Below are 208033 nucleotides of genomic sequence, written 5' to 3'. Positions count from 1 at the left end.
GTTAAAACAATGTCACCGAGTTGATCAAAGGTGTTGGTCTAGTAGAAATGACTTCTGGGTATGGATCTATAGGTCGATAATGGAAATGACTAATATTCTCCCAGTCAACACTTCCTGTCAGAGTTTAGCAAGAGTTTACAAGAATAAACTATTACATCATATGGGGGTGTTTTCTTCAAGTACTCAATGAGCAAGCATAATTCTTGCTAAATGTGTCTCTTTTCTGAAGGTGAGATTGTTTCATGCCAAAAGAGGTGGAAAATATGAGTTTTAGAAAAAAAAAAAAAAACATTTTTTAACCAAATATACTGCCAAGTCAGTTACTTAACTGAACCAGTCCTTTCTTTTGTTTTTCAGAGACTGTTTCCGTGAATTAACATTTTATTATCACAGTAACATCTATTAACTACTGGAAATATAACACCCTAAAATATACATTTTTTAAAATGTATGCTTGTGTTTCAGTCTGAAAGATGTTTAAGCTCATTATAAATTTGAGCTGGTTGCGGTCAGAAACATTTCAACACTTGTTGTCTTAGTACTAAATGCCTGTGTTGTGTTACCATCTCCATGGCTCAGTACGCAAACAACTTACTCATAACTGTGAGGGCTGCTGGGGCCTCACCGTCTTTTTTTATCTGCTTAGGAAACGGCTCAACGGGCCGATGAACGAGTTACGTGCCTAAGAAAACATACCTCTTAGGAAGCGAGAGTCCTGTCTTTGTCAGAGCCATCCATCAGAAGTAGACAAGCAGTGGCCTGTTTTTTTTTTTGTTTTGTTTGTTTGCTTTAACACCTGTTTTACTGCTTGTGGTCAAACATAGAGAGATTATGTGGTTTTTATATAATTACATGCCTTAGGCTTTTTCTGGTACCATCATCAATAGTTTGTTGTGACGCTGTTGTTCAAACAAACAATTTCAGATGAATGAAATCTGAATCTCATAAATCTTGTTCTCATGCTGTGTCATCCAGGCCTGGACTCAGCTTACAGTTCTGTGTTATGCTTGTAACTAATGGAGGCTCTTGGAGTCACCATTATGCCTTATGCATTTTTTTTAGGAGGGAACAGTGGAGAAAAACTGCACATGCTGCTCTTTGTTGTAATTTACAGAAAATGTTTTTTTTGTTCCTTTGAAGATGTCTTTTGTTTTTATTTTTCTGTTTGACCCAAAATCAAGTGAAAAAGTGACTTCCCACATAATTTTGTTCACTGTTTGTGTTACTCTCGAACACAGTAACTAGAAATGTGTCTTTACATCTCAGTGGAGAAACTTTTCCCTGGAGAATTGCTTTAATTCATCAACATTGAAGGGTATCTCCACATTAAACGCCTTTTTAAGGTTATGCTATAACATATCAATCAGATTTAGTATAGTTGTCATGATCTTGGGTATTTTGAGTTTAAGGTGACAAACTAATAACTGGACATTTCCTTCAACATGAAAGAGAAAGGGGAATTCACCTTTTCATCAATTTATGCAAGTCAATCAGGTCCTGAAACAGGAAAGCAGCTTTACTCCCACAGCCAGTATGAGCATCTTTTTCTCATATGTTATTTTATTTTTACTTCAGATGAAATGGGACACTTTGAAAAAAGAAATCAGTTTCATAAAGTTTCACAACTGTGACATCAGTCCAGAGAGTATTTTCCTAAAAGTTTTTGTTATCCTAAAGATGCCTACTGGGTAATATGAGACATGGGTAATTTTTACTATTACTGCTACTACAACTATTATTATTATTATTGTTGTTGTTAACCAATGAGTTAATTCTGCTGGTAAGGCGTAATTTACAATCACACTAAAATAAAAAAATATATATAAAATATGGATAAAAACACTTCCTCATTCTGAGTGAAAGTAGACACCAAATGCAATCCTATTTTAACTACTAATTAACAGAAATCTCAAAATCCAGTCAAAATTGGATTTCATCGCTTTGTTTTGATTTACAAAAGAAGACGGAAGTACGTCCAGAAACCCTCTTGGCTTTATTTTCACTCTTTGGTTGTCGAACCATTTGATTCCAGTTTTGATCATTGTGGAGAGTCACTGCCGCCATCTGGTGGCGGAGCGGCAAACTGCTGCTTCGTTGCCCATCCCGCTTTGCTGGTGACCACCAAAATGACCCGTGGCTGGCCTCTACCTCTATTAATCAGACGGAAATAAAAAAAAGAGAAGAAAGACCCAATTCACGCGTTCGTGTTATGCATATTAAATACTTTCTTTAAATTTTTGGACTTCAGAAATCATTTTAGGGTCCTTTAAAACGGTAAGTACCGACGGTGTGGGACACCTGCGCGCGTTTTAGCTAGCAAGCGTTTGTTTTCAGCAATAAAACCCAGTAGAGTTATTAGACTGTATATTATGGTGTGTTTGCAGTGGTAACCAGCAGCTGGACTGTCAGGACCGATTAAATATGCTTCTTTTGGACAGTTTGGTTTATTAGTTGGCCTGCAAAAAGTTTGTAAGGCTAAACTCAGGTGTGCTGGACCCATGCGTCCTGCCTTTGAGCCTGGAGCCCAGGGCATGCATCTGCCTAAAAGTGATGAAGTTAGCTTATATAATTAAATAATAACACAAATTGAATTCAGAGAGGAAAACTGAAGTCATATAATTATTTTAATGTGTAAATGTTTGTCTAAGAATGGTTTTAAAAAACAGCCATAAGTCTTATAAGTATAGAATAATTAGGTTTATAAACTATTTTATATTCAGTTGAGACAGACAGAAACACACTTAAGGTGAAAAATAAAGTTACCTACCTACAATTACCTTTCTGTTTTTTATATTACACAATGCAACCTTTGCAAGAATAACATTTATTACTTTTATTGACTTTTTAAAAAAAGTGCTGTGATAAATTTATTTTAAATAATTTTCAGGTGGGTTTTTATGAAAATGTCAAGCTTCAGACAATCGAGTCTTTCTGTTATGAATTAAAAAACACGCTTGTGTTATCTTCTGGTCTGATGCATCTTTATTCTGCGCCTTTTGACTCCTGCTTTGAAAGTGGATGGAGAAATGTGGTGCTACCAGAAACCAGGCTTCGAAGCCCTCCTTCTCGCTGAGCTGCAGAGACAACAACAGTGCAGCCAGTTTTGTGACACTTTGCTCAAAGCTGGAGGTATAAACGCACTCACACATTAGTACACATGCATTTTTGTTGATAATTTCTAAAAGGTTCCCACTGATATTTACTTGTGGATCAAATATTTGCATACAGTATGTGCATATTTATATATTACCTAGGCTTTTTATATAGGGGAGCAGAAATTCTCGTAATATGTTGTAAATGGGTCCTTATTAGTAGTTATCCAAGCTGTTTTTGGAAAATTTCTTTGCATTTTTGCTGCTTTCTTGCTCAATGTGACTGCAGAACAAGATCAAATTTAAAGAAAATTCTTTATGTTTATAATGCATATTGATTAAAGGGTGTTCATGTTAATCTTTTCACCATTAGGTGTTTCAGTCCCAGCACACAGTTGCATTCTGTCGGCCATCAGCCCTCACATCTCCTCGGCTCTGTCGTCCTCACCGGCGCCCCCTTCTGGACAGAGCCGTCTCCTGGAGTTCCAGGCACTGGGCGCCTGCACCCTGCTGCACATCATCCGACTCCTTTACTCCGGAGAGATGGCCGGGGAGGGGGAGAGCGAGAAGCAGGAGGCCATTTACGCTGCAGCCAAGCTCGGCATCAGCGGCTTGGTGGAGGTGACAAAGAGCAGAGGAAGGTTTGGTGGAGGGACAGAGCAGTACACGGAGGTGGGGGTCCAAACGGAGCCACAGAGCACAGAGGAGCATGATGGGAGGCTGGTCAGGTGGAGGAGAGAGGTGAGGGATGGGTCCACCTATCTGTGGAAAGACACGGAGGTGTCAGGTGGAGGAAAAGACATGTGGACTCAAACTGAGGAACAGCTTGTCGACTCATATCCTCCTGTCCCCTCAGTGGTCCCCTATGAGACCATCGACATGAGCGTCTTCCAGAGTTTAAGACAGACAGATCCTCATCAGCTTGTCACGGTCATCTATCCACCCGAAGAAAACCAAACGCTGCAGTACACCTCTGCTCCACCAGGCTGTCTGCAGGAATCCACCACACCTGGAAGCACATCTGTCGCCATCATGACCCCACAGTACGCGCCTCTTCCTGCTCCTCTTCCTCATTTCTCCACCCAGACGGCTCCCTGTGTGGCTGATTCTCAGAGCTGCTGGGCCAACCCAAACCTAGAGGAGTGGGGAGGAAAGAGGTTGGAGCAGTTTGAAGGAAACATCGTGGGATTCATCAACCACTTCCTGAATCCGGAGAAGAGGAATAGTCCCCGCAGGGGACGGGCAGAGAGGAGGCCAAGGGGTGCCCAGGCAGCCAAGAGTGGACAGCAGAGGACCAGGAGACCCAGAGTGAGCGTGGGAGGGAAGAGGAGAGCCGCGTTCACTCAGATGGTGGATGTGCAGGAGATTGGGGTGGGCAAACTGCAGAAACTGTTCCTGCACAGGTGGAGGGTGAGGACGCCCAGAACAGGTCAGGGTGGGGGCGCTGTAGGTAGGAGGTTGCACCAAAAGACCAGGGAGGAGCTGGAGCCGGCCAAGAAGAAGCCAAGGGGACGTGGAAACGTTTTTGAGGAGGACCAGAGTCAGGAGGGGCAGCAAGGCAGAGGGGGAGCGAACACCCAGCGGGGCAGAAGAAAAACCACACAGCAGGTCGCCAAGGTGAGGAAAAAAAACACTCAGAATTATGGACTCTAGAAAAAAAATCCAGATTTTACCAAAATGAAATCCTCCAAAACAAAAAAAATTGATTCGTCAATCAAATTTATCGCCCAACCCTAATACTTAGATATTTTGGAGCCAGAGCGAGCAATGTTTTATCAAAGTGTCTTCACACTTCAGAGCCGTTCTGTGAATCACTTGGACTGAAAACCAACCAGAGCGCATCATTGCTTAGACATTTTTTTTATGGAGAAACATTTTGTGGAGTTGAACTGAAGCTAATCTCCAGTTAGAAAATCTCTTTCTTAAGTTAGTAAGTAAACTTTACTTATATAGCACTTTTTACAGGTCAGAAACCACAAAATATAATATATTAAATAAAACACAGCAAACCTAATAACACACATGCCTGTTTTCACAGATTACTTTAAATTTGCCTTTTTTTTAATAACATTTTTCCTCAGGGCGTATGTGGTTTAACTGAATATTTGGTTTTCTTGCCTCATAATTGGTGTTTTCTCTCTCTGATTCAAGGCCAGTCTTCCTATTGGCACGGATCAAAACGGCAGGAACCAACCAACACCAGATTACCACTCTGATCAATCCAACAACCTCTACAGGGGGCCTAGTTTAACGTCTTCCAGTCCCTCCATTCGACCGATGCGTTCTCATGCTGCGTCATACGTTTCTGCAGCACCATCCCATCTCTACAGCCCGCAGTTTGCTCCTCCAGCTCCTCCACCTCATGAGGACCAGCCTGAGCACATCGATCGTTTGTTGGAGGAGGTCTTTCAGGATCTGGACATCTTGCCAAACAACAAAGCTCCTCTTTCACAGTGTCTTTCAACAGGCAGCGATGCTTCTGGCAACTCTGCTATCCTAAACAAACACCAGGCCCAGATTAGCAGCTCTGAGATGCCAGTGCTGCAGCAGCAATGCGAGGGGGAGCTGAATGACATTCTGGAAAACTTACTCCAATCATTTGAGCAGCATGTTGAAAGCAATAACACCAGGAAGGAGAACGAGATACGTGTTGAGAGCTCTCCAGAAACCAGACAGCCAGTCGTTGTCCAGAGGAAACACAAAACAGCCAAGATTCATGAGGAAACCCCTCATACACCGTCTCTACAGCGCATAGTCAATCACTCTCAAACACCTGGTGTACAGAGAGGTGATACCAGACTATCAGACATCCAGGACGTTTCCTCCAGAAACTCCAAATCCATCACAGCAGCAAGGAGGCCGAAGAGAAGGAGGTCAAACACGTATCTGTTCTCGTTAGAAAAAAGAAGGGTGAAGAAGCTGCCACTGCTGCGGGACTCAAAGGCCACGTCGGGTCAGCATCAGCAGGAGAAGCAGCTGCAGCAGACACCGGTGGTAAAACTGGCCAGAGACAACTTGCTGTCAGTCAGAGCGGCGCTGCAGGGAAACAACTGTGAGGAGAAGGTGAATCAACTATCTGCAACCTGCTAATGTTTTCCGAATTTTCTGTTTTTCTGAAGAGAATCAAGTAATCCAAGTAAAGCGAAAATGGCAGCTAACCGAAGATGAAAAAAAAAAAAGTAGCTGGAATACCATTTACTTTTATTTAAATAATTCACCTCAAACAGTAAAACTTGCATAGATGTATTACACAGTGATAGATTTCAGATTCAATTCTGTTTATTCTGAGGATTACCATTTAAAGCTTACTTAAACCCAAAGCTCAATTTCTCCAAAAACTTAGAGTTTTACATAAGAGTAAGAGACTCCTATGAAAAGTGTGAAAGGTGACGTAATGTGTATTTGGCAGCAGTAAACAGGTCCCTGTATCAACTGTTACAACGGTGTTCAAAATGTAAGATGAATATTTCGCCACGCTTTTAGGAATTAAATAAGTTGGGCAAAGCTAAAATGTGACAACTCTGACTTTTATTTCCTGCAGAGTCCATCACCAGCAAAGGAAAAGTCCCATTTTAACCATTTCAGAAGGCACTTGGTCACAAAGTTCTACCCAATCAGGAGCAGATTTAGGGATCCACAAATCCAGGTGAGCAAGAGCCTTTATGGTAAGACAAATTACCTTCTGGTATTCAGGGTTTCAAGAAGTTTGAAGCCCGGTGCTCAAGGTGCTAGGGCAGTCCTCCAGCCACCCGCCATGTTTTTGAGTTAAACATTTTTTTTTAAAGTTGACAGGAAATTTAAAATAATTTGATAATTATGCATTTTTGGAAGACTTGAAAATTAATACGTGAACATCAACTATAAAGTCTTAAAAAAGGCAATCATTAAAATAAACTAATAAATTAACAATGCTAAGCCTGGTGGGGCTCAAGTAAATCCTGGTGGCCCGCCAGGCTTGTGGTGCACATGGAAACCCTGGGGATTGTTGTAAAGAAGCACCACTGATTTGCAGTTAAGTCTGTTGACTTGCAGGTTTATTAATTTAGGGACAATTTTGTTTTGAGGGCTTTCAGTATACTCCTCACTATTTCCCTCCTTCCCTCCCTGAAGGCTTTTCTTCTTGTCCCTTTGGGTCACTGGTGATCCAAGCTTTGTGGTACGGATGTTGTTGTCCACACAGAAGGTTATATAGTTAGTCACACACTGAATCATGGCATTGATGTCCTCTGTCTGCACAGAGCAGTCCAATCTATCCTCAAAACAACGTGCACGCCTTCTTCAGCTTCCTGTGATCACTTTCTCACAGCTCTCTTCTTTACAGGTTGCCTTTGAACAAGGGGATTATATTCCACCTAGAGAAATATTAAGACTGATCTAAATTTCTTGTTTTTGAAACATGAATCCTTATCAGTGTAGCAGAAAGTGACAGTTAAAATGATTGGATTATTAAATACATTGGGTGTTGGTGTCTGTAGCTTAACAACCGAATCTGAACTAACTGATGACTTCACATACATTGTCAACAACAGCTGAGGGTGAAATTTAAGAAAAGTGCTGTTGAGGTTTCATTTCGGGACTGCAGAGTCGAGACTTCACAGTAACATGACACCATCTGTTGACAAGCACTGCCAAACAACCAGAAAGTTAACTTTGTGTCATTGTTTTTCAGGACTTTTTGCCTTTTCTGGAGGAGAATCCTGTACAGAAAACAAGACCACCAAATCGAAGGTGTGGCAGGTCAAAGAAAAACGGAAATCTTCTTGGTTCGTCTCATGTTGAGAGTACAACAACGTCAGAGAACAACCCTGAGACGGAAACATGTGCAACGGTCATTGAGGAGGATGATATAGATGTGATTGGAGGTATGGGGCCAGCCCCTGAACCTGTCATCATAACCTGGACAGACTCCTCAGAGGAAGAAATTGATGTTGGGATCTGATTCAAAGAAGTTAGTTATTTTCATTGGTTTACAGGTTTTCACAGCTAATTTGTGGCTGTTCACTTTGTTTTAGCTGTTAGCAAACCGTTTGGAGGGTTTTAAAGCCAAAGGGTAAGAGGTATTTTATCTTAGTTGTAAATATGTTCAGCAATCTGATTCAGATGTGTAAGATCAGGAATATTTTTAAAAGTTACAAAGCAATGTTTGAAGAATGGAGTCTTCTGGTTTACAGCAACTTCATGTTGTAGCATGGCCTAGTCAAAGTCCAGGCTTACAGCCAGCTAAGTATCTGTAGCAACACTTGAAAATTGCTCTCCACAGATGTGCTCATTCTGATGAGACTGAAATTGATCTGTTTCATAAAGTGAAATTAGGAAAATGTTAAATGTTTCACAAAGTTCTGACTCAGGAAAGTACATTTTTTCTTTATATGGGAATCTAGAAAAGTAATAGAAACTGACTTCTCTGTGAGATGCATCTGAATAAGTTTCCAAATTTCCCAATGGATGTGTATTGAATTGGGAGCTGGCGCCCCCTTGTGTTGACAGGTGCTGTGTGCTTGCAGCTGAGAATAGGTCAATAAGTGTTTGTCGCACCCTTCCCATGCGGGATGAGGCGTAAATAATTCTGTTGCATCTTCATTTCAGTTAGTTTCTGAGCGCCATGTTTGGCAGCGCCAGCTGGGGTTGTAACGTTTCCATAAACTGGAACTGTTTCTGTCGCTGTAGTGGGGGAGTGACGGGACGAGCGGCTCAATGTTACGCAAGAACCGCTGCTGTTGTGGGGTGACTGTACGCACAAAAAACACTTTTTAAATTTTAGTTTCTAAAAACTAATAATTTTCCCTTCAAATCTTTTAAATGTCATGTCACATAAGCTGAAATCCTAACAAATAGATTGATGTTTGTTTGATAATATGTTGGGAAATTGATGATTAAATGCTTCTGTATGCACCTGAAATGTTAAAACTTTTGGTTACATCTTCTAAAGTTAGCTTTTTTTGGCCCGTTTAGTTTAACCTTTTCATCCGATAGATTCTAAGTTTGCATTCAGTTTTTCCTTTATTTTGCATCGTTTTCATTGATTTGTCCACATTAAAGCCATCTGAAATAATTTACCCTTTGTTTAAATAATTGCCATGTCATTTGAGCCTTATGGAAGAGGGAAGGAATAAAACAACAACACGTGAAGTAAAATGAGTTTATTAGTAATCAGCCTGTGGCTCGGTTTCCTTCACACAAACAACACATCTGAGCTGCAGCTCTGCTTCACTCAGCAGAGGGGATTATTCCCTGGGCCTCCAGGTTTCACACCTGTCTGATCGATTTCCTGTCCTCTCCGCTGAGCTCGGGTTAGAATACAGCTCAGGTGTGAGCCTGATGCGTGGAGGAGCCTTTAAACCAAATAAAAAGACACTGAGCGTCATTAATGTCAGCATGTGTGTGAAGTGTGTAGTTCCCTGTGCTTTAACAGTGCGATATTGTCTCTTATCACACTCTTGGCAGCGGCTCTGGGTCGTTGTGCGGTGTTGTCAGGTTGGGGCGGCTCAAGTCAAGAGGAAGAAGAGGAATGAGGGGATGGAAAGAGGGAGAAGAGGGGGTTTGGGGTATGGGGGAGAGGAGCTGCTTGGCCTCAATCTCAGCCCATTCTCCTCTCAGTGCTGAATGCGTCTAATGGACTGGATCTGAGGGGTCTGGCAGTGAGAGCCCCAGTTCCTCCAGTGCTGGTAGTCTCCACTGTGTCTCTCACACTCCATGATGTACTGCTGACCCCTGTAGCCAGGGAACTGGTAGCACACGAAGCTGCAAGGGGACATCAACGGGACAGTACAGGATCAAAGAGGGTAACAAGAGGACAACTTTATGCTGAGACGGTCTGTAGATCGTGAGGAGCGTTTTGAGGTAGAACTTACGCGCCGCACTGCACGTGCATGGAGCCGACCTCAGGCATCATCCAGCCCATGGCCTGCAGAGAGGGGTAGTCGTCGCAGAGCTCTGCGTTGCGGCCCATGAAGTTCTCCCTCTCGAAAATGATCATGCGGCTGCTCTGGTGGGACTGGACAAGACCACAGAGACCAATCATGTCTTCACGTTCTCGGTCGGTCGGTCGGCTGGACAAGGCGAGAACGATGTACTCACAGCGCAGTAGATGGGGCGGAAAGACATAAGACGCTCCACGTGGTAGGAGATATTTCCACTGTACGCATCCCAGTGGGGGTACTCTCCCCTCTCCAGGATGAACTGCTGGCCCTGGAAGTCGTGGTGCTCGAAGCCCACCCAGCTTCACACAAAGACAGAAACAGACCAGCTTACGAGAGGGCTCTCTGTCGCCTTGTTGAAAAGCAGAAGATATTAAACTGATGTCAATTGTGATTTCTTTTCCATTACCAGCCCCTGCCGCTCTCAATGGTTTCAGTCATTAAGATCTATATTAGCTGTGGCCATAAACAGCAGTGAAGCTTCACCCAACTGACCAACTATGTTATAGATGAGCAGACTGCATCCACACACTCCATTGCAGGTTGCAATTTTGCAAATATTTAAGTTGCAATAAGAGTTGTTTTGCAATATATTGCACATAAAGACATTGTTTTGGCTAAATGTAACTTGTACAGCTTGTTACTGTCACTCCAAAACGTCGATGTAAGCCTGAAGAGACTCACGCTCCGCTCTCCACCCTGATGGAGCGGATGGTGTCCATTCCGCACTCCTGGATGTTGCAGCATTCAGAGGTGAACTCAAGGCACTTTCCTTGGAAATGCTCCTGCTCGAACACAGTCACCTGAGGAGACAGAGCAGGTTCTCTAGCCTGGTTGGCTCCACAAAAATTGATAGCTCATAAAAAAAGTTATCTCAGATTTATTTATTTTTTTCCTGTTTGTGTCCAGAGGAGCGAGAGTTACCTTGAAGAAAGGAGCCATGCCCATTCCTGAGTTGACCAAAGGCTGCATCATTGGGGACCTTGTAGTTTTGTACATCTTGACTCCTGATTGAGGACAGGGAAATAATGCAAAAAAGTAATTAGCGTCTTACTTTCAGATGATTTCTTCCTTGAATACATTATGGTGGTTTTCATTTGAGAGCCGCATATTGCTATTGATTGTTGCTAAAAAAAAAAAAAAAGTGTCAACTGGAGGACGTCTGGGCTCTGGTTGCGGTTAAAGTGCTTCTGGATTTGAGTGAGAGAAACCCTGAGCTGACAGAGCAGAGATTTCCTTACCTAGACTGGCACTTTATTGGAAGAGCTCGGGAGTGATACGCGCCTACCGCCTGCCTCGCGTAGAGCTTTCAGAGAACCTGGCGCTTCAGTTTTATACCGACGGCTCTGCGGGAGGCGCGCTCACCGGGGGCGCGCCCGCGTCTCTCCATGCGCTCCTGTTCAAACGTCCACATGGCACGGCAGAGCCGGCGAGGCGCGCACTCCCGGCGACCCTCTGTGACCGCCGCACGCTGTTGTCCTGCCGCATCGACCAGCTCAGCAGATCCCATAGTTCCCCTGAGGCTGGAGAACAAAAGGCGCTCCGGCATGTTCGGACCCCGGTCAGCAGTCCAGCGCCCTGCCCGGCACAAAGGGCGGGGGATCGGGGTGGAGAATGTCGGGGATTAAGGTGGCACACAGAACGACATCTGTGGAGGTCTGAGCAGATGTATAGAAATGTTACAGAGAAGGTGAAAGTCACATTTTCTGATTCAGATTTTATAGTCTGCAGGTGCTGCCGCTCACGCGCATTAATTGGCGAAGGTGCACGTGCGCAGGTGTCTGGTTTGGCTGTCTCGTTGTAGTTTGTCAGCACAAAGTTGGGGTCTGGATCCCACAGCTGGACGTAAAGCACAAGTCAGAAGGATTTGGTTTGGTCTCAAGTAAACAGAAGCAAATAAAAATATGTTAATATAATCGTTTTATCATAATTGTTACAAGACAAAAACAATTATTTGATATTCATCTTTTCTTATGTGTCTTTGCACATTTTTGCATCCAATTTTTTTATTTTTCTTGCTGAAGCTTTGTTGTAAAAAAGCACCAAGAGATCTACATTTCTGGGCTACATAAGAATGAATAAATGAATTGAATGAATTGTCATATAATGATTAAAATAATGATGGTGTTCTGCAGGCACAACCCATGTATGACGACCCCAATTCTCCATGCGGCTGTTGCAGGTTTGATTCCCTGCCACATGCCCTTCCCTCTCTCTCATTACCAACTTTCCTGTCAATTAACTATTAATTAAAGGCCACAAGAGCCAATAAAACCTTTTAAACATACTATAATGGTTAATAAAACAGAAAAGAATAGGAGCACAAAGTAAGTTAAAAGCATTTAAGAGATTTGAAATAGATCACATTTCTCTTATTTTCACTTTTCTTCATGGGCAACTATTTAAATTCAGGATAGAATTCAAAATCCTTCTTTTTACATACGAAGCCCTTAATAGTAGTAATAATAATGCTTCATTATGTGGATAGAAATCTAAGTGTTTCATCTCGGACTGCAGGTTCTTTGAGTTTATAAAAGGAGATGAGTGGGAGACAGATGTCTCAGCTGTCAGACTCTTCCTCTGTGTCTCCAGCTCCCAGTTTCTGTCCATGAGACGAAGCACCAAGACTAGAATTAAAACTGTCCTGTTTGTTCAAGTTTTTAATTCGAGTGACTGATGCTGTCCTGAGTTTTCACTGCAGTTATGCTTCTTTGGGCTTGGGCTGCTGGAGGAGAAACTGGACTGAATATTTCCTCGCTCTGAAACGTTCTCCTCCTCCTCATTAGAAATAACAAGTGTAACTTCTATATTGCAGCCGCAACATAGAAGCTGTCTTTGTGTTTACCTCCCAGACAAAGCAATGAGAGGAACTAATCCTGCTACCAACTCTGTTATGTACTCTCTGGCTGTTTTTCATTTTTACTACTGGCTCTGTTTTTATGTGTTTAGCTGTTTCTAAAGGAAGTGCAGCTGCTATTTACTTTTTGCTTCTTATTTAACTTAGAAATATAGAAAGCGGCTGATCTAAGTACCTTTAGATCACCTCTGCATTGGAAGTAATAGCATAAATGAGCCTAAAAAAAACTTCTAATTTGTAATTTAGAACTTCACTCTTGCTGAGTTTGACCATATTTGGGTCTCTACCCTAAGATAAGGAAGCGCTGCTATGAAAGAAATAAAAATAGCAAAGCTGAAATCCTCGTTTAAGTATAAGTAAGTAAAATGTAGTAAGTAAAACTTATGGCAGCTATCTCAGACATTAAAATCAAAGTGTTACAAAAAGACAAACAAATAAACAAGAATATAAAGTGACATAAAAGCTGTCAGTCTCGCTAAAAGCTTGTCAGAATAGCAATGTCTTCAGCTGCTGCTTGGAGGAGTCGCAGGGCTTCATGCAGCTCAGAGCTCCGGAGCTTTGAGGCCTGAAAAGCCCAATCGTCACCAGTTTTAAAATGAATCACCAACAACCTCTGACCAGGTGATTATTGAACAGTAAGGCTGTGATAAAATCTGAGAATATTCAGGGGTTTAAAGTGCCCAGAGTGTCTGGACCAACACTGTTCTGGCTTCAGTAAGGAGGCCAGAACAATGTGCTCTCCTACGTTTGTCCTTGTTAACAGTCTTTTCTTGTCACATTTTGCACAGTCTAATCTGTATTTCTAAGACATATAAAAAGACTGCAACATCAGTCCAAACAAAATGAGACAAAAGCATGAATCATCATTTCAAGCTCATTTTTTGACATCTTAATTTAGAAATATTAATTCAATGATGAAAACAGTTTTGAACCAGTTGTTTAGAATGATGACCAAAACCTAAAGAGCAGTCGAAACTCACACTCACGTTTCGTTTTTATTGGTTTGCAAAGAAGGTCGCAAAAATGTACATGCGGCTTGATGACATTGATCTGAAACGAGAGTCTCTGTTTTATCAGCATTTAATTTCAGCTGTTTGAATGCCATGTCAAATAATGTCAAATAATCAATAATGTCGGTTAACTAATAGATCTCTGAAACATTTATGTGCTGATGATTTATTTGATTATTTACACTGTCGCACAGCTAGACATTAGAAAAGCAAGAATTAAAAACTCTTAAAACATTGCCTGAAAAGCTGTGAGATCATTTTATTTGTTGTTGCGTTAAAGCAATATTCTGTAGTTCTGACTGTATTGGCAAAACATTTCTTAGTATTGGAAAGGCTGTAAAAACCTGAAGCTGTTACTCAAACAAGCACTAAAAAATATTGTCTGCTTTGGTTATTTTTCTTCTTTTGCAGAACAATAGTTTTGAATTTTCCCCACTGACATGAACCAGCTGTAGCCTCGCTGGGATGCCAAGTCTCTGTGCTGCAGGATTTAAAGCAGGGAGCTGAAAAGTTCAAGATCAAGTGGAGAAGCAGATCTACTAAACAACTGGATTAGATAACTAAAGAACACATTTTGTGGCCTAAAAAAAGTGTTTTTTCTTGCATTTTCAAACTCATCTTTGAAAAAAAATTTTTTTATACACTATCTTCACTAATTACATGCTCTCATTCCATAATAACATTGGTTATTATCCATATTTAAACTGCATTGTTCAAAGTCAGTCGCAGGCAGACCGGCTCCATTTATTGTCTGGGACATGCCGACAACAACAGGACGATAAAATAATCAAACATTACAAATATGATACTTTAAGTGACGGCAGCTTCACTACATTTGTCGTTCCGTCCCCTGCTTCTGTCCCACCTCTCTGCCCCGTCCCCCTCTGATGATGAGGGGTTTCTTTTGTCCCCTCGCTCTGACCTCAGCAGGTTTGTTTCTCTCTGCCTAATCCTCCTCCTGTGGGCGCCAGCGTATAAAAGCGAGGGGCGCTCTCCGAGCCGCACACACTCTGAGTGAGGCTCGGCGCAGGCATCGCACACATAGACAGGTAAGGTACGCTGCACACCTGGAAGTCCAGTCCTTTCTGTGTCCTCACTCAAATCCTATATCATACATTTTCTTGGGTTATTTATTTTATTTTATTTTTATTCAGCAATCATGTCCACTGGAGATAAGGCCAAGACTTCCTCCCAGACTGACGGCAAGGCCGTCCAGGGCAAGAAGTCTGAGATGGGGATGATGTCCTACAAGGTTTGCAGCCCTCAGAGAGCTTCCCTTCTGTAACATAAACTAATGATCACACAACGAGTGAGTTTCTTTGTGGTTCTGTGTCTCCCAGATGTACGTGTTCGATCAGGAGAACTTCCAGGGTCGCATGATCGAGATCGTCAATGAGTGCATGAATGTGTGTGAGATGGGCATGGACCGCGTGCGTTCCCTGCGCGTCGAGTGTGGACCGTAAGTCTCAGCCAGTGTGCAAACATCTCCGTGTTTTTTTGTTTTGCCTAAATTGTTGCATTGACGTCTCTTGACTCTGCGTTTCCCGCAGCTTCGTTGGATTTGAGCAGATGAACTTCTGCGGTGAGATGTACATCCTGGAGAAGGGCGAGTATCCCCGCTGGGACTCCTGGAGCAACTGCCAGAGGAATGACTACCTGCTGTCCTTCAGGCCTGTCAGAATGGTACAAGAAGGAAATTAAAAAAAAAAACTTCCACTGATGTTATTTTGTTTCTATGAAGATCCAAGATCTTTAATTTTCTCAATGGTTTCATTCTCAGGACCCCGAGAAGCACAAGATCTGCCTGTATGAGGTGGGAGAGTTCAAGGGCCGCAAGATGGAGATCATGGACGACGACGTTCCCAGCCTGTTCTCCTACGGCTTCACAGACAGAGTGGGCAGCATCATGGTCGGCTGTGGAACGTGAGTACTAAACTCCCAAAGAAGAGATCCGGAGAACAAACATCCCGGCTTTAATCACCCGTCTTCCCTTCCCGCTCCTCTTCCCAGCTGGGTGGGATACCAGTTCCCTGGATACCGCGGCAGCCAGTATCTGCTGGAGAAGGGCGACTACAGGCACTTCAACGAGTACGGCGCCCGCTACCCCCAGTTCCAGTCCGTGAGGCGTATCCGTGACATGCAGTGGCACCCACACGGCTGCTACACCATGGCCAGCAAGTGAGGCTCAGGGAAGGAGAGAAAGAGAAAGAGCGTTAGTGAGGGAGAGGGGCGGAGGAAGAGGGAGCGGGGGAGAGATGTCTGAGGTTTTCATCTCAGTGCCTCTTGAAGGGCTGTGATCTAACGGAGTGAAAGGAGAAGGTCTGCGTCTGTCCCCCCCCCCGATCAGAGACGAGACCTCTGTGGAACGACCAGCTGGACCAGTAAAAAGAAACCAGATCCACCCTCCATCCCTCTCTGTCTCTACTTTTCTCTTTCTCCCCTCTGGGCTGCACTTTGCTTCCCCCTTTTTCTTCCTTTTTTTTTAAACTCTCAGTTCAAATCCCCTCCACAGTCCTCTGAGACACCAGACAGGAAACTCAGTACCTCTTGCTGTTTTACACACACGATTCTCGGCTCAGGGTATGATGCACCATGGGAAATTGAGTCCCCCGGATCCCGCTCTGCCCCTGTCTCCTCTTGCCCCTATGCTTTACAAATCCTCTCTGCTGTACAGAATCTTGGCCAAGTTTTCAATAAAAAGAAAAACTTTGATTTCAAAGACTTTTGCTGTTGTTACTTATTAAAAAACAGAAGTAATAGTAACAAAAGAGAACAGACAAAAAGAGCAACATCACAGCTGAGTTATGTTGGTGTTAAAACTTTTACATACATAACCAAGCTTTGAGGTTTGGATGATGCTGTGTAGAATAAACATTTCCCAGTCACACAATGACCAAAACATCTGTGGTTTATAGAGAAGCAGAGGGAACAAGTTCAAACCCCACTGCTGCCAATCATCTGATATAATGGTGTATAGCCTCCTGGAATCACTGGCTTTTGGCTGATGACAGGCATTTGTAATGAAGATTGTGCAAAAATGTCAAGCAAATAAATCCAAATTGACACACTTTCATTTTTATGATTGAACACAAATGATTTCGTAACATATTTTCTCATCTGCAATAAACTTGAACTGAATGATACATCAACGGCTTAATGACGCTCAATCTAAAACCTTCTTTCTTTTCCTCGATGATGACTGACTGAACCACCAAGAGCAGAGATGTTGGCTGTAGACGTTAGCTTCTGCTGGGGCGATGAGACAGTTTCCGCTGCGCACATTGACGCATATTAAAGTTTAAATGAAATTTACGTATTAAAATAGACATTTATAAACATTTAGAGACACACATTTCATCACACTGAGATGATGTCGACCCACCTTACGCTGCCACAACAGCTTTGATTTCTCTAGAAAGTCTTTCCACCGGAAATCTTGCTGGAAATAAGATTTTTATCATATTTCCATACCAGCGTTTGTGAGGTTAAACACTGATGTTGGACAGGAAGGCCTGCTTGTCATCCCAGATCTAATGCATCCCAAAGGTGTAATCAGGTTGAGTGCAAGACTCTGTGCAGGTTATCGTGTCTTTATGGAGCTCGTTTTGTGAGCGGTAAATACTGATGATGAAACAGGAAGGAGTCTCTGCACACTGTTCCTGAGCTAAACTGAATCCACATTGAATCTGGAGGTCTGTAGCTGTTTCCTCTGCAGAAAGTTGGTGACCTCTGCACACTATCCACCCCAACATCTGCTGACCCCACTGATTTTCATCTGGCTTAACACTTGATGGCTGTGTTGCTGTTATTCCTAAACTGTTATAAAGCCACAAGAGTTGAGTGCAGAATGTTTAGCAGTCATGACATTTTAGGATTATACTTAGAGCACAGGTGGCGTCCCATCATGGTGCCAGTCTGGGATCCAATGAGCTCCTGAGATCAACCCACTCTTGCACAAATGTTTGTAGAAGCTCTTTGTATGCCGAGGTGAAGGACTTTATAGATGTTACCACAGAAATGATAGAAACATCTCAACTAAATGGTTTAGTAGGTTGTGTGAATTCTTGTGCTGAAATGTTGAAAATAGCTCTTTAAAATACAGTCCAGTTTATAATTTTATTTTCCTTCTTTTTCTTCTTGTCTTTCTGTAATGGACTTTTTATAAAAATGCTTCAATTCCAGTCAACCTACAACAAAATGCAATATCAAGACATTTTGAAACAATATTTTAACTCTAAAAGGTGTTTTCTCGTGTTTCTTCACCATTTGGTCACGATAAATATAAATAAAGGTCAGAGTTCTATGTACTGGCTTCTCTTTGTATATTTTTATTCATTATTAAAATCTGCATTTTTACATTTTTACAAACTTTACACTCAAAAACCTACCACTCACATATAAAAATATGTTAAAAAACAGGAAATTATAAATTTTTCTTTTGTAAAACTGATATGTATTGCACTGCTGTTCATATTCTTTCATTCAGCTTTGTTATATATTTTCCTGTTTCGCCATTTAATATAAAAATATACATATTAATCACAATAAAAGCAAAGTTCACTGCAGAACTGTGTTCCCTTTTCTGCATCGTCTCTGGGGCAGCAGGGCTGATCAACGAGACATCATCCGCACAAACTCTGAGAACACAAAGCCAGAGAAATGAACGTAAACGCGGACGCTGAAACGGTCGTGTCGAAATTCTCTCTTACCCTCAAAGTCCACCTGGCCGTCTCCATTGAGGTCGACGTCCTTCAGGATCTCGCTGATCTCTCTGTTGGTCACTTGTTCGCCCATCAGCTTCTTCATGGCTTCACGCAGCTCCGTCAAGCTGATCTGACCGTCGCCGTCGGAGTCAAACTGAGCACAGAGAAGAGTGCAAATGTGACGAGCAACTGAATATTCTGGGGGAAAGAAGAGCAAAACTTGAACTTTAAAGCTCCTGGATTTTCTGTTTCGCTGCATCATTGTTATATTGCAGCCAACTGTGTAATGTGCAAAGCGGATGCTCCTCGTTTTGCTTTCCAAACACTTTGCTGTCAACACATTTTCAAATGTTAAATTCGTCATGCTTCAAGCCATTTATCTATGCAAAAAACGGTAAAGAAACGAAAAAAAATACAACTGCAGATTATTATAAATAAATGATTTATGTTTTTATTTTTTTATAAATGACAGTAAAATGTTTATTTTGTCCTAGCAAATTTTTAAAAATATATGCATATGGCATTGATTGCATCCATCACCTTATTTTGGATTTACTTCCAGGCTTTGATTAGGCCACTTCAGAACCTTCTTTTTTTTTTTTATTAGTAAAAATATTTTTTTAATTGACTCTTTAAATGATGGATTTTTGGATGTTGTGTATAAGTTTAGTTCCAGCAGCAACAGGTTAGACGCCAGCATGAACTGCATCATTCAAGATAATTTCTTTGTGTTTTTAGGAATAATAATTGTAGTTTTTCATATTTCTGAACCTCTTTGAATGCGTCTCGTAGCTCTTTGACTCCGATCATGTCTGCTGTTTCTGCCAGCAGCTTTGGTCCCATCAGCTCCACAAAATCCTCAAAGTCAATCTTGCCTCCACCTGAAACACACAAACACACAGTCAAATACGAACTGGAGAGAAAGTCAGTTCTGTTCTCTTGCTCATTGTTTCAGACAAGTCCACGTAAAATCCAACATATTTTCTCGCACGGTGCTGGTTCGGAGAAAATTAGATCTTGGATCAGGTTAAACTGCTAAGTTTTCTTTGTGATGCCCTTTCTTCCTCCCCGTGTCAAAATCCACCTGGTGTCATATTTGTTTAATCTTTCTGTGATTTGTGCTCCGTCTTGTGTTTCGGCGCTGCACTCACTGATCTGCTGGCTCAGTTCGATGAGCTCCATCTCGGTGGGCATGTATCCCATCGTCCTCATGCACTCCCCCAGGTCTCTGTGGCTGATGTAGCCCTTCTTGTTCTTGTCAAACTCCACAAACGCCACGCGGAGCTCTGACCAAAAGCGAAAAACATCTACTTACTCGGAGGCATTCAAACAAGTTGAGGTTCGGCATGATTTGCTGTCGCCTCACCTTCAAGCTCCTCTGGTCTCAGCTCTCTGTCCTGTTGGAGAGAAAAGTTTCAGGAACAAACCATTTGGTAAAGACAAAACTACATCAATAAAAACACAAATCTACACAAAAAAAGTCACACGTCAGCTCACAAATGCACATTAAACAGAGATGAAATGAAGCCTAATTCTCTTGAGAAAATATCTCCTATTGAATCTGTTTGAGTGGAGAGTATGAAGTCCATCACAGTTTGCCAACTGGATTTAGTTCTGGACTTTGACTGGGCCATTCTGTGAGATTGGGGTTGCTGTCAGGCTGTTAGCTTTTTTTTTTTTTACAAAGGACACTTGTACATTATCCTTTTCACAGCTTCCTTTAAAAAGCTTTTGATGATTTCAGCACATGTCGTCCACTTGGAGAGTCCAAAAACGTGAACTTTTGGTTAATTGGTTTATTTGATTTGCCTCATAGAAGTGTGTGTGTGTGTGTGTGTGTGTGTGCAGAGTTGTTTGTCCTGTGTGTCTCTACGTTGCCCAACAGATTGGTCCCAGGTGGCTTTTACACAATAAATGGACAGATGGACTGATCTATTGCCGTGTCATATTTGACGTTTAAAAGAAAATGCAGAAAAATGATCATTTCTAATAAGTGCCATCAGTACACCAGTGGCTATTGGATCCAAAAACTCTCAGTGTCATTTTTGGAGTTTCCAGTCAGATAATTTAAGATGTTTTTGTTCTTTTATCCAGACCTAATTTGCTTTATCGCCCACTTGTCTCAGTTGGAAAATAACACTCTGGCCTGTGCCAGATTTAAGCGACAAGCTTCACAAATCTGCTCGATAATTTTCCATTAAAGCCAGTAATCAATCCCTCTGAGCGTGTGCTGCGCTGGGGGATCTGATTGTCTGACCCGGGCCTGTGTGACGAAGGGAGGAGGGTGATGAAGGGCCCGGACGTGGGGATGAAAGCAGACGGACACGAGTGGAAAAGCTTAGTGAGGAGGACACAGAGTGCTGCCTGTTACATACGAGCGTCTGAGCAAAGCCCTGTTTTAGGAAGATGCAGGCCGGGTCTACGATGTTGTGCAGAACTTTGTAGTTCTTCATCAGCGACCTGAAGGAATCTTTGAACGTTTTATCCTCCATATCCTGATTCTCCTCGTCCTCCGGCTGCCGCAGGCCCTGCTGGCCCCTCGGCCTGCCCCGCAGGGTCCCATGTATGGCCTTCTTATAGAGACACAGCAGGCTGTTAGATCACAGCTCTCACTGTCACATAAACCTGAGTAATCTCTTTAAAGGAACAAGGTTTGGACCCGTGTTTTCTGAGCCTGCAGACATGAGTCCGAATGGGACTTTTAGCATTGCGTTATATAAGAGCCTGACTGTTTCACAGAAATCCTAACTCACATTTACGTCAGGCTTTATTCTGCGAAATATGTCAAAGAGCATTTTGATATTTGTCTTTTTGTCTCCATTCTGCTGAAATGTTATGAGTCACAAGATGTTTTTGATTTCCATCATACAAGCAGCGTCTTCAAATCAAAAGCCAGAGAAAATGCAAAAAGCATTTTCAAGTGATGATTACGGCCATGTTTGTAAAATGAAGGAAATAACTTAAAGAGAGCCTGTTTGACAACATGAAGCAAACTAAAAGCAAAAAGGCAACGTCATGCTCTGATCCAATGGAAACTGAGAAGTCACCGAGATCTATATGTTGACTTGAAAGATCTCCAGATACAAGGAGATGTTTTAAAATTTTGTTAAAAAAAAAATAAAATTATATGATGGATTCAGACTTCAATAAGGAGAGAATAAATTGAGGAGCGTTCTTTTATTTCACTTTACTTCTGATATGAGAATGATCAGAAAAAAAAGCAACAATGCAATTGGTTTATTTTTTTTTTACCCATAATTATAAAACAGTATCGTAATCTTGTTGGGAAATAAAAGAATATTGTTCATTGTATTTTCTGGGATGTTAAATTAAAGCTAAATTGTGTATCTGAGACTTCTAGTTTCTAGTTTCTGACTGGACAGAAAAGCAAATAAAATCTGGAGATTTGACTTTGTTTTCTGTTTGAAGGAGGCTGTACATTATGTTTTTAACTTAATGAGAAGTATTGCACAGATGTAAAATGACTGTAAAGTCATTATATTCAATAAATTACAACATGATTCCACAAGGCTCTTTTGACAAATTAAAACAGGTTTTTAAAAATGAACTCTTAAGCAGAAAACAAGGATAATTTCTGTTATCAAACTTAGATTTATGTATTCAATGGTTTTTTTTGTTAATATTCTAAACATTTTAAATTAAACTAGTATTTTATTTAATTCAGTATAACTACAGATTTTAAAACAGAGGACAAGTTTCTCCTACCTTCCTGAGTTTGGCTTTCATAGACGGTTTTGTGCAGTTTCCCATCACCAAAACTCCAGATAAAAAACTTCCTCCCTGCAGCAACCTTCCCCTGACCTCGCCTTTATTTTTCTAATATGTTGCTCTGATGAAATCCATGCATGAGTTCCCACCAAACAGCAAACTAACGGAGTCAAGCTTACCGAACCCTGCAGTCGTTTCTGCAGACGCAGCATCTCACTGTTCCTCCTCCCACTGGGCTTCTAACCCACCCATCCAACAACCCCTCCTCTGTTTTCTCTTTCTCTGTTGCTTCATGGTTTTGCGCCGTGATTCAAATGAGTTCAGGACGGAGAGTTAAGAGACCACAAACAGAGAGGCGTTAATCCCCATGTCTGATTAAAAAAGAAGGGAATGAAGAGCAGAAGGACAGAAGAGGCAGAGCTGCTCAAGTGAGTCTTACTCGATGCTTTATGTTTATAAAAGCCATGCCTTTCAAATTAAGTTTGAATTTAACTTCACTTGATTTGACCTAAAATACCATCATTAAAAATGCAAAGATTATTGGGAAAGAACAGGAATTGGTGCGAAAACCAGCAGTGTGAAGAAATGTTTGTGAATGGGAGAAGAGAGAATGATTGGTTTAGACTTAAATTTTAAGGCAAACTAAAAAAAAAAAAGTAGTAAAATAGTTTCCGCAATGGACAAAACTGAGCACGAGGTGCTACTGTAGCAGGCAGACAATTTTTGAAAGGGAAATATCAACTTGTCAGAACATCCAGATAAATGTGATTTAAAACACTTTACATGTTGACATGTTGTTGCAGATAAAGCCAATGCTTTAAGCCCTTGAACTGTCAAACATTTTGACACATTACAGCCTCAAACCTCAATGTTTGTATTTCCTGGCTCAGATCAACACTCACTGAACTCAGACATGTTTTTGATTTTATTTAGTGCAAAAATGAAAAGTGTTGCGCGTTTCCTTTTCTTCTTTCTAGAGACCAGAGTTGTAGACGAACCTTTTGTCCACAAAAGCTCAAATTCAAAATTTTGCTCTTCTTCTTTATTCACTCTGCTTCACGGTTTCTGCTGAAGTAAGTCATCCCCACGGATGCTGCCAGGCAGTATTGTGTATCAGTGTGTTAGTGGAGGGTGTGTGCTGTGTAAGTGTTAGTTACACGGCACACACCTGTGTAACTAACGCTTAGTTCGGGTGTTCTGGTGTTTCCTCCGTTCCCTGCATGGATTGTTGCTCACTACAAACGGGATTCTTCACGATTTCATTTAAAGATGTCTTTCTTTCTGACTCTTAAATTCCTGAATTGTGGAGTTCAAGTCTAATATTTGTCCTGTCAACAGATTCTTGCACCTGAGCTGTGGAGTTCTGCAGCTCCTCCAAGGTAACCATTAGACCTCTAAGCTTCGTGCCTCATTAAAGCCCCCCATCGCTCCTCTACCACCTGTGTCATATTCTGTTTCATGTCATATATTAAAAAATGCTTCCTGAAATGTCCAAAGTTTTGAATATTGCTTTTTTTTTTTTTTTGGATGCAATCGTCTCGATGAGTTCCTGAATAAATCTTGCTTATAAATCTTGCATAATCTAAAATATACTTCCGCCTTCCTCGCGTTTTTATCCTACAATTGATAATAGGGGGAATTGCTGCTCTTTAAAATATTTACATGGGCACTACTCCTGCTTGTCAGCACTGTGGAGTTTTTATATCCTTAAGCACATCTGAATTATTCCCAACAGAACCGACACCAACAGCTGCAACTGAAGATCCTCGGCACCCAACCAGATTAATTACCAGGCTGATTCGCTCCTCCTGCTCTCACTGATCACTCTGCTCGAACCTCTCAGTAGGTGAGCGTGTGTGTTTGTTTATGTCTCGGGGTTTGTGTACATGTTTCTCAGAGCTGACGGTCACGTCAGCAGCCACTGGGTCAAGCCTCTGACATGGTGTCATGGGATATATGAGCGATCTGAGGTAACACGACTCCGTACTTTGTTTTGTGTGTGTGTGTGGGGGGGGGGGGGGGAGCATGTAATGATCTGGTGTTAGATGTGCATCAACTGGTTTTAAGCATCGTCGACCGATAAGGACGGAAACATTAGAGGAAGGAAGGAAGGAAGAGAGGAAGTTTATCTTCAGATATTTTATAAAAATTATGATTTTTTTTTGTTGCTAGCACCGTTTTCTTCATCCCACAGTCGAAAATTGGTCTTTCTGATTTGTCCTAATATATGAGTGGTGCAGGTTGTGCGCCCTCTGTGATGGACTGACAACCTGTCAGGGTTGTCAGTCCAGCGAAACCAACTTTCGCCCAATGGAAATAAACGCCAGCTCCACTGTGACCATGCAAAAATAAGCGGGGATGGATGGACAGACGGACAGATGGATGGATGGATGGATGGATGGATGGATGGATGGATGGATGGATGGATGGATGGATGGATGGATGGATGGATGTGGGGCTGAAGCAGTTATTGAAAAAATCGTCAACTGATTTACTAATTGATTAATCATTAAAAGAAGTATGCTGACTTAAAAAAGCCAATTTGAACAACACAGTCAAAACTGTAAAAAAAAAAAAAAAAATATATATATATATATATATATATATATATATATATATATATATATATATATATATATATATATATATATATATATATATATATATATAATATATATATATATATATATGTATTCAATTTGTATTTTGCCTATGCTGGACAGAAGTCCTCAAGTAGCCTGGTTTTAGAAAAAAAAACAAAAACAAAGAAAAGCTACTGTGATGTGAATGAATGAAAAATGAATGGATGGACGGATGGATGCTCTGCTACCTACTTGTACAAATGAACTGCATCGCTTTGAATTGGTCATGTAACCAAACATGAAAGGCAGAAATAAATAAATTAAGATTAATTTCCAAAAATTACAGAAATTGTAATGTTTTCCACTAAAATATTACAATTCTTTCAACCCTTCCCATTCATAAAGATCAGGGAACCTTCTCTGAGATTTTAATGTTTAAACTGATAAAGTGATGTGACGTCTGCTTTTCTAATGAGACATTTTAAAGAGATGCTGGGTTTGCGCAGCCATCTGCTTCCCTCCGTTTCATCATGTGGGGGCCGAGGGTCTGTGGTTGTCCTCCCTAAGCCTCCACGTAATGAAGCACTGACTGATCCAATCTTCGGCTTCGCTCTGTTCTCTTCTCTCCAGACTTCCCCGACTTCTGTCTCCCACTCACTCAGCAGATTTCTTCTTTTTTTGGATCACTTGCATCCCACTAACGTCACTGTTTTTTTTTTTCTTGTCTTACGCACGACTTCCTGCTGCGAACCTCATCGTCAGAGTTTTTCTGACGTGGTCAGGTGGATGCGGCTCCGTCTGCACGGTTACAGAAAGCTGTCTGAGGGAGCGAGCTGAGGTCAGGGGTTAACTTCAGCTTGGAGTTATTTCCACACACTTTCCCACATTGTGGTGGTTTGATTGAGCCGTGACAGATGTCTGACATATTCCTGCGTCTCCTGTGTCTCCTTCTGACCATCTGCGTGTCGGGATGTGATGTGATACTGAGCTTATAAGACGACACCAGAGACGGCGAGCTCATCAGCTGTATCTGTTACCGAAGTTCTCCAGCATTGGAGGAGCTTAAATTCTCTCTGTCAGTGTCCTTAACTTTGGTTCAGTTTGTCAGTAGAGCCCAACATTTCTACTCAAGGCTTTTTGGGGTGAAATGAAACAATATTTGTTCTGTTGTGGCTCTGAAAGCTTTGACCGGGTGGGATCAGAGGTCAGGAGCAAACTTGGGTCATGTTGGGTTTTTAAACTTGAACTGGCGGAGTTGGGTTTCAATCAGGTTGAAAGGGAGACATTCGATAAGCTGAAGAACTTGATGCAGGACCGGCACAAAAAAATAAACACACACAGAGCCTCAACACTTCACAGAAATGCACACTGACGGTTTCCAGTCCCACCTGTCCAAACACTGAGTTTACGATGGGCAGCAGGTCTGCAGAGTCTTCCTCCGCCTCTTTCTCCTCGCTGGTCCTGCGACGTCCCTCCAGCATCTCCTCCAGCTGCTCCTCCAGCGCCTCGCTGTCCTCAGCCGCCGTCGTCTGGGGCGGCTGTCTGGATCTTTGACGCTGCGGAGGCATGTGGGTGGCGCCCTGACCCTCAGCGACGAGCATGCCCTGCTCGATGCTTCGCCTCTTCTGCCTCTCCATCTTCCTCTTGATCGCGGCCTGAACCTGGATGGGGTCAAGCAAAGAATTAGGCAGATGATAAGCTGTCCCAGAAGTTTTTACAACAAGCTGTAATGTTGTTTTGATAGCATCATATAATGGTACACTCTCTCAAATATTAGTAAACTTTCATTTCTAGCTCACGTCAAAAACTGGAAGACGTTTTAAATATCCAAAATAAGTAAACAAAACACCATAAACAACAACGAACATGGATATTTCAGTCTCTGTAAACAAAATAGTGCTTCAAAAAAGGAGCTAGTTGAGATCAATGGACTAGTCTTTCACAGAAAGACAGAGAGAGAAAAACAATCATGCAAATTGAAATGATTGTTTTAATAAATGATTTATTGCTTATTGCGACAGGCTTAGAAAGAAAGAGACTAAAATAACAATGATGTCAAATGGCAATTTTTAAGCTCAAAGCATCATATCTAACATATCTAAAGCTTACTGCGATGAGAATGCACCGAGTACAGTGCACACACATGTCTAAATGATATTTAAAGCCAAAGAGAAAAGCTGAGTTTTTTTCTCCTGGCAGAAAAGAGAGCAACACACGAGCTGAGATGGGTTAAAAACCCAGAACCCGGCTCACAGACCTGCTTGGAGCTCCTCTCCGGCGGTGCGCTCATCGCTCCACCGCCTCCTCCGGCGGACGGCTCTCGAATGAGCATGAACATCTCGCTGTGACAGGCTCAGACGCGCAGACACCACGCTCTCTCCTTCCTCCCCCTCCCTCGCCCGCTCTCTGCCCTTCACTCCTCTCCCCTGCACCACGGCTGCTTGGTTTTTATTTCAGCTTGCTTCTTGAAAAATCCTCCCAAACTCTGCTAAATGAACGTGAACTTGTCAGATTGTGCTTTCAGAAAATGGTCCAACATTCTCTATGTTTGAGGTGCATCAAAACAAACAAAAAACCCTGAAGTGTAAAAGGAAGCCAGAGTAGTGGCAGAGCTCAGTTCATCCTTTCTTCTGCTTTTTAGCTCCTGGTGTTTCCTCTGCCTGTTTTCCTGATGCTTCTGTCCATTTCTGTCTTCTGATGCGCTCAGGTGAGGAGGTTTTATTATCATCTGTTGTCTTGGCTCTGGGATTGAGTTCCTGCACCTCTGCCCCTGACAGCTATCTGCTGATCCTTTAGGTGACACTCTATACCTCCTGAACTTTACCTTCCTTGTGTTATCTACCTCTGAAATGTCGACCTCTGTCTCTCCTTTCCTTCCTCCCCCTTTTTTCCACCCTTTCTCCTTCATCGCAGGTAAACTGCTCTCTTCTCCTGTCATCAGAGGATATGCTACTGTTCCCCCTTTTTTTATTTTTTATCTTTTCTTGTTCCCTCCATGCATCTCATTCTGAGTCCTTTCCATTGTAATGCAGATTGGATTCTTATTTTATTTCTTCCCCATCGCTGTAAGAGAAGGAGGACGGATGGAGAGACGCAACAGCCTCAGCTGCTGTGCAATGATGAAAAGCCAAAAACGCATCACTTCTGCGTTGCTCTTGCATGCATAATCCCATCCATCGAGCATGGCTGAGCTCACACACACACACCCACACACACATACACACAGGTAGGGGTCTATTTTTAGTCCAGCGCTCACACAGACTGATAGACGTTTTATTGTGCTTTTTGGCTCCTCCTGGAGAGCTGTGAACGGCTTTGCATTGTTTGTCCAAAAGGAACTAATTCCCCTAAAAGCATCAGATTTCCATAAATAAAATGCCCCCATTTCTCGTCGGCAGCTCACATCTCACCTTTGATCCCCTTTTTACCCTCAGACATCACCTTCTGTTAACCTGCATTAAACACTGATAATATATATCAGCTCTCCAGTTGCTAATGTGGTTTCCATAGGTTCATTTGACTCCCTCTCCCAGCTGCCTTCTTGCCCCTTTTAGCCCCCTTTTCTCATTGGTTATTGATAAAAGGGTCAGGGACTGATTCCCAAGGAAGAAGATCCATTACCAGGCCGAGGCTTTGAAGCAGTGGGTCGTAATATAGGAGCAGAAAAGCCGCAATAAAGTGAAAGGACTTTTGTTCATTCCTCCTCTATGTTAGTCTATTTTCATCTGAGTCTGAAACCAAACAGCTTCCATAGCAGCTGAGCTATTTAGAGTAATTTAGAGGTGAAGGATTGTGTTTCTATTATAATATCTTGTGGCTCGTCATCGCTCTATAGATAATGCATAGGTCGAGGGCACAGATAAGTTTTATTTACGTCAGACTAATTCTCATTACTTATTTCTTTGTAACAGTAGTCACAGAGTTTGTGCCAGCTGAATCTCCCAGCTGGCACAAACTCACTCATTAACCTTGCTTAAGTAGATGGTGAAAAAGGAACAAGTTGGTATCTGTGACACGCAACCACCAACACAGTCAGGGCACAGCTAATCAAGTGATTATCGCCGCTGTCAGTCGCACATTCAGCTGCTCGTCTCACAGTTTTCAAACCTTTTAAATTATTCATATCCACACCTTAAGCATAAATTAATATATTTTCCAAATCTTTTTAAGAGGCCTTGAAAAAGTATTTTTCACTTTACCACCCTAAACCTCGGTGTATTTCACTGGGATGCCCTGTGATCGATGATCAAGGTTATCCCATCGTTGGTTGTTTTAAAAATCAAAATCTGAATAGTGTGGTGTACTCCCGTCGGAGTCAATCCTTTGCAGCTGCAGCAGCAGGTCCCCTGGGCTTCGGTCTGGTCTTTTCCCAGCCTTCTCTGCGAATCAGCTGAAGCTCAGTGTTGGATATTTGGCTCCATTCATCTTCCTATTAATAGTGAAAAGTTTTCCTGTTATTCTGAAAGAGATTTGGACTTTAGATGTTATTTCCCCAAAGAGGAAATTCTTTTACACAAACAACCGCCTGAATTTATCAACGGCACGCAACACCACACAAGACACAGCGTAAAAAATAAAAGCAAAGCCTGCGCCAAATTTAAAAGCAGCCCCACAACATGATGCTGCTGCCACAATGTAATAAATAAATAAATGATTGCAAGGATGGACTGATATGAAGTGTTGGTTTTCTCCAATTGTGGAAAACTTTAAACATTTCCTCTTGCGTTTTTGCCTCTTCTGTCCTGCTGGTTTGGTTTTATGACCAAACATAACTTCAAACTTCTCAGCCGATGCAGTTTATTAACTTTTGAAGGCTTCAGAAGACACTTGAGTTTATCAAGTATCATTTCTCTGTTTGTCTTTTAATTAGGTGACTTCCTGATGTACTGGATTTTACTCAATCATTGAAAACGGGACAGAAAACATAAAGTTATGCTTCTTATCATTACTCAGGAGGTTTTTTGCGTTGTTTCCACTGGGATTTTTATTTTGTATCTCCCAACACTTTGGCCTCTCTGCCATCACCCTAATTTTGATCTCCCTCCACAGATTCCCTGTGAGATTTAAGATGAGCCTCATTACCTATTTCTCCGTGACATTAGTCACTGATACCGAGTTTCTCAGTTGGCACAAAGAGAGTCATTAACCTTCTTTAAGCCGACAAACAAACTCCTGGTGTCTGTGACAAGTTAACACCAGGCACAGTCAGGGCAGCTAATCCAATGATTACCAGAACAATTCATCTGAAATTGTGATTATTTGACACTATTTTTAATAGTATAAAGCCACTGCTAAGATTAAAGGAGATTTTTAAGGCTTTTGTGACTTTTAAAAACAATAAAACCCCAAATGGGTGCACACATTCGAGATAAGAAAATAAACTTCTATAAACATGCCGAAACTGCATGTTCGAATTATAAATAAGAAGAAAAATCTTTAGATAACATTTACTGAGTTATATGGCTAGAAGCTAGAAGAGACTTTGGTTTCTCATTGATGTGCAGTAGCAGATCTCCACATAGCAAAAATCAGCAGGACGGCAGAACCAGCAATCTTAACATGGACTTCTAGTTCTTGATGTAGTTTAATTGAGAAACTACGTCAAGAACCAGCAAATCACCAGTAGACTTGTGACCTACAGGTCAGGGTGCACGCTTGGATGCTGAGGAGGTTGTTCAGCTTTCTAAACTGTGTTGGATGCAGACCATTTGTTTCCTTGTTTGTTTTTAGTTTTTGCAGGGTTAGCTTTTGATGTCGACAGGCGCATCAAATGAAGAAGCCACAACTATTATAAACTAATATATTTGTAAGCTGCAGAGTCACAGAACGTCCATCTAACCATTTATTATCTGAACATTTTTTCAAATATTCAGATAATAAATACTTGAGTTTCAACCACTTTCCAGACAGGAAGCAGGTCGGATCAGATTAACTTCAGCACTGACCTTTGGAATCCTAGGTTAATGTTTGGTTATAAACAGCATCAAGGAGTTTATTTGTGTCAGACTAATTCTCATTACTTATTTCTTTGTAACAGTAGTCCCAGATTATTGAATTTCTCTGTTGGCACAAAGAAACTCATTAACCTTGCTTAAGTAGCCGGTGACAAAGGAGCACTGGGGTGTCTGTGACAAGTAAACACCAAACTCCTGCACAGCCAGGACAGCTAATCAGATGATTGATGTGATGCTCAGCCTCTTTCAAACTGCATTTCCCTGTTCTCTTGTTGTTGTCTTTATGCTATTAATATTTTTGGAAATTCTGTGTTTTGTCCTTAATTGTTTTATTTTATCTAGGAAGATTTTACCTCTTTGTGAGACTTTCTGTCTGCAGTTAAAGTGGCTCAGCTCTCCTCTATTAGCATAAAGTTATGCTAATAGAGGAGTCATGTCGTGTTTCAGCTTTGAAACATTTGAGGATTTTGTCATTTTTTTCAATAAGCTGTAGCAGAGCATCGCCTGTTTTTTAAGGCTATGGGAAAATAATAGGTGGGAAAGCTCAAAGTATGAAAATACAGTCTTACTCTTGAGAAAAACTGTAGAGTGATTGACCTTAACTCGAACATTTGCTCTGTCGATTCGGCCGTCATGTCCAGTCCAAGAAACTTTGTCTCGTTTCTCTGAAGTACACTGCTGCTGCAGTTTTGGTGGGTTTACTTTCTTGAACTGGTTGCTTCAAGTGCTTCCAGTTGGATTAAAGTCTGGACTTTGCATCAAGACTTCTGAATCTGAATCTTAGATCTTTCACCGTCTGTGCAGAGATGATTTATGTGTTCAGGACCATTATTTTGACACAACTTGGAGTCTCCATGAGATTGAAATTGACAAAGATTATGGTGTTTTTCCTAAGAATGACTTAAAAGCAGCAAGATAAGAAAAAAAAAACTAATACCACTGTGCTTTATGGACAGTAAGAAGCTTCTTAATGGTCTTTTTTTTTTTTTTTTTTATCTAACAAGAATGAAAACTAACCGAAACAAATCATTTTTGATTCTAAAACTCAAGTACAGAAAACTCTTTAATACAGAATGCTTCGTCCAATGGTGTTAATTGTGGCTGCCCTCTCGTGGAAGAAGTAATAACAGACTCAAATGTAAAATTTATGACAAATTTACAACCTCACAACAATATTAATACAGTTTGTAGAGCCTCTAAACAAGTACAATTAAATTAAATGTAGTTAGGAGAAAAGTGTTGGTCAAATGTAAGATGGTGATGACTCTACAACATATGACTGCATCCTAAAAATCTAAACCTTTGCTCATAAAAACCAAACGGCATTTTAAAACATTAAGTAGTCCTGAATATTTCATATTTTTGTGTCAAAAATTTATAGTGAAATTTAAAGATATATTTTAAAAGGATTCAATTCAAATTTTAAGCAAATACCCTCAGAAAATAGTTGTTCAGGCGACAAATATTGCTGATCCATTTGCACACACAGATAAATTTAATCCAAGTTTTCTACAGTCAGAAAATGAACAAAACAGTTGATCCTACTAAAATCCTGAATCTACAAAAAAAAAAAAAGAAGAAGCAGGTTTTATTCTGAAAAAATAGGCAGCGTATTTGTATTTTTGTGTATTTTTCTGCAACGGTGACCCAGTTATGCAGGACTCAAAATAAGTAAGTCAATCCTATTTGGGGGATTTTTGTAAAAAGATAAACTGTGTCGGCTGTGTGTTTTATTTATTTGCATGTGCAGGTGAAGCTCCACTCTGTTCTGCGTGCATTTCTACGTGAGGCAAAACCGATGTGGGTCCTAAACAGGAAAAGTATACATGACACACCCGATATGGTAAAAACAAAGGCAGAAACACCATGAAGTGAGGAGTTAATATAAAACAGTTTGTAGAAAAGGCAGCACAAAAAGGACGGCTAAAAACAATTCAAATGTGCAGGAATGGGTTTTGTCCATCTCATCTGGTGTTTCAAACTGCTCAATGCAGGTTTGCACTGGGGTCACTGACATCAGCTGACTTTGTTCCCTGTCTAAAGTAATGCTACGCTAAATTAGACAAACAACCATGAATCTGCAGAGTTCAGATCAGGTTTTAGCTACTTTGATCATATTTGTTAAGCCAACACCTCAGTGACTGAAGTAGATCTTTGCATGGAATCTATTAGGTGCTAACGTGCCATTTGTGTTCATTTTTGGTTTCCTCTCCAGTCATTCAGGAGTTTAATTGCTGGACAAGGTCAGGGTCATGCAGACAGAAATTCTTTGTCATTCAGACACGTGAGTGATCATGAGACGAGTCCATAACAGTAAATAATCTCCTGTCTAACCCCAGTGTGGCGTTACGATGGTGAGAGGCTCTCTGTTCTGACCATTGATGATTGGCCATGGGTTAAAGTAAGGGAACACGGCTTCTTTAAAGTCTGCATTGTAGAAGGTGAAGAGGTGGCTCATCTCTGCAGCGTCATAAAACGACACCTGGCCTCTTCCATAGTCCAGATAGACCCCCACCCTCTTGGGGGGTTTGGAGGGAAATATTAAGGTGTCGTCTGCGTCGGTGCACGCTTCGTACTCGCTGGTGCCGTCGTTTTTGTATCGACGGACCAGAGTCCAGAAACCGTCGTCTGGGCAAAGGCTGATTTCATCCTTCCTGTTGACGGAGGCTTTGGCTATGCCCAGACCCCACGCTTTCTTATTGCCCACCTCCACCTCCCAGTAATGTCTGCCTGAAGAATACGCTTCAGAGCCAAGCACAATGTTGTAGCGGGTGAAGCGCTCTGGATTGTTGGGGAGGTTTGATTGGATTTTCCCCACCTGGACGCTGGTGTGACAAGGAGACACCCACAGGCAGGGGTAGGCTGTGTCTGGATCAAGGGTCACGGCTGAGACAGCTGGTGAAGACACAGGAGAGAGATTGGTGGTTTGCATTGTAAATACAGAAAAAAAATAAAATCTTTAATTCGACAACCGCAAAGAAATGAGATGATACTTAACATCATTTGTAACAAAGCACAGAGAAATGCAAAAGTTTTAAATGATCCACTGAGTTTCTCCACCGAATGAGAGATCCAGAAACATGGATCAGAATAAATTTTAACAATAAAAATATAAAATTAGTGGCATGTATTTGTTTTCAACCCTATGAATTCAAAACTTTGTAGAACCACGTTTTAGGTTTGTCTTTACCAGCTTCACACATTGAAACTGAAAATATTCCCCATTCGTCTTTGAAAACAGTATCTAAAAACATCAACTTTCAAATCTTGCTGCAGATTCTCAGTTTGATTTAACACATGACTAAGATTTGACTGAAAGCTTTCTTCCTGCCTCTATACTTTTAGGAGGGAAGTAGCAAAGTTTGTTCTGGTGGTTTGCTCTTTATTTTCAGATGATGGATTGAAGAACTCAGAGACGTTTTAAAGTCAGAATATTCAGGATGTATTCAATGTGAGCAACACACTTTTCAGATTTTTATTGTCATAAAAAAACCGAACACATTTCTTTTATTTCAATTCAGAAACCCCTGATGTCGGTCCGTCACATAAAATCCCAATAAAACAAACTAAACTATGTTGGGTTTATTTTGGAAAAAAAAAATGTCAGGGATATGCCTGTTTTTGCAAGGCACAACAAATAAAAGTTTTTTTTATTTATTTTTTTTATTTCAAATGGGACTACTTCACTATGTACACTGTCTATCTCATACCTGGCTGAAAGATGGAGCTCATCTTCCTCCAGGTCCTGTACTGCAGGGGTCCCAGGTATTCTCCTGACTTCAGATCCACACTGACCTGTGGGGGGCGCTCAAACAAACTCTCAGCCCTGGAAGGCGAAACAGGCACAACATAGTGTTGATAAAAACCACACTGCTGACTTTAGAAACCTCGTTTTATGACGTGCATACATACTTTATTAAATATAACATCACTTACTGATAAAATAGTACTCAAGACCTGTGACCTTATTGCTGAACATTTACCTTCAGCTCAACACATTTCAATAAAAATCCTTCTGCCTGCTGCTACTCATCTGTGACGGCATTGAGTCACACAGCCACAATCATGCCCCGACATCCTGTTACGGCTCGACTTACGAGTGATTACTAAACATTACGCCATTGCCTTGTGATTGTCATCAGGACAACGGTCACATGGAGCTAAAGAAGATGTGACCTATAATTGTGTCTTACATCAGTGATGTTGAAATGTTTTGGTTAGGATGAAAGAAATACCCACCCGCCAATGAAATCTTTGATTCCCTAGAGAAGAACAGAACAAATTGTTACAAAACACCATGTTGAAACCTGAAGACTGATACAATCTTTGGCATTAATCGTGATCAAACTTCTCTTCTATCTACTCACCTTGAGTTGTTCTGGATTTTCCTGCTCTCTCAGTTTGAGGCGAAGTTTTTCTGCCGTGGTTTCCAGCTGGCTGATTTGCTCTGTGGCCAGCGTGAGAGCCTCCTCCAGCTGGTTGAGCTTCTCTTCTTTATCCTTCTGCAGCTTCTCCTTCATGCTCTCCTCTTCGTGAAGCAGGAACTCCCTCAGACGGCCAAACTCAGCGGTGATCAGCTCCTCCAGGTCTCCTGCTTGCCCCTGAATCACATCGAAGTCTGTGGTCACTGAGAGCAGAGACTGGAGTTGCATCGGGAAACTAAGAGAGTTTCAGGACAAATCTATTTGAATAAAGCTTTGTTTTTAATCCAAGGGTGATAAAAAAAGAACTGTCCATAAAGATAATTAAAAGCACAAGTTTTCTTTAAAGGAAAATCTCTTTTGTGTGAATTCAGCAGCAAAGATGAAATGTAATATTTAACTCAGTTTTTTCTGTTCTCATTTTCACAATTACAAATTTCAGGACTACAGTCAGTTTTCCATAACAAAATGTAAAGAAAGTCAGAAAAGGAAAAAAAAAAGTTTTCGTTGTCATCTTTCACAATATCATCCAGTTTAACAAAAACAATATAATATAAATGCAGCAGAAATATGGGTCAGATTTGCATCTAGAGATAAAGAATCAAAAAGATATTTTAATTGTTTTCACTAAATTATGTAGCTATTATAGCAAATATGATATCTAGTTCAGTTTTCTCTCACTAAACCTGTTGTACATAAACAGCATCATTACAAGAAATCAAAAGTATAACTCATCTATTGGAATCAAAGTGTCAATGCAATTCATTGGAAAAGCAATCAGGTGTAAAATCAAACTGTTAAAACCCAAACATTGCACTCAGTGTTTGTTATTCCTGTCGGTCCGGCAGAGGCTCGTCAGTCGTGTTTCTGTCACACAAAAACAGAAACACACAGAAACAGAAACCTGCAGGAAGAGGCAGAAAAACACACCAACTTCCGCTCCGTTACGCCCCTCCACTTCCTGCCATAGTGACAGAAACCAAGAAGTGAAAATCTGTGAATGTGCACATAAAGTAGGTCAAACAGACACCAGAGACAGGAAGAGAAAACGGTTTGTAAAGCTATCTACTGCTGCATAAACAACCCCACGCAGCAAAACTCACATAACTCAGTTTAGCACACACAGACTCACCATCTCCCTCTGCATATTTGCACACTGTGAACATTTCTGCGTGCGTGAATACAGAGGGTGTGAGGAAGACAAACAGGACTTGCCACTACTTCGCTGTTGCTGCATTTAAGTTTGGACCTCGGCATGAGAGTCGTCACGTTCAAGCAAGGCCGGGCAACAACCTGTATGTCACCACCTGTCATCATCAGTCTGGTCTCAACAGACCAGACTGAACAGAAACGCAGGTGGAGGTTCCCAAACTCCCTGGGAAAATCTCTGACCAGGCATGTCTGGGTGTAAGGTTAATAGAAGAGAGCAGCTTTAGTACCTTAATGAGTAGAATCTTATCATTGGCCTGTTTCTGGAACAATGTGGCCTCCTCTGTTTGCAGCTGAACTCTCTCCAAAGCCACAGCCAGCTTATCCTGTTTGGACAGAAAGAAAAGAGAAATATTGTTACGAAGCCAGAGAGGCAAACTTGATTATTGAAAGGTAATCCAATCTGCGTTTTGCACAGAGAGCATCCAGACTCGAATTGGACTCAGATGATGCCTCACACGCCTCAGCTGAGCATTGCGATGTACAAAAACATGATTTAGCACCAGAAAAAAAAATACACAGAGACACAAAAAAGGATTTATGTTTCCAGGAGAGCTGGAAAAGTTCACAGGTGTCTGCTGAATTCCAGAGAGATATGTCGTCTGGACAAACAGGGAGTGTGCTTTCAAAACCAACCTGCCATGCTGGTAAAACTACAGACCAGCCAGTAAAGCACTTCCTGACTGGATCTCTGTGTTTCATCTTGCTTATCCAGTTGTCATGATGCTCAGTTAAAGCCACATGGTGCCATTTGTATGACAGTTTATGAATAGTTTGCTCTGGAGAGGATGTGGGCAGGAAAACAAAACAAAAAAAAAAAGGGAGAACGATCTACCCTGTAGTTTTCAAAGGCCTCTGTGATCGGGATGACGTTGTGGGTCTTGTGGTCCCGGGACATCCCGCACACCAGGCAGATGGGCAGCTGGTCGTCCTCGCAGTACAGCTTGAGCTTCTCCTCGTGCTCCTCACACATGTCCAGAACCAGGTGAGGCCAGTGCCCGATGGAGGAGGCCACGCTGCTCATGCTGGAGCCCGGCTCTCGGTCCTCGGGCATCTCCAGGGGCCCCTCGGGGTCCCACTCCGGCGTCCCCGCCGCTGCGTCCATGACCCGGGCTCTGCGCACGCTGTCCACTACGTTGCACAGCAGCGAGTTGGGCCGCAGTTTGCGCGCACACGACTTCCTACACTTCGGGCAGCTGGAAAGCTCGTCCGCCTTCGCTTCCCAGCACTGGATGATGCACACCTGGCAGAAGTGGTGTCCGCACTCGAGGATCACCGGGTCGCGGAACAGCTCCAGACACACCGGGCAGGTGAGCTCCGACTGCAGCTCCTCAAGCGCGCTGGACTCCGCCATTCTCCGCCGCGCTCATAGTTTTCCCGAAGAGAAACTCCGTGGCGAGCGGAGACCAGACTAACCTTCCGTTTTAGCTGAGAAAGGGCGTGGCCTGGAGCTGACAGCGCGGCTTGAGTTTTCAAGAAGAGGACGGAAGGCGAGCTGAAACAGGCCCGGAGCTGCGGCAGGTTTCATCACGAGGCGCACGATTGTAGCCCACAGCGCTTTGAGGGGATTTCTAAGAAAGATGGAAAAAAAGGAAAGACAAACTGAAAAGATGATTTCTGAGCCAAAAGGATCAAGACACAGCCGGCCCAAGGCATGAGCGAACAAATATAATTTAGCCCGTGAGGGGCCTCCCATAAATCGTTGAATTTTAACACAGACTATCAATCTAAAGCTTTTATTAAAACTTGGATGAGTGTTAAGTTTGATTTGATGTTTTCACCCCAGCTGAATGAGACTGTCTGGCATTCCCATGTAAGTTTGGGCTTCATTCTCAGCACTAGAAAAGAGAAGGCCTTCTCTTTTCTTTGGTGCTCCAAAAGTCACTGGAAGGCACCTTTTGGTGCATCACCCGCCCCTGCTCCTCTTCATCCACACCAACTTGCAACACAATGTTACACCCTTTCTGAACAGCAACCTTGATCCAGTTATGAATAATGGTGTCAAGTGTAATTCGACTGATTAACCACTAGATGGCGAAGACGCATTCTACAAGCAGCAACCCTTTAGCAAACTTTGTTTTTTTGTTTTTGTTTGTTTTGTGCTGCATCAGATAAAACATTAATACTGAACCTGGGTAAAGCGAGCGCTCTACCATTGAGCTAATCTTGGGCCCCAGGACAGAAAATTAGATTGGGACCCCCATGCAGAGCTGTTACAATGTTTTGAGTCTTTTTTTTTTTTGTCTATTTGGTCCATAAAAAGTGTCACAATTTTATTCAGACTGCAGTATATAACTTTAGTAAAAAATATGTTTTCTCCATATTTGTTAAAGCTGTCATGATGTGACAGTTTATGAGACAGATAATCTGTGAAAACAATCAATCAATCAATCAATTCATTACTGGCTAAAGTAATGCAACATTCCAGCCAAAACAACCAATCAGAATCAGTAGGAGGGTCTTAGCGCTGTCAATTAACCTCATTCACTCACTGCTAAATGTGCTAATGGTGGAAAAAGGAGATTCATCCTCTCTCCTTATTGCATTAAATCTATAAAAAGGTCTATAAAAACTCACTCTTGTAATTCTATCTGATTATTAGATTGTAAAATAGTAATTCACTAGATTAGTTGCTACTAATCTCATGGATTAGATTGGAGAAACGCTTTACTAAGTAACGTGTTGATGACACCATTGTTTTTGACATTTCTTCTCAAGCTATTTAAGGATCTGTCAGGTTTCCCATATGTGTCCCCTCCATGATAAACTCGTTTCTATGCCCTTGCTGTCAACTAGTGGCCATCCACTGCGAGTGGATAATGGATTTTTGTTTAATCCATTATGGCAGACAGACGAAAAAGCATGCCGACCAACCCGCTCCCTTACTCTTCCAGGTAACAAAACAAAATATTGTGACATCAAGTAACCACTGAAGAACAGTATTACTGATGTGTTTTCCAAATAACAATTTTGTATTTGGAGAAAATTACAACTGATCCCTTCCTCTTTTTTATGCCTTAAGAAAATTCAAATCACTTTGGAAAAAATTCCAGACACAAAAGATCATAATTCATGCATGTAAGGGTTATGCCTCAAAAGAAGCTGTGCAATTTTGGAAACAGAAACATTGAGTTTCTTTAGAAATGAAAACATATCATGTCAAAGATCAACTGTCATTTGAAAGCTGTTATTACAAACTTCTCTTAGTTGACTAATACAGTTTCTGTGAAAGATGGATCATAATAACACAGAAATGTGTGAGATACCAAAAGAGAAACCAAAACAACTGACTCACTGAATTGTGCCATTGTGTCATGACATTGCATAACAAGAAGAAATACTGCAATTCCTGTAAAAATGTGATATGCTGGAGCAATAGCGCTACAGCTGAAAAAGTCATCCTAAAAATGTCAAAGCACCCCGACTGGACCAAAAGAAAATATAAGATTATTATCTTTTTCATGTAAGTTAATCATGTTTAATGTGTGATCTTTTAATATTCCTCAAACAGAGGAAAATTAAAATCACAAGTAGTGATTATGTATTGAGTAAAAAAATAAAAATAAATAATCTCACATAAGAAAATTAACTTACATCTATTTTTACATCTGGGAAGGAAAGAGGAGTACATAATTTGAGGATTCGTTCTTTATTACCCAAATTTCCAAGGATGGGTCAACAGTTCAACGGGAAACAGGAAAGGACAAGTTTGGTAAGATTTCAGCCACTTCAACCAAAAATCTAATCAATAATCATCAAGGGCTGATAAGAAATGCTTATGTCATCCAACCCCTGTATGTACTTTAATTAAATAGCACAATATCACATATTCACCACCCACTTTATTGGTGTCTATTGGTGAAGAAACCGGGCTCTGGGTCAGACTCTGGTACAGAACTTGACTGGTTCAAATCTTATGACCAAGGACTTCTTCATGTCAATAGGAAACTTCTTACTGGAGTTGAGGACAAAAATCACATGGGGTAGCCCACGGTTCAATACTGGGACCACTCCTATTTAATAATTACATGCTAGTTCAGAGTTTAACATGTAATGAGACATTAGCTAGAAGAAATCAGTGCCTGTATGTGGCATAACTTTCTCCAGATGATCAGAAACAAAACTGAAGTTATTATCTTTGGACTTTAAGAGGAACCATGCGGGGTCAGTACACAGTTTCAGTTATTACAGCCGGAAACTAGAGGTCAGGCCCAAAATCTGGGTGTAGTGATGGCGTCAGACCTGAACCCTCAAAGACACAAAAAAAGCATCTACAAAGTCAGCCGTCTGTCACCTGATGATTATTTTTAGGATTAATGAATGTCCCAGCAAAGGTCTTTAAAAATTCATCATACATATTTGATTTTTCTAATTATTCAAAGTTAACTTTGAATATTCATGCCATTAAAACCTTCAGATGAAATAGACTAAAACGAGTCAGCAACAACCTCTAGAGCAGCCAAAAAGAAAGTGAGCTGACAGTTCCTGTGGCTACAACCACATTTTTGTTTAATCTTGTTCTCATAGTTGTTGAAACATGGTGTTTCTGCAGACGCTCATGACTAGACAAAACTTTTTTATGGGAAGCCATCTAGTTTCTACAAATGACTTAACAGCAATTTCTGCTCCTATGACTATCGATTTTGAAATGACGTAAAAGTGGAACTTTCCTAGAACTCTGTCGGTCAGCTGGGAAGTTGCGTAGAAAATAGGAGCTGTTCAAAATGTAATCGTCAAGGTTTCAGCTATATATAAAGCCTTTGAGTGAGAGAAACATTGAAGCTTTTGAAGAGGAAACGTATCAGCGGATCTTCCATCTCTCTCCAACAGATTCATCTCATTTCACCTGTTTGTTCTACAGGATGTCTCAGAGGATCTCCCTGCCGTCCTCCATAGCAGCCCTGCTCTTCCTCCTGCCCTGGTTTGGTGGTCTGACTGTCGGAGAGGTCAGCAACAGCTTCAGTCAATGCCTTGACTTCTTCTATAACAGAACTCCTCCAAGGGGTCTTGAGAATGTAGACTATAAGCAAATATGCCAGCTCTACAAGAACAGATATCACTTTGCCAGCCTGTATCGCCGTCAGCATCGGGCTCCTTTGTTCTCCGCCTACAAACTGAGTCCTGCAGACGGGAAGCGGCCCAAACAACCTTGGATGTATGAACCACAGGTAGGTAAAATAAGCAAGTAGTGATACTCTGTACTTTAAAGAAGCAGTCCCGTATTTTTAAAAACATATTAATTAAAATATTATGAATACTGCTGTTTATAAATGTTATGATTTAGATCATTTTAAATAATTAACCGAGTTCATAACTAGCAGAACTTACTCAGGCAAGAACTGACTTTGCACTGTTCTAACACATTACCTACTGAAGGTAACAGTTTTGGAAATTTATTTTTTATTTTACTTGAATCAGTTATTTTGTAATGATGTGATTTATTTGTACCATTTTTAAATTTTATTAAATTATTCTAAGGACCAGAAACATTTTTGCACTTACTGTCTGTATGATTGCTACATTTTCACAAATCGACTTAAACAAGTATTGAGTGTTTCAGTAACCTTTTTACTGAACATTTTTTTATATTCATATATGAGTAATTTTATTTTTTAATCAAATCCATGTTACTTCTAGTTGATTAGAAATACATTGATGTTATGTGACTCTTACATCAGCACAATTTCTGGCTATTTCTACCCAGATGCCTTGTACTTAAAACTTTCAAAAACATTTTGCATGTGAAATGATTGATACTCAACATTGAATGTGAAAAAAAAATAAAGTAACTGAATGTATCCTAAAACAATGTTCGTGTCTATGATCAGAGTGTTGCAAAGTATTGTAGCTTTCAAAATGAATCAGATAATTAATTGAATTAATCATTAAATCATTGGTGTCCTGATTTCAGTTGGCGTTTTCCCGTGCCAGTCCTGAAATGAGACGTTTTAAAAACATCACTGACCAGAATGTGGTTGAAAGCCAAGCGGTCCTCGAAGACTACAGGAACTCCGGCTTCTCCAAAGGTCACCTCTGTCCCAGTTTGCACCAGAAGACAATGGATGACAGAGAATCCACTTTTACTCTGACAAACATAGTGCCTCAGCAGATCGGCTCCAACTCTGGCCCCTGGAGCACGCTGGAGAACGAGTTGTTGGCGAGGTACAAAAACTTCTGCATCGGGCCAATGTACGTAATCACCGGTGTCATGCCTTACGAATCAGAGACGCACTGGATCAATAACAGAGTGTCTGTGCCTGAGTACATGTGGTCTGCTTACTGCTGCCCTGTATTCAAACCGAACCTCCTCAAGGGGATGGAGCAACGCTTTCCTACATATGCTGCAGTGGGAAGAAATGATCCCAACAGCGGACAGGAGATTGTGCCTGTTGATGATACAGTGAAGCCTTCTGTACGAGGCTATGATGTGAAGCAGATGACCTTGGAGGCTTTGGAGGGCATCCTGTCCCGGAGACTGAACGTGTCTGTCACCCTGTTCGATGGGAACTGTCAAAACCCTTATATGGAAAGATTTAGAGAACGGTTTTATTACTTGCTGTTGAGATATAAACATTTTTAGCAATGAATTTCACAAATCCTGTGTTTTTTCAACAAACCCCATCTTTGAAGAAGATAATTTTGAAAATATTGTAGTAAACCAGAATTAATTTTGTTGTCTTTCTTTTAATTCGGGTCCATGTTACAATAGAATGAATAGTAGGGGAATAACCATAAACTTTTCAGGGTTTTTATTATAACAACAGATTATAACAAATAACTTTAGCAGCTGCACTGAATGTGTTATATGTTTCTTTTCTTCAATAAATTATTCTCTGTTTTAAAACAATGTTTCATTTAATAAAAGTGCAACACAAATAAACTTGAATTGCCTTGCACCACTTTATGTTGACTTCTTTATGACCAGACTGGATGCTCCATGTATTAGTTCAATTAAAATTGAGTGAAGTTTTTCCTTTGAAATGTATTCATTTGGCTTTGAATCTGTCAGTACGATTGAGCTAAACTTACTTTTATTTTTGAAAAGTGCCTCAAGCTAAATCTTGTTGTGAATTGTGTAGAAATAAACTGAATTGAAATGAATTCAAAATGACCAAATGTTGAAAATGACTGTTATTGACAGAAGAACTAAGCAGAGATCGGCACTTTGTTCACATTTAACATAAGCATGAATTAACAGTTAAAAAGACAAAACTCTTTTGGACCTGCAGCAGATGAAAAGTATAAGCCGTTATGGTTCTGATCTGAAGAAATAGATATTTAAGAAGCAAGTGCAATTTTTCAAATCTGGTTTTATATGGAAAACACAGAAGTGATATAAAGTTTTCAATTGCACAATTAAACAAGGGAAACAATTACTTCAAAAGCTTGAAGTTATATCTGAACTTCAGCTTGCAATCTTAGACCTAAGGCCCAAAAGCTATTGTTTATACTGAGTTTTAGACTTGATTCCTCCATCCATTTTCTTACATGCTTCGTCCACTGGGGTTGGGAGGGAAGCCGGTGGCTATTTCCAGCTGTAAATGGGCAACAGGTGGGATACACTCTGAGACCAATTAACCTGACAGTTATGTTTTTGGACTGTGGGAAGAAGCCAGAGCACCTGGAGAGAACACACGAATGCACAGGGAGAACATTGCAAACTCTTTGCAGAATTGAACCCAAGACGTTCTTGCTGCAAGGCAACAGTGCTATCAACTGCTCCGCTGTCTAAGCTTATCTAACTTTTCGCTTTGCTGACAGGAAACCCCCCCCCCAAAAACCAACAAAAAAAACATGGTTAGACCTCATTTTAATATTTTCAGCTTGAGAACAATTGGTGTTTGCATGTTTTCACTCATGTCATGATGTTTCTGCTTCCTGGAGTGGCTCGCATCTCCACTGCGGTATCTAAGACGATCTCTGAAAGCAGGCAAGTACTACAAAAAACAGGAAGTGGTGTGTGTGCGTGTGTCAACAATTTGTCAAATCAATTATTTTTCTGCAGTTTGCTAATTACTTATACTCTTTTGTACAGTTCAACATGTGTTGCTGCTTTACTCGTGTTGAAGAAGCCCAGATGCAATTTTTCAAGAAATGTGACTCAATGACGCATTAATAAATTTCCATTCCCATAAACATGAAATTTATGAGTAGTTTCATAATGGTGTTAAAGCCACAACCCACTTCTTCTATGATTTCCACGCAGTATTTAAATGACAGCTCCATCTCTTGCACATATTTCTCCTGTCCTTCACACAAAGTGTAGCTCTGCTATCTTGCTCCAAAGGACTGAAAGAAAGATGGTGCCAAACGGAGCTCTGTTTCTTCTCCTCACCTGCTTTTCGGGCCTGGTTCATGGCGAGGTTGCTGCAAACTTTAGCAGCTGTCTTGAGTTCTTCTACAGAAACGAACCACCCAAAGGCATCACTGGACCAGAGTATCGGCATATCTGCCAGTTGTACCGTAACGCCTACCGCTTTGCCACCCTCTACGACTCAAAGTATCGGACACCGCTGTACTCTGCCTATAAACTCCACAGCCCAGATGGGAAGAGACCTAAACCTGAATGGATGATTGAGCCTCAGGTAAGACCTGATGTCCAACTTGTTTTTCATTTCCAGGAAATAGTTGGGAATGAAAAGAATCTGCTATACTAGAAAACGCCTCTTGTAGCTTTTAATATTTTTATTCCAAAAACATTTGGTCGTTTTTGCAATTTCAGTGACAAGCAGTGTCAGCAATGACTAAATGAATTTTGCTTATTGTTTTTAAATGATCTGTCTTTATTTTTTTATTTCTCTTTCCTTCTTTTTTTTCTCTGTTTTTTTGTCTTCTTTCTTACTGTATGTTTTAGTTGGCAAACAGCAAAGGTAACAAAAATATGATGTACATCGAAAACCCAGATCAAAATGTGAAGGAGAGCCAGGCCGTGAATGATGACTACAAACACTCCGGCTATACCAGAGGCCATCTCGCCCCCAGCAGCCACCAAGCGACAATGGACGATCGGAATGCCACTTTTACCCTGACAAACATCGTTCCTCAAACAGCTACCTCCAATAACCAGGACTGGAGCAAGTTTGAACAGAAGATGTCGGCCAGATTTAAAAATGTCTGCAAAGATAAATTGTATGTAATTACCGGGATCATCCCTTATAAGTCAGGAGAGCACAAAATCAAAGATAGGGTGTTCATTCCCGAGTACATATGGTCTGCTTACTGCTGCGACGACAATAATGTTGGACAGGATCAGGGAAAATACTTCCGCACTTACGCTGCTGTGGGAAGAAACGATCCCAACAGTGGAGATGATGTGGTGGAGAAAAAGAAATCAGGCTATGATGTTAAGGAGATGCCCTTAGAGGAACTGGAGCTGATCCTGAAAAAGAAGCTAAACATGAACATAGCTCTGTTTGATGGGCACTGTGGAGCTAAGTAGCAAGAAGCTCAATTTATTCCAGAACAAAAGTGGAGCATTTTTACTGATGGAAAATGATGATGGTTTTTCAATGTATTCTTTGCATCATCTTTTAATAAAGCATTTCTTGGCATGAACTGGATTCTTTATTTCAGTTGATGAAAACAAAAATCAGTCATGCATATAATAATTACAATGTTAATATTATATATTAATATTAATCTTGATGCATTCTAGCTTCCATTTTCAGTTCAGTTCACTTACAATCCTACTATACCACCTGTCAGCACTATCAGCACTGTGATTTTTTAAATAAATTTTGTGCAAAGCTACACATAAAGCCGTGGATATGAAGCCATAGTGCGTTATGATTGCAAATTTTTTTCTCCATGCTCTGTAGAATTCATCAGAAAGTGATGCAAGGATTACAAAGAAAGAAAAGAAGAAGCTGAAAGAGTTCAAAATGCAACTCACGTCGAACGGATATTTCACAGGAGAAAATGAATTAACATTTTTCAACCCAGGTGTTGCTTCAAACTTTTGTACGTGCTTAAGAGAATAAGTGAACAAAATAAATACAATTGTGGGGGACTCAGGACTTTAGGGTGTATCAGACCTCTCATCTGTCGACAGACGTTTTCTTTTAAAACATCAATAACAGTTTCCACGATTTATTTATTTATTTTTTTGTCATGTCAACTTAAATATTTACCTGTAAACACATCTGAAATTCTTTCATTTATGTCTCAGAACTTAAAGGAATAAAACATAAAAAGTTCATTCGTGTTTCTCATGAAGGGAAACAGTCCATCTCTCTGCACAGAGTGAAAACTGTGGTTGCTGTTGCAAAATCTTTGGTAGTGAACAGATCAAGAAATTTATCTTATCACTCTGCTGAATAGAAGAGTGGCTGTATTTGGTCAGCAATATTTTTTTTAATGTCAGAAACGTTTCTGACATTGAAAATGACAAGTTTCACCTAAACAGATGAAAATAAAAAGTGATACAGGAAAAAGTGTTTTTTAGTTGTGCAGTAACTATACTCATTTAAGATTTGTTGACATTTTGGGGTTAGTTATCTTTTTAGTTTTTTCAATAAAAAAGTAAAATTCACTTAAACAATATAGAAGGAAATAAAGTTATGCCCCACGTTGGAGTGGGGCATAACTTTAATAGACGGACGTTTTATGATAAGAAAGAAGGAAAACCACCTATTTGGTTGATCATCCGGGACACCCTGCTCACCCTCGACTAAAGATGTTGCCTCAAAGCCGTAGGAAAAGACGAAGTGGCGCCACCTAATGGACAAAACGTGTTCATCTCATCTAGTTCAGCTTCACTCTACCGGTTATGCAGCGCCCTCTGCAGGCACTTATCATCTCATTATGAACCTTCAAATAAAGTCAGGTGTGCGATGGTTCAAGATGTATTGAAATGTTTAATTTTGTAACAGAGAGCAAAACACAAAGATACAAAATACAAAGCTTACAAAACTGTCAATTGTATTGGCAGGAAGAGAACGGGGCTTTAGTACAAGTGGACTATTGCTAAAAAATAATAAAAATTCACAATGTAGTCTTGCTCATAAATTATTTCAGGTTTTACACGTTTCCACAGAAAATGGACTTTGTTTTTCCTGCAATAAAATGAGTTTTATTGTTGATTTCTTGCCAGCAAAAATCTCCCACATGTGCACTTTTAACCTCAAAGATAATCATCATCACAGTCATCAGCTAACTTCTACAACGGAGTACTAGGGGCACACGAAGAAAATAATGATTATTAAATAAAGTCATAATATTGTGAGAATGAAGTCACAGTCTTGCAAGAACAAATAATATTACGGGAATAAAGTCATACAAATGGAATTAATACGAGAATAAAATCATAACATTCCAACTTTATTCTCATATTGTTATGATGTAATTCTCAAAATATCTCGTGATGTTATGACTTCATCCTCACTTGATTGATTACTTGATTCGACCTTATTCTCATAATTACATTTTTTTCCCCTTACAATGACCCTGATACTCCGTCGTAAACTTCAACTTTCTCTAGAGTTTCTCCGTTCTCCATGAGGCCTTTTCTAGAAGCACTGATGGTTCTTCAGCTGCTCGATATCAAAGAAGCTCCTCCCACAGTTGGAGCACTGCAGCGGTGTCTTCTCGTTGCTGTGTATCAGCTGGTGTCTCTTTAAATACTCCACGCGGCTGAAGCGCTTCCCGCAGGCCTCGCAGCCGTACGGACGTTCCCCCGTGTGGATCCGCTGGTGCCGCTCCAGGTTGCCAAGGCGACTGAAGCAGCGCCCACACTGCGGGCAGCGGTGCGGTCTCTCGCCCGTGTGCACCAGGTGATGGCGCTCCAGCGAGCGCGAGTGTGTGAAGCGTTTCCCGCAGATTTCGCAGCAGTGCGGCCGCTCTGCGGCGCAGGCGCACTCGTGGTTCTTGAGGGCCCAGGCGTGGCTGAAGGTGTTGCCACAGTGGGCACAGGGGAAGAGGCCCACCTCTTCTCCGCTGCCCTGCAAGTGGGCGCCACCTAGTGGACAGGGGTGCTCGTCTAGCTCCGCCTCTGAAGTGAAGCCTCCGCCACACTGTGGACAGAAGTGCAGCAGATCTCCTCCGCCCTCCTCCTCTCCGCTCTCCTCCACGCTTCCGGGAGCAGACGGATGGGGCAGTTGCTCTGGCTCTGCCTGCTCCACAGCACCTTCTGCAGGTGTTATAGCAGCACAGTCCACTTCTTTCAGCTTCTTTGACCAGCCAAGCTTCAGCTCCGCTCCATCGACGCCTCCAGCCCTTGCATCATCCTTCACTCCGACTTCCTCCCTCTGCAGAGCAGGGGGCGGAGGACCCAGCTCGCCCTCGTGCTCCAGCCCGTCCAGTCCGATGTACTTCGGCGCCACGCTCCTCTCGCTCCCTTGCACCTCCTCTGTGTCACGCTGCGACGCCGTCCTGGACGCCTGCTCGCGGCCTCTCTCGGCTCTCAGCGCAGACTCCAGGCCTCGAAGCTCGTCCATCGTCATGCCCCCGTCTGCTGGTTCGGAACGTTTCAGAGCCCAGTCCTCCTCTTCCTCTTCTTTCTGATGAAGAGCTGAGGGGCAATCTGAAATGTCTGCAACATAGACACAGAGTGAGGGAGAACAGCGTTTGTGTGAGGAATGATTTTCACTTTCTTTTCAGATTTTCTAACTTGCCCTGCCTCAGTCTGAGGGTCGTGAGCTCATTACCTTCACTCTGGGGTTTGGAGCCAGTGAGGAGGTTCTGGTTGGGCGGATTCATCTTCAACGCCTCCTTTATGAGCCTCAGAGAAGCAGGCTGATAGCCCTCCGTTTGAGAAAACTGCAGAGTTAGAGAGCAAACAGCTGAGTCATGGAGAGAGAGTTTATAAATCAAACTGAATTGTTCACATTTAACATTCACAATGTTCAAATATCAAAGATGGTTCCATTTTGGTTTTGGAACCAAACCAAAATGAAAAATCTAATTTCAGTCTTTTTTCTTTGTTTTTTTTTTTTCTTTAGTTTTTTTAAACATTTTCAATATAAGACAAATAATCAAGACAAAAAAAATGGGTTTGCTACTAACAGACAATATATGCTATGATTCTTATCTGAAAAGTGTGGCATGGATTTTTATTCAACCACCTTGTGTCAGTCAGTGTTTTATAGATCCACCTGTTGCTGTAATTACAGTGCAGCACAGCCTTGATGTTTATATCTGCCAGTTTTGCACTCCTTGTTCATTTTTCTTGTAAATTGTCTCAGTCAGACTGGATGGAGAGCATCTCTTTATATTAATGTTCAGATCTTAGCATGGCAATGACAATTACTTCATGCGGATGAACTCTAAAGGCAATCAGTTCCACTGGGTTTTATTTATTAGTTTAATTCATGCATCATGTAAAAGCTTGTAGCTGTGCCATGACATAAGGCAATGGAAACAGATTACTTAAAATGTTTGTAATTATCTTTATTCCATGCTAACGTCTTCATGTATCAGCTGCTAGTTCAGATTATACGACTGATTTTTATCTCTTTGGTGTATTTTTTTTTTGTTCAACACTGTAAGACTAAGCCGAGATGAAAACGTACCACTTGGTTACGTGCTTGCATAGCAAAAAGCTTCATACTGCTGCTAGAATTATTATAAAAGCTTTGCTGTACTTGAGAGTTGAAGATTTCCACTCAAGAGGGAAGCCTAGCAGCTTAAAAAAAAAAAAATCAAATCAACAGCGTTCTCTTTATCGCCAACATCTCTGCTGTGATTTGTTGGTGGAGAAATGCAAGCGAAGCTCTCATCACCTCTCCTCATTATCTTTCCGTCAACATTCCTACTCGGTCTACGTGAAGCTGCCGAGCAACACGGTGATGCTGTGCCACTTTCTCCTCCTACTCCTCCGCCGAGAAAGCCCGTCTCCCTCACCTCCTCTTTGATGTTGGCGTTCTCCTCCCCCTCGCCGCTGAGGCTGCCCTCCCCGTCCTCGTCATCCTCCATGTCTCCCTCGTCTTCCTCATCCCGGGGGAACTGGACGAGGTACGCCTCCCTGGCCTCCTTCCCCCCTCTCCCTCCTGCTCCCGTTACTAAGCCTAAAGCCCCTCCAGCTCCTCCTCCCCCGTCAACACCTCCTCCTCCTCCTCCATCCTCCCACACACCTCCAGGCCATCCTTTGCTGTGGACTGCTGCTGGGACCTTTTTCAGCTTGCTTCCTGCAGTGAGGGGAGGGCGGCGGAGGAAGGTGTGGAGACAGAGGGCACAGGGAGACAGAAGATGAAATATGAGGGGGAGCGAGACGAGTGGGAGGAGATGATTGGGAGGTAAAGAGTGAAGGATGAAGGAGAGACAAGGGGAAAGAGACGTAGAGGAGGAAGATGGAGAAAGGAGTCAAACAGAGGTTGGGGTGAAGGAGAGAAGAAATCAACCAGGGGGAGGAGTAAGCATGATGAACAAGTGAGGAGAGGGGGCGTAGAAGGACACGCAGGAGAGTGGGAAGGAGCGGGGGGGAAAAAAAACATGTGACAGAAATGACAGAGGAGAGGACGAAGCGGAGTTGTTGAGAAGGAGAAGAAACGGGGTGACATGTTGAAGGAGAGGATGAAAAGTGGAAAAAAGAGGAGAGAAGTTGAGTGTGTAATTATGGAGGGCGGTGGAGAGAGAAGCAGGAGAGGAAAGGAGGCGGGGGAGTATATGTGTGTGTGTGCAACGTGATCAAGGAAAGAAACAGAGCAGGAGGAGGAGATGGGGGGAGGAGAGCGGAAGGAGGAGCAGGAAGGGGAGGGGGGAGGCAGAAGGAGAGGAGCAAGGCAGGAAGGGAGGGAGCAGAAGGAAAGAGGAGTGGGAGGGCCAGAATACAGTGCAAAGAGAGGAGAGGGGGGGCGAAGGATGGAGGGAAAGATCATGAAGAGGAGGCGGAGGAGGAAGGGAGAGAGATCAGCTCTTGCCAGATGGTTTCCAACAAAACAAGAGTGTCAGTGTCTGCACAGCGAGATTAAAGCTTTTTTTTTTTTCAGTTAAAGCACACAAACGCAGATACATCTTTGATGGAAATGACAGACACGTGAGTCACTGACAGGCTGTGGTAAAGTCTTCAACCACTCTACATCAAAATACTTACGGGCAACGTCAACTTTCCGCTTCTGCCGCCCTCCGACCTCCTCGCTTGCATTCAGGCCGGCGTTGCGGCGGCTGGCCGCCCAGCCCATCCCGTACTTGCGCTCTGTCCTCAGCTTGCTCTCCGTGAGCTTGAGCCGCAGCTTGAGAGCCTCGTTCTCCTTCCTGTTGAGGGACAGCTCCACCAGGTAGTCGTTCACCGTCTCCTGGAAGAGCTTGCTGATCTCGCACACGGAGGCGCGGATCAGGCTGTCCATGACGGCCGTCAGATGCGTCTCAAAGGCGCTCACCGACTCCTCCATCATCTCGACTCGGAGAGCTGTGGATCTGATCAGAACTCAGCCTTAATTAACTGGTGACTGCGTTAACAAAGATTTACAAACTGGATCCTGGAAGCTGACCATACCTAATCGATTAAAGATGCAGGAAATCACCTCGGTAGCCGTTACTTTAAGTTAGCTAGCTGCTGCTATATTTTAATCAACTGTTCATCTCAGAGGACTCAGTATAGATGTACTTACCACACCTGTAACAATTTAATCACACTACAGCCCCTCCATTCAGCCCTGTTAACCGTAACCACGGGGATATATCAGTTTAATTAACACCAAACGAAAGGTTTTCGTCAATTCCTCTTGTTAGTAAACTCTCTAACATGTCAGAATGTTAAAGTGGAATGCAGGAGGGTTTCCAGTGTTAGCATCAAGGCTAATTTAGCTCTTTATACGCACCTTCTGCAGACGATACCCACGTTTTAACTTAGCAGACGTGAAATTAAAACACACAGTGTGGTTTTACAGGTTGAACTGGGTGAGTAAGTCATGGGAAGCGCTGACAAAAGAAAGCGCAATCCAACTTCAGCCCTCTCCGTCTCCCTGTCCGCTGCTGCTGCCGACACTGTTTTCCTCCTCGGCTCCCTCAGCACTGCTTATGATGCCTGCCCACTACCGTAAATACCGTACTACGACGTTCAGGCGCAATCTCGAAATGATCATCCTCTATTTGCGCTGAAATGCTTTTAATTGCGGGACTGTTGGGGTCCGTTAACACATCGTCTTATCTCAGAAAATAATTTACTATGAAATCAGACACAAACATGGTTTTCTTATTGTTTACTTTTTTTTTAGTTCTAACTAACTAACTAACTAACTAACTAACTAACTAACTAACTAACTAACTAACTAACTAACTAACTAACTAACTAACTAACTAACTAACTAAGGTTAGTTTCGAATTTAAATTGACTTGACAACACAACCACATGCTGAATATTTATTGAACTAAACCTTGCATCTTGCCTAAAATAGATAAGGAACACGTTGGAGCCACGCAAAAATAATTGTCTTGTTCTTGATTTTAAAGGCTAACAACATAAGTGTAGAAAGAATGAAAATGAAAAATATTAAGCAATTCAAATTACATTAAAATATTATAATTTTAAAGGTTAGCAAACAATAAAAACAATTTGTTCTGTTATATTTGGAGATTATTGAAAGAGTATGAAATTAGCTGGTTAGTTTATTTGTTTTCTAGGATCCACCGTAGCTCCATCATGAAAATATTTTTTTACAACACTAAATAAATTATGGGAAAAACAGAAGTACGTTCACGTCACACCCTCTCGGAGTGATCAGTCTTCCAGGGCCACAAGAGGCGCTGTGGACAATTTCTGACATTGTGGTCGACCGAAACTACAAAAGAGAAAGAGGAAATTATCTGGTCTTCTTCCTTCTGTGAGTAGAAGGAGAGCGAAACATCTGCAGCTCCAGCAGTGGAGAAAATACACAGCGATAATCATGCCGATGTTCGTGGTGAACACCAATGTGGCTAAAAGCGACGTCCCTGCGGCTCTGCTGTCCGAAGCCACGGAGGAATTGGCCAAAGCGATGGGCAAACCCGTGCAGGTAGGCCGGAGGACACTCGGTTCTGGAGAATCAATGTGGACCTCGTGTTGTTGATATGGGTCGGTTTTATTTGTGCTTTTATGATCATGTCATGTTGACAGAAATACGGCTGCATTTCATTTGCTATGTGAGCAGATGCTTGTGAAACTATGCAAGCATGGCCTGGACTGAGCATTGATGAATGATGAACCTAAGAGGACGATTTATTTGTGGCAACTTTAATAAAGTAAAAGTACAAAGGCGTCAACTGGACCACAATAGACATCCTAAACCTTGAACAAATTTAATTTAAGGTTTACTTTTCTGGTATCTGACTGTGTTTGTCTTGCACACCAGTACATTGCTGTGCACATCAACCCTGACCAAATGATGATGTTTGGAGGAAAAGGAGACCCCTGCGCCCTCTGCTCCCTCCACAGCATCGGCAAGATCAGCGGCGCTCACAACAAGCAGTATTCAAAACTGCTGTGCGGACTGCTCAACAAACACCTGAGCATCTTTCCTGACAGGTAATAAATACACAAGTGCTGCTTCATATGACCTAAGATCAACACTTGTTAACTTGTTGTTTCCTGCGTCTGTCTCAGGATTTACATTAACTTTGTGGACATGGATGCAGCCAATGTGGCCTGGAACAACACTACCTTTGGCTGACCTGGAGGTCAACTTTCTAAAACAGTTCATTCCAGCTTTTTCATACTTCATATAGTCCAAAGCGATGCAGTGGATAACAAAGGCAGTCAGACGTTTGGATTAGAACAGTCAGAATACTGTGGAGCTTGTCCAAAAAGCACTTAACTCGACCCTTTGCACTATTCCTTTTCCATCCAAAAATAAAAAAATCCTGGATGAAGCCTTGTTTTCTTTGGTTGTCTTATTACTTGCAAAAAGTTAATGTGGTTAAGCTAGACTTATTTTTTTTTTACGCAAACCAAACACTACAGAATCACAATGAAAGTAGGACACCAACAAAAAGTACAGCTGAGATGAGAAAATTGGGTCATATATCACAGATGGATTAAAAATTCAGAGACAAAAAAAAACATGTAAACCTATTCAATTTTACAGATAAAAAACCTGACTAAACCACACAAAATAAATGTAACAATTTAGAGTAATTGTAAATACAGCTAAGTATATATTAACATGTATACACTTGGGTTGATGATAAATACAAACCGCTGTTGTAATCATATTTACTCTAAAAACATATTCTACATTTAAAACTTTAGAGAAACAAGGACTGAATACAATTTCATTATAATTTTTCCATAATTTGTTCCCTAATATTGAATGGAATTTTAACTATTTTCTATAAAACATTAGGAAGTTTATTTTAATTTTAAATTCTCAGTCTAAATTTCCACATGTTTTAAGTTAGATCTTTGATAGGATAGGAAGTAATTTTCATACTATTTTTCGTTTTATGTTATATATTTAATGATAAGGTAACATTTGTACCTCCTTAGAGCTTATCTTTAGTGACAAAAGAACATGTAGGAATTTTTCTTCAGCTTTGTACCTCCGCAATGTGCCTAACCCGGCTCTTCATGCGTTGAAATGATGAATTACGATGCACATTGCAGCAACGGATGCGTCTGTAGCGTAAGATGTCGCTTGACAACACCTTAACCAATCACAATAAGGTGCCGTATGGCTCCGTTAACTACGGAGACTAGAGCTACGACGTCATTGCAGTAGTCGGCGGGAATAGTCCATTTGGGTTGTGGTGCCGTCTCCTATATGTTCTCTCCGTTTTAGTAACAAGAAAACATCTCCCCGGTGAGCCGAGGTTGATCGCATAAGCGGCTGGTGTCCGCATACTGTTTCTTGAATGCTTGTGGTGTTACTTTGTTAGCTATCAGGAATATGCTAATGCTAGGTCTCCTCTCTCCAGGCCACGTCGCTAAGGAGTGTCACATTGTCAGTATGTTAAGTTTATCTTGTAGCATTGCAGTAGTATTGATATGAGGTCTCTACAAGTCGAGGAAAGCTAACGGAGTAAATCACGAAATGCTTTACATTCTTGTCGGGAATACTGAGGGGGAAATGGCGGAAAGCACTTCCCCTTTAGCTTGGCTAAGTAACTAGTGGCTCTTACTTTTTACTGCTCAATATCCGATTTCTGAGCAGAAGCCTTTCTTAGTTTGACTAAAAAGATTTACATGGCGTGTTCCTCACTATGTGAGTCTGGTGCCTCTCATTAAGATCTTTATCTATAGATTTTGCATTAGTTTTAGGTCTTTTATTTACTAAAAATTTTAAAATACACTAATGCACATATCCAGCGTACTTTAGATGATAAAAATGTATTTAAAATAACACGTGATAAAATAAAATTTAAAAGTTTTCAAAGTGAAAAACTTTAATAGTATATTATCTTGAATTATACGATCATAACTTTGTTGCACTGACAACACTGACCGGATTTGTTTGTCAATTTGGTCACATTCTCCAAAGCAAGGATGCTTAAGTCCAGTCCTCAGAGCAACCAACCTGCAACTTTCAGAAGCGTCCCTGCTCCAACACACCTGAATCAAACGAATCCTGGTCTGTTGGCATAAGGATGGTCCTAAAAGTTGCAGGACCGTAGCTCTCGAGGACTGGACTTAAGCACCCCTGCTCTAAAGGTATCAATAGTTAGACTGTCATAAAATAACAGCAACGTCTAAGTTGTTTATTAGGGCCTAATAACAATGATTGCCCACCCCTGCAACAGGTGGAATTCAGTAGCATGCAAATACTTCAAAATCACAATGTACATAGAAGTGAACTGTTTGTCACATACAACCGAACCATTTCATGTTGTTTACTTTATAAAACCCGATAGGTTTTTAAAAATGAATCATGAGTCGCGTGTTTTGTCGACTACTGTAATCTGATCATGTTTCTCTGTGTTTAGCCAATAAGGATTTCCGCAATCTCTCACACGCTCTGAAGGCTGCTGCTGTTGGCCATCTTCCATCATGTCTGACTCTCTGATGCGAGGCGTCCGGGTCCAGCTGACCACAACGATGGACTCCGTCTTAAGGACGGCCGTGTTTGAAGTCATGAGGATATTTGAAAGCGCACTGTATAACCATAAAATGGAGATGGCCCAGAAGGGAGAAGAGATTGCTCAGCTCAAAACAAAGCTACAAGCTACAGAGCTAAAGCTAAAAGACTTTGCGATGAACAGTCCGAGGAGAGCAGAAATGACTGAAACCCGATCAAAACCAGAAGTGGTTCCAGTTGGCCCAGAACAGCCTGTCACAGCTCCTGAGATTGATGTTGAAGGTATAGTGGGTTGTTCAACATGCTGCTGTATTAGAAAGCTGTATAAGGAACATAACTCCACATCTTTAGTTCTATTTAGTAATCTGAGTATTTACTACCGTGGGGTTAAACGTGTTTAATGTGTCTGCTTATGTGCAGTGCCCGATGACTGGTGTGCTCCACTGGGCTGTGATGCATCGAACAGACAAGAGGAGGGTTGTCCCAGCGTAAGACTGCGGCAGTTTTCCATTCGTCTGTTTCCTGTTCCTCTTGTTAAGCACGAGGTGTGTAGATGGATCTAAGAATTCTGGTGATGGCGAATGGTTGTTCAATAACACAAACTGCAAGGGGTGAGCGATTAGATCTGTAACCTGCTGTATGAGCTGATTGTTATGGTGCCACATCTCACAGTGGGCTTCTTGCTTAACAGACCACTGGTTGATTTTTCAGTGTAGCCTCGGACAGACTCCTGTCAGACAGCTAAACTAATGCTGAAATCCAGAAGTCAAGTAAAAGTGAAAAACAGTGAGCCCAGATCTAAATATGCTGAGACTTACTCTGATTGTTTGATCCTTTTTAAGCCTTTTGCTTTCTTCACTCTTTTTCTTTTGAGATTTTTTTTCTATATTTTAGAGATGTAACTTATATACGTTTCTCTTTTTCTGTTTTTAGGAGTTCAACCATGTCATCGACCCCCAAAAATCTCCAGTCGGCAGGAGATCAAAAAGAAGTAAGTTGAATTATGGAACATTTTGACCATTCTCTGATGCCTGTTTCAGGCTGTTTTGCGTTTATTTTTAGCTCTTTTATAGACATTTTCATAAAAATAATTAGGGTTTCTCTAAAAGGTTCAAAAGTACGGTGTTTCCAGTTTTACATAAATATGAAAAAAAAAAAACTTCAAGCAGACAAAAATCTAAGACTACATTCATTTATGTAATAGTTCCCATCATGTTACATTTTGATTAATCAGCCTCATGAAAGCAGTAAATTATAACATTTTCCTGTTTCTCACGTCACTCTGTCAAAATTATGTGCACCCTTTTTGCTTTGCTGTTGCTAAACTATTTTGTCTCAACACATAAGTTCTAAGAACTCAAATCACACCTTCAAATGACATTCTCCATTTGTCTGTCTGTTCCTCCCAGTCTCTGTCATCAATGAAAAGCTAAACCCGAGGCAAGACGAGAGTAAACCAACTCGGCACCCGAAATTAAGTGGCGACCTCAACAAATTACTCCAAGGTCTCAGCAAGGACTACTGTAACCTCACCGCTTTGGGCCGGCTTCGGAAAAGACAAATAAATGAGGAAACTTTTACAGATGACGACAAAAAAGAGAAGAAAGATGAAAAAGATTCATCAAAGCACAATGAGAAAAATCAGAGGAAATACGTTTGTGAGACTTGCTACAGGGTGTTCAACACAAAAAAAGGCCTGGGCGTACATGTGAGTTCACAGAGGAAGTGCAAAGGTTGCCTGAGGGCCCTATGCTTCCAAAGTGATGTGGAATCCCATAAGAGAGTTTGTGCAGAGTACAAGAAGTTGATGAAAGAAAAACGCAGACTAAAAGAGAAGAAGAATCCCTTAAAGAGAAAAACACTCAACTCCAGCAAAACAGAGGTGATTGAGAAAAAGAAAATTGCACAGTCTTCTGTTGACAAGAAAAATAACGCCACCCGAAAGTTCTCCTGCAAACAGTGCAGCTACAGGACTAACTCCAGAAACAAGTTTAGACGGCACAAAATGTCTCATAGTGAGAAGACGCAAACTTCACCCACGCGTCTAAAGAGGCTTGATGAGAAAAAGGAATTCGATGTATACGAGAGCAAAAACAAAAGTCTCATGCAGGTCAGCAACCAAAATGGAGACCTGGGATGGACTGAGCCCTTAGAAGATGTTGACGAAGACGAAGTGTTGAAACGCGGTGAGAAAATGCAAAAATGAAGGCCACTGGAGGTGATAAGTGATGTGCATTTTGATTTTTTTTTTTTTACAAGGCCGGCCTGAGTGCATAAGAAGAAGGGCAGGAAGACTGCAACAAGATAGCTGCTGTCCTCGGACATTATATCACTGATAATTTGGGTAATTTACACCCACCGTGTTTTGTTTGTTTCACTTCAGAATTGGGAAAGAACAGCTCCAAATGTATTTCTTAAACCCATTTCAGTCAAAACAAGATGCCTTTGTTTTGTTTTTTCTCAAATCACGGGTAAGGGTATAAGACGAGACAAGTTTTGTCCTCCAAAAGCAAGTCGTCACCTCAACGTCTCGTTTTCTCTGACTGAAATTAGACTGATGAAGGCAGATGTGTCCTCAGAAAGTGAAAACTCTTAAGACAGAAAATCTATAAACTTGCTAGGTGATCGTCTAGTAAGTGAGAAGTCCTTCCATCACTTTGTGAGAAATATGATCCAAGCCAAAAATGTTCTTTTCCTGTTTCTTTTTTAAAATAAATACAAAGGTACAGTCTCTCCAAGTATTTGTTTGCCTGTGACACATCTTTGGAACTTTACAACTGTATTATGTGATGTTTGAATGCTGGATCGTTACACAGAGCTCTGGTGTCAAATACATTGGTTGAACAGAGTTTATGTAATTTTTAAAAATGGGTTTACTCTTCAGGAATTATTTCAGCTTATCTTTTTTTTGTTGTAAATTAATTACCTTGAATTTATTTGTTCATTTGTTGATGTGTTTTAAACTTGCTTTATTTGTTACAGTACAATTTTTGTGCTTGAAGTTGTTGGCTTCATTTGATGTTAACCCAATTTTAATAAAACAATATAGTTTAGTTTTTGTTAATTTCTAATATTTAAGTAGAATATTGAATTTTTTCAACTACATATATTTAGGATGGAGGCTACAATGCTTCTGGTTTCCCTTTATTTGATTCTAATTTCATGGTAGAGTTCTGAAATAAAGCGGAATTTTTGGTTTTTCACCGCTAATGTTTTGATTTTAATTTCCTTACACGCTGGCTTGTTCTTCCCCATAGTTAATATGGAAGAAGTTTATATTTGAAATATAAAAGTGTTGGATTAATCTGTTGCACATTCCTTACCTGCACGTCAGCAGGACGAGATTTCTCATCTATTATCGCGAGATTTGCCACATCTCTTCACAGGTGTCGATCTGCTCCATAAATCGTCCGGTTTTTCCTCTAAAGTGAGGCTGCTATATTTATTTTATTCCGGTCCACAGAAAGTTACTGGCCAGTAAATTACAATTATCTATTAATCTGTTCTTCGTTTTTAGTGTAGCGTTTAGACATTAAACGCAATTGCTAGCTTAAAGGATGCATCGCTAGCTTCGATGGGTCGTTGTTTACATGTTATCCAGAGGTAACGAGAAAGCGAAGCAAGGATTTTCATGTCTCTTTTCAAGGGGTTTTACTAAATCACGGTCGAAAATAGCCAACAGTTTAGAAGGCTTGAGCCATAAACTCCAAATTGCATACTGACAGTATCTCAGGCAGCATGTCGTGTTTTGTGGAAGCTCCCAGCGGTGTGTGGGTCAGCCTCGGACATTAAGACGGGGTTTGATCATAACAAAAGGAGCATGGAGTGTGTGAGGAGCGCTTTTCACGCTCAGCTGGCCGCCGTCATGGACTCCCTGCTTGCTGCCGCCGTGTGCGAGATCGCCAAGATCTTCGAGAGCAGCCTGTGCGAACAGCAGGCGGAGCTGGCGCAGAAAGTCGAGGAGATCTCCGTGCTCCGCTGCAGGCTGGAGAAGGTGGAGAAGAGGCACAAAGCTAAGGGTGGAGGCACCGAGGAGGGAGAGCCGTCATCAGGAGACAGAGAGGGCAGCCTGAGGCAGCAGATCCCGACAGGATCAGGTATTACAATAGACCTAGAAAGAAATAGAACCACAGCTGTTTAAATAATGTAAGTTATATACATTATGATTGACCTTGTTTTAAAATTATTGCTGGTAAACTTCAAGTGACATGTTTCCTAACCCAGACTGTGTAACACTGAGTGGGACTAGTACAGTGATGTCCAACTCCACTCCTCAAGAACTGCAGTCCAGCGTGTTTTAGATGGTTTCCTAGTCCAGCACACTTTAACCGAATTAATGTTTCATTATCAAGATTCTGCAGAACTTGATGACAAGCTGAGGGCATAATTGGGCCATTATTTGAACTGTGTTGCATGCAGAACATTGGCTTGATAACTTGAGTTGGACAACCCTGTACTGGGGTAAAGAGTCAACATCGAAAAGAGTGATATTCTGCATAGAAAGCATTCAGAAATACTCATAATTTAATCTGTTTTAGTTAATACCCTACAGAACAGTAAAAAAAAAAATACTTGTAACATTAAAAGAGCTCTTAGTATATTATATTATTTTGTCCTGGATAAGAATACTTGTTTTTCTTTCTTTTTTTTGTATGTTTTGTTTTAATCCTCTGTAAATGCAGTACAAATGCATTAGTTTGTACTGTATTAATATTAGTATGGTCTTAGTTGTATTCTGGTTTACAACTAAGACCAGAGTTTGCACTAATCTGTTCTTTTTGCATAGCACTGAGTGTGGGGAAGGATCCATGTCCATCGGAAGGAGAGGAAGTCCTCTGCATGCTGAAGGAAGAGGTTACAGGTCAGGAAGGAGCTGCCATAAAACATGAGGTGAGATGTTTTGCTTCTGTATCATCTACCCAGTGATTTTGCTAAAATATGTCTTAGCCACTACAAATTTACTCATTCATATCTGGTTCTTGTTAAGTATTGAGGTTCTTACAGATTTCTTTTACCTCTTTTATGAACAGCATCTTCGATTGCGGACTGCTGCAGTCCAAGCCCCAAATGGAAATGTGTCCATCTCCCATCCTGACCACTGCTCTCCCAAGTCTGAATCCAGTCTACTTCCGGCAGGTGAGTGGTTACCTGGACTGAACGCCACTCGAGGTGCTATATCAGGTCTGGACCAGCTGCAGGCAGACGGCACTGACTGCTCTGCTGCAGCTAGCAGCAACATCGGGAACGACGTGTCTTCCTTCCCGCGTGTTTTTAGATCAGACGAGACCAGCAACGAAGGTGACAACGCCTCGTTTGCTTATCTGGACCAGGAGTCTGAGAACCAGAACTCGGATCAGGGTCCAGGAAAAAAGGTGTCTCAGACTGATCTCACTCCTGCCTCCTCTGGTGAATCATGGCGAACAAGAGATGATCGAGATGCAAGAGACCACATCAATCACACACGGCGAGTCACTAATTTTACCACCAGAGATCCTCTGCGACCACAGTCCAACTCCCAGCTGCTCGCAGCACGACAGACCAACATTCACAGTCATCCGGTAACTCCCGGTGGAGGCAGCGGCCGCCCTTACTCCTGCCCCTACTGCACCAAGTGTTTCACCTACCCTTCCCATCAGCGCAGACACCTTCTACGGCACACCGGAGTCAGACTGCATCCCTGTCAGTTCTGTGACAAGAGCTTCCTCACGCCGTCAGAGCTCACCGTTCACACTCGCACGCATACTGGGGAGCGTCCCTTCGGCTGCGCTCAGTGCGGTAAACGCTTCGCCCGCAGCGGCAACCTGAGAGCCCACCAGCGAGACGTTCACATGGGAAAGAGGCCCTTTGCTTGCGTCGAGTGTGGGAAAAGATTTGCCCACAGAGGAAACCTGAGGGTGCACAATCACAGAGTCCATCAAGGGGATCCGTACTACTCTGACGGTCAGCCGGAGCCTGACACAGGCCAGAGTGCTATCTAAAAGCAACACAAGTGGGAAACATACCTACATTAAGTTATTATTCAGCGTCTTGGCAGCAATTTGGAACAATTGGAGCTTTTTGGTCTTATTCGAGCTTCTATATTTTTTTATGTAGATGATTATGTTTAATTGTGAGTCAGTCTGTTTTAGGTCAAATAGTTTTTTGTTCAGTGTAATTGATGTGAATGAATGATTATAAAAAATCTGAATTGGAAGTGAAACAAGCAAAATGTGACAATATTACTATTTCTTTTCCTTTTCAAAGTTGACCATTTCTGAACACACTTCATTTGAACTGAAGAAACTGTCAAATAATGTTTTACATATGTTACAGCTGTATCTAAAAAATTAAAATGTCATCAAAATTGCATTTCAGGATTTCCATTTAGTACGGACATTCAAATTTTATATAGACTTATTACACAAAGATTGATATAGTTTAAGCATCATTTTCTGTTAGATTTCATCATTTTGGCTTACTACACAAGAGGATTATGGAAATTTTGAGATCAAAATCAGAACTCCTTTTATTTCAGTGGCATTAATTTCCTTCCATCTTTTATGGCTAATAAACGTAAAACCCAAAATTGACTTTCTCTAAAAATCAGACGATTAAAAGAGTTCAACAAATACACTAATGTCCAAACATAGTAGTGAAATGTTAGGTGAAAAGAAAAAGTGTGGTAGTAAAAGGTGCAAATACAACAGAAGTAAACACATTCTTGAGGTGATTTGCAGCCTGATCGCCTCCATTGATCCAGTGACTCATGCAAAGTTCATGTTTGTACTTTGACATTTCTGTATCGAAAAAAATGTTTAATAGCTTCAATTATAATCTTCAGAGAAGCTAAATTTAGGCTTTTCTTTGGCTGTCAGTGGTAATCATCCAAATTGATAGAAAACAATTGAAAAAATTGACTCTAATGAATCCACAATATGAATGTGTTTGTGGATCATACATTGGATAGAAATCCAATATATGACTCATAAAACTAAGATAATACATAATATAATGAAGTATTTATTTAGATGAACTAGAACTCGTCTGTCTTGCCTTGATGGGTGAATATACAGAGTTGTGCAGCATGTAGTTAAAACTGATCCGACACAATGTTTCCTATTTCATGAACATCCTGTATGAAACTGGTAGAAAATGTGAAAATTATTATTATTTTTTTCCAGTAAGCAGTGGAAATTGAAATAACAACTAGAAAGAATATGAAACAAACAACTGGTCCTTTGCACTCTTATCTTTTATAACAAGTTAATTCCTTCGGAGCACAGGTGTATCCTCTGTGTCCTGCAACTTTCAGACGTGCCTCTGCTGCACCTCACCTGAATAGAATAGTTATTGTCCTTTACTACTCTTGACGACTGGAGTTTGACACCCCTGCTTTAGAGCATTAATCTTAAAAAATGTAAAGCAATATTATATATTGCTTATCCTATCTTAAATATTACTGTAAATGTAATTGCTCTTTGTCAGTGCTTACCTTGGATTGAATGTTGTGCTATTCTTCTTCAGTATTAAAGAAGATTAATACTGTTGAAATTAGCATTTTATTCTCCATACAATCTAATTTCCTCCAGTTGGTTTCTGGTTAATGCTTTTGGCTCCTGGTATTTATGTTTTTGCTCCTGCTCGTTTTCTTTTATTTTAGTTTTCTGTGCTTTTTTTTCTTCTACTTTCTCCAATAATTAGACAGCTGAATTTTTTCAGCATCTGTTTTCATTAACAAGCTTATTAGTAAAGTCAGAATTGTTTAGGATTTTCTCAACAGTAAAAAAAGTTTTTCCATTACATAAGCTGACTAAATATTTACTTTGAGGTTTTATTTTAAAACTGTGGTTTAAAAAGCAGATTGTTTGGCTGCTAAACGAAAGTATGTTTGTTCATAGTTTGAAGCTTCTTTGGTCTCTTCAAAAAAGGTGTGTACTCATCAAGTTTATTTATAATTTGACTCTGCTGTGAAATACTTTACTATGGTAAATGTAATGTTGAAGAGGACTTGTTTATTTCCTGTAAAAAAAAAAGAGTCAAAGCTCTACGTCCGAGCTTTTCATTGTGAAGAAATAAACATGTAAGTTTGTTGCACTGTCTTATGCCAGACACCAGGGGGCAGTGCAAATGCAAGAGAGGTTTACAGAAATGTATGCTGACAGGTTTTGATGTTCTCAGCATGTTTTACCTTGTTTTGTCCTACACTAGTCACATCTTTTCCCCCTGATGCATGCACGTGTGTCATCATGGTGCCAGTCCTGTAATACATCGTATGAATGTCCAGAAAAATCCAAATGTGAGTTAATTTTATACCTGCACAAAACGTAATTTATTAGAACATGTTTTAGCTATTCTTTATGTATAAGTATGTGAAACTTATATCGTTTGTATAAACTACTTTATACAAACTTTCTTCTGTTTCTTGTATTCGTTTTTTTAAAATGGTTTTGAATGCTTCACACATGAGACGTTCAATAAACACTTTATTTTTATTAGTCTTCGAGTGTCTTCTGATAGGATTTCCAAGAAAAACAAATTTATCCTATTTGTAATTCAAGAAAATATTTTGTTTAAAAAAAATGGTCACAAAATGGGACTTAGATGAAGTGATCAAGATATTCCACTTTTTTCTTCTTTTTATCAACTTTTAGCTCTTTTATTGTCCAGAAGTCCTCAGTTTTTGAAACATTGACTTGGTGTATATATGTTTTTTTTTCTTCTTCATAGACCTAAACATGCACTGAGCATGTGGGCTGAGTGGGGGCTGATGGGATATTTGTCCCGGTCTCTCTCTGTCGTCTTTCACACTCTGCAGAGGGAGGTCTGGCCCGGGCTCTGAGCATGTACTCCCCAAGCTGCTGAGTCCATGGATTGCTCACAGAAACACAACATGCAGTGACCTCCCCTCCCCCTTAAAGGTCACCTGTGTTTGTGTGCAGGTCTCTCTCTCTGCCTCAGTCAGAAAGACTGCACATATTTTAAGAACACAGAGCCGGAAGAGGCTGTGCAACATGACAAAGAGATTCGAACATTAATGTCAGCGTGCCTCACTTGAAAGATTTAGCATTTATAAGTCTGACTCAGATAAAGGTTTGCTGTCTGCTGTTGATGTGGGTGGATTGAATCCTCACTGGATAAAGCTGGAGGTTCTTACAGAAGGTTCTTCAAAATGCATGCATAAACACATACACATACACAAAATTCAGCACATAAATTCAGTGCTGAATTTATGTGCTATTTGAAAGCATGGGGCCAGATAGAGGCATTAATCTGTGCACGGATTTGGGTCTCGAAATGTTTTGTGTTTGTATTCAGATAGCATCCATTCCATTCAGTATTTATTTTGTTTATATTTAGTTGTGTGCAATCGTAAATCTGTTCAAAGCAGCTTTACCTAAAAAGGAAAAGAGCAACAAATATCTGTGGACCAAGCTGGATTGCCAGATGTGTGAATGCTTTGTAAGATTTACAAACCACATGAAACACCAAATGGAGAGAAATCTGTAACGCTGAAATTGTGATCTGACTAAATTACACACAGCTGGGATATTTTACATTGGATTTTATTTTGGGATACCAGAGGAAGGGGTGTGAATACAAAAGCACATTCAGCTTTTTATGTGTAAAACTGTACAAGGAAGTAGGATTGAATTGATTAATTGCAATGAATGGCAATATTTGTCAACTAAATTAGTTATCAAACTATTAACTGGAGTATGTAGACTTAAAAATGTTTCTGAAAGAACAACACTGCGAACTGTACAAAGGTAAATGCATTTAGCATTTAAGATAAAATACATGTACAAGTTCAAATTGTGTAAATAAAAACAAATCCTATTAAGCGTCTTTTGCTATCCAATTATTGATCAATATGTGCAAAAATAATAATTTGTAAGTCAACCCTTCACTGTACTGATAAGTCCAGCAGAAAAAGTTGAGCTTTTCACATGTTAGTATGTTTTTAAAGCTGCAGTTGCATCCTTTGCTACAAATCTTAGCGCATTCATTAAAAGAATGGAAAAGAAATTGCTTAATTTTGCACAATAAAATGTTTATTTTCTTATTTAAAAATGAATTGTTTATTTGCATCTTGTAAAAGTAAGTCTTAATATTTTATATGAAAAGGTTTAAGTGGTTAAATCACAGCTCTCCTGAAGCAGACAACTAGTTTTATTTGACTAGTTGTCAGAACAATCAATAGAATAATCAATTACTGAAATAATCTTTAGTTGCAGCTGCAATAGAAACCAAGTATTCTTCCACACTATAATTATGCACCACTTGTGTTTGTGTGTCACGTAAAACTCCTATAAAATACAGTGAAGATTGTGGTTATAATAAGGAAATGAATACTTGTGCAGGGCAGTATTTCTCTAAATGACCCTCACATTGCATGTGTTTATCTTCCTCTGCAGTTTTACTGCAACTTTCCAGAAGAAAATAACACACTCCACCTTCTCTCATTTCCCTGCTTTCAGCTAAAGTACTCACTCCATCACCCTATCACAGTCTGCTGAGGCTGAAATGATCCCCCTGACACTCAATGAACCCTCTAAACATGTCATATGCATGTAACATAGATTTTTCTCTCCAGGTCTTGTGTTTTTTTTCCCAGACACTTTAATGCCTTTTATGCATACAGTGGTTGCAGATAGAGGCCATTTTTCCTGTGTAAACGTATGCGTGGGTTGAGGCTGTATGGGATTTAGAGCAGCCCAAAGGTTGTTCATTATTACCCAGCCAGTCCCACCTCTCTCCAGGGTCTGTGGTTTCATGCAAGTTGCTATTAAAGTAACAAACCCCCCTCCACCCTTTAGGGGAATTATGGTGCTGTCTCCCGCTCAGGGCACTGGTTGATCCATCGTCTGCTGACTGTATTTAAGCTCTCCCTTAATGTGCTAATAGTGTCAAACTGCATGGAGGCTGCAGAGCTTTTAACTTCCATCCCATAAGCCTTTTGGAAAGTGCAGATTTTATGGTTGCTGGGCTTTAAATATTGGTGATCGTTCAGAAATTGTTAATGACTAAGTGCAATAATAAAGTTTCCTTTCGCAGATTTTGTTGAGTAGATGCACAATCTGATAGCAAAACCGAGTGGCTTCATAGAGGCACTCGGTTTGTATCTGGCTGTATATTTAGTTGGCTGAGGGCAGAGTGGAAACACGTTATCCTCCTCCCTCAGATTTCCAAACGTGTATGTCTGTGTGCATGAGATACGGCACGTCTGAGTCGGTGTTCTCTCCATAGGCTGCTTGCGGGTTGCTAAGAAACCGTGCGTCTGCATGGTGAAGTGGGGGGTGGGACGGGAGAGAGGCAGCAGGTCAACGGAGGCAGACGCATGTGGCGCTGCGTCTGATTGGACGCAGCTTATTGCCAGTGATAAATGAGGGCGATCATTATCATGTTGACGAGTTGTAGGCCTGAATCATGATGGAGTCTGCCACTCCGCCCGTTATGGAGCATTAAGTCAATTTATCTGGTTCATCGACTGGCTGGTGTTCGCTCTGTTACACAAGGTGAAGATGTAGGAAGAGAAACTGATAAAACATGGCGGAATCCACAGGATATAAATACTGCTCTAGAAATATTACTGTATCTGGCAATGCTTAAGGTCACTTGTGAGGCTGCTCACTTTTCATCTCATTTTTATGAACAGATATACAAAAAAAGATTTGAAAATAAATCTCTATGAACTTTGCACAAAGAAAGCAATTTCCATTCAGATTGGATGCCTGAAACCACAGCTACTTTATGATATAGAGTCCTGGAAAAACCTCATAAAATTGTGACTATGAGTTGATTTTTAACTCCAGACAACACTAAAATCTTAAACTCTTTACAGAAATGAATACAATTAAATCTTATAGAAAATGTAACATTTAATATGTCTCTTCCTTTTTTTGCAAAAATAATTCAACACAACTAAAAAGTTTGCTCCTTTATTCACCTGAAAGAAAAAAAAAAGTTTGAGCAGTTATGTTTTCAGTAAAATATTTTACAGTGAAGGTAATTTGTAATGGTTTTTGATTTCGAGGAGATTTTTCGTCTAAATGTATACTGAAAAAAGTTTGACATCTAAGAAGGATAATAGCTTTAAAAGTCACATTTAATTTTAGTTTAGATTGAAGTTTAGACTGTGGACTTTAGTTGTTCAGATAAAATCATCAAAATGAGAATAATGTATGAAATTAAAAAAATAACGCTTAATGAAGAACGAGGAACTAAGAGATATATTTAATACTACTCCATGAATGTATATTTTTATACAAACTGGTGGTGTCTGGCCAGTTCAGGTTTTCAGCGTGTTCAGAGGACGACAGGAATAATCACTTCTGTCTCCTCTGCCACAGATTTGCGTTGAACGTTCTCGTTAAATCTCACCACAGCCTTCCGCCATCTGTCCTGAAGAAGCTGGTGTGAGGGCACAAGAGCAGGTCAGATGCCATGCGGAGCGAAGGGCCCGAGTCTGGGACCGGTTTGTGGGTGTTCACGCTCGCCGTCGCCATGGTGACAAAACGGACCGTGGCCAAGCGTTCACGCACGAGCGACTCGGTCTCAGCGGGTGACAGACTGTAGCCACGCAGGACGGCCCCGTCAGGGTCATGAGGGGTTAACAAGGACAAGCTGACGAGGCTCTACTGTTACAGTGAAGCTGCCACATAAACGGCCCATGATTGAGATTGCAGCATGTCAATGTGCGCATGAATGGGTGAATGGCTGCTCTGGGATCCAATCTTTGAGCAAACACCAACATGAACACCAATTAGGGACAAATTTGATAAACCAGAAAAAGAGGAAAAAACAGACAAAATAGACAATTGAACCTAATAATTGTATCGGCCTCCAACTTTTTGGATGCGTGTACACTTGGTCCAGCTTTCAGAAACGTTTATTCAGAAGGATATATATATTTATATTTTTCAATAAGTAACACATTTATATTAAAAAAAATCAAAAACACTGTACAGAAAAAAACATGTCTAATATATTTGCCACTGTATTTTACAGAAAACGCCTGGCTTTCAATCTAAATTGAATATGCACTACTTCTGTAGTATTGCCTTTTTGATTGTGTTTTTGAGCTGCAATGCTAATTAGTGAATTCCAACTTCATTATTCTTTTCAAAATGACTTAAGCATAAATAAAATCATCCTACAACGTTGCTTCAATGTAAATCTTAATGTCATCTCATAGTCATGCGCCGGAAGGTCAGAGTGATCTTTTATAAGAAAATACAATATATTGTTCGTCAGTATTTCAGAAGAACAGTTAAACAAACAAACGAAAAAAGAAAAAAAAAAGACTTTTAAATTGTTTTGATGTATTAAATTTCCTCTACGTTGCCATAATTGAGATTTTATCTCAATTCCAGCTCACAGTACAGTCAGATGTGGAGCTGCAGCATGTGGAACATTGTGCATGGTTGGTAAGTAGTCGCTGGGGGAGATTAAGGCTGGCGGTCTTGGAGTAAGTCTGATAAACAGCACTTCTTGTTCCCTGTGAAGGAGGGTTAAAGGCTGGCGGCAGACAGCCAGCAGCAATGATGGCACCAACTGTCACTGGCAGCTCGCGCTCTGCTGCCACGCCGGCTCAAGCCTCTCTCTGTGTGTGTATGTGTGCTGTCCTTCAGTAAGTGGCTAATAATGATCCCATGAAGGAGAGAGGGGCAATATGGAGGAAGCATGTGTCTCAGTATTGATAACTGTGCGTTTTAGTGGTCACAGACTGATGTAAAACTTGAATTGTAATTGTTAGGGCTGTTGGTGTTACAGCACAGAAAAAGTAAAAATGAATACAGTTTGCTATGATTGTAACAAAATAACTCATTGCTATTTCTTACCAGTAGAAATAGCAATGAGTTATTTGCTCATTTGTCTAACTGTGGGTATTAATTTAATATTAAATTAATATGTCTTTCAAATTATTATTATATTTGAACTTTTTACTTATCTCTGTGGGAGGATATATGTTGTTAAATATTGAGATCAAGCGACTTTCAATTTTGTCTTTTTGGGGCCGTTAAAAAAAAGCAAACTGAGCGTAGGGCCTCCTGGCCAGCAGAGGGCGCACAAGAGTGCTTAGCTTTTCACACAAAGTACAGATCTGCAAACCTTTGATTTCTAGTTACATATAATAGAAGCAACCCACATTTAGATTCACTTGAAAGGTTTACATTTAGAAAGAGTTTGAAAAAACTGCCTATTGTTCTAGTTTTAGCTGACAGAGTTTGTTGGCTTTGTTAAGTCAATTTTGCTAGTTCAATCATTTCTCCTTGGGTCAGCCCTGCAATTATTTGACCTTTATTTTGTTTTGCAGAGACGTTTGTGGGATTAGTGTCCTTCATTCAACAGTAAAGGCTCTGGAATATGAGCAGAGAGAGAGATGGGGAATACATGCAGCAAATGATTGGGAACTGAACTGGGAACAGCTACGTTGATGAATGTAGCCTCTGTGGAGGGTGTGCCTGCTCTACCACTGAGCTATGTGGTGCCTCGTTTGACCTTTATTTCAAATAAATCTCGGTACATCATGGACAGTTTTCCGTGTCAGCCATAAAGTGGCTCCTCCTTCCAAACCCTACTGACTCAGAAATCCAGCACTCTGGACCAGATGCTTCTTTCAGAGAAAGAGACACACTGCCACAATTTGTTCACTTATTTAATAGATGCTATGAAGTAAATATGAATATGCTGTTCAACCTTCATACTCTTATCAAAACTGTCCCGGTGCATTTCTCCATACTTTATGCTGAAAGGTGGCATCCAAATGTATTCTGTTTGCTTGGAGGAGTCGGGATTTCAACATGGCGATGCCCAAGAAGCCGTTGTTCGTAGTCGATCTTACAAACATTGTGTTTAGCTTTTACTTTCCATAAGCAAACATATGGATGGACATAAAGCTTCATAAAACGTTATATCTTCTTTATTTGATCCGAACAAAGAGTTTTATGAGTTTTATGGAGGAAAAGTGCTTCTCTGTGCTCAATGTTCTGTTGGTCAACCTTTTTGTCTTCCTGCAATGATAGCACTCTGTTGCATGTCATAAGCCATAAAACTATAACTTGAGTTATTCATTGGGCTTTGGGATCATGTGTTAGTTATTAATGTGTTTCTAACAGCTTTGGTTCTAACTCTCAGAAACTATTTGAAGATGATAAAAATAGGGTTGTCCCATGATCTGCATTTGTCCTTTTTTGCTTTGTGAATAAGACTGTCGCATGTTTCTCATCTCTGTGATACTTCAGTCAAGTTTCTGAGCTCTGTTTGGTTTTCAGCATTGAGTGAAACAGCCTGAAACCCCTTTCCTGCCTCTTTACTCATTGATTACAGCCTTCTAAGATCCTCTGTCACTCCCTCTGGCCTCCCGCTGTTCCATCCTGGCTGCTTCTTCATCATAGTTAATCAGCTGCAGTCAGTGGTTGCGCAGATTCTCGTTTCTGTGATGATTGGCTCCTCCTGATTGAAGGTGGAGCCTCCAGCGATGCATCATGTAAACGTACCAGCGCAGCAGGACTCATCCTCTCCGCCTCTCCCTCCTCTCCCTCTCACTCTTCCTCTCACACATACGCCAGAGCTCACACTGCAGCAGAGCGCAAAGCCAGCAAGGATTTTACCATTTATTCGTGGAAAGCCAGAGAGACATTTACCTGCCGAGGAGATCCTGCATGGAGGGTTGATTGAAGAGGACAATCTCACAAGCTGCTGAGTGTGTAGGTAAGAGTGTGTTTTAACTCATCCTGCATGCATGTGTGTGTGTGTGTGTGTGCCTTCAAGTGAGTGGGTTCACTGCAGAAGCAGCAGCACTGCAGATACTTCGACCAAGAGCCCTGCTCTCCTCTGCTCTGCTCATCCCTCTCTCCCTCCCCGCCCCCTCTCTCCTGCTCCTCATCCTCTTCTGTTTTTGAAGAATCCACTGAGTTTACCCATTGCTGTCAGGTTTGTGATGTCTGAGTGTGTTTATGGGAGAATATTCGGAACAGCCACTGCAGGGTGGACTTGCGCTGGCTTTCCCTCACTGCACGAGTGATGCTGACGTTTTCAAATAATCCGCCTTCTGCAGGTTGACACCTGGTCTTCAGAAGCAGCTGCGAGGGCTTTTGTAAGCCTCTCCATCTTCCCCAAGTGACCTGCCAGCTTCCCATCACCTCTTCTGGTTAGGATGCTCCGCTGTGCGCCCCTGTGCTGAGGAGGCGTCGGCGGGCAGCAGCATGGACGCTGTGCTGGCCGGCATCCCCACCATCCCCTTCACCGCCACCAATCTGCCACCACCACCACGCTGCCCAGCCGAGCCGGGGGCTCCCCCCATCCCCGCTGATGGGCGAAGACACTGACGCCACCCTGACGCTCAACCACCACGGCTTCCTCCCCGACCACAACTATGTGACTGAAGGTAAGAGGCAGACAGACGAGGTCGGGTGTGTTTACACGGATCCACTGTGGGACACAACAAGCTTAGGGTGGATTCCTAATCTGTAAGCTCTGTCTGTGTTGATGTGTTCAGACAGAGCTGCAAACAGAAACTGTGTTGGCTATGTTTTCCTCTCTTCCTTCACTCATCAGCTGTTTTACTAATTTGGCTTCAGGGTTCCCACACGCTCTAGAAAAGCCTGGAATTTGATTTACAGTAAGTGCATTCAGGGAGGAGAGAAAAATAGTTTTAATTTAGATTTTCAGACAGTTTTTTTTCTCATGTTGTTGCCCAAAAATCCATCTTTCCTTACTCTGTGGTTTCATATTTAAATTCCTTTTAGCTGTTGAAATGTCAAAATGATTTCATCATAAGCATTTTTGTTCAAACATTAACATTTCTCAGAAAAAAACTGAAGACGTCTGGAAATTTGAGTCTGGATAATTATGGGATTTTGACCAGAGAATTGTGTTCGGTTTGTACCTTCATGCCTGCTGACCTTATGTGTGCAACACAGCTCTTTGCTACACCACAGAAAGCGATTGATCTGGTCTAAACCTAAATGAGTTCGTGTTTGACTCATATTGTGTCTGAGAGAGGAAGAGAGAGGCAGGGAAATCTTAATTTCCCACAAAAACATGCCAGAAACGTCAACAACTTTCTTGAATATGTATTAAGTCCGGTGTCACCTCTTACAGTCTGTTGCTGCCCCACTTGAATTTAAAACAGGTGCATGTGTCAAACTGAATGCATATCAGATCTGTGCCAAGGGACTATTAAAAAATTCAGCAGCACTTACCACCCACTGAATTTCCCCACAATCCTCTTTCTTACCATCACACTGGATCTCCTGTCTCTCCTTCCTCGCTACCTCTGCTTCTTGCTGCTCATTTCTCACTGCGCTTCCCAGACCAGATTATCATTAAAGGGTCACGGCAGCATTAGAAGCTTATTTATCATCCTCTTAGCGATCCAGGTAACTGAAATAAATGCCCCATAGAACATTTCTATAGTTTGTCACGACCACAAACTTCATTGGGATTTTATGTGATATATCCACATACTCACAAAGAGACTCATGGCTGTAAAATGGATGAAAAATGACAAATGAAAATTTTGAAGGTGCGCTGTGCATTGTGTATGGAGCATACCTATTAGTATTTTAGGCTGCATACTGACAATTACCCCTCTGTCTGCTTTAATTGAAATCTAGTCCTTTTGAGTAGAAAGTTCAGTTTGTTTGTGAAGATGTGAATGCGCAATCTAACTCTAATATGGACTTAAAAAGTGAAATCTGGCATGTAAATACATAGGTCTTAGTTCAATTAAGGTGAAATTTGGTGTGGTTTGAAAGCATATGCGGATACAAGCAGGCTGATAGCAGGAAGCAGACTATAGGACAGGGCATTCTGGGTGACAACCTAAACAAATGTGAGTCTAGAGCTTGTGGGAGAAATGGCTTATGGTCTGTTGCCAAAGACGAAAAATAAATCCTATACTTGTTCAAATCTGATGCCACTCCATTTTTGTTCACATTTTGTGAAGAGGGAATTTGTGCTTATGTCTTCTTCAATGGTGTTCATGTTCTTTTCTTCAGTAGTTCTTGGTGGAGCCCCCCTACTGTTGAGGGGGTGCAGACTGGTTTTTCAATTAGTTTGTGTCGTATAACCAGCATGATTTACCAAATACCACCGACAGGTCATGCATAAAGATCTGAAGAAGTTTATCTTGAGCTTTGAACATCTTTCAAAGCACTAGTCCAGTCCTCAAGGGCTGGCGTTCTGCAACTTTTTGATGTGCCTCTGCTGCACCACACCTGAAAAGAATAATTAGGTCATTAGCAAGGCTCTGAAGAACTGATCCACACAAGGAGGACGTGATTAAGCCATTTCATTCCAGTGTTTTGTAGCTGTTGCATATCTAAAAACTGCAGGCCAGCGGCCCTTGAGGATTGGAGTTTGACACCTGTGCACTTGTCACTTACATTAAAATGCAGAATATGGCTCACCTGAAAACCTAGCAAGACATGACAGACAAGCTAAACTGACAGACATTAATCAGAGAAGGGGTATAAAGACTCTGGAAGAGCTTCAGAGATCAACAAGCTGGATTATTTTAAAGAAGATTGAGTCAACATTTCAGGTCTTGTAAAACGGGCCAAATTTGCAGCTGTACTTGCATTGAAAGGTGGCCCTGCAGAGTACTGACTTGAGACACATATGTTACATATGCATATTACTTTTCAGAAAACTATGCATATTTTTAGTTCCTTTAACAGTGGTCCATCACATAAAAGCCCCCCCAAAAATAAATATAATTTTGTGGTTGTAACATGAAGAATTTTTTTTAAAAACTCAGGAGGTTCGAATATATTCATAATCCTCTGTCTGTCCACCAAGTTTAGATACTGTAGGTTTGCCTGTCACTTGTGTAAATGATTGTGTGTTCTGTGCAGTCACGAGGTATCTTTGTTTGTCCGTAAGTGTAAAGGAGGTTCTTGCTTCCTCAAGCTGCATGTCTGCACATTTCTGGTATTTTTAGGCGGGCATTCTGTAGTAAAAACTGAGCCTTATTATCCATCTATGATCACCATAGAAACAGTCAGCGGTGATAAACATCCTGCTTTTCATGCTTGACCAGTATGACTGACAGGCCGTCTCCACCCACCAATAATGGCAGTATTAATTATTCCACACATCGCAGGCACAGTCACAGACATTATTCACGGGGAATTGCTGATGACGCCCACCGGCGTAGCCAGATAATGTAGTAAGAGAGGTAAATTACACGCTCAAAGGAAACCCAAAGGTTTCATATTCCTAAAATTAGAGTAAATATTTCCAATTAAAGAAAAAAAAAAGGTTGCCCCTTCCTCTTCCACTCTCGTACTCCACCCCTCCTTCACCTTTTATCCATGTTCACCTCTGTCCTCCTCCTCACTCCCCCCCCACTTCACCCCATCGATCCGCCATCACAACCAGAAGCATTGTCCGACTCTAAAGTGGTGCGCCCGCTAAATAATTACCCAGCAGTGCTCTGAAGGCTGCTCAAACACAATGTGTTTCTGGATGTGAATGAGAGACCGGTAGACTCAGAAAGACATGTGGGATTTAATGCTTGAGAGCAACTCTTAAATATGAGTTCTTTCTTAGACTCATTCATTTGTGTATTATTCGAGTAGATTATGTGCTTCCTTTGTTTGCTCAGGTTTGTGCATATGGATGTTTGTGTGTCTGTAAGTGTTTTATGTGTGTGCACATACTATACGCACACGTAGGGATTCCCACCGCAGCTTTAACACCTACCGGGATGGTTAGCATCCCTCTCCTTTCCTCTGCTCTCCCTCTCCTCCCCTCTTCTCCACCATCTCTCACTTTACTCCCCTCACATGTTTTACTGCTTCCAAAATAAATCTCTCGGCTGCGTCCTCCCCCTCCAGATGGAGAAGCATTGTGTCCAAAAAAACAGAGGAGGAAATATCAATAAGATTCAAATTTAGATGCTTTTGTGAAGGCATGCGATAACTTAAAGCAAAAGATGAAACAATAATTAAAACAGACAAATTCATTTGATAATTTGTCTGTTTTAATTACAGAAGTATCAATTACATAAGTATCAAACATTAATACTCTTGAGTGAAGAAGTCCATTATTTTTATTTAAAGAGGAATTACCGATTGACAGATTTGTATTTCTTTTAGATGTAAATAAATGGATGTAGATTGATCAGATTATGTTACAAATTAAATGCAGGAGTATTAACATTTAAAATAACTGGGCAGTTTTTCATAGTTAGTCCTCTGCATTTATCTATAGGGAATTAAAACAAGAACAGTAAATATTTTAGGCTGATTAGTGGCCTATTCTGATTTTTCAAGAACTATTATATCAGAGGGTTTAAAAAACACATCAAAAATCTATTTTTTCCATTTTTTTCCCATTGTCATTTAGTCGCAGAAGTATGGCGCTGCATCTGTGACCAAACATTTACTGTAAAAATAAATAATGGTTTGATTTTAGATTTTCTGGTTAGTTAATATCATATGAGCTTTTAGTGAGGAGTGAGGGGAGTTGAATGATTTGCATTTCTACATGTTGTACAAAAGTGGTTCAAGAACTAGAGGACTTACTCTGAGATGTCTTCATGTATGACTTGTGAGATTGTGTATCTTGCCATGTCAGCCTCAAGTGGCAGAGTATTGTAAAGGGAAGCTTGCTGACAGACGTTAGCTATGATACTGACAAAATAAGGAGAAAGCAGCATCGCTGACATGATGGCTGAATAGATGTGTTTTGTTTTTCGGGTCAAATAGTCGCAGGCTGCCACTTTGAACTGTTCCTACAACAATAAAAAGAGGAATATCTCATTCTTGACATGAGATAAAAACTGGATTTATTCTATACTTGCCCATATTTTTCAAATATTTTGAGGATGGACTAGAGTCATAAACAAGTTCAAAGAATCACAAGATATGAAACCTGTTTCATATCTTATTGCCTATTTCACAAAAAAACATTGAAGCTTGGAACCGTTCTGTCCTTTCTCAAATATATACATTCTTTGTAACAAATCTTTAAACAATTGTTACATTTGCATTTGATGCTTATTCAGAGGAAAGCCTAAAATTGTAGAGGCAGGAGGCAGTGTGCCAGCAAAGATGATCCTCTTTGGAACTTGTACTTGTGCAAAATGTAAAGCATTATGCTTAAAGTAACTCCCATGGAGCATTACAGGGCCGTAAAAGTCAAAAATATATTGTAGCCCTTTCAAAGAACTCTATTCTTGAAACGTTTGGGCAGAAAAGTTGACTGGACTTCAGGTGTTGTCATTCGTAGCCGTATGACTCTGGTGTGGTTTGTAATTTATATAAAAAAATAAATAAAGTGTTTCACCAACATGTCTCTCATGATCTAGCAAATTTTGAATGTTGCATGTGATTAAACGTTCCATGAAGAAAATCCAAATGAAATTAGATCACCAGTCAAGGAGGAAATTGGTTTGCTCTCCTTCTCCAAGCAATTTATCACCTACTAAATCTCATTAATAGGACCAAACAAGACAAAGACAGACTCTCTGTTGCGTATCTATCTCTGTTCATCTCCATATCTTTGTAACCTTCCTGCCCAACCCCGCCTGTGAGTATTTCATGTTGAATAGACGTAATATCATCATGAATACGCTCCCTGTAGATTTTTCTTTTAGCGAGTACTCATGCCCGAATGTGGTGATGTAGTAACTCAGTCCCTACCCTTAACCCTGCCTGGCCCTTCTCCTTTCCTCACCCTCTGCCTCCCTCCCTCTCCTCCCCTGCCGTCCACCATTGCTCCTCTTACAGGGCTGCTCCTGGCTATAGCCTGAAGAGCTCCGCCCATCCTGTCCACCCCTCTCCACCCTGGAGTCCTCCCCCAGGATGTTGAGCCCCATCCAGGTGCTGTGCTCCGACATCACTACCCTTTCTCTGGAGCCTGAGCCGTTTGCCTCTTACACTGAAGGTCTGTTTTCTATCCTCTTCTTTCCCAAAGGTCCTATCTGTGTCACACTTTTGCGCCACACACAACCCCAAATGATACATGATAGACTTGAGTGTGTGTGTAAGTGTGTATGTGTGAGAATGCGGTATCAAGGGTTTGTGTGCATCAGACAGGTGGATTCTCATGTGAGTCTGATTGTTATAAATATCTCAAACATCCCTTTGTCTCAGTCTGTCTGCCTCATCCTTTATAGGTGAGTTTATTCTAGTAGGTGCAGATTTATTTTTGTCTCCGTCAGGCTGGTTCTGTGTGAGTTACATCTATGTTTTCCAGATATCTTTAAATAGTTTAACCTCAGATGACATGCTGTCTTCTTCAAAGCTTAGCTGTCCTACTTCGACTTCTTTTTTTTATCAACTTGAAATAAAAATAGATCTGTTTATGTCTATGAACGCTAATAAGGATGAGTTGCTCTCTGAATTTTGAACACAAAGATGTATTTAAAGTGAAGAAATCCACTCGCATAAGGCTGCATCCGCTGTAATATTTCCATATTTTCTGCGTAAGAAATCCATAAATGTACAGAGAGGATCAACAGATCTACTAAGGAACTACTTTTGCTTTTCTGCATTTGTATATATTTGCAGAAAATCACCTTCCGAACATAAAAACTGTGTTGAAGTTATATTTTGCAGCTAAATAATAGCTGGAGCATCCAGCCAATTCTGAAGCTGCTAGTGGTTTTATGATTCTAATTGTTTGAGTCTATAACCATTAGGCTCACACCAGCCCTGCTCCATTGTGCTGATGTGTGTTTGGAGAAACAGCAGAGTCCCTGCTGTGCTGGGCTTAAACCCCTCCTCTGCACACATGTGCACCTTTAGCACAAACACAAGCACTATTTTTGATTTTTTTCTATTTTAGATAACTGCAGAACTGCAGGACAGGGATCAATTTAACATCTCCCTCCGGCGCTTCTTTCTCCTCCTCCTCTCCCCCCGTCCTGTTTATTTCTCTGCTGGGTAATTGTGCACATGCACACAGGAAATGTGGGGTGCTTGAGCTGCGGCATGCACACACACCGTTTCCAACACACATGCACATGCGTCTCCTGCTGAGTGGTGGCTTGTCACTGCTTTTAGGTGTCTGTTTTTGGCTCGGCTTTAATGGTCCGTGTTTACCCAGAACTGAGATTTCTATAATTGGAACATCTGCCCCCCATCCTGCCCCTAAAGAAACCTTAGGAGAAAGGATTGCCCCTCTCTCTCACCACCTTCGTCTCTCACAGATCTCTTCTCAGAGTGTAACAAAAAAAAGGGTTCAAACAAAATAACTCTAGTTTCTTGTTATTTTTAATTCATTTTGGTGCCTGCCTTAAAAAAAAACCCCAAAAAACAAAAAAAAATCACTTCTCTTTCTCTGCCAAAAAAAGAAAGAAAAAAAGAAAAACACAAAACCCAACATCAACATGTTTTACTCTGGAGATGATAAAGACGTTTTTCTGCCACAAAGTGTTAAAATTTGGTCAGATTCAAGAATGAAAAAAAGATTAAAAGGGATGAGTTGCACTTCACATTCACACACTTCTTTGCTTCGACTTAACACAAAGGAGTGAATATGTTTGCAGGGCACTTTGGTTTACACTTGATCAGCCTTCTTGGAACGATGACTTCGCTTTCTTTGAGTTTCAGCGACTTTAGAGCGAAACATCTGATGTCTGATCAATGAATAGCTACGCCAAACCTTCTTGTAGGTTTACCAAGCTTTGATTGTAGAAAAATGTGAAGGAAGTTACTAAAACATAACAAAAAACATCTTCAAAATAATATAATTTTCATAATAATGAAAGAAGACGTGCTGATTATAACTGAGCTGCCTTCACTCAAACGCTTTCCCCTCCGTTTGCTTATTTGAGTGTTTTTCCGTGTGACTGAGTTGTGTGCATTGATATGCAGCGTGTGGGCTAATGCACTTGCAGCCGCCATGTATTCCTTCAGCTTCTGAGGAGTGACAGATACTCAGGCCTGCCCACTAGTGCTCAGACACTGCTTGTTGCGTACAAACATGGCTGACTTCCTGTGCCTCACAGCACAAAAAGGGAAGGGATCTCCACTCTCAGGCCCCTTTAAACGTCTTGTTCCTTAATTATCTTGTAGACTTCTCCAAATGAGAAGATCAAAAGAGACAGATGGGTGTGAGATGTGTGTGTTTGTGGATCATAAAGATAAAGAGGGTGGAGTGTCTGCCCCACGCTTTCTTCGGCTACATTGTGGGCTCCTCCTGTGGTTTTTCTTAGCTCTCTTTCTCCTTACAAAGAGCATTGAGAATATGCTTTTCTGCCTGCCAGTGCGCACTCAGGTGACCAGGCTTGTGCTTATTAGTGAGTCAGAGCCCATGCTCGCACGCTGCTGTCTGCGTGCTCTATATCCCCTGGTGATAATTTAGCAGCATTTTGCAAAGCAGACAAACAGCAGCGCAATTATTTCACCGCGATGCGTCTTCCTGCAAGAATTAGATTGATGAATCCCACTTCCTCCTTCATCACACTTCCATATACGGCAAGCCGTCACGACTACTTCCACTGGTTGGATCGGCTCGTTACCGTGGCAACCCATTCTCACCAGTGGAGGACCCCTCTTCCCTGTTTATTTTTTTTCTCTCCTTTTTTCTTTCCACCTCGATCCCAATGCCTTTTTTTTCCCTCTCCCATCCTTTCTCTTCCACCCGCAGCATCACCACATGTACACAGTTGGATACAGTCAGGCGGCCGGGTACCGAGGGCCGAGGGCCAGGGATGAGAGAGGACAGAATAAGAGAGATTTGAGACATTAGAAATACAATAATGAGATTTTCCATTCAATATCCATAAAAATACTGTAATAAAATGATGTAAAACATAGTAAAAAAGGTGGGGGGAAAAAGACAATCAGTTACGATCTGTGTGTTAAGATGAGGGTGAGTAATATTGTGTTGGTGTAGAGAGTGGAGATGAGTCCCTGCCTCCACTCATCATAAAATCTCTCCCTCTCCTCTCTCTCAAGGCCGTGACAAAACAGGCTTCAGCTCTGGCTCTCAATGAATACGCTCTCCATGCTCTATTTTTATTGCAGACAAAGCCGGCGAGGACGTGGTATTATCTATCAAAACTAACCTCTGTGGATTTCCAAAACCAACCTGACAGTTACAGCAGGTTTTTAGCACAAGAATAATGTTCTCACTTTGGTATTTTGGATCAGCATTAATTATACAAATGACAAGTAAAATATTGAAAATAAAATACACATAAGTTGGTGAACATGAACTCGTTTGGTAGAGAAGTTGTTAAAGGGATAGGCAAAACCTCAAAATAAGGACATCAAATTTACACTGGACAAATTTATGGACATCTTGTCGTAAACCTCAAATACAATTTGACAAATAAACTGAAGCTGCCTTGTTACAATGCTATTGTGAGTAAACTGATGAAACTTAAAAATAGATTGTCACACAACAAATTAAGCACTAAACATAACACACTTGTGTTTGGTTAGTGAATGAATGACTTGTTGTAGCAACTCTTCTTGGTAGTAGTAATGAATCTAATATGTTGCTGAAAAGTATTTTCATTTAGTGTTTTGTTTCTTCAAACTTCACTCATCCAATCAGTGACGTAAAAAAAACTCTGCCGTCCGACCCACAAATGGAGTTGAACTGGATATCATTTTGAAATAAATGGGATTTGCATTGGTGCACTAAATTTCACCAAAAAGAAGCAACAAAGAGATTCACTCTTTTTGGTCAAATTACACAGAAAGTTCTTGTGTTCTTTCAGAACAAACACTGCATCCAGGAATCACAATAGGCATTTTCTTAAGGCTGATGGGAACTGAGTTGAACTAAATCTGTGTTACTAAATTTACGTTTGTACATTATTCTGGTCAGAAACATCGAATTGGCACGTTGTGCCAGTTTTGATTGTGAACATTTTAATAACAGTTTTGAAAATAGATGTTTTGATTCATTATAGGAGCTTAAAAAGAGACAAACATTTACTGGATGTCAGGCTATACAGAGGGGTGTACTGAATGCACTGAAAACGGATGAGAATAATGTTGCTCATAAAGAAAGATCATCTTAATATAATCTCAAACTTATTTCATCATGAGCTTAAAAGGCAAAATAAATCAGATAATGCCAGTGGCCAGGCCTAATATTAACATTGTCCATCAAATTGTGCATGTTCAAACATTTCCAACATGCAATGTCTCTGTTCCACCATGGATGATTAACAGAGCAAAACTTTAACTGTTAATATGTCGTCATTTTGGTGTGAATTATTCGAATGCATTGACATGAAGAAAAACCAATCCATGAAAAACACTGGACATCTGTGTGTTTGTTTTTTTTATGATGATGATGATTGTAGTCATCACCCTGGTGATACCGGGCATTTTTTTTTTTGTTTTGTATTTGCAAGTGTACAGATGACGGATTTAACACTTAGCAGCTCAGCTATCATTTGTAAAAGGAGCGATTATCTGCTCATCTGTGATGAAGACTTGCATAGTGAGGTTATTGTGGGAAAACAGAACAAGAGAAACTACAGGAGTGAACAGATTTTAATCACATCGACTGTCTTCTCTAAGTTGATGTTTTAAGAGTATGTAATAATAAATGCTGTATTTAATCTCGTGTTCAGAAACCCTTCAGATTCTTATCAAGAATATCCTGGTGCTTTTCTCCATTTATTTTTACTTCAAAATAATTCGAGCCTGCTGTTCCCTGTAAGGCAGCCCACACCACGAAGTTCCCAAACTTTACTTTTGATGTTTTTGGAGAATCATTCTTCTTCCAATCATGGTGTGTGCAACAGCATCCACAGAGTTCATGCTCAACCTCATCTTTCCAGACCAGTATTTCTCTGGTTTCTACAGATCTTCAGCAGCAAACATCAAACAAAGTTTAACATCCTATTTCTTCAACAGTGGGATTGAAGATATTACAGTTTAGTGCTTTACTTATTGTTTTCATAAGGAAAACATTACCTCCTATTCCCACGTCTTTCTGAAGCGTCCAGTGAGTGCATCTGGGCTCTTCAACAACTCTTTTGGTCATTGTTTTGACTCGTCTTTTAGAAATCTTTCGGTGGTCACTTGGACATGACGTCTTGTTTTTGCCCTGGTGGGGATGCTGTTGTTAACATAAAAAGCAGAAACACGTTATGAGAAGATGCATTATATGTTCAGTAACTCAGTCACAATGCTGTGTAAATATTTGCACATTGAAGTATGTGCAGATCAGTTGTTTCCATCTGACATGGCAGCATTGCGTGTCTGTTGATGACAGATAACACCTGATCACACTATGAACACCTGTGTATGTGTGCTGGTTTTTGTCTGATTTTTAAAAATGTTTTCTTTTCCAATCAACAATGAAATGTATTTTTTCTGAATTACATTTTATAGTTTAGATCTGTTTAGATTAGTCAGATGAATGCTGGTGTGTGGTCGGTCATCTGAATGCTGGTGTGTGGTCGGTCATCTAATCCCTGTCCTCTTTGTCTCTTTCCTTCCATTTTTCCTCTCAAACTACATCTCCTTCTTTGTTTTCTGTCTCTGTTTCCTTGTCTTGTTTGCTCCAGCGGATATCATCTCCACTGTAGAGTTCAACCATACAGGAGAGCTCCTGGCCACGGGGGACAAAGGAGGCCGTGTGGTCATCTTTCAGAGGGAACCAGAGGTATTAGCACACATCAACAAATACAAAGGATCTTTGCACAACAGTAACAAATAAACCATCTTCCATTCCAGCTGCAATATTGTCACATTATCACATTAACAATCAGGTCTGGACATTAACTTTACATGTTCCTTTTGTTTTTTTTTTTTTTTTTTTTTCACAGAGCAAGTCTGAGCCATTTTCCCAGGGAGAGTACAACGTGTACAGCACCTTTCAGAGCCATGAGCCCGAATTCGACTACCTTAAAAGTCTGGAGATTGAGGAGAAGATCAATAAGATCCGATGGCTGCCTCAGCAGAACGCTGCTCACTTTCTCCTCTCCACCAATGGTGAGAGCAGAGAACAATCCATTGCACATCCCACCCCTAAACATCTTAAAGAAGCCAGGGCCAATTTTTAACTAGAGGTGGGCGTTATGACGATATTAGGCTCTAATGCATGAGAGTCATCTGTCAAAGCAGAGATCCTCATATGAGTAGCATCATTTCATAGTAGCAGGAAATTCAATAAGGCAACAGAATAAGCCATAATATTGTGGAATTTGGTATTTTGTAAATGTGACAGAACAAATCTGGATTTGCACCAACAATCAAAATGTTTTCAACCCTTTAGAGAGATGCTTAAATTGTTTGAGCAGCAAAAACAGAGACCGTGTTGGCTGCTGCAGCTCATTTATTGCAGGGCTGTTGAAATCCAGGGATCCAAGGCTCTGCAGGTTTGTTGCATCTCCAACACAACTCCAATCTCCAGTGACTCAAATCACTGAATTACTTCCAGACAAAACATTTTTCAGGACATTAGACTTCTTAGCTAGACCGGTTAGCTTCACATCTGAGGACTTATATTGTTACTGTCTTAATATATATTTGGTAATTATTTGATTTCATACAAGTCAAATAATAGCTTAATGTAGAATTTACTGAGAGCTCTGGGCAATTAAACTGATGCGACTGATTTGTTTTTGTGTGAGCAGAACCTCTGAATTTTTCTTTTTAAGCTATCCAGATGGCAATATGAAAACACAGTTTATTTTAGAGGTGTAAGCGTCTGCACTGTCGGGATTTCAGACTTTTCTGTGAGGAAAAGGTTATTTATTTAGATATTTCTTCAGGGGGAGGCAGATTTTACTTCACCTGATGCTTCACAAATTGTAAACTGCATTAGCATCCCAAGCTTGTGTTGCTTGGCAGAGGAGTCTGGATTTATACTCCACATCCCAAGTTTATGTCTTTATGGTAAGATCTATAGGTTTACCCTGAGAGCCACATCATTGATTTTTTCTTGTATTATATTATTTATGATGGAGAGTATTAAAAATGAAGGAGCTGCTTCAGCATATCAGTGTTGAACCTACAGAGAAGATGTCTTCTTTCCAGTGTCCTGGTATGAAGTGTATTTGAACAGCATGTTCATGTTGTTTCTTTCGTCTTTTTTCAGGATATTGCCAAACATTATTTGAAATTCATATGACATATATTTAGTTTTTACATCACCTCTCGCTACAAAACCTTTAAATCCCTAAACTCTTTTCACAACAAGATGATCTTGAAACATTCACTCCTCTTGGATGAGCATTTGGCGACAGCAGACAATCCTCCCAAAAATGCATGTGGTGATAATGGAGAGGAAAACTCGTTTTCAACAGGAAGCAACCTGGCTGAGTACAATTGTTCGTCTGCCATGATCGAATGGCTGTTTGAGAACTCAAAGCATGCACACAAAAATGCACAGAAGCACTGATCTGAGTTATTTTCTATGTTAAAATGAGCGACTGCATAAATATTCCCCCCCTTTAAAGAGAGTGACCTAATTTAACTGAGATCCAGCCAATTGGTGCTACTGGTCTAATAATAAGTGGAATGGAATGAGTGCAATGATTGTGTTTCTAGTGATAGTAGTATAAAAACACCTGCGTCTGGAAGGTCCATTCACCGGTTAATCTATGTCTCTGGTTGTCATTACAGCCTGAAGACAAAAAACACCTCAGGAACATCAGAGCAAAGGTTGCAGAAAAATATAAGTCAGGAGATGGATACAAAAAAGCTTTTAAAGCTCTGCTTTTTTGTAATATTTTTTGTTAAAAAAGCCAAATTAGGTGGCCAAGATTGACATGCAAAAGCTTTGTTTGATCCTGTGGCAAGAAGTGTTTCAAATAGAAAAATCTGTTTTTGCAGCATGGGATATTCTTACTTTTTTGATATGGAGGGTCTTTGGGATAAGTGAGGGATCTCACTCCATCCTATTATACTGTGACAAAATTACTTAGTATTATAAAAATGGCTGCAGGCTGCAGGTAGGTGTCTGTGAGGCTGCAACAAGCTGCTCTCTGCCAGAGTAATGGGCTAAATTACTTTATATACTCTAATAAAGCGACTGCTATTTGTTTGTCTTTGTAAACAGCTCGGTATCTGCTTAGTCCTCACACCTACACGTTTTCTAAGCTTGATAAAATCCTAGGAATCTAGAGAAATACCTCCAACATGTCTGGGTTTGCAGACCTCATCAAGAGATGACTCCGTTTTAGGAATTCCCTTCATAATTTGCCTAATTGACCTGGTTTGTTTTCCAGATAAAACCATAAAGTTGTGGAAGGTGAGTGAAAGAGATAAACGACCAGAAGGATACAATCTGAAGGATGAAGAAGGTCGCATCAAGGATATCTCTACAGTCACCTCTTTGCAGGTATAAATTCATCTTATCTTATTTTATCTTATCTTATCTTATCTTATCTTATCTTATCTTATCTTATCTTATCTTATCTTATCTTATCTTATCTTATCTTCTTGCTGGTTGTTGAGCTGGGCAGTGAAACTGGGTCAGTAGATTCAGCTGTGCTTACATGTACAAAAGTGGGTCAGTAGCACAAGGTACACATGAGAGTGAGTTAATGGGGGAGGTGGAATCCTTTAACATGAGCAGCTGCTTCAGCCGAACATCTGCTCTTGATCTAAATTGTTTAAAGCATTTGTGTTCATAGTAGGACTTAAATCAGTCGCAAACTGGTGAAGAACTAATTCAGCCTAAGATGACGTGAATTTTGATTTTTCTCTTATTTTTTTTATTTGATGGGTTGTAACATTAAATATTAATATATAGTAGTATTTTTTAAATAAAATATATCTGCTATATATATATTTTTTTTTTTCGTATATGCAGCCAGAAGGGACATAATGCTGCTCTGGCTTTTGTTTCCAGGTGCCGGTCTTGAAGCCGATGGACCTGATGGTGGAGGTGAGCCCCCGGCGGGTGTTTGCCAACGCCCACACGTACCACATCAACTCCATCTCGGTCAATTCGGACTATGAGACCTACATGTCAGCGGACGACCTGAGGATCAACCTCTGGCATCTAGACATCACAGATCGCAGCTTCAGTATCCTTTTACTGTAACAATCGAGGCAATGTAGACTCCCAACTCTCACACACACAAATACATCAATAAAGTGTGTACACATACTTGTATAATTTCAAATTCCTAATGATTCCCTCCGCCCACCCCCTCCACCCACCCACCCACCCACACACACACACACACACCCACACAATATCTTCCACTTTGCAAATCCCACTTTACTGTACAGATAAAAGCCCCCTGCTGTTGGGGGAGGAGCATATTATTGCTGAGGAGTGAAACTATGTCCTAATGAATAATGCAGAAGCTGCATAAATATTCAAGCCCCTTTCTGGGTTCTAATCCAGGTCGGATTGCAAAGCATTCGCATGCAGAACCCAGACAGGATTAAATTATTACAGTTTATCTGAATACAGAATTACTTTTCACTCAACAACTTCCCTAAAGATGTCTTTTTATTAGTTTGTTTTATTCAGTTGTGTATTTGGCTGTGTTGCCTGTGTTTATGTTATTGTAAGGCTTTGCAAACATTTTTCTATTTTTTTGTGAAATAAAAAAGTTACTTTTGCAGAATAAAGCAGTAACTGATTTCCTGCTGTTTCCCTGAACAATGGCTCTTTCTATCAGACATTGTGGACATCAAACCAGCAAACATGGAGGATCTGACGGAGGTGATCACAGCTGCAGAGTTTCACCCCCTCCACTGTAACCTGTTTGTTTACAGCAGCAGCAAAGGCACCCTGCGCCTCTGTGACATGAGAGAAGCAGCGCTGTGTGACAAGCACTCAAAATGTAAGCATTCCTGCTGCGACACAGTCAGAGGTTATTTTATTTATCTTTTTTTGTTTTTTATTTTATCCGTGATGATTTTTAAATCTATGATTTTGAGCGTTTAGTTTGTCTGTTTTTTTATTTGGCATTTTGGTGAAAACATTTTATGTGGTGGTTAATTGATTTCTTGCGACTACTAGAACAATTTTTTATACAGCTGTTTAAGTTTACAGTGTAGAAATTCTATCAAGAAGTTCCTTAGCATGCACTAAATCTCATATAACATGTTGGTTATTTGGAACATAGGGCAGCGTTTCATAAATCTGCCTCCTCTAAGGGACACAAATCATTTGATGATAGGTACCTTTAATCTTTAATGCTAGAGCCCCGAGGTACCAAAGCTGCCTTTTTATTGCCCCCTTTCTTCCTGCTGAAATGCCTACCATTTGATTTACAGCTCTGACCATGCATGAGTCACTGATGCAAAGGTCCTTCGCACAGCATACTTATTTTGAAGCTAGGGCTTTTATTTTAATTGGCAAAATCATAAAAATAACTAAAATTTGCAGAGGTTGACACAGAGCAGTATTTCAGAACGGTACACTTAAAGAGTCTTTGCCTTGCTGTCACTATAAAAACTCATCAGAGTTTGTGCTTCTATTACAAAGCTAAACAGCGCTGGTGTTCACCTTCTTCCTACTCTATCTCCCTCACTTTGTGCAGTGTTTGAGGAGCCCGAGGATCCTAGCGCTCGCTCCTTTTTCTCTGAGATTATCTCCTCTGTGTCTGATGTGAAGTTCAGCCACAGCGGCCGCTACCTGCTCACCAGAGACTACCTGACTGCAAAGGTGTGGGACCTCAACATGGAGAGCAAGCCCCTGGAGACATACCAGGTCTGTGTGACCACTAATAGGTCACTGTGTGTATTGACAGAGACCCCAAAAAGTCTGGTTCTCTATTATTTAGAGAAGTTCTCATTTGAAAAAGTCTGCAGACTTGTAGCTTTCCACACCTTGTTTAAAACAATTGAAAAAAGCTATAAAACACCTCAACTCCAAGACCAAACTTTATGGTAAAGTTTTACTTATAAGTTTACTTTTAAGACTTATCCGCCAAAACTCATGTCGTGTTTACTTTTGCTGTGTCGCCGGCTGACCATAGTTGTGTTGCTGCCATTCAAAATAACAGTTTGAGACATTAATTAGGAGGCAGAAACTTTTCCCCACATGTGCACAGTCCAAAGTAATGATTGCATCTTTCCACATAACCTTTCTGGAAAAACTCAACTGAATTTAGGCCAGAGTAAGCTGATGTCAGCCCTAAACCTTTTTGGTAAATGTAGTTCACTGGACGTCATGTGAAGATTAAAACAGCTTTGCGTGCTTATCAAATACTAAGTTGATCAAATAATCTCCTCTTCAAACAGTCATTTCTGATTGTTTACATGACAAAGGTCACACAACTTTCTGTTTGTTCGTTTATGATGATCCACTAAGTCTCTGTGAGCGTCCAGTGTTGCTGTGACGGGTGTTTAGGCGGACACGTCTGCCTGCAGGTAGTGCTGATGTGTGAGGGCCCCTGAGGCAGCCTTGAGTGGGAGGCAACGACGCGCTGGAGCTATTTATAGGCTGCAGAGCCTCCACTCATAAAGTAAAGCTGGAAGGAGGGATACCTTACACAGTGGCTGACACCTAGATCTGCAATGCAGCACAGAGAGGGAGGGGGCAGAGGGAGAGCAAGGGGGAGAACCAGGGTGTGGGACTGGGAGGCAGACTGGGGGCAGATAGCGCGATGGAGAAGAGAAGAACGGGAAGGGTAAAGAAAAGGATGCAGGAGTGAGAAGAAAGTAAATGATATAAATATCTGTATTGTTGTAATTACTTCGACACGTAGCCTGAAGGTGCAAAACTGGACAGACTGAGAAAAACAAGCAGCATGTGGGTCAGACTTACTTTACCTTTAGCGTTTATAGGCAGCACTTTTACAAATATCTCACAATACTTAAATCTGAAATTTTTGCTTTATTTCAAATTTCCACTTTTTGTAAAGCTGTTATCCAATATGCGCTCGGAATATTTATTTCTGGTGTTTATGATGATAGAGATAATTAATTAATTAATATGTTTGTGAGAGAAAGGAGCCAGAGTAAACTGGATTTTACTGTCATTTTAAAAGACTTGAGTTCACTTTTAACACAATCTCTGTATAGACATCGCAGATCTATACTGTGCTTTCAGTTTTCCAGAACCTCCTTGTTCCACAGCAGACAGAGGCTGTAAAAAAACTCAAGAGGAAAAAACTTTTGTGAGGCACATTTTGTAAGGAATGCCACAATTTTTGTTTCAGGTTTTTTGTTAATTACTTACAGAAGGAACATTGATCGCCATGTTGCTGTCACGTGTCTTTATATCACATGTACTTGTAGCACAGCCTTAATTTGAGATATTTTTACGTTGAGAGAATTACATTTTCATTTCTTCTTTCTCAGTAAGTGAGGATTATAAAGCTCTACGCTGCAATCAGCGTCATGTTTCAAATCTGATCGCGCATGGATTATACAAAGCTCTGCAGAGTTCCCACAAAGTAAAAAAAAAAAAAAAAAAAACGTCTCAGAAAGATTTATGTACTTTCAAAGTATATACAATAGAAAACAACAGAACATTTTTATTTATCTGTCCCATTGTCTCAATGCACCAGTGGGAACCTTTATTGGTTTTTTTGGTTTTTGCTTATTATGCATATTGTGTATATCATTTCTGACACTACGAGAAAGTCTTTGAGAGAAGAAAACAGAGAAACAAATCACACTACACTTCCCTCATACATCAATCTAATGAGCCGGCACAAATAAAAAAAAAAGCCAAAAAGAACTATATACCACAGTGGTTGTTTGGAAGAGATGGGTGTTTATAAGAGATTATGCAGACAGCAGAAAATAGTCTCCAGTTCCAGCTGACATTGTCCCTTTTGACCCCCGGGTGGAAAGGTCCGTTGGGAGAAACAAAAATGTCCCAAGAAGTGATGTACAAGCACAAAGCGACCTCAGCTTGACCGTTTATTGATTACAAGGAGACTGACTGCTGACTTTATGCAGAATGTGGAAGGTGGGATGCACATCACGGCGGCTGCAGGTTGCAAAAACTTGCATCACCAAAAGACACAGTGCTGAACTGGAAAGGTCGAATGGAAACACGAGGGAAACAGCTAACAACTGTGTCTGAGTGAAGGTGTGATGAAACTGAATTGGATTTTAATGAACTGAGTTGCTATGGAACAGCTTTTTGAATTAAAATAAACTCAGATCCTGAATGTGGATGGTTCTAAGACAGATCGACCAAATTGCTCTTTTCGTAGATTTGGGTGTTTGTGCCTGCCTGCTGTGAACCAGAGCCTCAGAGTGACACTGCCGTGTCCCACCATAACATTTTATTTCATGTCCGTGTTTTTCTCCAGGTACACGATTACCTCCGCAGCAAGTTGTGCTCCCTTTACGAGAATGACTGCATCTTTGACAAGTTTGAGTGTGCCTGGAACGGCTCGGACAGGTAAGTCTTTGTGCTTTGATGAGCAAAAACATATTTTATTTGGAGAAATCCATTGCTGGTCATCCAAATGGCTGACCGGTTTGATATCTGTGGTCTGGGTGAACGGCCATGTTTTAAGAGGTTTTGAGTTCGAGCCACAGATTTTTCTTGTTTGAGTGAGGGATTGAACACGGCACCTTGGGATGTTCAACGCCTGATATTGTTTTTAAAACTTCTTTGCAACTTTATGTCTAACTTGTTTCCTGTGAACTTTAGTCTTCATGATGCTCTCACTAATGTTCTCTAAGAAATCTCTAACACCTTAAATTTCACTCTGATAAAATCTTGCTGATTTATTACACATGCTGAATTTTATTTAGGGGTATCAAAATAGCTGTTCTGTTTCTGTTTTGTCCAGTGTGATTATGACCGGCGCCTACAACAACTTTTTCCGAATGTTTGACCGCAACACCAAGCGAGATGTGACCCTGGAGGCGTCGAGGGAGAGCAGCAAACCCAGAGCCGTCCTGAAGCCACGGAGGGTCTGCGCCGCCGGCGGGAAACGGCGGAAGGACGACATCAGCGTGGACAGCCTGGACTTCACCAAGAAGATCCTGCACACGGCCTGGCACCCCAACGAGAACATCATCGCCATCGCCGCCACCAACAACCTGTACATCTTCCAGGACAAACTCAACTCCGAGATGCACTGATGAAGGGTCCAAACGAGTTTACAAGCAAACATGCAACTATGCTAGAATGTACATTATCAGACTCAAACGCTGGCCCACAGAACCCAGGAAGATGCCTAACGCACACAGTCAGAATGCATACACACATTCATTCTACCCTCCCACAAGTGAACGGAGTCCAGTCAGGGATACAAAAAAAAGGAAACTGGCTGCATTACACAATGGGTTATTATTGAAAATTGTCCAAACTGTTTATTTTTATTGTTATCCTGTGGATTGTGGTAAAAGGTGTGGTAATCACCACAGCTTGGCTTCTGAGTGGGATCAGATCTCCTCTCAGGCTGGAAGGACGTTTACATGTCTTTGTCTTTTTCTTTTTTAACTCTTCAGGTTCTCTTGCTTTCTCCACCTCCTCCTCCTCACCTCTCTGTAGTCGTGCGCTCAAGCAAAGCCTATTCTTATCCCCTTTGCCCACTGTTTTGTGTAACAAAAAAAAAAAAAAAATCGGGCCATTTATATAACTGTCTATTTTTCATTCCAGATAAAGCTCTCTGTTTTTGTAACTTCTTGTTAAATGTCGACGACGAAATTCAGATCTGATGATGAAAACGAAGCGACACGTGAGATATGCAAAGATGAACCCCGTGACTTTCCCCTCATCCCAAACTGCACCAGATGCCTCTGCCCTCAAGAGGGGTGAAGCATTCGCAGTCCTGCAGGCAGAAGCAGACGTTAACAGACACAAACCCACTACAGGCCGTGTGTTTAACCAATGACTGTTTTCATTTTTAGCCAAAACACATCCAAACATATCAGTTTGTGTTTTTTCGCTTCTGATCTAGGGCTGTTGTGTGTGCTGCTGCTTCAACACTCGATACATTAAACTCAGAATAAGCAAAAAAAAAGTACAAAATAATAATAATAATAATAAAAAAATTTTAAAAATGGCGAAGAAATATTTTCAACAATCAAGCAAAAAGATGCTGCATGTTCAACAGATTTACTTTATAAATCGTCTGTCTGACTGACTTGGCTGCCTTCTTTAAACATTTAAGCCTAGCTGTAGAAAAGCTTCAGGGGAACCTGGGGGTGGGGGGCCCCGGTGGGGAGGCCCCAGGGGCCCCTCACAGCAGCACGAGCCGCCGTAGATGACCGTTGACCTCCTGTTTGTGTCCTCGGATGCTGAAGCATGTTTACTCGAGTTCGGTTTGTACACGTCCATTCTGAATGAAACTGAGAACCGAGAAAAATGGGGAATGTTTCAGATTAAATGTTGTACTTTAAAATAATCAGAATAACAACAACAAACAAAACAAAACAAACTTTAGAGCAGGCTCAGTGGTGTCTGTATATAACAGCTCTGTTTCTGACATCAGGTTTCGTTTCGTCTGTCGACCAATTGCGGACTTGCCTCCAAAGCTACAGCGGAGTGATGGTACTTTAATCTCTTCGGCCTTCCTCACCGATTCCTTTTTTTTGGATGTGCAGACTTTTTTATATTTTAAAAGACGAGCGCTTCTTTGTTTGTCGGTCGTACTCCATGTCTTTATCAAATACAGTTGATTGACATATTTTTGTCTAAATATATGTTGACATAATTGTCAAATGGACAGTTATAAATAATGTTAATATCTTTCTTTGTTTCTTTCTGTTTTTTCAATAAAGGATTCAACAAAATTGCACCCAATGAGGACACAGTTGTAGTTTCTGTTGTAAACGTGTGGCTGGAAATCTTGTTCATTTATGTATACCCAAGCACCACCTAGTGGCTGTAGATTGTTATTACGCTTGAATGCGAAAGAGGAGTGACAGACAAATCGTCCAAAAACTTGAAACGTTACTGAATAATTGACCAGCAATGCACATGAATTTAATTTTTTTTTATCTTTTGTGACCATGTATGCTTTTCTAAACACTTAAGTAGTGGACATAAAAAAAAGTCACACTGTTGAAATGCAGAATTGTGAGACGCAAACGAAATCATTTAGAGAAAAATGTTTACACATTTATTGTGACTTTGTGTATAGCACCAACCAAAAAAACAAACTGCTAGTGCAACTACACAAATTACCCTCCAATGCTGAAATCTTTTTTATTTAGATTTCAGCATTCTTGAGTTCATACCAGCCATCATGAACCTGATTAACTTAGTTAACCATTTTAGCCAGATTTCTTCCTGACATTTGCAGTTCTTAACTTGTGCTGTAGTTTGCAGAAATCTAAAAATACCAAGGAGTCGCAACAAAAATACAAAAAAGTCCACAGTATTATTTGTGTTCGATGGCAAAGTGGAGAAATTAATGTGAAATATGGAATGACACTTTTGGTAAGTGAAGATGTGATATGAAAATAGACTTCAACGTTGCTGAGGTGCTGAAAGTAAAACAAAGAGTTTTAGCAAATTATTTTTAACGTGTATGCATAGTTGAAAGAGCAAAGTTGTTGCAACTTTGTAACATTTCACCTCTTACGTCTTGTTTTCCAATTGCACAAGATGTACAGTATGTCACATTAAGGCGAAAAATAAAACTCGTCTTTTTACAATTTGTGTGTATTAGAGTGTACATTTGAGATTTTCCACATCTCTAAAATGTTCAGGACCGTTTTTTTTTTTTGTTTAACCAGAGTTTATGCAGTTTAGGTACATATGAGGCATTTTGTCTTTATTGTAACATGAACATATCACTACTCCCTGAAGGCAGGCAGTAACACCACAGTCATTGAAGTACTAAGAAATTTAAAATCTGGCTTTACACAAATGACACTGAAATGGAGACCTCCAAATCTGCTCTAGCAGTTTTTAATAAAAACGAAAAGCTATTGTTTTGACATATTTATGGGTCACAGTACAGAAAACAGTAGTGCCATCCAAAACAGACCCTCAATCAGGGACTAAATGTTCAGTATATTAAATCCCTGCACAGCAGAGACGTAGACAAAACACTGTTGGAAACAAACATGGAATAATAAAGCAAGCAAAAACAACATTGTCAAGCTGTTAAATTTACAATGTTGCCCCCTTTCAAATTTTGTTTATTTTTATCTAAGCATGACAAAGTCGGGCAATTACGTTTTCACATAGAACAAGATTGACTTGGAAAACTTTTTTTCTCTTAATGAATAAACTTTTTTTTTCTGAAAGCAGATGTCTGTAATAACTCAGGTTTTCAAAGTCAAAAGTTATTTGAGGATCTGAAATATTACATTTCATTTGAAACAAAAGAAGCAAAACAGAACACAAATCTGTAAGGGGGCAAAGACTTTTTATCCAACTCTAATTGAATTTCACAAAAAAAGAAAAAAAAAATCACCATGTACTGAGCACTGTTAAATAATTTAGTGTTGATCAAAAACAAAAGATCTCCTTCAAACAGTGTGTCCTTCAATAACTATAGGACAAACAGGAACAGATGGAGCCCAGAAAATCTCAAAGACTTTAGCCACCAAATATGAGATTTTACAGGGAACATGTTTGAATAGCAACAAAAGAAAAATCACTTGATTAACTCTTAAGGTCAGCACACATGAAACCTCAACTGGAGGAAAGGTTTCTAAATAACTCATAGCAAACCTGTAGCAATAGGCAGTAAATCCTGATCGCTTTGTACTTTCACTCTGTCTTCTGTCATGTTTATGTTTTGGCTCAAAAGCTGTAAGAACTCAAACACATATTGGCAGATATATTGAGTCTCGTAAAAGTATTCACACCCTAATGAACTTTTCACAATATGTCACATTACAGGCACCAACGTCAATCTACTTCAATGTTTCTGTTTTTTAATGTGGTAGATCAACAAAAACAAGGCATAATAAGAAAGTGAAAGAAATGTTGCATTATTCTTGATTGTCTTGTGTTATATGCATTCACATTCATCCTCTTTTTACTCTGATAAACAGTAATCAATTTCTTTCTGAAATGCTGAAATCAAGCTCATTCTCAATCCATCATGAAGACCAAGAAGTGCAGCAGACAGGTTAAAGGTTACATTGTGGGGACGTTTAGTGTTATAAAACCAATATCTAAAGATTATGGCACAACTGCAGCTCATCCAAGACTTCGCTGTCCATCCAAGGCTGGATAGAGAGAGCAATAAAACTGTCCTAATAAGCACATAATCGCATTTTAAATTAAAATGAGCTTAATATTCCATTTTATTTAAGGTTTGGGTGATGCAAGATTTTTATTTCTGCTTTATTTGTTGTTCTCGGTAGTGTTTTATTTTGGTTTTAGTGTGGCACTTTCTGTACAAAAGCAAAGTTTATTAGTCTATAACTATTTGAGGGAGAAAGTAAGCCCTAAAAACTGTGTTCAAGGTTTTGCAAAAATGTATAGGATACAGCAATCATGTGGATAACGGTGCTCTAGTCATAGGAGACCAAAGTGGAACTTTCTGATCTCCATGTAAAAATGTGTGAGAAAAAGCTGTCACTGCTCCTTATGGTTAAACATGGAGGCAGTAGGGTCAGTAGTCAGTAGGAGGATGAATTGAGCTAAATTACAGAGAAATTAAAATCTTTTTTTTGAAGTACTTGAGGATGTGGAAGACGTTCACCTTTCAATTACTACAAATGTATAGCAAGACCTAGCACAGCATGCCTTAGATCAGAGCTTATTTTGTGTTAACACAAAAATCAGACAGATCTTCAGCTTTTGATCCCCAGTGAGGTACGGTTGAGGTTGTAATGTAACCAATGTGACGATGTTCAAGGAGTGCGAGGGCTTTTAAAAGACAGCGAATGCCTGAGGATTTGTTTGTTCCTTGTAGTCAATAACCAATATTGCAGATATATAGGTGTCGCACAATCATTAGTGGTCTTCGATAGCTTTATTATTATGAGGCCTCTTCTGTTTAAGAATTGTCCTCCTGCTCCACCATTTCTGTTTCAGTGTCTGGCTGCTCTTCTAGCCGAGCTGTCAGGAAGGGGTTGAAGAAGAAGTCGAACCCAAACTGGAGAGCGTTTTGAGCTGTGCGCCTCCAGTCGTGCTCAATCTTGAACTGTTTGCGCTTGGGAATGCGGGCATCCCCGCAGGACACACAGTGGATGGCCTTCATCTCAAACACGGGCCATTTGGAGCCCAAACGCCCTTCCAGGATGGTGCTGAACTCCACCAGACTGCCAGCGTTCAGGTGTAAAAGCACAGACTTGAACTCGTTACTCGCCCGCAAGACTATGTCCTTGGTTGCATCTTCATCTTCTATGATTGTCCCGTCCTTAGTCTTCCTCTCGAGCGGCATTCCCAGTGTGACCTCAAACTTGTACCGGTCAAAGCGCTTGACGTGGCACTCGTGCTTGGCCAGGGTTTTCAGTTTGCAAAGCTGATCTTCTTGAGGAGGAGCTGGAGCCGGCAGCGGTTGAGGCTCAGCAGCTGCGTTTTGTTTCCCCTCATCACACACCGGATAGGGTTCGCCATACAGACAGCGCATCCAGTTTCCTAGAAAAACAGGAAACAAGTTGATCGTCGACTGCGGCCCATTCTCAATTTCCGTCACACGGACATATTTAAAGCGTCCCGTCCAGGTGACTCTGTGTCCTTCCAGGTGGGAGCAAAGAATCTGAGTTTGGGCCATGTTGGACTCCTTCCAGGCCAATGGCCCGCAGAGGTTGCTGTATTCAGGCCATGTCAGGGTAGAGTTGTACACCTTCATTCCTTCAGACCTGTAGACATACATCCAGCAGAAAAGCATCACCGCACTCAGCCACACCAGGATGAGCTTGACGACGCTGCTCCGTGACAAAGACCTCAAAAGCACGATGGGGTTGAGGCTGAAGCGAGTCCAGAGCCTCAACACCACGGGCACAAAGCAGACAATCAGTGTCACCACCATCTTTGTTACCTCCAGGGTCAGAAACCACTGCACTAACTGGATCATAATCATGGCAGCCAAACCCAGTGTGAGAACAGGAAGGGCAAACAGGAACAGGAAGTAGCCTATACAAGTCCGAATTAGTCCTATGGCTGAGGCGTTATTGAGGAATGCCAAGCAAAGTTCACACCAGGTGAAACAAACCAAGTAAGGCACCAAGCACAGGTAGGTTCCCTTGAAGCCTTTCAGCTGGGCCATGCGGAAGAGAAGATAGAAGAGGTGTCCGTACAAAAGCCACGGCATGCCAAGATTTAACACCACGGCGTCTCCGAGAGGCACTGTGACAAACGTCTTCCCAAAGATCCGCAAGAACCAGAAGGAGTTGGGTAGCAGCTGAGTGAGGGAGCATGCTCCTGAAAGGACCTCAGTGAGAAGGGCTTTACGGGCGAAGAGCTGAGCAGAGGCGTGGAGGCTGAGGAAGGCTGTGATGGTGAAGAAGAGCGCGATGGCAGCTAGCTCTGAGCAGGGGACCCAGGATTTATCGGCAACAGGGAAGGAGAACACAACGAAGACCACTGAGAGCAGGAAGTACCTGAGGGAAAACAGAAACAAGGGTCAAAATACACATACAGGACCATGTGTATTTGTATATAATCTTTGAGCAAATGTGCCTCAGTATGTTGAACCTGGACCACAAACTTGTTGAAGCCATCAACAAATTAAATATTTGTCTACTCCTCTGGACACATTTAGCAGAAATAACTGAACAGGCAAAGGCACCAAAGTGCATGGAAGTGTCTGACAAAAGGTGTAGATTCCATATGTATCTATGGAATTTCTTCTTTTCTCATACAATCTTATTTTCAAACAAAATTTTAATAAAAAAAACAAAAACAGAATTGGACCTAAAAGTTTGCTCATCGCTCATCCAGTAAAAACATCAACAAATAAATAAATAAATAAAACTCAAGGTGACCTTACAGGTAAGGTTCCAAGTGTGTCCATCCAAAATTGGTCTCAGCCTGGTCCAGATCCAGACCAGGCTCAAAATGAGCGAGCAGGTCTGTGAGAGCTCGGAAATTTTCCCACGCCTTTGAATTCTAGAAAAGACAAACGCATCTTTTAAATGTGAACTTATTGATTCTTCAATATTTCATGAATCTAAAACACAGTCTCAGTGTTGTCAAAGAGGGAGCAAGTCGTAACTAACCTGAAAAACCCGCAGTGTGCAGATGACCATGGAGAAAAAGGAGAGGTAGAAAATCAGCAGCGGGATGATGAAGATGAAGAACTCAATGGTGAGGTTGGAGATGATGAAGAAAAAGATGAGTGCGTTAACGTGGTGAGTGGGGATGAGGGCGCTGAGCCACTGCATGCCGGCCCGCGACGCCCAGTCTATGAGATGCTCTTTTATCTCCAGCAGAGCGTACAGAGGGAACTTCAGCAACTGAGAGAGACACATGATGTAAACATTTATGTTTGTGGAGAGTTTATAAATGCTCAAATTGACCAAAATGGCACAATATGTAAAATAAAGTAATGGCAAGTTCAAATTCCCAAATGTGTTGCGCACAATTCTCATACGGACATGCAAAACAAACTTGTAAATTGTGCAGAAATATTTGCGAGGAACAGAGTCTCACCTTCTGATGAAGCGGCAACTCATCTGGATTTTTCACGACCACATCATCATCGTCATCATCTACTGCAGCGGCCATGGCGGGTGATGGTGCAATACCCTGAGCATATTTCTTTGTCATCTCAACAAAATCATCCAGACCCACATGAGAACTGGCTGTAATGAAAGAAAAAAGAAAACCTATAAACCCTCTTGAAAAAAAAAAGTTTCATAAGCAATCCATAATGGGAAACCTTAAATAAATAATCATTCCATCATGCATGATTTAAAGGGGACCTATTATGTTTAATCAGGAGTTTTTTGAAATAGCTCTTTTTCCAGACACCAAAAAAAACATTCACTTATTGCCAACAAATTGTTTTTTTAGTGCATTTATAAGCATTTGAGACCCAAATGGAGTAAAAAAAACCCTGAAAAATGCGAATTTTACAAAACAGTTCTCATTACCAATGAAAATGAGTCATTATATGTTAAAATATACAAACCTTCTCTGGAGACCATGGTCTCCAGGACTCGCCTTTGTTTCTTAGCAGAGCTGTTGAGTGGGGCTGAGCAGATGGGTTTGCCTACAGCAGAAAATGGAAGTAAATAATTGACAAAAAGGTAGAGAAGAAAAGCTTAAATTGTGTAAAAATGTTCCTTTTCGCACCTGCTTCTGTGTGAACATGCTCCACGTTCTCCAGCAGCTCAGAAACTGCCACAGACTTCTTCTTCTCTGGGTTCAGCTTAAAGTACATGAGCAGAGCTGCTTTCCTGACTCCCCTCTCAAAACGTGTCTCGGTGCATAACTTCTTAACCTCCTCAAAGTTTTCTAAAGTGATTCCTGAAGTACAGGAGTGAACAATCGCAAGATAAAAAAAAGCTAGAAGTAATAAAAGTAGAATTTCTGCTGTCACACTGAAAACAGGAGTAGCTTGATGGACTTTTTGGTCACCTTTTCTGGATTTTAAGCACTGCTGCAGGAGTTTGACAGCATCTCTGCGGCCCTGTTTAGCAGCTTGGATCAGCCATGTGACCGCTGTGCAGTTATTCAGCTCTTCATCGCTTTCTTCTGCTAACATCAGAAAGTAACGACCCATCTGGAAACACACACACATGTCCAGAGTCTTAATCTTGCAAAACAAGCACAGCTGATCTGTCCATAGTGGGGCTAAACTACAAACATTATCATAACTCAGCTGATCTGCTCCGTTTCCAACACATGGTCAACAGTCTGGAGCATATTCACTGACCTTAGTTTGTGCTTTAGCATCACCTGACTTTGCTCTCTCCTCCAAATCTTCAAGACGGACGTCCTCCTCTGGCTCATCTGGAAAAACACAGACACACAAAAATCTGATAATTTTGACTATTTTAATTTAAGTTTTTCAATACGTCATCCGAAAATGGAAAAGTGTATGGCACGACTGCAAATGTACAAACACGAGGCTCTTCATCTACACCCGGCCGAGTAACAGGACTATTTGTTAGAAAACAACAGTTTAATATTGGTATCAACAGATTCTCTGCTGAATCCAACAGATAATCTGTAGCATCTCTTTAAAAATGGTAAGAGACACAAACAGACCAACCAATGTAACTCAGCTTGAGCTTGTTGCAAGTAGAAATGAGCAAAGGTAAATCTGCATAGTTGGTTGAAACATATGGGAAAATACCTACATCACGACTCAGTAAAAACCTTTGATATTTTCATTTGTAAAAACCAAAGCTTGAAAACCAGGCATCATTTCCTTCCACTTCATAGTTATAAACTACTTTGTGCGGCTTAGTCACACGTGAACAAAACAAAACAAAATACCCTGAAGTTTGTGATTATAAAGTAACAAAACGGGGAAAAGTTGAAGAAAAATTGAGTATATAAAATAAAAACACTTAAAGCTCATTATTCTATTCTCACAATCCTCCTCATTCAGTAAATGATATGAAGCTGCTATTCCTGAGTCTCAGGGGAAGTTAGACCTCAATTATCAAAAACATTTCTGTTAAAATAACAGACTCTGTAAACCTTTCTGTGATTTAATATTTGGTTGTAGGTGATACTGGTGAGTGGCTCAGATGTCTGTCTGAGTGTGGGTGAGCTAAAGAAAAAATACTGATGATATCCAGTGACAGGCATTAGATGTCCTCTTGTGCTGTCCTGGAACACTGCTCATACTTTAATGCTCTCTCTGAATCCTAAAATAACTATTAGTTTAGTACAGTAAACAGCTGCTGCCTTATTAAAAGGTAACATCCAGTCTTAATTATTCAAAAGGTCAGTTTTAGCTTTTGCTTGTTAGTTACATTTTAAGGTTTGTATCAATTTGATAGGCTCACACTTTTTGTAGTGATACTTTCAGAATTTGCAGCAATACATCTTGATATCATAAATTGTTTCAAATAACAAATATGCTACAAGCAATGTGAATAAGAGATCTATACCCATTACAAGGCAACGTGACACACAGACAGCAGAAAAAACTAAAGAGGGACTCTGGTGTTTCTCTGAAGGTCAGTAGAAAGGGAGCGGCTGCTTTGCATGTCTGTTTGCTGTGGAGACACAACAGTGTCTAGGAGTGTTGACTGCACTGATTGCAGAAAAACTGAAAAGTGAAACCACGTTAGAAAGCTTGTGTTTGAGCTCAAAGGTTCGAGTTTTCTACCTGGTTCAGGTGAAACAGGCGATGGAGGCATCGCAGCAACCGATGATCCATTAAGAAGACTTCCTGTTGATGCCGCTGCATTGAGCTGAGATCTGCCTGGCTGCGAAAAGCTTCTGCTGGGCTGGCGGGGAGATGAAGTCGTCAGTGTGGAAAGGGAGGAAGAGCGAGAATGAAGCCATGGAGATATCTGGCGAGGCGAGGCGGCGGAGGGAGAAGGTGATGGAGTGGTCGAAGGCGTCGGCAACGTAACTTTATGCCTCTTCGGTTCAAGGGTGGAGGAGCTCGCCGATGAGCCAAGCGAGGACGTTCCAGGCCTCATGGAGGTTGGAGATGAAGGGTTGAGCTTTGGTGTGGGCAGGTTGCCTGGGGATGAAGGATCCATGACTGAAAAAAAAAACAGTCAACCTAAGACTTTAGTATTTATAGGGGGTCACTGAGATATCAGTGAGAGGAAGAGCCAGGTGACTGGCAGAAATGATAATATCACTAAACATATCAATAATTAACCTGCAGAAATCAAACATGTGATCCATGTCTGATCTGACTTAGCTTATAATAAAAGATGAAATAAGACATTCAAACCTCTTGAACTTCTGCATCTTTCAACTTTAAAGTATTTTTATTAGGATTTTTGTGACTGACCAACACAACGTAGTACACTGTAGCAATATTGGATTTTTATTTTTTTGAATGTAGATCTGACATTTGTGAAATCTGGTGCAACCTACTGGAATCAAAAGTTACCTAAACAGTGATCTTTCATCTCATTATAAATACAGTTGTTCTGGTCAATGGAGCTTAAAGCATTCCAGGTTAACCATGAGCCCCGTGGTCAACCTGGAAGTGCAGAAGTGATTCACAACTCAGGTGGGAGTATCTGTTGAGCCGACAACTTAACCTTTTCATCAACATGCAAAATGCCAAATATGAGGGGAAACTAATCATGGATAACATGCCCTGAACACAACATCGTCATCTTGGCAGCATGGTGCTTCTCTTCAATAAGATTAAACTTAAAAAACAGGTGGGTGGAGCTAAATGAGAAGAGGTTCACCTTTCAGCAGGTAAAATGCTAATAAACACAAAGCCAGATACAATTATGACCTCGGTTATGACTTTAGTTATGTGTGAAGAACCTTAAATTCTCTGGGGTTTTATTTTTACCAGATCGCACATAAGTTTGTAAAAAATAATCAGAGGTCCTGATGCAAATTAACCACAGTTTATTTACTCACAATAACCCTTAGACATAAATAGTCAATTCATTTTATTGTACAATATCGACCACTTTAAAATCCTAAATCTATCCTGGCCCTGGAAACCTTACAGCTGACAAACAGTTACTCTGATTAAATAAAATCAGACTGCTTGGGGGAGAAATAATATTAAAAACCCAAATGTAACTGAATACACCTATGTGTTCCCAAACAAAAACACACTCACACAAAAAAGAAACTCCCCTTCCACTAGTCTCCTCAATCGAGATAAAACAGCTTGGAACCAGGGACAGCATAGGTTATTTTACTTACAAGCAAGCCTGGAGGGCTGGACAATAAAAACTCCCCTTCCTTAGACAACAAACCCCCAAAAGAATAAAGAATTTAATCAATATATATCCAAAACATAAATTCTAAACTAATGCAAGACTGAAAACAAAACAAACTAAAACTGAAACAGTAGCAGGCCAACCTTCTCTAAAAGTTAACAGAGCTCTGTATGTCCTCTCCAAGAGCAAGTTTCCTGTAGAGGAATCAGTCTAGACTCTTGGACCCAGTCCTCCACTCTCTGCTCTCTGGAACCCTTCCAAGGAGAAAGTCAACAGGTAAACATGGTTCTTGGCCAAACATCAAAAGGTAAGGAGACTCAACCGTGGACTGATGGACTAAGGTGTTATATGAATACAACACTTGAGGCAAACAATAAGACCAATTTCCCTTCCTCTCAATAGGTAGAGTTTGCAGCAGATCTTGTGATGTTCTATTAAATCTTTACGTTCGGGATGGTAGGGGGTAGTATGAGTCTTCTGCACTCCATACAGCTCACACAACTGCTGGATCAATGCACTTTCAAAATTCCGGCTCTGATCAGAATGTAGTCTGTCTGGAACACCGAACTTGTAGAGCCAGTCTTGTAGAAGAATCTTAGCAACAGCAGAGGCCCTCTGATTATTGGTTGCTACATAATGAAGTGGTTTAAATTGGTAAAGACATCATTTTGTGTTGGAATGAGGCAAGAATGTGAAAAGGCAAACCAATAGTGTCCAATTTTGAAAGGTGCCGTGTGTTTCAACCTTTATAACCTGGTAGTTGAAATATTTGTTTGCAGACTCCCAGATTCACGTTAACAAGCTGAGGTCTGAGAAATGTTGATGCTGTTCAAATCATTTGTCTATTTTCTGTTTGAGACCGTAGAGATGCGTAAAAAAAACCACAGTTCAGCGAATATGTTCATTGTGTTCACCTAATCAACGATAAACAAGAAACACGAGTTGGAAAGGGACACGTTTTCAAAAGCACTTTCTGAACACAGGCATGTATTCATTCCACTGTAACCAGCTAGTAAAACTATTAGTGCAGCAACACGCCGTACAACTCTAAGTCATGTTGATTTTTAGAACAATGATGCTCTGTGGGTTTAGAAATGCTAAGACAGCTGATCATAAGGTCATAAGTTTAATTCAGCTTGAAATCTGTGACTGACTAGTAGTTTAGGTTGTCTAAGTTAAAACTTTTATCAGTGTTTGAACCACGTTGTGTTATCTATCACGCTATTTCAAACATCAAGCTAGCCCGAATAGCTAGCCTGAGAAGGTGGCATCCTTGAACTTATTGGGACGAATTTGAGTCCAGTTGCAGCTGTGAGAACCCCGAGTGTTATATAACAATAACACACTGCTGTGCCATTTAACACATCACTAAAGCGAGATAACCGAGCGCTTCATAGCTAATAATGCTAGCAATAATTACCGCTGCCCGCTCACCTTCCGGTTTATTTCAGGAATTAGTGAAGTGTCTCTGGTGATTGTCTCGTGACTTGCTGTTTCAAGTCAGTTGTTCGTTTGGATCCTGAGAAAGAGACATGTCCTTTCCTTTGACAGTGGTCAAACTCCAGACACCAACAGTGCGCAGGAAAGTCAGTCAGCTGCTACAGATGGCGCTCACGCCTACATTTTGTTTTGAGGCTTCTGATTGGGTGAAACCACAAACTCGTGTGACTAAACACAACATGATTGGCTTAAATAGGAGGAAGTTGGAACGTGCTGTCATTTAGCTTGTGTTGGTTTCTTTTATTTTTTTCATTGTTTTAATTTGCTTTTTACTTGCCTGTTACAACATTTCAACACCAGTAGGTGGCAGCAGATTACATTTGGGTTTTTTAATGCTTTTTTGTTTCTCAAAACCCACCCAAAAGTACATTGTTTTATTTATCAATCTGATTTAAAAAAAAAAAAAAGAATGTTATTTGAAATTAAAACCAATGACAAATCATTTTGCTGTTTTACATTGTGAATAGATATTAATAAAACTAAAAAAACTTTCTTTTTATGTTATTTTTTAACTAATGTCTGGGTGTCATTCAACAACCTTTGGTCAGGGCTTAAGGGAATGTAGTATGCTAATATGTTGAGGATATACCTTATCCAGAAGCTAACAAAAAAGTGTCAGTTAGCTTACACCTAATAACAATGAGATCCAATGTTTAAAATGGTATCCATGTGAGGAACACACGATGCAGACTGTGTTGCCACTACTTTTATTTGAATGATTTTATACTGTAAAATAATGCCAGATGTGGCAAGAAAGCAGAGATGAAAGATTGAGATTAAACATGTGTCATAAATAAGTACACAGTAAAACAGGAAACAGCAGCAACAATTTCAGCAAATTTAAGGGAAAAAAAGACCCAGGTTATCATACTGAGATTAAAGTTCAACTAAGAGAACAAGAGTAGAAATAACAGTAGCCAAAGGGGGAAAAAACATTAGGGGCTTAATTGCCACAGTGCAGCTGGGGAGAAGCAGTTAAAGAAATGCTGTGTGATTAGCAGATTAATACAATCCAGTTTAGAGGATAAGCAGCACCGTCTTACTGCTTTTAGTCTGAATATATTAGGAAATCAGTCTTTAGTCTTCAGACTAGGTTTCGACACACACACTCTCACAGCTCAAGCACATGTTCTTTATAATGAGCTTATCATGAGTTTAAATCTTCTGAATACGTAAATCCCTTTGGTGGTTTGTCACCACCAAAGTGCCTGTGCTTGAGACAGCCGTAGCCAGTTTTTATCAAGCAATCATTAGTTTGAGTCATTACAATCTGAAAATTGGAACAAGCTGCTTCTGTGACTTCAGTCTACTTGTTATTTCTCAGTATGACCTCAAGCAAGTAATGACTCAAGTCACAGCAGACATGTTTTTTGTATTAATTGGTCAGAAACAATGATGTGAAGATTAAGTTTTTCTCAGTCTCACTCATAAAGTACAATTGGTATAAGTTTTACAGGCAAGAATTCTCACAGGATTCACCTTTTGGTTCTGAATAAATATGTCAAATAAATGGGCTACTTCACTGGTAATTAATTTCTCTTTCTCAGCTCACAACCTTTCCATTTATTGATCAGCAGCTACTACTGGGCCTTTGTGGCAGTTGTGAAGAACAAAAGTAATTCAAACAAAGAGTAAATTAACATTGTGAAGGTTGAGCTTTTGTTTAGTTTACTGCGCTGTGATCTAAATCAGTGGTGACCAACATGATTAGTTAATTGACGGTGGTTTAGATCTGAATCAAAAGGATTAGTCATTAGAAGACCCCTACATAATTTGACACACTCCAGCCACTGGAATAGGACACCCTGATCTAAACCTGGAGCCTGCTGAAGACAAGGTCCTCACATTGGGAGATTGTTGTGCCCAAGTTCTGTGTTTTTGGGCACACGTGTGGAATGTTATTCCGAAAAGATGAGATTTTATTCCATTTAAGAGCATCTTCTTCAACAACCCAACCCTGGTTTTAACTTCACCCTGACCTCTCTAATGTGTTCCTGTCTTAAAAAGGCTTTGTTTAGAAATATTGTACAGAAATTTATATTAATGCATACAAATTAATTCTCTTTAGGTGACTATTTGAAATGCGTTGCACCAGACTTTATTTAAGGATATCAAAATTAAGAAGAGGTTGAACACCGATTCTTGTAACATGTTTGAAAACAACACATCGTTTTCCTTTCTTTTAACAATTACATGCTATTTTGTGTTGTGGTGTAAAATACAAAAAAGCTGAGACGTGGAAAGCTATGGTTAAAACATGATAATGTAAAAATTTTCAAGGGATTGTTGAAATAAGGAGTAATTTTGTTTAATGGTTAACGGAGAGGCCGTTATGCTGACCTCTGCTGTGTCTTCTGTGTACTGCAGTTGTGTTGTACTGTTCTGAAAAAGACGAATAAATGAACGCACGTTGAAACGCCTGTTCTCTTCAGGTTATGGGCCCAGAGTGTCGCTAAAAACCTTCTGTAATTGAAGTTTTTGAGTCGGATAAACGGAATTGTGGGATTCACAATGGATGATAAGATGTTTATCGACAAGCTGAATGGACCAGAGAACTGGGCAACGTGGAAGTTTCAAATGGAGCATTTGCTAAAGGCTAAAGGACTGTGGGGCATGCTAACGGAGACGGACATGCTAACTCCGGATGCTAGCACACAAGCTCGGGCAGAATTCGAGAGACGGAAAGAAAGAGCATTTTCTATGTTAGTGCTAAATGTGAGTACACCCCAGTTGTATTTGATAACAAGCTGTCAAACTCCAAAAGAAGCTTGGGACATGCTAAAAGGACATTTTGAGAGAGACACTTTAGCAAATAAACTGTTCTTGAAGAAGAAATATTTCAGATGTGAAATGAAAGAAAAGGACAGCTTAAATGATCATTTGAAACGAATGAAGGAACTGACTGATCAGCTAAGAGCAATAGGTGCTGTGGTTGAAGAGGAAGATCAGATTGTAACTCTCCTGGGTAGCTTACCACCAAGCTATGCTACGATAGTCACTGCTCTCGAAACAAAGATGGACAATTTGACATTGCAGTTTGTGCAGCAAGCATTAATCAATGAAGAGCAAAAAAGTAAATGTCAATGATGACTACTGTGTGGCTACATCAGGTGGTGGTGTATCAGCCATGTCAACACAAGTTTCCAGAGAAATGCAGGGCCGTTCAAAAGTAGTGGGAGCTGAAGGACAGAGTTCATGGAAATGTTACAAGTGTGGCAAAGAAGGACACATAAAGCGTAACTGTCCAAGCTGGAAAAAACTAATAAAAAATCACAAAGCCAAAAATGCAGTGTGTGAAAATGAAGAAGATCCCTCTGAGAGTGCATTTGTTGCAGAAAATGCTAATCTAACTGAAGGACCAGGACAACATGAGTGGTTGATTGATTCTGGAGCATCAAAACACATGACCTGTGACAAAGAAATTCTTCAAAACTACCAGCAGTTTACAGAAACACAGTCTGTAAAACTGGGTGATGGCAGGGTGGTGGAAGCTCAAGGTTTCGGCATTGTTAAATTGAACATGACCTTCAAAATGAGTGATGCTAAACCCGCCACAATGTATGATGTGTTATACGTTCCAAAGTTGTCTGGAAATCTATTTTCAGTGGGAGCTGCAACAAGAAAAGGAAATACAGTGCAGTTCAAAAAATCTTAGTGCTACATACGTGGCAAGGATGGAACTCTTAAAGGAATGGGAACACAAAGATCTGATGGACTGTACCAGTTGAATCTTAAAGGATCTTCACCAGTCTGTCATGGTGCATCAAGTGCATCAGTAACAGCTAGTCTGTGGCATCAGCGCCTGGGTCACACCACCAAACTAAAGAAGTTAGGAGATTTGGTGAATGGAGTGAAATTCTCTGCAGACAAAGAACTTCCTTTCTGTGAAGCCTGTGTGGACGGCAAGCTCACAAGACAGCCATGTAAAGCAGTGGGAGAAATCCGTTCCAAACGTAAGCTGCAACTGATCCATAGTGATGTCTGTGGACCCATGCAGACAGAATCCATAGGTGGGTCAAAATACTTTGTAACCTTCATAGATGACTTTTCTCGCTGTTGTAAGGTTTACTTCATGAAACATAAAAGTGAAGTCTTAAGCAAATTCAAGGAGTTTGAGAGAAACATTCTCTAATGAGTGTGGACACAAAGTTGCAAGACTGAGATCAGATAATGGTGGGGAGTACATTTCAAGTGAGTTTCAAGAATATTTGAAAGCTCAAGGTATCCACCATGAGATGTCTGTACCTCATACACCTCAGCAAAATGGAGTTGCAGAAAGAAAAAACAGGACATTGGTTGAAGCAGCTAGAAGCATGTTGTCACATGCTAAGCTACCAAAAATGTATTGGGCTGAAGCAGTAGCAACAGCAGCCTACATACAAAACAGATTGCCGACATCTGTTCTGAAGCAAGAGACACCCTACCAACGATGGTCTGGTAAAAAACCTGACATGAGCCATGTGAGAGTGTTTGGTTGTGTTGCTTATGCACATGTTCCAGATGTTCAAAGACGAAAACTTGACAAGAAAGCTGTAAAACTCAGGTTTGTGGGATATGCAAACAATGCAAAAGGATATTGTCTGTTTGATGAAGAAAAAAGGAGAATTCTGATTCGAAAAGATGTCATCTTTAATGAGTCTGACTTTGACTGGAGACAGAAGGACGAAGTTCCTGTCCAGAGAAAGAGATGGTTACCATCACAGAAGAAAAAGAAACAACTGATGATGTTACTGTTGATGAAACTACTAAAAGAGGAAGCAGAATCAGAAGGGCTCCAAAGAGATATGGATATGACGAGTTTGCAGATACGATGACTGTTGATCATTATGCTAGTGTGTGTTCGGTCACAGAACCAATCACACTGAAGGAAGCATTAAAGAGTCCAAATGCAAAAGAATGGCAAGAAGCGGCTGATTTGGAATACCAGTCACTGGAAGAAAATGAAACATGGGATCTGGTGGAACTACCAAAGGACAAAGAGGTCATTGGGTCAAGATGGGTGTTCAAAGTCAAGCATCAAAGTGATGGAGAAGTGGAGCGATACAAGTGCAGACTTGTTGCCAAAGGCTACTCACAGCTATATGGTGCTGACTACTATGAAACATTTCGCCTGTGGTACGTTTTAGCTCAATTCGTACATTATTGTCCTTTGCCATCCAGAATAACCTACATGTACATCAAATGGATGTCGTCACTGCATTCTTAAATGGACACCTAGAGGAAGAAATATACATGGAACAACCTGAGGGATACATCAAACCAGGTCAGGAGCATCTTGTATGCAAATTAAAAAAATCAATCTACGGATTAAAACAGTCTCCTCGTTGTTGGAACAAAGAGTTCACAACATTCATGATGGACCTTGGATTTAAGCAGAGCAGCTCAGATCCATGTGTGTTTGTGAGGTTATCACAGGAGCTGGAGATAATTGCAGTTTATGTGGATGATCTGATGCTGATTACAGAGTCAACTGAAAGCATGGATGAGTTAAAATTGACTCTTCAAGAGCGCTACAAAATGAAGGACTTGGGTGAACTGTCCTACATCCTCGGCATCTCAGTTATTCAAACAAAGAGAAAAACTGCATCTGTCTTCATCAGAAACAGTACATTGAAACCATTCTTAAGAAATACGGGATGGATAAAGCTAATCCTGTTGCAACCCCTGCTGACATCAGTGTAAAGCTGAAAAAGGATGATGGTGTCAGTAATCCTGTCGATCCAAGCACATATCAGTCTATGGTTGGAAGTCTACTGTATGCTGCGATGACAACAAGACCGGACATAGCACAAGCAGTGAGTGCAGTGTCAAAGTTCAATGCAAATCCAAATACTGCACATCTGACGGCTGTGAAGAGGATTCTTCGATACCTAAAGGGCACGGTTAACCTTGCTCTAAAGTTTGACTGTGCAGGGAACAAAGATTTGATTGGTTTCTCTGATGCTGACTGGGCTGGAGATCTGGACGACCGCCATTCAACAACAGGCAACATATTTCTACTCAGTGGAGGAGCAGTGAGCTGGCTGAGCAAAAAACAAGCAACGGTTGCACTTTCAACAGCAGAAGCTGAGTATGTTGCTCTCAGTCAAGCAGCTCAAGAAGGTACCTGGCTGAGAAGATTACTGAATGATCTTGGAATGGTCACAAAGCCTACAGTGATTCTGGAGGCAACCAAGGAGCCATTGCAATAGCAAAGAATCCGGTGGACCATTCAAGAACCAAGCACATAGACATTCGTTACCATTACATTCGGGAGTGTGTGCAGGATGGTGAAGTCAAATTAGAATATTGTCCAACTGATAAGATGAAGGCAGATATCTTGACAAAACCTCTTGCAAGACAGAAGTTTGAAAATTTCAGAAGAGAGATTGGACTTTTTCCAATATAAATCTGTGGTAGAATGTCTTGCTTTGTAGTGTTCATTAAAAAGTTAACAATGTTTTTTTGTTAAGTATAGCAAGACGAAAAGTAAACCATAAACAGAAAAAAGGTTGAGTTAAAAGTATTTCAGCACTTTCTTGTGTCTTAATACCATTAAAGAAAATTAAGTGGGAGTGTTGAAATAAGGAGTAATTTTGTTTAATGGTTAACGGAGAGGCCGTTATGCTGACCTCTGCTGTTCTTCTGTGTACTGCAGTTGTGTTGTACTGTCTGAAAAAGACGAATAAATGAACGCACGTTGAAACGCCTGTTCTCTTCAGGGATGTGAATAGTTTTCCTAGGTACTGCTTATTAAATATTTCCATTTTGCTTCTACATAATATGTAAGAAGCATATTAGATCATGAATATTGAATTAAAGGGCTGGTGAAATATTCACTCATCTTCTTTCTGGATCTGCTTAAATCTCCATAGTGTGGGTCTCAGATGTACCACAGCTTGCTGTGCTGTCCAATAAGACAGCTTCTTATTATGACTTGAATTATTGGAAATATTTTTGCTATTTTAAACAGTGAATGTGAGGGTCACAAATCAAAACCATAAACTAAGAAGCTGAAAATGTCAGATCCATGACATTACACACTGCCATATTCTTCTAAGTCAAAAATGTCTGTTTTCCATTATGTAAGTAAAAATAATGAAACATTGGTTTGCCTCTAATGGTGCCTGTTGGCTCACACTTTTTGCATTCAGGCAACGTTAGAAATCTTTAATGATTCTGGGTGTGGGTAGAGGGTTTTTTTCAGCGCTTGTAAAGCATTAAAATTCTTGGGCTTTTAAATGGAATATATGAGTTTACTTCACCAATGCATAAGAATATAAATATCCACTATGTAACCTTGCTTGCTTTGATATTTATTTAGGTAACGTTTCAACAAATCACAGACTTGCAGGCCAGAGAAGCTGTCCTCTGATATTAGGACTCTAGATTTTGGGCACAGTCATGGAACAACAGGCTCAGAAGTTTATACTGACTAATAGTGGTGACTCAAGCCTAGGGGAAGCCTAATTACCTTCATATGAATTAGTTACGTCACCAACTAAAGTTGAGTTAAAGTTGTAAAAATAGGTCAGTATGGTGGACTGCCTCTGAAATCCACTCCTTCACTCAGTGGCTATTTCTTCTCAACTGTTTGCAAATGAGTTTCAGCTAAATCTTGTATTAATATTAGTCTTCAGCTCTGGAGGGCAAATCTAGCTAACAGGTCTAACAGCACAAACAATGGTATGTAAGCTCATTGTGGAAAGTTCTCATCGATATGTTGAAAATAAAAAGGTTTTCTCGAGTTAAAAAGAAGCGGTGTTCTTTGTTTATTTGTGCTTTACTAGACAGGAAATGGGGAGAAGGGGAGAACACGCAGCCCGGTGCGGGAGAGGGGACAAGCTGCAATGTCCCAAGGTCAGGAATCAAACCCTGATGGCTGCTTTGAGAAGTAATAGCCTCTGTTTGGGCTCCCTGTGTACTGCTGCTACACCACGCACTGCCCCAAAAGGATTGTTGTTTTATGTGCAAGGTTACCCTTCCTTTTCACAGATAGTACTCTGAATGTGGGTCGAAAAGGTGAGTTTTGGCCTCTTCTGACAAGAGCACCTTCTTCCACATGTTTTTTTTTTATGTCTACCTAATAACTCATGGCAAATCTTAAACTGACAGACTGGACTTCTTGCAGCAGTGCATGATAAAAGAGCTACAAAAAAGAACAGAAATACATAACATCAGCTATCTTTGTTTTGATTATAACCTTTTACTCTGACCCATTAATAGTCACTCATATAAATACCTTAATTTCCTTTTTTATTCAATAGTGAAAAATCACAAGGTCTTATCACTAGGTTATTGTGATGTCATATGGAGAATTTTTCTGTTTTCCGATTCTATGACCTGCACCGCTTGTTGCTTGTTGTTTTCTACAAAGTGCTTTCCAAAAGACAGCCTGACAAAACGTCATGTTCCCTAAAACTGGGAGAGAAAAAGACACCTCGGGCTAAACAAATAACAGACATTGTGACATACATTTGCTCCCTGAGTCAATTTTTCACCAAAACAGACTTGGACCTACATTTCCATAGCTCCCAATTGCTCCCAGCCTGCATCAACTTTGTTTTACTCTCCCTCAATGTGTCTGCCTGGTGGCCTTAGCAGGAACATAAATATTGGGTAGATTGATATTCAATATTATCCCCATTCCACTCTGCTTTATCACTCTGAAAATAGTTCACACAATAAAATCCATACACAAAGAGAGCAAATGAACACTACTGAAGGACTTCTCATTGCATATGCTCTTCCTCTTGTAACTTCTATTGCCTTGGAGCAATAAGCTACAAATGCTGCAGCTACAAAGTGCTGTGCTGTTAGGATGTGTTTGTAGCTGCTCATGAATGGCAGACTGCCTGGCAAAGTGTGGAACAGCAGAGACAGGCAGCTGTGCGTAAGTAATGCATCCTCTCTGGAAACTGGGTCACAATCACACCACTTTTACACTGCCAGATGATTTTGTCTACTTTTATGATTCAGCATGCTATATTGCCCTAAATTGAGGAATGCAGAAATATATCAGGGAATACAGCAAATTCAGCAAGCTGTCCAACAGACAGCCAAAAAACAGAGCCAACCTAAAGTTTTGACAATTCTAGAATGGAATAAATAAATGTCAACATAAAAAGATTAATTCTTTATAGACTCTTATTTGGGAAGATTTTCTCTTTATAGATTTTCCTGCATTCATTGTGTGAAATTGTTCAATGGATAATAGAAAGATTTAAGAAAGACATTTGTTTTTCGTTTTTATTGGCTGAATTCTGTATTTGTTAAACAATTGCCAGTTGCACTTTACTAAACAAAATATGTCCAAAATTTAAAAATCCTCAATGAATATTTATATTTTTATAAAATATTTGGTATAATTCTTAGGTCCCATATTGATCTATGGCTTTGCTATCTTAAATAATTTCCTGATTTTTGGGTGAGTTCGAGGCTGTTTAAGAGTGCAGGACTGTTAATGTGCTGAACAAATAAAGGCATGTTTTCTATTCTTTTAGTAGGGGTACTGAAGAATTGGGGATCAGAGAAAATGGTTATTATGCCAAATTTGTTTAGAATTTATTGTTTTAAAACCAGTCAAGTTTATAACTTATTACTAAAATGTGTATTGTCAGGGGGGTAAAAAAAATAAAAAATAAAAAAACTCACAAAGAAGTGCCTTTACACGTTTGTGTCCGAAATAAAAGCATATTTCTGTTTATAAGAGCTGGGTATTCATTGTGTTTTATGTCTCCAGTAAATGCCTGTGTGACCGCACATCCTGTACGTCCACCCCTCTCCCGCACCGGGCTGCGTGTTCACGCATGCACACGCGTTCAGTGTCATCCTTGAACACGCAGTCAGGTGTCGCACCTCTATCACGCTGCTGGCGACGCCCTCGTGGATAGGCTGCAGTCACTAGCCGTGTTTTACTTATTTATTAATTTATCGACCTCGTGCAGATGTAATGCAAAGGAACGTGTGACGTAGCTCGAGGACTCCAACGTTTGTGGAGGAAAATAACGTCCAGCGCGCGAGGGGAGGAGAAGAAGCCAGGCGCTGCTGCTGGCCGTGTGTCGCTGGAGGAGAGCGGCTGAAATACAGTTTCAGTCGTTGTGTTCGCGCCTGGACATGAGTGGAATTTATGGCGTTTGAGTGGAGTAAGCGGAGTCATGCGTCTTAAAAGTACATGAAGTGTTTTAATTCAGATCTCCGCACCGTAGCCCACCCACCCAGTCCGGCCAGCCAACCAGCCAGCCTTCCTCCCTTCCTTCCTGGATGTAAAAGCAGCGACGCTTCTCTATCATCCAGCCACTTGTGACCGGGCGCTTAGGACCTCCATTTCAGGTGAGTTTGTTCGCAATGTCAAGCTAAATAACTTCTGCCGGCTAATTTGTGAAATGACAAGCGGCTAGCCGCTTCCGTTACCCGTGTTTGGTGATGTAGCAGCGGTGCAGCAGAGGACTTAGCACACCAGAGGTCTCATCTTGTCTGGGTCTTAGTTTCGGGAGTTTGGTGGCTTTTTTGTAAAGAAACCTAAGAGCTTTTTGACTCGTTAAAGAACGCGAATAATGCGGGGCTTCACTAAAATAGTCCACCAGTTAGCCAGAGAGGAAGCCTGGAGCGCGGTCATAATGTTACCCAACGTGAGTGATCAACGTCAGTCTCCATTTACAGACATTTATTATTTCACCCCACCCTTTTGGTGATAAAATAAGATTTATAAGAGAACGTGAATTGTGGTTTTTAACCAGAACGTGGACCTCAGTTCTCTGTGGCTGGAGGATGCTGCCGCAGCCCCTCGCGTGTCGCCGCGGGGTGTGGTTGGCAGGCAAGCCCGACAAGCACTGACTCCCCTACAGCAACCCTCTGCCCTTTAATCTGCTGTTTTGACTTCCCATTATGGGTCTGGCCACATCACATTAACACATCCCAGCATAGTCCTTTACCAGCTTTCTCTCTTGCTGTCATGTTAGGAGCTCTAGAGCTTTGTAAACCAGACCTGTTTGATCAGAAAGCACCATGTATCCTCTACTTTGGGTTGTTATCTCATTTTTCTATCAAACACAATTTTCTGTTAATTATCAAGTAGTCTTTACTTCTCACACAGACCTTTATTCTAATTTCTTCTGGACATATTTTTCCAATTTATCCCGTACTCATAATCCCTTATTTACTGACAAACTCTGTAGTGCCATAATAATCATGTGAACTATTACTCTGTGTTTTCTCTTTGGAGCATCTCTCTCCACCTTCAATATAAAGAGTTTATTACTACTGCACAAAGAGGTGCAGTAGTAACCTCTTTGATACTACTGCAGGAGGTGTAATTATTATTATTGCAAAGATGCATGCAGATGTGCTCATTCATGCAACAGCAAACCCTTGCATACACATTATGTACTTGCTGAAGCTACACCCAGTCTCTCCTGCAGTGAAAGAAAATAATCTCATCAGAGACTGGGTAATACAATTAACATCCAAAGATTTCTAATTCTTGTTTGGCTTCACCAGTGATTGGGGTCACCTAATAACTGAGCTGTGTCTCCAACAATCAGCCCTACCATGGCTTAAGTCTCTAAACTGCTGACTGTGTATGTGTGGTCTGTGCAGGGATGTCTGGAGAGCCGCCAGACCTGTTCTGATACTCTTACAATCTGCTGATGTTACTGCAGTGTGAAAAGTGTGACAGTGTGTAATCCCCCCACCCCCAACCTACCCTTCCAGCTTGGTAGCAAATGTGTGGTACGAATAAAAATATGTTCAGTGGAATCAGTTTATCCGTTTAATCTATGTTGAAGTTTAACCCTTGCAAAGATGTGATGTCTTTACTCGAGCTCATATTTTCCTGTGAGGCTGTTGGACATTTTTAATTTTTCATTGATGTTTAGTTAATGTTTGACAGTTGGTAGTTCTTTGTGGTCTTTCTGGCTTTGAGACAAACCATCTGTTAATGTACAATGAGCATGTTTAGCCTACATTGGTTTGCCCAGAAAGTTAATCTGTCTAAATTCACAAACTAACTTTTAAAATGCTTTGCTACTTTAATTATTATTTTGCTTATTATTATAATACCACAAAAGACATGCATTGCTTCTTCTTGGGAGAGTAAAGCTTGCTCTGACTTTGCCTGGGAAGGAAAATGAGATCTTTTGGAGTTCAGGTGGCGCCCGTGAAGACGTTTCTAACTCTGGTACCATTAGCCATTTTTACGGTGTTGTTTGTTGGAGCTGCAGCTCATCTCCAGCTGAGAGGAAGCAGGGAGATCAGCTCATCAGAAAGGCTAGCTCTGTCCTAGGATGCCCTCTCGACCCGCTGCAGTTGGTGGGAGACAGAAGGAATCTGGCTGAAACAACATAACTGATGGACAATGTATTCCACTCAAAGCTTGAAGCTGGTCCTCAACTTGAGAGCTCCTTCAGTGACAGACTTCTGCAGCCGAGGTGTATGAAGAGCATTATTGCAGTTTCTTCTCCCCAGGGGCTGTATAACTTTGTAACCGCCATAGTTTTCAACAATCTCAAAGTCAAGTATTTATATCCCTGCTATCCGCAGTTCATTCATTTCAAAACACAACCATGCTATCATTTATAAATCCACAGAAGATTTGCACAACAAATCTTCTGTTGATTTTAGTACATATCACATCTCATACACTTTTCTTTCTCTAAATTACAGTATGCAGGTGCACCTTTGTTTTAATCTGAGCATATTTTTAATGTGTGTACAGTATTATTTTTGTCCTACCTTTTTTAAATGTGATTTTTATCTTTTATGTAAACTTCCATGAAAAAAAACAGATTTTTCTTTTTCTATTAAATGAGAAAATTATGCCCCTATATTTCTGGTCATGTCCAATACGCTTAATTTTTTAGTTCAGGGACATATGCTTTGAGTTCAAAACTAATACCCTCATCAAGGAATCTGCAAATAATTTTCTCTTTTATTTGTTATGGTCCTTGCAACAAAACATTAAGCGTCCACTAAGACCACCAAGAGAAATTGATCGTATCCACCAGGAAAAGCTTCAGTGGTTGATCTCCAATTATGATTAGCATTTTTTTTTTGTGCTGGGTTTGGAAAAAAAAACCTGACTAACAAAACAATCTAAAGTTTTAGAATGGACAGACTATCATTTAAGAAAATGATCAGCAGATTGAAACAGTTAGAAGCGATGTGATGAGATTATAAATATCTGGCAAGCATCCATGAAGAAAGAAATGTTGATGGGCATATGGTAGGCAGACAGACTTGTTTTCCCCCACAGGCCTCAGGTTTCACGTGATCAACTGTTTCCAGCTGTTTAAAGTGGTTACTTTACATAGTGATTTTAAAACTCTCAAACCTTGACTTGTAGAGAAAAAAACTGTTAGCCAGTATTTCTAAAAAAACAAATGTTTGAATATTCTGCATTTACTGTAAGTTATTAAACTTAAAGTGTAAAAGCACTAAAACCCAGTGCTGCTTTATAATAAGGCAGAACTTTTAAAATTTTTGTAACACTTATGTTGTGTTTTTACACTTTATACTGGCTGATTTAGGTCAAGGTTACAGCATGAGTCTGTGGTACAAGCTGAAGCTGTACTTTTATTCATCTGCTTGCCATTCTGTTTGCATTAATTTGTCTGGAATCATTTATGTCTCAAACCTTAAGTTGTTCCAACATCACAGTCCATAGGAGTTTATTATCACCTCCATAAACGTGCTACTGCAGTTGCAAAAAAGCAGTTTGGATGCAATGATGTTGGAGCTAGTTGTCTGGGTGGCACATTCATTGTTTTTAGCAAGTACATTTTTTATTAATTGAATTTGGCCTGTTGCAAAGTAATATTTGGTTGGTTTTGAATCACGGTGAAGCTGGTACAGTCTTATCACATGGGTGGTGGGAAGGATAATGAATCTTGAGCTGTCAGTTGTCCTTGTTGAAAGGTTTACTTCCACTCTCTTTCTTGTTGCAGAATGTAAACTTGACTCTACTTTAACAGAGGTAATTCAAGGTTTTTGATCAAAGTTGACAGTTGTTTGCTTCTGTGAAGATTAAAGATGCTTGTTAGCTTCACAGTGCCCCTATAAAAAGTCCCAGTCTCCCGTATGACATTCCTGGTTTTCAATAAACTATAAACTTTGAAAAGTACTGCCCATTTGCCATCCAGAGAGCATGTGGTTACATGGCAACTTACACAAACTGTGAGTGCCATAAAGTCTGTAAAAAAAGTGTTTGCCATCTTGAAGATTTCTTCAATTTTTTCTGTTGCACTTTAGTTATTTAGATTATTGCTTTATATGTAATCTGTGTGTTTAGCAAATGTCCTTGTAGTCCTTGGAATAAAACGACAATGGCCTGTATGTCGTTATAATTGGTTGTGTCAGTCTAGGTAGATTCAAATATTGTAAAATCTGGCAGTGAGTCTTGTACATTACTGTAATAAATGTTGGTTCGGTCTTTTTTAAATTTATTGTTTTAATTCAAGCCTCAGAGACTTGGTTACATCAATGCATCTTTAATCAGACTTGAGTCTGAACTTTGACTAGGCCACTCAAACTTTTAGAATCAATTTTTTTAAATTTTATTTTATTATTTATGGAAATTCAGAGGTGGACCTGCTGGTGTACTCTGGGTCATTGTGCTGCTGCTTAACCTAAGTGTGTTTCAGCTTGAGGTCACCAAAGAATGGCCTGACTTCTTCAGGATTTTTCTGCTAGAGAGCAGATTTTGTCGTGGAACTCACCCATGGTATTTCAATCATGAATACTGAGCTTTACTGAAAGAAGTGAGTCCCGCAGCACTTTAGATATTTTACCAAGCCCTTTTGTGACTTCCTGGATGAGTCGTTGGTGTTCTCGTTGTAATTTTATTAGACCAACGTTTCTGGCAATGTTCAGCAGTGTTTGAACATTGCCAGAACATTCCATCTGCTCTCCATTTGTAGATAAAAGCTCTCACTGTCGTTTTACTTAAGTCCCAAAACCTTCATAACGACTTTCTTACCTTTTCTGGAATGACAAACGTCAGCATTTTTCATCTTTTCCTTTTTTTTTTTTTTTTTTTTTTTGAAAGCAGGGTGTTATGTGTTTCTTTTTGAGATCTTTTGGCCTACTTCATGTTGTCAGACATGTTCTATTTCAATACTTTTTGGCAGAAATCAGATCTTAGTGTTTCTGGTGGAATTAGATCCAGAAAATGTGATTTATAGTTAATTGATTATTTAATAAGGGAAGTGATTAGATTTTCACATACGGCTACATTGTAGATACTGGATTATCTTTGATGTTAAAATGTCTTTGAAACATTTATGTGTGACAAAAAAACAAAAACAATATTTTTCTAGCAACACTTTGTCATATATCTGTTAATATGTACTCATTTTACACACACTTCAGTTCTAGGAAAAGTTAACTTGTTTAGGCCACCGTTGGTTAATACGTACAACAAAAAAAATAGAAATATGTTTCTCTGTGACTGCCATAGACTTGAATCCAAACTTCTCTAAAACTGTAACAGCTAATGATGACATTATAGTGTTGAAGATGAGGAAAGTGACACTTGTTATAGCTGTGTGTGTGTGTGTGAGTCTGGACACTTCAATTCACACAAATGTAAACAGAAAAAAACCATGGAAAAGTGTTTAATATGCATTTGGCTTCTGAGGAAGACTTTCATTTAGATGCAAGTAGGATTTAAATTTACACTTCATCCGTTATGCCCCACAGCCATTTCTTCCTGGGTGCACCTGGTCTTTCCCAATGACACAGGCAAGTATAGACATGTCAGAAATGGTGGCAAGCTTATACACAATACTCACATGTACAATCATATTCCTTTTGCATGTGATTGCTATTCAGTTCAGTTTCACTGTAAATGCAGCATTTGTTCTTAATGTGAATCATGTGTGTTGGGTGCGTTTGTCGCTGGTTGGTCAGTTAAAGGCTGAGCGAAAGCATGTTTGTGTCACTGCTCTCTCTGTGTGAATGATTTTTCTCTCCGATGTTTGTGAATCAGAGTGAGATCCGTAATTTTGGCATGCTAGTGAAGCGGGTCGGAGTGATGCAGCAAGCTTGGATGAAATAGGAGGACAGAGAGGAAGATGGGTAAGGTTGGTTGAGGGATGCGTTTATTTTCCTTGAAATTTTTATGTTCTCCGTTTCTCTTAGAGATGAATCTTAGGATGTCTTTCATTCTATTACTCTTCTATCTTTACCTTTTATTTCATGTGAGTGGCTTGCATAAATTCAGCTTCCATGCTCACTGCAATCAATTCACCTCCCTCGGCCGAAATCGACTGAAAGATGAAACGCAAATCATGTTTTCATGTAGAGATATTTTCTATGTACGACCTCCATGCAGTTTTTTATCCATCAGTAGATTCCTCCTTCCCATCATCCTTTGCTTTTGAGAAAATGAGAGTTTTTTGAGAGCAAGAGTTGCCTTGGTAACAATTTCTGGCATCTGTGTATGTTATAAGGCAGCTTGGCAAATGTGTGTCGAAATAGATGAAAGCGTCTCGAGTCTAAATGCTTCAGCTCTTCCCTTGTTACATTATTTATTAAATAAGTGTTGCAGAAAGACTCAAGGGTTACTGGGTTACAGACGATGCTGGAGCTGCCCACTTTCGGCTCAACTGATTTGTGTCAGTGTAGCAACACATGTATGACAAACTGTGCAGGAGAAATGGAGCTAGAAACAAGGAGCGGATAAGTAATTATTAATTTAAATCCCTCTCTGTTTGTTTAAGCTTATGTGTCTAGGTTACTTTTTCCCAGCTCAGACAAAGGCAAAAATAGGTACATATTTTCAAAATTATTTAATGTCCTTCTAAAAATATCAGCAATCATTTTGTTATCTTTCTTAGTCAAGTTGATGTCATGGTTTCTGAGAGCTCTTTATGGAGGGAAAGCGAGAGGTGGAGACAAGTCTTGTGTTGTTCTAATGGATTTAGTGGAGGATTGGATGTCAGTAGGAGCTTCTGAATTCAGATGGTTAAAAAAGGGAATGTTATATCATATTCTTAAAGCTCATGAAATTATAATTTATTACATACTTTTTAGTCCGATTATTACATTATTGTGTTTATCTATAGTACACATAATCAAATGAAAATAAGGAAATATATGGAATAGGTTTTTTGTAAATATTTTTTTTAGGATATTTACTGCAAAATGTGATTTTTATTTCTTTATTTGAACGTACTGACACACAGAACTTTAAAGAGTCGTTACAATGCTTCTGGTATAGACTCTGTACCCTATTCTGAAATCAGTAACGTGATATTTATCCTGGTTTTGTGTTTTGCCTATTTCAAATGAAATTGAGCAAATGAAATCCATTTTCAGTTTGTCAATAATAGCAAGGGTGCTTTGACAAACCTGTGGTTATAATGAATATTTTCTGTAATTAAATAATTTTAATGATAAATTAAAATCATTTCCAGGCCTGATTCAGGCAGATACATTGTTGACAATGAGCACTGTTGCCTGAAATGTTTTTGTCAATTTGTCTTTCATAACATTGCACTTCCTTTGATGCAACATTTTGACAGTTTCACTTTGCAATGTCGGTGCTCACTATGTTATGTAGCCACTGCGAAACCACAGGAGACAGATATGGATAAAGGATGAATGGAACCAAGACGTTGAGCTGAAATGAAGCAAATTTACTCAGGGCTCCATGATAACAGACTGTTAAAAAACCCTTTGAAAGCGAAACAAACTTTCAGTTTGTAATTTATATGTTCTTTCTGCCACCAATCAGCTGAAAGGTCCCAATATAAAAATTGGTGGATTAAAGTTGATCCAGTATCTCTCCTCCAGCTGCGGAAGTAGTCAAAAATCTGTAATCACCATATACTGTAAGGCTAAGGCAAGTTTATTCTGATAAAAAATAGATTTGTGATGCAGCTAGTGATGCAAATCATGGGATGTCTGTAGAAATAATTGTTGTTTATTGTGCTGGTTTCTTTGTTCATAGAAGAGTCTAGTGAGATTCTCCTGACAAGGGATTGCAATGCTTGGACAGACACATTTTCCTGCACTATGTAGCCTGTAAGTGCACTCTTGGGAGTGCAACAGACTGATAATAAATGACCCTTACTTAGAAAAAAAAGTGAAACTGGTGACTGGGGAGAGAGTAAATGTTTCCAAAATAGTCTGTTTTCCAAGGCAGTGGTGCGTCATGTGGCTCGGGCCCAGAGTGTTGTGTTGAATAGTTTTGTGTAACCCAGTTTTTAATACTGACTCAGTATTTTTTTCTCTGTCTCTCTGCTTGTATTTTTCTCTCTTAAACAGAAAGTTTCAACAGCTCCTGGTCATGATGTAGTCAGTAATGTGGAGATGAAGATGAAGATGCAAGGACTTACAGGGAGGAGGAGCAGTGACTGACACTCTCCTCCATTTCGCCACCTGGTGCACACTTATGTCTGTCCTGACAGGGCAGCTGGAGTGCTATGTCATCAACAACACCCCCATCGGCCCAACCCTCTAAAAAGGGACGGAAGCCGGATAAATCAGAGGTGATGGCTGATTCACCGCAGGCCACCAATGAGGAACTTAGGAGCAAACTGATGGACATCCAGATCGAGCTGCAGCAGGAGCGGGGCAAGGTGAGGAGAAACAAAGGAAAAGGCCTCCAAAAATAATTAAAAATAATTATAATTAGGAATGGGAGTTTATTACTATGTCACTATTCTTCTCATTTTTATGATCATAATTTGATTTAAATTTGATCAAAAACAATTCATAATTTCTGCTTCAATCTATAGGAATGCAAATGATCCTCATGATCTACTGCAGTCTGCTTTACAAGACAGAATGGCATTAGTGTCTTTTTCACATTTATAAAGTTTTAATCCATGGTAAGATGGAATTGTTACAAGTTGGATCACATTAGTGCCACAGTGGTCCATTAGGTAAAGGTACTGGCGACCTTCAGTCTCTTGGTAAAGCTGTGTCACAGCTAACTCAGTTAAAATCATCCAGGAGGGTATTGCTTACCTTTGGTTCCACTGTAGCTTGGCTCTGCACATTTGCGGCTCTGCCCATTTTACATTTGTAAAATGCTTAAAACCTGCAAACTTTGCACACGGTGAAACTCATGCAAAGCTTGGTCCTCCAGCACATTCCATAAAAAACATTTTTGCATTCAACAAAAACCCGGCCAGTTGAATGTCTTCTTTCATTATTGTAGTTTCCTCTTTGTCGTGGTGCTTTATGCTCATGCATAGTACCAGCTGCATTTGACTTCAGGGGTAGTTACAAAATGGAGGCCAATACACAACCGATTTGTTTAATTTTTAAACTTTTAGTCACCCCTAATAATAAATAAACCCTTTCGGTCTTAGTTAAGGAGACGTCTAGTTCTAAGAACGCCAAACTAACTTTCAAACTGATGTGTTTTGCACAAAGTGAATTAAATAATGAGTTATGACCTTGAAATCCTCCCAATTTCCTCATCTCTGCACATTTGGGTGATCCTACTTAATAATGATCCCAAACATGCTCCCAAACTGGTTTTGAAATGGATAAAGCAGACTAACATTATGCTTCTGTAATAGCCTGATATCAACCCTGTAGAAAATAACTACCTTTGTAAGTTAAATCTGTGGCAGGAAGCAAATTGATTTTTGATTATCTCTTCCACCTAATTCTCTGTTTTCTGTAAAATTATACTATTATCAAAATCATTATAACATTAAAGATATTATGACTTTCATGACTATAAATATGTCTACTTTTGTGACAGACACAGTAAAGCTGGTAAAGAAGGTCTAGAAAGAATAATTGCATGGCTTCCTTCTATCCTTATATAGCACAATTTTTTTTATTGATTTTCATTAAAATGGTGTTTTAACTCTTAGTAAAGCCAGCAGTATAATTATTGCAAACCACAACGCCAGTAAAACTTTTAGTGGCTCTGTTAGTGAAGGCTTTTCCTCCTTAACACTAACAAGAGCACATTGTCCAGGGTTGTGCCATGAAGGACAGGCACTGAGGCAGCGCATTTCCATTCAGGCTCTGATAACATACTGGGCAGATAAAACTTTTTTTTGTCGTAAGGGGTAATTATAAGATTTGATTTGCTTAAAGAAATATGTATAAACAAAAGTATAGAAGTTAAATTCTTTATAAAAATACTTTCCAGAAATTTCTGGATGCAGAAGCCTGTTTTTGAACACAACAATCTGAAGCATATTCACAAGTGATTATTGGCAAGTTATTTATTGCAGCTTTTTTTTTTTTGTAATCTATGTTTAACTTGCAGACTAAACTAGCCGACTAAACTAGATTCAACTGGCATAACTGAAAACCTTAATATTTGCTGTTGAAAATCTCATTCTCTTAGGCTATTAATGGCATATTTTTCTTCCCTTTCATAAACTCATTGTGATGAGTAGTTTGATCATCAGTAATGTTCAGGTACACTAAAAATCCTTTACACTGAATTGGAATTCATTTAAGCCCCTGAAAATCCTTAGCTTGTATTTACAGCTTTGTTTATGATCCAACCTGGTTTTCAATGTCAAGTTCTGCAACAATAACAAAAGAAAGTTCCAAAGGAAAGATGTCGTTCACTTACAGGATCTCTCCCAGGAGGAAGGGCTGCTTGTATGTAACTGTATCCTCCTACTGACATGCACACTCCCATCACAATCTGTTTTTATCCTTCATTGTTTTATTCGGACAATGTCTGTAACCTCACATGACTTTTGTTTGCTCAGGTCGTTTGGCACACGTGAAAACTGTGTTGTTCAATTAAAGATGGGAAACAACTAAATACATATACATGCTTACTTTCCATAGATGGATTTCACTCTTACAGCAGACATGTTTACGACAGGCTTTCACTTTACAGTTTAGTAAAATGGCAATTTATTGCAATAGAACAATTTTGATGTATGGGCTACAATAGTATTTTTTTTGGTGTCCACTTTCTCACAGGTGTGTAAGCTCCGAGAACGTCTGCAGGAACAGCGACAGACCCGGGAGCTTGAACAACACAAACACGCTGTAGCACTCACTGACCTGCGTGCCAAACTCCACGAAGAAAAACTACGCGAAATATCGACTGCTCGCGAGGCGCTAGGTCGGCAGCATGAAGTTGAGCTAACCCGGGCGATCAAAATCCGGGATACAGAGGTGCAGAGGCTGCAGGGACTTGTAAACGCACTGAGAGATGGAGCAGCTGACAAGCTTAAAAACGCCCTTCTTGGAGAGGCTCGGGAAGAGGCTAGGAGAGCTTTCGATGGGGAGAGGCTAAAGCTTCAGCAGGAGGTGGGTTCATTCATGTGTCTGTGACAGAGAACTTTATATTTTTATTTTCCTTCACAGTTTGTATTTCTTTGGTTTTGGTGTTTTTGTACTAACCACCAGTCAATTCTTTAAACACTTTTCCAATGTTAAGGGCCCGCTTTTAAGTTTCTTTAACCTACTCATTGTAGATCACATCATTCAGTGTGATTCCAATAAGCAAAAGTAATGTTATGGTGAGAGTTGAAAATTTTTTATATTGAAAGAATTTGACTAAATGGGAATCAGGACCACAATTATTAGGAACAAGGTACTATGTAAAGTCGGTACGAAAAATCCAATTTTACTGCAGATTTCTGTCATTTTTTTCCTAATAATTTGTCAATATATTTAGCTAATATACTTAAACTGATACACAACTCCCATGCACATTGCTATGACATTTTTATATGCCATAAAGACCTTGTGCAGGTCTAATGTGGGGATACAAATGATTAGGTTTCCAGAGTTTTCATTATTTGTTCATTCTCTGTGGTTTTTGTAATATTAAATGCCAAACAGATTTTGTGGAGCCTGTATGGCTCTGTATATTTCAGTAATTATTAAGTTGCATGTACTAGGAATAAATGTGTGAATGTGTGCGGGTGTGTCAACATTCTTGTGATACTTCAGACACCTTTTGTAAATTTGTTGCTGAAAAACAGGAAGCAAGCTGGAAAGCATGCCAAGGTATTGTTTTACTTTGTGTTTTCTAGACAAACAGAGTATTAACCATTTCAGCATGTTAATGGAATGACAAATATTGATAAATATATGAATCTCTGTCTGGGTTGTTTTTACTTGACTTTTTTTTTTACTTTAATTTATGAGTGTGCGTCTTTATGTTTTAGATTCAGGAGCAAAAAACAGCTAGGAAGCAGGCTGAGGAGGCGTTGGCAAATGCTCTGCAAGCTGATAAAGCCAAAGCAGCTGATCTACGCACAGCTTACCAACAACACCAGGATGAAGTTCATCGCATTAAGCGGGATTGCGAGAAAGACATTCGCAGGCTGGTAAGACCGTGTGAAAGAGGAATAACATATATACTCAGTGTGTCCAAATTATGTAAATATTCAGAAAATTTCTATTAAATCCAAAATTAGAAACAGTTTAAATAATTAACAGTGTATGTCCTTGTTATTTTATTACACATTAGCTATGACCATAGGCGCCATATGGGATCTTGGAGCTTGCAGGGCTTGTCCATAGAACCAGATTACCATTCATGTTTACATGGACATTTTTGCTCACTGGGAAATAACAGTTAAGCTAACCTGCATGTATTTGAACTAAGGGAGGAACCTGGAGACAAAACAAGAACATATGAACTTTTTTCACAATAAAAAATAAATAATCGTATGGCTATCTACACTTACTGTCACACTTAGGAATCCATGTCATTATTCTTACAAATGCTGCAGAAAATTTGCAGAGCAGCAATCTTTGCTCTTCAGCAAAGATTGTGACGTTTAAACCAATTTTCCAAATTTTTGTTTAAAATACAAAACATTTTGTCATAATTAAAAACAAATCTATCATTCCTAATTCTTAAAGGATGATACTATTAATTTTCAGTTATTTACCTAAAAATCAAGCTGTGTCATCAAAACTGTAATTATTGAAAATTAGATACTGTGCTATAAATAAGAAAGTATTAAACTGCCATTTGATTAAAATAAAGCCAAAGACTCTAGCATCAATACTTATATCCTGATTCCTGTAGTTGTTGCACTCATAATATTTAGCATTTGCACTTTTATTGTCCAACTCTGTCCTGAGTATATTTGAATATCATCGAGAGTCGTCTCAAACTGATGTGCTGATGAAGTTTAGTTCCAGCTTAGAGCTTATTTTTTTAATGTAATGTGAAGGTTGGAGACCAATTGTCTGCTGTGAGTTTATATTCACCATGTTGTCCTTATCTCCAAGAACAGAAGCCTGAACACCTGGGTCAGTTACTCATTTACAAACCAAAATGCTGCTGGGAAACTATTATAACAGTCATTATTGTTGATATAGGAATGTTTGAGCAACAATAAAGGAAAGCAGAATGACTCATTGTTGTCAGATGAACACAGGAAACACTGGTGTTAAAGAACAAAATACGGAGGGAAGTCAGATAATTCACAGTGCCAGACACAAACAAGGCTCTAAAATTAGTCAAAGCTAAAGCAAAAGGGTTTATGGTCTGTTATTTTGCTACTTGTGTTTAGAATGGTCAGTAGACAGTTTATGTAAAAGAAAATGTTAGGTGGTCTGGATTGATCAGTTGGTAGAGCGGGTGCTTTTATTTTAGCATTATTGGCCAATAGTGCTAAAACATTAAATAAACAAAACACAAGTCCTAAGCAAAACTTTCTGAAACAAAGCGTTTTTTTATTTACTTTCTAAGTGTTTTTTTGTCCCTGTTCAATGTTTTTATAGATGGATGAGTTAAAGGCGAAGGACCGGGTGGTGTGTGCTCTGGAGAGGGAGTTGGGGCTGCAGGCTGGCTATGCCCAGAAGCTCCAGCTTCAAAAGGAAGCCCTGGATGAACAGCTGGGTCAGGTACGAGAGGCTGAGAAGTACAACCACGGCAGCCCCAAGCGAGAGGTGGTGCCTGGCCTGGGAGAAAATCCAGACCTGCTTAATAACCAGGTAGGACTGCACAGACACACAGATGAAACCATCCACGTCCACAAGCCTTGTCAGCATTGTTAGGAATAACCGTTGAATCACTAGACATTTTAAACCCTTATTGGTCATTATAATACCTTCTTTCAGTACATTATTGGTATCAGCACATCTGTAATATAAATGTTTAAGGGATCTTTCTACCATCTAGGTGCAAAGTGTCTTCACGTATTGACAGAGTTGTCTCACCGTTCAAAGTTAATCCACAGTTAAAACATGTTGACCGTTTTTTCACACATTTACATTCACACCTTTAAAATGTCAACTCATCTTTCATCCTATCCTCCTTCCTGTCCACCTCCATTACCTGCTGGCCTGCATGTGTCCCCTTTTTCAGTTGTTGTCTTCCTTTTCCTTCCCTCTCCCTCCTGCTCAACAGGAGGTGGACGAACGGGACATGAGGAGATTCCAGCTGAAGATTGCAGAACTCCACTCAGTCATTCGGAAGCTGGAGGACAGAAATGCACTTCTGGCAGATGAGAGGAATGAACTAGTGAGAAACACCCTTGTTGATATATATACAATCAAAGGAAACACTTTCTTTATACATATTGTTTTGACAAGTTCCATAAATATACATCCATAAGAATGTGATTTTTGAAATCTGTATTGAAACATTTAACTTTATTTTTAACCCTCCTGAACATTTGGGAATTCTGAGTCAGCAGAGGTCAACACTTAAGATTACCATTTCCCCACCCTGTTTCCTTCCTCTGTTCAGCTGAAGCGGGTGCGAGAGGCAGAGAGCCAAATGAAGCCCATGTTTGAGAAGAATAAACGGCTGTCCAAGAAGAATGATGATCTCTTACAAACGCTACAGCGAATGGAGGAGAAACTCAAGAACTTGAGTCGAGAGAATGCAGAGATGGTGAGATGACGCTGTCTGAATTTCTCACTTGCCACCTGTGCAGTAAATCCATTTGGGAAACTTATTGCTAAATATTTCAGTCAACTGTAAGCGGTGTTACAACAAAGTGAAAGTGTTAGAAACAACATCAAATCAATCGTGAAGTTCTGAGCTAAATGAAATTACAGCAGTCAGCAGAGTCCACAGAGGTCTGTGGCTTTCTGCAGAGTTAGCATTGACATACCTCCAACTTCACTCGGCCTTTTAATTAGCTCATAGATGGTGTGCAGAGAGCATCATGACACAGGTTTTCATTGTTGGGCTGTGTCCAATCTTTGCATCAGTAAGTATAACGCACACCTTTTGATGCAGCGGAGTGATGCATGCAATATTTTACTCTTTAATTCTTATTTCTGATCCTGGATTGAATGCTTTAAATATTTTATTTTATATTTTTTTGACAGATTTATTATGCTTTTTTGAGATAATTACTATGAACACAGTAAAGAAGTGACAAAACAAAGTTTTAAAAAATTAATCAATTGTTTTGGGAGTGCATCTGTCACTGCCTACAGTCAAAATCTCACGACCACAACAGCTGCTCTAAAAATAAAACCTAGCCATTATAAACCACTCTAAGCAGTGTAATTATACTGTCAGCTATAGGGGTTTGTTAACATCATCAGTCAGCATTAAATGTATATTTTCATAATAATCTCAATTCTTGTACATTTTTCACTGCTAATAGTCTAATGTTCAGGAGCTTGCCTCACTTTTCTGTTTTTGAGTTCTTCAGTCAGTCTGTGATCATTATCAGAGCTCTTTTCTCCCACTAAGTGAAATACCATTGTGAGCCCTAAGCAATGACATCACATGGATAAGCTGTGTGATTGTATTAATGGTATTAGAAAGTTTTTTGTCCATTTGGAAACAGGACCTCTAGTGGCAGTTAAAGGAACAGCGTAAAACCTAATTTGGCTTTTGGTTCTGTCCCCAGAAGGAAAAGGCTTCTTCCTCTCGGCCTTCCTCACAGCACCAAACCACTCAGCCTCAGTTAAAGCGACCAAGCTCCTTGACAGACCTTAGTCACGCCCACGAGGAACAGGAAGTGGAGTTCCTCAAGCTGCAGGTTGCTGAGCAACGTGGCATTATTGAAGAGCTGACACAGGTTATGTTTTTCTGATTTTCATTTTTTTAATATGGTTAAGACGAACTGGTTTAGCAATATATTTCTTTATTTTTATATATAAAGTACACATGTAACAACTTTTTGTGATGTACTTTTAATGTATTCTCCATCCGGATGCATTCATTCCATCCATATTTTTAGATGTGTTATGTAAAATGTACAGTGCATATCCATTAACTATAATTCAATTTCACTCACTTACCCATATTAGAGGATAAGTGAGTGAATGGGCCGCACTGCCAAACCAGTTAGTGTGTTGTGCCCTGACTGAACTTGTTTTTACTCTATCAACAGTGAATCTCTGTTTTTAAAGGTTACTCTCCTTTGCCCTGTTCTTTAAGTATCTTTCAGCACAAAAAGTCAAACAGCTACTTTTATTTCACTGCCAATATTTACTGAATACTTTTTTAGTATATATTGTTTACTTATGAGTGGTCATTCTTTGATTCATATCCAATGTTGTCTGAGTATGGAGTCAGACTTTGACAAATTATTTGGTGTTTTTTTTTTCTTTCCAGGAACGTGACCGATTGGTGATGAGCAAGAAAAACCGACGGAAAGCAACCAAACTGCCCAAAGTATGTTTTAATATTGCTTTACCACAGCTGTAAGCCAACACTGTGTCACTAAGCAACTATCCTATCTGTGGCTGACAGATCCTTAAGTATTTCTTCAGTTTGTACTCGTTGTGTGTTTCTGACTAATTAGGCTCCAGGGACAATAGAAACAACATAAGGACACACTCCTGCTTGAATAATTGTCACAGCTGAATGAAAATTGTTTTAGTATTTTTTCAGTTTCTATTCATTTATTGCTGTTAAGGAAATTAAGTATGTTTTTCTTTTAAAGGAAAAACCAGGTAACAAGGTTTTTGATTTAGGTGAAGTTACTGGAAAATGTAATTGCTTTGACGTGCGTGCATATGACTGGGCTTGTTTGAACTAATCTGTCAAGGGACATTTCAAAGTCACAGAGGAGGAGTCTCTTGCTGCATTGTATTTTCTCCATCTCTCCTCACAGATAGTTTTTTAGCTTGAACAACTGGACAAGAGTTGGACACAGTTGCTTGGATTTTTAGACAGAATCTTGGACCATTATGCACATTTTTTTAAACGTAGAACACTTGCCTAATTCTGCAGGCGAGGGAGAAAAACCCAGCTGCTGACTTTTGGCTTTTTTGGAGTGGTTTGACAGTAGCCAGGAGGTTCATTGTCTGTTTTTCCGTTTTGTGTGGGAGTGTGAGAAAAGCAGATTTAAACTTTCTAACATCACTGAAGCCTTGGATAGTATTCAGAGTAGCTGCCGTAGTCCAGGAAATAACAGATGACTTCTGAGGACGTTTCGTTTTCCAATTAGTGTTGGTGCTGTCATTTTGGATCATGACAGAGTACATCCTTCTCATCCTCTACTTCTCCTCCTTCATTTGTCTCTGTGCCTTAGTTTGCCTTTATTTTTCTGGTTGCCAGGAGATGACTTATAAACATGATGGTAAGAACAGAAGTTATTCAAATAAGGATTCAGTTTGTCTGATTTGCTAGAAATTTTAGTATTGAATGGACAAAATGTGAAAAAATGGATAGAAGTTGCTAACAAAGGTGTAACATGTTTTGAGAGATTTATTCACAGTATAGATTCTCTCTCATATTTTTCCCACAGAGGCATGTTGTGGAGACATATTTTGGATTTGATGAGGAATCAATAGACTCTGAGACCTCATCACTTACGTCTTTTAACACTGACCTGACTGACCGCACACCTGCCACACCTGAGGAAGATTTAGAAGAGGTAATTCTTTGTCTGCCTTAAGAAAGCATTGTGCTCTTCAATTATAACAACTGAATGGAAAATTGGCAATGGTTCAGTTTGGGATTCTCACGGTATATTCTTAATAAAAGTACTACGGTTTTATGCTGTCAAAGTATTAATGCAAAAATCTGAATAGATTTTAGTTTTTTTTTTAAAGCCCTATAGTAGAACACAAAAGCAAAAGAAATTCCTGTTGCTGTTACAGTGTTACTGCAATAGCCATAATTCAATGGCAATTAAAGTTTTAGTTTTGTCAGTATTTTTTTTCACTCAGTCTGAAGCAAAAAATGTGGAATAAACACTTAATAAACATAGTAACAGTTCTCAGGGTTTTTTAAAATTATCATTATTTCACACAGTATTATACTTGTGCATAAAACTTGTTCAGTTTTCTTCATGGTGTATTAAAGCTATAATTTACTCACATAAGTTGGTTATTTATTCAGGTTGTTTGCAATGAGAAGTAGCCTTTGATCTGTTAGCTTAACTGATGAGAATCCTGTCTGAAGTTTAAAGCTCTTTATAAGAGTAATATATGTTTTTGGATTGTTTCTGTGCTTTTCATGATGAGAAATATTGCTAAACTGGTGAATCTGTATTTCTTGTAAGTTTCTATTAGTATTTTTTCAGACAGCTGATTAATAGTGCACAGCAATATGTGTGGGATTGTTGCCTTATTCTTTTTCTGGCCTCTGCTTAAAGCATAGACATTGAATGAATGTTTTAGTAGTTTTAAATCTTGGCTCACCTTGATCACTGGTGAATTAAAAATTTGTAAAGTGTGTTTATTTGACCCTTTTCATATTTTTGACAGACTGTTTCCCGTGAGGAGTCAGAGCTCCGTTTCCGTCAGCTTACCAGAGAGTATCAGGCTCTGCAGCGAGCTTATGCCCTCTTGCAGGAGCAGAGTGGGGGAACTTTAGATGCTGAAAGAGAGGCCAGAGTGTGTATCTGCTTTTTTCCCTTTACTGTCTTGATTTGTTGACATAAACAAAACTTTTACATTCTGCTTATTCTTCCACAGACACGTGAGCAGCTCCAGATGGAGCTCAGCACCTGCCAGGCAAAGATTGTAGACCTGGAGAAGGCTCTGGCAGAGAGTGGACAGGTAATAAAGACGGGGGATGGGGACAGGAGCCCAGTGGTCCTGCTCTTGCTGGCCCTCCTGCATGTCTGTTTGGCTGCTCTTCTGCTGGGATGGCGTTATGTTGACCAGGTGTTCCGCAGAATGCTGTGATAACACCTCCTGCATGCTATCAGCTCTGTGACCGCATGCTCTGCTTTGCCCTCTGTTCCTACTGTTTGTGGTAAATTGACTTGAATTGGTTTTGAATTGATGAGGATCATAGTGTTATAGTGTTCTAGTTTGCATGTTTGTGAAACAATCATGATAGAAGAAAATGCATAGGTCAATTAAAAAAAGTTAATTATTTGATATTCTATATGACGGTGCACTATAAAAACAAAAAAAGCAAAATGTCTAAATAAACTTTATTTTAAAAAAAACAAAGCAAAATACTTGTTTTTCTCCATGTTGCATGTTTCGGTGTGGCTTGATGCAGCTCTGTTCCTCCAATTTGCTTCTCTGCTGTTATTTTATCTCAGATTGCCTCTGTTTCTCTCTTACTGTGAACTCTTGTTGGATGCAGCTCTTTTTTCTGTTTTCACAAGAGTGGGTTTTCTTCGCCTGAATCAATAAACTGGTGTTACTCATACTCCGCTCCTGTCTTTTTGTTGCATCTGCATGTGCCACTCAGATTTATCTGCGATGGCACTAAGCATAATGTTTTGGTTTTGTTGGGGATGTTTGCTGACATCTTCGTTCATTACACCGAGTCACTGGGGGCATTTTATTCCCTCTGCTGCCAAGTCCTTTCTTGCTGATGTTGTGTTTGGTTGTTATGGCAGGATTCAAAGTGGGTGGAGGAGAAGCAATACTTGATCAGGACCAACCAGGATCTGCACGAAAAGGTAGATTGTGTAGTCTACAATCACTTATCTCAGCATAAGCTGTTCAGTTGATGATTCTTTGACTGAGGATTATTTTTCAGCTTTGATGCTGTAAATTGCAGAGTTTGAGGAGCAAAACAAATGCTATACAGTAATGTGGCCTTTAGGAAGATTACCTCTGATTTTTGGGGAAATCCTTTCTTTTCTAAGCAAAAATAGCTTAAGACCTCACTGTATCAACTAGGAACTATAATTAAGCTCTCTAAATAAAGTAAAAAAAAAAGAAACCTGCTAAACTTCTTAGAATTTTTACATTTGGTTTAACTTTTAAACTATTTATGTTTAGAAGTTAAAGTTTTGTTATGAAAACCTTTATCCGCCTTGTTCTGTAACATTTCTGAACCTTTATGTCTGTAGATTTGTGCACTGCAGCAGGCTGAGTCTCGGCTGCAGGCTGAGGTTCAGGACGCCAGGGACCAAAATGAGCTTCTTGAATTCAGGGTGCTCGAACTGGAAGTAAGAGACTGTCCCTCCATCAAACTGTCAGCGACAGGCGATAATAACAATCTCGGTTCCAGGCGCAAAACATACATACAGTGACCCATCAGACATGCATGCATAACCTTTATAGCTACTGTTCCTCACTGTTCCCTATTTGTATGCTCCTGTGTTTTCCTGTTTTTTTGTTTTGCATGGCAGCTGTTTGCATACCCATCCACTCAACTGGATTTGTTTTTGTCCTTGTTTTATGAACAAATATGTGAAGATAAATATTATTTTCTAAAGAAATAAAAGATATTTAATTTCACCATCCATTTCAAACTTTGAGTTTGTCATTTTTTATGTGCATGCCTCTATTCTTAATTAAAAATTTTAAAAAGTAAAACTTGTATTTTAACTATAAAAGGATGATGGCGACACCAGAATGATTTTGTATTTTGTAAGGAGTAGGCTGAGTAAATCTGATATTTGTCCACTTTGGTAAATATCATCGTATCACTATATTTTATCAAATTATTTTATTTTGTGCAGCAGTTCTACCTAATAGAAGGAAATAAATGTCATATCACATTTTTAGTTTTCAGTTTTTAGCATGCATCCCTGTCGATTTGTTTGAGTTCACCTCCATCGTTTTGGCAGATTCTGACCAGTAGTTTCACTGTCATGTAAGTAAATCCTCATTCCCTTCCATCTCACTGTATTCTCTTTTCACATTGAATATTATCAATTTTATTAAAGTAATTATGCGACACTGTCAATGTCTTTATGAATCATTACTAAATGGCAGTTTTCAAACACATATTTCGTTTTGAGATGGTATCTGTTTTGACAAGGAGAGGGAACGGAGATCTCCTGCACTCAACCTCCACATGTCGGCATTTCCTGAGAATAGCAGCAGTGCCCTACAGATCTACTGCCACCAGGAGGGAGTGAAGGTAACTCACCCGTCTAAAAATGTTTTTTTTTTAACCTTCAATCTTGTTGTTAGGCAATAGTAAATTTCCACATTTTCTTTCTGTACAGGATGTAATCATTCCCGAGTTGATGAAAAAGCTCGATATTCTGGGAGACAATGGAGTTAGTTTGATCATTATTGTATTTTTAAAGCTAAGATTAATGATCAGTCTACATTTTTCTCATAAATCTTCCTTTAAATTTTTGTAGAACCTCAGAAATGAGGAGCAGGTGGCAGTGATCCAGGCTGGCACTGTGATCTCGCTCTGTGAAAAGGTGAATCAAAGCCTCTCTGACTTGTTGCGTTTTTGGTGACACTCTGTGGACAGTTACCGTACTGCAATTGTAACATTAACCTACTGATTAATCTATTTTAAAAAATATTAACGTTTAATAATCGCCTTTGTCTTTTGATGCACAGTGGTTGAAGCAGGTAGACAGCACTGAGGCAGCACTGACTCAGAAGATGATCGACCTTGAAAATGACAAAGTATGAAACCAATTCAGACTTCTGTTGTTTTTCAACTGTTACCCATTTTATAATTCAAGGCAATAATCATATTAATTTCTAGAGTGATAAAAAAAAAACATAAAGCTAACTTATCATTAGTATTTTTTTAATATTTATATCAACATCCAGTATTACATGCAGGATGCTCATTATTTTGAGTATTTTGCTCTCTTGTTGCAGGAGTTGTTCAGTAAGCAGAAGGGATTCCTTGAAGAGGAGCTGGATTACAGGAAGCAAGCATTGGATCAGGCTTACATGGTATGAGTCCAGTAGGTGTACCATACCATTTTGGTTACACCTGCAGTAGTAATGCTTTTATTAGTAAATTGAATTAAAACGTGAATAATTTGATGAAAGCTGTGTGAAGAGCGTCATTGCTCTATAAACTGGTTAAAACATGTAAGGGCACAACATTGTCATTTCAGCATGTAACATAAACATTGAGGAGCCCATTAATTGTCATGAATGCAACATGTTTCATAGAAATAACATTTCTCACATTGTGTTGGGATACTGCATCTTTTATAACATAAGTCTAAATTCTGTGATTGGTTTAGGACACTCAGTTGGCTGGGGTAATTACATGCTTCTGGCCAGATCTGATTTTTCTCTTAGATGAAGGCCTTTTACCCACTTAATCCCTGTTCATCATCTAAGCTGCATATGTTTTATTACTATTATTGTTTTAAGGTATTTTTCTCAACCAGAGGTTAATTAATTCAGGAGAAAATGAATTCATTAACGCAGAGAAGCTAAACCCATGTTCTCTTTTAATTTAGTTACACATTGATTTAAGAGAAGTGAAGACTTCAGTCAATCTCCATGTTCTAACCATTTTATTTATTCACTTTTTTGTTTAAGGTTTTATTTGATATGTTTTTTCCTTTGTTTTAATGTATTATTGTAGTCTGGACTGTTCTAGTGAAGAATGAGAATGTAAACAGTTAATGTTAATAAAAGGATTGCTTCATAGTGTTCAAATCTAAACAGGAAGCACTATTTGCTGGAATGGTGTTCCCTATATCTCACATGGTCACAGTGCTGTGTGTATGTGCGTGTGTGTTCCTGTGCAATCTGGGTTTCCGTTTGTGTGTGCTGCCATGTGCATGCCTGTTTGTTTCTGTGCATGTGCATGTGCACCCCTGCGTGTGTGTGTGTGTTTTTGTACCTGTGTGGACGTGGCTGGCTGTGCAGAGGATCGAGGAGCTGGAAGCCACGCTGTATAGCGCTCTGCAGCAGGAGCAGCCGGCATGCCAGGCGGTGGCCGAGTCGCTGACAGACAGGCAGAGGGAGGAGCTGAGGCTAGCTGTGGACAAGTTGCGCCGTCAGATTCTCCGGCAGAGCCGGCAGTTTGACAGTCAGATCTTACAGGAGCGTATGGAGCTCCTTCAGCAGGCTCAGCAGGTAAGGCTCAAACCAAACCCGGTCAGGTTGTCGAGTCCTGCCTGTCCTCAGTCTGATCACTGATAACGGTCTGAAACCTGATGCCACCAGAGCTCTGGTGCTTTGAAAAAGATGCAGTATCCCTCTGTGTTCTCCGTATAACTCTGAAATGGAAGAGCAAAAGATGAGACAGACTCAAGTTATTAATGTGTGACTGTGTGTGTTTCATTGTGAATATAGTAACCTCACTCCTAGTAGTATTCTCCCACTAAAGCAGCACCTCTTTGTAGATTTACGCACTTCTGTGTTTTATTTTGTGTGCACCTGTTATTCATTGACCACATTAACACCTTAGAAGTCACTCAAACCTGTTGTACTCGGACTCATTACCATGACAAAATCTAACAAAGGAACACTAATACATCATAAATGCACAATACTAACTCACTCTTAATGTCTAAACAAATAGGTCTGAAGCATATAGATACCCGTTAAGTATAGATTCTACTGCCTGGGACAAAGAAAAGTGCATCACCTTCACTATTCAGACTTGGATAATTTGATGAGAGCTGTGTGAAGAGCATCATTGCTCTTCACAATGAAAAGAGCATGCTCATTTCTGTCCAACACCTTTAAAATTAAGAAGAATTATATGATTTTAAATAGATTCATGTTAACATTTTAAGATAATTTTCCCAACTAACTGCTTTTGTCTTTGTGTTGCAGAGAATTAGAGAGTTGGAGGACAGGATTGACTTGCAAAAGAGACAAATAAAGGAAATAGAAGAAAAGGTACAAGTTCTGGTCAAGCAAGTGTGTCAAAGAATTTTGCAGGTTTTATTGTGGTTTTCTCAGGTCCTCATATCCCTCTTATGGTCTATCATTTTGATGAGGCACAGCCACAAACTTTAATGGTTTTAACCCCTTAGCTGTCACCCTCAAAATGATTATATGTAATAATGTAGTTCTGGCCATAATTTTAGAGCAATTGACCTGCTGAAAAAAAAACCTTCACTAAAGTCTCAAGTTTTTGCGTCTCATATTTAAGGATGCATATTCTATTTCTATTTCTGCTGCTAAATTTCTATTCACGCTGACCAACTTTCTTGTCCAATAATGATGTTTTGGGGTAATGCATAGAGTTAGTTTTCTGCACATATAAGGTTTTGCATGTAAACCACCATAAAAATGCACCAGACACTTTTTTTTTCCATTTGACACAAATTTTAAAAAATATATCTAAAATCCTTTCCACTTTCCATATGTGTACCACTGTAGGTTAGTAAAGTACACAAAATCCCAGTAAATGACATTAAACTTTGTGGTTGCAACAGATTAAATCTAAAATTATGTTCAAGGTGTGTAAAGATTTTTCTCAGGCTCTGAAGCTACTGTACTGATGTTTTGCCTATTTGACATCTTCTTCTGTTCTTCTCTCCTTTTTGTCATCTCCCAAAAACCCAAATCCCCCTTTAGTTTTTGTTCCTTTTCCTATTTTTCTCTTTGGCATTTATTCTTTGGCCTTAATGGAGGTGACCATGGACACTCATCAGGTAAAGACTCTGACCAGAATTTACTACATTCTAGTTCTTAAAACATAGGCATGATGGTTATAAAAAAGTAATTGTAAAACTTTTCTGTTTTTGTTTTTGTAGATATTGACTTGCTGTGGAGCAAAGCAAGGAATCAAAACTTAATTCTTTTTTATGTTTTGTTGACAGTTACAAACTTATGGCCTTTTTGATAATTGTGCACTTTGCAGAAGACCCTCTACTTGGAATGCAAGCAGATTAGAAATTTTTATAACCGTATATACTTGAGAGAGAAAAGTGACATAGTTTATTATTACAATTTTGCAATTGTCTTTGAACTTGAAGCATTGGACTTCTTTTGTGGGAATAAAAACTGATCTGTTGTGAGTACTGAACATTTTACTGAAGTGGAGAAAGAATGCCCCGTTGGAAAAGAAAAGCTGGGGGGAGGAGAAGTGAAAGTTCAGGGCTGAATGTGGGGGGTGAACGGGCTGAATGCCAAATGGACGCGAAGGATTCTTGTAATGAGTATGGAGTTTCTATGGAAACAGGAGTACAACTCAGTCCACATATCAGACATTGAACTTACTGGAAGGGGAAGATTTTAAGAGGTGGAAAAGCACAATCAGGTTTGTATAAAAGTTTATTTGGTTTTCTTCTCAAGTCTTTAGATAACACAAGCAAAGATGTGTGAAATCTGACTTCAGATTTTCATGTACAAACTAGTTAAGTATTTTTATTTTTTTAATAGAATAGCATTTTCCAGACTTGCTTGGCAGTCCTAAAGCGCAGGATCAAATTTTTTATGTTTGCATCAGGTGAGTTAATGACACTACAGTGAGGATTAAATGGGCATGTTCACAATTTTCTGAATATGCAGCACTGTCCTAAAGATTTATGGATGTGTCCTGCACAGTGAAAAAAGTAGAAGCTTCAGTAAGCAGAATGATTAGGAGATGGGGTAACCTGAGCGATACCAATGACCAACAACTTGCCAGCAAGTTGCTGACATGTTGAATAATAGATGAAGATATTTTAAGTACATCAGTTATTATGTCAGAAATGAAAATTTCATTAATATAACAGAAAACCTCACTGACTTTGCCACTCTACGTTTCTCAGCTCATGTGTCGCAAGTAAACTTTGCTCAGAAGACAAAGCCTGATCTACAGAGGATCACATGACCTCATCGGACTGAGCGGGTTCTAGAAGCAGCTGGGTTACTAGGACCTGACACGGACCTGCAGGTTCTGTATAACGTCGGGGGAGGACTTGAAGCACAAAGCCAGTTCAGTCATCCCAAGGAACAGGTGAGAACCCAGAGGAGATGGGATCCAGTAACACACCTGCTGCTATATGCTCACTTTTGACTGAGGAGGTATCAGGTATCACACGCACAACTGCCTGCACCCTGTCATGTAAACACAATGTTCAGGAGATTTTACCCATATCTCAAATTTTTTAATTTAGGAAAGTCTTAAAAATTTTACTTTGAAAATTTGACTGAAAGGTGTAAAAATGACATTATGTAAACAGCTGTTTTTAATCACTTTGTTGGCATCAGAGAGCTGCAAAACTCCAAGAGGAGCCTCCTGCCACGGTTTTGTCAGCTAGCGATTGCTTCTGAGCTCTCAGCATGCAGCTCTCTCACAAACTGGACCAGACACTCCATATGCTCAGACAGGAAGTCAGGACGATGGTGAGTGCTCTAGAAAAAAATTTATAACTCTGTGACTTTTTGGAAAATATGTCTTCAGAACTGTAATTCACTGCAGTAAGGAGTGTTTGACAAGATTTCATTACTTATATCCAACAATGTAACATACCACAGTCATGACTGAAAATTTTATTTGAAAATACACACCTTAGGAATACTTAGTGCCATTTTTGTGGTTTGACCTCATGTTTTTTTTCAGTTATCTTTTGCATATTTAATCTTGCAATACTTTTGAGGTTCAAGTTCAAGAATTGGTGGTGAAATATGTTTCTGGTAGACTGCAACCTAATTTATTTATTTGTATGCAAACCACATTTTGCTCTTAGAGCTTTTTAATGACAAAGGGACCTGAAAAACCAAACAGGAGTTCAGTTAACTAGAAAAGGTTTTTAAATCAGTTTCAGTAACTTTGATGTTAATAAGACCATAAACTGTTGGACCAGAGGGGATACGGTACAAAACCTCCTTTTCAGGGTAGGTTTTATTAATGGTAGCCACACACAATTTTCCCTCTTTATCTTTTCTGTCTGTCTTTCTGCTAGTTTCACATTTGGTATGGGACAGTGTTGCTACTAGGATAGGATTGAATAGGATTGCACATCAGTACATCTCTCTGCTCGGAAAGGTTTGCTATCTTACCCCAGTACAATCTCAAGAACACAGATCATTTCAGGAGACATTTAGAAGGCTGCAGATGGCCTTAACTTGTCAACATGCCCGATGTATTCTCCTTTTTACAAGAAGGAACGAAATGAGTCGTACCAGAGCACTACAAAATGGCCTCCACCTGTTGTGAAAATCCCAGACCAAACAATCAGCAAGAGACGTTTTAAGGCCTAAAAGCCCATTGTCCTATGGTGGGTCCTGTGCTCATTGCCTGGCAACATGAAGCATGAACATAAACAGTTTTCTCCTTTACCATTGAACATCAGCATTGTTAGGTTTGCCACTGCATAGGCAACAGCATCCTGGGTTCCTCTAGGTTTATGTTGATGCTCATCCTGAGCCCTAATCCAATAAAACATGTCTGGTATATCAAGTTCAGTCCATCCAATACTCCCAGTTCACAACTTACACTGTCCATGAGCTCAGTAACCAAGTCCAGATCAGGGGAAGAGAACCAGAACACTGCCTTTTGGTTTACTTTTTTTTTCTTTTCTTTCTTTTTGAGCAATGTGTTTTTATGATAGATATCCCATTAGTGCTGTTGTATCTTGGGTAAATCTGAAATTCTCTAACATTAAGTGCAGAGAAATAAAAACACGTTGGATGTTCATGTGAGCTGTTCAGTCTTCAAATGTTCTGTTTTTTGCAGCTGTTCAGAGTGAAGCTGTCTCAAGGTGATGTTATCAGCACAAAAACTGCAAGTTGGTGTCATCAGATAGGGATTTATGTTGCCATGTTGCACTTATAAATGCACATGGAGTCCAGATCCAATTAATACAAAAATATTTTTGAAGCAATTTACAAATTTTTTTTAAACATGAAATGGAAAGAATGCTATTATGAGCATATGCATGTTACTAAAATATTTTTTGTATAAAGAATTGTTGAGCTTTTCAGTGAAAACGAATTCAAAACATGAAAAAGTTAATAACATTTGCTTGTGATAACTCGCAAATTAACATCTGAAACGTCACAACTTGCAAAAAAGTTAATCTTTCACTAAATATGTGAAGATGAACTTTGCTAAATTACTTTGTTCTTCTCTCACTGTTCCTCCTCAGAGTCAAGAAAAGGAGCGAGAAGAGCATGTTTGGAGGGAGAGGCTGCATCGCTGCCAGAGGCAACTGAAGGCCAAAGATGAGGAGATCAGTCGTCAAGCCCAGTATTTTGAGAACTTTAAAATCAAGCTCCAGCAGAAGCTCAACCTGGCCCAAGACAGAGAGCAGAGTCTGCAGAATCGTATCTACAGTTTAGAAAAGCAGTTACTGGATGTGACTGTTAGCTGTGCTACAGGAATGGCAACAATCACAGCTGTCAGAATTACATCTGGGACTGTAAAACCCATGAATGAACCAGACAAGTTACCGTCTATGAGAGGAGAGGGGGAAGGAGAGGAGGAAAACAAGGAAGGGAGGAAGAAACAGTGGAAGCCAAATGTGGGACCGTTGAGTAAAGAAGGGACAAAGGTTGATGAGAGTCAGACAGACTCAGTCATAGAGGGAGGACACGACAAGGAAACAAAACCTACTTCAAAGGAGGCCAGACTGCAAAGCTTCATTATTAGCCTCCAGGAGGATCTCAAGGTACTGCTGGAGAGAGAGGAGGATGGGATGACTGAGCGGAGGAAACTGTTGGAGGAGCTGCAGGAGGCCCAGGAGAACAGCCACTTTCTGGGCTGCACAGTGGAGGAGTTGAAGTCAGAACTGCATCTACTAAGACAGTCAGAGAGCTCCATGATGAAGGAGGTGGAAGACCTGAGAAAGGAGAACCAGAGTCTCCAGGAGATTCTCAGGGATGCAGCTAATTCCACACCTCTGCCGTCATCTCTAAAACCTGAGGCAACATGTACCGTTCCTGTAGTGAACTTGCCACGCTGCTGCCCGGACACACCGGTCAACCCTCTGTCATTGGGGATGGCACTTGGACAATCTTCAACAGGAAGCCTAGTAGGAGAGGTGCGTAAGCAGCAACTAACTTTATCATCATATCCAGAACTTCATGTGATTATTTTGTTGAGATCAAAATTTTGTTTATAATCAAACTGAGAACATGTAGACAGTAAGAGACAAAAAAGTGCTCATAATAATCTGAAAACTGCTTCAAATGAGCACCACCTCTAATGTAATGTACCGAGGAACCCCAAACCCCAATGTCACACATTTTTAATTTTTAGATTAAAATGTGTGACAGGAGAGCATTAAACTTTCCACAAGTCAATGAGCTACTTGTTGCTGGACAACTGCAGTCTTCCTATAGAAAATAGTGCTCTGTCTCATTAGAGTAGCTAACTGCTCATCCTGTAAATCTAAAAAAAAAAATCTAATTAAGCCTAAATATATATTTAGAGATAAAAGAGGTTATTTTTGCTTAACTGCATGTTTCAGAAGGTTGTAAATTAGTATGTTACTGATCTAAACTTAGAAAATTATTTGGCAAAACCTATTCTGCTGGTTCACTTGGAAAAAATATCACCTTAGTGTTGACCACATATATGTTATTGTTACATTTTTTCCCACAAAATAAAATCTTACAAGAAATGTGCTTCAGATAATTACAAAAACAGGAAAAAATTAATAAACTACAAGGTTATATTTTTTATCTACTGTTCTAAACTATCCATAAAACTACTTTTTCTTGTTTAATGTATTTATAGATGTTAATTGTAGGTTTTTCCTCACTTGTTGAATTGGGGGAAACATAAAAAAAACATTTTTTTAGACTTATACATAGATACTACATTGACTGAATTTTTTGCATTACATTATAGGGTTTTATGAATGAACGTTGATCAATATTTTGCAGTTGATAACTGGCTCAGAAATGTTGTGCATGCATGAATCATTTAAAGAGAATCCTAAGTGTTAGCATCCTTTTAACATTTGCTACTTTTTTATTATTTGTAGGTGCAGTCACATGGAGTTCCTGTGTCACATCTGTCTGCAGTTCAACGCATTGACCATAAGGGTGCAGCAGAGCACTCACGAAACAACCCAAGTGATCATTTTCCACTATCTTCGAGGACAACAAAACTAAATCCTCCCAATAATGTTCCCCAAATTGGTTCCAAACCCATCCCAGGTTTCCAAACCCTTTCCTTTTCCTCTGAGTTCATAACTGAACCTAAACTGGGAAATGTGGAGGAAATTCCCAGCGCAGAATCCGATGCCCTGAGTGCAGCTTTCCACAGCTTGGGGTTTGGTGACAATTCAAAAGCTCTTAAAGAAGAACGTGACCACCTGGAGGATGAGCTTGAGCACATAAAAGCAGAACTGCAGGCGATGACTCAGGAGAATGCTGAAATAAAGTTACAACTCAGGAGAGAGACTGAAAAACAACAAAGTGCAAAAGCTCAGTTGTCATCAGAAGAAAGGGTATTTCATGTTTTTTTTTCTTTAAAATGTTTTCAAGACCAATTGTCACTTCCATTATATTTGTATTGACATTGTATCTTTTTATTGTTATGCTTTATAGATTATCACACCTGCCACCTGTGATCTAGATCATCCTCTTCCATTAAATTCTGCCGGAGATGATGCAGTTTTTGACCTTGCACAAAGTGAGCTCATCCTAGCCCTGAATCAGGAAAACCGGGCTTTGGCAGATAGGATCCAAGAGCTGCAGACTCACATTGAACTCAGAGAAGAGGAGATGAAAACGGAGCAAACACACCTGAGGGAGTGCATTCGTCGGCTGGAGGAGGATGTTGTCAGGTTGGAGCAGGAGAACCAAGAACAAGTCAGTTTGATCTCAGAACTCACCAGGAAGACTGAAGATGATCTGAATACCATTATGGAGCTTCGGCAAAAATTTGAAGAGAGCAAAGAGAAACCACAGGGTAGCCAGCACCGCAGATCTCTGTGGCAAAATGAACACGACACTGAAATACCAGGATGCCTCCAACAGGAAAAACAAAAAGAATGTGTGGACAGCTTAGTAGAAAATATGCTTAAAGAAGATAAAGAAACACAGTTGAGTTTCAGTCAAGAAACTGGCAGATTGACCACAGCCTCCTCGTCTGGCTGTCAGCAAAACATTCAGCGTGACTCATTACAAAACTGCTCTCAGAACAGCCTGCATGTTAGTTCTTTGACAGATGAAGTAGCCCAGCTCAACAACTCAATCCAGAGCCTCAAAACCGAACAAAAAGAGCTGACAGCCAACATCAGTTCTCTTCAAGAAGAGCAGAAAGAAGTCGCTTTGTCACTCCAAAGACAAATGGAAGAAAAACAGCAGCTAACTCGCTCAGTATGGGCGCTGAAGGAGCAGAAAGATTGCATCTTTCAGTCTCTACATGGACTTAAACAAGAGAAAGAGCAGCTGAGCAGGGTTGTCTGCAGTCTGAGGGATGAAAAAGATCAGTACACAAGGTCCAACAGTGGCCTTAAAGAAGAGAAAGAGGAACTAAATCTGTTGTTATCTGCTCTTCAAAGAGATAAAGATGTGATAAAAGAATCCATTTTAAGTGGTGAAGAAGAGAGGGATCGGATCATAAAGTCTCTGCAGAGTTTACAGACAGAAAACGAGCAGCTAAGCCAATCTGTTCTTCATTTGAATGAACAGCGAGACAAAATAGAAGAGTCCCTTAAGAGTCTCACAGAACAGAGAGACCAGAAGGAACTAACTCACACTTTAAAAGAGGAGCGTGACCAGCTAATAATATCTGTCAGCGGTTTGAAAGAAGAAAAGGAAAAAGTCGAGCAATCAATCATCTGTTTAAAGGAAGAGCAAAGAAACATAAAGCAAATAATCCTGAGTTTACAAGAGGACAGGTGCAGCCTTCAATTGCAAGCTGAGAAGACCCATCATGAATTAAGTCTAAGAAATGATAATATGACAAAGAGAACAGAGAAAGGGGATGATGCTCCAGGATGTGAGACCAGTAACAATAGAGGAAAGTCTGTGAAGGTACTTAAAGTAATTTCACTGACATATTAAGTCTTATGTTTTAAGTTCATACCCTAATAGTGCTGCAGTTCACCACACCTTGTTTAACTCAATGTAATTTCTATGAATGACAGAATGTAAGTGACCTGATGAGGGAAATTGAAGATTTGGGAGACGCATTAAAGAAGTCAAGAGAAGAAGTGGGAAAGAATCATGCAGAGGTGAGTGCAAGAAACTATGAATATGTCATACTTGTATGTACATGATAATTATTGTTTTTCTTTTATCTGAAGATAAGAAAGCTGCATACTGACCTGTCCCAGTCAGAAGCCAGGCGTGAAGCAGTAGAAAAAAAGTTAGCTGATCAGATCATGAAACTGACAGAATCAGCCAGTCAGAGGGAAGACATCATGAAGGAAAATGAGACCCTCACACTGCAGGTACTTCATTAAATTCATCTTAACCTCCTTTCATTAATATACTGCTGTGATGTTAATAAAATTATCTCACATCTTTTGTGTAAATGGAGTTCTACATGAAGAATCACAGATAAAACCTCATATAGAAAACACTGTTCTAAATGAAAAAGAAATAACTCCTAATTACATATACCCTCAATCATAAAAAAAAAACTCTTGTCCATCTTCATATGGCTAATCCTATTCTGGATGTTTTATGCATAGTTTTGTGGTGAATATTGTGTAGTTCTATTTAGTAAAATCCAGAAATCTTGGATATTCAGATTTTCCAAGAATGTTTCTTGAGCTAAGATCAGTTTTCACTGAACTTGATGTAGTTCAAGGAATTTTTGATCTGAAAGTTCAACTCAACGACAAAAGAAAAAGAAACATTCTCTGTGCTTCTCATATTTTTCTTAGACTTCTAAGAAGAAGACCAAGAAGACTAAAACCATAACGCCTGCTTTGATCAGAAATGCTCTATGATGCCCAAAATTTATCAGTTTGTTGTATTTTTAAAAAGAAGCCACCAATTCCTTACACCAGTCATACAATGATCCAATTAACTGAACACTCCCCCTGAACCTGGTAAAATATCTCTATAAGCCACTTATTTATCTCTCTGATTTTATGCTTTTGCAGACTCTCCTATCTTTATTTCAAAGGTTTTATTTCTGCTATTGTATATAAAACAAAGAACTCTTTTTTTTTCTAGAAGCCGTTTTTTTGTTTTCAAAGGCTACGGCGTCACAAGATTGAAATCAAACTGTTTTGTGGAGATGAAAGTCAGGTTTTCATGTAGTTTGGCAGCTTTTTGTTGTCGTGAGACAGTTTGTGCTCCTACTTTGTAAACAGAGCGTATATGCATTGGGTCTGACTAGTGGCTGTGGCTCATGCAGGTGAAGGAGCTGCAGGATAAAATGATGGTCCTGCTCACAGAGAAGACTGATGCTTTGTCTCTTAAGGCACAAACAGACGAACACCATCACATCCTTTCTGCTCAGCTCAAAGCTAAGGCACGGCTTGTTTATTTTTTTTATCACTCAGTATGAACCATCGAGGACATTTATTTAAGTAACAACCATGCGGCAATGACTTAAGGCTGATAAACGGATGTTTTACAGACATATAACAAGGTGATGGCAACATTTTCCATTTAATCAACATCATTGTTCTTCTGCTGTTTGAAGTAGCCCCATTAATTTGTCCTTGATGTGAAATATGTGTGTAACCCTCCACAGACTGTGGCTCTGGAGGAGCTGAACTCAGAGTACATCGCTCTGAAACGAGGACGGGGCAGGAGGGACGATCAGACCGCTGCGCTCGTCTCCCTCAGAGCACGCTATAATGACATCAGAGCTAAGGTGGGTAACCAGTCAGCAGCTTTTCTGATGTTCTGCCTTCATTTTTTTTTTTAGAATTAAATGTGTGTGATTTTATTTGCAGTATGATGCACTTCTTAAAAGAAAAAGCCAAACTGATCTGGATGTAGCTCCCTTAAAGGTGAGAAAACAAAATAATTTTTCACCTGAATCGTTTTAAATAGTTTTTGCTGCTTAACAGCTCCCTGTGCATGATTTTTGCTAACAAACATATTTTTTCCAATAATAGGCCAAGCTGTCTTGCCTGGTGGTGAAGTGTCAGGAGAGAAACATCTTGTTAGCTGAGATGATGAAGTCCATGCACAGAGATGGCAGTCTGGAGCCCAGGCTGACGCAGCAGGCCGAGCATCTGCTCAGTGATGCTGCTCTGCAGGATTACACTGCTGCATTCTCACCAGAAAGCAAAATACAACGCAGAGAGCACAATCGTGATTTTACACATTTCTTTTCAGCATTTCAAGGCTGCAACAAGGGAATCCTGCCTGACCCAACCTGCCCAGTTGTGTCAAACTGTTTGATTACGCATCAAAATAAAGTCTCAGCTGAATCTGGAGTTCAGTGTGGTGAAAGTGAAAAACACTCTTTGATATTTGCTAGAGAAACTTCAGCAAATCCCCAGGACTGCTGGAAAGTTGCACCTGCAGCAGCAGAAACACTGAAGGAAACCCCTCCTGGGTCAGTGTCTCCTTCAAGTTCTGGGGTGTCCTCTGTTGTCCCATTAAAGGAGATCTTCTCCACAAACAACCCCCAGGTGAGGAAATATGAACATTTTTAAAACATGTGTTATAAAGCAACCCTTCGCCATAGTTTACAAATAATGATGCATAATATAGCTAAGCCAAAACAATGGTTTTGTTCTTCCACAGCAGCTGATTATAAATAAACAAAGTGAAATAATGGATTTATAATTTTGATTACAGATATTTGATTCAAAGAGTTGAAGATGAATCCAAACACAAAAAAAGCAGATAAATTATGCAAATATTTAACTTGAAAGATACCAGAAAATTTCTCTGATACCTTTTTCAATTTGTAGGATGCTCAAGTTATACTTAAATTTTGTTTTATTGCACCTAAATAGTTAAAACCAGTAATTGTCCAATTTAAAGCTCCAGACAATCTAGTCATAAACTCATCTTCTGTCTGTAATGAGAATGTATGTATTCTCTGTTTGAAAGTTGTGTTGTTGTTTATAAATAACAAACAGTAAATGTTTATTAACCCCTGCTCAGCCATCTCCTGTCACCGCATCACTCGAAGCATCTAGCCGACCAGAGAATATCAACTTTCTTGATTTGGAGGTGAAAGACAAACACTCCTCAGATACAGCCAAGGTGGGAATACACTTGCATGGTCCTCCGTCAGCGTCCTCAAGCACACGGGTCAGTCCCAGCAGGAGACTCAGCAGTCCTGAGAAGATTCTCAACCTGCAAGAAGAACTGCAGAAGACACTGATGGACAGCTTTCAGGTAACCTGAGGCGTAAATGTTTAACATGTTTATGGCTTTTTAAGAACGCCTTTAAGTTTTAAAAATATATTTTAACACAAATCAAAGTAAGTGGTTAAGATGGTTCATGTTTCTGTGTGGTGTGTCTTCTTTTAAAGGCACCAGAGAGAAGAGGGCGAGGAAAGCATTCTCAGAGAAATCGCTCACCTTCAGCACCTGCAGACCAAAACTCACCCAAACCTTTCAGTGTTAAATGTACTGACTCTCTGCCAGTCTCACAATTTTGTTTCCACACTGAACACTCCCCAGACGTAGCTACTAATTCTGACACTTCTAAGAAATCACCAACACTGTTTAATGCAGTCACATCTCGGTCTACTAATGCCAAATTAAGTCCAAGCATGTTCACTTCCTGCCACCTTAAAGCAGACAGGTCTAAAAGTCAAGAACTTGTAATATGTCCTGATTTTTCTCTCAAGTCTGCGACTCACAGAAAAGACGGCTCCATCTCTAGTGATGACACCAAGTTATTCACGCACACAAAGAAGATAGAAAAGAAACCCATCCCCATGCTTGATTTATCTGACATTACACAAACGAATCCACTCAATACATACTGTAGTCAGTCTGCTCGTTTCTCTCCTGAGAAATCCCACAAGGCTGCTACGCATTCCACTGCTGCATTGGAAAATGCTTCAAGACCCAGACCAGGTAAGGTGAAAACTCACGATGTCTGGACTTTATTTTTCTGTGCGAAAAATAAAATATTGTCAGTGAGTGCTGTCTGAAAAGCTGAATCTTCTCTTATTTATCACTTCCAGAAACCTATTTCATATTACATTTGCTGTGTTTTGATTCCAATTTACATGATTTTTGAGACAGATAGATACACATATGATGCATTCAGGTGCAAATGGGCTATTTTTTATTTCTTTCCAGCAATAAAAATCTTGAACACTCTTACACAACTTCAGCTACTCATAAGTTTTAAGGTGAGAGACAAAAATTCAAGAAGATGAGGACCTGAGCAACTATTATTGTGTTGAGAAAGACGTTGCACTACATTACGCCACCATATTGGTTTTTCTTCTCCTATTCTTGTGATATTAGATTCCCTGCAAATATGTCCTTTTCTCTGTGCCTGTCTTTTAAATTAATGAAAACGTTGCAGCACACTCCAGTGCACATTCTTGTTTAGTGTTCCCCATTTCACTGCCTGCACTACACTCTGCTGTATACGATTATTACGTTTTAATGTATCATTTGGGCCTATTAGCTCTCTCTGAATGTACTGTGTTGTTTCGTTTCTTGTGGTTAGAATTTGAAATATGAAAACGGCTTGCCCTTCTACACTGAAAAAAGCAAAGAAAACTGAGTTTAAATGGCTCAAATTTTGCCTAACTTTCTTTAGAAGCTCCAGCGGAGGTTCGCTCTGTTGAGGTTATTAAAACAGTGGGACAAAGCAGTCTTTTGATTGGCTGGGAGAGGCCTCCTCTTGACGAGCTCGGCTGCAGCAACGACACTTTTGTGTATGGCTACAGGGTGGGTAGAAAAAATATGCTCTTTATATTTGCATGTTTTTTTTTCATTTACAACCTTGGGATGTTTACAATGTGTCTTGATCAAATACAGCATTTCATTTTCATCCCTCAGGTGTTTGTCAACAAGGAATTTCATAAATCTGTCCTGAGCTCAGCGTGTACCAAGGTACCAGCCCTCTTAACACTTTACAGATGAAATATGCTAAATTTTATTTACCTAAAACAAGTACTCATATGTAGTGTAATTTTTTTTTCTTTTAGTGTATTCTGGAGAACATCAACTTGAGTGAACCTGTCCACATTGGTGTTCAGACTCTGGGCTCTAATGGACTCCACTCTGACACCGTCTGCGCCCTTTATTTCAGCTCAAAAAGAGAAGAGTGACCCTCGTTCTAACCTCTAAGTGGGACAGAACAGCAGGTTAGATTTGTGTTCTTATTTGGTTAACCATCTCAAATGTGTTTTCGATCTTTGTATATCAGATGAAATGCAGCAAATTCTTTATGAAGGCTTTCAGTGCACAGTTGGTTTGTTTCTGCATATTTAATTTACGACGCAATGTGTAGCAGAAAACTAACGCAACACCCTGTGAACACACCGTCTCACAGAGAAACATGAACCTCCATTACTGGTGCCAGCGATTGTATAGTATGTACTCGGCTAGGGTTAAGCCGCAGCAAGCTTAAAATACACACACTTCTGGGTCAAACTGAGCCAAATAGGCACTGATGGAAAAGACCCAATAGTGGTGGCAGCTTGATGCAGGTCACTCCTTTCAGATTTTTATCTGTGAAGAATTAAAAAAAAAATTGCATTCTATTTCCATGATGATCTGAACCCTGTTGATCTGTCACATAAATCCTTTTTAGTAAAAAAAAAAAATGAAAATTAAAAAATTAAAACCAAATATAAAAACATTTTAATAAATTATTAAAATGGGTGTGGATATTTTTAAAGAATACTGTAAGTCTAGTCTGAGTAGATATAATTATTATTGTTTGTAAGTAAAAGCAATCACTTTAAAGTTTTCAACCAACTTTAAACCATCTTTTTGTCCTGTTTCCATGTGTGTTTGCCCTTCAGTTCACAGCCATCTATACCTGCAGTCCCCTGCGGGAGCGTCCAGCCCTCAACCTTACTTAAGTTAACTCTGCTGGAACAACGGTGCTGTTGGGAGAATCAGGCTGGCCAATCAGAGGAAAGACATCCAGCACTGTTTTTACCTGCCAGTAAGCATTTGGCAACCTGAAGCCGAAGGCTAAACCTCAAAGCAGTTACATGAAGATGTCAAAGGAAGTTCTGTGAGCTTTCTGCCACTGCAATCAAATGTAATTTCCTGTAAAAAAATAAAACTTGTGCCTTTCATGTTGAAGTAAGACCTGCAGAACCTTTTAGAAAAGGTGTTGTGACAACATGAAAGTCAGCTGTGACTGCCAACAAAACGTGTTCTAAAAACCAACCAAGTGTTGTCAAGGTAAACATGCATTATTGACTTTGTTCACGGATATGTTGGAGTGACATCTTCATCTTGTATGCTGTGTGGACCTTATGCTACATTCAAGAGCTCCGCTGATGCCTCTGGACTCTGAAGCTGAACATCCAGCTAAAGCAACATTAAAGACCCGTGGACTGAAAACACATCAGACGTGATGATCATACTACTTGATTTTTATACATGAAGCCAAATATATTTCAATGACTATTCACTCCAAAGACTTGTTTACTCTTTGGAGTGAACAAGACCACCGGATATATAAAACTATAAACATTTGCACACAGGGAACTACTTAGGTCTTTAAAAAGAAAGTTTAAAAATCACTGATATTTTTTTGTAGAGAATATTATCAAAACATATGCCAGTATACTGTACCTCACACTGTATGTCTTCTTGTATGGATGGCACTTCAAACTTAATGTTTGCACTCAAGAGTTTTGTTCCTTTTTTAAATGTTCACAACACAGTATATTGTTTTGCTACAGGCTATAAGTGTGTGTGAAGTGGACTCTTTGCGGCAAAGGTATTTTTCTATTAGTTATTAATGTTGAGTTCCCACAGATTCATTCTTACTGTACCAAGAATAAACATTTATAAGATAGTAAATACCCGGATGTTTGTGTGCCTGTCTATGTACCACAAAAACTTCTTACTATTCACAAATAAAAACATAATTATTGAGGTAAAATATTTCTCAGTTTTCCAAACAATAGAACTTTCTTTTAGCTTAACAAGCCCACATTCCCTTTATCGCTCTAACTTTGAGGTTCTTAATGCTTAATGAAAACCGCTCCTAATAAGCACTAGATGGCAGTCACGAGGCACTTACTTGTGAGGTCATGTCAAATCTGACAGGTATTATTAACAGAAGATTTATTTCAATGGTTGATGCATCAAAAGACATTTAATTTACTTAGAATGTTGGAGTGGCTGTATCTTAATTCAACGAGCCACAATACCTATTATTCTTTCAATGAGTGTGAAAGAATAAGAAGCACAAACAGCAAAAAGAAGCTTATTAATCACCTGCTGTGCTCGGCAGCTTTGAGAGCTCCTCTGAGATTGTTATTGCTGGAGCTCTGCAGAAAGAACGGGCCTACAGGCAGAGTAGTGTGTGTGTTATACTGTAGGTGTATAATTTACGGATTCAAGACGACTGCATAGTAAATTAACTTTACAAAGAATGTCTCAAAATGTTAGTCCTGCTGATAATTTCAATATAAAAAGCATTTTAATTGGTTATTTATAGAAAATGTACACCACAATATCTATCTCACTTACAGTGCTTTATTCTAATTTAGAACACTTTCCCTTCGAACAATAAAACAAGCTACACATTTTGTATGTATTTAATGTAAAAGATTGCAGGTTAAAGGATGTAATGTGTGTAAAAATTTGTAGTTAAAAGCTTAGTTGGTAGTGGCTTCTCCCTACTATTTGAAAAAACATGCATTACATTGTATAATGATTACAAATCAACTGTAGGTCAGGATGCTTCATAAGCCTGCAGAAAACTAGTGTTGGATCACTATTATTAGCTACGGTCTTATTCATATTCCTGAACGCTTTTCATATTTTGACATCTTTCAACCACAAACCTAACTCATTTTTTGTGAATGGGAAGAAGAAGAAGAAAATGTTTTCAGCATAATATTTTACTTTGTAAAATTCTGACATGTCACCTGTGAACATCAACTTATGAATCTTTCCGCAGATTCTCAAGTGAGAAAAGGTTTCAGGTTTGACTGGACCCTTTTGATGCAAATTGACATACAATCTTATGTCATTAACAGGCTTTCTGCCAAGGTTGCTCCATCCCTTTCCCAGTCCATGCAAAAATAGGCATCTGGACCGCTGCCATGTTTCACTATGGAGATTATGTGTCCATGGTGATGCAGTGTTTTGCATGTGACTAAAAAGTTACATTTTCATCTCATCTGACCTCATTTTCTTCTAAATGACTGCTGTGTCCCCGAAACCTTAAATTGGACTCCTTCCACACTTCTTTCATTTTGAATGTACACACATGAACTCTTCTTAAGTAATCATGTTTGAGAGCGAGTGGTTTCAAAATATCAGTAGGAAGGGGCTGAAAACAAACATGTGCCGTAGTTTTCAGGTTTTTGTTTTTTTAAAATGTATTAAAATCTTTATCTTCCTTTTTTGGTTGGTTTGTGGTAATAAATCCCACACACACAAAAAAAAAAAAAAACACTGAACTTTGTGCTTGCATTTTGACAAAGTGTAAAAAAATTTGAAGGGGTGATAATAAAATTACAAGGTATCATAAAAGACTGACAAGATTATTGCTGAAGGTCCTTTTGCTACAGTTTCCTCTGTGTGTATCTGAGAGTGTATGAGCCCTGCAGGGGATATACATTTCCAACTTGAAGGAAAGTATATGTGTGTTTGTGTGTGTGCGTGTGCATGTGTGTGTGTGTGTGTGTGTGTGTGTGTGTGTGTGTGTGTGTGTGTGTGTGTGTGTGTGTGTGTGTGTGTGTGTGCCGTCACCAGCAAGGTTAACGGGGGGCTTTCTTGAAAAAGAGATGCGAATGAGAAAGAGAAGCAGAGGGATGGAGTGCTGATGTTGTAATTTCACCCAGAGGCGACGCTGTCACTCCATCACTCCCGCTGACGCCTGAAGAGTCGGGGGGTCAGCGAGTGGAGGCGGGCGGTGTTTGGAGCGTGGGCTGCTCACACCCAGAGATCAGCTCTATAATAAGAGGGTTTCTGCTGCTCGTGAGTCTGGGCAGATGTGTCTTTGTTGCTGGGGGTGGTTATGTTTTGTTGCGTTGTCATGCAGTGGCGTTGTGGTAGATATCGTCCCTGCTGGGAGTCCCTGCAGGCGTCTTTACTTCCTAGATTCACAAACGCTCCTGAAAATGACGAGCTGAAGGGAAATCATTCAGTTTGTGTACATGTGCAGGATTTTGTGTTTGTGAAACCTTTCCTCTCGCCGTGTTTCCGCCTGCTGGTTCTATCAGTCCATCTCAGAGATGATATATTTAGAGGCAAAGCACTATCAGAGCTCACAGCTGACCGCCTCTGATTCGATTCTGACAGCATTCAAAGCAATCCCTTCTCTTTTTGTCCTGCTCATTTTTCTGCCTGCTTCTTTCGTCTTTCTCTTGTCAACATCATCTATCTTTTTTTCCCCGTCTTTGTGTTTCTTTTTTCCTCTTACATACATTTTGCCATGTGCTTATGTTCCTTCATACACTTCTTTAAAGGCCTTCTTTCTTCCATGAATTTTATTTTAACCCATAACCCATTTCTCTCACTTTTTCCTTTTTTTATCTGGGCTTCATTACAGCTGTTGCATTGCGAAATTTGATCTCTTGAAAACTCTTTTGTCTCGTCTCTCTTCCGCTGTTGTTTCCTCCCAATTTTCTCCACAATTCCATGTTCTATAATCCACATCCACTCTCGACTAAATGCATGCAGAAACACACATCAAGCTGAGCAACTTTTAATTTGTGGAAAAAAAAAAAGACAAGCAATTAGTTGCTATTACATCCTTGAATGTGCCTGCAAAAGCAAGCCTAATCTCATTAATCACAAACAATGGGGGCGGTAATCGAGAAGCATGTTTATGCAAATCCCCACACACTGTAATCTCCTACATGCTTGATAGCCAAAACAGAGGAGGTGTGCTTGCTTTTAAAAATATTTTTCTGTTCGTTTGACTTTGTCATGTTTTTCTTCCCAACCACTGCAGGTGCTTCCGGGACTGCAGGTCTGAAGGAGTGTACTTTCTCAGGACAATCCTGAGAAATTATTGATTCCCATTGCTATCCCCCCTACTTCTGATCACAAATAGCCCTGATATGTGGAGCACAGAGTTTTACACCCCACCTCCGTTCAGCTGCACGTCCCTCCTCATTTTCCTCTGCCTCCTGGCAAATTCTCCATCTCATTTCCTTTGTCAACCATCAGTTCTCCCTGTTTCTTCTGTTTTCATGCTTTCCATTTGCATGTTTATTGTTTGCCTCTCTTTCTCGTTTTCCCTGTCCCTCACATTGTGTCTCCTCGCGTCTGTTTCTTCATTTATCCACATTTTAACTTTCCCATTATTGTGCTATTTCTTTCCACATCTTTCATTGGAGCTGTTGGTCCAGGAGACAAACATGATTCGCAACTAAATATAGCCTAGGTAAAACATATTAAGATTATCTCCGTACATCCTCTTTCTTCTCCCTCACGAGCACCCTGTCTTTTTTCCCATAATATCTTCTCTGTTTTAGCCTTCATCTCTCTTGAGTTATGTGCCAGTTTCAGATGAACATGACGAAGATGGCGCAATGTAAATCCTGGAGCTATCAGAGGCCTGATAAAGGTCAAACACTCCCTGACAGCCTGAGGAAAAGTGGATCCATGAGTTGTGTTGAGGGATATTTTGAGGCATGTCATAATGTATCTAGACTGGTTGAAAGTTGTATGTATTTAGATTAATCAGAAATTCTTTAAAACACCAACTAATACTTGTGAGATGACACACCCGGACTTTAGGGAAGAGAAACAAAACAATGTAGAAATAAAGCCACATTAAGACCTTTTTAACACATCAGACTTACAATGAGGAATGCTAGTGGAAGCATCATGCTGTGGGAAGGCATGAAGGGGAAACTGGGGAGAGTTGACAGGATGATGAATAAAACTAATCTCAGTACAAATGGGAAGAAGGTCGTTTGAGGGTCTTAAAGGATTGAGACGAGAATCTAATGATTTGGTCTGATGTTCACTGATGCGTTTTGACCAACTGAACTGAACGTGAGCTATTTTGAAAAGAAGAGCGGTTAAATATTTCAGCAATGTACAATGGTGGTAAAGACCTACCTCAAGATGCTCGCATAATTGTGCTGCGATTCATAGTATTAATTCATGTGATAGAAATAAATTTATAAACCTCCCCACTCTGCTCCTTCAAACTAGCAACGGCAATTAGCAAACACCTGGTGGAAGTGCACTTCTGCTCAGCTTGTCATATGAATTATTTATCAGTTCAGTACTCCGACAAATGTTTGACGGAGAAATGTTGACGTGATGCGTCAACATTATCTTATCTGAAAGAGCAGGAAGTTCTTAAAAAAAAAAAAACAGAGGCCCAATTTCAACCCGTTAATTCGCAGAGTCAAGTTTAAGTCAATGTCATCATTAATATGTAAAGCATTTTTATGACAACTGAAAGTGACATAATTACTTGATTGTGCTATAAAATGACACGAAGTGGCTGGAAAACACGTAATACTGCCCCTTTAAAAAAAATAACTATTTTGACATTTTTAAAAAGAACTTTGAATTCAGTTTTATATCTGCATATAAAAGAAAACAATATCATGTATCATTGTCTCATTATGTTTTACCTCAACCTATTAAAATCATACAAAGAAAATATAATTTAACATCTGTAATATGAGATGATATTACAGATATGTCTATTCATTGATGAACAAATTGGACGTTAGGATTAATAAGGTGGTAGTAGGAGTGTTTGGTCTCAGTGTGTGTGCGTCTGCCTGTGGAGATGGAGCTCAGTGTGGGAGCTGTCCACCGTCACTGGTGCTGAAAGTGGATTGATTCCCCTCTTAAGTAAAAGTAAATTTGATGAGCAGGAGGGAAGTAAGGAGGAGGAGCAGCAGGAAGACGAGAGTGCAAACCACGAAGAGTTCAGAAAATTGCTTCATTACTTCGTTCCAACCGGCTGGCTGCAGAATAAGAGGAAGTTTTTACAGGGTCTTGGACAGTAAGAGCATTTTTATATTTCAAACTGAAATGATTTCTTTTAACCCTGCCTCTCTCATCTTTGTTCTTCCCTCCACACATTTTGCTCCTGAGCAGGCATTTTTATAATTTGGACACATTAGGAAGGTGGGCTGGAGATGACAGAGGAGGAGCGGGGGAGGAGATGCGGGGGAAACGCAGCAGGAGATCATGGTTTCTTTTTCTCCCCTCCAGCCTCGCAGGGGGAATGGCAGCTCGGTGAGAGGAGCGGACTTCCTCTGCCTTCATCCCCAGCGTTGGATTCGTAAACTGCACCACGGGGAAGCTGAACGGGCTTTGATCTGGAAGTGCTGCTGCAGCTGTCGGTGTTGCACCTGGAGACCCCTGTCCTACTCTGGCCCTGCTCAGCCAGCTGTGTCCCGGGTCAGACAGGATGACGGGGTGCGCCAAACGCTGCAAACAGGGACTCGTCAAATTTGCCTCGACTCTTCACAAACTGGTCACTGGGACTCTCATCAAAGGTATGCCAAAATATGTTGTATTTTGTCCAAGTGCACATGTAAAAAAAAAAAAAAGTGTTTTTAATGAGGTGAGAGACAAAACAGAGTAACAGAGAAACCTGCAAATAAACTCTGATGTGTTTCCAAGCAAAGAAGTTAAAGTTGCGACAACTTTATCTTTCATCTTCAGCTCATAAAACTCTTTCCTCGATTTCCCTCCATCTGAAGTCGACCTTGCTCTGCTCTGCCCTCTCCAGAGGGCTGAAGCGAAGGAGACAGAGATGGAGGGAGTGGGGAGCTAATAGAGAGGAAAGATGTGGTTGATACAGAGCGGAGAGCGTACGCGTGTGATTGTCCTCTTGTGATAGATGTCGGTAATAAAATGTGCCGGGGTGTTGGAGAAATGGAGCTGCAAACACATAACGCTGAGGGGAAGAAAGGGAGTTTTAATATTGCGGCGCATTAATTGTTATCTTGTGAGGGTGGGTTTGTTTTTGTGCAACATTCAAATCTTAAGCTGGGATTTAAAAATTCCAAAGCGTGGAAAGTAAAACTGCACACACTCTCAGATGCAGGATAATGCCCTTTGAACCTTTTGGCATTTTGTCTGGAGGGGTGGGAAACATCAAAGAAGTCAGTCGGATGCACACATGCAGTTTGACATACTTAGATGTTCATGCACTCTCTCACTCCCATGGTCTTGGATGGCTCAAGTATGCAGCCACAGAGGGAAGAATTGCCCTCGAGGTCTCACACACATAACATCACGAAGGAGCCGCTGCTCAGCCTTTGGTTACATAACAAATTACTCCTCAAAGGAATCACAGAGATATTAAAACAGTCTTCTTTTTTTATGAAAAAGAAAAACAACTGAAAATAAAAATACATGCAGGGTAAAAATCTTCAACAAACCTGCTGGGTATGCGTGCAACTGTGTGCTGAAAAGACACCCGGGATGAATGCGCAGACAATAAAACACCCACGTAAACGATAAGGAAAAGGACTGCAGGAGCAAGAGATCTGCCTCTGCTAAACAGCACACACACACTTACACACACACACCCCCACACACACACACACACACACCCCCCACACACACACACACCCCCCCACACACATACACACACACACACACACACCCCTCCCCACACACACACACACACACACACACACACACACACACACACCCACACAAGCGTTGGTCCACATCTGGTCTTCTTCAAACCTCTGGCAGAAACTGTATCTGATTAGTGACACTGGTCATAGAGTCAAAGGTACACACTGCTGCGCCCATAACATGCTCCTTAAAGAGACATTACTGATTTGTGTTTTAGGGTTTCTGCATTTTTTGGTATTCTTGCTTATTGCTGTTATTGTTGCTTTGTTCCCTTTTGTTAAGAATGTTTCACAAGGGTTGGAGAAACAATTCACTTTCAGTTTAATTTTTCACAAATGAATTTGTTTATATGTACTATTAGCTAACTTGTTGATGAGTGCTTGGCTCTATTTTTGGTTCGTTTCAGATCATGTTGGATCCAGAGACCGGACATTTATTAACCACAAGAGTGGTCTCGTTTGGCTTTTGCTGTTTTTCTTTCCTAATGATGTTTAATCTTGTGTTTCTGATGAAAACTGGAAAAGGTCAAACGTTCACTACTGAATCCACTATGAAAGACCAGCCATTCTGAATTTTTTTAAAAACCTTTGCCAAATGCTATAGGAAAGAGAGGAAGTTTCAGATTTGTATGAATCTTGTTTGTTTGTCAGTCAAACTCCCCATGCAAACTTCTAAATTGATTGCATCTCCAAAAAAAAAAAAAAAAGAAAAACAGTTCCCATGAGCAAAATTTTATCCACACTACTTTTTGATACAAACCGTCTGTGACTTTGTTTGTCAGACCCACAGAGTCATCCTGCAGCATTTGCACCTGGATTTTGTTCAGCCAAAGTTTATATGGATGTTTCTGCAAAGCTGTGTAAATTTGTTTTGTTGATCTTTCCTTGCTACCTCAGAACTTTTCACAGTATTATTGTTATTCAAAGAGAGGCTGTGTCTGCTGCTTCATCTTCCAGTCTGTCTGTGAGATAAGACCTGCTCTGTGCGCTGCACTCATGTATCCCCAGGCGGTTGTACGTGTGGAAGAGAACCAGACAAGAGACATGACGTTTCCCAACGCTCAAACCAAAGTGATAAGTTCATGAAAAAGAAGGAGAACATTTTCTATTTTTTGTTCACTGGCTTTCACCAGAAATATGAATTATCAAGTCATATCAAACGAGATCAAACATGCTAGCATTAGCCTTGAACTTCAGGAAACTGATCTGCATACACTGCAGAAAAAGACATAATCTCTGTGTTTACCTTTCAAGCTTTCTCTGGGACTGACGGCTATTCCAAAATATCAACTTTGTTGTCCTTAATTCATGTAACTGGCTTTGCCTTATGATTTATATCAAGTGTAAGGCCATTGTCCATATTTATAAGATCCATTTGTGCTTAGGTTTGAGCGTTTCTCTGTTTTGTGAAGTGCACCAGTCCTTCCTGCAGCAAAACACTCCAACATCATGATGGTGGTAATTTCAGACTTCACAGCTGGGAATGTTTATCCATTTGTTTTTTCCATATTCAGTGTGGCTCATTGAGGCCAAGATTCAAGATTTTTGACCTTGAGTGTATTTTCAACTTTAAAAACAGTTACTTTTGAAATAACGGCATCTTTTCTTTAAGTAGCCTTAAACTAATCAGCTTCAGAAGATAATAGAAAGACTCACAAAAAAAAAAAGTCTTTCACTTTGGTCCTGGAGATGATGCATATTACTCCTTGTTCATCTCAGGGAGACAGACCCCTTCGGTTGACTGGACAACCCTATGCTTTTTTTTATTAGTGCATCATCGTTTGAACAGAAGAACATATTACTTTCAAGAATCTGAAAATTGTTACATAAAGAGAGCACTTTCTGTAACACATTTTTTTCCTGATATTTTTTCTGATTTCTCTACATTTTCCCAAGCTCTGTGTTTGAGCTGTTGCCTTGAATTCATTCACATGCGTGTCTCCACTGAACTCAGACACTGTGGAGATAAGTTTCTACTCACTATAAAATCATCTGGCCTATTCCAAATTGTTTAAAGGCATATCAGTTTTGCAATCCTCACTTAATCCAAAACAGGAAATATTTAGTCTCATTTAAAATGAAATGAAGGCTTTCTGTGATACACCAGATGCAAATATATGATTCCAACTGCATATCTTTAGAAACAAATGAAAAAGGTTTTTTTGTGTTTTCCATGATTTGTCTTTCAATAGAGCAACACTGACCTCTCGTGGTAGCTTTGACTAAATTAAAGCAAAAATAAAAAACGTATCTAATATGAGAAGTGTGCAGGGAATTTCGAAAGAAAGTCTGTCATCACTAAAGAACTAAGAAAAGCAAAATACAGATGAACATTTGAGAAGAATCCCCACTAACATCTCAAATGGATTCAGAAGATCATAAACTTAGTGCAAGTAAACTTCTATCCACTTCTTTGCATAAACTGTTCAGTTTTTAAAGTTGTATTTACAATAAATTTTTTCTTCTCTCTTAATTTTTCATCCTGCTGGGATAGAATACATTCTGGTGTTTTTTTTTTTTTTTTTGTCTCAACAATGTTAATAATTCTTATTGTATGTTTAACACCTCAGGAGGAATAAATAATAGTATAAATAATAACTTGTCCTACAATTAGCTTCGTAGTTGTTTGCCTTTTTAAACTACTGTATTTATTCATAACCAATTTATGTCAGTTTTTGTTTCATAAACTCTCCCTGTTCTGTTGCTATTCCATCACATTTTTGTTCTGTGAACAGCAGAGGGCGCCATAGTGTAGCTTCCGTCTCCCAATTAAAACACTGTAACCACACATTCCCACGTTGTCAGAACAAATAAGAGCAAAAAGAGTCATCTTAAGCAAATGGAGCTTTAAATATTCAGAGTCTCAGAGCGCTGGCTGACGAGGCAGCTCATCCCCTGATGGCTGATGAATGACAGACAGCGAGGCAGATTTTTAGGATCCACTTGTCATTTTGTGCAGCCACTCAGACCTACTGTGTCCCCTATAAGCGCTTAATAAAATATTCAACAGCTTCATTTTCCATCAGATATTCGCTTGAAGGTCTCCATCCTGCTTTGAGTCAGGAGGGGATATGCTTGTATTCAGAGAAGAGACGGAGCGAAAGACAAGCAAAGTGGAACAAAGTCTGTGCACATGATTGCCTCTTTTTTAATCATGTGAGTGAGCATATTTAAATATCTGTGCACACACAATCTGAACTGGGTGTGTGTGTGGTTTGCTCAGTGTTTCACTTCTCTTTGTGTGCGTGCTCTCCTTGGCAAAATGCTGTCATGTTACTGTCAGTGTGCCACAGTGGGGCGGGCGATATGGGAGGGGGCAGGACATGTTTAATGCAAAAATGCTGCACATAAAAATTCATACGGATAAAGATTCGCTGGGGATGAGAGGCCTTCTTTCTACCCACCAAAGCAATAAGTCATAAATCTGTGTACAGGGAAAAATGTGCTGCAGTTAAGAAACAAGCAAACTCCACTTTTCAAGAACTAAACAATCAGGTTTGTCATGTTTTCTCTGGCTGTGATGAGAAATGGCAACAGGATAACATAATAAAAGGGATTCATCTATAAAACAAGAACAACAAATAAAATTGTTCTTTGTTTGAAAATCTAACACAGGTTTTATCTTCAGCTTGAACCTGCTTTATGTAAAAAATTTTTCCAAAAATATGGCATTTCCATGTGTTGAACTGTCACCGTGGGATAATAGGGGACATTTAATCTCAAAAGGTGGAGGTCCTCCAGCGTCTCTCTGAGCTACTGTTGAAATGTTGAAGAAATGCTGCACTCCTGGTCAAAAACAACCAATCAGAGCCAGGAGGAGCATCTTCAATCAATGCTGCTCAATGTCCTAATGGCAGAGAAACAACTTTGAGTTCCAGGAAAACCATTTATCCGCCATCATCGTGGTCATGCCTATTAGCCTTAACATCAAGGGAAGCAGGTTGAGCATCAGCGTGATTGACAACCCAAGACCCTCCTCCTGGCTCTGATTGGTTGTTTCTAACTGAGTAGTGTATTTCTCCAGTTATATTTTAACAAATATGTAAATAATAAGTAAATTTAAAAAATGTACATTGAAGGCAATTTGAAAAATGTTGCAAAATACACCATTTTTGTGCAGAATTAAGATACCTCCTTGGTTCTATTTCTTATATCCTGGCAGGCAACACAGGTTTTAAGCAGCTTGCAGCAGCGAATTTATCAAATTTATTGTGGGATCAAAAAGAGTAACAGCTGTTGTTGCCTTGAGAAGCCTATTGTCACAGAAAGAAACTCAACCTGCAAATACAACAGTAAATCTCATTTGTAAAAACTTTGCATCTTGCTTTGAGTCATGATGCAGAAAAGAGCAGCAAGTGTTCATGTGTTCAGCTTCCTTTAGATTGGCATGTGATGCAGAAATAAATTCAGCTTTGTTTAAATCAACTTCAACAGATGTAAAAAAAACAACAAACAAACAAAAAACAACAACAAACAAACACTGTATTTATTACTTTGGGCATCATTTTTTGAGTTTGACTTTGAATTGTCCATGTGTCTAAATATGTTGAACACATGGAATAGTGACAGAATCTTGCGGACTGATCAAGTGGAGCTTGCCGTCCGCTTGATGTGAAGGAGGTAATAATTTGTGTGCTGTAATTTAGTGGAAGTTATTCCACGAGAGATGATGACGCTGAAAACAAAACGATACAAGGAGAAAACAGATCAAATTATTCTGGCTCTGCTTGTTCTCTTGCTGCATGTCGACTATTGTGCGAGGGAAACTGATCTGCAGTGTATTCTCACTCTCATGTCGGACAGGGATGGTCTGGAGCAAAACGCTCTGTTAGTTGTGATAATTCAGACGTTTGAGACCGGCTACATCCTTTCTCTCTCCTTCTATCCCAGCTCACCTTTCACCTCTGATGTCTGTTTTTACTCTCAGCTCTCTACTCTTCACAATTCGGCCATCACATCATCAGTGTGTTTGCCCTCTTCTCACTGTTGACCGTTTTTCCTGCTTTCAGTCTCATCACCTTCTTATCTAGAAGGCCGTGACAGACCTTATCCAGCTTTCTTCTAACAAGACCAGACAGCAACTAACCAGCCATTTTATTATTCAATGCCTGTTCATCCCTTTCTGTGCTTGTCAACACACCTTCTGTCTCTGCAGAGAAATGCTTTTTATCTTTCAACTTGACAGCCAAAACCCATCTTTTTTCTTTCTTTCTTTCTGCCTCCATTTATTCTCCCACACTGCCATCCCAAGCCTGTAAAAGGTCTGCGGTGCGATGGTGAATAAATGATGAAAAGAAACGCTGGCTGGCACTCAGTGTGATTCACAGCACCCTGGATGATGTGATGAACCCCATTTCACAGCAGTTCACAAAGCAGTTACGCAATATGATTCTATTAATGCTGCCGGTTCAAACATGTTACACCATAAAGTCATTTTTCAAACACAAGGCAATTTTTTTGGTTCGTTATGTTTGCATAAGTTTGAATTCTGAATCGATTTTATGCAACTATTTTATGGCTGCAGTTAATCCTGAAGTCTTCAACTTGTTGCTGGCGCATTTACTGACTTTAAACAGCTGGACCTCTTAAAAATGAAAAGAACGGCTGTGATAATTAGTGATCTAATTCACACTCACTCGTGTAAAGGACAAAGCAAAAAAAATCTTTAATTATAGATCAGCATTAGAAATGATTTTAGCAAACACTGAGCCAAAAGACAGTTAATAAACTGAAAGACCTAAATATTGCTTTGCCATTTATACTGTGACTATTTTGTTGATTAAAAGATTTTGTCATTCACTGTATGAATTCAAGTTGGAATAGTACATTTATAGATGGAAATAAGGGGAAGAAATTTTGCACTGATAATAAGACACATGTCTATCAATTTTGAAAAAGTACAAGCCAAGCAGTAACTCTAGATCAGTGGTCAGTAACTCTGTCCTGTAGCTTCTGGATGAATTCCAGCCCCAACATCCCTGAAGCAAATAAATTGTTAATAAACAAGTCTTGTCAAAACTTGCTGACATGCCAAGAAGGTAATTCAGTATTTTGATTCAGGTTTTGTTGGAGTGGAGATGCATCCACTCTTTGAAAATTAAAACAAATTTTCCTTTTTTTGAAATGGTCATGTAACTAATTTAATTCAGCTGTTGTGAGAGCAAAAATGGCTCTGTGATTTGCAAAGACATGTAGTATTTTATGCTCTTTCAGGTCTGCAGTCTGGTGAACAGTTTGACTAATATTTATCATCGCATATTTGTAGAAAAACAGGAACATATTTTTTCCATTAAGTGCAACAAAACGACTTAAGGTCAAAAATGACTTTATTGAAAGCTCAATTTTCCCCACTACTACATCTAGCAAAACTCAGCATGTTGTTGTACTGTATACGAGAGGCTGTGGGTAAAGTATTTATGTGTCACACATTATATGTCAGGAGCATAATTAACTTATGTCATGTACAAAAGAAAAAGAAAGAAAAATAATTCAAGAAAGGCTTTAGGTAGAAAAATATAATTTAATTAGTTATGTTTTCAAACAGCAGGGCATGAATCTTTGTCCTGCTGCCAATGTTGCTCCAGAACAACAAAATAATTTGCTTCAAACAAATTAGAGTCAAAATACAGTTAAAGTCTTGACTGAGTCTGAGCTGATAGCAGCTCCACTCTATTCTATTCTATTCTATTCTATTCTATTCTATTCTATTCTATTCTATTCTATTCTATTCTATGGTTATTCTCTGTCTCTGGTCTGTTCAGTGTTTTCTGAAAGTCTGTATTTGTAATCTGTCAATTTTACAGCGATCAAAAGCCAAAAGATCTGACTATTTTTTTGACTTTCTGGGCTTTTGTTCAGTTCAATTTTTGAAATTGTTTGATCAGGAAAAGAGGCTGCCTTTCTGCTGATAGATGTGTGCATAACGCCACCACTGAAGCTAAGCGTTGTCGTTACAACACATTGCGTTCTCTTATCTCGTCTTTTCAGACTGACTCTCTGTTTAATCAGAAAAGCTTTGCATCACTGCTGGTGTGTATTCAAAGATTAATTTTTTTATTCAGTTTACGTCTTGCCATTCTTTCTCCCTGTTACCACGGATGTCCGCGCATGTTGTTAAATGTGTAAGCACCCGTGGTAAGTGCGAAATAAGGCTGCAATGTACGTGTTACAATTAGAACATGCTGTCGTACTTTTGTCTGAAAAATGATCTGCATTTCTGTCTTTTTAGGATCTATTTACATCTTTCTGTGTTTTTTCCATTTCAAACCTTCTACCCTGCAGTCATGGACATTCAAAACTATGGCCTAATAGCTTTAGCATTGGCTTCGATGGCGTTGGGCCAAGCTCATCGATGTCTTAGTTGTAAATTGTTTTCGTTAACCACGGCCATGAGAAGAATGTCAACAAGCAGTGCCATCAATATGATCAGTTCAGCTTAGTAACCCCAGCAGCAGGGGAGGAGGACGAGGTTAAGCACAACTGACAGGAGAGTAAATGTGAGGAGGATTGTGTTGTTGAAGAGCTTCGTTCCTCCATTGTGTTGGAGTGCTAATCTGTTTTTGTGTGTGGGAATACCTGGCTCTAAAAGGCGCGGCTTAGCACCGAATGTTTGAAACCACCCACTGTGATTTAACTGGATTTGGGTCCTGAACCGGGATCAGTGAATTGGATTAGATTCTAACTGGGTGTTGGCAAGTAATTCACACCAAACTGTGTTTGGTAGTGACTGCTTGAAGGAGAGCTGGAAGTATGCCAATACTCACTAGAGGCAGCAAAGTGATAAATGAGTTTAAAACGTAACGTTTTGTTTGTATGAGCGGTTAAATTGTGTATATTATGTCTCTTATCGTGGCGTTGTTAGAAGCTCCACCTTTTAAATTGCCGTTTTCTCAGTGTGCATTCACGCTTAGTGCTCACTCTCAGTTTTTATCAGATCACGGGTTGCAGCCGATCGAGCATGCTGGGACACGGAGGTCAAACGCTGACCGATACAGTTTGTCTCACAAGCCTTATGGTCCTGCGCCGCGGTTGCAGGTTTTTGAAGTCTTTACTCTGAAAGTCACTGACGAGGATTTTTTTCAAACAAACAACCTGAAAAGCTATTACATATTTTCAATGGTTGCCCCTTTTTATGTTGTGACAATAACTAAAATATGCTGATGTTGATGCATTTGTATTTTCTGTTTTATGACTCACAGACAAGAGTCAGACACAACAATTGAAAACGTCTGATTGACTGAACAATTGAACTTCGTCTGCTTATCAAAAATAATTTTCTAATGTCCACCAGAGCAGCGAACTGTCTCCAAATAAAACGGCATCAGGAGCTTATTGGACTGAATAATCTGCAGTTGAACATGTCAGGGTTGCAGCAGCTCTTTTACTGTCAAAATTGTCAGCTCGAATCTCTTGGCTCAAGGTTTAACTTACCCTGATGTATTTTGATATATTTTACTCTCACATCCTCAGATCTGAGAGTAGTTATTTTTTTCTAAGCTAGTAATGAATTATTCAATTTTCTCTTGTGGCGGCAGCTTATTTTTAATTCATACAGGCACCAAACATTGGAGTTTTCATAGAGTTTAGTTCAAGAATTGCTGTTCTGTTCTTGGAAAAGTGATTAGAACAGAAGATATTTTTTTACTCTCTTTTCTACACCCGTCTAGAAATTCTTTGGTTGTTCCCAAAAAAATTACATTTCATGAACTTCTTCAAACCTGTAAATAGGGTCTGATCTAAAGGATAGACCCTGACCACTAGACAAGACCAACCTGGAGAAACAGTCTCAGTCTGTTGTACGGGCTCAAGAAGCAACGAATGACAGTGAAAGGCGAAAGTTTCCTTCACTCTGGGTGAACACAACATACAGAACACGGTAGCGTCAGCAGCGACAAAAGTTGATCACTTTTCAATTCCTGTGTTGCTGACCCTCAGGAAAGTCTGCATGTGCAAACAATGAAATTTCATTTGTACACATTTACAGAAACTAAGCTTTTTATCCACCAATGGAAAATTAAGTGGTTCATCCAAAACCATGAAACCTTGTTATCATGCATGTTATCGGGAACATACTATACCAGTGAAAAGTTGTTTTGTAATCATTACATTTTCTGCAAAAATCAGAAATTTCCTCAGGGTATGAAAAATTACAATCACACTGTATATGAGTTAGTTATTTCTTTTTTTTTAGTCATCATCACCTGATGCTGGTTTGATGATGAAAACGATTCTTAATTTTAAACATGCTCTCTCACAACCGCGTACTTCTCACACATTTTCTGACAGGGTCATGACAAATCTGCTCTGTGTAACGGAGAAGGGAAATAAGAGAAGCCTCATATATTGAGACTTAACAGTCGGAGCATGTCTGACGCAAAGTGTGGATGCAGACGCTTGCATGTGAGCAGCAGCAGCGGCGGCGGCGGCGGCAGCAGCATGTCAGCATCAGAGGGATGTTGCTGGTGCCCTGTCCTCTGGTGGGGTAATCACACGTTCACCCCACCTGTCAGAGCCGCGCATGGAGAGATAAAGCTGCACGTACGCTCTCCACAGTCAGTCTGCCCGCTGAATAACAAAGGGGGACAGATCCGTCTGGCTCTCCTTTATCTCTTTTCACCTATTGCTCTCCTCATCTCTGTCCATCTCTTTGCTTCATCTTCAACCCTCCCACCCTGCTCCCCATCTCCTCTTTCTCCATTGTCATTTTCTCATTCCCCCTTTCTTTTGTTCTCCCCTCAGTTTTGCCCTCCTTTCCCTTCCCCTCCCCTCAATCTGTCTCCGTCTTCCCCCCCCGTGCAACAGTGTGCAGCCCCTCGTTCCCCACCAGACAGACAGAGACAGAGCGGCTGAGATGAACAGGAGAGAAGGAGGGGAGCAGGCAGGCAGGGAGGAACAAACACATAAAGAGGCGCGGAGGAGCTGGAAGAATGACAGTCTGGTTTCTGGGTGAAGAGGGGTTTACTCTGAGAGGGAGAGTCTGTCAGGAGTAAGAGACCAGAGGCATGAGAGAAAGGCAGCTCCAGTGACTGTGCAGACAAAGGTAGCTTCAGAGTGCGTGTCTGCCGCTCATTTCATTCACACACACACACACACACACTCTCTTTCTCTTTTTCACTCACACACCCTCGAGCAAAAGCAGCCGAGCTGTGTGGGTGTGAGGCAGCATGAGAAGTGACATCTGTACTTCCACACATACAGCCGACTGACGGACTCACTTAATCACAGATGACACACACCTGCCGGGTGCGCGCTCACTAACACACCTTAATTACGTCGTACACACACGCTCACACACGCCTTTACTACGCTAAGAAGTCAACATGGGTCTGGTGATGGGAACCTTCTCCCTGCAGTCCAAGCAGGTGAGCTATCACAAAGGTAAGCGTTCGTGTTTTAAAACGGGTGAATGGAGACGTGTTTTTGCTTGACATGTGCACATGCATGCAGATTTCATGTTTTGTCTTTGTGAAGCCAATCTGTATGTTTGCCCTCGGCAACATGAATATCGTACAAGTTGGGAGAATAATCATGTAGCTCATAGATTTAGTCTTCAGGCCACCTGTCTGCTGTTTGAACTGTGGATTTGCGAACATTAGTGTGTGTGTGCGTATATGCGTGTGTGTGTGGGGGGGGGGGATGTGTGTGTGTGTGTGTGTGTGTGTGTGTGTGTGTGTGTGTGTGTGTGTGTGTGTGTGTGTGTGTGTGTGTGTGTGTGGGGGTGTGTGTGTGTGTGGCCGTGCCATTGGTTTTGTCCATAATAGGTGATGGCATTTGCCCGGCTGCTTTCATACCAGCCCTCTTCCTGTCTGTCCCGCTGCTGTTCGGCAGCTGCTGACACTTCACACATGCTTGCTTCTGCTCTTTTGCATACCTATGCCTGAGCAGCTTTACAAAAATTACACAAATTTGTCTATAAGGATCCTGAATTATCTGTGTAACACGTGACAGCTGTGGGTTTTGCGTGTTTGCCTTTGAACGTGGTTTGCCATGTATTTGTTGACTTTAAGCCTTTTGTGTTTACCACTTAGGTTCTTCCAACAAGCTGAGTGTAAACAACAACAAAAAATGAGATTATTGAAAACATGGAGAATTCAATAACTACAATGTTTATTTAGAGAACCGACCTTTATGAAATCCTGTGGAAAAGACTGCATATACTAAGATAAAAAACAAAAACATGGAGGCGTCTCCATGTTTTTGAATGTTTTGAATTTTCAGAAAAGTCCAACAGAGAAATGCCTTAAGTTCGTATTTTCTGTTTCACAGCTGCCTTCAAAGCAAACAGCTGTAGAAACTCTCCAGAGACCGAGTAAATGCTTGGCATATATAGCATCCTGCGTGGGTTGTTTTATCCTGACCTGCGTGGCGGCAGCTTTCAGCAGATACGTCAGATGTGTGCTGTGCAGATCCTTAAGTCTCATTTTTAACCTTTTAACACCAAAATGTATCATCAGTGCCGGGTTTCGGTGAATCACCCTGATAAACCCTATCTGGAAACAGATGCTCTTTTTTGCTTCAACCAGACACACATTTGAAAAAGTCCTTTCTGCAAAAAACAAAAAAAACAAAAAACAATCACCTTTTATAATGTCACTTTTCTTAGCTTTTTTCAAATCTTTTTGTTAGATCAATGACTGTAAATAACAAGCCGTCTTCATCAGCGTACGCCATCCTCCACATACAGCTCTGGACAAAATGGAGAGACCATTTCGAAATGATCAGTTTCTTTTATTTTACCTTTCATATGTTTCAGTAAAATGAACATTATGATTTTATTGTACGAACTATTGACAATATGTCACCAAAATTCCAAGCAAAGATTTAGTATTTATTTGCAGAAAATGAGAAATGGTCAAAATAATGAAAAGGTGCAGTGTTTTCAGACCTAAAATAATGCAAAGAAAACAAGTTCATATTCATTTAGAAACAGCAATACTAATGTTTTAACTCAGGAAAAGTTCAGAAATCAATATTTGGTTTTCATTGGGGTTCAGTGGAGTGGACACGTATTTTTGTTTCTGATGTTTCGTTTTCTCTGTCAGTGATTCTGAACACGTTTGGGTGTCCGCTCCATTTTGGCCGAACATGACAAAAAGAACAGATAAAATGTGTTCTCTGCATCCGACCACTGAGATTTCTATTTTTGACTAAATAAAACTTGCTGAACTGGGTACATATGTTGCAAAAACATTGTTTAGTACTTTCCAAAAATGTAAAAGTTCTGTTAGAAATTGTGTCTTTGTAGCCTAACATATCATGTTTATTTGTTTTTGCTTTGTGAAAAACTGGTAAAGTTTTTAAATATTTGATTTTCCAGTCAATTATTTGTCATACCAAGTTTTGAGAGGTCAAAGTAGATGACATTGCCTAAAGATGCCGACATGTCACGAAAGTTGCCTTTTTGTTTCACTTAAAATGTTTCGTCGAAACTCTTCCACTTTCAATTAGCGGAACCTAAAAATATCTGCAACTTTTGAAGTTTTCACAGCTTCGGGATGAAGAGGAGGAGACAGATGAGAAAAAGTGGGGGTGAAAAATTGAGGAAATTTGAGAGAGGAGGCGAGATTGCTTCTCAGGGGCCAGTGTGTGTGTGCGTCAGAGAATGTGTGTTCACCATCTGCTACTGTGCAAAAAGTTGCCTAATGAAAGCAGGGCAGGATTCGTTTGGCAGGGAAGGTTGGGCCACCCTTGATCGCCGCCCAACCTGAGGGAACGGCCAGCCGAGAAGGACTCAAAGTTAACTTGCTGAGGTGTCAGAACTTTAAAGGAAAACTATTTTTAAGAATTTTTCCTCCCTGCCTTTCCATGCCACATGACTCGACAAAATCAAGAACTGATGACTTGCTCTAATGAAGAGTAACGCTGAGGAAAACACTTGTTTTACATATTTAATAATTTTATTTCACTTTTGACCAGCTGTCTGTCATTAGGGATGGAGTTGGATTTACTGATTTAGTCGAAGCAAGTTCTTTTGTGTCTTTTTGTATTTCAAAAGAAAAGGAGTTTAAGACCTCGATGGCCTTATCTGAATCCCATACTTTACATTATAAAGTTTCTTCTTGATGGAAGAAAGCTTGATTAAGGTTGACAATTTTATTTTCTAATTTAAAAATAAGGAAGCTTTGAGAGAGTCAGATCTTAACTCTAGGGTACCTGATTTAGCATAATGAAATATTCAAATATGGCTTTTCTATTTTCTCTTTTAAATGGCTTTCAATTATTGTCTCTGCATCTCCCATTTCCACTTCATGAGGTTAAGATTAGGTATCAAAGTCAGACTTAAGCCTTTTCTAACTCACTTTCCTCAGTTTTTTGTTGGCAATTAGGTATTGATTGGCTAATTGACACTAAAGTTTGTTACTTCGTTTTTATCTGTGATCCAACTGATAATTTAATCTTATGTACTTGTTTAAAAAAGCCATAACACCATTTTGATTGGTGTTGTCATTAGAAACAACAAATTAAGACAAGCATAATTGTTGATGGTATCAAGTGCACTGTTGCGTATTAAAGGCTTTCGGTTGTTTTCATTAAGAGTTTAATAAAAAAAATAAAAAAAAACTCAACCTGACAGACGCTGTGGATTCACTGATCCCTGAGGTAAACTTACTGGATCTGGTGTCAAAAAGCCACAGATAATTACTTAGATAAAGCTCTTATTTAATCCTGTGTTTGTAGATGAAGCTGATGTGAATATAAAAGCCTCCTGTGAGCCCTCTGAGGACAACAAAATGATGTGGCTCTCAGTGTAATCTTGTGCGGTTGCAGATGCGAGAGCTACGGCTCCCTTTGATGATTACATGTGTGAAAATTCTGCATGACAGTGAAAATACTCTCATGCAATTCCCACATTTCTTATGTTCTCACATCTATTTTCTATGGCCTGGAGAACTAATTCACAGCAGACTTGCTCATGTTTTTAGAACAGGGAAGATAAAAACGGGAGAATCTACTCGTATTGCCTGGTGCTTGTTGTTGCACAGCCAGTGAGGATCACAGATTTATTAAAGTTACGGCACGATTCGCAGGGAATGGCAGCCAGATGAAACTTCATCCTGCTCTTTCGAGATGATGGCAGAGCAGCTGAGACACTTCTGGGTTAGCAGAGACACCATTTTAAATAATCCTGGTGGAAACCAGCACTTTCATGGTGAGGAATGCGTTTGAGCAGTAAAATGAGTTTTCTGGAAGAAATCTTGTGTGATAATACTAACACATCAAACACAAAATCATAATCAAAACAGCAACAAATTTTCATGTTTTGTTTACTGTTTTCTGATATGCAGTTGAAACCAGATATTGACTAATATTAAATCAGACTAAACTCTTCCTATTTGCTAAATTCCAGAATAAAGCAAAATAGATTTTTTTTAGTTGCTTAAAATTGGATTCAATTACTATTTAAACAATTTGCTTTAGACATTTTTAAACAGAACGGACGAGTAAAATTATTTCCAAGAATGAACATGTGGAGATCCACAATTCTATTCCTGCCATTCTCGTTGATTTATTTTGATTTTTGCAATCATGTCACACAAAAAACGAGGTCTTCTCAATTTGTGCTTTAAAATTCAACCAATGGTGTATCGCCATTTAACTGGGATGCTGGGAAATAACCAATCGGAAGCATAGAAAGCCGTGACGTCATGCATAATATGCAATGTTTTGAATGTTCTTAAAACTTCCTTCTCAGCATCTCTGCTGTTAAAGCCAAACACCAAGAGAAAAAACAAGCAGGCAGACTTCACAGACAAGGGAAGGCAGTAGCAAGAGCTCTGCTGTGTTTTCTTGGAGGCTTTTATTCTCCTTTGTTCATCATCTTTGTGCTTAAAGTGAAACTCTGTTGCTGGCGAGCCGTTTCACACTGTAGATAAATGCAGTCCAGTTACAATCCCATTCAGATCGATTTGAAGTGACAAATCGGCCAAACTGAACAAAAGACAGTTGCTAAACTGCATCAAAAGTTGTCCAGTGTTTTTCTGTGTCAGTTACTAAATGAAGCTAAATGGATGATGTGACCTACATATATTTTTAGCGGTAAAGGCAGCTAGACTGAGTGATAAGCCACTGGCCTCCCAGCTCATGGGGGCTCTGGTTGGCAGTAAGGCATTTGTCAGTATGTGTCTTTCTTCACCTGCGGCAAAAACAGGAAATTTATTCTCAATTCCTGCCCAAACTGCTCTGGACCTATGAAATATTTCCCAGTGGTTATAAACTACAAAACCTGGACCTTGCAGGCACATTTATCTCCCTGTTTTTTTATTTTTTGTGCTCTTTTTAGTTCTGCCTCTTCTTTCGTTTCTCTGCTCCCTTACACTCTATCGAGTCTTTTTTCCTTTTCCTTTTTTCTCGCTTTCACATCATTTAATTTATTTTATTTTGCCTTTTGAAAGTTGCTCCTTTTAAGTTCTCGTCTTCCGTTTGTGGTGTATTTTTTTCCCCCCTGCCTTTGCCGTTTTTGTCTCTTCTGCCCTCAAATCTTCAAATCTTTTTGCTCCGCTGAGTGTCGGCTCACACTCGGCCAACTCTGTGATCAAGCCGACCGTTTGAAGTTTTAGTGATGCGAAAAACTTTTTGCTTGGTTTTGGCAGAATATGTTAAAAAAATAAAGAAGTGGGTTTCTTTCTGTTCTCTTAGAAACATTTGGTGCAGTACTTCCTGCTGCTGCAGGGTTAAAGGACTGAACAGAGAAGAACGAGTTTCTTTTATTAAGCTCCCCTGTTTTCACCCCTCTCTCTAACCTCCACATCAAAAAATGTCCACAAAAATGGCCAATTAGGACAGCAAAAGAGCTTTATCAGGAAATTGCTGACATGAAACGGGTGCTTGGTTAATCCTGTGCCAGGAGCATGTACATAAGCTTCCAAAGAGGAGATTTGGAAACAACCTCAGAATCTCATATTTATTTTCACACTCTGCAGCTCATCGTGTAGATTTTTTTTTTTCAGGATTGTCTGCCAGCTTTTGATGTCTGAGTGTAACAAATTAAACCCACATTCAGGTTTTTCATCCAAGAAAAAAGTCAAAATGCTGAATCCATGAAAAATATATTATTTTCGTAATGTTTTTTGTTTGGTTTTTCTAAAGACATCTTCAATTCAGTGTGAGGCCTGAGGCCAATGAGCGACGTGCTGCTGATGAATACAGATAAGCTCTGACTACATGGTTCAGTTTGCATGCTGCGCTGCAGCAAACTTAGTGCTGCAGCTTGTACAAATGCAACTATTGTGAGCATTAACAATGTCATGCTAAACAAATTGTTTCCGATTAAAATGAACTGAAATGCATTTAAAACAGAAGCAGCAAACAAATTAAATCAGGCTTGCCTGATACAACAACGGTAATAAATATCTTTTAAGTGACGTCAAAGACTGACCTTTGATTTTATTTCTTTTTTATGTCACTTAAAAGCTCTTGCTGGGGACCATTTGTTTGACAAATCTGCCTTTTTGTTTTTGTGACTGACTGGCTGCACAATATGAATGAAAGACTGAGTCGATGTGAGCAGACACAGCAAAACAGGTTCCTAGATCTTGAAGGAAACACGGGAAGTAGAGAACATCTATCATTGTCGTCTCCGACATTTCAACTGAGTCTCTCAGCCAAACGTGCACAACATAAAAATGGAATCTATTGATCTGAGTCCACAGAAGAAAAGACAAACATTTTCTTTGCAATAATGGACAAAAAGAAATTGAGTAATCCAGTATCATCACTTCACGAGCGCCATTTCAGATTTAACAGATCACCCGGCAAAGTATTCTTTACAAGATCATAATCACTATTACCAAAGACCAAATAACCAGTTTATCTAATCTTGTGAAATCCACATAAATGGCTCATTTACACAATCGTCGACATCATGAAACTTTTTCATTGATGCTCTCTGTTACATAAACTTTTTCATGTATGTTTACTGTCTCACCATTGTAACTTTTTCTGCCAGGCCAGGATTTTAACCCAGGACTTTGAGTCCTGCTCTCTGCACCACTGTCCATGCCTTCATAAAAATGTTCGAGAAAGTGACTCTAAATGGGATTAGAAGAACATCGTTCCATCTGGTGATTGCAGAGACGGACTTATTTTTGGATAACTAAATGATTCAGCTGCCAGTTTCACCCACCCGTGTTACATATCAGCCAAATAGGAAACTCAATTTTGATTGATGGTTTTTAATGTCATTTCCAAACCCAGGTCCTGAATTCAGAGGTAAACTGAATGCAGCATAACTATTCACAGTTTTACTGCTTCAGTTTCTACCCAGAACTTCTTGAAATATTCTCCACTCTGCGTGTCATGATCCCCGATTTAGCCTTGAGTCTGAGTATTTATTTGCCTAGAAAGTCTTTTGGGTGTTGCTGAATTTTTGTTTTATTTCTTTATCCAGTAGCAGCTTCAGATTAGTGATCATGACAGATCTTTTTTGTGCTAAAACAATTGTTTCATTGCCTCAGTGGAGTTAATCTTCCCCAGTTTCAGATCATTTACTGAGGCTCACCAGAATCCCTCCTCCAAATACTTCAGCAGCACTTCAAACCCCTGTAGTTTCCATGTTTTCTCCTAGTCTTATTTTCTGTCTGTGACAACCTTGAGTTTATTCTTTTTTTTTTATTAAATATTTTATCGTATGCTCGTCCTTCCTGCCTCTTGCCTGATCCATCCATCACAGCTCTTCTCTTTCGAGAGGCAAATGTTTGAAGCTCAGTGCTCTTCAACTTCTCTTTTTTTTTTTCATTGTTTGAGCTGATCAGATGTACATTACATTTACTTTATATAACATTAACTTTGTAAAAAGCTGCTCACGCAAAGCCAAAGGGTCACTCGTGCCACATTTTGATACATGAAGGTTTTTCTGGAGAGATGAACTTTAATTCATAGCAGTGGATCTGAAGGTACTGTAATTCCCTCAGCTCAGGTGTCTGTCAGGCCGTTATTTTGTTCATCTTGAATGTGAAAATGTGATTTGATCATCTACCTGTTGCTGTTTTATTTTCACATGAAGACTGTGCCAATCACTACAGTTCTGTATAAGTAACACTAAAAATTTGAATCCTATTAACATGAGGAAGGACATCTTTCCTGGCCATTTCGTTCTCAGTCCATTTATTCCCCAATTTAATCGCGCTCTCCTTTAAAAACTTTATCCTTTTTTTCCCTCACATGCAAAATTAAGCCATTTTTATAATTCAGAGCCTGTCTGTATTCCATTCTTTTCGTCTTCTGCTTTTTATTTATTTATACAACTCTTCTTCAGCCCTTTTTATTCATTCCCTTCCCCCTCTATATAATGATGAATCGATATGAGTTGAAGCCGGGAAGAAGCTTGGATTGATACAGAGAAACAGCTGTGTGGGGAGTAATCTGTGCATCTATAAATATTGGTATGGATTTTTCTAATGAACAAGTTCCTGTCAGCCATCCTGTCCCTGATGAATTACTGCGGAGGTTTTGTGTGTTGACATGAGACTGTCCTATGTCCCTGGGAAGAATAATTAACTCCTCAGATGAATCTTGGAAAGTAAAGAATGAGCCATTTAGTGCTCAGGTAGATCTTCAGGTGCACTTCATTGAGCTGACAGGCTAAAGTTCCCCCTTGTGTTTTAATCTTAATCAAAATCTTAACAGTTTAATTTTCTCTCAGGTTCACTCCCTCATTTTTTCTCTTTCTCTTTGTTCTTCCACCCTATTCTCTGGAAGTGTATTTGCATGACCCTCACTTTGCTGTCTTCTGCATTTTCCATCTTGCAGAGCCAGTCGCCCACTCTCTCGTTTCTGAACCACTTCTTTCTCTTTCTCTTTCATTGCACCCTAATCTCTTGCTGGAAGCTTTTTCCAGTGTACTTTATCCTTCCTCTTCTTCAGCATCCACAGCCACGCATGTTTGCATCTCCATCTCCTTTCGCTGTTTTCTGAAACCATCAGAGGAATATATAGGAAGAGCGCTTTACTTTGTTGTCTCATCTCCGGACTGAAAAGTGTGACAGGGGTTCTTGTAAAACAGCATGCTGCTATTCACTCACTTTCTTGTAAAGGAAAACACCAGACAAGTCGGTCCCACTACTCTGCTCACAAGCACAAAAAGGAAAACAAGCATTCTCACCGACTCCAACCTCTCGCTCTTTCTCTGTGCTCTGCAGACAGACGTTGAAATGATTACTAGACGGAGAAACATTTCTGTCAGAGTGTGGAAATGGGCCTGTCAGGCTCTACGAGGAGATGAAGATTTGAGATTGGAACAAGCAGGGAACTGTGTTTGGAGCGACAGGAACATTACTCCAGTACAGGCGCATGGATTTATGTGGGGAGATGGTGGGATAAAGGTGAGCTGGTTGTTTTCCTAAAGCAGACTCAAAGCAGGATAGAGTGAGGTGTGTATGTGTTGAGACTAAAGATGAAACAGAGCACAGCCGAGTGGCGAAGAAATATTTTGGTAGCTGGTAAATCCAGACAGGGAGCAACGGAAGAGGAAGCAGAAAGGAAGCGGAGTGTGTTTGTGTTTCGTAGCAGGATGTGGTCACACTCTTCAGCGCTGGGTCCCCACAGAGTCCTCAACCCTTGGTTGTTCTGTCTGACCGCGGTCAGTGAATGTGTAACATGTATGTGCGACCATATGTGCGCTTTTTTCTGGGTTTGTGAAAGCATGTGTGCATGTGGGCAGGGTGAAAAGATCGCTCCCTACTGTTGTCCGTTCTGGCTCTCTCTCTCTCGTGCACAAAGTCGAGAACTCATGAGCTCATTTTTCACAGCAGCAGATTGCAGATTTTTAATTCACCAAACCAAATCTTTTCTGACTAATTCCCTTTATGGGATCATTACAGTGACACTTGGTTCCCGATTCCATCGCTGAAAGATGGTGTCCTGGTCATGAATAGCTGCTACATTTGCAAAGACATTATTATAGACAGATGGCTTTAACTAACACATCAATGTGTCAAACTCTACAAACTGGCTACTGAAAACTCAGCTGTGAAAGCAGACATGTGCTTTATCTGTAAAAAAATATTTAGAAATCTGAAACTTTGAAACTGTGTTTTGAGTTTTTGTTGCAAGGTTTGCTTACGGACACAACGTTTCACATCTTAAAATGTCCGGCTACAGCAAGGCTTTATATGAATATCATTTACTGGAAAACATGCAGAACATTTTTAAAATCCAATGCTGTGTTGTAATTTAAGAAAATGAGTTTTCACACTGTGGTTTGTTGACACTCTGGTGTCAACAAAGCTGCTTTGTTGACACTCTGGTGTCAACAAAGCAGGATCTGTGATATGCATAAGTAAGGCCTCTCTACATGCTGCATCATAGCTGTAGTTGGTCATTTTAATTTACTTAGGATCATAAGGGTATGCCAAAAGGCAAGTGGTAATCTCAAAATAATTTAACCCAGAGGGGGGTCCATGGACACACGGGCTGATCCTTTATTTTATTTATTTATTTTTTTTGCAAATCTTATTTGCATTAATATTCACATGAAGCTCATAACTGAGCTGCTTTCGCTGATCATCCTTGAGACGTTTTTGCAGCTTAAATGGAGTTTGAGTTTTGGTTGTTTTGGTATGTTTCATGTTGCCAGACTAGTTCTGTTTAACTGATTTATTGATTTTACAGGGTTGTCAGTCATTACACATGATTGTGGCTTTTGAAATTGAACTCAGCATTTCGACAACAAGTGGTTTACCACTGTTAGTTGATGATTTGATTAATCAAAAGGTGGCGACATTGCTTTGGACAGCAATGTCATTAAAAATTTCTGTTTTCCTTTTATAAATGTAATTGTTGTTTGAAAATTACATTTTGTATTTACTCAGTAATAATAAAAATAGCTGAATGAACTATATATTTGTTTAAAAAAAGTGAAAACAAAACAGTTTTGTTATTAAACAGGAAGACAATTTTTGCAGTACTGCATGTCCTGTGGAAGAAGGAAACTTTTGAGAAATTGTAATTTTCCCATTTTCTAAATCTCAAAAATCTTGCTTTTTAATAATGGTGTTTATATCTTTCCTATTCAATGTGAATGTTGCAGACCCATTCATGGCTGCACAACTCTCCGATGGCAGATGCTCCCCCCAGCAGGACAGTGCATCCTTCACACAGCCGAAACGGCCCAGGAACAGCATGACCAACATGAAAAAGAGCCAGAGATGTTGACCCAGCGTTTGGTATCTCCCCTAGATCCCAACCTGATTGTGTAATTCTCTCAAAGCAAGTCCAATCCGCAGACCGGCCAGAATGTCCATGCCAGGCTCTATAGGACTTCCTGGACACTGATATAAAAGAGTTGCCCATTAATCTAAAATCCTCTGACTTAAACTGAGCTCTAAAAGTCATGCCCTTAGAGATTATTGTTAGAATTTTGAAAAAGTTCATACATCATGTGCAATAACTCAAAATAAAAACCAGAAGCTAATCTGAGAATCACGAATCCTGTTCTTCTCACTTTACAATCAATCTTTACTTTTGTTGTCGTATCACATATTAGTGGAAGTTTTTGGTTATAATGAGGCAGAATGTGGAGAAGTTGAAGCGGTATGAACACTTTTACACTGTGTTTGCAGTAGGAGCTGCTTTCCAGTTTCTGTGGACTGTAAAAAAAATGTCTCTGACTTGTGTGTTTAGCTCTTACTGTCATGAGCCAAACACTCCTACTATAATATCTAATACTTGTCTTGATCCCCCTATTTCTGTCCTATTTAATGTCTCAACAGCTTCCTCTTGCTCTTAATCCCCCTCTCTCCTCACATCCTTGACTTTAAGCGTTTCTTTCTTTCCTTTTTTTCTCAGCCCATCTCTCTTTCTTGCTGTTTTTTTTTTTTTGTTCTGCCTCGGGAGTCAATCCACCACCAGGCACACATAAACTCCAGGTCCCTTGATCCATCTCGCTGGTGTGCATGAGAATGTTGGGGCATCGTGGATGAATGAGCAGGCGTGACAGACGGAGGTGATGGAGGTGTTGATAGATTGAAGTGGCCTTTTCATAAAGAATGCAGCCAACAGTCGGGGACTTCTATAATTTACGTCACAGCCGCATGTTTTTTTTTTTATTTGTCACCCCACAGTTTATAGCTTCCTCTCTAATCAATATTCAACGCTGAATATTTCTTCTCCATCAGAAGCTAACAGGTGCTTTTCGGTGGACAAATGTAATGGGAGTTGGGGTGTATGTTGTTCTTATGCAGAGTGAGTCACTCAGTATTATCATATCAAGGGTACACTCATATTAATTTATAATTTGGTGAATCAACATCCTGCTGATTTCATGCTGAATTACTGATGCTCTCCTCCAGCAGTGGCGCTTGTGATAGATGTATGGAGAGCGAGGAAAAAGGGGAATGAAGAAGGGAGGGCAGAGAACAACCCCTGATGAAAAACAAAGAATGGGGAGGGGTGTGAGGAGAAAAAAGGGTGAGAGAGAGAGAGAGGGGGCGAGGAGGAGCGCTGCGAGACGAAGAGGGAAAGCATGAAAGGATGACGGGGTGAGGGTTTATGCTGAGAGCAGCCAGTGAGAGAGAGGAGAGGAGGATGAGAGGAGGGAAGGAGGGCGCGGGAGTGTGTGCTGTAGCCGTCCGAACACGTGACGAAGAAATATAGACTTGAGCATCCAGACGCGCTTGTTTCCACAACGACAGCGGCAAACATGGGGGCTGTGGTTGGCACGCTGACCATGCAGACCAAGCAGAGGAGGCCATCCAGGGGTGAGGAAGCGCACACAAACACAAACGCATGCATGCACAATCTCTCACCCACACACAGGCAGAAACTCACGCATGCAGTTAAATATGTCTGCAGAGAAACTTCCTATTTTCCCTTCTTTAAAGCGAAGACACCTAAATATAGAGTGTGGATATGCAAGCAGCACTGTGCAGATGAATAGCTGGTGTTTCTGTTAAGATAAATGAGAATAATAAGGAAACTATTTCACCAAAGTGGAAACAGGGCATCTGTTTATTCAACAGTGAAGTTTCAGTTGGATAGTGTGTTTGCTGCTGTTTTGCTTTATTCTACAACAAGAAGACTTATGTTTCTCACTGTATTTAAACATATTCTGATCGAATGTTCTTTACCCTAAATGATGCTATGCTTCATTTACTGTCAGCATGCATCTGCTGGCAGCAAATTCCCATAACTTGGTAGACTTTTGATTTGCAGTGTTAAGGCACTGTACTCATCAACACCAGAATTAACAACTACTAAACACAGTCACTGCACTAATTATTTGCCAGAATGGTTTCCAAAATCACTGAATTATAAACATCAGCATCCACACTTGTAGTCAAACCAAAAACCCTGTATTAGCTAGGTTATACCAACAGGTGGCCTTTACATTCACTTTATTTCTCATAAATCAGATATTCTGAAGTCCCAGTCAGAACACAAGAATGACCCCCAAGATCTGAAATTAGACCGAAAATGTTGGAGCCTGGAGTTCACAATCCAAAATGCTTGTCACGCTTGTGAACCACTGTGAAAGCTGCAGATGTTTGTTTTTTCAGCTCTTCCGATCATTTGTATTTTGGTAAACCTCAGGTACAAGTAGTGCAGTATGTCCTCTATCTGTCAACATGGTCTGTTAGTGTTTGAATAGAAAAATAATGAGTTCAAGATATTTAATCCAACAGGTTTTTACTAAACTCCCAACTAAATTTTGACATTATTCTCAAATCCGATGTCTGACCTTCAAGGCAACATAGCATGACATCAAAATCCAGAACAAGGTCCTGAGTGAGGCTAAACATTGTGCAATGTGTCAACTTGTTTTCTTTTTCTGGTTGTGATTTCCTCATGTTCTTTAAAGGCTTTAGGAAAACTGTAAAGGTTTTTATAATTAGGACCAGACGAGACAGATGTATGTAACGAGCGACAACAATGTCATCACTGTTGTAGTTTCTAGCACTGAATGTCATGGTTGACCTGTCCACAGGGACAATTTCTTTATTCAAAAACTGCTGTCACAATTTTCTATCTTTCCATGTTTAAAAGTTGTTTTGAAAAAAAAAAAAAGGATATGTGTTGCTAATCATGATGAAATGAAGGACTTTGTGGTACATCAAGTCCTGTCATTTCTTTGAAAAATGTTTTGATTTACTCTCGTTCTCAGTAGTGCATGTATACTGGGATCAAAGAAGTGGAAAACCCATTGTTCTGCTGGTAGTGATGTCAGCATATTTCTTTCTTCACGGATATTGTTGGATCAAAGTCATCCAGGAAGGGCATTTCAATAAAATCTGAGAGCGTAAAACTGGACGTTAAACTTTACTTTTCCAACTTGTCGCTTACATGTTTATAGAAACAACAAATAAGTTCATTTTAATATCTCCCTTTCACATAAGAGTCTTAGTTGTTTGCTGTTTCTGCCGCTGCTTGTGTTGCTGTTGCACGAAGTTGTAATGTCCTTCATCTACCACTAGGGAAGAGGTGGAATAACTTCCTCTGCTAATGTCTGCGTTCTTGCTTCTCGTTAACGTTGTAGGGCTAAATAGTTTACTGTGGACTGGTATGAAGACCAAGTTGCAGCATTCAGGTGTGATGGTTAATGGAGCCCCCTCTATGTGCTGATAATCTCCTGTAAGAAGTGAAACAACCACCTGGATGAGTGTGTGTTACTCTGTCTGGCTGTGTGCACGCATACAAGCGTCACTGCTGGTAAACACACATTTCGGAGGTATTTGTCACTCTGCTCACACTCTTCTTCTCCGTCTTGCTGTTACCTTGGAAGCATGGTAGCCATGGCAACAAAAGATGTGGGTTTTGGGGCGGGAGGGTTGGGTGGGGGGGTGGAGGAGGTGATGAGATTGGGGGCTTTCCCTAAGTAAGCAAAACACACAGAACGGCAGATGGATTTCTGCAGTTTAGCCTTGAAGTGGCATCCTCTCGTAAAAACTTGCTCCTTGTGAGAGAACGCCTGTTTGGCCTTGTTGGTTGTTTTGATAAAACTCACATGAACCCATGCTCCTGAAGTATCGAACAAGTCCAAATTGGTAGCAGTAATGACTGAGCACAATAAAGTGGGGATATCAATGCCAGAACTGAAATAGTGTATGTTAATAGTGAGCCGTCATTTAAGCTTATGTCTCCAGGCAGGCTGTTATCAGCTTTCAGTCCAAATTAGACCACACAGGATATTTTCCAAGTGAGCGCATATGGCTGGTTTGATCTCTTGAATAAGCCCTTTTTTTCCCTCCTCCACCACAAGCCCAAACACCTTCCCTGAGGGTGTGAAAAAAGGGAAGGCGTAATTTGTTGCTATTCTGAAAAAAAAAAGAAAAAAGAAGTGGTTGTAGAAACCCTCGCAGTGTGCAAAAGTGTGAAAGCTGACTCTCTGTGCAAATGAAAACAAGGTTTTTTTTATAACCCCACACTGGTTGTGCGACAACATGACAGAACGGGGCATGAAGCTGGAGCTATTTGGAGGTTGTTTGTAATTCTGGTGTTGAGTTGTTTGCGGCTTTAGCTCCATGTAGGGTTGGTAGAGCAGTAATCGCACACATTATTTCTATGGTGTTGGGGATAGGTTACCCAGAATCACAACAATGACTATATCTCAGACAGAGAGAGAGAGAGAGAGAGTGCACGATTGTATTATTTCGAGATTAAAAGCCAAAGACTCTGAACTTTTTTATTATCTGATGAAGCCTGTTTTTCCTAACCTTTTGATCATGTTTTCTCACCCTCGTTTGTTTGTTGTAGCCAGAATTCATCTCTGGAGAAGTTGTTGGAGAAAAATTCACCCCCGTGGTGAATTTTTCTCACATTATCCCTGCAGTAGAGAGTTTCTGCTCCTTCCATTCTCTGTTCTCTCCACTTGTCACTCCACACTTCCCTTCCTGAATTTTACTGTTTGCTTTTTCCCGCATCTCCTTGCATTTTTGTATTCTTGCTTTGCTCTTTCTCTCTGCGGCTTCTCTCATTTCTTCCTTCCACTCCAATTTTTCCCATGTTTGTTTCCCTTTAATTTTACTTTCTGCCACTTTTCTGCTCACATGCTGCTAACACAATCTGCTCCTGCAGACCTCCTTATCACAACACCTCTCCCCCCCTTTTTTGTCTTCCTACTTCTCCGATTCCTTTTCCTCCATCACCCACACTCTCATCACCTGGTGGGAGTGCTTGTTAAGTCATCTTCATCCCTTGGCATCCCAGCAGTTTGTATTTGCGCACATGTATTCCTTTATAGTTGGAGTCTAGACGTGTGTTTACTCAAAAATCAATATTGGCATGCTGCTCAGTGTGCCTAAATGGGCTATACTTGACTCTCTCGTTCCAAACATAATCAACAGTGGCACACTAATATGTGAGGAAGTGGCATTGTGTGTACTTCTTTGTCTTGCACAAACACGCAAAGCTGCAACTACCCTCCGGCGCTTCAGTTCTCCTTCACGGGCTGATGATGTGTGTATACACAAGCAGGGGAGTGAAAATTGTCTTATTTGCATAATATTTTGGTTCTCAATGACTCCTGAAGTAATGTGTTCAGCCTTTTAGTGTGTCTGTGTGAGTGAGTCACTGGACTATCCTTTAACCACCCAACAGCCCAGGCAGAAACCCCTGACTTGGATTTGTTTCTGTGGAAAACAAGGCATGTCACTTTACAGTTTTTGCCATGTGGAGCACGATTACGAGCCCCAAATGCTATTGTTGCAAATAAAATCTGTTTTTACTATGCATACTGCACACCGCCCCAGAAGCTCACGGCCAGAGGAGTTGCTACTTTCTTGAAGAGCGGCCCATTTCCGTGGGCCAGGATGGCAGATTAGGCTAATTCAGATTATGTAAATGACAAACTCTCTGGCAAGGATTACAGGAAGCACGATGAGAAGGCTGAGGAGCACGGCATAGTGGAAAGCTGAGAAGGAGGTTTGGCAGAGGGAGAGATAAGACGAGAATTAAAAATAGTAGCAAGAAGGAGAAGAGAAAATATGTGAGCTTTAGGTTGTGATATATTAAGCAAAAGGTTCTGCGGAAAGAGGAGGTTTTAGATTTTAGGGGTTTTAGAGCTAAACAACAAGCTTTCCTGTTTTTAGTCCCTACAGTTTTTACTAGTTTCTCAGTCGCTTTGGTGCATTTCTCAGAACCAAATTGGAAATTTCAAAACTATTTGTTCAATCTTCAAATCATTGTCACTTGAGGACATCAAAAAAACAACTTCTCTTTTCTGTGGATTTGTAAATCCATGCAAGTGGATTTTGTACAACTCTCTTCTTTTTCCTACAGTTTCAATTGCTTAAGTCCTGTTGATCAAAATGCTTTTCTGTTAAATAATCCTAACTTCCTCAAAAGTTGAGCATAAATTTGCTGCATAAGTCTTAAAAATGCTCAAAGGGATGTTGTAATACACATTTCCATTAGACTTTTCTTCTAGATCTCTCCAGAATTGATCAATTCTCAGAAGAATTGATCAATTGCTCCCAAGTGAATCCTGGGTTTCTCCAAAGTAGCTTAATAATAAACCAATAATAAACCAGTGATCAAAACAGCACTGAAATATCATACAGTTACGTATCTAAGGGCAGGTATAGAATGTACAACAGAACAACACAATGTTACATTTAGGACAAGAATTTGGACAAAGTCAATCGTCAGAGAAAAGAAGAGGAAGAGGAGTGAGGAGGAAGAGGCAGAACAGGGCCAAGGACACGTCAGTTTCCATCACTCCGTCGTCATTAGGGAATGGTTTGCAACCCACAACAAGATCCTGATGGAGTTCCTCTCGCCCTACTCTTCATTCCTTAACCACAAAAAGGATTTTATGTTTTTCTCAGCTTCAGCATGGAGATGGAAAATAAAAGAGACTGCTCTGTAGTTCTTACAGCACAAGATGTTCAGTTTTTCTTAAGGAGACCGTCTTGTGTTCACATTTCTCTCTCTTCCTTTCTGAATCACCATGTCATGGTCTGACAACAAATTACGGTAAAAACAAGAAATCTTTTGCAATCTCTTGCTACTGACCTCCCACAATTGCAATTCACAATGCTTGTCATCGAAGCTTAAACCTTGGTTTACATCAAATGATCCCTCCAGACTACACTGTTTATTGACAAAATGACTAATCAATTTGACTGCTTTGTCTGCACACAGAGAAACAAAAACTTGTCATTCTGAGGCACTGACAGGTTCACTGATTCAGATATTTACTTTTGAGAGACAAACTAAGGATTTTGAGACAGAGACTGGCTTTTGCAGGTAATCCAGGGTGTTTTTCTGTTTGTACAGATTGTTTTGAGAAATGCTCTCACTGTTTTGCAAATGTCATAAATGACTCAAGAAATGCATCAAAGTGACAGAAAAACTGCAGCTCATTTGGCAAATGAAAGGGTAACTCTGAAGTTTGCTTTCCATGTTAGATTTACTTAAACTCCTCTCAGGTGTGCAGGAATCATGCAAGTTTCTAAATCGCACCAGTTAAATGAAAACCTTGTTAATGACCTACAAGAACTCAACATTTTATGTATGAAGATGAGTTTTCTGAAGGAGCCATGCTTTGCTTATACAAGTTTACATCTCTTTCTTAACTGGGAGAATCAAATTGTAAAAACACTAAGAAATTAGCTAAATAAACCTTTTCATTAGGAAAACAGGGGAGAAGAAAAACATCGAAGCGTTCCGTACATGCACTGTGATGAAGGTCCATATTTTTCCCATTCTTGAGTTGTAGGTTACACAAAAACCATTCCAAGGGCCTCACTTGGCCCCAAGCACTAAACTCTGACACCCCTGGATAAAGTTTAATTGGTAGTTTAATTGGTAGGATTGGAGGTATGAGAACCACTGAGACAGAGATCTTAAATAAATTAACTAAATGAAGAAGATCCATCCGCCTAAGGGAGTCTATGTGAGGAGTATTGGAAAATCCCTGCACCACTCATGCTTTTTTATTTATCTAGAATTTAATTGATTTTACCTGTTTAACAGTAATTTATTCTGCAGTCTGCACCACTGCATTACAAGAATCCACATAATTGAGCCCACTGATTAAAAAGATGTTTTTGCTAGATATTTTGAGCAGTTCACAGATTTGTCTGATTCTGAAACCTCCTGCTGAATACAGTAATTCTTTAATAATTATTCTGTGGGCCTGTTAATCTTGGAAACATTTGGCGAGATGCCCACCTGAAAAACAACCTGATGTCTAATATCATCAGTGAGCTAAACGTTGGCTGAGAAAAGCTGTTATGGGACCGACTTCTCTGTTTTTTCTGCCGCCTCACAAATGGAACGAATTCAAAACGCTTTTACCCCACTGGACTCATTCACCCATCTGAACTCGCAAGACGTATAAATGCATACACTGATCACAGATTGGTTGACAAAATGGGGTAAAGTGTCCCATCCAAGGTCACTTTGACATGTAGCAGGGGAATCTGGCATCAGGCTCTCTGCTTCCTGATCGCCAGACACCTTCTCTCCTCACCGAGCCACAGCCATCCCTTCTGATCAGCACTCTTCCTGAACAAAACCGCTTTAATGTGGCGATTCTCCTATGTGAGCAGAGCATCTGCAAATAGATATAAATGGTGTATTTTAAAGCAATGGAAATAATAAAAATCCTTTATGTAACGATTGAAACAAAGTTTTTCATAATATTGTAAATCCTCATTGATATTTATTGTTGGTACACTCTGAAACTTTAAAATAAAAAAGAACATAATGCACAAGCTAGAAAAGCTCCCAAACTTGGGATCAATTTTTCGACAAAAAAACCCATCTTCTTCTTTTTATGTCTTTGAGTGCTCACTAGGGACCAATGTGAGCAAACATTTACTGCAGGAACTGATGCAATATAAGGGTTAGCATTTCTTGTGGTTATACGTTATTAAAGCTTTTTTTCTTGCTCATTTTGAACAGGCTGGATCTAGACAAAATCCTGCCTTTGATTTTGCTGGTGCATTTAAAGTTGTACAAAGGTTGTAGACTTCTGTAGCTGAAAGACCAGGCTTGCATTGAACACATAAATTATGCAAAGGACTAACTTATGACTGACAGAACAAATACTGGAAAACAGATTTTCTGTAAAAATGTAATCTATTGAGCCTAAAAATTGTCACTTTTCTGGCACTGAAATCCATACGTCGATCAAACAGTTTGGTAGATGACGGGCATTTACACGATTTCTCCCCATTTGAAAATTGGCATTCACATTTATCTAAATAGGCTTAAAACTTTTAAAGTATGACAGGGGAAGCTGCTCTGACTTGTTGTTGCTCTACAAACATTTCCTTGACCTGGAAAAAGTTAGCTCACATTGCACCTGCTAACCTTAATAAAAAAACTGCGGCATCAGCAGTAATGGTTTGCATTGAGCTGAGAAACTCCACTCATTTATCTAAATAGTGTCAGAATTTCCTTTAGGAAAACATGTTACATTTATTTGCAGTGGCAATATAATAAATTATTTAACAATGAATATTAATGTAGTGCAATACTGGTGCTAAGCCTCCATTTTACCAATTCTTAAACCAGATGCCTTTAACTAAAACCCATAAGAGCAGGTTTGTGTTGACATATTTGTTTTATGTCTTAAAACATAAACGTATAACATAAAATATGACATACATTTTGCATTTTAAACAAAATGCACTGATTTTTTTTTCTGTGATATAAAAGCAGCTGGCCCTAATTTACTTTATTCACATTTAAAGAAAATTGTGCTTGGTTGAGGTAGCGTTAAATCAAAAGGAGAGAAGGGGAAGATTATCCAATTGGATGCAGTACTTATGATTTTTTTTTTTAAAGCTCTCATAAAAGGCACAAAACAAGTGCAGATCTGGAGATAAACCTGTATTTTATGTGTTTTACTTGTTAAGCTATATGATTGATTTCAAGATTTCTCAGAGGATGAAAACAAGCGTCTATTTGACGCTACACCTGTTGGTGTTGTTTATGCTGAAATCACAACTGTGTGATTTGATTCATGTGATCTAGTTTCACAACCACCTCCCACACACAAACCCCTTTGTCTCTTCATATTCTGTTTTCTTCTATTTTTCTCAGCATCACAAAAGCTCAGCTGGGATTTTTTTTTTTTTTTTGTACATTCACACTTCCAGTTCAGAATTTTCCAACACGAAAAACATCCATCAGTTTACTGTCTGCACCTGGTCGTATTTGAGACTTGGCTGAGATGTAGGTTAAGCTGATATAATTCTAAGACTGAAATGCTGCACAGGTGAAAAGCACAGTTGCCTTTCATGTGCACTGGTGAAACACAACTTTCATATTCATAAAAACTACATTTCATTTACTTAGTTGCATAACATTAAATATTTCCAGCGACTTTAGAGGTTTTAGCCAGGAAAATCATCATGTTTATGTCCTATTATGAAAAAACATTTCATTAATATTTAGGAATGAAATCTGCAATATTACACCCAGAGTCCCAGACACATTTTTTGGCTGGACGGAAATTGGCTCACTTTGTAATTGTTTGTAAATCACCATCTCAATGTAAGTTTTAACTGCAGAATAAAATACTCTTATCTGTTTTTATCCTTTAAGTCCTTTAGAGAAAATCGGTGGCTCTCAAGCAGCTGTAGCACTTGACTGTCAGCAAACAACTAATTCCTTCAGAGCTCAATACTGTAATCAATGCCACACTAAGTCAAATCTGTAATTTACAGAAAGTAGCATTAACACACCTGATGTTGGTATAAAACCTCCCTCACCTTGTGACACCTGTACTACAAATTATTACAAATGTGGAATTATTCCATTCTATGATTTAAAAGCAACAAGTGGTTATAAATTAATTTAACCTTTTTCATGTCCTAATGAGCAGGGACTTGCTTTGGTCTCTTTATGAAAATCAACAGTGCCTTTAAAGTTAAACAACCTCAGCAGGTGAAACAAAAAACACGGGAACTATTTTGTCTGAAATATCTCAATGTCTGATCTACTGCTGACAGCTTACTGAGGTGGACTCGTTTTGTGTTTGCTTTTCATTTTGCAGCACAGTAAACTCATTCAGCCTGCTTTGTCCTCTGATAGGATGATATCCCCCATTATGTGACGTTAAAGGTTATATTTTTGTCTCACTCCATATAAAATGTGACGCTTACATGATTCTGTTCTGTTTGTGGTAACTAATTTCTTAGACCAAGTTTGGCGCTTTGTGTTTTCTTATGCATTTTTGACTGCAGAGATTATCTTCATCGGCTGTGTTTGTGCATCTTGTCAAATAGAAGAGTTGTTTAGAAACTTCAGTTTACAATCTGAATGGGAGAAATGGTAACTGGCATTAAAAGTGAAGCTCTTGTTAGTTAATTTTATTTGAAATGTCTCATAAAATAAGACTAAATGTTGATATTACCTCTAAATGAAATTCTTCTTAGTCTGCAGCTGTTATTCAGGAGGCCAAAGCAATAACTCTGTGGTGCAGCAGAGCCCCCTGCAGGCAGAAAAACTTCACTTGAGTTTATTTGGTTCATTTTATCATTAACATTTTCATGTACTCATTTGGCTGAAGAAGCAATTTACAAGAATCAAGCTTGAAAACCGTGAGATACTGTCAGACCGCAGCAGGATGAAAAATGAAAATTATCAGTGTAGGTTGCTAAATGAAAACAGCTGGCTTGTTTGTAGAGATGGAGGCAAAACAAAGTTTCTGCTGAACAGAAGGTGGGATTTGTATTGAATGTATTGTTGTACTTTACTGTAATTATCCAAATTAACTATGGGAATACCACCATCACATGAGCACGTAGTCCTACTTATTGCATACAAGTTTTTATTCAGACATAGGCAGGTAGTGCCTTGCCAAAACCTTTTCACATTTTGTAACAATGTATCCACATACATCAGTGTGAAATTTAAGCTATACATAAACATAAACCAGAACATTTTTCTGGACAGAAAGGAAAACAAATACACGGTTTTCATAATTCAATAATTATCTTGAAAATTAGAGAATTATTGTGTGCATTGCATTAGGCCTGCTTGAGCCAAGAACTTCTGCAGAACCTCCTTTTGTTGCAATAAGAAAAAAAAAATAGACTGCCATTTTTCTCCGTTCATCTTTGCAAACTGCCTGAACCTCAGTCAGACTGGATGGAGAAAGTGCTTTTATCTAAATGTTGTTCTGGAACTCCAGTCCTCAAGGGCCAGTGTCCTGCTACTTATAGATGTGTCCCTTGTCCTACACACTTGAATTAAACTGCGAAACTGCCTCATTGGAATGCCGTCAAGCCCTCAGGAGATATGCTAATGAGCTAATATTGGAGCCAGGTGTGCTGAAGCAAAGACACCTAAAGGTTGCAGGAGTCTTTGAGGACTGAAGTTTGAGCCTACTGATCTAAACCCTCAAACTGTGTTTAGGGTCTCTGTTCGACTGGCAGCTGAACCTCGTGGCAGCTGAACCTCGTGAGTCTCAGAGTTTCCCTCTATGATCGACCTGCTCTTAGCTCGAGACATTTTCCCATTAACACTGACTAGGTTCTCTGGCACTACTGAAGAAACATATTCCCATAGCAGGAAACTGACTCTAGAAAGTGTTCAGGCTGAAATGCAGCGTTGTCGTTTCTTCACACTGAACGTTTTGCATGTAAACCAAAACAATTAAATGCCATAAATGTAAAATCTCACTCTTCATCAAAGCGACTTTAAATATATATTTCAATTTAGCAAAAAGACTTGGTGTTCGTATTTGAAGTATTTTAAATAAGTCATGGGGTTTTTCAATCAGAGAGTACAGCTTGAGTGATGCCTGTGCAAGGTGTTGTATATCTACCATGTAAGATTAATATTTTGGGAACAAATGACTTATAAAAATAAGCTGTGGGTTTGTTTATCTCTGAGACATTGGTTGAATGTAAAACGTCAAACATTGACGCTGTGTTGGTTTGTGCTGCCCCCTGCTGGTAGTTGGAAGTTTCAAGTTGTCGTTTTCTTGCCAATTTAGATTGACCCCATAACCTCTGCAGCTCAGTCAATTTAATAATTCACCCGGTAAAAAAAAAAAAAAGGAAATATACATCTTCAAGACTTCAGCTTGTTTAGTAAGAAATGTCACTTTGTTATAAAATAGTTTCTGCTCAGTGAAGATGACTGTATGCAAATGGGAAGCAATTAACGTAGTGCTGATCTGTTTGAGAACGCGCAGAGAAATAATCCTATAGCTGCAGGTGAGTTCATCAGTGTGACTGTACAGAGCAGAGAGGAACCTCCAGTTAAAATGCAGCTTCAAGCAGTGAAGGACACAGAGACTGTAATAGGACTGAGAACAAAGGGTTGAGGAGGACAGGAAGAGAGTTACTGGGATGGAGGAAAGGTCGGGACATGGGAGGGAGACGCTTCGGGAACATGGAGAGATGAGAAGCAGAGGAGTGCAGATGTTTCTGTTATAGTGGAGCAGGCTCATGGCGGCTCAAAGTTCATGGAGGCTGTTCCAAAGTTACTTGTTCTGGGTTATCATCATGTGAAGTTGTCATTAGTAAGAGATCAGAATGGAAGGAGAGGAGCAGAGGGACAACAGCTTACAGACGATAGCCATCGTTCTGCTGTGTTGTGGTGCCGCCAAACTGCTGCACCTGCTGGGAGTCATCGCTGTGGAGGGTGAGTTTTACTGCACTGTAATCCAGGTCTGATTCAGTCAGAAGAATAACAGTTCCAACACTAAGTTTATGGAAGAGAAAGGTCACAGGATGACTAAACAGGATTAATTGGACTTCTGGATCAATTGCTGTTTCTTAGTGCTGGTTATTCAGTTGTAAAGCCTGAATGGTTGTGTATTGTCTGCTCTTTGTTTCAAAATTTTGCAATGACTTAATTTCCTTGCTATTGTTTTGTTTCCCCTATTCCTTTGTAGCATTGCAAACAGCTGACATCGCATAGCAGAGGATATATAATTGCACAGTTGATTAAACTCGATTGTCTGTGAGATAAACAATTGAATGTAAACACATGCATTTATGTCTTCAGTCATTTCATAGCATTATACTTACCCTCTAATTAAAATCATATTTATCAACTTATATAAGAAAACACTGAACACTATTCATTCCACACAGATGGCACAAAACATCAGCTCTGTTAATCTAATCTATTTTGTACGCCTGAATAATAAGAACTGCTTGATTTGATTAGATCCTCTGCAACACATGCTGCTACTGGTATACCCAGGACACTATTTGAAAGACAAAAAATAATCGCTGTAAATTAATTTTTTTGGAAGACATAATGATCTTAGAAAGAGGACATTCCACATAGTGGTCGCTTCACTTTAGGAATGAACCCTAACTGTGAAATGATTGCATTCAAAGTTTTGCTACGTAGAACGACAGTACGGATGCGTCGGTCTCATGTTGCACTTTGTAATGTTTTTCATGAAAGTGTTGTGTTTTGTTGTATACTCGCTGTTGCTTGGTGTGTCTCTTTGTAACTGCAGTCCTTGGTAAAGATGCCATAAAGTCTGACTTCCCTGCTTAATGAAACTTGTGACCTTCTGCAGCATGTCAGAGAGTCGAACAGATTCAGGGCGGAAACATTAGAGACGATGCAGTATTTTAGGTTCTGTTTGGCAGCAAATTTTGGGTCGTTCAAGAGAGTTATAGCTCAATAAAAAAAAGGATGGCTTATCTTTACAGCGTTGGGTTTGAGATGGTATTTAAACACTTGATAGACTCCTGATCTGAGTTCTGAACATCTGTAACTTTAACTTGGCTGTTTTGAAACTGGAAGTAAAGTTCAAACCCATCTTTCTCGAGATGTGTACAGGGTGTAAACATTTTGTGCCTTGTATGCTGGATTTTAATTGTTTAACTGGTGACTGTGATGCAACTCAAAATATCTGTAGCTGCACTGCAACCTTGTCCTCGTGATTTATTGGGAGAACGAACTTGGAGAGGCGGTGGAGTAATGAGGCTTTGCAAAGCCCTAATGGTTTTCCCACAGATATAAAAATGTCTCAATTTCAAAACTGCCAATGTTTCAAAGTCTTGATTGCAAAGAACACAATGAACCTGAAGCTACACATTAATCAAAAGCTGAAATAAAAGTTTCTGATCGCATTTTATGCTTCAAATCCACTGCTACTAAAACTATCAGATCAAATCAAAGCAATATCCACATGTAGAAGTAAAGATTTTATCCAACTGATGCTGAGATTTTGTGCTTTGAACAGAACTTTCAAGAAAGTGAAAAAGTTATTTGCAACAATGTTAACTTACACCATGCTATGTTTTCTAACCCGTGTTTGAAGAGTAGAAGTTTTATTTACTGGGGTTTCTGTGCGACAGTCCTGCAGCCTTAAGGCCCAGTGCAGATATTTTATGTAAGGCAGATGCATTTCTAATATTAGATCCTCATCCAATGCTTTGACATCATCTTGAAAAGGCCTTCATTAAACATCACTTTTTATTATCTAAACATCTCAGAGATTTCTTCCTCTTTTTAGCTCCAAGCTTTTATTACTTCCCATTATGACCATTTTATCATATTCTGAATTTTTATTAGCACTTCTAATAAATTATGCACAGTTATAACAGTATACATAATTATTACTTTGCAGATGGCTAAGGGGTCTGAGAGCTGTGAAGATGGATTTGTTAGAGAGAAGAGATGGAGGGAAGGTATTTGATTTTATGCCGGGATGTTCACCTTTAGCCGTGTGTGAGAGAAGTCAGCGGTGTGTCCTTTCTCCCTTCCCCTGCAGCGAGGTGGATAATGAGTTGGTAATGATGGGGCCCAACAGAGGACGAACACAGAGCTGCTGATCTGACCTCTACCTCTCTGCAGAGCCATGTCTCATTCTCTCTTCTACTGATTAACTGGAAGAATTTAATGAAAGCAAAATAAGGCTCCACAAAGACTGAGCTCACTTTTAAGGATCATGTTGGTTCTTGCCATTGCATATTATATATAGTAGGATGTGAAAGAAGATTTTTATTTATTTATTGCTTGAGTGTAGAGGTCTTAAGTTTTTTTGAGGCTGTGATGGTGTGTTATGATTGTAAGCATAAAACACATGAGGGTCTATCTCTATTGTTATATTGTTTTCACTGCAGTTCAGTGATTCAATAATTTATTCCCAACTAAATCAAGTCTTTATATAACAATAAATACAGATATAAATCTAGATCTTGATTTGTTTTCATTTACGCAATTTTGCTTTATTTTTTTTCTACAGTACAGCTATATATGTATATATATATGCTTTCTGTAATTATAGGATAACTAATAAATAACCATAGACACGCAAACTTTTAGTGGCAATTAAATTAATGTGTGTGTTTTTGGACTGTGGGAAGAACACACATGCATGAGGAGAACACTCAAACTCCATGCAGAAATCTGGATACTACAAAATGTAGACATGCAAAATGTATAGAAATTATATGATTTGCATTGTAAAGCTAACTGGAAATGTTCCTCTTTGCGTTTCTTTTCAGACAAAGCCGATGATGACTTGGAGATGACCATTGTCTGTCATCGGCCAGAGGGGCTCGACCAGCTCGAAGCTCAAACCAACTTCAGTAAAAGAGAGCTCCAAGTTCTCTATCGGGGCTTCAAGAATGTGAGAAACTTTACAAGATGGTTTATCTGCTCTAAATATGACATCTTCAGTCCTGAAAACATATTAGATCATTTTTTTACAAGCTAACCAAGGTGAAGAAAGAGGTGCAAATTAGGTTGATGCTATGCAACAAAATTAACAATGTCTATATCGCAACATTAATCTTATTTTGTGTAAACGTACTCAAGTTATTCGTCTGTATTGCATGGATTGTTTCCTTCTTAATATATGTAAATATGTTAAGAATACAGTAATATTGTTTGTCTTCGTGTTTGATTCTTGTTTCAGGCACATCCCACTCACCTCTGTCTGTTTTCCTGCCCCTCTTTCCTTTCAGGAATGTCCCAGCGGAGTTGTTAACGAGGAAACCTTCAAGCAAATCTACTCACAGTTTTTTCCACATGGGGGTGAGGACTCTGTGTCACTTTTGCTTCTGTGTTGACCCATTTCGGTTTACTCAATGCACCTTTTATCTGCTGCTCCAGATGCCAGCACTTACGCTCACTACCTGTTCAATGCTTTTGACACCGGACACACAGGATCAATAAAGTTTGAGGTTTGGTTTATTCCTTTCCACATCTCTGGCTGGTTGGCTGTCACCATGTGAAGGTGTTTCCCCTTTCTACGATTTTTCAGTTTGTGATTTCATCTTTGTATCTTTGTTTCCCAGGACTTTGTTACAGCTTTGTCCATTCTCCTAAGAGGTTCTGTCACAGAGAAACTCCAGTGGACCTTTAATCTCTACGACATCAACAGAGATGGATACATCAACAAAGAGGTTTGCAATATATATATATATTTTTTTAACTTCAGCAGTGGGATTTTACACCTCAGACCTCTTTTGTTGTTGTTTTTTTTCCACAGGAGATGACAGACATTGTCAGAGCAATATATGACATGATGGGGAAATACACATACCCTGTCCTGAAAACTGATGCACCCAGACAACATGTGGATGCATTCTTCCAAGTACAAACATTGTGACCGCTACATCTAAATCTGCTAAAACAAGAACACCGAGGAGTGACACTAACAGAAATCTATGCTTTATACATCTAGAAGTTATGAAAAGTGTACTTTTAGAGAGATGTCCAAACTAAACGTAATGCTAATCTCACAATTTTGTGTCATAATGTAGAAGTATTTTAGACATGCAGCTTCTTGGAAAAGCATTAAGAATTTGCAGTTTTTCTAATGTTATGTTGTCCTAAAAACCACAAACTTTTCTGGGACTTTATGTGACAGAAAAACACAAATTAGTACATAATTGTGAAATGACCAAGTGCTGAAGACCCTCATGATAATTTAGGATTTCAATCAAAGTATTTTATAATGGCCCAGTCAAAGTCCAGACCAAAATCCAATTGAGAGACTGTGGCTAAACCTGAACTTTTTGGCCAACACATGAACTTCTCTGGCACAAAATTAATTCTCCTTGTCACCCAGAATGGCCAAGTCAAAGTTCAGAGCTTGATAAAAATGACGAATTTGTTGCAGAAGTTGAAAATGTATGCCTATAGATCCTCCAATCCTTTGTTTTCAAAGAATCTGGAAAAACATGGTGCAACAAAGTGCATTATTTGGAAAATGTGCCACACTTTTCCAAATAATTGAAAATAATGGAATTATAATGGAATTATAAAAATATATATCCAAATCCTTACATATTTTTGTTCCTCTTTACAGTTATTGTGTCCATCAAACTCACAAAATCCCATTGAAATATTCTAATGTCACAAAATGTGGAAATTTCAAGTATTACTTTGGTAAAGGAACAATATATTTGCAATATCCTTGATTGTCTTTAACATGCATTCATCTGTCCACAGAAAATGGACAAAAATCGAGACGGTGTCGTCACGCTTGATGAATTCATCCTTTCTTGTCAAGAGGTAGAGTTCATTTTTCAAAGTATCAAAACTGAGAGATGCACACAGTGTTTGAAATTATTATTTTTAAAATTACTAAAACTTTGAGTTTGTGGTTGTGGTTTTGTTTTTATTTCTAAAAAATGGATTTGACCATCTGAAATGTCGGCAAAATGTTATCCCTCCAATAAAACTAACTTTACTCACCATTCATTAAAGGCCTCCCACCTTTGCAAGTCTCACTATAGTGGCTATTAATTATGGTCTTTGCTATCTTCCATATCCGTGTGTTTGTGTTGAGAGAGATCATTAAGCTTTTATTACCTTATACCGCCCCCTAGTGGCTTGTAAAATGAATTAAAGGGTGATTGTTGGATGGCTCTCTTATCTGAAGTCAGCTTTTTAATTTCGTTTTTTTTTTCCACAGGATGAAAACATCATGAGGTCTCTGCAGCTTTTTGAAAATGTCATCTAAATGGCAAATGCCAGGAGGGGGCGGAGCAACAGATGACAACACAGAGCAAGAGACGAGGGGAAAAAAAGGATAAGGAGAATGAAAGACGGACAAAAGTTTGCAGGAGCAAAAAAACATTAAAACCTCAGAGAGAAGCGAAACAAGGAGCTTTAACTGCCACTTTGGGTTTAGAAATGTATCTCTGGCGAACAAACCTTCTCTGGTTTTTGAAATCGTCTTTCAGATTCATTTGGTCTTTCTCTGAGTGTCTACCTCGTCTCTGTCTCCTTCATTTATCACTGTTGTGGCTTACTTTCAGCTTGGACTGTGTTTGTTTTGGGAGGGGGAGAGAAGGGATTGCCACTGTGTAAATATGCAGCCAGTCTCTCCTTTGGGCCAGTCTGTCTCTTGTTTTGAACTAAAAAGCAGCTTACAGGTGAAGTGTCCCAAGCAACAATCTGTTTACAGCATTATTTCATGTAACAGTGCAGCAAAAGTGAGCAAGTTAATGAAGCATGTAGGGCAGATGCCCACATTATACTGTATTTGGTGTGCATTGCAAAGACATTTTGTCTTAGTGCTGACATTTGAGAGCACATAACTTTGCAGCGCTGAACTAAGTGTCCGTTAAGACGTCATAAGTCAGTTCCTGAGCGTTGTAACAACTAAGCTGTGTTATAGGTATTTAATTGTTGTTTTTGTGGCTTTTTCTTACTGTCTGATGTCTGTCTGTGTTTCTTATTCTGATACCTGTGTGTCCTGTTGTCCGAGTGGCTATAACTCTGTAATTATGCTGCCTGTCTCAATATCTGCTGAATAAAGAGCACATCAGTTGGCTTACAGGTAGAAAGCAACACATATGCATGTTCTTGTGTGTTTGTTTGTGGTGCCATAATGCCAACGCCCTGCTTGAAAAGCTATTTAATTTTGGGCATGTGCAGAAATCAGTTCATGTCGAGGATCCTTCAGTGAAAAGAAGCATATTTTGGAGAGACGGAAGTTTTGTCTTCGGCTCTGTCTCATTCAAAAACCAAACACTGACTCAGAGTGACCAACATTTCACTGTGAGGGGAGGAAGGGTGATGGAGGAAGGCAAAGATCTGAGAGCTAGACCTCAAAACTGATTCTGGAGGAATGGAAGCCATTTTTCAAACAAGAGCCATCGTTTTTGATGATTGAGCCAGGATGAAAGATTTAAATATTCCGCTTTTACTCACTGTGCTAAGCCAATAATGTAATCTAAATGAGTTGCAGAAATCCAGACAAGACGACAGAGAGGTAGAGACAGGCATATAGACAATTTAAACTGTCATTTCAAATGATGCGTGTATTGAAATATTGTATAAAGTCATATTTATCAATAAACTTTTCAGGGAAAAGAAAACAACTCATGTCATGTTTTACAATTCTACTCCTCATGATTTCCCCCCCACCCCTCCTTTACCTTATTATAATAACGGCGTTAAAAACCTGAAAATCTTTTTTTTTTTTTTTGGTGCACCAGAAATGAGCGAAAATGAAAAACAAAACATCACAACAACAGTTTATAATATTATTTACACATGTACAGTAAAAGTACAAAACAGAGTTTTCTGGCTTGATTCAAAAACATAATAATGTGCATATGAAAAGACTTTAGCAACATCTCTGAGCATGCATCACTCCCTTTATTATCTTAACTTACAGCATGGGTGAAATTTTCCTATTTCCTGAAGTCTGTCTTTGTTTTATTACAGCTCAAATGACGTTTTCCACCCAAAATGCAATATTTTTGGCATCTTTTGGTTTGGCCCAAGTGTTGCTATTTTTATGTGCAGGTTTATATGTGCAGGTCTGTGAGAATGCATTAAAGGAAGTATTTTATCAATGGGACCTGAATAAGCACCACAAAAATGAAAAAATGATGAGAAACATCAGGGGGTTTTTTTCTGCTTTGACACATTTTGCAGAGTCAACGCACCCAGAAATGGGTGTTAAGAGAAAGCACACTCATAAAACAATATAGTTGCATGTTTTACAGTGTGACATAAATTACATCCCTCATCTAAAACTGCATACAAGATATTTCCTCCCTGTCTTATTCCAATGAACAGAATAAGTGCAAGCATATGAGAACAAATAGAGTGGCAGTTGTTTTGTTTTTTTCTTTCTTTTTTTGAATAAGTCTGTTTCAGATTTGTTTTGCAAAGTTCTGATTTTTTCCACCCAGGGTGGAAAACAAAAAAATAATCCACAGTTTCTGCTTCTGAGTACGCATCACTCACCAGAATTCAATGTCCCGTTCTAACATCCTCCACTTAAACAGACAGGACCCATGCTTCAGTCTCAAGTCACATTTGTTCCTCCACACAGCATGAATCAAAGTAAGTCCCAGTGGTTTCATTTAATTTATCTGTCCCTACTCCCTGTCCTCGGCCCACGGCTGGAGGTTCTGCAGGGCGTACAGGGAGGAGTTGTGGGCGCACAGTGGATCCGACACCGCGGATTCGCTCAGGGACTTCTGGAGGGCGGACTGCTGCAGCTGCAGGATCAGGCGATTGGCCTGCTGACGCTCCGCCTCCCTCTCCTCGGCTGTTTGTCTCCTGAAAGACGACAGGAGGAATAAAACATTTAGGAAGTCGTTGCAACGGAAAACAAATGGCGTTCAAGATCACAGAGAAAGACAGAATGCTTCGAACATAAATTTCAGTTTGATAACCCAAGATTTAAAAATGCAACAAACAAAGTTTTTCTTAGATAGATAGATAGATAGATAGATAGATAGATAGATAGATAGATAGATAGATAGATATAGATAGATAGATAGATAGATAGATAGATAGATAGATAGATAGATAGATAGATAGATAGATAGATAGATAGATAGATAGATAGATAGATAGATAGATAGATAGATAGATAGATAGATAGATAGATAGATAGATAGATAGATAGATAGATAGATCTTCCTTAAACTGTATACATATCGATTGAATAGTTAGGTTTGCATGTGGATGGGATAGAAATAAAATAAAATAAAAAGTAAGCTAATATTCTTTTGAAAAAGAAAAAAAACTAGTAAATATTGAAGTTCTACACTAGCGAACCGGAACAACTGTCTCAAGTTTCCCACCAACCTCCACTTAGTTCTGCGGTTCTGGAACCAGGTTTTGACCTGCGCGTCGGTCATCTTCAGGCTCTTGGCCAGAGCCGCTCGCTCGGCGCTGGCCAGATACTTCTGCCGGTGGAAGCGCTTCTCCAGCTCGCAGATCTGGACTCTGGAAAAGGAGGTCCTGGGCTTTTTCCGCTTCGGAGGCGTCCTGTTCTGATACGGGTGACCTATCCGCCGAGTGACTGCAAAAGGAACCAGAGCCGCTGCGAGGCGGAAGGGAGAGGATGAGCGAGAGATCCAGGAAATAACCCTCACAAGATGTAACACACACTGCTTCAGTTCATGAGGTCCAGGGCCGGAGACTCCTCACAATGTGCGCCAAGACAAAAGTTAACTAATAGGAGCTCTTTATATATATTCTAGAGTTTTAAACAACAAATCTTAGAGAAAAATAAACATTCAGTCAAGAATATTTCAGCATAATAACTTTTGCTTCACACTAATTAAATAAAACTACTTTGGCCTCTAATTCTAGATCATATTATAATTAGCAATTTTTATTAGCTATTATTTATAATTGCAACAACAATAATTCATAATTTAGAACAATTGAAACATTAAACATTCCTTCTCTGTATACTATGTTGTTTGCTGACTTTTATATTTTTTATATGCTGAATTCAGCACATGGTAGCACTGGTTTTATATAGCTCAGTGTTATTATCACTATTATTACTGAGAGGAAACTTTTTCTCCATTTTTTGTGTGGAAAAGATGTTATTATTTTATTCAAATCGATTTCTTGATATTCCATTATTAATTTTGCTCATTTCATCTGATGTGTCAAATCCTGAACTGAACCAAAACCTGAGTCAGAAGCACAGAGTATTGTTTTATCTAAGCTTGGACTTTTCCATTTTGCCACTTTTTGCATACCTTTATTGTACATTTATTTTTATTAAATGTCAGCGCTTTTGCTGTTCCATGAATATTTTTGTTGAATTGAGTTGAGTCGTCTTGATGTTCAATGTTATGAATAATAATTTCTTCACGTGGCTTTGGGTGTCCAAGTCTTTAAATATGTAATTGCATTTTTTTTTTTTTTTTTTTTTTTTGCTATTCACATAATGAACAAAGCCCTGCCTGTCGGGTGAAAACAACCAGCTGCGTGTAGTTATATTGGTAAAGGAGCCGTTATTGCCGTTTTAAACATGATCAAATATTAATGAGGGGATCCCATTAGGTCTGCAGCTGGCCTACCTGATATTCTGTCCTTGGCGAACCTGTTTCCTATCCAAGGGAAGCACAGTCCTCCAAACCCGGGAACAGCGCTCTGGACAGGTGCCGGGGGTCCCGGGGCCGTTACAGGTCTGTGAGCGGGAACTCGTATCACACCCCGGCTGCCCAGACTCCTGTTCTCTCCGTACGAACCTGAAGGATCCGCTGGAGGCATGATCCCAGAGAGGGAGATAGACAGCGCTGTGTATGAGGGCGCGTTGGCACCGCTCGGGTTTCCTAGGCTATAATAGGCGTCCCCGTTGCTTAAATCCGATCCACTCTGCCTGCCCGGCGTGCGCCCGCTCTCCGGCTCCGAACCGGCTCCCAGAATCTGGTCGATGCCGAAGCTGATGGGTTCGTGGTTGACTGGTTTTGGAGGAGGACTCGGCGCGCTTGGTGCTTGCTCCATCCCTCGCTCTGTCGCTGAAAGGATGGGGGGAAACGTGGAGACGGAGCTTTCAGAAAGGACTCACAATGTTGTCAAACTGTGCCAAAATTCATCGTGAAAAGTCACTCCATCGCTGGGCATGTCCGAAAAAAAAAAAAAAAAACAAGAATCAGTGCGTACTCTCGAACAGGCCTCCTCCGGAGCACTGAGTCCTCTCTGCCGAAAGTTTGATGGGCGTTTGGAGAGATGTGACGCTCTGTCCTCCTCTCAGCGCATCAAAGCGCTCCGTCTTGGAGCTACGTCCTCCTCCATCCCTCTGCACCTTTCATTGGCTGGCACCGGAATGACTGATTGAATGTCAGCAGAGGGGAAGGCCCAGGCTTTGGCACGATAATCGAGATTTCCCATAACCACGAGTGTCAGAGTGTTTTATATGTATATATGGTAAGATATAGCGTCTTTAGGCCTTGTGAGTGAGTCAGACTTTCATTTGACGATCTTTAATAACATAAATACACAATACAGACGCGCGCTTTAACTCTGAACATTTATTTGGCTCAAAAAAAAAAAAAAGACCAAAGAATCAAAATGAATTTGATTATTTCTGACAAATTACAAACTATAAGATCTGACATCGGTGTCCAAAACGCTCATTTATAAGTTTTATTGTCGTTAGTCTAAACTGATCACAACGTGAGCTTTTCAAGCGAGACACACATTGAGCCTCATTTGTCCTCTTGCTTTTTCTGACACATCTTCAGACTCTATTATCTCACATATACGTGAATAAGAATCTCCCAAGAAAACTGTCACGTAGCTTTAAGGCTGTAAGATATGGATCACTTGTGCAGAATGTTTCATAAAAGGCTTGAAATGAATAAAACACGTCAGATTTAAAAAAAACAGCAAAACAAAACAAAAAACAACAATCAAAAAGAGTGTTCCTCCTTAGTGTCGTTTAAACTGTTAAATATATGCAAGTTTTTTATTTAATCTTTTTTTCCTGAATGTGCAGCCAGAAATGTTTTTTTGTCATGTTTTTGAAAAAAGGGGCATCAGATAAGCGTTTGGACTGCAATCCGGTGCGCAATTACGCACGGGTATTCCATGACACGACAAAACCATTTCATTGCTCTTTGAAATAAAAAGGGTGCGTGTTGAGCACTGGCAGAAAACAGGCAGCACCCATTGAGCTTGGCAAACACTTCCTTTACGCGGCCTTATTTGTTCCCGTGATGGCCAGTACCACATTAAATGACCTGACAAGGGAAAGCCACGGGCTACTCCAGATAAAGTGTCCGGGCTCTGGAAGCTGCTAAGCGCTCAGATTCAATGTAACAGGCGCCCAAAGTGACCGGCTAATCTCATTTTCACTAACTTGTCTCATGGACAGACAAATGTGCATCGGCTTTGGATGCGGCAGGTGGCTTTTTAAGCGATCACATTACAGCACTTTAACAAACGGATGGCTCACATATTTGCATGTTCAGACTATTAACTCTATTTTTAATATTTTAAGCAGAATAAATCTATATATATATATATATATATATATATATATACGCAGATCATTTTGTGTGTTTTTTTATTCCTACTGTCGACAAATATTTTTTACAACCAAAGAAAAAACATCTAATTAAGTGTATGTTATATATATATATTTTTTTTTTAAATCCTCAAAATATTGATAAAGCATATTGTCGTTCTGCTGCAATATGAGAGGCCATGTTCTCCAAATTCAAATGGGAATATAAATATACCTCACATAAGATATATATATATATATTTGAAAAAGTCTCATCCTGCCTCTTACAATAAAGTGTTATAAAGCAATATGATGGGACAAGGCCCGAGGTGTTTGTTTGGCAATATGGACAGAGTCAGAGTGTTGGCTGCTTCACCCTGACCATATGTGAGCTCACCGGTGGCTTTTGATGGGGGAGAATTGGTCTGTTAAAGCTGTCATCGTTTTAGACAATTTTATGTTTCTCTCGATGACTCTTGCGGCTAAATCATGGAGCTCATAAAGCATATTTCAACATTCCTCAGCAACGCATTGGGCACAATCGGTCATATTTTTTATTTTTTTTTTACCATTCCGACACTTGTTGAACAGTTGGTGTCCTGGATTCAGTTTGATGGGATAATGAAAGGACGAACGGCCGAACACCATCAAGTGAAGATTTCAGTGCTGTTATTTCGAGTTACAAAATTAAGAAAAGACACAAAGCTTGAACTGTAACGATAAAAATATTTCCAAGCTGTTAGAGTAAAATAAAAATAAAAAATGTCCATAAACCGCAAATCAAACAAAACCGACATAGATTTTACAAACGTTCCCTGGAAAATTCCCATTGTTGTCACTGCACATTTATTGCTGGGTGAATGTGTTTCACATCCATGTAAAAGCTACAAAGTATGCGTAAAACACATAAAAAAATACGTATCTCTATAGAACCCGCACATTTTGGGTTCATTATATTGTCGTATT

At 39.8% G+C, this 208033-nt stretch overlaps 17 protein-coding genes across 28 annotated transcripts; 11 read left to right on the top strand and 6 right to left on the bottom strand.

Annotated features, from left to right (window-relative positions):
• The first annotated feature begins 1870 nt into the window (after nucleotides 1-1870).
• LOC129362533 (uncharacterized) lies at nucleotides 1871-9033 on the top strand. The gene is made up of 6 exons (XM_055034092.1): nucleotides 1871-2274; nucleotides 3016-3129; nucleotides 3466-4709; nucleotides 5244-6155; nucleotides 6634-6738; nucleotides 7762-9033. The coding sequence occupies exons 2-6, from the start codon at nucleotides 3027-3029 to the stop codon at nucleotides 8029-8031; spliced, it is 2634 nt and encodes an 877-aa protein (XP_054890067.1). The 5' UTR covers nucleotides 1871-2274; nucleotides 3016-3026; the 3' UTR covers nucleotides 8032-9033.
• A 184-nt stretch (nucleotides 9034-9217) lies between these two features.
• cryba1l1 (crystallin, beta A1, like 1) lies at nucleotides 9218-11374 on the bottom strand. Its single transcript, XM_055034110.1, has 6 exons — nucleotides 11251-11374; nucleotides 10934-11016; nucleotides 10694-10812; nucleotides 10170-10311; nucleotides 9944-10086; nucleotides 9218-9833 (listed from the first exon to the last, which is right to left on the bottom strand). The coding sequence occupies exons 2-6, from the start codon at nucleotides 11006-11008 to the stop codon at nucleotides 9686-9688; spliced, it is 627 nt and encodes a 208-aa protein (XP_054890085.1). The 5' UTR covers nucleotides 11009-11016; nucleotides 11251-11374; the 3' UTR covers nucleotides 9218-9685.
• A 3483-nt stretch (nucleotides 11375-14857) lies between these two features.
• Nucleotides 14858-16595, top strand: crybb1l1 (crystallin, beta B1, like 1). 2 transcript variants are annotated; one of them, XM_055034107.1, is made up of 6 exons: nucleotides 14858-14925; nucleotides 15031-15128; nucleotides 15217-15335; nucleotides 15427-15559; nucleotides 15657-15799; nucleotides 15887-16595. In XM_055034107.1, exons 2-6 carry the CDS (start codon nucleotides 15036-15038, stop codon nucleotides 16056-16058), a joined length of 660 nt encoding a protein of 219 aa, XP_054890082.1. In that variant the 5' UTR covers nucleotides 14858-14925; nucleotides 15031-15035; the 3' UTR covers nucleotides 16059-16595. The 2 variants fall into 2 exon arrangements, with proteins under 2 accessions (XP_054890082.1, XP_054890083.1); XM_055034108.1 differs by having other exon boundaries at nucleotides 14875-14930.
• Nucleotides 16596-18188: 1593 nt separating this feature from the next.
• cabp2b (calcium binding protein 2b) lies at nucleotides 18189-27614 on the bottom strand. Of its 4 annotated transcripts, XM_055034103.1 has the most exons (7): nucleotides 27148-27614; nucleotides 26279-26551; nucleotides 19946-19976; nucleotides 19731-19865; nucleotides 19351-19460; nucleotides 18586-18733; nucleotides 18189-18513 (listed from the first exon to the last, which is right to left on the bottom strand). In XM_055034103.1, the coding sequence occupies exons 1-7, from the start codon at nucleotides 27226-27228 to the stop codon at nucleotides 18488-18490; spliced, it is 804 nt and encodes a 267-aa protein (XP_054890078.1). In that variant the 5' UTR covers nucleotides 27229-27614; the 3' UTR covers nucleotides 18189-18487. The 4 variants fall into 4 exon arrangements, with proteins under 4 accessions (XP_054890078.1, XP_054890079.1, XP_054890081.1 ...); XM_055034104.1 differs by lacking the exons at nucleotides 26279-26551; nucleotides 27148-27614 and adding an exon at nucleotides 25143-25195; XM_055034106.1 differs by lacking the exons at nucleotides 26279-26551; nucleotides 27148-27614 and adding an exon at nucleotides 22488-22535.
• LOC129362540 (endonuclease domain-containing 1 protein-like) lies at nucleotides 24102-43184 on the top strand. The gene is made up of 3 exons (XM_055034101.1): nucleotides 24102-24154; nucleotides 41336-41642; nucleotides 42386-43184. Exons 2-3 carry the CDS (start codon nucleotides 41337-41339, stop codon nucleotides 43052-43054), a joined length of 975 nt encoding a protein of 324 aa, XP_054890076.1. The 5' UTR covers nucleotides 24102-24154; nucleotide 41336; the 3' UTR covers nucleotides 43055-43184.
• On the bottom strand, nucleotides 31897-38295 carry LOC129362535 (zinc-binding protein A33-like). The gene is made up of 6 exons (XM_055034095.1): nucleotides 37310-38295; nucleotides 36705-36800; nucleotides 35212-35445; nucleotides 35084-35106; nucleotides 34555-34670; nucleotides 31897-33739 (listed from the first exon to the last, which is right to left on the bottom strand). The coding sequence occupies exons 1-6, from the start codon at nucleotides 37826-37828 to the stop codon at nucleotides 33174-33176; spliced, it is 1554 nt and encodes a 517-aa protein (XP_054890070.1). The 5' UTR covers nucleotides 37829-38295; the 3' UTR covers nucleotides 31897-33173.
• Nucleotides 43185-44694: 1510 nt separating the features above from the next.
• LOC129362541 (endonuclease domain-containing 1 protein-like) lies at nucleotides 44695-46029 on the top strand. Its single transcript, XM_055034102.1, has 2 exons — nucleotides 44695-45059; nucleotides 45329-46029. The coding sequence occupies exons 1-2, from the start codon at nucleotides 44775-44777 to the stop codon at nucleotides 45911-45913; spliced, it is 870 nt and encodes a 289-aa protein (XP_054890077.1). The 5' UTR covers nucleotides 44695-44774; the 3' UTR covers nucleotides 45914-46029.
• Nucleotides 46030-47310: 1281 nt separating this feature from the next.
• On the bottom strand, nucleotides 47311-52405 carry si:dkeyp-121d2.7 (zinc finger protein 251). Of its 2 annotated transcripts, none has more exons than XM_055034094.1 (5): nucleotides 51905-52405; nucleotides 51503-51825; nucleotides 50314-50597; nucleotides 49119-49230; nucleotides 47311-49003 (listed from the first exon to the last, which is right to left on the bottom strand). In XM_055034094.1, exons 2-5 carry the CDS (start codon nucleotides 51801-51803, stop codon nucleotides 47982-47984), a joined length of 1719 nt encoding a protein of 572 aa, XP_054890069.1. In that variant the 5' UTR covers nucleotides 51804-51825; nucleotides 51905-52405; the 3' UTR covers nucleotides 47311-47981. The 2 variants fall into 2 exon arrangements, with proteins under 2 accessions (XP_054890069.1, XP_054890068.1); XM_055034093.1 differs by having other exon boundaries at nucleotides 52230-52405.
• Nucleotides 52406-53183: 778 nt separating this feature from the next.
• On the top strand, nucleotides 53184-54255 carry mif (macrophage migration inhibitory factor). The gene is made up of 3 exons (XM_055034111.1): nucleotides 53184-53402; nucleotides 53739-53911; nucleotides 53990-54255. The coding sequence occupies exons 1-3, from the start codon at nucleotides 53295-53297 to the stop codon at nucleotides 54054-54056; spliced, it is 348 nt and encodes a 115-aa protein (XP_054890086.1). The 5' UTR covers nucleotides 53184-53294; the 3' UTR covers nucleotides 54057-54255.
• Nucleotides 54256-55060: 805 nt separating this feature from the next.
• LOC129362538 (uncharacterized) lies at nucleotides 55061-59606 on the top strand. Of its 2 annotated transcripts, none has more exons than XM_055034098.1 (5): nucleotides 55061-55184; nucleotides 56305-56678; nucleotides 56817-56884; nucleotides 57330-57387; nucleotides 57806-59606. In XM_055034098.1, exons 2-5 carry the CDS (start codon nucleotides 56369-56371, stop codon nucleotides 58600-58602), a joined length of 1233 nt encoding a protein of 410 aa, XP_054890073.1. In that variant the 5' UTR covers nucleotides 55061-55184; nucleotides 56305-56368; the 3' UTR covers nucleotides 58603-59606. The 2 variants fall into 2 exon arrangements, with proteins under 2 accessions (XP_054890073.1, XP_054890072.1); XM_055034097.1 differs by having other exon boundaries at nucleotides 56817-56941.
• A 160-nt stretch (nucleotides 59607-59766) lies between these two features.
• Nucleotides 59767-64787, top strand: LOC129362537 (zinc finger and SCAN domain-containing protein 32-like). Its single transcript, XM_055034096.1, has 3 exons — nucleotides 59767-60493; nucleotides 61183-61286; nucleotides 61427-64787. Exons 1-3 carry the CDS (start codon nucleotides 60217-60219, stop codon nucleotides 62372-62374), a joined length of 1329 nt encoding a protein of 442 aa, XP_054890071.1. The 5' UTR covers nucleotides 59767-60216; the 3' UTR covers nucleotides 62375-64787.
• A 7127-nt stretch (nucleotides 64788-71914) lies between these two features.
• LOC129362776 (serine/threonine-protein phosphatase 2A 55 kDa regulatory subunit B gamma isoform) lies at nucleotides 71915-94002 on the top strand. Of its 2 annotated transcripts, none has more exons than XM_055034499.1 (10): nucleotides 71915-72089; nucleotides 72436-72765; nucleotides 83875-83972; nucleotides 84136-84301; nucleotides 86542-86654; nucleotides 87168-87345; nucleotides 87952-88116; nucleotides 88819-88988; nucleotides 91549-91640; nucleotides 92038-94002. In XM_055034499.1, the coding sequence occupies exons 2-10, from the start codon at nucleotides 72690-72692 to the stop codon at nucleotides 92330-92332; spliced, it is 1353 nt and encodes a 450-aa protein (XP_054890474.1). In that variant the 5' UTR covers nucleotides 71915-72089; nucleotides 72436-72689; the 3' UTR covers nucleotides 92333-94002. The 2 variants fall into 2 exon arrangements, with proteins under 2 accessions (XP_054890474.1, XP_054890473.1); XM_055034498.1 differs by lacking the exon at nucleotides 71915-72089 and adding an exon at nucleotides 78119-78275 and having other exon boundaries at nucleotides 72678-72765.
• Nucleotides 94003-94953: 951 nt separating this feature from the next.
• On the bottom strand, nucleotides 94954-105536 carry wfs1b (Wolfram syndrome 1b (wolframin)). 3 transcript variants are annotated; one of them, XM_055034558.1, is made up of 10 exons: nucleotides 105380-105536; nucleotides 102400-102783; nucleotides 100990-101066; nucleotides 100692-100836; nucleotides 100407-100580; nucleotides 100243-100323; nucleotides 99762-99913; nucleotides 99329-99565; nucleotides 99100-99218; nucleotides 94954-98710 (listed from the first exon to the last, which is right to left on the bottom strand). In XM_055034558.1, the coding sequence occupies exons 2-10, from the start codon at nucleotides 102779-102781 to the stop codon at nucleotides 97162-97164; spliced, it is 2916 nt and encodes a 971-aa protein (XP_054890533.1). In that variant the 5' UTR covers nucleotides 102782-102783; nucleotides 105380-105536; the 3' UTR covers nucleotides 94954-97161. The 3 variants fall into 3 exon arrangements, with proteins under 3 accessions (XP_054890533.1, XP_054890534.1, XP_054890535.1); XM_055034559.1 differs by lacking the exon at nucleotides 105380-105536 and adding an exon at nucleotides 104089-104173; XM_055034560.1 differs by lacking the exon at nucleotides 99329-99565.
• A 9738-nt stretch (nucleotides 105537-115274) lies between these two features.
• Nucleotides 115275-141244, top strand: jakmip1 (janus kinase and microtubule interacting protein 1). Its single transcript, XM_055034150.1, has 24 exons — nucleotides 115275-115756; nucleotides 123692-124005; nucleotides 126341-126673; nucleotides 127540-127701; nucleotides 129113-129325; nucleotides 129741-129854; nucleotides 130083-130229; nucleotides 131206-131376; nucleotides 131916-131975; nucleotides 133054-133182; nucleotides 134018-134146; nucleotides 134228-134311; nucleotides 135112-135174; nucleotides 135571-135669; nucleotides 136488-136589; nucleotides 136678-136731; nucleotides 136819-136884; nucleotides 137030-137098; nucleotides 137300-137377; nucleotides 138314-138523; nucleotides 139229-139294; nucleotides 139979-140055; nucleotides 140158-140663; nucleotides 141157-141244. Exons 2-22 carry the CDS (start codon nucleotides 123850-123852, stop codon nucleotides 140027-140029), a joined length of 2556 nt encoding a protein of 851 aa, XP_054890125.1. The 5' UTR covers nucleotides 115275-115756; nucleotides 123692-123849; the 3' UTR covers nucleotides 140030-140055; nucleotides 140158-140663; nucleotides 141157-141244.
• Nucleotides 141245-141246: 2 nt separating this feature from the next.
• Nucleotides 141247-154313, top strand: LOC129362569 (rootletin-like). The gene is made up of 17 exons (XM_055034149.1): nucleotides 141247-141344; nucleotides 141599-141733; nucleotides 143479-144372; nucleotides 145321-145788; nucleotides 145889-147322; nucleotides 147436-147522; nucleotides 147595-147741; nucleotides 148659-148775; nucleotides 149001-149123; nucleotides 149206-149262; nucleotides 149371-149892; nucleotides 150374-150610; nucleotides 150748-151300; nucleotides 152001-152131; nucleotides 152243-152296; nucleotides 152392-152550; nucleotides 153214-154313. The coding sequence occupies exons 2-16, from the start codon at nucleotides 141671-141673 to the stop codon at nucleotides 152512-152514; spliced, it is 5010 nt and encodes a 1669-aa protein (XP_054890124.1). The 5' UTR covers nucleotides 141247-141344; nucleotides 141599-141670; the 3' UTR covers nucleotides 152515-152550; nucleotides 153214-154313.
• A 4980-nt stretch (nucleotides 154314-159293) lies between these two features.
• LOC129363028 (Kv channel-interacting protein 1) lies at nucleotides 159294-202230 on the top strand. Of its 3 annotated transcripts, XM_055034924.1 has the most exons (9): nucleotides 159294-159368; nucleotides 159581-159867; nucleotides 198339-198463; nucleotides 198801-198870; nucleotides 198949-199019; nucleotides 199134-199241; nucleotides 199328-199432; nucleotides 200293-200355; nucleotides 200759-202230. In XM_055034924.1, exons 2-9 carry the CDS (start codon nucleotides 159780-159782, stop codon nucleotides 200804-200806), a joined length of 678 nt encoding a protein of 225 aa, XP_054890899.1. In that variant the 5' UTR covers nucleotides 159294-159368; nucleotides 159581-159779; the 3' UTR covers nucleotides 200807-202230. The 3 variants fall into 3 exon arrangements, with proteins under 3 accessions (XP_054890899.1, XP_054890901.1, XP_054890900.1); XM_055034926.1 differs by lacking the exons at nucleotides 159294-159368; nucleotides 159581-159867 and adding an exon at nucleotides 170749-171323; XM_055034925.1 differs by lacking the exons at nucleotides 159294-159368; nucleotides 159581-159867 and adding an exon at nucleotides 183131-183656.
• An 86-nt stretch (nucleotides 202231-202316) lies between these two features.
• Nucleotides 202317-205830, bottom strand: LOC129363027 (T-cell leukemia homeobox protein 3-like). Its single transcript, XM_055034923.1, has 3 exons — nucleotides 205137-205830; nucleotides 203902-204139; nucleotides 202317-203367 (listed from the first exon to the last, which is right to left on the bottom strand). Exons 1-3 carry the CDS (start codon nucleotides 205561-205563, stop codon nucleotides 203184-203186), a joined length of 849 nt encoding a protein of 282 aa, XP_054890898.1. The 5' UTR covers nucleotides 205564-205830; the 3' UTR covers nucleotides 202317-203183.
• Nucleotides 205831-208033: the final 2203 nt, after the last annotated feature.

This window comes from Poeciliopsis prolifica, unplaced genomic scaffold (assembly GCF_027474105.1).
Source record: "Poeciliopsis prolifica strain line A6 unplaced genomic scaffold, Auburn_PproV2 SCAFFOLD009, whole genome shotgun sequence".
NCBI lineage: Eukaryota > Metazoa > Chordata > Actinopteri > Cyprinodontiformes > Poeciliidae > Poeciliopsis > Poeciliopsis prolifica.
This window is presented reverse-complemented; position numbering and strand designations above follow the sequence as displayed.

Coding starts and splice junctions, on each gene's coding strand:
- LOC129362569 (XM_055034149.1), top strand. CDS start 141,671: ATGCAGCTCTCTCACAAACTGGACCAGACACTCCATATGCTCAGACAG. Junction 144,373..145,320: donor CAGGAAGCCTAGTAGGAGAG/GTGCGTAAGCAG, acceptor TATTATTTGTAG/GTGCAGTCACATGGAGTTCC. Junction 147,323..147,435: donor ATAGAGGAAAGTCTGTGAAG/GTACTTAAAGTA, acceptor TATGAATGACAG/AATGTAAGTGACCTGATGAG.
- LOC129362537 (XM_055034096.1), top strand. CDS start 60,217: ATGGAGTGTGTGAGGAGCGCTTTTCACGCTCAGCTGGCCGCCGTCATG. Junction 60,494..61,182: donor GCAGATCCCGACAGGATCAG/GTATTACAATAG, acceptor CTTTTTGCATAG/CACTGAGTGTGGGGAAGGAT. Junction 61,287..61,426: donor GAGCTGCCATAAAACATGAG/GTGAGATGTTTT, acceptor TTTTATGAACAG/CATCTTCGATTGCGGACTGC.
- cryba1l1 (XM_055034110.1), bottom strand. CDS start 11,008: ATGTACAAAACTACAAGGTCCCCAATGATGCAGCCTTTGGTCAACTCA. Junction 10,813..10,933: donor GCATGGCTCCTTTCTTCAAG/GTAACTCTCGCT, acceptor CTGTCTCCTCAG/GTGACTGTGTTCGAGCAGGA. Junction 10,087..10,169: donor TCCGCCCCATCTACTGCGCT/GTGAGTACATCG, acceptor GGTCTTGTCCAG/TCCCACCAGAGCAGCCGCAT.
- si:dkeyp-121d2.7 (XM_055034094.1), bottom strand. CDS start 51,803: ATGATGGAGGAGTCGGTGAGCGCCTTTGAGACGCATCTGACGGCCGTC. Junction 50,598..51,502: donor GCGGAAAGTTGACGTTGCCC/GTAAGTATTTTG, acceptor CCCTCACTGCAG/GAAGCAAGCTGAAAAAGGTC. Junction 49,231..50,313: donor ACGCCAACATCAAAGAGGAG/GTGAGGGAGACG, acceptor CTAACTCTGCAG/TTTTCTCAAACGGAGGGCTA.
- LOC129362540 (XM_055034101.1), top strand. CDS start 41,337: ATGTCTCAGAGGATCTCCCTGCCGTCCTCCATAGCAGCCCTGCTCTTC. Junction 41,643..42,385: donor CTTGGATGTATGAACCACAG/GTAGGTAAAATA, acceptor TCCTGATTTCAG/TTGGCGTTTTCCCGTGCCAG.
- LOC129362541 (XM_055034102.1), top strand. CDS start 44,775: ATGGTGCCAAACGGAGCTCTGTTTCTTCTCCTCACCTGCTTTTCGGGC. Junction 45,060..45,328: donor AATGGATGATTGAGCCTCAG/GTAAGACCTGAT, acceptor TGTATGTTTTAG/TTGGCAAACAGCAAAGGTAA.
- wfs1b (XM_055034558.1), bottom strand. CDS start 102,781: ATGGATCCTTCATCCCCAGGCAACCTGCCCACACCAAAGCTCAACCCT. Junction 99,914..100,242: donor GACCATGGTCTCCAGAGAAG/GTTTGTATATTT, acceptor CTTTCATTACAG/CCAGTTCTCATGTGGGTCTG. Junction 98,711..99,099: donor ACACACTTGGAACCTTACCT/GTAAGGTCACCT, acceptor GTTTTCCCTCAG/GTACTTCCTGCTCTCAGTGG.
- LOC129362538 (XM_055034097.1), top strand. CDS start 56,369: ATGTCTGACTCTCTGATGCGAGGCGTCCGGGTCCAGCTGACCACAACG. Junction 56,679..56,816: donor TCCTGAGATTGATGTTGAAG/GTATAGTGGGTT, acceptor GCTTATGTGCAG/TGCCCGATGACTGGTGTGCT. Junction 57,388..57,805: donor CGGCAGGAGATCAAAAAGAA/GTAAGTTGAATT, acceptor TGTTCCTCCCAG/TCTCTGTCATCAATGAAAAG.
- LOC129363027 (XM_055034923.1), bottom strand. CDS start 205,563: ATGGAGCAAGCACCAAGCGCGCCGAGTCCTCCTCCAAAACCAGTCAAC. Junction 204,140..205,136: donor CGCCAAGGACAGAATATCAG/GTAGGCCAGCTG, acceptor TCCGCCTCGCAG/CGGCTCTGGTTCCTTTTGCA. Junction 203,368..203,901: donor AACCGCAGAACTAAGTGGAG/GTTGGTGGGAAA, acceptor GTCGTCTTTCAG/GAGACAAACAGCCGAGGAGA.
- LOC129362535 (XM_055034095.1), bottom strand. CDS start 37,828: ATGGCGGAGTCCAGCGCGCTTGAGGAGCTGCAGTCGGAGCTCACCTGC. Junction 36,801..37,309: donor AGGCCTTTGAAAACTACAGG/GTAGATCGTTCT, acceptor CTGTCCAAACAG/GATAAGCTGGCTGTGGCTTT. Junction 33,740..34,554: donor GAGCTCCATCTTTCAGCCAG/GTATGAGATAGA, acceptor TGTCTTCACCAG/CTGTCTCAGCCGTGACCCTT.
- LOC129363028 (XM_055034924.1), top strand. CDS start 159,780: ATGACGGGGTGCGCCAAACGCTGCAAACAGGGACTCGTCAAATTTGCC. Junction 199,242..199,327: donor ATGGATACATCAACAAAGAG/GTTTGCAATATA, acceptor TTTTTTCCACAG/GAGATGACAGACATTGTCAG. Junction 199,433..200,292: donor ATGTGGATGCATTCTTCCAA/GTACAAACATTG, acceptor ATCTGTCCACAG/AAAATGGACAAAAATCGAGA.
- crybb1l1 (XM_055034107.1), top strand. CDS start 15,036: ATGTCCACTGGAGATAAGGCCAAGACTTCCTCCCAGACTGACGGCAAG. Junction 15,129..15,216: donor TGGGGATGATGTCCTACAAG/GTTTGCAGCCCT, acceptor TGTGTCTCCCAG/ATGTACGTGTTCGATCAGGA. Junction 15,336..15,426: donor CTGCGCGTCGAGTGTGGACC/GTAAGTCTCAGC, acceptor CGTTTCCCGCAG/CTTCGTTGGATTTGAGCAGA.
- LOC129362533 (XM_055034092.1), top strand. CDS start 3,027: ATGTGGTGCTACCAGAAACCAGGCTTCGAAGCCCTCCTTCTCGCTGAG. Junction 6,156..6,633: donor GAAACAACTGTGAGGAGAAG/GTGAATCAACTA, acceptor TATTTCCTGCAG/AGTCCATCACCAGCAAAGGA. Junction 6,739..7,761: donor TTAGGGATCCACAAATCCAG/GTGAGCAAGAGC, acceptor ATTGTTTTTCAG/GACTTTTTGCCTTTTCTGGA.
- LOC129362776 (XM_055034498.1), top strand. CDS start 78,194: ATGTTGAGCCCCATCCAGGTGCTGTGCTCCGACATCACTACCCTTTCT. Junction 86,655..87,167: donor CTACAGTCACCTCTTTGCAG/GTATAAATTCAT, acceptor TTTTGTTTCCAG/GTGCCGGTCTTGAAGCCGAT. Junction 88,117..88,818: donor GTGTGACAAGCACTCAAAAT/GTAAGCATTCCT, acceptor CACTTTGTGCAG/TGTTTGAGGAGCCCGAGGAT.
- jakmip1 (XM_055034150.1), top strand. CDS start 123,850: ATGTCATCAACAACACCCCCATCGGCCCAACCCTCTAAAAAGGGACGG. Junction 138,524..139,228: donor TCCTTCAGCAGGCTCAGCAG/GTAAGGCTCAAA, acceptor TTTGTGTTGCAG/AGAATTAGAGAGTTGGAGGA. Junction 139,295..139,978: donor TAAAGGAAATAGAAGAAAAG/GTACAAGTTCTG, acceptor ATCCCCCTTTAG/TTTTTGTTCCTTTTCCTATT.
- mif (XM_055034111.1), top strand. CDS start 53,295: ATGCCGATGTTCGTGGTGAACACCAATGTGGCTAAAAGCGACGTCCCT. Junction 53,403..53,738: donor CGATGGGCAAACCCGTGCAG/GTAGGCCGGAGG, acceptor CTTGCACACCAG/TACATTGCTGTGCACATCAA. Junction 53,912..53,989: donor CTGAGCATCTTTCCTGACAG/GTAATAAATACA, acceptor CGTCTGTCTCAG/GATTTACATTAACTTTGTGG.
- cabp2b (XM_055034103.1), bottom strand. CDS start 27,228: ATGTTCATGCTCATTCGAGAGCCGTCCGCCGGAGGAGGCGGTGGAGCG. Junction 26,552..27,147: donor CGGAGAGGAGCTCCAAGCAG/GTCTGTGAGCCG, acceptor GACCCCATCCAG/GTTCAGGCCGCGATCAAGAG. Junction 18,734..19,350: donor TACGAGACGCATTCAAAGAG/GTTCAGAAATAT, acceptor CTCTGTGCTCAG/TTTGACTCCGACGGCGACGG.